At 42.1% G+C, this 234,115-nt stretch overlaps 14 protein-coding genes, 1 long non-coding RNA gene and 1 pseudogene across 20 annotated transcripts; 9 read left to right on the top strand and 7 right to left on the bottom strand.

The window, feature by feature from the left end:
* Positions 1–943: 943 nt before the first annotated feature.
* On the bottom strand, positions 944–1,720 carry sst5 (somatostatin 5). Its single transcript, XM_084924146.1, has 2 exons — positions 1,420–1,720; positions 944–1,301 (listed from the first exon to the last, which is right to left on the bottom strand). Exons 1-2 carry the CDS (start codon positions 1,540–1,542, stop codon positions 1,131–1,133), a joined length of 294 nt encoding a protein of 97 aa, XP_084780272.1. The 5' UTR covers positions 1,543–1,720; the 3' UTR covers positions 944–1,130.
* A 5,555-nt stretch (positions 1,721–7,275) lies between these two features.
* On the top strand, positions 7,276–11,216 carry LOC146391273 (uncharacterized). Its single transcript, XM_084924129.1, has 19 exons — positions 7,276–7,418; positions 7,499–7,551; positions 7,634–7,723; positions 7,796–7,923; positions 8,021–8,161; positions 8,239–8,301; positions 8,400–8,561; positions 8,642–8,738; positions 8,832–9,046; positions 9,154–9,304; positions 9,370–9,578; positions 9,656–9,773; positions 9,845–10,050; positions 10,139–10,256; positions 10,333–10,505; positions 10,572–10,654; positions 10,724–10,842; positions 10,916–11,035; positions 11,110–11,216. Exons 1-19 carry the CDS (start codon positions 7,396–7,398, stop codon positions 11,151–11,153), a joined length of 2,313 nt encoding a protein of 770 aa, XP_084780255.1. The 5' UTR covers positions 7,276–7,395; the 3' UTR covers positions 11,154–11,216.
* Positions 11,217–13,697: 2,481 nt separating this feature from the next.
* LOC146391272 (uncharacterized) lies at positions 13,698–18,796 on the top strand. Its single transcript, XM_084924130.1, has 17 exons — positions 13,698–13,878; positions 13,967–14,022; positions 14,095–14,181; positions 14,313–14,440; positions 14,527–14,664; positions 15,408–15,476; positions 15,548–15,718; positions 15,790–15,886; positions 15,966–16,174; positions 16,717–17,076; positions 17,234–17,354; positions 17,426–17,631; positions 17,723–17,840; positions 17,915–18,087; positions 18,163–18,254; positions 18,348–18,466; positions 18,551–18,796. The coding sequence occupies exons 1-17, from the start codon at positions 13,856–13,858 to the stop codon at positions 18,691–18,693; spliced, it is 2,310 nt and encodes a 769-aa protein (XP_084780256.1). The 5' UTR covers positions 13,698–13,855; the 3' UTR covers positions 18,694–18,796.
* A 923-nt stretch (positions 18,797–19,719) lies between these two features.
* LOC146391271 (uncharacterized) lies at positions 19,720–21,936 on the top strand. The gene is made up of 2 exons (XM_084924148.1): positions 19,720–20,123; positions 21,168–21,936. Exons 1-2 carry the CDS (start codon positions 19,779–19,781, stop codon positions 21,819–21,821), a joined length of 999 nt encoding a protein of 332 aa, XP_084780274.1. The 5' UTR covers positions 19,720–19,778; the 3' UTR covers positions 21,822–21,936.
* A 27-nt stretch (positions 21,937–21,963) lies between these two features.
* On the bottom strand, positions 21,964–42,331 carry arhgef15b (Rho guanine nucleotide exchange factor 15b). Its single transcript, XM_084924128.1, has 16 exons — positions 41,970–42,331; positions 35,332–35,846; positions 32,281–33,243; positions 32,133–32,184; positions 31,701–31,756; positions 30,394–30,662; positions 28,924–29,084; positions 28,601–28,753; positions 28,324–28,453; positions 26,919–26,993; positions 26,488–26,580; positions 26,250–26,404; positions 25,149–25,316; positions 23,451–23,536; positions 23,259–23,363; positions 21,964–22,944 (listed from the first exon to the last, which is right to left on the bottom strand). The coding sequence occupies exons 2-16, from the start codon at positions 35,741–35,743 to the stop codon at positions 22,775–22,777; spliced, it is 3,048 nt and encodes a 1,015-aa protein (XP_084780254.1). The 5' UTR covers positions 35,744–35,846; positions 41,970–42,331; the 3' UTR covers positions 21,964–22,774.
* Positions 42,332–44,542: 2,211 nt separating this feature from the next.
* hdlbpb (high density lipoprotein binding protein b) lies at positions 44,543–68,398 on the top strand. Of its 2 annotated transcripts, none has more exons than XM_084924126.1 (28): positions 44,543–44,652; positions 46,108–46,187; positions 48,079–48,180; positions 48,377–48,528; positions 48,712–48,927; positions 50,489–50,695; positions 50,928–51,143; positions 53,571–53,777; positions 54,511–54,618; positions 54,948–55,052; positions 55,283–55,361; positions 57,909–58,048; positions 58,142–58,246; positions 58,359–58,472; positions 58,559–58,645; positions 58,752–58,883; positions 59,659–59,877; positions 59,985–60,206; positions 60,298–60,516; positions 60,775–60,916; positions 61,416–61,543; positions 61,639–61,743; positions 61,840–61,974; positions 62,286–62,429; positions 62,514–62,693; positions 62,777–62,893; positions 64,154–64,312; positions 64,403–68,398. In XM_084924126.1, exons 3-28 carry the CDS (start codon positions 48,105–48,107, stop codon positions 64,493–64,495), a joined length of 3,807 nt encoding a protein of 1,268 aa, XP_084780252.1. In that variant the 5' UTR covers positions 44,543–44,652; positions 46,108–46,187; positions 48,079–48,104; the 3' UTR covers positions 64,496–68,398. The 2 variants fall into 2 exon arrangements, with proteins under 2 accessions (XP_084780252.1, XP_084780253.1); XM_084924127.1 differs by lacking the exon at positions 44,543–44,652 and adding an exon at positions 44,715–44,783.
* Positions 68,228–91,208, bottom strand: neurl4 (neuralized E3 ubiquitin protein ligase 4). Of its 2 annotated transcripts, none has more exons than XM_084924119.1 (29): positions 90,998–91,208; positions 85,373–85,880; positions 85,218–85,283; positions 84,667–85,133; positions 83,504–83,615; positions 83,335–83,423; positions 83,176–83,248; positions 81,937–82,210; positions 77,754–77,935; positions 77,587–77,672; positions 77,342–77,504; positions 77,041–77,251; positions 76,382–76,458; positions 76,210–76,288; positions 75,776–75,945; positions 75,195–75,323; positions 74,883–75,028; positions 74,531–74,749; positions 73,664–73,762; positions 73,432–73,584; positions 73,185–73,352; positions 72,930–73,088; positions 72,598–72,777; positions 71,648–71,741; positions 71,441–71,548; positions 71,221–71,365; positions 70,975–71,087; positions 70,696–70,855; positions 68,228–70,599 (listed from the first exon to the last, which is right to left on the bottom strand). In XM_084924119.1, the coding sequence occupies exons 1-29, from the start codon at positions 91,160–91,162 to the stop codon at positions 70,395–70,397; spliced, it is 4,800 nt and encodes a 1,599-aa protein (XP_084780245.1). In that variant the 5' UTR covers positions 91,163–91,208; the 3' UTR covers positions 68,228–70,394. The 2 variants fall into 2 exon arrangements, with proteins under 2 accessions (XP_084780245.1, XP_084780246.1); XM_084924120.1 differs by having other exon boundaries at positions 77,041–77,248.
* Positions 91,209–92,754: 1,546 nt separating this feature from the next.
* On the bottom strand, positions 92,755–97,465 carry shbg (sex hormone-binding globulin). The gene is made up of 8 exons (XM_084924138.1): positions 96,246–97,465; positions 95,383–95,480; positions 94,951–95,137; positions 94,301–94,462; positions 94,004–94,160; positions 93,617–93,753; positions 93,291–93,489; positions 92,755–93,166 (listed from the first exon to the last, which is right to left on the bottom strand). Exons 1-8 carry the CDS (start codon positions 96,351–96,353, stop codon positions 93,030–93,032), a joined length of 1,185 nt encoding a protein of 394 aa, XP_084780264.1. The 5' UTR covers positions 96,354–97,465; the 3' UTR covers positions 92,755–93,029.
* A 9,462-nt stretch (positions 97,466–106,927) lies between these two features.
* On the bottom strand, positions 106,928–129,267 carry zbtb4 (zinc finger and BTB domain containing 4). Of its 3 annotated transcripts, none has more exons than XM_084924118.1 (2): positions 129,144–129,267; positions 106,928–115,611 (listed from the first exon to the last, which is right to left on the bottom strand). In XM_084924118.1, exon 2 carries the CDS (start codon positions 115,593–115,595, stop codon positions 110,109–110,111), a length of 5,487 nt encoding a protein of 1,828 aa, XP_084780244.1. In that variant the 5' UTR covers positions 115,596–115,611; positions 129,144–129,267; the 3' UTR covers positions 106,928–110,108. The 3 variants fall into 3 exon arrangements, with proteins under 3 accessions (XP_084780244.1, XP_084780242.1, XP_084780243.1); XM_084924116.1 differs by lacking the exon at positions 129,144–129,267 and adding an exon at positions 121,658–121,981; XM_084924117.1 differs by lacking the exon at positions 129,144–129,267 and adding an exon at positions 121,509–121,651.
* Positions 129,268–135,363: 6,096 nt separating this feature from the next.
* On the top strand, positions 135,364–145,959 carry polr2a (RNA polymerase II subunit A). Its single transcript, XM_084924115.1, has 29 exons — positions 135,364–135,690; positions 136,465–136,597; positions 136,686–136,822; positions 136,938–137,111; positions 137,203–137,484; positions 137,576–137,737; positions 137,830–138,050; positions 138,147–138,279; positions 138,369–138,493; positions 138,664–138,874; positions 138,974–139,183; positions 139,283–139,451; positions 139,555–139,649; positions 139,781–139,984; positions 140,074–140,296; positions 140,389–140,572; positions 140,716–140,887; positions 141,330–141,435; positions 141,726–141,931; positions 142,026–142,289; positions 142,410–142,617; positions 142,704–142,804; positions 142,893–142,997; positions 143,103–143,285; positions 143,405–143,608; positions 143,694–143,880; positions 144,005–144,118; positions 144,256–144,405; positions 144,579–145,959. The coding sequence occupies exons 1-29, from the start codon at positions 135,604–135,606 to the stop codon at positions 145,727–145,729; spliced, it is 5,901 nt and encodes a 1,966-aa protein (XP_084780241.1). The 5' UTR covers positions 135,364–135,603; the 3' UTR covers positions 145,730–145,959.
* Positions 145,960–150,054: 4,095 nt separating this feature from the next.
* LOC146391264 (transmembrane protein 272-like) lies at positions 150,055–153,359 on the top strand. Its single transcript, XM_084924143.1, has 6 exons — positions 150,055–150,135; positions 151,848–151,883; positions 152,096–152,171; positions 152,252–152,302; positions 152,387–152,551; positions 153,068–153,359. Exons 3-6 carry the CDS (start codon positions 152,111–152,113, stop codon positions 153,256–153,258), a joined length of 468 nt encoding a protein of 155 aa, XP_084780269.1. The 5' UTR covers positions 150,055–150,135; positions 151,848–151,883; positions 152,096–152,110; the 3' UTR covers positions 153,259–153,359.
* Positions 153,360–200,771: 47,412 nt separating this feature from the next.
* On the top strand, positions 200,772–203,015 carry LOC146391263 (transmembrane protein 272-like). The gene is made up of 4 exons (XM_084924144.1): positions 200,772–200,820; positions 200,905–200,955; positions 201,099–201,263; positions 202,777–203,015. The coding sequence occupies exons 1-4, from the start codon at positions 200,772–200,774 to the stop codon at positions 202,989–202,991; spliced, it is 480 nt and encodes a 159-aa protein (XP_084780270.1). The 3' UTR covers positions 202,992–203,015.
* Positions 203,016–204,572: 1,557 nt separating this feature from the next.
* On the top strand, positions 204,573–209,581 carry LOC146391262 (transmembrane protein 272-like). Its single transcript, XM_084924142.1, has 5 exons — positions 204,573–204,597; positions 204,806–204,878; positions 204,962–205,012; positions 207,593–207,754; positions 208,470–209,581. The coding sequence occupies exons 2-5, from the start codon at positions 204,824–204,826 to the stop codon at positions 208,676–208,678; spliced, it is 477 nt and encodes a 158-aa protein (XP_084780268.1). The 5' UTR covers positions 204,573–204,597; positions 204,806–204,823; the 3' UTR covers positions 208,679–209,581.
* A 668-nt stretch (positions 209,582–210,249) lies between these two features.
* Positions 210,250–224,038, bottom strand: LOC146391260 (uncharacterized). Its single transcript, XM_084924147.1, has 7 exons — positions 223,818–224,038; positions 221,707–221,725; positions 219,945–220,058; positions 214,206–214,351; positions 213,828–213,966; positions 211,253–211,305; positions 210,250–210,552 (listed from the first exon to the last, which is right to left on the bottom strand). The coding sequence occupies exons 3-7, from the start codon at positions 220,054–220,056 to the stop codon at positions 210,331–210,333; spliced, it is 672 nt and encodes a 223-aa protein (XP_084780273.1). The 5' UTR covers positions 220,057–220,058; positions 221,707–221,725; positions 223,818–224,038; the 3' UTR covers positions 210,250–210,330.
* LOC146391261 (uncharacterized) lies at positions 220,362–221,475 on the top strand. Its single transcript, XR_014799913.1, has 3 exons — positions 220,362–220,531; positions 220,608–220,694; positions 220,766–221,475. It is a non-coding gene; the product is annotated as an uncharacterized LOC146391261 (long non-coding RNA).
* Positions 224,039–228,684: 4,646 nt separating the features above from the next.
* Positions 228,685–230,897, bottom strand: LOC146391259 (cornifelin homolog B-like; annotated as a pseudogene). Its single transcript, XR_014799912.1, has 4 exons — positions 230,557–230,897; positions 230,130–230,240; positions 229,542–229,687; positions 228,685–228,954 (listed from the first exon to the last, which is right to left on the bottom strand). The product of XR_014799912.1 is annotated as a cornifelin homolog B-like (transcript).
* Positions 230,898–234,115: the final 3,218 nt, after the last annotated feature.

Below are 234,115 nucleotides of genomic sequence, written 5' to 3'. Positions count from 1 at the left end.
TCAAGTGCTGCTGATAACTAAAACAATCTTTTAAAACAACCATCAGTGCTACACCTCAGTGACTTCTCAAGTTATCACATTCACAAAATTTTTAGACAACTTGACCTTTGACCTTGAGTTTGAGGTCACAGAGATTCATCTGAAATATTCAGTTTGAAGCTCCCACGTCTCCTCGTTCTCGAGTTATCACAATCACGAACTTGGCTGAGGTCTAAAAAGTGGGCACAGGCACCAAAATTTATGTTTGTTCCAAGCAAATAGCCACTTGAATTTTCAGACTTACCTGATTTGGTTATCATATCAGCTGCTTTTCAGTCGCTGAATAAATTATAGAGATTTTTTCTGGATTTATGTGGTTTTGCATATATGGAAGTCACATTTAAAACGTCTTTATTTTAGGTAAAAAGAAATAATCGTAGTGTTACATGTTGCTCCTAATGCAACTGCACAGTGCTCTGCATGTGCACGCAGTGTCTTTTTTTAGCCGTATAAAACTAGGGCTGCACATTAAACATGCAGTTCAGTGAATTTCATGTATGTAAATCACCAGTTACCCTGCACAGGTTTCAGACCCAGAATCTTTCTTCCTGCGGGGAGACTAATGCGTAACGGTGCTGTCCAGGTATTCGTTACATTCGCCAGGTTAATCAGTGTTATCTGTGATTTTATATAATGCTTTTTACATTGCAAGCTGAGCCAGTCACTCATGTTTTCAAATGGCTTTATCAAAAAAGTAACTTGTATCTATCTGTGAATGATTTCCCTCTAATGCTATCTGCTGCACTGTGTTCAAAAGTTTAAAAAAAAAACAAAAACACATTACCAAAAGATGATATCAACTTGCATTGTGGGAAATGTAGGATCCAGGAAAGCTGGGGTTTGATGTAGACAGAATCGGGATATCTCATCGGTGCCAGCTTCACAAAAAGGCGAGAATTCAGGATTTAAAATCAGAAAATTTATTTCAGAAGTGTGTACCTGCCGGTCTTGAAACATATAATTTTATTAGTCTTTAAAACTTTTAAAGTATCTGCACATTTGTTATCTTACGGTAAATAATCTGGTTACCACAAAGAAAGCAAACATGCGTCGGCTGATCCGTTTTTTAAAAACAAAAGATACTCCTGCTGTTAACAGGAGGTGAAAGTCTTCCAGAAGAAGTTGCGGCAGCCTGCTTTGCGCTCTCGTTGGGACAGAGAGAGGTGTCGCCTCGTCACCTCCTCCCTGCCTCGCCGCGTCTCGTCTCCTCTCGCCGCCATCAGTTCAGCCATGAACTTCAGCAAGAGCCAGTGAGTCAGATCCTAAAGGAGGACAGAAATAGAGGGGACGGGGTTCCTCAGGCACTGCGTGGAAGTTCAAACACCTGTTCCAGTACAAAATTGTTTATATATTTTAGCTCCTGATGCAGTATTTACTCACCTTGTCATTTGTGAGGTCTGCTCTCAGTGTTTCTGTCAGCATGTCGCTGTATGGAGCCGTGCTCACCCGCACCAGCAGCACAGACAAACCCAGAGCCACGAGAAGCACCTGAGAGCGAAACATCTCCGCCTCGAACCGCAGACAGAACAACTCAGCTCTTACGTTCCCGGACTCTGCTTTCAACGCTGGAGATGTGCGGTGCTGCAAAAATCCCCAAACTATAAGAAACCCTAACCAATCGGGATGTAGGAGGTGCACGAGCTGAAGGGTATCATGATGAGCTGAGCTGATAAATAGGCACCTTCATCTTCAAATCCTCCTCATCCTCAAGCCAACAAAAGGATGTGATTGGTGGAGAGGATTGGCTGTGAGGCAGTGAGGAGGTGTGTGTGTGGCAGAGGCTGTGAACAGACGTGTCACCGGACAGGATAAGGTCATCACTGGGCACGATCGCGTGAACGAACCACCTCCCAAACGCATCCGACAAAAAGTGACAGAGGTGGTTTTCAGGCCGATCGGCACTCATGCTGCATTAACTTTAAATGAGATCCATTAAATCCAAAAAACTGTGATTTTTGAGGTAACTTCTGCCACTCGTAATTAGCCACAGCAGCTTTGCAGGGGTCTGGAGCGCAACATGAGCTCCGGACACCGTTCAGTGCTGCTAATAACACAGTGTGACTCAAATGTTAATGAGGCTGCCTGGACACAGCTAACCCATCCAACACTCCCCCACCCTTCACGCCATCGTCACTTTGAGTCAATGGGGAAATAAAGGAGAAGAGGAGTTAACATCTAAATGTCAACTCGCCAACAAAACACTTCATGTAAGTGTTTTGTTTTGTGCATTAATAAGAACATAAGTGCTTCGTTCAACAAGGAAACAAACTGAGTTTTCCTCCTTTGAGTGCTGTCGCCTTTAGTCTGGGAAGGGATTAGCAGGCATTTACGGCTGCAAGAGAAGCATTTCCAAACAGCGGGAATTTGCATCCATTACTCATGAAATGTGTCGTCACTGACATCACAGTAACAAAACGCAACGGGCTAAACTGATAACACTCAAACAGTTTTGTGTGTACACTGAAGATACTGGGCGATCCTTCACAGTGCAGGAGGGAAAAAGTAAATTAACCTCTGAAATGACTTCTACAGAACTAACTCAGAGTCAGGTGGTCCGGTGAAGGAGATTGGAAGTGAAGGTTGTAGAAAGTCCAGACGTTTAGTGCAATCACAACATTATAGAGGTGCACAAAGCTGGAAAAGGCCACAAAAAGTTATTTCAAGACTTAGGTGGGTCGGGTGGTAGAGCAGGTTCTATCGGCAAGATGCTGAGCCTGACACATCCACTGGAGTGTCTGGTGAATGACAGCTACAGTAGAAAATGCTTTGAGTTCTCAACTGAGTAGAAAGTTGCTATTTAAGCAACATTAAAGACTAACACAAAGAGAAATTTCAGGGTTGCCCCTAAAAGAAATACACTCCTCCTCTGTTTTATGTGTCTTCAAATGCTTTCGTGCCCTCTGTGATTGAGTTTCCATCCCGCTTACTCATTTTTTCACTTCCTCTTCTCAGTAGCAGCAGGGATCCGCCCGGGCCGGGAGGATTCCCTCAAATCACAGTTTCACATCTAGATATTTGTTTAAACAAATGCTGCCCATCATTTTTGAGGTTGTGGTCCTTGTTAGTGAAATCTGTATTCATGAGTCCACTGTCACAAGAAGACTGAATTAAGATGGTGTCAGTGAAAGGACACTATAAGGGAAACTAGTGCTGCAAAAACACAGTGAAATGTTCAACACTGGAAAGTCCCCATGATGCTCCACAATGAAGGAGGAAAGGCACGGCGGAGGTGGCGTCATGATTTAGGCTGCTTTGCTTTGCTTGCTCGAAGGACGGCTGGAGTGCAACCACCAAGGATGTAAATGCTGTCGAGTAACGTTTATGTGAAGCTCGTGTTGCAAACTGGTGATTGATTTATAATAGGTTACATCATTTCATTAATAAACTAAGTTTGTGTTTGGTTAACTATTTCTTTGTTCTAACAGTTTTTCTTGGCAATAAATCTTATACTGTTGGGAAAGCCTGTTTATTCCACCTTAAATGGTGCTACATTTGTAATGAAAATCCACTTGTGGGTTGAGCAGCACCACCTCCTCCTGCTGGCCACCTGCTTGGTCACACACTGCTGTGGGATGGTGTCCCGTTCTTCACCCAGTATTTGTCACTAGTCAGCCATTGCAGTTTTGTTGGTCATTCTGGCCCGAACATCGATTAAATACACTAAGAGAATAAATACAAGAAATCATATAAACAAAACACAACACTGGGAATTCATAGAATTAATTTTAAAAAACCTAAAATATCCAAAAACCACTTAACACTGGGCCAGCTGACCCAGAGCCATGACAATCTCAGGCTTAACATCCTCAACTCTTTGAAAGAGTAGTCAGTGGTTGCATTGTGGGTAATGTAGGCAAATTTTGAAAAGGAAGAGAAGTGTGAAAAATACAAAAGACAATATTTCTGGTACTGCTGGATCGATTCTGACGCCTGCTTGGAGGTATAAATACTGCATTTACTCAGTTTTCTACTCTTTCAGCAGGACAGGAAGTCAGAAAAACATCAAGAACTTGGTGAAGATATGTTTTTAAGAAACGTTTAACAAAAATACTTAAATACTGATTCACAGCAAACTGACTATCAAGTCAGCTTTATTGATTGCGACTTACATGTTCACTTGATACACTGTTTCTGCCATTTAAAAAAGTCATCACATTTATAAAAGAACTTCTCAGCAACCAGCTGGAATAAAGGAGTGCTCGAACACTGGGCCAACTAATGAAGAAAAAATCATTTTCACATCTCATTTTGTAAAAAGAGAGTGACCTTTTCTGTGACTGTCCTCTCCACGGGACTCTGTCTGATTACTCAGTCTTTAATCATGACGGGACTTGACTTAAAGTAACATTTTCTGGACGTTGTTGAGTCAGAGCGGGCATCCAGCTGTGTTGCCTGGGATTAAATAGAGATGTCTGAGATAATGAATAAGGATGCCTATGTGAGACATCTGACCCAAATGTCACATCTGGACCTGTTCTCATCAGGTGACCCTGAATCCTCCCTTAGCTGCGCCATGATATTTTTAGGTTGCTGCGGCCTTCCCATGATGCAGTGTTTCTTTGTCACTCACCAAGTGTTTATACACCATTATGCATTTAATCATGATATATTATTAAACTCTGGCTCTCTTCCACAGTGTGTCTTTTGTCTCGTCTCCTTCCCCTCATCCCCAACTGGTCACAGCAGATGGCTGCTCCTCCCTGAGCCTGGTTCTGCTGTATTATTGGAGGGTCTTTACCTTACAATATAAAGCGTCTTGAGGTGACTGTTGCTGTGATTTGGCGATTTATAAATAAAATTGAGTCACCCTGAGTCAACGCCTCGGTAAATACTAACGTGGCTCACAAAAAAACTAGACATGTATGACACTAGAGCCAAATATCCATCGTTACCTGGAGTCATATTTACTGAGAGTCTTACCACAGCAGGTGTTTTAACCTAAATGACTGTCAGAGAGATTCGTGACATAACATCACCAATAATAATAATAATAACAATAACAATACAGGTGCAGACAGAATCACCACCCATGCTGTAAAATTCTGATATTTTTAACTCACTGATGCCAGTTTTTAAAGTGATACTTAACCAGCTGACATAAAATGATCTAATACTGATGCACATTTACTATTTAGTTGCTTCCTGTGCTTGAGTTGGCAGTTTTCATCCTCTTTCTTGCTACTCTGCATGCAGATACATTTTTACAGGCACTCACAGAACCTCCAGAAAACCTTCATCTATTAGGCTTTATGACGTTTATGATCAATTTCGTTATTATGTAGCGAAATCTGTTTATCCAAGCGCTTCCTGTGTGCCATGTTTTCATTTCTTCATCAAAGCTGGCAGTCAGTGACACACCCCGCTTTCAGCACTAGGTGTCGCTGTAGCATCGTGTTTTCATCCAGTTTCTGACTTCAGCGAGTTTTCACGACAAACGTGGTTCGCAGTTTACATTAAGGCCTAAAATTTGTCTTTTTGCCTCTTTTTTTCCTCATTTTTAAAAGTTACTTTGAAGTGAATCATCACGGGTGTTTTTACACCGCAGACGTCCACGCCAGTGTGGGCGCCTCACACCTTCTTATTGCACAGGTGAGTCTGAACACGACTGACACCTTTCAGGTCGAGTCGGTCTGACTGTGCTCTTCATAGCGTCACGATAGCAGACTTTGCGTGGGTGACAGTCACACAACAAGTCCACAGTGTTATGTGTGGCTTACTAGTGCCATGAATATGTTCCAGTGTGCTGCTGCTCTTTGCCTTATCACCTTTGAGTGTCAACAGGTAAGACCAGGTAAGAGAGATGCTAACAGTGACCATTAAGTTAATGGTCACTGTTAGCATCATATGTTGATTATATAGACTGAAACATCTCAATTATTTGCAGTAGGAGCGCAAGCGTGGACTACACTGTCTCCATACATGTTCACCTCATACAAGGAAGATTTTGAGTACATCTCCAGCATATGCCACCAACAGAAATACTGTGATTCTGCAGAATTTGATGACTGAATGATTTTGTGGAGTGGTCTGGGGGTGGGATATCTGCTCTCTGAATGAGGATACCAGAGACGATTGGGAGGACGGCTACACGACCTGCGTTTATCCTGGTGGTGGAGGAGTACAAGCATCGGGGCATCCACATCGATCACAGGTTGAACTGGTAGACCTGTATAGACCAGGCTGTATACAGAGCTGAGAAAGCTTATTTATTGTTTTCTGTCTGTTAGCTGTGGTGGGTGCTGTGTACTTTGCTGTGGTCTGAGGAGGGATGCAGCATCAGAGCTGATGACACCAACGGACTAATCAGAAAGGCTGGCTCTGTGATTGGCTGCAAACTGAAGACTTTTGAAGTTACCGTGGAGAGGAAGTGACTGATCAAACCACTTACTGGTCAGGCAGCAGAGCATCTTCTCTAACAGACTGATTCAGCTCAACTGCTAAAAGGACAGATACACAAAATCCTTTATACCACTGTGTATAAATACAATGTATGTGTCTGGCAGAGACATATCTACTACATTCTACTACTTTTTGTTTTTCTTTGCAAACCATGAAAAATCAAAATATTAAAGACTCAATGAATAAACTTTGTTGATGGAACAAAGCTTACATTTTATTGAAGAAGGGCGGTATCAGTTTATTCATAAAGCATTAAAATACAAGCTGTTGTTCATCTTCTGTTTGAAACAACCCATTTAACTCCTCCCCCCCTTAAACCAGCGTTCTTTGGATTGGCTCCAACTCACAAACAGAAAGTTTGTGGGTGGAGCTTCAGTACTCACGGCCAGACTTATGTGGTTAAGATGACCATCCAAGGATATCAGTTCTCACTTACGCCAATCATATCAATATCAATATGTTCTTAGAGTCTGTTCTTAAAATAAAATGGGAAGTGTGGCATGAACACGTAGTTTAATTCTTCTTTTTAAGCATAAATGACACATGAATGTTTCTCCCACTAAAAATCAAAAATTTGACCTACTAACTCAAACATTTGAGAAAATAAGATGACAACCTGAAACGTTGATTTATGGATGATAAAAAAAAGCTCCCATACCATGTAGCTTTGTATCACTATGGTCACAAGTGAAGGACTCTTGGTGTTGTTATTGGCAACACCTGTGCTGCCATGAAACTGGTCTGCTGATTGAAAGATGGCTTGATTTCTAACAGGCTACACATGGGGGTGTAGCGGTTGCCCGGCCGGTGTGGTAATAAAAGCTGGTTTGGGTTTCAGCACTGCATGGTGCCAGTGTGACCAGGATATGCAACGTGACAGTTGAGCTTGTGTTAGTTAGCAGGTGTAGTTTGCTAGCATCCAGGCTAGTTTTAGACACTACCAACACATCAGTGGCTATGGCCTTTTGTTTTTGCTTTGGGTAAGGTGTTTTCCACACCAGTTTGAGTTGCTCCCGAAGCAGCTTTCTTCCATGAGACTTAAATCCGTTTTATCTTACAGAGTGCTCTTTCTCCTGTCGCTGCGGACAGCTTCAACGCGTGATATTCCCAGTGGTGAGCTTTAAATGTTTGCTTCTCGTAAGAGCAGCTGTGAAAAGCAATGCAAAAGCAATCCCTAAAATCTTTAATCATGTAGGAGTTCTTCAAATGGAGTGTCGTGAGCGTTACTTCATGATAGCTGTTGGTCTCTCCTTTGCTGGGGATAAACCTCGCTTTGAGGCTGTCGGTGAGTCTCTGACTGGCTGTAACTCCATCCTGGTGCATGTTAAATCTCACTAACCTCCGGCTTGTCGCCCAGACAGCACAGGCGTACACGCCATCACCGAGGAGTACGCGGCAGAGTGTGGATACACCATCAGTCTTCTCCCAGTTCTCGGCCACGTGGAGCTCAGAGCCTCTTACTTCAGCTGCCATACTAATGATGCAGTATGCCGCAACACAATTTATCCAGACTTAATTACTGCACGTTAAGTGTTGTCTGTTCTCTATGATGGCAACCTGGTGTTCCCATGCACTTACACAGGATGATGAAGTGTTCACGTTCAACTTCAACCTGATTGTAACACGTGGAGGGAAGCAGGCCACATATGCGCTTAACAAGACCTGCACTCTGTCACTCCCGTGGTCTCCCCGAGAGGTTACCTGTGAGGTCAACTACATGGAAGTAAGCTTGGATTCAACCTGTAGCATTTTTATCCAGGGAACTCCTTGAGATCTCTTATAATCCTGGATTTTCTGCAGGTGTCGGTGAGGAGTGAAGCAACGTGTCCGTATGTGGAAAACGGCGATTCTGCTTTCAAACCCGTATGTTTCACCTTAAGTGCAACTGCCAAACCTAATTTTTATGCACAGCTAAAATTACAAATTTGGGTGGGCTTCTCTTGAAATGCATTTCCTCTTAGGCCCTTTACTCAGATTGGAAGGTGATGTTTCAAAGAGCAGAGGATCAGTTTCTGCCCATGAACCTCTCTGAAGCTCGGAAGCTGGGTTACGTGTTTGCTCTCACAGATGAGAGGCTTGTGTTTCGGACACCGTATGAGCAACCCCATTCTTTCAGCACTGAGGTAAAGGGATGAGAAACTGTAAAGGTTAATTATCTTATTCCCGGCTTATGTAAAATTTCCAATTTGTTTCTTTTTTCCAGGTGAATGGCGTTCCAGTAGAGGTGGTCCATGCAGTCCTGTTCTCGAGGCAAAGCTGGGTTGTCCTCGTGGTAGATCTGTTGGCTGCTTGCTCGATGCGTCAGTATTAATCCTGGTGTTTTAGGGGGGTTGCTTTTGTTTTTGTCTTTTAACCCAAATACTTATAAGGAAACAACAATGGCGTGTCCACAGATAATGGGTCATATGACGGTGGCTATATGATGTGGGAGACTTCTGAGCTGCTCCACAGTCTGGTGTCTCCCTTAAATGAGACTGAGGTCAGCATTGGAGCCAATGGGAAACTTGTGGAGAAGAAAGTTGCAGAGGAGAGGGGCTACACCGTGGAGAAGGTTAACACCACCCTGGAAGTCAGTATCCCTTACAAAGCTGAAGGAGGATACAGGAAGGTAAGAAGGCACTAGAGCTGTAGACTTGGACTCAGCAGGTCTTCTAATCACAGCAGAGCTTTCAGGTTAAGACGAAATATTAGTGACATAGTCTGACTTTCTTGCAGAGCTTTGTGTCTCGAGACCTCTACGAATACTACGTTTTTCGTCTCTACTTGGAGCAGATCTCAGTCGACGAGGCTGAGATTGCGGCCAGGCTTCGTTTTCACAGGATTATAGTCACTCCCCTGCTGCGATGCCACATTTTCACTGAAAATCGTAAGTGTATCTAATGCACTGCATCACATCGCTGTGGTCATATTCTGATGGGCTTTTTGTTTCAGAAACTCTTGTAAGAGAGCGCACATTCACCATCTATCTCGGCGGTGTCCCTGAAGACGTGGTGTTAGTTTCTATTCAGCTGAATGGACGAGAATTTACATTGCCACTTACAAATATGAGCACCTACAAGGTCACTGAAGTTCTCCACCCCAACGGCACCCATGGATACACACTGACGGTGCTTTTTGATGATCCTATTGTCAAACTGCAGGTAATCGTTGAGATTAACACCCCCCCACCCCCTGTATTTCATGCTGGTTCTTAAAATCTTAAAATGTTTCCTGTTAGTTCTCCAGAAAAGCTGTGGCAATGCAGCACATCCTGAATGTCAACTACACACTAGCTGTTCAGCCTGGAAATGAGCCTTATTATCATGAAACAACAGTCACAGCTCTAACTCGTGTCTGTAAGTCTTGAACCTGTGTTTAGTCTTCAGCTCAAGCATGAAATGGTATTAAATAATCCTGTATCCAACAGCGCCTCCTGTCTTTGATGCCAACTGTTCGGAGTCCAGCATACACTTTAAGCTGGACCATCGCCCTTTTGATTACTTTTGGGAGCTTGCCATCGGCTCAGACGTGCTAACCTCAGACCTGGCAGACCGGCGTGGCTACATCTTGAGTAATGACAGCCAGAGTCTGCGGCTTGATGTGCCGCTATTCACGAATGGGTATAAATACCAGGTAGACGAGTGAAATGCTGTTGGCACCATCAGTTTGTCCTTAAACTCAAATTCTCTTTAAATGTAGAAGTACTGCATGTGTTTGGCAGGACGTCACTTTGAAGGGATTCTCAGGAACTTTTGAGATCCTTGTGAGAGTTCGTGAAACATCAGAAGTCCAGACGTCGACAGTTAAGACCTGCCTGTTCAGTCCTGAAGAATTCATTAGTAAGTGCATCCAGTCTTGACTATTGCAGACAGTCTCAGAGTTACCCATCATGTTAAAATTCAATTGTCTGTGCAGTGTGTTCGACCAATGGGAAGGTGAACGTGGTGGCTAACTTGTCTCTGCCAATCCCAAGTGGAGGGAGCCCAGCTGAAACCAGCCTCAGGGACAAATCCTGTCAGCCTAAAGATGCAGATGGCACCAGGGCTCTCTTTTCTTTTGCTGTTAATGACTGTGGAGCTATAATTATGGTAATGAACAAATGTTATCTTTTATGTATCATTTGTACCATATATTAAAACTTTTATTTTACTTAGCTGGGCAGGGACTCTGTGACCTATAGAAATGAGATCATCTTCAGCTCTGTGAGAAATCCAGAAAATCTGAGCAGTAAAAACAGGTATGCATCCTCACCCTCAGCTACTTGGGTTTTCACCATTCAACTACTAAAATGTAACTTGTATTCCAGGGTCTTGCTGCAGTGCACATATACTGTGGCTGGATTACATGCCCTCTTCTCGGCATACAAGTTTGAGTCTGACACAGTTGGCGTTGGTCGTATTGTGCATTCTAACCGCATCATTGAAGGTGGGTGGTTTAACAATTAAACAGCCTATCGGTGTCACTGAAAATGTTAAGTTCAATTATGTTCTTACTCTAGGTCCCGCAGTGGATCCCACTAGTGCATCCACCAGGAGATCGGTGACCGTACGACCTCGTTACCAGCCTTCTGCAAAGTACATTAAAGTGTCGAGTTTCTTAAAGAATCTCTCAAACAAAGGTCTGCACTACTTTTATACCAGGTAGAATTTGCCAGCATTGGAAGTGTCTAAATTGTAGTGTTTCTCTCCACAGGACTAAAGGAATCTTCACAAGTAAATGTATTTACTGTCATTTAAAGAACTAAGACTTGCACTATTATTATTTTTATGTAATAAAGACTTAAATGAAGCATGTGATCCATTCTTGTCAGTTTGTCACTTAAGCTGCGTTCACACTGCAGGCGAAAGCGCATCAAATCTGACTTTTTTTTTTTTTTTTTTTTTTTTGGACCCTATGCGACCCATATCCAATCATGGTATGATAGTTTGAACAGCACAAATCCGGTCTTTTCAAATCCGACCAGGTCACTTTCATATGTGGTACTGAATCCGATACATATTTGATGTTTTAGAAAGTGACTGCTGTTTGACTGGTCATATTACATTAAAGCAGTCTTTTACGTCACTGACACAAGACAGACGCCAATTATCAGCGCTAGAGAAGACCAACCTCTGCAGAGGTAGGAGCCACTGCTGCAAACAAGGCCATTGTTAAAGCACGGGCTCCCCCTTCCCATTCAGTGTCCTTCTTTCTCTAATTTGTCAAAATTCTGTCGGTTACGACTGCAGAAATTGTTAGACTGTTGCAACAACACCGAGCTCTGTAGCTGCCATTTGTACTTCGCTAAACAGCGTGTTATGTGTGATGTCTTCTTTTGCACATGCAGGCCGCTTTGAGGGCCATGAACTGTTCACACTAGAGCGCGTTTGCTGAAACTTGTACAAGACTGGGAATCGGTGTCAGAATTACTGTAACATGGGCCTCAGGATTTTATGAAGTCTTTGTATGACTAGGTGAAATTCATAGGAAAATGGCCTGGCATCTATATAGCTACTCAAGGTTCTTTGCTACTAACATCTGACCTTAAAGCATTTAATTCTGGGAACTTTAAAGCGGTGTTCAAATGGCTCATTGCAAAGCTGGAACAAGCTGTGTAACTTGTCTTGCTCCCTGAAACACTTAATACTTGATTTGCTGACCTCACATCATTGGCTTTAAATTGTTCCATATCAATGACATCAGTTTACTGTAATCATGACAAAATATAAATTGGACTTTTGCTTAAACAATCAAAACTTGGTGTTGTCATCTTTAGGTCACAAATGCTTCTCATCTATAGATATTCCATGGACTACAGTGGCTTTGTGAAGAGCACTGAAGCCAGCTGGGATATCAACCAAAACCAGTACTGGAAATGCAAACTCTGGTTTTAATGAGCCACTCAGTTGACAAGTTGAGGTAGTGTTATTTATCACCAGTTTTATTAAGTAAGGGCATGGAAGCCAGGTGAGACACAAACTGCAGGCATGTCTTTAAGACAGACTTGGATGAAATAATTTCCTGCTTCCAAATTCAGGTAAGAGGTTTCTGTACCACCCTGTTGAATCCAGAATCAAATTTAAAATCTAAAGGTCAGGCCCGTCTTAAAGACCTCATCGTACCGTTTCACCCCAATAAAGCACGTTGCTCTGACTGCTGGTTTACATATGGTTCCTGCTATTTAAAAGTAGAATGGGAGGCAGAGCCTTCAGCTTTCAGGCCCCTGTTGTGAGGACAGCTCCCAGTTTGGATTCTGGAGACAGACACCCTCTCTGCTTTTAAGATTAGGTTCCAAGCTTTCCTATAAAGCGTATAGTTAGGGTTGGATTGGGTGGCTCAGGATTCCCCCTTAGTTATGTTGCAATAGGCGTTGGCTCTTGAGGGCTTCCCATGATGCACTAAATGTTTATTCTTCACTTGCCTTTTTTTTTTTTTTTTTCCAATTCCAAATTTTGCATGTATACCATCCGTTTTATTTTTGTTGCACATATTTAGTAGACTAGACTTTTTATCGAGGGGTGGAGGGTGGCACCTAACAAACATACGATCTACTTCTGAAACACTTCATTGCATATTTATTACATTACAGCAGGGTTCCCCAATCCCAGTCCATGAGGGCCGGTGTCCCTGCAGGTTTTAGATCTCACCCTGGGTCAACACACCTGAATCACATGATTTGTTGATTACCAGGCCTCTGGAGAACTTCAAGACATGTTGAGAAGGTAATTTATCCATTTAAATCAGCTGTGATGGATCAAGGACACATCTAAAACCTGCAGGGACACCGGCCCTCGTGGACTGGGATTGGGGACCCCTGCATTACAGTGTGAAAAAATGTGGTGCAGTTCATCCCTTGTCCACCAGAGGGTGCTGCAAGAGCCTTACTCCAATCCTGTGATTGAACTTCAACTTGTGATCCACTGAGGATTTCAACAAGATTTGAAAATGAAATCTAAAAAATAAATAAATATAAGATCCAGACATATGCACAAATGACTGCAGATTTATGCTTCAGTGCACTTTAAAGTGTTTATCAATGGGAATATCACAGTTTGAAATTGCACACACAGACAGAAGGGCCAAACATTAAGCTCAAGAACCTTTGCAACTTTATCAGTAGCACCTAAAGTGCACTGAAAACCCTGCGTCAGGCTAGGGAAGAAACCTGAAGCCGTCATATCAGTACTTATATTCTGGTAGTGTCACTGGCCAATCAGAGGCTCTCAGAGTTACACTCACAGGTGCAGCCTTTGAATAATCAACTCATCTTTAAATCACTTGCAGCTGATGCTAAAAGTGAACTCTGCTTTTAACTTCAGGGGTCAAGAAATGTACTAACAAACGCAACTGAGCTCACACAGACTACTGCTGATGTGGTTTGGATATCCCAAACACGTGATTTACTTGAGCTTGTGTTGGTTAGAAGTGTAGTTTGCTAGCACTCAGGCTGCCAACATCAATGGGTATGGCATTTAAGTTTAGGTAAGCTGCCTTATTGGGAAATCATCAAGTTTATTTACGAAGTTAATTTCCAGTTAGGTTTTCAATCACATGTCCCTTTGTGTTGCAGTGTGGCCTTTCTCCTCTCCATGTGCTCAGCTGCAATTTGTGATCTCATCACGGATGGTAAAATGCATGTGATTAGGGAGTGTTTTAAAAACTGTTAATCTGTACTTAAAACTTGCTTTGTTCATGCAGGAGTTCATATGGAGTGTCGTGAGCGTTATTTCATGATAGCTGTTGATCTCTCCTTCACTGGAAAGGAACTTCGCTTTGAGGCTGTGGGTAAGTCCCCCTTAAAAGCTTCCCTTCTGCATTGGAGCATTTTTTTTTTTTTTTTTAAAAGCTTCTTTCGTCTGATAATTCTGGCCACTGCTGAGCTACATGACTACTGAGGTTGTCTTCTTTTTGTAAAGATAGAACAGGAGTGTATGCCATCACTGAACAGTATGCTGCAAAGTGTGGCTATACCGTGAGTGCTCTCCCTCTCCTGGGCCACGTGGAGCTCAGAGCTTCTTATTTCAGCTGCCACACTGACAACAAAGTATGTGCAAGCAGTCAAATAAGCAGAAATGTGCTGCTGCGTAAAGAGAGAAGGCTTTGATAAATTTTCTCTTCTGGGTATTTCAGGATGACATGTTCTCCTTTAATTTTAACTTGATCGCTACACATAAGGGAAAGGAGGCCAGCTATGCACTGAACAAGACCTGCACTTTATCTCTCCAATGGTCTCACAGAGAGGTTACCTGTGAGATGAACTACATGGAGGTAAATTTGGATTTTTCTTCTTTTTTTTTTTTTTTTTTTTCCACTGAAGATTTTTCTTTTTAAATGTACAGTCAGTAATTTTGAGGCTTTTTCTTTAAATGGAGGAAAAAATGAATACTGAACTGATAAATATACATTAATCTATATTTGCATGTCCCCCCCAAAAAACATGTTCTTATAATTAATCAATTAAAAATACAGTAGCAGGTTTGCATTCTCCCCCCCCCCCCCCCCCCCCCCCCCCCCCCCGATAATGGGTTGCAGTCACTAAAGAAATAAACATGAAGGACAATGCCACCCACACCGTAATAAAATGTCATAATCTTCCTCACCTTCTGAACTGAAGTCAGAACTTTTTAAATTAAAGTGCTTCACTGACTCATTGACTTGTATCAGGCTAGTTTAGTTTTGCAGTCTCTCTATGAGTAAAGGTGGATGCTTCTCACTTGGAATTGATAGCTGAGGTATGCAGTGGACTGATGGCATTCCACAGAAAGTGGCAAACTAGATGTGTGGATCTGCATCCCGGCTGGCAGTGGCCTTTATGGATTACGGTCTATGTAATGTTTTTGATCTCTTGGCTGACTAAAACATGTCTGTTCTATAGCAGCCACCGTAGCTAGGATTATACACTTGAATAGGAAGAGGGTAAGAAAACAGAACTTGGTTGACTGCAGTCTGCACTCTACTCATAATCTAGTGGTGAAAATTTTACACCCTGTAATTTGGTGAATTCTGTGCAGGTGTCTGTGAGGAGTGATGTTACCTGTCCGATTGTCCCAATCGGACACAACAAGAATGCAGTCAGAGCTGTAAGTCTTACACTCGGGTAAATCTCTCACTCAGGAAGTAAACAGTCTTAAGATTTGTACCTTTCCCCCAGGTACGCAGCACCACTTCTTCAGACTGGCAGGTGACTTTTCAAAGACCGGAGGAGCAGATGCCGTCCATGAATGTGTCACAAGCACGGAAGCGGGGCTATACGTTTGACTCGAGGGATGGAAGACTTCTGTTTCGAACGCCCTATGGACAACCCGACTCACTGAGCACTGAGGTAAACCACAGATTCAGAATCTGCATTTGAACCATTGATGCAAAGCAAGGCTTACGTGCATTTCTCTGCAGGTGGAGGATGTTCCAGTGGAGGCAGTGTATGCAACTGTGTTCTCCAGACAAAACTGGGTTGTCCTTATGGTCGACCTCTTGGCTGCTTGCTCCATGTGTCAGTATCTGCCTTTATGTCATTTTAGTGACTTTCTGCTTAGGATCAGGTGGACTTGCAATGTTGTTTCTCTTAACAGATGAAGGTTACTTTGATGACGGGGGCTATATGATGTGGAAGACTCCAGAGGCGCTGTACCCGAGTGTCGGTGGCACACAGATCAGGATTGGACTGAACGGGGATCCCATGGAGCAGCTAATTGCAGAGAAGAGGGGTTACATTGTTGAGAAGCACAAAGGCACAGTCCATATCGGCATCCCTTATAATGCTGAAGGAGGACACAGGAAGGTCAGAGGATGGATATTTAAGCTGAGCTGAGGATCATACAAACTTGGAAATTTCTTTGCAGTGCATGCTAAGTGTAGCTTTTGGATTGCTCTGGGGATGCTTTGTAAAATGTTGAATTGGATGATGCACAGGGATGGCTTGTTTAAGCATTTAATAACTTGAATGGATTCATTGCAACATTTATGAGAGGGACTGCAATCCAAGCCAGAACAGTTGTTTAGACAGGATGCCTCCAGGTGACCACTTTCAAATTGCAAGGCGATTCCATAGGTCACCTGGAGGTTGCTGCAACTACTTGCACGCTGTCTTGGTCTTGAATTTTTTTGCAGTCAATCATCAGGCAACTTCCCCCCTTCCTTCTCTCTTAGTTGCAAGGAGGTTGTCATCCTATTTTTCTATTTTTACTCTAGAGATGTTGGTCTTTGTGGCCATGTGACTAATTTATCTTGTATTACATCCTTTGTGAAACATATTTCAGTCAGACTAGCAGTTTATCTAATGGTAAAGTTTGAAGTCATGCAAACTGCATGTTTGTCTTTCAGAGCTTTGTTATTGGGAGCCTCTATGAGTTTTATGCCTTCGACCTCTCCGTGGAGCAGATCTCAGTAGATCGTGACTATGTAGATACCATGCTCCAGTTTCGCAGGACTCTGGTTACTCCCCTGTTGCCCTGCACGATTTTCACTCATAATCAAACAGTCCTTGAAGAACAGATGTTCACCGTCTATCTCGGCGATGTTCCTGAAGATGTCATGTTAGCTTCTATCCAGTTGAATGAACAAGACTTTACGTTGCCATTTACAAATACGAGCACCTACAAAGTCACTGAAGTTCTTCATCCCAACGGCACCCATGGCTACACACTGAAGGTGCTGTTCCACGACCCTGTTGTCAAACAGAAGGTAACCCTACCGCCACCACGCCCTTGTGAAAACGATGACTCTTTGATTTTGTTTTGATATAAACACTTGTTACCTATGTTTGAAATGAATATTATTAACATTCACAACATGATGGCTTAAATCCTGCTCATCTTAGTGAATTTGTTTTCTTTCATAGTTCTTTATAGAAGATGCAGTTCTTCAGTTTATGCTGGATATTAACTACACGCTGGCTGTGCTACCTGGAAACGAGTCTTATTACCGCTTGGCATCCATTGTGGCACTGTTCACAGATGTCTGTAAGTTATTTGATTATTTACTCAATATTGGCAAAAGCTTTAAGAATGGTTAACGAGCTTGCATCCGACAGCACCTCCAGCCTTTGACGCGGTCTGCTCTGAGTCCGGGATACGCTTCAAGCTGAACCATCAGCCTTTTGACTACTTGTGGGAGTTAACCATCGGGTTAGACGTGCTAACCTCAGACCTGGCAGACCGGCGTGGCTACATCTTGAGTAATGACAGCCAGAGTCTGCAACTTGATGTGCCACTTGCCACTCATGGGTATAAATACCAGGTAGATGAGGGAAATGCTGTTGGCATGATCAGTTTGTTCTTAATAGGTTTGAATTGTGTTTAAATGTAGAAGTGCTGCATGTGTTTGGCAGGACGTCACTTTGAAGGGATTCTCAGGAACTTTTGAGATCCTTGTGAGAGTTCGTGAAACATCAGAAGTCCAGACGTCCACAGTTAAGACCTGCCTGTTCAATCCCCCAGAATTCATTAGTGAGTGCATCCAAGCTTTATTGTCGCAGATGGTCTCAGTTACCCATCATGCTAAAATCCATCTGTTTATGCAGTGTGTTCGACTGATGGGATGATGACTGTGGTGGCAAACCTGCCTCCAGTAGTCTCAGGTGGAGGGAGAACATTAAGAATGAACCTCATGGACAACTCCTGTGGGCCTAAAGATATGAATGGCACCAGGGCCCTCTTTTCTTTTCCAGTCAACAGCTGTGGATTCATATTTGAGGTAAAAGCTGAGTTTACTGATTTGTGGCATCCCCTCCCTGTGCTGCTTTGCCCTCACTTTGTACTTTTTCTTCAGCTTGGAAAGGATCACGTGACTTATCAAAATGAGATCTTCTACAACAAGAATGACCAGAATATGGACTTGGTTTCTAGTGATGCCACTGAGAGGTATGAATCTCAAAACTTTCCTGTTAATTAATTATTTGTTTTTTTCCCCATCTGCATCGATCCATGACATTGAAAGCTGTCCTTGTTTCCCAGGGTGATCGTGCAGTGTACATATCCTCTGTCTAGTCTCCATCAACTCTTTACAATGTACAGATTTGTGTCTGACACAGTTGGAGTTGGTAAAATCATCCGCACAGTGCAGACCACAGCAGGTACAGTAACTTATTCACCTGCTGGAAATTATGCTTTTTTTTTTTTTTTTTTCAAAATCTAATTTATTTTTTATCTGTTTCTAGGACTGCAACGTCCCACCAGGAAGCCCACTGCTGCACTTCAAAGCACCCCAAGACACACACAACCTGTTGTGTTTGTACCTGGTGTTCGTCCATCTGCTCGATACTTCGGAGTTTCTAGGGTTCACAATCTTGCAGGTGGCTAACTGATAAATATCACTTTTTGGTGATCCCCTTTCAGGAGCTTAAAAAGTCACAAAGTTGTATTTTAAATGGGACAAAACTGCATTAAAGCTGACTTTGAAATTATTTGTCTTGTAGAGCTTTACTACTGTGTACTTTGCATCATTTTTGACTGTTTCTGACACAGGATGTAAGAGATTGTCGAGATTTCATTGTAAGGAACTCACGGTCATAAAAAAAGGGGTAGAAATGAATAATTATGGCTCTCCAACGTTTAATTTTCTTTCTTCCCCCCCCCCCCCTAAATATTCAGGAAAACTTGTATCTTGGTCTAAATATATTAGAGTGAGAAGCTTGGGAAAGAATAGAATGCACAGGTAGTGAATACAGACTAGTGCACTTCAGCGAGAAGTGTACCTCAGTCTAGAGAAATTTATATATGTGTGTGTGTGTGTGTGTGTGTGTACATATACCAAACGCAGTAAGTATACGTTTCATAGAAATAGTCTATAACTTTTTTTTTTTCCAGATAATTAAACATTTCAGTTACATAAAACATGTGAATTTTGATTTATGCACCGTATAGCCTGTATAATAAAGAAGTATGTAGCCCAATAAGTATAAAATCCAGGAAGCTACACAACATGGGGTGGTTCATGTGTGAACCTAATAAAGCGACTCGTGCGTTTATATTGCAAAAAACCGACATTTTTTGGAACTCTGTAAACTATCTAAGAGGACGTCGGTCTGATTAATTGCTGTAAGTCATGCACTGCATGGTTTCTTATACCATTTGATTAAACATGTGAATTTAAACACTTTATTAGAGACATTGACTTTTTTCTCCGGATCCTTTAATTTTAATTTTTACAAATATTAATAAGAGCATGACCGGAAATACATATATGCAGTCACACTGCGTTTCATACGTCAGTCAGCAGGTGTCGCTACCCCGACTTTTAACGCCGCATAAACAAGTTAAGTTTGAGTAGTTAGTAGTTAGATGCTACCCTTACCTCTCGAGCAACACAGCTGAACCACCATGAACAGCGAGGAGCATTTATCGGTGAGTGTTCTGTGACGTCACTCTTTAGCTCACTTGGACTGCATGCGCAGGTCCTGCGGGTCAGCGGTGGTGATTTCATCGTCTGTCCTCCATCAGACACCCAGGAAGACGGTCCTGCCCCCTCTGTCCAACAGGACCCTGTACCACCCCTCCTTCCTGCCGCTGTACAGGGCCGCAGGCCTCCCACGCCACAGTCAAGAAAACGCTCAAACAGATGAGTCGCTTTTACCTAAACCGGCTCGAGGGGAGCTTCATCCAGCTGTTCAACCTCTGAGAGGACTCCCTGATTTCTCCCCAGCTCACCCCACCACGCCTGCAGAGTTCTTCTACACTGACCCCACCGTGTGCTGTGGCAGGAGGATCCCTAATAGACTCAGTGGGTTAAAGGTGAGTGAGAGACCATTTCATAACTGCACCAACAAAACACACTGTTGTGGAGAAGCTCCATTTTTCATACTCATTCATTTTCTAAGGATTAGTTCCTGCATGCCCAAATAAAGACTTGTATGGCTTTCCAGGGGCCAGAGTCCCACACAACAATACCACAGCTTAAGTATAACTAAATGCTCTGTCAGAGTCTGTCATCAAGACTTCACTCTCAGATAACTTTAAAAAATATTGTTGGTCTTTTGTAAACTACATTTTGCCTCCACTTCTGTTTACCCATCGTCCTCTACTCAATGCATCCACAAACTGAAGTACCATCCTGTGGAAATTAACTTATCATATAAATCAGATTTCATAATCGCTGTGTGGTTACAGAAAAGAGTCCAGTGTGTCAGCGTTTTAATAGCAGAGTGTTAATTTAGGCCACATAGAAAAATGCACACATCAAACGCTTCACGATAATTGTGTTTTCTTTTAGTTGCTCTTTGAGTCGTTCAGTCAGTTTTTGTGCTGGTGTATTGTGATGCGACTGCATGACAGGCTTCCACCATGTTTTACAAATGGCTGTAGACACTTATTGTCGTACCTCTCTCCTCGCATTATTAACAATTTGAACTGAAAGTTTCACATTGGATTCATCCCTCCATCAGTGCAGTTCTTCTGTTTTATCCCTGTTTCTCTTCATTATGAATGGCTTCTTGACAGCCAGCCTTCCACTTAGGCCATTTCTGATGATGCTTCAGTGAACAGTAGATATGTGTTAGGTCTTTGTTGGATGTTTTTCGCCTGATTCTTAAAGACACGAGGTTCAGATATTGTTCATCTGCTGTAGATAGTTTTTTCAGGCCTGACTCTTGCTATTTAATGCTCCACTTGCTAATTTTCCTTAATGTCTTTTAAGGACACCCTAGTGCCAAAATACTATTTGATGCCTGTCCGAGTTATCGCTACTTGATTCAGTGAAAGGTGCAAAAGAAATGGGAACAAATGTGTTGTTTTTGGAGCGACACACAGCTGTTCTTTCTTTCATCTCATTTCTCTCAGGTATTTGATTGCTTGCAGCTCAACACGCCACGACCCATCATGTCCGCCTGCCTGGCCCCACCAAACCGCCCAGACCCATTCAGATCAGGACCACACCCCACTAGAGATCTGGGTAGCCCCACTTGGAGAACACAAACCATTCACCCTCAGGTGCAGCCAAGGCAGGTTGTCCTCCAGCTTACACAGGAAGAGGACCAGGCCGTTACTAACCTGCTGAAACTGCACTACCAAATGGACGATGACTCAAACCTCAGTCATCCTTGTGCTAAGGATGGTGAGGAGGGGTACAAACCTGCTCGTGGTGCACTGATAGAGGGAACGGTTTGGTCAGATGCAGAGCTTGAAGTCGCTGACACTCTCTCGAGTCAATTAAAAATAAATTATGTTGACTTGTTGAAGGCCCAAAACCAAAATGAAACAGCAAACACTCCTCCTGGTCCTCTGCTATGCCCAAGCCCTCAAACACACCAGGAAGCTGAAGCTCCACTTGCATTAGGAAGTAGCGCCGTTCCCCTGAAGACATCCCCAGTGATCAAGAGCACAGTGAGTGTCTTTGAAGGGTTTATGGAAGCAAAGGAACAGAGGCGCTCAGATTTGGAGGGCGATGCCGTGGACGTGCTCCTGAGCCTTATGGATGTTGATATCACACAGTGACTGTGCTCAATATTTCTGTTCTCGGCTCTTGTGTTTGAGCATTGTATTTGCACTTTACCCAGTTTTGGATTTTGCACAGGTTCCTCTGACAGACGAGAACTTTATAATGTTCAGTAAACGTTACTGAGAAACAAAGAGCCAGTTAAAAAGACAAAAGGTTTTATTAAAATATGTCCTGAAGGAGAATCACCCTGTTGTAATTTACAACATACTATACAGACCAGACCCCATTTCCTGATGCCCTGCAGGGGGAGCTACAGCACCACTCCACAGTGGGTACTAACAAGCTAGTCAAAAGAACAACTACTAAAAACATAAAAAACATAAAGTTCAAGCACAGTTTGCACATGCTGAAAGCATACACCCCGTACTTCACAATTGTGTACTTCTGTTTTCAATTAAAAGGCACTTCCTGATTTTATGTCTGTTTTCTGGTGAAATTTTAAAACGTTAACATCTTTCAGCTGAGATGCATTTGGGGGTTTTTGTGTTTTTTTTTTTTTTTTAAGACTCCTTCTGTTCTCTAATCCGGCCAACCAAGTGTCACATAGCACTAAAAAACAGGGCATTATTTGTGTATTGACAACTAAACAATGTTTCCAGCCAACACCCAGCGTACGAGCGTTTGAGCAATGCCATGAATGGCTGGCATGTGAGTTTGGCACAGCAGTCTGTGAAGAGGTGTTGGCGTGGGGCTGCACGGAAAGCAGGAAGAGGTGGATCCTTGCAGTTAGGGAGATATGTAAGCTAATCCTCTGCTGTCACATACTTTCTGTTTCTTCTGCTGAAGTAGCACATGCTGCAGCAGCTCGAGTGTGTGTCCGCCGTCTCGTCGTGGTCGCCCTTCTGCTTTTACCTTTCGTTTCCTGTTTGCTAGAAACTGGCAGCTCACGTGGCACAGTCCCTGAGTAACTGTCTTTCTCAAAAGTGTCCACGTCATTTACTGTAAACATCTACTGAAGGGTGCGGGTCTTGCTGTTTGCAACCAAAGTCGCTGCTTGCATGACTCTGTAGCGCTCCCGGAGGTTCCTCCTCCTCACGTGTTCGTTTGTGATCTCGATGACATTCGCTACGGGGAACCAGCCCTTCTGACCGTCCGACAGGCGGGTTCCTTCGTACAAGCCTATTCGGGGGGAGGGAGAAAAAAAAAGAGTGGGGAGAGGACAAACAAGGGAAGGGGGAGATATTGGTGGTTTCTGCATCGTTCATGCAAGAAAGTCAAAGCAAATAAACTGCTAAAGCGAGGGTTGGAGGATGGAGGCAGTTATGAGGGTGGAGGCATATAAACAAGCAGAGTCCAGGGAGGTGATACAAAGTCATGTTAGTACATGTAACTTTTTCTGTGTAACAAATGTTAATAATAATAATAATTAGTTTCGGTTTCAGCTGCAGCGGCTTGTTTTCTAAAAATAAATATTTCCCACACGATGCTCTTACCCTCGTTGGTTTTGCGGATGACGTTGATGATCTCAGTGGGCTCCAGGTTGAGCTCGTCCGCTTGCTGGGCGATGTACTGCTCCACGCACTGCACCTGAGGACAGTCTGCCATCCACAGACACATATAATTGTAAACTTTCATAACTCGCATAACACTCGGTGTGTGTGAATTTTGTATGCGCTTGTCCTCACCCCAGTCCTCGTAAATCACTTCCTTATCATCTCTCTCTTGGTTGGCCGTGTTGGGGAAAGCTGCCATCCACCTGTCCATGTCTGACCTGTTGATAGAGACGGCCACAGCTTAGTCTCATACCAGTGACATGTAATTCCTGATGTAGCAGTAGGAAGAGTTTTCACCTCCTTCGAGGTGTGCGGAGAAGAGGAGGTCAACAGAAAACCATAGCAACCCGTTTCTGCTCACCGCCTTTACGAGGCTCAACATGTCCCACAGTCTTCTGAGTCTAAAAATCCTCACATTTCATTTTGACACATCTCTGAAAAATGTTCCCAGCATTATATTTAGGTTCGTTTAAGTTTAGCAAATCACTTTTATAATGGTTTGGTCAAGAGATCTTGAGTTTAACCTTGATACGTCGCCAAAACTACCAGTTAAACAAACAGGCGTGTGTTTGGACTGTGGGAGGAAGCTGGAAATACCAGAGAGAACTCAGACAGACACACGCAGGACGCCAGGGACCTTTTTACTGTGCTGTACAGCGCTAACCACTGTACTGGCAAAATGTCCAGGGTGCTCTCCAACTCTCACCCTATGACGGCTCAGACAGGCTTCAGCCTAACTGCAACCCTGAGTTGGATAAGCAGAAGTGGATACACGAATGGATCGACATCAGATGTTTTTGGCCTAAGTACTAAATTTGAAGGATTTATTCCCTGGAGTCACACATTATACTATTAGCATAGTGACCGATATTTGCATTTTACTGTGATGGTGTTAGAGGAAAACTATGTCACCAAACTCACCAACAACACATCCTCAAAATGTTTAACAGAGAAAATGTTTTGCATAGAGCATTATGGATTCTCTGGCCTCAATCACATCCTGGACATGTTTTTGATTGCTCTGGATCACATAACACTGGGGATATTTTATAACCTGCAAAAACATCCTAACAGTGTTTCCGTCAGATCCTGTTGTCATCAAGTCAGAGTCAAAGTCAAAAAGACCATATTTATCCTCAAGGGGCAATTAAGACACATGATACCTTGCCAACCATGCATATAATAAACAAACATCACAATGAAAATTGTTTGAAATGACAAACATCCTTTTTTTTTTTTTTTTTTTTTTTAAATGTTTAACTTCCCTGTAAGCCGGTTGTAGCAAGTCTGTCAAAATCCAGGACATCAGCTTGTATGCTCTCCAAACTGGCTCCCAGGCATGAATCAGGGGGACAGGACTTTGCATATGTGTTTGTTGTATTTGGTTCATAATTTCACTTCATTTTTAATGTAGTGTGAATGTTTTTCTTTGTGCTCGTTAAGCTTTTACTTTGAAAGTCAGAACAGCTGTTCATCCAGAGCAACATTTTCAAGGAGTGGCCAGGCAGGAGTGTAATCTAGTTACACTTTTAGGCCAGAACTGTTTCTTGGTGGATCTAATTTCTCATTTCCATCTCACATAACCTTTGAGTAACTCTGATTGGCAAGCAGTTCATCTACAATTTTTCCTTTTAGGAAATTAAATGTTTCTTTTACATGAGTCAAATTACCTGATTCATGCTGTATGTAAACAGCATGAACTACTTGAATTGGACTTTGACTTCATGTCTAGTTTTTCCCTTATTTTCATTCAACATACTGCAGATGTTAGAGTCAAGTACATGCTGTTCTCTCTCACACACACACACACACACACACACGACCACTCACTGAGAGGAAGCTTTGATGAGCCGCTCAAACAGGCGTCCCTGGTGGTTTTCCAGCAGCGTGAGATTGAAGCAGTGTTCGAAGGGGCTCCCACTGGTCCCGCTTTCCTCTATTGGCTGCACTTGCACCAGAGAGCGATGGGCATGGTCGAGCACCACAAAACGCTCCGCGCTGTTTGAGACAATGTAGACAAAAGCTAATTACAAGAAAAATATGAGAAAGAAAACGGGTCTAGCAGGAAGCAGGTATATCGCATGCTGTGTATACTCTTAACGTCTAGCACCTTTGGCACCACCTTCCCTTAAATTTTAGGGAGTTGGAGTTATTTAAACGAGTGATGACACGCGTTTAACTCTTTCCCCATAAAGATGACATTCGGCGACCTCCCCTGTAACGAGCTCACTATATATCAATAAACATGTAATAGTTTGGCAAGTATTAGAATAGTTTCTGGGCTTTTCCAAGGGTAGCTGCATAGGCAGAGACCACCCTCACTAATGTCTAATCCACACTGAGTCCTTTTGTTCTATAAGCAGTCCTGAAACATGACAGAAACACTCGGTTCAGAAAAGAGCTTCAAGGGTTACTCCTGGCAGGATTTCAAGGGGTAAAGAACTAAAGAGTCCATCTTTTTTTTGTGGTCAATGACTCTTTTTCCTTTACCGTGATAACTTGACATAAGACATTAGGTCCATTGCTACATATAGAACATCAATATAAAATATTCAACCAGTGAGAAGAGTGCACAGACCACTCCTCCCCCGTGACTCATTATTATTACTGTTAGTGTTTAATGATTAACCAAAATGTATAATTCTGAATTGGTGCATAAATCTGAGGCTAGTAAATATCTCCAGTTTACAGATAGGCTTTGATATCCACTGACATCAAGCAAATGTATGTAGCTGTTGTCACAGAAGCAGAAAGAAGCATTTATTAAGCTGTAAAGGGACTGTGAATGCATGATGTGTACAACATCTGAAAAATTCAGTGTACGCTTTAAATTCTAATCAGAATCTAACAGAACGAATCAATAATGCATCAATAATGGGTCAACAAATTAAGAGCATTTTATGTTGTGTCAGTTTTGTTTTTGAACCTAACCCCTTTTTGGCAGCGATGACGAGCAGGTCGTTGAACAGGAAGAAGTAGACGGGAGTGAACTTTGCCCTCATGTTGAAGAGAGTCGCTCCTTTGGACATTTCCTGGAGCTCTCCCTTTTTCTCCAGATATCGAGTCTGGGAGATCATGGGGATGGCCTGAAGAGGACAGGTGGCATTTACGACTCTTCAAAATAAAAGAGATCACATAACCCGAATACAAACGTAAACACTGCCGTTACCTTGAGCTTGTCAAACTCCAGTGTCTTAGAGATATGAATCAGCTCCTCCATCTGTTTCATCTTTCCCACCTCTGTGTTACACACATCAATGATCTGAAACAAAATGATGAAATCAGTTAGTAGATCCCTTTTATTTTCACACTTAAAAAAAACAAACAACAACAAAAAAAACCTCCTCTCAACCATCCTTGTATAAAACCGGGTGTGTCTCACTGGGAGTATCAAGTTTATTCCTCTGGCTCTTTTAATAAACCTAATCTCACCCTGCCACTGCCCTCAATGGCACCTGTGACTCACTGAGTTGATTCAGCAGGAAATCCTTCATTCAGACAATAGCTGACATCTAATTTCCAGAAGCATACGGCACACTTTAGACTCAAATATGTCGCATTTGCAGGCAGAAGGGCGGTTGAGGAGTGAGGCGTGTTTACCTTGGACACAGAGGCCAAAGCCTTTGAGGCTGTCTGCTCCTCTTTCGTCCCCTCTTTTGTTCTCTTCAGGATGTTCTGAAACAACAAACAACAACTTTCTATTTCTGCAAACAGACAAACAACATTACCAGGAGACATTTTCCCACCAAAACGCAAGCAAGGTTGTGAAACTGGGGCGAGGTGAGTCTGTGTGTTTGCTTATAGGTTAAAGGATCAGCGAAGGCTAGAGTGTGTGAGATTACGCTGGAATGAGGGCATTCCACACATCCGAACACCGTGATGAACTCATGCTATTGCCTTTCACTGACCATCAGGAGAGAAGGGCCAGCTATGCACAATGTACTGTGGCGTTTTGTTTGGCACTTAAGTAAAGCTTACAAAGGCTGTCACTCATCTGTGAGTTGCTGAGCTTTTTCCTCTCAGGAGAGAAGCAGAAGCAAATAACCAATTTGTCACTCTGTGGCCTAAACATGCACTCACCAGCCACCTAGTTAGTAAGGGCTTCACTAGTACCAGGTTTGACTCCAGTTTGCCTTCAGACCTGGCTTAATTACTTGTGACATAGATTCAACAAGGTGCTGGAAACATTCCTCAGAGATTTTGGTCCATGTTGACATGACAGTGTCACATAGTTGCTGCAGATTTGTCTGCTGCACATCCATGATGTTAATCTCTAGGTTCACCATGTCCTAACGGTGCTCTACTGGTTGACATCTGGTGACTGTGAATCCTGAAATATTTATACAACTGTGTTTATGTTGTTTTGAATGTTGCAGCACAAATTGAGATTTATCAAGCCTGGGATCATTTCTCTCATCTTCTGTTGTTTAATATTGAGCCCAGACAAATTGTAGCCTTAGTTTCCTGTTATCAGGTGACAGGAGCGGCACCTGGTGCAGTCTTCTGCTGCTGGAGCCCATCTGCTGGTGTGTTCAGACATGCTCTTCTGCATACCTTGGTTGTATTGAGATGTTATCTCAGTTATTATTTTGTGGGAAAAATCCCAGAAAATCAGCAGTTTCTGACCAGGCTTGTCTGGCACCAAGAACCATGCCACGTTCAAAGTCGCTCTAATCATCTTTCTTCCCTACTTTGGTGTTCTGTTTGAACTGAGTTGTCTCCCTGTGATTGGCTGATTAGATATTTGAAGTTAAGCCCAGAAAGATGATTCTGATCATGTGGACATTTCTATTGTAATGGGAGAAACCTTTCATCACTCATCAAAGTGAATTGATCATTAATATGTATGTGTCATGAGCACTGATCAATGGCCCTGAATACTGTTGACAGAGAGTTGGGGATTGGCTGCAATTATGTTAACTAACAGTGGAACAGGTGTACCTAATAAAGTGACCAGTGACATATGCTAAGGCATAGAGAGTGAAAACTGGGTGATGCTGCACACCTCAATGAGCATTTTGATGCGTGTTATTCGCTGGAACGGCAGTAGCAAGAAAGACATGAAGGGCAGCCGCTGGCACTGAGGCGACTCTTGGAGACGAGTGATTACTGCACTGAACTGCAGGTTGCTCTTCCTGTAAATACACCACAAAAGTAAAGATAAGGTAAGTTGACACAGTTGGTACCCTGCCAGCCTGCACTACTTACAATCCTTTCTCATAGTTGCTACGGAAATTCTCAGAGAGTTTGAACCTGATTCAAGTGAAACTCTGGTTACTTACATGAGCTCAGTGAACATCTTTTCCTGGTAGATCTGGTTGCGTACGTAGTCAATGTAGGCGGGGAAGTTGTGCTGGGCATGGTAGTTGATTATATCACAAATGTCAGAGAACACCACGTCCTGAAATATGCGGTCCTCCAAGTCTTTCAAGAATCTGTTGAGTCAGATAACAAATTTTCAGAACTTGCAGAAAACTGTGCACAAGCCTGTTGAACCATAAAGAACAAGCTTTACATTCCTGTCCCAGTTTCATCTTCAACAAGTGACCTTGTTGAAGATGAAACTTGTTTTTTCTTTATCTCCCTTCACCCTTTTTTTCCTCACCTCTCGCTGACCTCACGGATCTTCAGGATGTTGGAGAAGAGGGTCTTCCTGTCTCTGATGATCATCGTCTCTTCCAGCTCCCGGCTCTCCATGAAATGTTCAGTCAGAACATGAAGAGATCGCAAGTAAGAGGCCTCTGATGTCAGGACCTCAAACATACTCTGTCAGGAAGAAGGTGAACAAAGCTGCACATTAAAGGAAATCAAGATGACACAAAAAGCAGGATAACTGCAGTTTTCATGTTTATAGAGGAAATATTTATGATTTATATATGATTTTTTTTAAATAAGAAGAGTTACACAGGTTGTGAAGGGCTCCTGGGAGCTATTTATAAACAACTAAAATCCAAGATCATCATTTCAAACAACTGTATGGATGTGTCAGCAAACGTCTGGACGAACACACAAACTGTCACCCTCAGATCAGAAGAAACTGATAAGCAAGAACCACCCAGGAACCACCAAGGCTCAAGCCTGTGAGGAACTGGAAACTGCTGAACACCAGCATCCTGTCCACAGTGAAGCCAGTTTCAGAGGGTGTCAACCAAGAAATATGTTTCCGCTCCAAAATCAGGCTCAACTGAAATTTACAAATACATGGATAATACACGGAGACCAAGACTGAACTATTTGGCCACGATGACAAGAGGAATGTTTGGAGTAGCAAAGATGAGGAGCTTAAACCTGAGAACACTGCATCAGCTGTTGAGCATGGTAAGCATGGTGGTGGTAGCATCAAGCTCTGCGGCTGCTCTGCTGCCAGTGGTACCAGTATATTGCATAAAGTGGCTCGAATAATGGAAAAAGGACTACCTCCAAATTCTTCAACTTCACCTCAAATCAACAGCTAGATACTTGTAACTTGGACACAGCTGGGTGCTTTAAGAGGATGATCCCAAACACACATCAGACTAGTTTTGGGATGGATAAAGCAAACAAGCATTACGCTTCTGGCATGGCCCTTCTTCATGCCCCGACCTCATGTAGACTATGCTTAAAAGACGGATTTATGACACAAAGCAAGCAATTTAAATGGAGCAATTCTGCCCAGAGAAGTAATGAAATATACAGCCAGAATGATGCCAGATGTTTGATGATGGCCATCAAAAATGTCGAGTCAATGTGCAGCTTGTCATTTCACTAAATATTAGTGAGGGCTGTATTTAAGCCTGTATCAGTACTTCAAGGGTTATTTACCTTTACAAATTCTGTTACTGGCACTACAGCTTTATAACTAACTGTAAAAGCTTTTCTGAACTTCATACCGAGTGAATCAATATTATGTAATAGCAATGAGTTAGACAGTGTGGCTAAATGGATTCTAATTCATGTAAAAGCATTATATTATTAGTTTAAGATGTGTTTTAAAACTTGATCCTGCATCTCAGATTTCTCCTTTCAGCCTTTATTGATTTGTCTTTATGGAGCCTCTCTGCCATGCATTATCATCTCCTCTCCTCCACTCCCTCACCTCCTGGTACTTGCACTGGTCAGAGCTGAGATTCTCCAGCACCCCGCTGTCCCGCACATTTGGGAGTTCCTGCCACAGAGTGCTCTGAGCTGGTGTGGGCACCGGGCTGCCCCTCGGTCCTCCATTACCAGTCCCGAACCCGTTTCCAGGGCGACGACCGAGGTGGTCCATAGCATAGTCCGCACTAGTTTTGCTGATGTTACGGCAAACTGTCTGGCGCCGGATCTCCTTTGTAATGACAGAAGCCCGGTACGTCTGGTAGAGAGGTTCTGAAACAGGGAAAAGAGTCAAACATTTCCCTGATTACTACATATATTCATAAACATCAATCACTCTGCTTCCCAGTGGACCTGCATAATCAGTTATCAGTAAACCAAGAACTACTCGTTTAACTTTTTGGTTATGTTTTAGGCTTTCCTTTTCTTTTAACTTGAATTTTATTGCTACTTTAAAGCTATTTTCCAATTTTCATGCCTTAGCTTTAACATTGTCACCGTTGCTCTTTGGCGAAGAGTTTCCCAGCAGCATCACTTCCTGCTGACCAGTGCAAAGTTTTTCATGCTTCAGGATTTCAGCTGCTCAACAGTTCATCAGGACTGTTTTTTAGTGGGTGAAAGGTTTTGCAGGCACATCCTGTTAGCACCTGTACTCATGTTTTACCAGCCTTTGAGTTTCAGTATGTGGAGAATGTGACAAGGTGACAAGAAAGAGTTTTCCTTAATCTGACGTAATGCAGGTGGCATTTGTTTGTTGCTCCAAAACCTGCATGTGCTGTTGAGCATTAGTGGCGTCGTCACAAATGTGACCCAGGCAGTGAATTCCGACTGTACACAAAGACAGCCAGGCAATGACACGATCAGAACAACTGGACTTTCCAATCTTTCCAATGTTTTTTTTAATCTTAGCTTCACTGTCTGCAAATATCCTACGAAACTACGTCCAAAAAATTTTTGTTTATTTAACAGTTTCTGATGCAAAAATGAAAACTAAACAGCACAGTGTTGGCCCAAATCATCATCCAGCAATCCTCTCAGGTATGATGGCAAAATCCCTGCTCAGCGCAGCCACACATGCCTGTAGGTGTGACCTGACCAATCAGCAAGTGAAATTTGCCCTATTATTGATGCTGGCAATTTTTCCATCTTTAGCCTGTGGCGATAAGGACGCGTGGACTGTGAGCGGATTCTTGTAAATGTAAAGGCATGTTTATTAGAAGTTGAATCATTTATGGACTTGTTTTGGAAACAGGGTTACAGTTGATAGATCTGGGCTTGTTGTGGCTTGTTTGTTTTGAGTGTCAGCCTTACCATCCTGCAGACGAGCGTCGAAAATGAACCCAATCTTCCTCCTGATAGAATTCCTCCTGTCAGGGGACATGACATTGGAGAAAAGGGTTAACAACTTACAAATGCCCCCTTATTAATCTGTCAATACTCTCAATAATATAAAGGCTGGTTTGAAGGGTAATCCAGGTGAAAAGCTTTATTTTTCTTATATAAAGACATTGTGTTAGCTCTTCTCTAAATGCGCTCTACCCTGTTTATCCATTTGTAGCTTGAGCCATCCTAATGTATTTTTTAGCAGGTTTTACTCAAACAGGAGGGAAAAGCGCCTTTGTTTAGGAGCATCTTTGGAAATATACTGCATATATATGTGTAATTTTATCTGAGGAAAATATAAAATATAAAATATTTCCACACATGTCCTTTTAAAATGGAAAGGTAAAGATGCTGACTCACTTTTCTTCGCTTGTGTCCTCCTTCTCTTCCTCTTTCCCTCCATTCTCCTCCCCTAGTAAAAGAAGACATGGCTGCTTTTAGTTAAACAGATATTACCTGTATGCATCATTCACAGCTCATGTCAGGCACACATAATCCTCGTTCAGACCTTTTTTCAGTGTGAGGGACTGCGCTGAGGCAGTGCTGAGCCTCCTGGGATCTGCCTTTGGTGGTGGTGGTGCGAGTCTCTGAGGTTGGAGGGAACTGTGTGGAGGTGGAGTGTGGGCTCGCTGAGGGCTCAGTCCAGTGGTGGCGGAGCCACTGGGGGAGGAGGGTCGCAACAAGTGACCCTCCTCCGGTGTGGGCATGGGAAGAGGAATGCCGCCCCTGGGTATTGTTTGGCTACGACTGTCCTGGTTCAAAGGGATCCTCGGGGGGATAGCAGGCGGAACTTCGTCCGGGGTCACTATGGTTTCTCCCTCTTTCTGAAACTCGGACGTGGGATCTGACAGACTGTTGGTCAGTTTGGACCGATGGCCTAGTTTGCACACTTTGATTAGAGGAATATCCAGCTCCTTACACTCGACTGCGTTGTTTTTAGGAGTGGGGTAAATCAATGGAAGCGTGGCCTCGTAAATATTCTCTTCTTCATTTTGGGCACTTCTGTGCTGAATTTGCGGTGACTGCATACGTTTTGGGGGAATGGGGGGAGACCCGGAGCGAGTGATGGCAAGCGAGGCAAGAATGAAGTGAGGACCCGGGTCCGAACGCCTCCTCTGGTTGTCCGCAATCAAAACACTCAACGACTCGTGGAACTTTGCTTTTTGTTTTTTCAACGCCTCATCCTCCTCAATCGCAAAAGTGTCCTCTGTGTCCTCTGCCTCACTGTCCCCTTCATCCACAAACTCTACTTCCTCATCTTCCCAGTCTTCCTCATCCTCCTCTCCACCCTCCTCCCCAACATCTTCCACGTTCACGGGCACCCATATTAGTTTCATGCCAGGCCGCTGGAGGTGGCAGATGCAGCCGCAGTTCGGGGCGCAGCACGGGCTGACAGCCGTGTCATGACTGTGCTCCGCCTCCACTTTACCTCCTCCAGTAAGCTCAACCTCAACCTCCTTTCCATCAGGCTCTGCGTAAAACATAAGAAACACATGAATTGTTTTGAAATGTTTTCAAAAGGGGAAGAAAGTAAAATCATAGTGAACTTCTCTAATATTTAGTTTCTTCCTTATTTTGCAATTTAAAAACAAAACACACAAAAAAACTGAGCTAATGGGTGTGAATGGCTGCTTTCTGCCCACTTCCTGTGTCCTCAGATAGAAAGGTACACTTTCATTAAGAGCTTTGCTTCCCCTTTCCCCCCATCTTCTCTTCCCATAAATGCTTCACATGCACATGCTGCACCGTTGAGTCAGCACGCGTCTTCAAATATTCATGGAAACATTTGGAGGATCGCATGGGGGAAAATTCAATACTGACAAAAGGAAATGGAGGAGGTGGAGGAAAGAGAGTGGTGAACTGGAAAGATGGTTAAAGGGGTCAGCAAATAAGCATCTAAAAAAGCTGGGAAATAAAGGACAGTTTTGGAAACTTTCCAGTTAAACCATTAAGGACACTGATGCACTTTGCCATGCTGGTGACATCAGCGATGGTGGTGTTGGACCACCTTTATTTCCTGAGAGTTAAACGAGTGGAATCTCCCCAAAACTATCAGATGCACCTACACAGATACTGATTCAGCTCAATACACTGCACAACAGGCGTCCACAAAAGAAAAGATTCACTTACTGCACATTTGATTTGTAACTGGATATTTAATGGCCACTAGCACATAATCGAGGCACCGGTTGCAAGTTATATTAAATTTCACCAATCACCATTTTTTAAATCATTTTCACTCTAGCAAATCACTAGCAAGACAATAAATATATAAACAATTTAAAATGAGCTTATTATCCCTAAACATTTCTTTAACATCTACTCTTCTTCAACTTAAACTCATTTTAATTTTTTTTATTACTGTTGAAGTATCTCACAGTAGAAGATCCTCACTATGTGCCTGTGACAGTTCTATTTTAACTCTGTTGTTTATTTATTGTATACTGTGATATTTTTAGATTTTGCCCTGGTGCTGCAACAGAATCATTTCGCTTTAGATCCATTTTATTTAATCTTTTAAAATGAATGAAATCCCTGTTTTGGGGTTCTTTTGTTTGTTTGTTTTTTACTAATGCTGACAATAAAAGATAAAACTTGTGGTTGTTGGGGTGTGCCGGAATAAATTCTGACCCTCCCCTGCCCTAACAGGAATATTTATTTTTAAACTTGACTGCATGCTTTAGCTATATTCACTCAAAGACTCAGTGAGGTCATGTTTAAATGTTTTCTGTTTGAACAAGGAAGCAAAACAAGGGAAGTGATATTGTATGTTGGAATGGAAAATTCAAATCTCACATCAGTACCAATGCAACTTAATTTCTTTGGGTTTCTTCTCAGTTGAGTTTCACCATGATACACCAAAGAAAAGTGTCACTGCAGCTTAAACAAAGAGATAGAGATGTAAGAGATCCCTCTAGGATTCCTCTGTCTTTTCCAACGGAAAGTAAACACAGCACACCTAACTTTTTGCTTTCACATTCCTTGCTCTCAAGAGCACGCACACACACACACACACAGGATCAGCTGACTGACTTCTTTTATGGGACAGACCATTCAAACACAACCACACCTCAGAGCTCACTGCTTACGCTGCACATTTGACTTTACACACACACACACACACACACACAATTTTTGCATCAGACAAAATGTCTAATAATTCATGTGTGATCTTATGCTACACTAAGTCTGTGAAACTAGCCTAATTATGCTAACTGTGCGTGTGAAGGGACATAAAGACAGGAAATCATAACATCACAAGATAAAACAATTACTGCTGTCATCTGATCTTTGACCAGCTGTTGCAAGATATTTTTTTAATTGGAGGTAAATGTTTAAATACGTTTAGTTTTTAGTAAATCAGGTGACACTTGCTTTTGATATGAAACTGCATTAAGAATGCATTTCTGCTTCTTTTTAAACACTAACCTTCCTTCACTCTGACCATCTTTATATCTGTGACAAAACCTGCAGTTTAACTCCAATCAACGCAAATTAAAATAATAAATTAAACTCAAGATAGAGGTATTTCTCCCATATACTTCTCCCAAAGCTTTACCTGATCGGCCTCCTTCCACGCTGCTTCTGTCCCCCTCCTCTCCTCCCCCAAGCTCCTTCTGTTTCTTCGCCAAGCGGCTCCTCTTCTTTGGTAGCGGCGGCGCTGCCTGCTCTGCCTCCTTCTGAAGCTGCAGTCTAACCCGGGGTTTGGGCTTTATCGTAGGAGGCCTCTTGGACTGTCTAACTGGCTTGACTTCTGCAGTACCATTGGTGGCCAGTTCCAACCTTTCGGTGGACTCCTGCTTGCTGAACTGGTTCACAATCCTCTTGACCTTCCCTCCAGAGCGTCTGACATTGCTGTCCCTCTCTCCAAGAGGAGGGGAACTGCATTGTGGTTTTGGAGGAATCTCCGGCCTTGGCTTGGCCTCGGGTTTGAAGGGTGAAGTGGATGTCGGCGGTTCCTGGACGGACATGGTGGCAGGAAGGACGTCGTCTCTTCTGATGTGCTTCACTCCCCGCCCTGACCTATCAAAGGCCAGGCTTTGGTAAATGTTAATGTGAGCGTGTCATCATCTCCTGAGGAGTAAAAAGAAGTAAATGTTTACAGAGAGGAAATCGATGTTACATAACTCGGTATGTGAATACCAGCACTGAGTAGGACTTTGAGTTCTTATGTAGAAACCCCCCCCCTCTGCAAGGCCACAGAGGAGAATGAACTTTACACTGTAATAAGCTCATTAGTTTCTAGCAACTGTATGGTGACGGTAGAGAGTGTTTTAGCTGCTCCTAAAGAAACATCCTGCACTGCACAGTGTTTATTCGCTGTTTTAATGGCTTCAGAACAGGGATACTGGGCATACCTGATGTCAGTAGCAGCTACGCACGTCCTTTTGTTATAAATAGAAGAACTTCTGTGCAGAGGAGCAGTGTAGATGCAGAAATACAAATAGCATTTCTTCTTTTGTGTGCTGTATCTGTGTAACGAGCCCCCATGATCATGTGATCAAGTTACACCAGTTCAGTTTGATTAATAGTTAATATTAATGCATCAACAACCACTCGACCGTCTCCCGTGTTGACTTGTCAGCTTAAAAGCCTCACACACATCTGTGTTCAGAGAATGAGCACATCCTCGACAGTTGTGTTTTCCTCCCTTCACAAATATCACCATCACTCGTGTATTACTCAACTTAAAAAAAAAAAAGTTAATTAGGGATGTTAACTGGAGTACTTTACAGTTGTGAAAACGTTGGTCTCTCACACATACACCCTGACGTCACGCCTGCAGTAAATCTGCAGAGACCTAATCTTTTAAATAGAGGGAACTCTGGGAAGTTTCCATATTCAAAGCACTCTGGTCATTCAAATGAAGCGAATAAACCAGAGCTTTTTTAAAAAGTGTCTATAAAAAGAAACGTGATGACAGCAATGTGGTAGTCCCTTTCCATTCTGGGTGACCAAATGTCCACGCTGCAGATTCCTCTCACCATATGTTTTTTTTTTTTAAATGTGCCTGTTTGTGTGCGCGACAACTGATGCAATAGCAAATCAAAGCAGGCTTAGTCATGCACTGAGTCATGAAGAAAAGAGAACAGAGATCCTGAAAAACATGTTATTTTATCGCTTTGGTGAATAAATTGAGCGTGTAGCTGCAAGCATTCCGATTTTCTAGACAGTTTTAACTCTGTGATTACACTTTTGATTAGCTGGTTAATCTCTCGAGCATTTAAAATGCTGACAAATCCATGTCTATGTGGTGCTGTAAGCAGGAGCGTCTCTTAAATGACTCATAGATGAGCAAATATGGATTACTTGTTAAGTTTTAACAAGATTTATGGAAGCCAAAAGAGTAACTGATCATGAGTCACCTTAAGCACAGCTGATCGCGATTCACTTTTCGCATTAGCAGATTATTAAAGGGCCAGTCCACCAAGTTTACAAGTGGAAAGAGAAACAACCTTTAGCTGGGGTTACCGAGGAGCAGCTTAGGCTTGAAGACTGTACTGCACAGTGAGGGTCTTATCAAAGAGATTCAATTACTATAATTACTATACTAATTATTGGAGTGCTCCTTGTTGTGATGATCTGCAGCCCTGTGCCAGTTTACACGTTGATTGTTTTCAGTGAAAACCACAGTTATGATGAGTTTTTACACTTGCTGGTCACTTCGTTACGTACACCTTTTCAATTAATGCAAATATTTAACCAATCAATCATGTGGCAGCAATTCGTTCAACCCAATTATGCATGTCGACAGAGTTAAGATGACCTGATGAAATTCAAACTGAGCATCAGAATGAGGAAGAAAGGTGATCTAAGTGGCTATGAATGTAGCATGGTTATTGGTGCCAGACTGGCTGGTCTGAATATTTAAGAAACTGCTGATCTACTCTTTCCACACAGACATCTCTAGGGTTTACAGAGAACGTCAGAAAAAAACAGAAAATATTCAGCGGCAGTGCTCTGAGTGAAAATGTCTCATTGATGTCAGAGGAGAATGCCCAGGCTGCTTCGACCTGATAGGCAACAACAAGCACTCATTACACACCAAGGTATGCAGAAGAGCAACTTTGAATGCTCAACACATAAAACCTTGAAGCAGCAGCAGAAAACCACATTGGGTCCTATCAGCTAAGAACAGAAAGCTGAGGCAATGGTTCACACAGGCTCACCAAATTTGGAAAGTAGAAGATTAGAAGTTTGCTGTCTGGTCTCATGACTCTTGATTTCTGGTTTGACATTTGGCTCTCAAAGTCAGAATTTGGTGTAAACTACATGAAAGAATGGATCCATCCTGTCTCATCAACAGTTAAGGCTGCTGGTGGTTTAATGGTGTGAAGCTATTTTCTTATCACACTTTGCCTCTTAGTACCAACTGAACATCGCTTAAACACCACAGCCTCCCTGAGGATTGTTGCTGACCATGTCCTTTATAACCACAGTGTGCCGCTGATAGCTGTTTCCAGCAGGATAACACACCTCGGCCTCTCTGAAATCTCAAAAGTCTGAGCAATGTTTCCCCACATTAAAATATTTGTATATTGTATGTGTATATATGTATATTAAGGATTGTACATACATGTAAAACTATTTTACTGTAAAAACTGTTGTTGGAACCATACTGAATTTAACCAGATAAACATGAAGAGAGAGAGAATATGTATAGTTTGCAAACAGCCATTATAATTCATCAGACAATGAGAATAGGACAAATCAACAATTGATAATGACTAATTAATATTGTGCTGAACACAGTCTGATTCAGTAACTACATCAGTGTCAACTGTTTACTATCATAGCCAAGTGGCTAGCAAACGTACACAGAAGTTTTCACTATCCCTACTAATTAATGTTATCTTGTTGTATCTCTGTTGTGGTCAGTGCCATCCTCTATGCTGTTGCATGCTGGGGCAGCAGGTTGAGGGTCACAGATGCCAACAGATGAAATTAACTGATCCACAAGGCCAGTAATGTTGTGGGGATGGAGCTGGACTCTGTTTGGGTGGTGTCTGAGAGGTAGATGTTGTCCAAGATAAGGACAATCATGGATCATACCTCCCACCCACTCCATGACGTACTGGCTAGTCACAGGAGCACGTTCAGTGAGAGAATGAGATTACCAAAAAGCACCACTGACTGACACAGGAAATCATTCCTGCCCGTTGCCATCTCCCTGTACAACTCCTCCATCTAACACACTGTGAACACTGCTGTAGTGGCAATTCCTTTGTTTGACAAACCAAACATCCCACAATTAAACGTCCACAAGCCACTGCTGCACTGAGATAATATTTTGTATGCAGGCAAAAGAAGTCCACTGTCCAAACTTGCTTTTATGGTTCATTCATCCAGTTTGGCAAACAATAACAAGATCCATTTTTTGTTACTTCCTGCTGCTTCTCCTGCTCTGGTAAAAAAAAACATAGGCCCACCCCAGTGCATGCTGTTCCTATACCAGTGTCTTTATTTATAGAAACAAAATGGTCCTACAGCTCTTACTGACTAATTTAACAAGGTAAACACCAAACAAACAAAACATTGAAACAAATATTAACCTACAAATAAACTTGTAAATAAACCCCAAAATATAAGTGAACTAACAACAAACTTTAACAAATTTCAAAATAATAAAAATAAAGAACAAATAGCTCCAACAACTGCAATAGTTACACCCTTTTTACACACGCTCTTCTCTACTCTGTAATATTCATGTCAATTTTCTTGATATTTATTTATAACCACCTCTGTTAAGTCTTGATATTTATAATTGAGTGATCTGTATATATTAGTGCTATTTCTTAAATGTGTAAAATTTGTAACATAATGTATTGTTTGAAGTTTAGTCTGTTACTGTTACTATTTTTACAATTTCTTCTTGGAGCAACTGTAACCCACATTATTTCCTTAGGGATTAATAAAGTATTCTGATTCTGATTGTTTCAGGATGACCTGCTATTATCCAATGACACATCTGCTTACCTGTATCTGCTCGTTTCTCCTCCTCTTCTCTTCTCTTTTTTCTAAACTGAGCACCTGATGGCTTTGAACTTTTCTTGTCCATCTTCCATTGGTTTTAATTTTGCACTCCAGTATGAACACCCATCCCCCAACCCGAGGATTACCAAAACATAACCTAATAGACCTACACCTTACACACCCTCCCCTTTCGACCCGTTGTGTGTGAGACTTTAAATCATCAAACTGTAAATTATACATTTTAAATTGTTATTGATCCCTTTACCCCTACGCCTAAAGTGTATATTTATTTTCTTACTCTTCTTATATTTATTGTTTGTTTACTTGCACTGCTGTAACTGGAGCCTCGTCGTCTCGTCTCTCTATATACTGGACTGTATGTAGCGGAGATGACAAAGTTTACTTTGGGAAGAGCGCCCTCCCCGCAAATGGGCAGCAGAAAACCGATCGGTGCCTATGCCATCTCCAAAATGCGCTGGCTGATGTTGGGGCAGCATGAGTACGAGCAACTTCTTTTGGAGATGCCCGTGGTACCGCCCCCACCACGCAACCGCCCATGTCGCCCCTATCAAAAACCGCTATTGACGACAGTTTTAGTGTAGTTTTAATAAAAGATTGAAGGCTTGGTATAAGAAATACATAAGCTGTTCTGCCTCAGGGAAACCATATTTTAAAGATATTTGTCATCTTTATTATACTTACACATGCAAACAGACAAGTCACTGTGACCATAATAGCTCCTTGACTCAGAATCTGACTAAAGTCAACCGCACACAAACACCAGTAGACAGTTGTTACTGAAAGAGTGCACCAGCTAGTCAGACAGGTTTGGAGGGCATGTACACGATGCACAGCTTTAAACAAGGAGACAGAAAAGCAAGAGTCTCACATTTCAACAAAGTAAATCAAACAGCGCTACACCACAATCACCCCCCTAACCCCATCCTTGTCTTATGTTTCTGTGTCACGTTATGTGTTTTTTTGTTTTTTTGAGTTTTTAAGTACTTTACAGTTCTTAGAAATATGTTGAGGTATAATTCAGAATTAGAAGCATTAACCCATCAGGAGCTGTAGCAGTGTGTGTGTAGAAGCAGGTCTTTCCACATCTCACTCCAGTTATCATCACCGTCGACAGGAATAACTTATAAACCTTTAACAGGAGGGTGTGTTTGCTCACAAAGAACTTGTGTAGACGTTAAAATAAAACACTCTAATGCACTTGCAGATAAAACAACACACTTTAAGGTCACGTTCCAGACATTGCTTTCTTTCAAGCAGTGGCCAACAGATTTCATCTCTTTTGTGTACATTTCTGTTGACCTGTTTAGCTCAATAGCTGCATGCTCCAGTCTGCTGGACCATACAGATGCTCAGGCTGGGTCAGTAGGCCACTCATTCATTTCACTCAGTGTATTTATCCTGTAAATCCAATACATATCAGATATGGTGTCATCCCCTAAATCAATCCAGCTTGAGAACAATACTTAAGTGCCTTTAGAGAGGACGTCCATTAGCACAGTGTTCTGTGTGTGTGTGTGTGTGTGTGTGTGTGTGTGTGTGTGTGTGTGTGTGTGTGTCCACATTATGCCATCTGGTCTGAAGCCTAATGGATTGAGTGTGTATATAAATTGGGTAAGGGGGCTTTAAGAGAGTCTCTCTACCTCAGCAGCATCAATACTTGTGATGTGGATGGAAGCTCCACGTTGGCCAGGAAGAGGAGACAGGAAAAGGTGTGCCAGAAAGGAAAACATACACACACAAACAGCGCGGTGGGCTCTCATGGAGATCGAAAGAAACAGAGTTGGTTGATAAGAGGAGAGAGCATACTACCATGAGGTTATGAATAGGCTATATAAAAATGCCCACATTAAGACCCGCCAGATGTGGATGATCCTACAAAGAAGCATGATTTTACTGTGAAAAACAATCTTCTTATGTAGTGAATACAAAACAATCACTGTTTATAGACTAGAGCACTTAATGGACTTATGAGTCCATAACAGTCTCTGAAATATAATCTGAAAAAATAGCATAAAACCACAGAAAACTCTGCGCTAATACAGTCTTTAAAATAACCACTGTTTAGTTTAACACTGTCACTGTATCCCAACATATTCCACAGAAGGAACAGGTGCTCGCGGAATCCAGCAAAGTGCACCTGTTAAAATGCCAAATATAGACAAAATCTCCATATAAAATATAATTACACAGACAGAAACTCACCAGTGTTGTTGAAGACGGGTCTGAATGTTTCTCCTCAGTCATTCGGCTTTAGTGCTCGAAGTCCAACATACTCTGCTTATGTTTTGTAAGAAAATCGAAAGCTTCGGGATTAAAAACCTGTCCACAGCTCACCTACATCAATGAACTTTAAACTGTGCTCGCGCACGAGAAGAAATAAATCGGTAGTTAGACAGGCTGTTAGCAACAAATATCCAATAAAAACAAAACCAGTTCAGTTCATTGTTGACAGGCTTGCTGCCTGAGCACCCATCACCCCTCTCTTGTTTGTCTCGCCTTTGTTACCAGCAGAATATGAGAGGTAAAGAAGGAGTGCAGCTGCCCCCGAGAGCTACTGCTACCAAGCTAACAGCAGATAACTGCAGCTTCCGGTACTGTTTTTCAAAATAAAACTACGGCTTAAAAACATAAGGTGGGGGATAACAACAAAATCAGCAACTGTGCGAATTAATATAGTGTGTATATGATGTATATATTGGGTATATACAGTCTTGGTTCAAAAAATAAATATTTTAGTTTGAAATTGTAACATTGCCAGCACAACTGTTGAAGCGGTTTAGCCTTTACTAATGGAAATATGACTGAAAATATAATTAGATACTACGTCACACAACATGCCCTTAACCTTAGCTAAAACTCTGTGTTTCGTGTTTGGACTTGGATTGGGATTAGTTGTTATCGGACTCTTACTGTGAAAATATTTAGTGGACGTTTATTGAAACTTTGCGCATATTTGGTCTTCCAAAACAAATAAGGCAAATGTTTTACTTCTGATTTATTTACGGGTGATAGTGTTGGTGTAAAACCAGCACAGGTGTCAAGAAAGCAGGTGCACCTGAACTTTTTTTTTTGTCTCCTACCCCCACCTAGTGTCTGTTTTTTGAACTGCAATGAACCGTCCATTATTGGGTCCGAGCGATCAGTCCAGCCGCACCACACAACACGTAAAGTGGGCTTTACATGTCATGTTGAGGTTAGGATAATGTGAGGTGAGTGGTTTGTTTTGGGGTGGGAATGGAGGACATAATTGGTGGCATAATGTCCCTTATTAAGAATTTGAATTCGCCATTAATATTTATTGCACTATTAGCCTATCACATAATTTTGAGACAGTCTCTTCGCAAATAAAATACTTTTCGGAACACTGGAGTTGACTTGTAGTCTGATTTGTTGCTGTTTGTGTTTTGTTTGTTTTTTCTCTAATCCACGGAGGCTCAACATTATATAGTCTTGCGTAGTCTTTTAACTTAACAAGACCGAGTCCTGATCTCGTTAGTGATCATGATTGGCTGCAATCGATAGTTTTCCGTCGTCATGAACTGAGAGGGGGCAAACAAAGAAAGAAGCCCCTACTCCAAAATCAACACTATTAAACACAAATGAAATTTACAGTTGCGCACACTGACAACCAAATGCCTTCTGGTGAAAAGTTTTGTGGTCAGGCGAGTAAAAGATTAAGCTACTTGGTCACGATGACAAGAGGTATGTTTGAAGGAGTGAATGTGAGGCTTTCAAACACAACAGCACTGTACCAGCTGTCGAGCACGGTGGTGGTGGTGAAATAGTTCTCTGGAGCTGTTTTGCTGCCAGTGCTACTGATACATTGGATAAAGTGGCTGGAATATTGAAGAAGGACTACCTCCAATTTTTTTTTACTTAATCTCAAATCAACAGATGCGTAAAACTTGACCATAAAAGATAATATTAATAATAACAACATTAATTTATATTATAATAGAAGCTTATTAACAGCTACCAAAAGCATCTTGTTGAAGTGCAAGTTACTAAGGGACATTTAACCAAATATTTGTAGGGACATATGTATATTGAGCCCGTATGTATAGTTTTGATTCTGTGTGGATGAGAGAAAATCTAAAAGAAATTCAAAGTTGTGCACCCAATTTTTGATTTTTAAAGTCAATAAAGATTTATCCTGTACGATCGTTCCACCCTGGAAAAAAAGCCAAAAATTACCATGGCATTCATGCCCATGTTGAGTGGATGAAAATTTCCAACCACAACTATACCTAACCTGTTTTAGTTTAAAGTTTGACTTATTGAAAATCCATAATGTTAAGTTAGCTTACAAACAAGTAAGTAGTATTTAATCATGTTTAAAGTATCCTTTAAACATGATTTACATACACACAAAGTGACATTTATCTTATTTGGAAAATTAACAAAAAACAAAACAAAAACAAAACAGCAGTATTTTATTTAGTTGTACGTGATCGTTTTTGCACTCCAGGTCAGACATTTGTAGACTTCAGAAAAAGTATGATGCGCTGACTCCTGAAAAGCATGCTAGCCATTATGAATGAGAAGTAGAGCCGGTCAGTTTGATGGACGTGAGAAGCTGCAATGGCTAATAACATACAAAAAAAAATTTAAATTACTGATAACCAATCAGAAAACCATATGCAAATATCATGCAGTTAAATTTCACAGTCAATTGAGCTGAGTGAGTCTAATTTCACGAGGACCTATTTAACTGGGATGCTCGTGCCGCGCAAAGATACTGCGGCATTTCCTTTATACACGTTGAGTCGCAGCGCTTGGTTGGTATCGCTCCGCCGGCAGAGGAAATGCTCCTAGACCAATCACATCTGTGTTTACACCATCACCTGTCAAACACACACCCTCTGGTAGATTTTCTCTTTGAAAGGTAGGATTTCTATGTTTATTTTATCTTTACTTTTTAATGCACATATGAATGCATTGGGGGGAGTTAAAGTGTAGTTACGGTGGCGATAGAGTCGGTTCGCCTGCAAGCGACAAGCAGCCGGGGATAGCAAGGTTAGCGTCCCGAGAGCTAGCGAGCTGGAGCTGGTTATCCGTCCGCCTGGCTTGTTTTTTAGCCGATTATCAGAAAGTCCTTGCGCCTAATCATGTCTGGCTGAGGTCGGCGCGAAGCGATGCGTGTTAGCTCAGCGAAAGTGGCTTACTAATATTTTGAGACCTTTAGTTTTCTTTTAACCGATGTTAGTTAGTTAGGACCAGCCGTGCAGTGCGTCCTCAAGCTAGCAAGAAATACATCAGTCGGCTGGAGAAAGGTGCGTTTAGCGAAGCGGTTAGCTAGCACCGTGCACGGCTGCCTTTTTTATTTAGCTGCTGCGACTGATAGTTATAACGGTGCTCCTATTTCCTCCGTTTGTTTCTAGTTTTCTCGCCTAATGTTAGCAAACTAACATCATGGAAGCAGGTGGTGACCCACAGTGGGAGCCCGTTTAACCCCCACAACCCTCTGCGTGCTGCGAAGCACCACCACCACCATAACGGAAAGAGCATCTACTGCCAAAAGTCCCGCTTTTAAAACGTTCACTGTGGTAAAAACCACTTGTGTAATAGCTCCAAAATGTACCTGAAGTTAAATGACCCTAGACGGTTACATTACATTGTAACTGCATTAATTATTGCTGCTTCATTAATGTGTAAAGACGCATTTAGCGAGGAGCTAATTTCAGCTGCTTACATTATCGTGTCTCGGATAGTTTGATCTGTAAGAGTGCTGCACGTCCATAATTTATAAGCTCTTCAAAAGATTGTTTTTATGTTTGCTCCCACTGTGTAAAGTCTGAGGGTATCTTAAGACCCCACTGCCACTTAAGTATCCCTTTTATTTCCCCTTAAGTAGCTTCAGTGTTAAAATGGTATTATGCTGTAATTGCTCTTTTAGCTTGTTCCATCCCGCACAAATGTGATCCTGAAATATGACATTTAAAATGGCACTGCTCCTGTATCTGACCAGCTGGTTGCTGTTGGACTAAAGCTATTAAACACACTTTCAAGAGACACTGCAGCTTTGCTTACAGGGCAAAAAAAAAAGTAGTGGGGCATCTATTTTTTATTTTTTATTTTTTTTTTATTTGTCACATGTGGTGTTTGGAAGCATTGGCTCTCAGGTTTCCTTAGCTGTTGAATTTGTGAAATCTCAGAGGGAGGATTGTTAGAGAGACGAGCAGAGGAGAGGGAGGGAATTGAGGAGGAGAGTGAATCAGATCGAGACGGTATAAGGTGCAGTGCAGTGTGGGTGTTTACCCAGCCTCCGTGCTGTAGAGCTGTTTGATTTACCTTTGTTCACTTTTAATCTTTCTTTTTATTTTCCTTCCTGTGCATCCAGGAGCTGAAACACACACTCACACTGAAGCGCCTACGGTAGCCGCTAACTGGACGGACTCTCTGGCAATTGACCTTTTGCAGGTAAGCCTGGGCTCTCTTTCTACAGTTCTGGCAGACAATACTACTTCTGAATGAGCACGTCCTCCACAGCTTTGTCTTTAGAGGGTACAACTGCTGGATCATTTGCAATGCGGGTGGACTTGAAGAGCTTGGTTCATATGGCATTCCTGAGAGCACACAGTCACATTTAAGGAGAAAAAGCTCGACTGGAGAGTTTCATAGATGTTAGATAATAAAACAATGTCACTGTTGTGCTCAAAATGACTCTCCACATGGAAAGGACTCATAAACATGCCTGTTTATGAGTGAGAGTGGAATAAAAACAACTGAGCTGTTGAAGCAAAAGTCTTATGAAGAACCCCCCCCCCCCAATCACTTACATTTTTATCGGAAAGATAAAAAACAAAACAAAAACTGGCTTAAAACAACTCAACAAAAGTTGTAAGATTAACTTCCTCAGCTGCTAATTGGACTCATAAATGTGTGCTTGTAGTATTCACTGATTTTTATTTTACTGCTCTGTTGCCATAAAAAAAAAAAAAATTCCCCTTAATCACAAGACTGTATCAGTGTTCCCAAAATGCACAGTTACAGAGTTCAGTGCCTGCCACCCCCTCACCCCCACGTCCTCACCCCACCCCCTCGCATAAAGAACTTTATGGCTGCAGTGAAAATAAATGAAATGATGTGTTTCTCCTCAATAACATTTTATCTCAGATTACAATAGAAGTGATTAAAGTACACTACATTTTAACATTCTTTCTAATTCAAACTGCATTCCTTTAATATGTTAATATTTATACTTTAAACTGCATAAAGTGTATGACTATCTCTATAACTCATTCTAAGGCTTGTCCTTGAGTTTCTGGACATCGCAGCAGAAATGGGGTGCTGTCACCGTCTCATGTGGTCGGGGTGTAGCTTTAGCCTGCTGTGGGTGTAAATATACTGTGACAGCAGAGGATGCTGATGTTAAACATGGTCACAGTTGCAGCATATGTGCAGCTAATCCCTGTGAGCTCAGAAAGTTTTCAGAAAGCTTAAAACTTTTTATGAAGGGCAGCCAATCAGAAGAAACGTGGCTTAAATGGAGGATGGCCTCAAAGTGAGAGGAGCTGAAATGACTTAAAATGACTTGTATATAGTGGATTAACTCAAGGGCCAAATAAGTATTATTTGACAGCTTCTTTGAAGGTTTTGATTACACATTTTAGAATACTTGTAGCAAGAACGAAGCGCTCTTTTATGCCACTTAAGTTCATCGCCACCTCTTTGCTGTCCACTCTGTGTGTGTTAAATGCAGAGGACAGGCTGCAGCTCGACCCGCCAAAACAGCGTCTTTGTTGTTGTGTTATCAGCGTTTTTATTTATGTGCTGCTAGATAAATCGATGTTTTTAGTCTAGTTGTGCATGAACCCCTCGAACCTTGAGTTAGCAGAGATCTTGGAGGTCCTGTGGGTTATGTTTTGGACTCACAATCCTATGGGACCCACTGTTGTGATGCGAGCCGAGCAGATCTGACCTGTGATAGTGCATCACGAGGAATGTCAGTAGCAGTTGTCTTGGACAGCTCTGAGCGTTTGACTTGTGATAACCCCGTCCCCGAGGCTTCGCAGCACTGTGTGTTTATCTGACGCTTGTTAAGTGTTAATTGGAGCGTCTCAGGTGCAGCGTGCAGCATCGGTGCAACGTGGCAGAGCCACAGAGGGAGTGTGGTTCTTCAGGGCCTTCTCTAAGCAGTCCTAGAGAGCACAGGGAGGGAAACAATGTGAAAGCAATTTGATCGTAGTTAGTGTTTTATCAGTCTGAAATTTCATGAAAACACAGCAGTGCGTTTCCTCCTCTAAGGTTCTGATTTATTGTTTTTCTTAAAAAAAAAAAAAAAAAAAAAATTCCCATGTTTCCGTTTCAGTGGAATAGTGGAATAAGTCTTGAACCATGAGCTCAGTGGCAGTGTTGACCCCGGAAAGCTTTGCAGAGCATCGCAGTGGTCTCAAGGACCAGGAGATCACAGGTAACGACCTGCACCTTTCCACTTATTTTTATTCTTGCTAGAGTTTTCCCCTCATTTTCTGATATGTGCATTATGTGTTTTTGACACAGGCTTATTTTTATTGCTGTTTGGTATCTTTGTTGTTAACAATCCTCCCCTACACATACTGTTTTCTTACTCCTTCCTTGCCATTTTTATCTTTATCTCTCCGGGCCAGGCTGCGTCCCGGAGGATGAGGCCTACATCCCTACCTATCTGGAGGCCTTCCCTCCACTGCCGGAGAAGGGAGCACCAGGGGAGAAGGCTGGAGAGCCGCCTTCGGCATGGGGGAGCAAGATCAGACCCATCAAAGCCTCTGTCATCACCCAGGTGAGGAGCCCACTGTGGGGACTGTTAAAAGTGAATGAATGCATTTCTCAGCTCTTTTAATGACGATGGCTGTAACTGAATTAAGCCTCAAGCCTTTTAGCTGCAGTAGAGCAGGTCCAATGAAAGATGCATGTTCTGGGAACAACAAGCAAGAAAAAACACTTTCAACTCGTCTGTACCCAGGTGTTCCACGTGCCCCTAGAGGAGCGTCGTTACAAGGACAACAGCCAGTTTGGGGAGGGCGAGGAGGCCAAAGTGTGCTTGGACATCATGCAGCGAACGGGAGCGCACATCGAGCTGTCTCTGGCCAAAGACCAGGGCCTGTCCATCATGGTCACTGGCAAAGTGGACTCCGTGATGAAGGCTCGCAAAGAAATCGTAGCTCGATTGCAGACACAGGTAAATGCACTCGTACTACTTATAGTATAATTAAGTGATCTGGATATGGAAAATATTGGGAGGATATACATATATGTAATTTTTTACTTTCTGTCTGAAAAGCTGGTCAGAGTGTGTACAAGTAATCAATGTGAGCAAAAAGTTATTAATGCTCTAACACAGGGATGTTAAAGTCATTTTACATAGTGGGTCAGCGTAACTGCCCTTTCTGTCAGTATAAAGAGATTTAACTCAACATATGAGGTGGTTACGTTTAATTTTTTTTTAAAGAAAAAAGACAGAAAAGAAGAATTTCAACAGTATGTGTGAGGGCCTCCTCGTTGTAAATGTGTAAAACTCTGTTAGCCCATTGCCCAGAGTGTGCTGTATTTATAACACATACAATAAAAACAAAAAGTTCTATAGTAGATGCTGGAAAAACTGGAACTTTTCAGTCATTTAATTGTTCATCTATTACTAAACTCTTTGGTGTGGAATGAATGACGCTGCAGGTGGAAACTTTATCAGGAGGAAAATCTGCAAATCTTAAGACAATAGTTTGATACTTTATTAATACCGCAAGGGAAAATTTTTTCATTTGTTCAAAATCGATGTACTCCTGTTATCTGAAGCCTTCCAGTGGGCCGGATTGAAGTCTTTGCTGGGCCGATTCTGGCCTTCAGGCCTTATGTTTAATACCCCAGCTCTGTAGGATGTTAAAGAGACAGGATATCCTTAATATGGTCATCTCAGGTACACAGCGTTGGCCGCGAGCACAGGAGTTCCATCTGCCTGCTGTTCGAACCTCTTGTTTGTGAGGGGCAACCAATCAGAAGACAGTCTGTTGTCAGTATTTGTGCAGTGCAGGCTTTACATTTGTTATTCATTCTTGTGTGACTTGCAAAAACAGTGAAACCTCTGAAACTCAGATAAACTTAAACCCGCAGCAAAGAATTTGAATATGCAGCCATCTATCTTTGAACAAAAATCACTGTGAAGCAGAAACATCAGAACAGTGTAACCGGTGGCTAAAAAATGTTTTTGTTTCGCTCTGCTTAATGTTGAAACGTGATCCAAAGACACACACGGAGGGCAAATACCGGCTGCGGCTCGAATAATCCTATCAGGCCAGTTTAGGACAAAAAGTTGAGCCGGAAAATGACCATCAGCTCCCAGGGGTGGCCTTTGTGAGCCTCAGCAGCAAACATGCTGATTTCCACTTCAGTTGGTGCACTGAGGTGCAGCCCTTTAGCTGAGCTGCAGTTACTGGTTGAAAAAAGTGCAGAGGCTCTCTGTTCTCTTTTCAAGGTCGAATGCTTTTTACCAAGTTTAAAGAAAACTTTGATAGTAGGAATTTTATGTCATCCTGTTACTTTCCCTGGTAGATGATGACTATTTAAAAAACAAAAAAAGGTATTTTCTGCATATGTCTGCACATGTGCACAAAGCTCCACCAACATTAGAATTAAAAGGGATTTCTGTGGCTGTTGCTGTACCCTGATAAATAAGAAGGCTTATTTCCATTGGGAAACACTACAAATCTAACTTACTTGCTCCTGAAAACTTTCTCCTGCTCCTCCAGGCATCGGCAACGGTCGCCATCCCCAAGGAGCACCATCGATTTGTCATTGGGAAGAACGGTGAGAAGCTGCAGGAGCTGGAGCTGAAGACTGCCACCAAGATTGCTATTCCACGCCCGGACGACCCCAGCGCCAACATTCGCATCACCGGCACCAAGGAGGGAATTGAGAAGGCTCGCCATGAGATCCTGCTGATCTCTGCTGAGCAGGTCAGACATGGGTGGGTGGATAGGGGGGTGGGGGTTGTTTTAATAACTAATTTCTGCTCAACCGAAACTAATTGGTCTTGCAATGTGAAAAGATGCACAAACAGCAGCATTAGGAACTAAATTGTTTCTTACTATTCAATATTGAATCGTGTTGAACCATCACCATGACTTCACGTTTGATCGACTCTTCTGTCTGCCGTCGTTCTCCTGCTCTTCCTCACCCTCTCACCAGGACAAGCGTGCGGTGGAGCGTCTGTCCCTGGAGAAAGCCTTCCACCCCTTCATCGCCGGAGCCCACAACAGGCTGGTGCAGGAGCTGAGCCTTGAGACAGGGGCCCGCATCAGCATCCCACCGTCCAGCCTGCCTAAGGACGAGATCGTCATCACCGGCGAGAAGGAGGCGGTCGCGCTGGCTGTCAGCCGCATCCGAGCCATCTACGAAGACAAGGTGAGACTGTTTTCCAGAGATTATTCATGCCCCATCCTGCAGACATGGGACATGAGCGACTTTAAGTCCTCTTAGGTCAAAAACTCCCCAAAAATCAGATGCCCTGTTATGTTTACATTGAGTTAAAAGGTCAAAGGTCATCTCTTCCTCCTTTCAAACTGCCCAGACTATCAGCAGATCGAAACCCAGACCTTTGTTCGCTCGACACATTTTCATATGTAAATTCGTATTTTTCAATTGTATTATTTCTTGGTAATAGTAGTCTGTGTTTGTGGAGCGGCTGTCTGATCACATTTGACTACCAAAGTGTCAGTCAAATGTGGTACTCGAAGAAACAGAGACACGTGTTTGAATTAAAGATAACAGCTAGGTGCTCTGGGTGTGCTGAATTTAAGCCTGAATTTAGCCTTAAAGGTTTTGTAGCATTATTTGTTGACTAGACTAAACTTTAAACCTCAGATTCATAGAAAATTGTTCAGAATAAAGGAAGTCAGCGTTGAAGATGGATTAAAGTCAATCTTTGTAATGGCCTGAACAGTTTTCACTGATTGCTTTTAACCAAATTTAGAGAGAAAGGGAAATTTTCTTAAAGGCCGTTACTGTCCGAAGAGATTGAGCCAGAAAACGACCTCCACTGATGTCTGCTGCTTGGTGGGATCATGTATGGTTGTAAATTATGTTATTTTTGCAAATTTGGGGCCTTAAACCTGATGAACTTTACCCCCTAGAATTGTGACCTTTCTGTACCCATGATGCTGCCTTTTTAGCATTTTTTTTTTTTTTTATATTGTTTGTATTAGTTGATATATCGATTCTTTATTTCTGTATTTTATAGATGTGCAATGAGCTGCTGTATAGCCACCTTTACCCAATAAAAGCAGGTGTAACAGATTTATATAAAAGGACAAATATCAGGTTCTTTAAAATAAAAAATTCAGCTTCTTTAAAATATCCATGTTAAGCGGGGTGAGGGGGGGTTTAAGTGTGTCATTGTGTTGTTACAAACGTTTTCATAGTTATGCCTTTGTGTACGCGCTCAAAGTGAAGCGTTTCTATGCCGACAGCATGCTAGCGTGTGGCTGTGAGCGTTCATGTGACTATTTCTCTGAGCTGCTGTTCATGTGTTTCAAATTCATGACTGGCTCATTATTGGACATATGGGAAGCTGAGTGGCTGACTGGAAATCATCCGATTCTGTCTGCTCCATCAATGCATTTCTTTTTCCTCTTTTTGTTTTTGTGGTCCACTTGTTTGTGTCATTGAGCTTAAAATAGTTAATTTGCATCAGTACTCATGATGGCGTGTTTTTTGTTGTTGTTGTTTTTGTTTTTTAAAAAACACAGAGTCAAAAATATAAAGCCAAAAATATAAAATAAAGACTTTCCGTATATGTTAGGGTCATTTTGGTCAGAGTAAAGCAAGTTCGGTCATCACACTGGTCCTGTGCGTCTTTGTGTCTTGTCCAGAGAAAATTTACATCACAATATGCAAACCATGCATGTGCGTTAGATTTCAAGTGGACTTGCAAGCAGTTTAACAGGAATAACGACTCCAGCTGCATTTGTCCTCAGAATATAATCAAATCTTTATAAAGTCGCAGAAATCCAAACAAAGAACAAAGCAAATGATAAAAATAGGATCACATACTTAATAAAGGGGAGTCTCATGTTTGTTATTTTCCATGCATGATTTTTATTTGCTTTTTTTCAGTCGTTTGTGCCAGTTTTTTCATCCGGGCTAAATTTGCATTGACATTTTAGACGCTCGGGTGTTTCTGTTACCCCGAACGACTCGCTGTGGGAAAGCAGCGCGCGGTTTAGTTTAGGGTTTTCCTGAAGGACACGCATGACTGCAGGCAGCTCAGTGTGGTTATTTTGTGTCACCAGTCTTGTTTTACTTGTTTGCTCCATCCCATGAACCATAAATCTAATCTGTACCAAAGGTGTTTGATTTAGTGTGTTTCTGTATTTAAGGAGGTTATTTAGAGTTTGTGCATTCTCTCAACTTTAAAGAAGCTCTGTGAGATGGATGGGTGAAGCAGAGGAATTGCGTGTTTGTAGCAGATGAGCTCCGATGATAGGCAAGCCGGAGATAATGACGAGAGAAAATTGGATTTCACCAGAGAACAACAGGATGAGAATGCTAATGTCATTTAGTGCATATGTATGATTAGCAAAAACAAATGTACTTTCTCTGCTGCCTTCCCATTTTCATCTGTCAGTCACCCTCCTTCTGTTCCCTTCTCCTTCCCCCGGATTTTGTCTGGTCTTTCTGTTACTTGACTTTTCCCATCTCCTTCCTGCTTCCCTGATTTCATTCTTCTTTCTGTCTCCTCTTATGTTTCCATCCATCCCTCAACGAGCTTCTCGATTTACCCACATCCTCTCGCCACGATTGTCTTATCACTTGTCCATGTCCTCCTCGCAGAAGCGTAAGACCACGACTATCTCTGTGGAGGTGAAGAAGTCTCAACATAAGTACATCATAGGTCCGAAGGGCAACACCCTGCAGGAGATCCTGGAGGCCACGGGGGTGTCGGTGGAGATGCCTCCTCTGGACTCCAGCTCAGAAACCATCATCCTCAGAGGGGAGCCTGACAAACTGGGACCAGCACTCACACAGGTCTACGCCAAGGTGAGAACACGAGAAAACTGTAATTAAAGGACAGAGATGGGGATTGCATTTTGCTTAATGTAATTAGCTTTTGTTATGGCAGAAATGTAGGGAATAAAAGTCCCTGAAGTTGCATTTACAGGGTACATCCAAGAGGTACTCAGCCGGCCTAGATTTCCTTTTTTTGAGACTTTATGTTTAGATGTATTTATTTTTAATAGTTCAGAGCAGCAAGATTAACAACCTCAGCAAGTACATCACATCCACATCTTTACAGTGAAAGAAACTGGGAAAGTTGGGCAATGATTAATCTATATGTAGTTTATCAATATTAGAGGCAAACATTTATGATGGATTTGTTGGCCAATCCAGAAGTCATATAGCAACATCTGGTTTTAAGTCTTCCTTTAAACTTTGGTTTTGGGCTCCACCAGGTCAGGATACGTACTCCACCTCACCCTGTGTCTGAAACAAGCTGCTTTAGCTTCCGTGACCATAAAAGGAAATCCGTGGTGAGCTGAAGTCAGCTCGGTACAAGCATTGGAGACTGAGCGTGTAGAGTAGTCTGAAGCCTGAGCTTTGGCTCACAGGGATTACTTGCATGTACACTGATCTCATTTTAAATATTTAATATGGAAAGAAGGAAAAGCCTAATATATCCCCTTTATTTTAAGTTGCAACTAACCCATTGCAGAAAAACGATTTCTGTGATTTGTCAATGCAAACATGGTTTTAACATTTTGTACCCGTTCAGGCTAAGAGCGTAATGGTGGTGGAGGTGACTGCCCCCGCCTGGCTGCACCGCTTCATCATTGGCAAGAAAGGACAGAACATCGGGCGGATCACACAGCAGCTACCACGGGTAAGGAAAGGAGAACAAAGAAGGCGTGGGGTGATCTGAGGTAAAAGCCAGAGATAACACAGAAGTCTCACATCCTGCTCCTGCAGCGTGACAGAAAGCTTTGTGGGGAGGAGGCTGTGTTACGGCAGCAGTGTTTGTGCAAAATGGGACCAGTAAAGCAAAAAATGCTGGACAAAACACAGACAAAGAAAAGTGACTGCGGAGGACACTTGATTTTAGAAACTTGACGTCAGCTGAGATGAATTACAGCAATGGAAGAATCAACACAGGACGGAGCAGAAGGGGAAACTTCCTAACTGGCTTGCCTTTATTCCTGTCTGTGTGTGTAGGTTCACATAGAGTTTACCGATGGCGAGGAGCGCATCAGTCTCGAAGGGCCGACGGAGGAGGTGGAGCAGGCTCAGGCCCAGATACAAGAGATCATCAAGGACCTGGTCAGTGCAGACACACACGTACACCAACACAACAAAGCTACGGTAGACATGACGTGTATTGCCTTCTGTCACTGAAAGAAATATTGCTGTGTTGGACAAAGCTTTGGAAGAGCTGCACACACTTATGGTTCGGTAGACCTGAAGAGAGATAAGAGAGAATCACATTTGATTGGTTGAGTGTTGGTTCACATTTATAAATCCAAATCTCCTTTTTCTTACCCGGTGTCCAGCTGGTGAGGATGGACTACACCGAAATCAACATAGATCAGCGTTTCCACAGACACCTCATCGGAAAGAACGGAGCCAACAGTGAGTCGATCACTTTACCCCTGACCTGAAAACTAAACTGTAGCAAATCTGTCATACTCCCAGGTGGAGCCCTTGTTGCACCTCATTAGTTTGTCTCCCTACCTGCAAAACTAACAAAGAATATGTTTTTAAAAGTGCTTTTATTTCATGTTTTATATAATGGTAATGATCATTTGATCCACACATATCGATGTATTTAGATTTTTCCTGTCAGTCATTCTAGTTGCTTTTAGTTTAGATAATTCAAATGCTGCCTGGGGTAGAATATTTAATGGAAAGCATCAAAATCAGGGTTTTGAGTAATTTTTAAACTGAAAAGTTGTCATGTGGCTGTCGCTGATCTCAGTCACATACTGCAGACTTCCTGCAGTGTTTGTGTTGTAAAGCAGGGAACTGGATTGTGAGTCATGAGGCAAGTGTTAGTGACCTGATTTTCATCATGAGAGCTAGTCTTTGATAACAGATGCCAGGCTCTTACCTATAGCACATCAGTGTTCTCCAGCAGGTTTAAAACTGCTACATCTTTGAGCATGAATCCTATCAGGCTGTTAAGTGATGACGTATGAGACCTGCTTCCGGGTCCAAACTGCGTTCATTAAAGCTGTTGTGTTTTTAACATGTTTTAATGCTTTCTATCTTGTTCTGTTTAATCTGAACAAGCCCCTAAAAATAGTCAATGATCTTATTACCACTATTCATCTGCAGCACATTTTTTTTTTAAAAAGCTGAGTTTTTAAAACCTTACGATGTAACTACGGCCCATGGTTTGCCACCAGATATTTGAACAGGTCAGAAAAGAGTCATTCTGAGGCTAACGAAGACTTGAATGAGTACGTGAAGCTGAGGATCAGGAATTTTGTCATAGCGAGTAACCCAAACCATGCAGCAGTATGTTGATGACCAACCTCGTGCTGGTGATGGATCATCTCAGTTTTTCTGACTGAAGTTTGGTCAATTTTCAGCATCTTTTTCCTGCCTTGCGTTTGTCCCTAACAATCAGGAACCCTCATGTTAATTTTTTTGAGAGGAAAAAATTTAGCGTTCATCCTCCCACTTCCCTTTGCTCAGATGTTTATATTATCCTAACCATAGCTGTGTAGCTAGCCACCACGTAGCACATCATTATAGCTAGCCCAACTTCAGTAACCCTACAAAAGTCACTGCTGTTTAGTTTTCTGTCTTCATTTATGTCCAAAGTTATAGCAGAGCTGTACGTTTTAGTTTTACAGAAATCCCTCAGTCAGAACCTGGTATATCATCTTTATATGAAAACTAGCGAGCTAACTCCCTGCTAACTTCTAACTCTGTTAAGCTTCATTAATCCTGTTTTCGTGGATGTTAAACTTAATTGTTACACCTGGTAGAGCAGCCACACTGATCATTTTATTAAAGATGAAAGAATTTAGACACTTTTTAACTCTCAGCGATGCCACGGTGTTGTTTTGAGTTTGGACCTGGAAACGTCTGAAGATGGATAGACGCTATGAAACATGGATTTAGCTTCTAAAGTGCCCTGCAGAAATCTTTTCCATCATTCATTTCTTTATATCTTGTTAGATAAATAGGAAATGGTTGCAGGATTTTATTAAAACGTGCAAACATGTATTATATAAGACAAAACAGAGTTAGTACAATTCTATTGAGCTCGAACTTAAAAAAATGTTTATTCTCCAAGTGACTACTTCAGGCTTGGATGAATGACGAAACATTTCTCCCTCTGAAAACACTGCATGTAGACAAAAAGAACCAACTTTCAAAACCTTTTGGACACGTTTTCTTCTAAACATTTTAAGAGAAATAGTTCTCTCAGCTGCCTGAATGACAACTATGGACTGATTCTTATTTAGCGCTTTTTGCTCTCCCGGATCCTTCAAAGCGCTTTATGCAACATGCCACATTCACCCATTCACACAAGCACTTTCTTCTCTGCTTTAAGTGCTTACCAGCTAACACTGACACACATTCATATTCCGATGGATACTTGTCATGATGTTTGTTTTTTAAATCATGGTCTCCTTTAGAGCAGCGGTCCCCAACCTTTTTTGCGCCACGGACCGGTTTATGCCCGACAATATTTTTCATGGACCGGCCTTTAAGGTGTCGCGGATAAATACAACAAAATAAAACTAGTACCGGTACCGAAAAAAGAAAATTTATTCATAACACACGTGAAAAGACCCAGGAAAACCGAGTAAACGATAACAAAATAACGCTGAAAACCGATTAAAAACCCTGAAAACCATACATTTCACACCTGAGCCTCAACTCTCGCGGCTCGGTACCAAACGACTCACGGACCGGTACCGGTCCGAGGCCCGGGGGTTGGGGACCGCTGATTAAGAGTATTAGGGACAGTGAAGCAGGACATTCTTCAGGTTGTGTTTCAGTGTGAGTGTGCCGGTTGCTCCATCGCTCACATCCAGTCTCAAAACCCAGATGACGACGAATAAAATGCTAAGCTAAGCTGAGTGGGTGATGTCACAGTGGCATCACCCCTTAGGTTTTCACTCTTATTTCATTTCTGCTGTTTTCCCTGTATCACTACAGTAAATCGTATCAAGGAGCAGTACAAGGTGTCGGTTCGAATCGCGCAGGATTCTGAGCGAAGTGGCCTGGTGCGGATCGAGGGAGATCCTAAAGGAGTACAGCTGGCACGCCGAGAGCTCATGGAGATGGTTCAGAGGATGGTGAGAATGGACTCAAAGCATAGGTTCATTGGTTTGATAGAGCCAGATGACATAAAGAGCTTTATTTCTTTGTTACGTTTTTGTCATTTCAAGGAAAACGAGCGCACCAAAGATCTGATCGTGGAGCAGAAGTTTCACCGGACAATCATCGGACAGAAAGGAGAAAAAATCAAAGAAGTTCGAGATAAGTTTCCCGAGGTGAACGTCCTCTGTGACCCGAGACTTTGTCTCGCCTTGTCATCACCGTTCAATAATTTGTTTTGACTCAGCTGTAATTTAATTTGGTGATTATCATCTCGCTGCCTTCTAGGTCATTATCAATTTCCCCGACCCGTCGCAAAAGAGCGACATCGTCCAGCTGAGAGGTCCAAAAAATGAGGTGGAGAAATGCGCCAAGTTTCTCCAGAAAATCATTGCTGACCTGGTACGACCCTCTGTTTTTGTCGTCTTGCCTCTCCCCGTCCCTCAGCCTTTACACTCCGCTTCACGGCAGTTTTCTTTCTCTCGCAGATTGAAAATAGCTTCTCGCTCTCCGTTCCCATCTTCAAGCAGTTTCACAAGAACATAATTGGCAAAGGGGGCGCCAACATTAAGAAGGTGAGATTTATTTTTTACAGGTTCTGTCCAAATCTGACTCCTAAAATTATTAGATCAGAATGTAACGTTTAAGACAAAAACTAACGGCAGACGCTCGCACTGCCAGATCCGCGAAGAGACCAACACCAAGATCGACCTGCCAACGGAGAACAGTAACTCGGAGATGATCGTCATCACGGGCAAGAAGAACAACTGCGAGTCGGCCAGAGACCGAATCCTCGCCATCCAGAGAGAGCTGGTGAGACGTGGTTGCTTTTGGTTGATGCTTGAAGAGTTTTGAAGAAAATAGATTTTTAAAATCTACTTTCTTTTGTTTCTTGGATGAATTATTTATTAAATCTTTTGATTCGAGTCATATCCATAGACGATCAGTGGAGTTGTTAACCTGAAAAAACACTCCTAACTTGCATTAGGAAAATCAGCGGGCGGGTTGCTGGCTGGCTTTAATCTTATTTTATATTATAAAGAGTCGATATAAACTTAACTTCTTCAATAAACGGCATCTTTGCCATTATGGCAGTTCTAGAATTAAAAACAGAATTTAATTCTCCCTACACCGCTCGACTTTCCGAAACCACATATGCAGAGATGAACTATTAGATATGGTTCTGAGCCAAAATCCTATTTCGTACTTGGTTTCGCTTGTTTTTTTTTTTTTTATCATCTCTCCAATCCCACAGAAGGGTACAAAATTCTAAAAGTAATATTAAAAAGAGGAAAAAATGACAGTGGGTTAAGATTTCTTTGTTAAAAGAAGCTGGAGATATTATATCTCTTGGCTGGCCTGGGAACACCACCGTATCGGCCCCGGATGAGCTGTAGGAGGTGTCTGAGGTTCCCTGCTCAGACCTGCCCTCTGCAACCCCAGCCTGGATGAGCAGCAGAAGGTGGATGGACTGAATATTTATTGGTTTCCTCTGTTGGGAATTAATTACGTCTTCTAAAATGTTCGTCTTTGTCGTCAGTTTTTAAACTGCATGAAAATCTCAGCCTGTCCCTCTTCGTCCCTCCAGGCCAACATTAAAGAGGCAGAGGTCACCATCCCAGCCAAGCTGCACAACTCTCTGATTGGCTCAAAGGGCTGCCTCGTGCGCTCCATCATGGAAGACTGCGGCGGCGTCCACATCCACTTCCCCTCTGAGGGCTCCGGCTCCGACAAGGTGACGATCAGAGGGCCCGCCGGTGAGGTGGAGAAAGCCAAGAAGCAGCTGCTGCAGTTGGCGGAAGAGAAGGTGAGCAGGAAAGAGCGAATAAATAGAAGAGGTGACTTAAAACAACGGATGTTGGCTACTAAAAGTTTAAATACTTACATCCTCCTCCCGTCCTCTGCCTTTCGCAGCAAGTAAACAACTTCACCGCTGAGCTGCAGGCCAAACCAGAGTACCACAAGTTCTTAATCGGACGGGGCGGGGCCAATATTCGCCGCGTCCGAGACCGGACGGGCGCCCGGATCATCTTCCCGTCGCCTGACGACACAGAGCAGGAGCTGATCACCATCGTAGGGAAAGAAGAAGCCGTACGTCAGGCCCAGAAGGAGCTGGAAAGTCTGGTCAAAAATCTGGTGACGACCTTTGTCCTACAAAACATCACCATTTAATTCATGTCTTGATTCTTGATTTTAAATTCAACAATCTCGCCGTCTCCCTTTGCAGGACGACGTGGTGGAGGACAGGATGGTGGTGGACGTTCGCCACCACCGCCACTTCGTGTGTCGGAGAGGACAGGTGCTGCGGGAGCTGGCTGAGGAGTACGGCGGCGTGGCTGTGAGCTTCCCTCGCACTGGAGCGAACAGCCAGCGGGTGACGCTGAAGGGAGCGAAGGACTGCGTGGAGGCCGCAAAGAAACGCATCCAGGAGATCATCGAGGATCTGGTGAGAGACGGAAAACACGTAGAGACAAACGGTCGCTATCTGCACTCAGGTCAAAGCTGATTTAATATATAAGACTCTGATTGTGTGAAAGTCACAGAAATGCTGTCAAAAGTAGCTGCAAGTTTTCTACTTTGGACAGACATGGATGTTATTTCAAGGACGCTTCAATAAGCTCATTATTTATAATTGGAATCGAACCTGCTCCCGGTGTGCTCACCTTTTGTGTTTTCTTCTTTCTTCCTCCTCTCTCTCGAGCAGGAGTCCCAGGTGACCGTGGAGGTGGCAATCCCTCAGCGTTACCATCGCGCCGTCATGGGCCCCAAAGGCTGCCGCATCCAGCACATCACCAGAGAGCACGAGGTGCAAATCAAGTTCCCTGAGAGAGACGACAGCGCTGCAGGTTAGAAACGACCCACAACGTGCACCCGCAGCTACGTCCTGCTGCTGCTGTGAAGATGTTGCCGCTGCAGAGGGGATATTGTTGCAGTTTAGCACACTAGGTTAGAAATGAGCAGGCCTTTCTCAAGTTTCCTCCCTACCTGCTCTTCTGTCCGTATCAACATTTAGAACAGCTGATAAAGGAAAATCAAAATGTCAAAGAAGAGACGGGAGAAATAACGGTCAGTCAATGTTATGATTGTTGACGCTGCATAGTCGCACAGCACTGTGCACTTTCCCTGATGGCAACACAAACACAATTAGCTGTTCCTAGCAGAGTCGGGTAGAGTGTAATTCTTCAATCCTTCAAGTTCCACCAGATCACGATCTATTGATGGTAGTGAGTCTGTAGCATGTGTAGTATTTCGTATTCTTTTACATGTATAAAAAAAATTGTGTTTAAGAGTTGTATATCAAAATATAAACTTTTAATCCCTGTTTTTCTCATTGTAAACTTGCAGCTCAGGAGGTTTCGCCACAGGAGAACGGTGAGGTCAGTCCAGAGGCGGAGTTTGTGCCCCGCAAGTGTGACATCATCACCATCTCTGGGCGGGCAGAGAAATGTGAGCTGGCTAAAGCAGCCCTGCTGGTAGGCGGTATCTTCATTAAGCTGAGATGTGACGCTGTTTAATGTTCATTAATATCTCTGAGCACACGCTCTGTGACTGCCTACTCCTCCTTCAGGCGTTGGTGCCCATAACAGAGGACGTGGAGGTGTCTTATGAGTTGCATCGCTACATCATTGGCCAGAAGGGCATTGGAATCAGGAAGATGATGGAAGACTACGAGGTAAGGCGACACGCTGCTGCTCTCTGGTGCCATCTACTGGGACTTTTTATACCCGTGCTTTCCAAACGTGTGAACTTTGGGGTTTCGTGTACGTAGGTGAACATCTGGGTGCCGCAGCCTGAGAAGCAGCTGGATGTGATCAAGGTGACGGGCCTGGCAGCCAACGTGGAGCGAGCCAAACAGGGGCTGCTGGAGAGGGTGAAAGAACTGCAGGCCGAGCAGGAGGACAGGGTACAAGCACACACTGTGTCATGTTTATCATCACAGTTCAGTTTTTCATTTGCTTCTTGTGATTGTAGCGACAGATTTTCAGATTATTCATCATCCACAATCATTACGCCATCCATCCAGATTAGAAAAACCTCTTTAAAAAACTTTGAAAGGGGGAAAAATGGAAGCACAAGTTTAATTCTTAAAGTTAGGAGATTACCACAGGGGATCATGATTTCCTGATAGCAGTGAATGTGTAGCGTGTGTAGTATCTTTTATTCTTTAACATGTATTTAAAAAAGAAAGAAAACAGTGGCTCTGTCTCCACTCAGGCCCTGCGTAGTTTCAAGGTCACCATGTCCGTGGATCCAAAGTTTCATCCCAAGATTATCGGCCGCAAAGGAGCCGTCATCTCTCAGATCAGAAAAGACCACGACGTGAGCATCCAGTTCCCCGACAAAGGAGACGAGCAGCAGGTCCGTTTCCCTTTTTTGTCTTTTCCTGGCTCTGTGCCGAGCCGTTCCCATTGATCACTTCAAATCCTTTCCTTTTCCACCCAGGATCTGATCGTAATCTCAGGGTACGAGCGTAACGTGGAGGAGGCGCGCCAGGCCATCCAGCAGCTTGTAGCTGAGCTGCAGGAGATGGTGAGCCAAGACGTTCACCTGGACCCGAGGACCCACGCCCGCATTATCGGGGCCCGCGGCAAAGCCATCCGGAAGCTGATGGAGGAGTTCAAGGTTGGTTGGATCGATTCATAGATCGCTCGTTTTGAAGTTAAACGATGTTTAAATGTTTGATCTTCACTCCTCTGGTTTCTCAGGTGGATATCCGGTTCCCTCAGCCGGGGTCGGACGAGCCCGACAAAGTGACGGTGACGGGCCTTCCTGAGACCGTTGATAACGCCATCGATCACCTGCTCAACTTGGAGGAGGAATATGTGAGTTCACTGTATATAAGACAGAGATGCAGTTACAGCACACGTCACTCACACTTTCTCTCTGACACAACTCCAACAAATATTAGATCCATCTGTTGATTTTGAGCTCTACAGAAAGAAGCTAACTTTTTACTTTGGATCAAATTTTTCTAATTCTAAGTCAAATTTGACAGAATAAGTGTTTAACTATTAAGTTTCAACTTATTTAAAATATTTTTTAATTAAGTTAAAATACACATTTGAATTCACAATAATAAAGATTACAGCAAAGAGACTGAAATCATTTAATTATTGGAGAAGAAAAATGGCTAAAAAATAATTTTGAATAACAGCTGGTGTTATTTACTCTAAACAGCTCTTCTGTGAAACAGACTGAACACTAGTGCAGATTATGGTATTTATCTCATACCAGTTAATTGTCGATATGATACAGATACCAATATACTTCTGAACACATTTTAATGATTGATTGACACAACAAAATACACCTTTTGAACACCTGTAATTGTCTGAAGTACGTTGGGTCAGCTTCTGTTGATCAAATGTGCTACAGGCTAAAAATAAAATGGACATGACGGTCCTGCACATGCGGCTAAAATTCCATCCTCAGCAGTGATGAACAAACCCATTTTAGGAAATGATGAAATATGAGATGATTGGGTTTTACTTTAACGGCATTACATGATTTTTAAAATCACAGGAGGTCAAAATGACCTCTTTGGCAGTTCTAGGGTTAAACATGACGAGCATGCTTCTCAGTCAAGCGCTAGCAGTCAGAAACAGGAAGTGATCTAAGAACAGCAGCTAGGTTCAAAGCAGCACAGAGGTACAAGAGGAGACGACCTTGAAGGGGAGATCAGCCAAATTTAAATCTGGTTGTTTTGCTTCTGTTTTACATTTCTGTATTTTTAAATCTGTTTTTGTTGGATTTGAGGAAATATTCATATTGATGAACTCTGAGGCATAATAATCATAATTAAAACCCACCGATGAAAATGCGTTTTTCCAATAAATTGTGACAGAAAAAACAATTTATCTGTTGAGGTTTGCTAGTTATTGTACCAGATAAAGAGATTTGTGGTATATTTGTAATCATGTTTCTGTTATTTTGTAACTATGTTTTAAAATTAATATCTTGCTTTACATGCCTTCGAGGTAACAAGTAGATCCACAGGATCCTGGCCAGGAAATGAAAATCATTCTGACTCATCAACAAAGGCTGTTTTCAGGAGCAGTTTTCATTCTGTTCATCTCTCTCAGCTGCTCAGCGTGACGGAGACAGAGACTTTGGCAGCTTACATGAAGCCTCCATCTCGCTACGGAGGGGGAGGCGGAGCAGGTGGAGGGGACGACAGCAGCGGGGGTCCGGCTAAGGGCTTTGTGGTGCGGGACGCTCCCTGGAACGCGGCTGGGAACAAGGTGGGATGTCTTTAGTTTTATGACATGATCCTTTTGTTGGAGGGATGTCTGTGCAGTAAGGGCTCATCAGACCGTGTGTTTTCCTTCCAGGCTCCCGACATGAGCAGCGCCGAGGATTTCCCCACATTCGGGACAGGCGTAGCCCCAAAGCAGGCATCGGCCTGGGGCCCCAAGAAGTTCTGAAGCTGTTCATCTGGAGAAAAACCAACAAAACTTCTGTAAAGTAGACGATGAGAGACAGAACAAATCTCAAATCTAATTGCTGCTCGCCTTCCCCTCCTCTTTAGTGACCTTCCTTTTGTCTCTCTTTCTCTGAACCACCCCCCCTCACTGTTCTCCTAACAACCAGCCACAATGAATTCTGGGAGAACTATTCCTTCTTTCTTCCTCCTGTCTCCCTGAGTACTTCCACCTCCTCCTCTTCCTTCCCCCGAGAGAAAAAAACTTTTTTTGAAAATTGAGTCCTTTGTCCATAGTTTTGCTGTCCCGCTCTTCCTCTCGGTTCAACCACTTTTGTTTGTTTTGTTTGTTTTTTTTACTCCTCCTGCTTCCAGACTCCGCCCCCCCCCCCCGACATCACGTCAGCGCGGTACATAAGAGAAGTTTGACTTTGTCAGAGGGCAGCGAGGAGGCATCCTCACGTACCTGACGCAAACCTAAAGAGAGGAGAGTGTGGTTTTGTTTTTTAGAGCGAGAAGAGTTTGTAAGCACCGACGACTTTTAAAGATTTCCTCTGGTTTTTACGAAGAGCTTTCTCATTTCCAGTTCGCTAATGTGGTGCAGTGGGCTGTATCCGTGCGTTGATGGGCTCAGGAAAGGTTTTTCCACCCATGAATCTCCTCTTTAAAAAAAATAAATAAAAAATAATTTCCAAACTGGGAGCAAAAAAAACAAAAACAGCTGCTGTAGTTCTTTTTAAATAATAAGTCAGAAGACGTGGAAGTCCTGCACTGGTTGTTTTGTAATGAAGGTTGTTTTTTTGTTTTTTGTTTTGTCACAACTGTTTTATTTATTCAGAAAAAAACAAAAGGAGCCATTTCATTTGAACTACTGTGACCATGCGTTTTTATAAAGCACTCGCTGTAGCTTGCAACCTTGCGTCTGGGAGTGAATGCTGTACGTCAGGGGTGAGAACATGTTACTAGTTGTTGGAAGTGTACAAAGAACTTTTCGCTATTTTTTTAAATCTGTGTGGGATTTTTATTATTCTTTTTGTTGTTGTCGTTGTCCTTCTTGTTGGTTTCTGGTATATTTGAAAGACTCTGTATGCGTGTGCGCGCGTGCAAGTTAAGATGTATATTTGAAAGAAGCTGAACCAAACTTTTACTTGGTCTTTGTCCGTTTGTCTGCTCGGAGCTCATCCTGGAGGGTTTTTTCTTGTTTCTTTTTTTTGTTTGTTTGTTTTCTTTTTTTATTTACCTTCTCAACTCGTCTTTAATTCAGACGTGCTGCTTAAAGTGACATCTCTGTTCCAGGATAAAAAAAGAAAAAACTCAACCATAAACAGCCGCACTTTGGTTTCCTCTCCTTCAGGTGCTTCATTTTACGGATATTTCGTAGCAAAAAAAAAAAAAAAGATGGCCCTTTTTCTGGTTCTGAGACTTAAAATGTGAGCTCGTTGCTAAATTATACAACCGACCCAGACTTCAAGCAGTTTAGCTAAACCGTGCTTGTGCCTGGAGGTTTAAAGGAATACTTGATCATGTTGGGAAATATGCTAATTACGTGTTTCTCTGAGAATTTGCTGAGAAAATCAGAGCAGGCGATTGTCCATTAAAGCAGGAGGAACTGCAGCTGAACTTCAGTTAAAGATGACTCTGCCGTGAGCGGCACTGCCATCATTTCGCAGCATCAGTGACTTAAAGTGGACCTATGCCTTATTTTCTGTCGTATACATTTATACAGTGCTCATTTATTAGACCACCACGCAGTGTAACGTTTATACTACAGCTGACCTAAATCATCAGTGTTGGTAAATGCCAAAATAATTATGTTTCTATAATTAAAAACATGTTTCATCCATTAACTTTAATGTTTATTAGCTAAATCTGAAGAAAATAGTTAAGCACATTTGTATTGTTTTTAAGTCAGCATGCTAAATTACAGTTATTTACATGAAATCCTGAACAGAAAATTTATTTGTGTGGTGCATTATTTCCTGAGTTCTTAGAAGTTGAGAGTAACCCCTCAAAATTGTGAGTTATTGTTGTATTTGCAGTTGTTATTATATTAGTTTTAAAGAGCTTATGATGGATTTCTAACATGTTTTCTAGTTTTTAAGACAGTAGTCTAATTTGCTACACACTGTAGACTGTTACAGTGACATATGATTGTATTTATATGGCAAGAGTTTAAATTAGGGCTGTCAAGGTTCACGCCTTAACACGTCATCATGATTCAAATTTTAAAAATAAAATAAAAATTGTAACACATTTAACCCATTTGGAGTGCAGATTGGACAAACTTTGGAAATGCGTTGACAGACATTTCAGGGATTTTGAGTCATTCTCCGTTCCAGATGGGTTAGTTGGGTTAAAAATTTTAATTGCGTTAATCGTGACGACAGATTAATTCTGCATTACTATTGACAGCCCTAATTTAAAGTTATGAGATTACAGTCTAGAAATAATCCATATGAGCTAAAAGCTCACACTTCACTCTTCTAAACGGTGTTTTTTCTATTATTGGACCTGTAGGACATCAGTGAGTGCAAAGCCCCACCCACTTGCTCCTTATGACAACCAATCAGAGGAAGAAAAAAAGAATAAGAGGAAAAAAAGCTTGTTTCAGACAAGTATAAAACATGCATGTAGCGTCCCTGTCATAAACACTCATTAGCTAACGAGTTGTCAATCGCAACTCATTAGCCAGTGAGCATGTGGTTTCAGTCAGATGTCCTCCTCGTCACATGGGAAAAAGGACGGCAGCAGCAGAAATGAGTGGGTGAAGTTGTAGTAGCTACATCCATCTTTTAAACTGTGTGATTTCAGAGAAAGGATGAACTGAAAGACTCTAGCAGGGTCCAGGATGCCAGAAATGAGGATTATTTCTAACTGGCGCAAACAAATGATGCAGGTGGAAACGAGCTGAATAAAGTCCACTTTAAGTCTCGCTCGCTCGTTGAAGTTCGGCTGCTGGTGGATATTGCAGGCTCTGGTTGGAAAAGTGACCCTCTGGTCGTCCATGTGCTCTCTGTCAGTCAGTGTCCTCAGAGATTAGCTCACCTGTGTCACTTTAATTCACTCAAAGGAAAGATGTTCTCATGCAACTATTCCCTGTAAATGAAGCTAAAGAGGCTGAGTGAACAGCTCTGTTAGCAGACAATAAAAAATTAATAAATGAATAATAAATAAATAAATCTCAGGGTCCAACTTAAAAGTGAAGCTGGTGCAGAAACAACTTAACCGCTGAGGATAGATTTGCAAAAGATGCTGACTATGCAACCCAGCAGGACCACAGAGTAGATCAGGCCCCGTCAGTACTACGCTACCACACTTGGCTACAGTCAGACATCTTTTGTTCGTGGAGCAGCAAACTCCCTCACTCTGACTTTCATCTGCCTCTTTGCTGGGTCTGCATTTTTTTTTTTTAAATCACATTGTGTGTGCTTGTTGTTAAATAGCAGGACGGAGCTTCTCTCGAAGCAGCCGCTGTTTCTGTACAGAAAACAAAAAAAAGCTATGAAAAATCCCACTATCGGCCTTAAAGAGTTACAAGTCACCAGGATTTTGGAGGTGGTGTGATTAAGTGTGCAACACTGCAATAACGTGTCAGTGACCAGACTTTTCTTTTTTCCTACTGGAAATAAAATGTGAAAAAAAAAGGAAGCAAAAAGCACCAGCTGGTTTGGTCTTTTCTTTTCAGCATCTGTTTGTTTTTCAGCTCAAAGGGGAAAAAACAGACTTTACCCATCCATGTGTGCATACTGTCTGTCAGTTTTATTTTTTATAAATCAGGAAGATATGATCTGTTATGTAACAGCCTGTACAACGCGACATACTGAAAACAGAAATAACCCCCCAAAAAATACAAATTAAATTGTACAAAGCAGCACTGGGCCATAAATAAACCCACTTAATAACTTTATTGTTTTCACATTTTTGATTGGAAGTGTTTTTCTTTTCCTCTTAAGATTCCCCGTCACAGCTGCTTTTATAGAAGGTGAGCGAGCTTTGATCGTGAAGTGAGTTTGGCTCTTTAAATGAAAGAAATGTTGGAAACTGAACTGAAGAGTGGGAAGCTGATCACATGCAGTCAAGGTGGATGCTGAGCATAAACGTTTGACACTGAGTGTAAATCATGAATAAACATTCACGTGTAAACACCTGGACGTAGGTCGCGGGGACACGGACTCTGCTCCCGGGGGTGGATCGAGTGTAAACTGAAAGGATGAAAGGGTGGTCACACCTTTTTTGGTGTGAGTCCATTTCGCTGACCTTTAGAAGAAGAAGCTAAACATCTGGGGAAATGTGCGTTTTCACATGAAGATACAGTCAGCCTGTAGGACTCTTCAAAGCTACCGCGTCCTTCTGAAGCTTGGTAATTAACGTCCTCTCACTCTGGTTTGTTTAAACCCCACAAGCACTAAAGAATAGAGAGCAGTGGCACTGATTCAGGATGCTTCTCTAGAGGAAGATTTGTGAATCTTTCAGAGGATCTCAGGAACCAAACTGAAGTTACCATTTTCTCTCAGGCCATCGCTGACTAACGACAACACCAACTTGGTCAACACTGGCGAACCCGTTCATGACTCTGGTGAGAGTGCGGATTAAAGAAACGAGTGATTTTGTGCGGTGTAGCAGTGCTGAAACTCCAGTTACAGTCAGGCCCGCATCGCCCATCTCCGACCTGTACGCTCAGGTGGCTTCAGTCAGGGCTGTAACCAAGCAACAGTGGGAGATGCACTTCCAGAGGAACCTGGAGAGCATCTGTGTGCTACGGATGCTGTTAAACCTATGACTTCATCCACATTTTCATCCCTTTCTCTTGTAAACCTTAAACTCAAAAAATACTGTCTGAAAACCTTTAAAATGAGGTGAGGTATCACAGGGAACCATGTGGGAGAGGTTTAAAAGGGGCTCGCTGTAGCTTCATAATCATTATACAGGTGTGAAAGGTAAAATCTCTAAGCAAAAAAAGATGCTAATAAGCTTGTAATGTCTTTAAATTAAACAGTGTACTATAAACTTGTCGTGTTTAATTCTACAGTATCTTAAAATATTTCATATCTCCTTAACTTGTAAGGCTGGAGCGTTAGTTATCATTCATCACCTGCACTTTGACAATCCCAAACGTGCAGCAGGGGCATTTCCCAGGTCCTAACTTGTTTTCCCATTTGATAAAGAAGTGATGCTGGGCAAGACTGCAAACGGGGCTGATTTAAAAACAAACAAAAAAGCCAAACTGCTAATGTGGAGACATGAAGAGGACAGCAACATACAGTGGTACATGTGTAAACAACCCCCCCGCCCCCCAACCCACCCACTCCAGTTTTAAAATCCCTCCAGATTCAAGTGTGTCTTCTTTTTTCTCTGTGAAAACATCCTCACTCTCCTCGTTTTTTTTCTTCTTTTTTACCCACATTTGTCTTTTTAGGTGACAGTTTGTTAACGTGCAGACTGGCAGGAGTGCAGCTCCTCCCAAAGTAAAACACTGACCAGCACAGTGTTAAAAGTAAGTGCCAAAAAGAGAAGCCGTTTGTGAGGCTCCGGGAAAGAAAGAAGAAAAAGAAAAGTGTACTAAAAATGACCAAAAAAAACCCTACAGCGGATGAACGAATGCTTTGTGTGGATGAGAAGTTTAAAAATCGGCCACGAGTGTCTGAAACATAAAGTGCAGGCAGTGTCTGTCCTTTGAAACCGCCGCGGCGCCGCTAAAAGAGTCCGAGAGCGAAAGGAACGAAACCAAATCAAAGATGCTGAAGTGTCAACAATCCACAGTAGGAACAGCTGGATTCCAGAGGAGTCTCTCGCTCAAGGCAGGGCTGGATTTGGTTGTCAAGTTTTTCTTCTGTTCGAAAAGTACTAGGAGTGCCGTGTGGAGCTACCCCGCCTCCACCCAAATTCTTCCTTCATTGCTCCGTTCACTCGATCCGAACGAGCAGTCCGTAGAGGAGCGTGCCGCCCTGCTCCTTGGTGATCCACTCGATCTCGGAGTTGCTGAAGCGAGGGTCCAGGGGCTCGCTGTGGCCGAGCGTCGGGGGTCCCACCTTGTAGGAGCCCGGGCGCACGCACACCTGGAATCCCACCTGAGCCTGGTGGCAGCGGTGAGAACGGGGGTCCCGAAATCTGCGTGAGGAGAAGTGCACGGTTAGTACAAAAAGCCACCTCACTTCCTGTTAGCTCTGCTGGGTAGCACTCATAAAACAGGCAGATGTGACTTACTGCACTTTGGGAGCAAAGATCTCCAAGCCAGAGTAGCGCATGGTGGGGGAGAGTCGCACCCTGGGCACCTCCCTGCCGGGGGCGCTGTTCTCCTCCGGCTCGCTGTAGCCGTTCGGCCCTTCCACCTTCGCCGGAGACACCGAGAAGATGGACGACATCCCTGTGAAGACAAAGCGTCAAAATGTTGTTTTAGCTGCTTTAAGGTGTTTCCTTAAACAACTCGCGTGTGTCTGGAGTCGTCGTGTGAATACAGAAAAGGCGTGCCAGTGATTTCTCTACCCGGCAACAGCTGGCTGTGGTCCAGCGTGTGTCGTAGAGCTCCCACGCTGGTGCCGTGGTACGCGATGTGCCACTTCTTCAGTGCATTGGAAACCTCACAGTGGGACTTCATCCTGTACAGATGTGACAGTGTGTTACTGACGCAAACACAAAGCAAGCTGAACAGATTAACATGGACTCCCTCGCTAGTTTCAGGTCAAACGGATAGTGATGTCATCGCTGCTCAGCTTGAGGCTGTCTTCTTACCTGAGGCCAAAGCGGCACCACCCAAAGGGCAGGGCGTAGTCCCGGGGCGGCTCTCCTCTCTTGTAATACGCCTCGTCCCCCCGGAGTTTGTGGCAGGACTCACAGTAGCACAGGTTGTACTTTGCATCTTCACTGAAGTATCCATCTTAATAAACAGAGACGCTGCGTTTTAGATCCAGATGAAGTCTCGGGAAGAAAAGCTGAAAGATGAAGCACCCACCTGGTAACGTGAGCATGTCCTTAAAGCGCGAGCACAGCGCCTGGTACTCGCAGGTCTTATTGGGGTTGACCTCTGGAGGCGGCGTCCAGCACACACTCTCTTTGATTCCTGTTGTGAAAGAAAAGGAGGCAAAACTGATCAATCTGACGGCCTCAGCACTTTGAATATTAAAAAAAAAAAAAAAAAAAAAAAGAGTCAGCTTCGTACCATCAACCATGTCTGCCTTCTCCATGTCGCCCTGACAGCGGGTCTCACCACTTTCTCCACCCACAGCTGGCACGTTGTTGGTGACTATTGTAACCTGCCGTCAGCACATGACATATGATAAACATGCTGCCTCACAGTCCACACACTAGCTGTATTCACAGCTTTCAGCTACACGAAGGTCTAAAGGTAGCAGCTGGAAGAGCTGCACAAACCTAAAAGACGCACAGGGTCTGTTTCAGTGCCATCGCTCATCGCACGTGGGTATCTAATAAAAGCTTGTAGATGTTCTGGTTCTGTAGTGAGGTCAACACTGTGCTCAAACTTCTCTATTATATTTAATTCATGGTTTCAGTGGCCAAGAGGCTTTTCATAAAGGAGGATTCATAAAGTAAGGTTTAATGAACCAAAGCCTAAAATACGTGAAAATGGACCTCTGTTAAGTAAGGTAACAAAGGCTCACTGCTTTAACTATATGCAGACCCCTGTGGGCCCAAGAAAAACCCCGACTAGGTAGTACATGTAACACCTGATGGAAATCTATTAAGACAGGTACACCCTGGACAACAACCAGTCCCACTCACATTCACACCTACAGCCAATTTAGAATCACTAATTAACCTCACTGCATGTCTTTGGGGGGAAGCCACACAGACGAGGGGAGAACATGCAAACTCACACAGAAAGGTGACACTGCTAACTGTGCTGCCACCTGATGGTTTGCTATGACCCTTTTGGCTTTCCGTACCCCTAAACTTTGGCAATCTTCAAATGTGACAGAAATGAAGTCTCTGGTCTGTTTTTGGACTTAAAGTTCATTAAACATGATAAAATAAATCCACTCTCAGCTTACACTTTCATGTTCTTCTTTTTAATGTTAGTCGGCTCTTTGTTTTATTCTAGAAATTATTTCTGGATTTTTACGCAAAACATGCACTAATGTGTGTGCAAACCTGTTCACACTGGCCGTAGAGGTCTATGAAGGGGTAACAGGGAGAAGGGATGTCCTGGGCTGCCACGCCCTGGTCCATGCCGTTGACATAAAGGTGGAGACAACTGTTGGCGTCCACCAGCAGACCCAACGCCGTCCCCTCTGGACACGTATCCAGGTTAGGACCGTAGTTCTCACATATCTGGAAAAAAAAGGGGGAGACAAGTGAAGCAGTGAAAGTGAAGGAAGTCAAATTTGAGGGTCAGTGCGAACAGACTCTCTCATGTAAGACAGAAAAAAAAAAATAAATCAATATCCTCCCCGATGACAGATCTGTGTGATCTCAGTGCACACCTTCAGGGAGTTGTGGAAGACAGAGTCTCGCTGCAGGAGCCAGGCTGAGCGCTTCAGACAGCACGCTGTGGAGGGGAAGTTAAGCCGGTCGGGGGAGTGACCAATCACCCCTAAAGACAGCGACGACGTCCATGACGGGTTCAGACGGTCGATGTGAAACTGGTGGGCAAAAACAGCGATGGTTTAAGACGGTACCCCCGAAATCGAAGCGATCGCTCGGAGGATCCGAATGATTACGTTAAGCCTTACTCTTACCTGGAACAGCTGCTGACGAGCCAGCGGCTGGGCGGTGACCAGCAGGCCCTGGTTGTAGCTCGACACTCTGGCTGCTGTCAGGTTCTGATTGGACAGCTGGATGTTTTTGCCGTGATTCTCCAGGAACGCCATGACAGTGGGCACCAGCACGCACGGTTCGCTCTCGGCCTGAAGATGGCAACAGAGAGTCAGACTTTCTCTCTAAAAATCGAACAGGCGGAGGGTACCTCTTAAATATCCTTCATACCTCTCTGACGGGAGTGCTGTCCTCCTCTCCCTCGCTGCAGCTGTCTGAGGAGAGCGAGGGCGCCTTAACGCTCTCCACGTCCTCCGTTAGCGAGGAGCTGACGATGGACGCCGCCGTTATCCGCCCGTACAGGTCCAAAACTGCATAAACGTTCTGCAAGGAGCAGGAAAGAGGCGCTGAGTGGCATCGCAGACCGACATCACTGATGAGAGTCAGAGTGAGCGGTGGTTACCTTGGCTACGGCTGTCGCGGCAGGCCCCATGTCTTCTCCGTCGATGAAGATGTGCATGGTGTCGTCGTTGCACCTCTTCACCCCGACGCGGTTCCCAACCTGAAAACACAAATCCGGGTTTAACGTCGCCTGTGTCACGACACAATTAACACCAAGTGACGTGCAGTGATGACGCACTGCTGCTGTTCGTCTGGTTTTTAGCTTCAAGACATTTTAAAGATAAGAGACATTTAGAAAAAGTCTCAAAACATTAGTTTCCACTCTGTTTTAAAGCTTTTTTCAGCCACAGCAGATAAACAACACAAAGGAATCACAGCATTTCTTTGCATTAAGAAAATGAATCAATATTTAAATCAAAAAGCCCGAAGACTGATGGAGTAAGCCGATTAGTATTCAGCTCCAAACTATTCAGGATTTGCATTTTAACTTGAAGATTAAGAGCCTGGGTGCTCGTGTTTAAGTCTGCAGGTTTTTATACACTGGGGTCAATTTCAAATGATGGACAGATAATGTTAAATATTAATCATTAGTGAACAGTGAGAAGCCCTTGATCCAGCTATTTAGACGGTGCCTTTAAAATTTGTATTTTTTAAAAGTGGTTCTCCAATTTTAAAAAAACAAAACAACACAAAATAAAAAAGACAAATGTGAGCGTGCAGGAGACAAAGAAGCAGATTCTTCTAAGCTTCTCTGAGAGGCTGTGAGAATCTCTTAAGTCAAGAGGTTTAAGGGTCTTTAATTTGATCTTCAACTAAATCCTTAAAATGTAATGAGTTACTTGAAGCGCCGCTTACAGGTATCCGTGAAGAGCTTCAATGCACAGCTCAGAGAGCCGGCGGGGGAGGAGGGTGTGTGTGCGTGGCTTACCATCAGCCGGTCCAGTGAGCAGCCGTAGTTCTGCCGCTGCAGCACGCCGTTGCGACGGACCTCGGAGCCGCAGAGCAGCCAGGTGACCTTGGTGCGGAGCTGCGGGAGGGAGGGGGAGAGACCTGACAGCGGGCAGGATGGCAGCTCCAGAGGAGCCAGCGTGGTCAGGCCGATATGCAGCGAGCCGCACCACTGCTCATCCACCTCATCTATCCTCACCTGCAGGGAGAGAGGAGCAGGAGAGGATTAAATGCAGAACTCAAACCTTTTCTTTCTATTTTTAAGCATTTCAAATGTTGCAAATCATTCCCGCCATCTCTGAAATATCTGGTCACCGTGACCTCTTCCTCACCTCAAACAGCTCATCCGTTTTGAGCTCCTTTGCGCTGAACGCGATGCCGTGAGCGTAACCTCCGACTCGGACGGCCTGGCACCCCTCGCCGAGCAGCACCACGTTCTTACCGTGTTTGCTGTGGAGCCGGTGGGCAACACCTGCCACTGCAATCACACGGAATAAAGAACAAACACATCAGAGTCTGAGAACAAGCAATAGTTTCGTCTTTTTCTTCCATTTTGAAATATGCACTGCTGTGCAAAACTCTTGAACCACCTGTCATTTCTACTCATTTTGCTTTTGGTACTAAGTAAGGATCCTGACATTTACCTGGTGAGTGGATGGGGAAGCTCTTCTCTGTGATGTTGCTGGTGCAGAGGCTGTTGTCTAGCGGGCCCGATGAGCTGGTGATGGACACCTGAACGCACTGACCGTACAGATCGATCACAGCATACACCTCTGAAAGAGTCAGACACACACATCTGTTATTCAGACGCCTTTACCATAATCCATCTCAACCCTGTGGCAGAATGAAAGGCAGCAGAAGCAGAAGTATGTATGGTTTGACGGTGGCACTGACAAAAAGACAGAAGGCCGAGCTGAAAATGATATTTTCATCGGGCGTGAGCAGAACGGACAAGATTAGAAATGAGTACATCGGAGTGACAGCTCAGGCTGAGATGGTTTGGACATGTGCAGAGGAGGGATGGTGGACATACTGGACAAAGAATGATGAAGCTGCCATGCAGGAGGAAAAGAGGAAGACTTCAGAGGAAGTTCGTGGATGTAGTGAAGGAGGATGTGCAGAGGGAAAGTGTGACTGATTTAGAGGAAGTAGTCCAAAGAAGAGGAAGTAGTAGTAATGGTATGTGTTGCTTCAGTCAAGTTCTCCAACTCGTACAATTTCCTACCTGGTGGGAGGCCAGAGCAGGCGACACCTTGGTCGACACCGTTGATATAATAGTGGAGGTCTCCGCTGGCTGAGCGCATCATCCCGATCCGCGAGCCCGTCGTCAGGGAGTCCAGATCGCAGCCGTAGTTGTTGCGCATTGTGTTGCCATCCTGCATGATGGCCGTCCCACTGTGAGGAAAGCAGAAAGAGAAAAAAAATGTCGGTTGAAACCAAAATTTTACATTTTTCCACAAAAAAAAAAAGTTCTGGAAAAATATTTTGACTTTCCAACAATTATTTTCTCTGTACACCAGTTTTAATAGGTTAAAAAGAGAAAACTGGGAACGTGCACATCTGCATTGGTCATGCTGAGCACACATACACTGAGTCCTTCTTAATAAAGCACAGACATTAGTTTCAAGATGACATCACATTGGCATACAGCATCGGTACCTGAGCATCCACGTGTCATAGTCGATGTCTGTCATGGTGTTTGGAAACTCCAGCTCCTCTGGTCTGATGGCTGTCACTCCTAAACACGGGAAGACGAGGAGAGGAACACTTTTGTTTTTTTGCTGCTCTAGTGTGAAGTGACCTGCTGCTGGACACATGGCAAACATCTCACCGGCTTCTATCGAACCCGACCAGCGGTCCACCATCTTCTGGATCACGATTTCAAACAGCTCTCCGTCCCGAAGGCACCTGCAGCAGTTTAAGACATCACAGAGGAATGTTAGCGGCTCCACAGAGAAATGCTTTACACCTTCACCTAATGAGCAAATCAAACATGGTGACACCACCCATCTCTTGTGAATAAGAGGTGGATAGTCTTTAAGCATAGACTGTATAAGAAGATGGACAGCACCATCACTGGTTTCATCTTGGTGTTTTGAAACCAGATGTGACAAGTGGTGGACAAACCTACAGACACTGCACACTCATACGGGAGCAACACAGTCAATCATACAGGAGCCCCACTCTAAACCAACATGGCTCTACTGTCTGTTTAACTCTTGCTGGGTTGATAATTTACAAAATGTGCACGTTTTGTTGAACAAAACAGAAAACTAGTGATTGAGAGTGAGAAATGTTTTGTTCTGAGGTCACAGATCAAGAGAGGAGCGAAGCAATTTCCTTATAAACTTCTATATAATCAAACGGGTGCTGCCCCCTGCTGGCTGTTAGAAAGATTGCAGGATTAAGATTTATTTTTTTATATAAAGCACAATCTTCCATGGATGGATTAAGAGTCACTACAGGTCACTTTGACGTCACGTGTTTCACCTGTTGGAGATGACAATAGCATCGTTGAACTCGCTGCGGCAGTTCTGACGCAGGGCGGTGCGCCCCCCGTTGGTGATGACAGCATTGGTGCCATGTAGGTGGTGGAAACGCAAGTCGGAGGTTGTGGTGGCTCCGCCTACTGAGCAAGGACTCCCAGGGGACATGGCTGTGGGTCCCTCGGAGCTGTCCTCTGGAAGAGGAGGGAGGTCTACTGAGAGAGAAAGAAGCAGAGAAAAATAACTCTGATGATAATATTTTCTTTTTAAAGACATTTCTTAGTTCTCGTGCTCTCCTGTCTTACCCATGTCGTCCATGATGGTGGCCTGTGCAGCCTGGCCGTAGAGATCCACCACGGCATAGACACTGGGGGGAACATTCCAAGCTGCCGGGCCCTGAGCCACGCCGTTCACAAAGAAATGAAGGCTGCCATCTTCTTTACGCACCACACCGACTGTGTCACCGGCCTGGAACAAGAAAAATGCATTAAAAACAAAACAAACAGTCATGTTTAAAATATTAATTAAAAAAAACATTATTACCACTAACCTTGAGTCGGTCCAGGTTGTGTCCATACTCATCCAGTATAGTCGTTCCGTTGTGCATAACACCGTTCCCCGTCATCATCCACGTGCCTGGAAAACATCCCCAGTGGGATCAGTAACCCCGGCACAGCAAGTTATCCAAACTACAAAAGCTGCTCCATCTCATCTCACCTGAGCGCAGGTTTGTCATGGTGGAGGGCAGCTGCAGGTAGGCGGGGTTGTGCGTTGTGACGCCTATTTCAATGGAACCCGCCCACTTGTCCACCATTTTGTCTATGCGAACCTGGAACACCTCATTGGAGCGCAGCGGCCGGCTGCTCAGGACCACGCCGTGATTGAAGTCGTCAGTGGCGCTGTAAAAGTGGCACTGTTTACACTCCATCACTGTTCTGTGATTGAAATACTGCAGTACTATATCAATTTTCTTCACAAGTACTTATGAAAAATACAGCAGAGGACAAGCAGGTAATCTGCGTGTTGTTCAGAGGTTTTAGGAGCTTTTGCAGCAAAGATTAGTGTGAAGATGAGTAAACACTAAAAATATTGAGCCGCAAGAACATATTTACACCACGTTCCAAATTATTATGCAAATTGTGTTTAAGTGATTAAATAAGTTGTTTGTCAATTAAAGTCATGTATGGAATTGTGTCTCTTTGGATCACTGAAATCAATCTTGGACACATTGGTTTGAGCCCAATTAAAGGAAAAACCACTAAAGAAGGATGCAGACCAGCATTTTCAAGCAATATGGGAAAGAAAAGGATCTCTCTGTTGCTGAAAAGCGTGAAATAGTTGAATGACTTGGACACGTAATGAAAACCTTAGATATTTCACGAAAACTTAAGCGTGATCAGCATAATGTTAGGAGATTTGTGCCTAAGTCAGAGCACACATGGGTTCTAGGGGTGCAACGATACACAAAATTCACGGTTCGGTTCGATACTTTGGTGTCACGGTTCGATATTTTTTCGATACAAAAAAAAAAAATGTTCATGCCTTTTTAATTTGTCATTTATTAAAATTATAAATATATATTTTAACTCAAAGGTACAGTTTTTAAATTTAATGTTGCTGAAACAACAAAGTAATAAAAAAATAAATCTATCTGATTGAGGAATCACTCATCTTTGGAAAAGAGAGTTTATTAAAAGCTATACTATACGCTTCTTCTGGGCTATATTCTCAGCAGCATATTAAACATATCAGGTCCCCATAAGGAGAATCATGTGCTAACGGCTGTGTAAATGACTCGGGTAAAGTTTGTAGCATGCCTGCTTGTTGTTTTTGTCTGCTTCCACTAGAGATGGACCGATCCGATATTACGTATCGGTATCGGTCCGATACGGACCTAAATTACTGGATCGGATATCGGAGAAAAATAAAAAATGTAATCCGATCCATTAAATATCACGAAAGCACCTCACAAAACTTGCAACACCCCGTAACTAGCCTCAGAACGTTAGCACGTGGGAGCAGTATGCATCACGTGATAGAGCGGCTGTGGCATGCGGGACCTGTCGGTGGTCTGGATAGCATTTGGAGCTTCGCTAGCAACCCGGCATTTCATCTCCGACAAAGTTATCCCCGAGAGAAGTAAAGCAAGTGTGTAAGTTCATCTCTGAATGTTTGTAAACCATTCCTGCGTTAAGCTTAACAAACGATATATGGAGCGAATGCCTCCTCTTGCTGCTACTTCAATCATGAAACTGATCAATGATCAGCTGATCGGCTTTTCTGTCGCGAGTCCGTCTCTCTTGTTTGTTTTTGGCCCACTTTGCACCAGAAAGAGGAAACCAGTGGATAAACAACAGCAGCACGTTTAAGCTTGATAAGCTGTTGTTAGAATTTATTTAATATTACTTTCTACACCAGGATCTTTTTCTACATAGCTGACGCTGGTAACTGTGCAGGGGCGGATCTAGCAAAGTTTAGCCAGGGGGGCCGATAGGGCATGAACAGGGAAAAGGGGGCACAAAGACATACTTTTCTTTCTTATTCTCATTTAAAATGTCTAGCTTTTAATAAATACTTATCTGACACCCAAAGTTTTAATTTGATGTAAAATGAATAGAAGTCCATTACTGTATATAGTAACTATTAAGTCTAATATATATACCCTAGTAAGCTATAGTACTTTTTCCTTTGGGAAGGCACCATCTGTGCAGTCTGCAATTTTGTTGAAGAAAGATGTTGAATCTATTTAATATTTCTTGAAAAATAATTGATTTCTGTGCATTTTTTTTCACACTGCATCAAATTAAGGTTGATTACGTCGATTAAGCATCATGAGGTGGAGGGTGAGGGGTGGTTCCCTATTTTTTATTTATTTATTTTTGTTGTTGCTGGGAGTTGGAACCCTATTAGTTAGGTTGCTTAATATTTACGCTAAGTACTCTTTAAAATACCAGAATAGGGAGGATGGAGTAGGTTTAAGTTTATTAGATTGATCAGTATTGCTGAACTATGAAATATTTTTTTTTGCATACAGGTATAACAGAATAGCTTTAGTGTAGTTGTTGTTTTAAACTTGAGTATGAACTTATACAAAATGCAGCAAGATATTTAAAAAAACAGTTTTGTTGATTAAAAAACACTATATCGGATTCATATCGGTATTGGCAGATATCCAAATTTATGATATCGGTATCGGTATCGGACATAAAAAAGTGGTATCGTGCCATCTCTAGCTTCCACTTGTCTTTGCACTAGGATGATGTCGGAGTAAATGTGCAGTCATATTCGTTGTGTTCCCACTAGTGCTGTCAGCGTTAATCTCGTTGAAATGACGTTAACGCCACAACACGGCAAATCTCCGTTAACGAGCTACCGCGGATCGCCCCGTGCGTGGGGCTGGACGGCCAACACGTTAACGAGCTAACTGCGCTAACGCACTAGTTCCCACCAATGTAATTGAGCATTGCGTGGCACATCCGACATACTGTTTTACTTTTGTCCATGACTTCAGGGTCATACGTCACATGAAAACCAAAATAGTTCCAAACGCCACATCTGAATGAGGGTGGGGGAGGTTCAATTTGCCATGTTGCAAGGAGAGCTTAACTTCTGTCTCGCTAGCTCGCCCTGCGCTCAGTGAATCTGTGTTCGACTACTCCGCCTAGGCTGCACTGTCGAGCGCAGATCCACTGAGCGCTCAACACAGACAGCATCGTCAGAAGGAAAGTTGATAAAATAAATTAAAAATTTTGTATTGTTCATACATATGCGTACCGAAAGGAAAGCACTGTATCGAACGGTTCAATATCGATACGAGTATCGTTGCACCCCTAATGGGTTGGTGTGGATAAAGGGACAATGTGGAAGGTTTCTGCCAGACAAATACATCAGACTAGGGGGACAGCTGCTAAAAGGCCATTACAAAGCAGCAAACAGATATTTGAAGCTGCTGGTGTCTCTGGAGCCCTGCGAACATCAAGGTGTAGGACCCTCCAGAGACTTGCTGTTGTGCATAAACCTTATATTTGGCCACCCCTAACCAATGCTCACAGCAGAAACGGCTGCAGTGGGCCCAGAACTACATGAAGACTAGTTTTCAAACAGTCTTGTTCACTGATGAGTGCCATTCAACCCTGGATGGTCCAGATGGATGCAGTGGTGGACGGTTGGTGGACGGCCACCATGTCCCAACAAGGCTGTGACATCAGCAAGGAGGTGGTGGAGTCATGTTTTGAGCCGGAATCACGGGGAGAGAGCTGGTCGGCCCTTTAGGGTCCCTGAAGGTGTGGAAATGGCCACTGCAAAGTATGTGGCTTTTCTGACTGACCACTTTCTTCCACGGTAGAAAAAGAAGAACACTGCTTTCCGCAACAAAATCATCTTCATGCAAGACAATGCACCATCTCATGCTGCAAGGAATACCTCTGCATTCTTGGCTGCTATCAGCATAAAAGGAGAGAAAGTCATGGTGTGGCCCCCATCCTCCCCTAATCTCAATCCTATTGAGAACCTTTGGAGCATCTTCAAGCAAAAAACTATGAGGGTGGGAGGCAGTTCACATCCAAACAGCAGCTCTGGGAGGCTATTCTGACATCCTGCAAAGACATTCAAGCAGAAACTCTCCAAAAACTCACAAGTTCCATGGGTGCAAGAACTGTGAACTGCTATCAAATAAGGGGTCCTATGTTAATATGTAACTTGACCTGTTAAGACATTTGAATTATACTCTAATGCTTGATGACTTGAAAATGATGCTGTCATTTGAATCAACTATTTAGGAAAATCAAAGAAAAATATAATTTGCATAATAATTTGGAACGCGGTGTAGTTGTGTGCATTACCCGTAACAAGTATTTTCAGATCACGAGGTTAACATGAAGTAGCAGAAAGGACAACTCACTGAGGTCGCAGCGCTGTCCTGCCATCGCTGATGATGGCGGCCTTCTGGCCACAGTTAGGGTGAAAGAGCAGTCGGTCGGGCAGCTCTGCGTCCGGGGTGACGGAGAGAGTTGTCCGGGGTCGGCCCACGTCGGGGGACAGCGCTCTCATGATGGCGTTGTTGCGTCTGAGGCGGTCGCTGTGATTGTGGTTGTGGACTATTGTGACTTTGACAGCCATGCCGTAGAGGTCGACCACGCCGTAAACCACGTTGGGGGTCTGAGCTGCTGCGACGCCTGGGAGAAACAAAGCAAGAACAGGAGTACTTAAAAAAAAAGTCTTTACACTCATTACTTCATCCAAGTGTGGATTCTACGATTACATCTTCAGACACATCTTAATACATGTGCAGATACAGAGATGAACAGCCGAGAATAACACAGGAGCTAAAACATATTTACATCGATCAGGCATAACATTATGGCTACTGACAGGTGAAGTAAATAACACTGATTATCTCTTCATCATGGCACCTGTTAGTGGGTGGGATATATGATTGAGCAAGTGGACGTTTTGTCATCAAAGTTGATGTGTTAGAAACAGGAGAAATGTACAAGTGTGAGGAATTGAGGGGTTTGGCTAAACTCGGTCAGCGCATCTCCAACACTGCAGCTCTTGTGGGCTGTTCCTGGTCTGCAGCGATCCAAGGAAGGAACCGTGGTGAACCAGCGACAGGGTCACGATAGGCCGAGGCTCACTGATGCATGTAGGGAGTCAAGGCCGGCCGGTGTGGTCTGATCAAACAGACGAGCTGCTGTATTCAGATTTCCTAAAAATTTAATTTTGGTTCTGGCAGAGAGCTGTCAGATTGCACATGCATCACAGTTTGTTGTGTAGGGGGCTGCATAGCTGCAGACATGTCAAGATGTCCATGCTGACCCCTGCCCACCACCGAAAGCACCGACAAAGAGCATGTGAGCATCAGAACGGGACCACGGAGCAATAAAAGAAGGTGGCCTGGACCTTGATGCGTCAGGGCTGTTTTGGCACTAAAGCACGGGCTAACACAATATGAGGCAGGTGGTCAAAATGTTATCCTTGATCGGTGTAAATATCTAAAAGAAATCTCCACCACCAGATGAACTGCTTTGTGGTTACTGGCTACATCTCTCACTCATTCATAACCACCATATTGTGGCTGCAGCTTCAAAGTCCTGGACCGGACTTCTTTCTCCTCATCAAAGGCTGTGATCCGTCTCACCTTGATCGATGCCATTGATGTAAAAATGAAGCGCTCCACTGGCTTTGCGCATCAACCCTATGTGATCTCCCTCCTAAAAGTCGATAACGGAGAAAGTAAAGTCAGATTTACTAGAAAAAGACTAAATGAGATGTTTACGCATGTGTTCACGTGCTTCACCTGAAGTTCGTCGAGGCTGAATTCACAGTATTCCCTGCGGGTTCCTTTTCCGTTGGTTAATATCCCACAGCCGCTCATCATGATTGTACCTTAAAGAAGCAGAAACAATCAGCACCTTGTAATTTGCCACAGACAAACAGACTTCCCCGTGTCATTACTCGTGCCTTACCTGAGCGCAGATTGGTCATAGTTGCAGGATAGTCCAGGTTGTTGGGGTTGTGTGTGGTCACACCTATCTCTATTGAGCCTGACCACTTGTCCACCAGCTTATCGATACGGATCTGATAGCAGAGAAGAAACATAAAAGATCAATGCTGGTATTCACAAGTATTTGTCTCAGCTCTAATTCTAGTTTAACTAGTCTCCGTGCAGCTATAAAGAGCACGTATTCTGCCCATTTCCAGCTGTCTTTCTTTCTCCTGCAATTACAGATTATAGCAGAGACAAGAATTATGCCCCCCCTTTCTTACCTCTCCTTCCCCTCACCTAAAAGAAAATTCTTCCTCCTCTCTAATATTATAGGAACTAGAACTGAGCCTTTAAGAGTATTATGATTATCTGCCACAATTATTCATTGATTTTACTGTCAAAGAAAGATTTTATTGCACCTTCATAAACCCTTAATGCTGCTGTCACGTCCTTGTGCTACTTCCGGTTAATGTGCAAATCTTTGTATCAAATGATTCGCCTAAACTCAGTGCAGCTCTTAAAGAAAAGGAAACAAGAATTGCACCAAAGCTTAACACAAAATTACAACAACCCTGCGCTGCTTTCACGTTTACACTGTGCTGCATTCCTGTTGGTTAGACCATCTTTGCAGACCATGAGGCGTGCATGAAGTGCATGTCCTACAAGCAAAATATCACGTCTTCCAGTCCCGTCATTCTTTCTGCGTCAATAAAACTCAAAGCAAACTACTCGACAGCTGTGCGACCTCCATGTTTTTTCACTGAGATGTTTTGCGTACAGGAAAACATGAGGGTGGCCTCTGGCTCTGCAGCTACCCTTAGAAAAGCCCAAAAACGATTCTAACGGTTGCCAAAGCATGTTGTTATTTTCATACTGAACTGTCACAACTCATCATTAAGAGATCATTAAATTTTTTCTTTATGGGGGAAAGACTGAAAGCCTCCTCTCACTTAAGGCCGAACCTTTATTCTGATTGCCTGCCCTTCGGCTGGCTTCCTCAAACAGATCCCAGTAAGCCTGGCCTTTTGCAAGGCACATGTGAGGCTCTGGCTCGGTCTAAAACGACCATATAACATACTGCAATAACTTTTCATGTACCGGTCAACATTCATTTAAACAGTTAGCCTGAACACGTGCACGCACCTCAAACATCTCATTGTGTCGGAGCGGCCGGTTGGTCATCACCACGCCGTTGTTGAACTCGTCCAGCGGTCTCCTCCGCTCCGCCGTCTTGTTGTTGTTGCTCAGTTTGATCAGCGTGCCGCACTTCTCGTGGAACAGCAGCGCGTCGTTGGTGGTCATGGCGCCTGTCAAAGCTCCCGGCCCCACGCCTCCATTACCAGCAGGGCTGTTATTAGAATTTCCACTGTCCCCGGCACTTCCCGCTCCTCCTCCTGTCGTCCCCGTCCCGCTGTCACTGTTCATTCCTCCGCTGCTGCTCCCTCTGTCATTTCTGGAAGAGGAGTCACTTCCTGTATTTCCTCCTCCTGCTGCTCCTCCCACTCCACCACCGCCACCTCCGCCATCCTCCCCTCCGCCCTCATCTTCGGAGCGGTAAAAGGACACTATTGCGTTGTTGAACACGTCAAAGAGCTGGTGCTCCGTCAGAACTGAAAGACACGGGAAGAGAACAGCTGTGAGCGCCAGTCCAGCTGGAAAGTGTCCGCTGATGGTTCTGGGGGGCATGTTCTTACCAGTATCGGGCTCCAGGTTGTTGAGGAACTTGTCTGGTCTATTGTGACTGCATCTAAGCTCAGGCACTGGCAGAGATAGGAGACAGCAGATCAGCGCAGTCCAACAGACAGAGAAGGAAAAAGAACCGTAGCGATAAAGAGGAAAGGCTTCTTACCTTCATCTCCATTCATCATTCCATTCATTGCTGTCACATTCATCAGTGCCGCGATCCCCGCGTCCTCCCGACCCCCACACACTAGCACCTCTTCCTCCTCCTCATCCTCCTCCTCCTCCTCCCGCTCTAATGTCTCGCTCTCTCTTTCCGCGGAGGGCGGTGGCGGCTCGCAGCTCACAACTGTCACTTGCGTGCACTTCCCGTACAGGTCCACCACCGCCCACAGCTTGGGTGGCAGCCCGCTTGCAGCCGCGCCGCAGTCCTGCCCGTTAACCCAGAGGTGGAGCTCTCCGCGGGAGCTGCGCTGAATGCCCACGCGGTCGCCCTCAGCTAGCTGGTCCAGGTCGCGGCCATACTCCTCCAGGACGGAGCGGCCGTCGCGTAGCACCGAGCAGCCCGACACGATCCAGGAGCCGCCCTTAAGGCCTGTGGCGCTGCTGGGGAAGTCCAGAGCGGCGGGGTCCAGGGCCGTCACGCCGATTTCGATGGAACCGCTCCACGAGTTCACCTGAAAGGAGACACAGTGTGACCTTTAACCTTTCTCCTAATTAAAGATCCATTTTTAAAAAAGCAATTGTCAAAGTATGGATTTTACACCTTACCATAGACCGAGTCTTTGTCCCACATTTAGCAAAACATTTAAAGACGCTCAAAAATAACGTCAGAGCCATGTAGCTTTATGAAGTCGACAGCAAATATTGAGAAAAAGCACAAAAGTAGTAAAAAATTATTATTATTATTTTTTCTCTGACTCCGAGTGGAGCTGTGTTGTGCCGTGGGAGTTACTCTTAAAAAAGTGAAGCTCTGTGCTAAAAACTGCAAGTAGATATCTATGGAAAACAAAGGGCGTGTCGTGTATGATCCGCCGCTGTTATTTTTAGTCGTTCTGCCGGTGACGAGCACAGCTCAGGGAGCGCTCCTTTGAGAATAAAGCGGGACAGTGCGAGCGTAGAAGAATATGAAAATTTGTCAGAGATTAGTTGACAGTAACTCTGTCGCTGCACTGTCATGTTTAACAGCACGAACATGAACTTGGAAGAAAACTCACTGAACCACCAGTGCTGCATTATATTACTGTTATAATACCGGTGTCTTACTGCCAAGATGGGAAGTTAAATACATTTTGATACTGAAGGGTGAGTTTCACACATCCTGCTCTATATTTAGATCAAACAGAAGAGGAAAAAAAATTAAATAACAACTTTCAACTGACCACGACATCAGAAGGACGTAATCAGCTTTGTCCCTACATATTGTCCAATTTGTCATCTGTCTGACGTCCCATTAGCTTGATGACAAAAAGCACAGTTGAAATGATGCATGTTGCAGTGCGTGTGCAGATTAGTGCTGCTATGATACAGCAGCACTGACAGCAATCGGAAGATTATTTAGGTAACGAAATATTGCTAGTATGTAAATAATTCAATTAAATTCTATATTCAATAACAACAACAACAACAGCAGTCGCCCCAAGGTGCTTTATGGACCCTACAATTAGGGCTGTTCGATATAACGATATATATCGGATGACGATATAAAAAAGTCTATCATTTCATTTTACACTATTGTTTGTTTCGTGGTGTCGCAAAATAAATTGTTTACGGAAATATTTTTTCATCGTTTTGATGGTCACTGTAGTGGCTATATTAATTTCTTAAAGTTCTCTCTTTCTCTTATATTTAATATAACCACACTATGGACGGACAAGCGCCTGTTTTTATGCGTTGTGGTTAACAACAATGACGGTAAAACCATCGCGTGTCCGCTTGTTTATGTTCCACATAAACCTTTCACAATAAAGCTCAAGATCCTGTTGAGACTTTTCAAAATAAACTGAATCACGTGAAAGAGCAGATTATTTACGGATGAGAAGTAAAAAAGCCGCCAGGTGCTAAAAAATAAACCTTAGACTCAAACGTTAGAACAGGCTTTTCCCCGCAGCACGCCGTGTAATAAATACTCACAAAGAAAACGGCGGCTGTTACAATTTATGTCTAAAAATGTATCGTTTCATGCATCGGTTAAAACACTCGACTCCAGCTACATGACGCGCAGCTGGAAACACTTCCCGCAAGTCGAGCTGCCGGAGATTCACAGAATTTACAGAAAATTTTACATTTGTGTGATTTATATCGTTATCGGACGATAGAATTCTTATATCTCATGTTATATGAGATTTTGGTCATATCGCACAGCCCTACCTACAATAATCTAGAGAAATGTCAACAATCAGATGACCCTGTGTGATCAGACACTTGGCGACTGTAGGAAGGAAAAATTCCCCTTTGACAGGAAGGAACCTCTGGATCGGGGAGGGGCAGCTATCTGCTGTGTTAGGGGTGAGGGGTTTTGTTTATATGTTTTTGTCTTTTTATTACCCATTAAGTGTATACTTGTACACCAACTTGCTGGCAGTTTTTTGGCATTTATAATATAAATATGGCACAGGGGCAGGAAATTTTTTTACAAGCTTTTGAAGGCAGATTATGCAAACTCCACAAGTAAAGGAACAGAGTTGAATCAGGTACAAGCTCAGGATCTTCTCACTATGAGGTCATAGCTAATGCTTTCCTCCGTTTTATGACTGAAATAATAAAAAGAAGTCGAGCCGCAGAGAGCACAGACGGCTCTGTGGTCCAGGTGTAATGATTAAACCCGTTCGAAGAAAACAAACACCTGAGCTTCAGCTCAGCGATCTCACCTTCCCCTAAACTCGTGGCGCAGTTGGTCCCCGTTTCACAGCAAAAATTCCTCGTGCCTTTGCACGACATTGGCCTCATATCGCCTAACAGGCAGCCCGAGGCATCTGTTTCTTCCCAGTAACACGAAGCTCACCATAAGCTGACGACAACGAGATACTTTATTGATCTGCCGAGATGAATATTATTATTCGTTTTTGTTTAACCTCCACAACGTGGACGAGAGACTGCAGCAGAAAAAGGAAAATGTAAACAGCAGCTGGCGTTGATGTTTAAGTCTTGATTAAAAACACTTGAGCGCAGGAGATGCTTGCCGACACAGAGCCACGAACCCCCGTCGTCTTGAAGAGGACTCGACTCCTGGCTGGCTGCACTCCACCTGCTTCTCAAGGAGAAAGGTATCTGACAAAAACCTCAGCGGTGGATAAAAGCCTCAGTTTTATGCTCAGTCATAACCCACCCCCACCCCCATTAGGACTCTAGTGTAAGAGATAACCGTGACCATATCACTGAAACCCTTCCAGCTCCTGGGATGTTTTTCTGCAGCTGACTTCTGTGCCAAAGACACTTTCCCCGGGATCAATACCTTTTTTTTTTTTGTTCTTTTTACACTACAGTAAGCCTCCTCCTGCCCACCTCTTCCTCAGCTCCGTGGCAGGTGCTATCTAAGGCAGTGTGCTACTGCAGCCAGGGTATCTGGGTTAACAAATCTGGGAGTAGCTCAGGCTGACCGGGTCTGTGTGTGTGGAGGAGACAGACATCTCCTTCCCTCGCTTACGTAACAGCAGCCTGTAGGCGTCTGCCTCCCGGTCATTCACTCGACTCGACTCTAAAAGACTAATAATTCTAGGCTACAAATATACACACTAAGCGGGACAACAGAGCATCTTTTATAGGGAAACAGAGAAGTTCATAGCCTGTCAATTTCAAAAGCACCACCTATGAGGAGCACCGCTAGAGAGAGGAAACGCAGCTGCTCAGCTTTTGGGGCGCGAATTCTCACAACAACAAACTCCTATTTGGGAACAAATAAAAAATTTTCCAGCCAGATCGGCATGACTGAGGAACACAAAGTGGCACAATTTACTGAATTTGTGTGCTTTTAAAAACACGTTAGACTTGAAAACCTATGACTTTAGCGTTAGCTCGTAATTAAACAGTAACAGCAAGAAACGAAAAGTGGCATTTCAAAGTAGATATTAGTATCAATGTGCCAATTATATTGATCTGCTCATCCCATTCAGCACAATTCAAAACTTGATATTGTCACACGAGACAAAACACAGCTAATCATTTTAGCTTTAAGTAACTCCCAGTATACAAAATGCATGACATAGTATTCCATATCACAAGTTGGATCTTCCACTGAATCCTATCATATCAGTTCCTTAAATGCTAAAACACCTGCCGAGTCCTGTTCCAATAAATCATTTCATTCCCCCTCATGTGTTTACGTCCCCCCACCCTGGACGTCAGCACTCAAGAGACATACCAGCGGGTGCTCCGTGATGACAAACTATTGATTTTCAGACTGGCAATGCATGCAAAGACAGGGCGGGAGCCTTTTTATGAGAGCCTTTAGCAGGCTGAGAGCTCCACCAGGGATGCATAATTATCTAGCATGCAGCAGGTGCTATTAAGCCAGATGCTTTACGTGCACACACGCTATGCTTTTAGACGGCTGGACACACTGTCATTTCGTGTGGGGGGGGGCAGTTGGCTTTGGCACTGACTCCAATGCTGCCATGTTGTTGGCAAGCGTCGCTGGGAGGCCAACTGCAGAGACAGAAGCCATTACAACGGAGAAGGTTTTCCACAACTGAAATGTAAACACTGTGCACAGGCACTCTTAATGCAATTCAAGTGCAATTCAAATGCTAATTCAAGGAAAGAGAACATTGGGCCACCTCTACCTGCAAAAAGTCACAATTAAAAACTGGTTTAAGCTTCATCAATGGATGTGAACTGTAGCTGTAAGCTGTCTTTGCACTTGTGATTGGGGAGAGGCAGGACTTTGACTGGAAATGAAGGAAAAAGAAAGGAAAGAGATCACCTGTACTTAACTTGATGATGAAAACAGTTAACAGCAGCAGGTCTAGTAAAGTTAGACACATGATATCCGTGATTTTGTGTTTAAATGGTTGTGAAGTCAGCCGAAAGAGTGCATGTAATTAATGAGTAAGAGCATGAAGTAGTCAGCTACGTGCTCCACTTTTGGAGCAGCAGTTCTAGCGGTCTGCAGACGCTTTGCATACGCACAGAGGTGAGCGGAGGCTGCAGAGCTGAGGCTTTCAGCACACAGGCTCTGGTTAATATTAATGACAGTGGTAACAGCCTCGGTGTAGTCACTGTGTACTGTTCACACATGGCCTCTGAGTCACTACGATATCCCCGTGTGGCGTGAACACTGCAGTGTTATTAGCTATCGGACAGACAGCCTGACAGGCGACCGAGCCTTCAAAACAAGCCCTAAAAGAACCGCACTTACCGGCTTAGGTGGGATCCTTTCACGCGATAAAACGATATTGGGTCCCTGTCAGCGCCAGACAAAGCCCTCGTAGCACCTTCCAGAAAGGCTAGCCCCGGCCAGCCTGCTAGCGGCTCATTAGCACGGCTATCTGACGGCACCAAGGCAACACGGGCGGGCTATCGTTAGCTAAGACTCGTTTATCACATCCAGCCCACAGCGGGCTGTTTATCAGCTCCCTGCGGTCCTCCCCAGTCTCTGTCGGTGTATCTAATTAAAGCCTGAGGAGCGGTAAACACTGCGGCTACTGTCAAGCCCTGTGTGTGCCGCCTTAGCAGCAGCAATAGCTTTAGACCGCGGACAGCCACAGACCCCCGGCTCGTCCCTCCAGCTCCACTCCCGTCCCGCTGCCCTCACACACGCTCAGAGGAGCCAGCAGCGGGCCTGCAGTTTGTTTACCTTCTTGTCAATGCGGACGGTGAAGACATCCCGGTCCCTCAGCGGCTCCTTGCTAAGCACCAGGCCGTGATTGAACTCCTGGACTGGCTGGTTGCGACGGGCGGTTCGGTTCGAGTTGGACAGGCCGATCAGCTTTCCGCTCCGCGGATGCAGCTCCGCCGCCATCTTCAGTGGGCGGCCAGTATTCACGACAGCGAGGCTTTGCGACAGTAACATTATGGCAGCCGGCAGATGTGCGGAATCGTTAGCAACCGCACCTCAGGCTTTAATGACTGAAAGCGTGGCGTCATTTTAAAGTCTATATAAACGCTTTGGTTCAGAAGCTAACGTTTTTACATTCAACGTAGCCTCGTCGTACACTTGTTTTTGATTATTTCTCACTTTATTGGCTCGAGGGCTAAAAACTTTCTACTTTAACTACAGTTAGAGTCACGTTCGTTATCAGTTCGCATTTTATCGCTTTATGTATGTGTTTTTATTATTATATGATTTTCTAGTTAAATATTAATAGGTGTTATTATATTTTGTATTCTATTTATTGCTAGTTTAATGCTGTTTTGGGAAACAAATGTATATAATGTTCTGAATGAAAATAAATCTATTTATCTGTCTGTGTTCTCCGACCTCTCACATCTTCCAGTTCATTTCAAAGCTGCACATAACATTTTGATGACTTCTTGCAGCGATAAGTGGATACAGAAACGAGCGAGCAGACATCATTTTATCTGAAACTGATCTTGAGCGTTTCATTCATATTTGCTCTAATCTTTCTTCTTTTCTGCTTTCATAATTTAAAGTTGATAAGTAATATTTGGACTTTTTCCGTGTATCTAATTTTATGGGATAGATGACGTCATACACAAGTCTCTGATGAATTTAACATTATGTTTAATTAACCACTAGAGGGAGCAATTTTCATGTCTAAGATCAGTCACTCGGCGAGAGCGAGTGGGTTCTTGTGAGGCATGCGTGAAAAGACTGGCTGAACGTAAGTTGAAAGAATTGAAGAAAATTAGAATTCAAATTTGGCTTTAAAGGAAATCGACTACACTCAGTGATGGTAGCCTCGTGGCAAAAGATCTAAGAGGTCTAACCGGGTTATAAATGACTGTATTTGAGCTGATAGATAATCAGCCAAGAGTAGAGGATTGGATAAATGATCAATGTGGGTGACCAATGTGGCATCATGTTAACATAGAACAGGACAAAAGGCAGCCTTAAATGTCCTTCAGGAAGCCTGGACAACTATTCCTGGAGACTACTTAAATGGTAAATGGCCTGTATTTGTATAGTGCTTTACTAGTCCCTAAGGACCCCAAAGCGCTTTACACATTTAGTCATCCACCCATTCACACACACATTCACACACTGGTGATGGCAAGCTACATTGTAGCCACAGCCACCCTGGGGCGCACTGACAGAGGCGAGGCTGCCGGACACTGGCGCCACCGGGCCCTCTGACCACCAGGCAACGGGTGAAGTGTCTTGCCCAAGGACACAACGACCGAGACTGTCCAAGCTGGGGCTCGACCCGGCAACCTTCCGATTACAAGGCGAACTCCCAACTCTTGAGCCACGATCGCCCCCTTAAAGAAATTACCAAAAAAAAAAAAAAAAAACTGCCTAAGAGAGTTCTGGCTGTGCTGAAGAATAAAGGTGTTCATAACAAAATAACATAACAGTTTTCTTTGTTACACATCTTACTCCTCTATTTTGCCTTAAAATATACCAGAAAAATGAATATGTATCAGAAACCATTTTAGGGAAAGTCATATTTTATTCAAAAGCTTGCTGTTGCACGTACCAGGGTCACAAAACTGCTCACATTTATCAGATTTATCTGTATGTTGTGTTAAAAGTGGGAAAGTGGAAGAGACATCTTGTAAAATATTAATATTTAGCACTAAATTATTTAGACTTTAGAGATTCACTGGTACAAGTATAAAATTCTGACTTAAAACACTTTAGTGCTCATCACTGCAAACACCATGTCTACTCAGCATACCCTAAAGTGTAAGCATGCTTTTGTGGTTTAAGCGGGGCAGCTGTGAGAGGAAACGGACACGTGTTTCACGCGTGCAAAATCCAGATCCAAATCCTTCCCTTGGACCTGGATCTTCTCCAGACAGCCTGTCAAGAACTGGGAGCCGACATCGTCGTCATTCTCACCTGAAAAGACAAAATAGATGAAGAAAACGATCGTCTTCACGAGTTACACAGAGCAGATCCTTTTTTTGTGTTGCTGCACAGTAATACAGGATTAGACTGAAATACTTTAAAGCTGCAGTCTCACCCAAAAGGCCTCCAATGGCAAGATGACCATCTCTCCAAGCTGATAAATAACTGGTGCTCCCTGCACTGACTGAAAAATCAGCCGATGATTCTTCCTCATGTTTAACCACACTCAGCGAATCCTTCAGAAACTTAATTTGGAGCCTCTTGAAAGTGTTTTTCATGGTGAACACCTCTTCTCTAGAGGTGAATGTGAAGTTCTGAATGCCAAATGGAAACAGAACTGTGACGTACACTGATCTGTGTGTGTTATTTGCATGAAACAAACATCATTGCTAAGTTAATAATCCCGCTTTGAGGGCAAATACATCTGACTTATGTGGATACCTTAGTGTTATTATCAGCTACCACAGAGAACATGAGCTCCTCCCCATCAGCTTTGATGCTCAAAAGGGTCCCGTCCATCTGGCTGAAATCCCCCCACAGTTCAATATGGACCTCGTGATCTCCATCGATCTGGAAATCTGGGAAAAAAAGAAGAAAAAAAGTCATTTGCTGATGTGTTGAGGCAGTTAAAACCACTTCCAATAAATACAAATTAACGTGCTGAATCTGATCAGAAGGAGTACCTACTTAGAAGTAGGAGAAATATTGCTACCCGAGATGCCATATCATGCATAAATGCAATATCCGGGCCAGCTGGAAAGCTTGTTATTGAATAAAGGAGTGTAAACACTTGCTCGTATCTGGGATAATTTAGCAGAGTGTTCCCACCTGAGGTGTTGAAAATGGCAAATCCTGTGCCAGGGAAGTAGCTGCCAGGTTGGATGTTTTCATAGCAAGGCTGTAGCTCGTCTGCCTCTGCCACCCATGGGGAGGTGAGGTTCAGCCAGTTGCCTTTCCGCACACAGCCATCCATTTTGGGATTGAACTAAAAGAAGAGGAGAGATGGTTCAAACATGTTCAAGAAGCTATTTTCCAGAGGTCTTGTGCAAGGAAAGGAAAACAGCATCTGGTCTATTTGCAGCTGAAGTGCAGTTTAAAACAAATGGTGCAAAATACACACAGTACCTGAACAATCATCTTTTCTTTGCTGATCAGCATCCCGCCAAGGGCCAGTCGAAGTTTACCGTAAATGACCTCCTCCATCTGCTTGGAATGTATGCCCACCACCAGCCCGCCAGTGCCATCCACCTCCAGATTTACGAATTTGCCCTGGTTGCTCACTTCCATCTTGGTGGCATCAAGAGAACAACAAACGGTACAGTTAGCCAGTTTTAAGATGAGCTGTTATGCTCATTTCCAGCATGTTTTTATTCTCGCGCTCTCAAGGTGCTCTTCATAATTTCTCATACGGAGCCTTGGAGCAGCTCCTGAGTTCTCTCCAGGCCCGAAACCAGCAGTTTTAGCCACTCCCCCTTCAAGGCCACTCCAGCTTTCTTCTGATTGGCTGTCTCTTGCAAACAAACCACGAGGAGCAGATGGGTGGAATTTGTGTGCTCACAGCTGTTTTCCTTATATGACGATGACCATAATAATTTGCATATGAACTGACCTCAATATTTAATATGAACATCCACTACTGTGAGGATATATGTATATGTATGACAGAAAATAAGGAAAAGCATAAGGGGGCGAGTTTTAAAAAAAGCAACATAAAGCAGTTCTTTAGCCAGTTGGAGTTCAACAAACTGATTTCCAAGTGATCACTGGATGCTTACTGTGTGCCATTTCCCGTCATTGAGCCTCGGGGTGCCCGCTACGCTGACGAGCACCCCTTTGTTGATCTGTATCAGAGGGACGCCGTCTTTCAGCGACAAAATAAACCAGTCATCCCCGTTTTTTGTGTCTCCGTAGAAAACCAGACCTTCTGGGTCAAATGTCCGGAACTCAAAGGAGGATTTGATGCTGCGTGGCAGAATAAAGATACAGTAAATTGGAGTGACGGCTGCTCATTGGTGCATTAATAAGACAACCTGCTTATTTATCTTTGACTGATCTTAGAGAGCTCATGTACGCCTGTTCAGTAAAAACTGAACTTCAATGTCACGTTTTAATTTGAAATCCTAGAAGAATCATGTGCACCTTCTTGCCCACAGATGAGCTGCTGTGCAGGCTTGACGGTGCACTGATTTGCCCCATCGCACACGTACCTGCCGATCTCACTAAGGTTGACCGTTGTGTGGATCAGCGGCCTCCAGTCGTGGGTGTTCTGACCCAGATTGACAGTAGAACTGCCCGGCACCTTTTTCTGGAAGACACAAGCTTCATCTCGCACTGAACTGACACTTAGGTTGTTACTCACAGCTTTTTATTACACGCAGCTCTAATTTATTGAACTCAGCCTCAGTATTTTACACTCAGAGATCTTCATTGGCTGCTCGTTAAAACCACATTAAACCGAGAGATTAAATTTATTCAGTTATTGATTCGACTTAAAAAAAAAAAAGAAGCTGAACAGAGCAGTGTGCAGAAATTATTAAATGGTGATGAAGTGCCACATCACTGCATTTCATTGACAAGAGCAACCACACAACACTCACTTGTGGATATGAACCATGTGTATGTACAACATTTAAGAGGAAAAACAAGTCTTGCTTTTCTTTTTGTGTTAGCAATTTCCCAAAACTGGGACAAAAGTAAAGTATTTCTTCTCTTATCTTAATGATGCTGATGCGTCCACAAACTGAGCAAACTGAGCAAAGTCTAAGCAAATGTTTCGATACCCCCCTCCCCCTTAGACTTTTATTCTTTAAAACATAACCTATGAGCCAACAAAGTAGATTTTTCTAGAAGAAAAAGATGTATCTAAATGATACAGGCAGATATTTCCAATCATCAGGAGCAGTAGCATGTAAGTGTGCAGAAACAATGTATGCCACTACAGTCATCCATGCTTCTGCAGAGAATCAGGGACTTCATTAAAGGCTGAAAAGGTGCATATAGATGATACTTCCTACGCACACACACCGAGTGCACATTTTAATTCTAGGCATTGTGCATTGCAGTAACATACCTTATCACGTCCGTTTTCCTGGCCCTCAGCTCCCCACCCCAGCAAAATAAGGCTCAGAGTGAGCAGTAGTGCACCTGCCATTGCTTTCCAAGTCATCCTGCAGCACATTCACTGACCCAGGCCTCGCAGCGTTCAGTCCCCACAGCCCACGGTTGGTCCAGCTACACCGCGGTGCAGATGGAGGTCAAGTTAGGATGAGGAGCAGAGAGATTGTGGAAAAGTCTGCAGTTTGCTGGCGTCTGCTGTCACAATTCCTGGGATCCAGAGGGCGTATATGCCACGGTCAGCCAAGCTATCGATCCCTGAGGCTGGAAGGCCGTGCTGGTTGAGACCAGTGTTTGCAGAAATGCAGATGGCTGTGGGTGGTGAATGTGAAGTACAGCAGGCAAACAGAAGAAAGAAACTGTGGGGGTTTTAAAGGGTCTGTTGCAATATTAGAAATTAAAAAGTGTGTTTTTATCAGTCCGTCAATCTTCCGCCCTCGTTGTTATTCGTGTGAGGACACGACTGCAGGCCAGGTGAGTGACCTTAGCCAACCCACACATGTGTTTACACATTACACAGGAACCTTGATTGACCGCTGCCAGCCATGACTCAGTGTGTGTGTGAAATGTTGCAGTGAAGGGGGAGAGAGAACTCAAAGCTCTTTTCTTCTGCTGCACACAATCAGGCCATGAAAGGTGGGAAATGCAAGATGAACAGCAAACAGGCCACAACTCTTCCCTGTCACACGCTCTCATACATACGAGCTGATCACAGAAGGTATCAGCACTCATCTAAATGAAGGGATTACTGATGGCTGCCGTCCATGCTGCTGCTTTTAGGGTTATGGCATTTTGTGTTCTGACATAATGGGACACTGTGATAGAGCCATTATTATTATTACTATGGTACCATCTATGTCTCCCTGCTTTCAAAAGCTACAACATGTGCTGTAGAAAAAAAGGATCGGTTCTTAGTCAAATTCAGAAGTTTGTTAGGCTTTAACCGAAACAACGATTTGCCGGAGACCACAACCATTTCCCAGACAATGACTGACTCATCCTTTTCATGAAGAGATTGAAGAGACAGTTTGAATCTCACTGAAATATTTCTCCCCCGAGGTTTAGTATTATTTATCAATCAAGTATCAAGATTTTTCTCATTTGAGTGGCCAGTTTTGGAAATGTCTGCTTTCACTTTAATAAACAAGTAAGTGGCCTTCGTCTTGTGGTGTTTAAAAGACTGAAAATTACATAGCAATCCAAGTGTTTATGAACACTTGGATTGCTTTACACATTTGTAAAGCCAAGAAAAAAACAAAGTGGCATTTGAGATTAAAGTCTCAAATTTGTGACAAAAAAACACTAGGAAATTTACAAGAAAAAAGTTTTAGAGAAACAAAAATTGAAAAGAAATTCACAAATGCAGAAGAAAAAATAGGAAAACTCATGAAAAAGACATTTAAGTGAAAAAATGGTCAACTTTACAAGAAAAAACTCAAATTTATAAAGTAAAAAGGGCAAAGCTGCATTGCTTTACTTTTCAAGGTTAAGTTGAAATTTTTCATTTAAAAAAAAAAATGGGTTTAAATTAAAAATATGAAACTAAAAAAACAACAACAACAAAACAATACAAGAACAACAAATCTTTAGAAGAACTGGAGCTTATCTAATTTACCAGAAAGAAATGTTCGAGTTACCTGAGAAAAAAAAATGTAAAAGAAAATTCTGAGAGAAAAATACAAATGCAAATTTATCAATTTAATTGACAATTATAATAGCAAAGAATTTGCAAATTTGGGAGAAAAAAGGGAAAAATTCTGAGAAAAAAATGGTAAATGTACAAATTTACGAGGAAAAAAGAAAAAAGGAAAAAAACTCAGCTACACCGCGGTGCAGATGGAGGTCGAGTTAGGATGAGGAGCAGAGAGATTGTGGAAAAGTCTGCAGTTTGCTGGCGTCTGCTGTCACAATTCCTGGGATCCAGAGGGCATATATGCCATGGTCAGGACAAGCTATCGATCCCTGAGGCTGGAAGGCCGCACTGGTTGAGACCAGTGTTTGCAGAAATGCAGATGGCTGTGGGTGGTGAATGTGAAGTACAGCAGGCAAACAGAAGAAAGAAACTGTGGGGGTTTTAAAGGGTCTGTTGCAATATTATGCTATGTTTGCCTACTGGTGGTGGTCAGAGGGCCCGGTGGCGCCAGTGTCCGGCAGCCTCGCCTCTGTCAGTGCGCCCCAGGGCAGCTGTGGCTACAATGTAGCGTGCCATTGCCAGTGTGTGAATGTGTGTGTGAATGGGTGAATGACTGAATGTAGTGTAAAGCGCTTTGGGGTCCTTAGGGACTGAGTAAAGCGCTATACAAATGCAGGCCATTTTTTTTTTTACCATTTACCATATTAGAAATTAAAAAGTGTGTTTTTATCAGTCCGTCAATCTTCCGCACTCGTTGTTATTCATGTGAGGACACGACTGCAGGCCAGGTGAGTGACCTTAGCCAACCCACACATGTGTTTACACATTACACAGGAACCTTGATTGACCGCTGCCAGCCATGACTCAGTGTGTGTGTAAAATGTTGCAGTGAAGGGGGAGAGAGAACTCAAAGCTCTTTTCTTCTGCTGCACACAATCAGGCCATGAAAGGTGGGAAATGCAAGATGAACAGCAAACAGGCCACAACTCTTCCCTGTCACACGCTCTCATACATACGAGCTGATCACAGAAGGTATCAGCACTCATCTAAATGAAGGGATTACTGATGGCTGCCGTCCATGCTGCTGCTTTTAGGGTTATGGCATTTTGTGTTCTGACATAATGGGACACTGTGATAGAGCCATTATCAAGGTCAAGGTAACTTTATTTATACCCATAGGCAAGGTAAATTTGCTTTACAGAAAAAATGACAGCATATGGCATCCCTTTAAAAACACACATACCTAGTAAAGATATAAACCTCACTGTGGCACATATATAGTAATTTTAATATTTCGAATCAAAAACAGTTCTTATTTAATTCAGTGACAGCAACGGGGACAAAGCTATTTTTATAAACCTCCGTCCTGAGGGAAGAAGCTGAAATTCACCCCTTAGAGGATGGGAACCATTTTTAAGGATTGATAAAGCCATCCTCTGTACCTGCTTGGAGTACAGGGAGGCTAAACAAGACTGTGGTTCACCTATCAGACGACTGGACCATCTCACTATCTGATTTAGAGAGTTTTTCTGTGTGACAGAGGTCTGACCAAACCATGCCACCAAACAAAAGGATAAAACAGACTCAATAAAAGAACGATAAAACAAAGTTAAAATTTTTTGGTCAATGTGGAAATGAGCAAGTTTCCTAAGACAATAAAGGTGCTGGTGACCCTTTTTACAAACTGATTTGCAATTTTGATCAAAGTTCAGTTTTTCATTGATTATGGTCCCAAGATATTTATATGATTGTACTTGCTCTATTTTCTGACCTTTAATTAAAGTGACTGCGTGCCCATTTTGTTGTTTCCTAAAATCAATCACCATATCTTTTGTTTTAGATATGTTCAGCTGGAGATAAGACTCCTCACACCACTGAACAAAGTCATCAATGACTGGACCGTGGTTAGTTTCACCCTCTTTCAGTAAGCTGACAATAACAGAGTCATCTGCATATTTAATGATGGCCCTGTTTTCATATCTGCTCTGACACATGTTTGTATAGAGAATGAATAATAAGGGAGATAAGACGCACCCTTGAGAAGAACCTGTGGAGGAGAACACTGGGTCAGACAGAATCCCATTTATTCTCACTCTTTGTGACCTGTTAGTTAAAAAAACCTAAAATCCAGCCCACCAGGTTTTTCCTGATTTCAAACTGTTCTAAAAGTCTTTTAATTAAAATATGGGGCTGTATTGTATTAAAAGCCGAAGAAAAATCAATGAAAAGAAGTCTTGCAAAAGTCCCTTTACTCTCTACATGTTTAAGAATCAGATTTAACAAAGTCAAAAGTGCGTCCTCCACTCCTCTGTTGGGCCTGTATGCAAACTGCATTGGATCCAGCTGATGTTCAGTCTCTTTCATAATCACATTTCTGATGATTTTTTCAAAGACTTTCATTACAACTGAAGTGAGGGCAACAGGCCTGAAGTCATTTAGAATTTTTGGACGACTAGATTTAGGGACAGGAACCACGACTGCTTCTTTCCAAAGAGAGGACACATGTTGTGTTTGCAAGGATTTATTAAAAATAACCTGAAATATAGGACTGAGTTCGTCAGCACAAGATTTAATTAAGCGGCCACTAATATTATCAGGACCCTGGCTCTTGTTCACATTGACTGTATGAAAGGCCTTTTTGACATCACTGAGTTCAATGATAAAGTGCTGAGTATCTCTCAGTTTCTGTTTCAGGTCCAAAATATCCTCGCTAAAATCAGAAGAACTAAAACGAGCATAAAACATATTTAAAGCGTTTGCAAAATCTGTCTGAATTAAAACCATCTAAAATGATCTGACTGCTGCTCTGGGGATTTTGAAACCCTGCTATGGTTTTCATACAAGTCCAGGCAGACCCAAAATTTTTTGCAGCAAATTTGCTTTCAAGAAGGTTTTTGTAGCTCTGTTTTGCCTTCAAGATCTCGATTTTCAGTTCCTTGGTGGCTGTCTGAAAATCAGTAACAGCCCCCTCTTTAAAGGCCTGTCTCTTTTTCCTTAAACAGGATTTGACGCTTTTAGTGACCCATGGCTTATTGTTAGCGTAGACTTTAACGCGCTTACGGGGTATAATCATATCTTTATAAAATACTGCATAAGAGCTAGTAACATCCACCAAAGCGTCGAGATCATCTCCACAAGACTGAATAAAAACTTCCCAATCTGTACACTTAAAACATTCCTGCAAGGTAAGCACAGATTCTTCTGACCATATGTCAACATCCTTAGTCTTTGTCTTCTCTCGTTTTAAGACAGTTTTATAGATGGGCAGAAGATGCACACAGTTATGGTCAGCAGATCCCAGAGGAGGAAGCGGGAGGGATTTATAAGCATTCTTCACCGATCCGTAACAAAGGTCCAACATTTTATCCCGTCAAGAAAAAACAAAGTGGCATTTGAGATTAAAGTCTCAAATTTGTGACAAAAAAACACTAGGAAATTTACAAGAAAAAAGTTTTAGAGAAACAAAAATTGAAAAGAAATTCACAAATGCAGAAGAAAAAATAGGAAAACTCATGAAAAAGACATTTAAGTGAAAAAATGGTCAACTTTACAAGAAAAAACTCAAATTTATAAAGTAAAAAGGGCAAAGCTGCATTGCTTTACTACTTTACTACAAGGTTAAGTTGAAATTTTTCATTTTTAAAAAAAATGGGTTTAAATTAAAAATATGAAACTAAAAAAACAACAACAACAAAACAATACAAGAACAACAAATCTTTAGAAGAACTGGAGCTTATCTAATTTACCAGAAAGAAATGTTCGAGTTACCTGAGAAAAAAAATGTAAAAGAAAATTCTGAGAGAAAAATACAAATGCAAATTTATCAATTTAATTGACAGTTATAATAGCAAAGAATTTGCAAATTTGGGAGAAAAAAGGGAAAAATTCTGAGAAAAAAATGGTAAATGTACAAATTTACGAGGAAAAAAGAAAAAAGGAAAAAAAACTTCATGTTTTTTACATTTTGTTTTTGACCATTTGATTTAAAAAAAAAATCTTGAAAAATACCACTCCGATTAACAGAACTGTTTTTTATTTTACAACTCAGATTTCTTTGGGACCTCTTTGTGTGCTGCTTCTAGACAGAAATTAGGAATGAATTATTTTCTGCTCTCCTTCTGTATCGTCTTATTATGATGACCAGAGAATAGTTAAAGGCATCTTCTGTAACTTTGCCACCTACTAGTTTGACCAGATCCCAACAAACTAAATGTAGGGCAAACGCTGTGTGTGACTGGGGTGAAGTGGGACATGTCAACATAGTTGAGAGGTCGCCTGAAATGTTTGTACAGTACACTAAAACGTACATTTTCCCAGATTTATTTAGCATATAGAGGTCAAATCTAACACACTTCCAACTCTCTTGCTAGGTAAACACAATGAGGATAAAAGGAAGCTTAAGCTTGTTCTTATGGTCTCACGCAACAGTATTTATATATTCCAATAAATTCCTTTTATTTCACTGTTATTTCATTACTCCATTTTTCAGTACATACTGCTGCTTCGTTTTTCTGCAGTTCTTTCCATCATACTGAACATAATCTACTAGCTTGTGACATTTTAGTGACGTGTAACTTTCCCTGATGAGTATGGCATCTGCATGTTCTGCAGAGCCAATCAAAATGTGGGTTATTGTCTCCAGGTGTGGCATAGGGGGACCAGTGCAGTCCCACATAAATAGGGACATGTTGTCACCCAAAACCCTGCACTATGATGATCCAGTGGTTCTGCTCCACTGGATACCTGAGATCATCCATCGAAAGCAACAGACAGTGTGCACGTGAAAGAGAGCACAGGCAGGGCGGAGCGGGTGGAGACAAGTGTCAGGGTGATTTGTGACAGGAGGATAACAACAAGAGTGACAGGGAGGTTTACAAGATGGTAGAGAGATCTGCTGTGATGTATAATTTGGAGATGGTGGGACTGATAGAAAGACTGAAAATGTGTACATCAGACGGACAGCTCAGGCTGAGATGGTTTGGACATGTGCAGAGGTGGGACGGTGGATATACTGGACAAAGGATGTTGAAGATGGAGCTGCCAGGCAGGAGGAAAAGAGGAAGACCACAGAGGAGATTCATGGATGTAGTGTAGGTGGATATGTAGAGGGTTGGTATGACAGAGGAGGATGATGGAGGCAGATGACTTGCATCGGTGACTCCTGCGAAACAAGAAGGAGGAATGGCTGATAGAGAGGACAGGAAACTGCTAAGTCACAGATTTACAGCCTTTTTGAGCAACATGTCAAAAATAAATACAGCGTTCATTGCAGTCAATACTTTTACGAGATTTTACGAGGAAACACTAAACTAGCGGCAACATACCGCGTCCACAGAGAAAACCAGGAAACATCGCTTAAAGCTCTAAAGATACCATTTTAAACTGTAATTTAACTGAAAACCTAAAATTGCAGAAACTGTGCACTGTTACCAGCTGCTTCTCCTTTCAATTTCCCGCTACGTTGTTGTCGTTTTGGAGACGTTATTTCCGCATCGCAGGATGATTGGTCGTCTGCGTTAGATTCTGGACCAATCAGAAGGCATGACTGTGACTATCACGTGACTGTAGACCAATGAGTCATTGCTGTAGGCAGGCAGCAGGACGTCTGCGAGCAGCTTTCTCGCCTGCTCGCCTCTGCCCTCCACATGATAACGAGACCCTGAACTGTGCAGGTCGGAGGATACTCGTCCACACACCGGTGTTAATGGTGTTCCAGTTTAACTCGGTTTTAGGTTAACTGGTGATATTTATTTGCGCATTCCCCAGCAGTGCTGCCAATACTAGTACCGATACTTTTAACCTATAAAATCAGCTTATTCAGGGGAAAGCATGATTTATGAGATTAATCATCATCAATTTTAATGACCATTGTGATGTTTACTTTCCACAATTATTAGTTAACACAACAAAGTACAACTTTCATATTTTTATGTATTTTGAAACTATTTTTTTGTCAGCTTCTGTTCTTTAAACGTGGTATAGGTTATAAATAAAACAGTCAACACAAAAAAAGGTTAAGATATTATTCATAGTGCACGTTTGAGTTCTTTTTTTATTTCTGGGAACAAACAACAAAAAAATTTAAAATGTTCAGTGAGCTACACACGGAATTTAGAGGGTAAAAACAAAGTATAACTTAGTATTGATCCCATACCAATACTAGCATTGGTACTGATATCGATCCGCCCGCCTCTAGTTGCATCCATAGATTCCTCCTTTTCAGTGAGTGGTCTCCGCTGCCTGCTGGCAAAACATACAGTTTGGCAAGATTAAAGACCTCAGTGGGGAAAGGCTGCTATCTCCAGTTGATTCAAATGCATACACATATTTTTGATGAATTTAAAATAACTGCCCTCCATCTGCCCTCATACCTGTGTGTTTCTGTGACATACCACGGATCAGCTCAGGGGAAACTAGAGTATACCTGCATACATCTTACTTATCAGTGTAAGGTAATCGAAGTTGCTTGCTGGAAAACAACATCAGTTATTGTTGTTTTGTAAAAAATAAGCATATGTGTCCAATTTTGCACCAACTCAGACAGGTGGAAGCTTGTGTTTACCCTCAGAGTAACTCATTTCATTTAAAAGTGATTTAAAAGGAGAAACTTATGAACACTGGGGAGCGTATCAGTCAGGATGGAAACAGGTCCAAAGTTCATAAAGGGACCAGGTCTGTGTGATTTTCTTACAGTGATAAGAAAAAGTGCTGTTTATTTCAGCACGAAACACACATGTCCCAATCAACAGTTAAATGCATCTCAGTGTTAATATCACCTACAGGCAACATTACAAAATAAACGGAGTGAATGAAGTCAGACTCGTACCTGCAGGTCTGTTTTTCCAACAGTCATGAGCTACACGTGTGTTAAAATCTAAGGATCACAGCTGATGTACAAAAGTACAAAACCTTCAGTGTGAAACAACAAAGAGTATTTAAATTCTTTATAATCCTAACAACTTTAAAATCTAGAAATACTTTATTAATGAATTCAAAGCATTTTTATTTCCCACCTTCTGAAGCCATGCAGTGGGGCAGGGGGACCCTTTGACGGGCCGGGATTTGGCCCCTGGGCTGCATGTTTGATACTCCTGATCTAGAAGGATAATTGGAGCTACAGATCAGAGGTCAAAACATGTCATTTTGATGTTGGAGTGATCTGTCCCTTTAATATGTTCAAAGGCAATTCATCTGTTACCTCACGTTTTAGGACTGGCTGTTCCTGGATAATCCACTGAGTGTCACTAGTGCTCATTCGGTGATGGTAATCTGTGATCAGGCTCAGGTTCCTTTCTCAGCAGCCAGCTAAGCTGACACGAATGATTAAGCAGAGACGCTACAGGTGAACGGTAAATTCTTACTTTATGATGAATTCTTTGTTTCACCTTTTCCACATAGGCAGATTTCAGCATTTGCTTTTATTTTGTCGGGACGTTAGGATCAAACGTTTCTACAGAGGGGGTTTGGGAGTCGAGGAAAACACCGTCGGCAGGTGTGTTTTTAGGAGTAGAATGTTCTGTTATACAGGCCCTGGATGATATATGAAGCCCTGATTAAAAACAATCAGAATATAGAAAATAAACTGGTTTCTCTCTCTGAGTACACCCCCCCCCCCTCCCCCAAAACCTTTTAGAGGAGTGTAATAAAACAAAAGGCTCATATTTCTTTGGCTTGCGTTACAGTCTACATGTGTCTTTTTTAAACCGCTGCATTTAATATAAAGTGAGAAATAAAGCTTAAAGCACTTGGTCTGTTCTTAAATCTGATCAGATGCCCATGTTGATCATATTAATCAATCTTTGCCTCTGACCCTCTGAAACCACTATTCACAAGTAAACAATGGTAACTGACACATATTAGAAACGCTCCCCAATTGATTACTGAAACTAAGACAAAAATTTCTATGTTAAAGATTTTTTAGAAATGGCATGTTTGAATACAAAATAAGACTATTTATTCCTTTAGATGAGGGCAGGTCAAGTTTTTTTTCACACTAAGCAAAGGAAAACTTGTTGAATTGTTGCATCTACATAAATACGGCCTCATTTACCATTAGAGTAAAACTGTTATAGATCATTACAAAAAAAGTGGAGTGCTTTAAGTTGAAATTGAGCAGTGCAGACTTATAACAGTCCTTCGCCTCAATATCTGTTATCACAGTGCTGCTTTTTATTGGTATTTTTATGGTTGTGTGCTTAGTTTTCCTCTTAGGACGTCAGGGGCCAGCTCTAGATGGTCCACGGCCCCGTTCTGGACCTCGGGCCATATTTTATCCACATGTGACCTAGTTTGGTTTGCTGCGAGTTGTTCAGCTGTTTCAGATATTTTCTTTCTAAGTGAACCACGTCGGCCAGCCGTATCCAGAGATCGTGCTTGTGACAGCGTGACAGGATGCAAATATTACAATGGATCAGCTGAGCTGTCATGTTAGCTGGCTCATGCAGTCGAAAGCTCCTGATGAAACTGCTCATAACAAGATTTTTGAGTATTCACTTCATGATTCGTGCCCACATATTTCTCCTCCTATTCAGAAATAGCTGAATGAATTTCTACTTTTCCTTCTTCGCTTTTCCGATGCATCTTTTTCTTTGTTTGTTTTTTTTTTTTTTTTGGCACTCTCAGCACGGTAAAGCGAGAGCCATCTGGTTCCATTATATTGAAGAGAAGAAGGCAGACGTCTCAGCTTACAGCTGATATCTCCCAAACTGGGCAACTCGCACCAAAACAATCTTGGAGGATAAAAATCAGCACAGGCCAGAAGAAAAATCCATACATTCTGAGTTTTTGGAGGGGAGAGGTGACATGCATCTTTAAAACAAAGCTTTTTTCCCCCCGATCTGCTAAATATTAAACGCACATTTCACAAACAATGCAAAAGCAGACATCTGCTGACTTTAAGCACATGGTTCGTATTAAGGACGCTTGATCAACTTGTACAGATTGGACACATCATCAACATGAACAAGAACAACCACAAAACAACACACGCAGCACCAAGCTAGAGCTGATTTCGCTGGGTCATCAGGTTAATACTTTATTTTGTTTGATTGCAGCAAAGAGAAAGAAAGGGAGACGGAAACGGGGTGGGGTGGAGGGGAGGAGGAGAAGTAGAATGTCGGAGAGAGGAAACTACAGACTTTGGGAGAGCTGTGGCTACAAGCCTTTGTATCAAATCTAAAGACAAAGTCATCAGGCAACATTAAAACATCTTTTAAAAATAACAATAACATATTCTGTGGGCTCTATATGGCACAGTATTACCCTAGACATGTACACGATACCAAAACAGTTTAGCCACACTCCTACATCTATGAACAGCTTCGTAGCAAACAAAGCCAAGAACTCTATCTCCAAATCATCATTTCTCAAGGAAAAAAAAAAGCTAATTCAAATTTCTTATGCCATAACAAGGCACCTTTAACAGTTGAAATCTGGCAGATCCACATCTTACTATAATTATTTAAATATCAAAGCAGAGGCACATTCATTGAAACTAAAACATACAGTAAATAGTTGTTTTGTTTAGTTTGATTTTTTTAAACCTCCAGATTCCAGTCCAGTCACTACAATACGTCGATTTGCATGCTTTTGGTCTGTATGATAACCATGAGAGCAAACTATGGCATAAGAAACTATGGTCCAAAAACACCCCCGCGAAACACAAACATGTCCGTCTACAGGAATGGCTTGAGATAGTGTATTGGAGACAGAAAGGCTTTTTTTTTTACACTGAAACTAACCCACAGAAAAGAAAAGAAAAACAAAACAGGTGGCCCATATACTGCCAAGGGATATGCTGCTTAGGCAGATTTATTTTGGTTTTCTTATTCACGTCACGCAGCCGCTCGCTCTCGTACACAACACGTACCCCAAACATACAAAAAAACAAATCAAAAAACCATTTAAAAATAAAAAGGCTTGTAACCACACCCAAGGGGGACGCCTGTGCACCCCTGCAGTCGGTCACACAGTGTTTTCAACACTCCCACCTGGACCAAAAAGGTGCCCGAGTACCATCACATACCGAAACGTCGTCACTCAGAACAACAACACCAGTAACAAAAACAAAAGAAGGTGCAGCGAGCGAGTGTATGCTCGAGGGGGAGAGGGGCGAGGGGTGGGGAGGGGGCGGGATTAAAATAGCGCCTACAAAGTGACCGTGAGAAGTAAAAAAAAAAGAAAAGTGGCGGCTAATTTTTGTGGAATTTTTCCAAATAATACATCAAAAACATAACAGATATGGATGATTTAGAGACCAGAAAAAATATATATCAAAGGAAACAAAACAGAAGCTGTGCGCACAATGCCAGATTTGCCGAGGATATAAACGGTTAGGAAGCGAGTGTTGCTCATGCTTTGTGGATACAGAACCAAAGTTTACTGACATGTTCCTAGGACTACTGTATATATGCATACCAGACGTTATACGGTTCTTTTAACAGGTTATTTGTGTCAAAACAGAAAACAAAACAGGAACTTGGAAAAAACAAAGAAAAAAAAACCAAACAAAAAAACAACTCTACCATTAATGTAGCTGTACTTCATTAACCTCATGACTAAATTTACATTCATATTTTGAAGTTTTTACCCTCCCCTCTTTTCCGCCGAAGCCACTTTCCCCACCTGGTAGGGCTAAACAACATAAACAACAACATCTTTCAACAGAACAAACATATAGAGAGATAACATTACACTTAACAAAAAGGCCCCACCGCGAGGGCGTCTGGAGAGTGTCGGCCACCGCTTTTTGGCCTTTTCCTACCTCTCGCTAATAACACAAGGCAGGAAGGGAATAGTTCAGACTTTTTTTTTCTTTTTCCAATCTCCTCACAGTTATGGAGCAGGACAACATTTTTCATCCGCAGCGTCATTTCTACGGAGCACTTCTGTTCAGAGTCCAGCAGTTTTGTGCCCATATATTTCTCTTTCCTCTTCAGAAATAACTCAATACCCTGAATTCATTTCTCTTTCTCCCCCCTCATTCTTTGCTCTCTTCTTCCTGGCTTAGAAAATGGAGCCTTTTCCTCTTCCAGTCAAAGAGGGGAAAAAGCTACGCAACATGAAGGCTGACTTTTTTTTTTTTTTTAAGTAGTATTTTCAGTTTTTTTTTTCTTTTTAAGTTTTTAAGTGAAGGAAATGAGATGAAAAAACGGAAGTGCAATGGTCTACCAGCCTTTAATTCTTACCCAGTGGCCAGCTACATTTCCAAAGCAGCTACAAGTGTCCCTTTTAAGTGACCACTACTTTTCTAGTTTGTGCACATAAGGTATAAACTATGGTGAATGCTATACAGATCCTACAGTGTCATCTGGCCCCCGGAGTCGCCAGGTTCGCTGACAGACCTCAGAAGCTCAGGTGATCTGTCATTGTCATAGACTCGCGTCCAGCCACAGCTTCGACTTCTTAATGATTTGGATATGAAGAATCGCTTCTAAATGCACTTCTACACATTGACCTACGGTAGCTTTTCCGACTAGAGTAGGAATGCTGTGTGCGTCTCAAACGGAATGATCTTATTCCCACACACCCAAACTCACACACTTTCGCACATATGCAGTTAATACCTGCTCAACCCCTGCATGCACACATCCCTACCTGCTGTACATGTTCATGTAAAAGCTCACATATATACCTCTCGTGGACACTTTTACACCAGCAGGACACGCCTGGTGTTCTCACTCGCTCACTCGTACAAACGCACGCAAAAGGTTTGAGTCGTTCAATGCTTCACCACCTCCAGCCGTGTTGAATAAGGACTCCTCTGCCTCATCCTTGCCCACACAAGCCTTCCCTGAAGAGCCTTTATCCTCGTTATGCGGTGACTATAAAGGGAAGTAGACTGAACTAATTTTTTTTCTTTTTTTCACAAAACACACACCCTGTTAGCAGTTCTTAATTCTTATATTATAGATAATATAATGAGTCAAAGAGGAAGATTAATCGAGCTCTAGATCTATAACACGCTACAGCTGGGCGGGAGAGATGCGGAGAGAGGCGAGCAGGAGTAAAGGCAGGAGAGTTTCTTTGCTTCTTCTCCTCCCTTCACACTTTTGCTTCCTAACTCCGATCTCTGCTGGATTAAAGAGAGGCAGGGGTGCCGTGCCAGTGTATGCACTCCTCCCGCTCCCAGCCTGAACACATGAGGCTGTCCCCTTTGAATTATATTCCTTTTAATGCGTGGCTGTCCTAGGGTTTGCTGCTGCTGTTGTCCCGTTGCTTTTTGCTGCTGCCGCTGCTGCCGCTGTAGAGGCTTGGGTTTGCCACGAGGGGATGGGGGGCCGCCCCCATGTAAGGCCCGGCAGTTGCTGCGTAGTTGAAGATGGCAGGGAGGAAGGGCAGAGGCTCCACTTTGTCTCCCCCCGGTGCCATCATATTCAGAGCCACGGGCAGCGCTGCCAAGTTGTAGGGATAGGCCAGGAACTGGGGCCCATACAGCAGCTGGTAGGGGTCCGGATAGAATGGCAGCTTGGCCAGGTCCCCGCCATTAGGGACCATCACTTTTCCCAAGGGGCCAAAGGGAAGCGTTCCAGGCGGGTAGGAGGACATGAGCAGGTTTTCCTCCTGCTTCTTACCAGAGCGGTAGCTGTCCGGCACAATGAGGGGTAGTGGATAATCCTGGGAGGGGTAACCCACTGGGGTGGTGTTACCTTGCTGGGAATCTCTAGAAGAAACGGTGTCCTGGTGCTCCGGTTCAGGTGGCTGCGGGGCTCGGGGGAGAAGCAGAGCGTGGGCAGAGGGACGGTCGCCGGCACCAGCTGCTCCAGTGGGCAGCGTAAGCCTGTCAAGTCCTTGTGAACTGGAGTGAACCTGGTGGTTGGTTTGAGCTATCAGTCCAATGGTCGAAGGTGACCGGCAGGGGGATTTGGGAGTGTGCCTGTGTGATGAGGGTCCATTCATAGTGGTTTGAGTGGGGATATGTTGGGGAGATGGGACGGGGCTCAAGGGCTCCTCTTTGGGGACCAAAAGTGTGATCTGGTCCTCTGGGATGTGAGCAGCTCTATTGACTTGGTGGACCCTCTCTAGTTCTTTTTCTCTCTCCCTCACAATTTCTTTCTCCCTCTCCCGCTCTCTCTGTCTCTCCAGCTCCCTCTCTTTCTCCCTTTGCCTCTCTATCTCCCTCTCGCGAGCTAGTATTGAGGACATGGTCAGGTCTTGTGCTTCATTGGGAGAGGGACTGCGGGACAGGGACTGGACTCTGAGATCTTGCACCAGAGGCGGCTCCTCGTAGCCGGCGTGTAGAAATAAACTGCTCCCACCCTGTCTCTCTCTGTCCATAATGACCCCATCCCGTTTCATGAATCCCCCCTCGGAGCTGGAAGATGTTGTCATGGAAACAGGAGGAGCAGCAGTGGTTATTCTGGTCTGTGATGTCATGGGCACATTTGGAGAGGTGTTGGCGGATGCCACAGCGTGCACAGGGCTGGGTATTCTGTGGATCTGACTGTCTAGGTGCTTTTTGCTGGGAGTGCGGTAGTCAAGACATTCAGATCCGTTCATGACGAGCACGGTCTGGAGGGTGGAGGGCGTGGCAGATGTTAATTTGTGGTTGGTGGGTGTAAGGTTTACTGGGGCGTCTAACGGAGGGTCTGCAGCTTTTGGTGGCTCTCTCTCTGGAGCTGGAAGTGTGGGCTCTGTTAGTTCAGGTTTGTCACTGGTTTCTGACACCTGATGATCTCCTGTGAGCTCACAGAGGTGCTCCTCAGGCTGCTGCGACGCCAAGCACTCGCCACTGCTGGGCGGCTCTGGCGTCGAATAGCTGATGACTGAAACAGAGAGAGCACTGGGAAGCTCTGCTTTTTCATTCTCTAGGTCTCTGCTAAGAATGTCGGCAACTGTCTCTGCTGTTTTTGGCTCTGTGTCTTTATCTTCTCTTTCTCTCTCTGGAGAACTGCTGAGCTCGTGGCGTCGGATGTGTCGATTCAGAGCTGAGGATGTCTTGCACACCTTGTGACACTGCGGGCACGTGTGTCGTGATAAGGCCCTTCTGCTTAGACGAGTTGGACTAGAGTGACTCCCTCCCAGGCCACCCTGTCCCCCCTTATCTTCATCATATTTTGAAATCTCTGGCACAGGTTTGACCCCTTCTACTTGTTCGTGAGCAGCTTTGAGAGGTGCACAGGGGGCTTCAGTAGGTTTGGGATGCTGGGCTCTCTGGTGGTCTTCCAGCTTATCCCTCGAGGGGAAAGTGGCTCGACAGAAAAGGCAAACAAACTCCAGCAGGTGGCTCAGCTCATGTTTGTCTCGTTTTCTGGGGCTCGAGAACCAGCGGCCGCACGTACCACACTCAGCTGCGTTCCCGTTAGTCCACGGCCGCCTTTTTATTCCTGTAGGAGCCACTGAGGTAGACTGAGGAGGTTTTGGAGAGTGCACAGGAGAGGTGGAAACCTCATGGCGGGTTTCCTTAACCTCTTCTTCAGCCTCTTTATTTTTATCTTTCTTTTCCCCCTCTCCCTTGTCTCTGTTAGCTTTTGGCAGTTTTTCAGCCTCCTCAGTTGTTGCATCCTCTTCTTCATCTTGTGATTTCTCTGTTTCTTTATTTGAAAGGTTCTTAAGCCTCTCTGCCCTCCTCTTCAGCCGGATGGAGCGCTTGTACTTTAGCTTCCTCTGCCAGCTCTTTACCCTCTGTAGATGTGCTTGGGCCTTTCTCTTGGGCTTATAGGAGTAGTAAGGTCGCCATAAATTGTCCTCTGTGTCATGGTCGCTCTCGTGCTCGCGCACCTCCTGACGAAAGTAGTACTCCCTCACTTCACTGGGGGATTTGGGGCTCTTTTTCCTGACCACGTCTTCTTCTTCCTCCTCCTCCTCCTCCTCAGAGTCTCCACCTTCCTTATTGCCCTCTGCTTCCATGCTGGCTCTGCTTTGGAGGCGGTGTCTGTGGTGGTGGTGGTGGTGCGAGTGAGAGTGGCGTGGTTCCTTGGCGTCCCGCACAGATGACGTTTCACTGCGTTTGGTTTTGGGGGGAGAAAGGCTCTTATCTCTCCTGAGGTCTGTCTCAGATATACTGCGCTTCACTATGGCCTCCTCACCAATACGTACAGTAATCTGACACAGTGGCCCTGCCTCTTTGACCTGTGACCCTACTGCTGACAGCTGCTTTGAGTTAGAGATGTCACTCTTGCTGTGGGACTTGCGTGATTTGTGAAATAATCTGCCTGTCTCTCTGTCCTGCCTGCCTCTCGAGCCCTCCTCTGCCGTATCTGAACTGTCTCTTGACCTCTTTCTGTGATTATCTATGCTGTCCCTTTGCTTTTTGATGGGCCGAGGCGGGCCCTTGACTACAGTCTGACTGTCACTGTTTTCGGGGGATGGGCTGTTCACTGGGCTTTTCTCACTTCCAGACGTGACCTGATTGCTATGCACAATGACAGAGGATGACACAGCTGTCCCGTGAACTATGACGGAGGGCTTTGTATGGCCATATGTTATCACAGAAGGCATGCTCGTCTCTGTGCCTCTACCACTCTTGACACTTTTGGTTTTACTGCTGTTGGACATTTTGAAGCTGCCACTACCTCTCCCCTGCTCTGACTCAATGTCCTCACTCTCATGTTTTCTAACCTGGGACATATCTACCTGGGGGAGGGGTGTTAGTGCAGAGAGGTCCCTGTGCTCAGCAGTCACAGAGACAGGGAATCCATCAGGGAAGGCATCTGGGTCAGGCTTTAGACTCTGAGGGTGGGCCCCACTGATTAGGCTTTGCAGGTCCCCGGGGCCCAGAGCACAGCCCAGGCCTGGCAGGGAGAGGGGAGGTGTTTCGGTTGGTGGCAGGAGCAGGCCGTTATGCAAACTGTCACTGTAAGTCTTGTAGGGTCTCTTCTGGGAGCGCATGGGAAGAAGACGGTACAGTTTGAGGGCGTTAGCTTTCTGCTTATAGCCCCCGTTAGCTGTCTTCTCACTGGAGATGAGGCTGGGATTAATCCCATGGATGGTCTTCTGATGGGTTTTGAGATTGTAGTACGTGGCGAAGGCATCCCAGCAGAAGATGCACTGGTAGCGGCGCTCTCCTGTGTGCCACACCTCATGCTTTGTGCGGTACTCGGCCAGGGCAAAGACCTTGTCGCAGAAATGGCACGGATATTTGCGGCGCCAGGAGTGCACATTAGAGTGGCGCTTCAGGCTGGAGAGGGTCATGTAGGAGCGCTCGCACACAGAGCAGAAGTAGATGACATTGCCGTCTACCACCTTCACAAAATGGTTCTCATCACCCGCCAGCACCTCTGTGCCTGCTGCATCATCACCTTGGATACGCGCCAGGAGGCTTCGTGCTTTCTTCCCTGGCCGTGCCTTGCTGATGTCTGTCTCTCCCACAATCATTCCCCCCTCCACTCTCACCTCGCCCTCCTCCAGCGGCTCCTCCTTTGGCTGTATAGTGAGAGAAGGAGGGCGAAGGCTATTAGAGGGCAGGCCTGGCACCCTGCAGGAGGCCTCGTGGGATTGCAGTCTCTTGCTGTGGATAAAGACCTTGCCACAGTAACGGCAGCAAAGGGCGCGGCTGCCACGATGCAGCCGCATGTGGACCGTGAGGGAGGAGGCTGAGCTAAACAGCCGATGGCACACGCCACAAATCAGTTCGGGCTTCAGGCTGTCAGTAGGGGAGTAGGAGGATGAGTGTGGGGGTGCGGTGAGGCCCTCGGAGGGAGGAGGAGGTGGTGGTGGTAAAGGGGGAGGGAGATGGAGGGTGGGTGGGTGAAGACTTGGTCCGTGAGGGCTCCCCGCTTTCCCAGATGGCCTTCCTGTTATTTTCTCTCGTCTCTCTGCATCCCCGCCTCTCTGATAGGTTGATGTGCCCAGACTGAAGAGGATCTGAGCAGTCTGTGAGGGGGAGGCTGTACCGTTGGCCGCCCTGTGCCTTTCATCCCATCCATCTCTAGCATAACATCCCCCAAAAGGCCCGGTGGAGGATCTTGGCGGCGACCTGTGAAACTGAGTCTCTGAACTGAGCTTGGAGCACTTTAGAGGAGGTGGCGATTTGATGTCCTTTCTGATGAGTGCATGAACAGTCATGGGAGATGAGGAGGAGGAGGGCGAAGAGGACGGAGAGCTGTCGTGTCTTGGGGGTTTAAAAGGTCTGTGCTTTACGTCCATGGTGGCATCCAGTTTCCACAGCGACCCCTTGTCTGAGCTTTTGGACGACGGTCGCCGTCGGTGGGGGGAAGGGGAAGATGAGGAGGAGGAGCCATGACAGTGGTTTGGTGATGTCAGAGAGGTCGGAAGGGGGGCTGCACTGAGCGGGAAGCTTAGGGTGATTTTTGCATTTTTAGGTCCATCACCCATATCCTCTAACCTGTCCTCCATTGTGGTCTCTCCCCGGCCTCCGAGCCTTTTACCCTTCATCTCCAAGCGCTCAGCTTCCCCTTCCTCCCCCTCCTCTTCTTTTTCTTCTTCAGACTGGGAAGTCACACCAGGACGGTGTACTGGTTTGTGTAGTCCTTTGACCTTGTTTGAGCCGTACAAACTGACAGGCAAGGAGGAAGCTCGAGCTGGGTGAAGGGTGTTTCGAACCACTGGCAGCGGCGGCGGGGAAGACAAAGGGGACAGTCGCTGACTTTGGTGTGAGGTGGGGTCCTTAGCTGCAGTCCGTGCAGGTTTGCAGAGGGAAGCCGGGCGTTGTTCACTCAGACGTGACGGAATATGGCCCACACGGAGGGGGTCCCACACCTCACCGGACACCATGACCACCCCCCGAAATCTGAAAGAAAAAAAAAAATCAGAAAGAAGGTATTAGCATTATAAGCATACCATGGTATATGTATAAAACATACATAAAGTAGAGAATGGACATTACACCCAAAACTTTTGCAGAAGCAATCATGACAAACGGTGGAGAAGACTAAATGCCCAGCTATGCTGAACTCCCGACTGCTCAGGCAGGAATGGTGAGTGCAGGGAGGGAGAGGGCAGAGGGGGAAGGAATGAATCTGCGGCAGTGCTGGTTTAGATTTCAGCGTGCCACAGCCAAGCTTTCAGAAACGCATTCCAGCGATCCATCTCTCTCTCTAGGCTGTGACACAACATTCCCTATGCCTAATTGGAAGGCGTTCAGATTTAATCAAGATTCCCGCGGAATAAATTGCTGACTTAGATTCGTGGCCCCAACACGCATAAAAATAGTCCCGCTCTCTCTTTATATGTGAGCAAGAGCCTTGTTAGCCATTGCTGGCAGTGGCTAGTATTTGCCAGGCATGACTCTAACCATTTATTTGTGAAGGCGGGGGTGGGGGGGGTGGGGGGGGGGGGGGGGGGGGACGGTGGGGAGATTGCATGCATGTGCACAGAGAAGGGGTGTTTTTCTGCCCTCTGCGTCCGGTACAATCTCGGCTAAGCCGGAGAAGATGAGCGACAGGCTATCCTCATTTCCATCCTAATTCGCCTGCTACGGTGGCGGTTGCAGTGCCACTGCAAAAATGTCCCATAAATGAGAAAGCAGCAGAATCGCGTACCGGCAGTCAGCTCGCTGTTATCACTTATTTATTGCGGGTTCATTTGTTTAGGTCTGCAGATTTGGGGGGGGCAAAGACAGGATTGGGCCGTAATGATGTGACGAGGAGAAAAATCCTCAGTCATGCTTTTCTGCCTTCGTTTCGAGCAGCAAAGCAGCCAGGAAGGCAGGCCGCTGTAAAATTCCACAGGCAGCCCTGAACAGGCAGAAACTAGGTCAGCACTGTTATTGCAGAGGAAAGAGGAGGGAGAGACAGAGAAGGAGAAAAGAGGGTGAGGATGAGGGAGAGTGAAAGGGTGACAGAAAAAAAGGGAGACAGAAAGAGTGTGTGGGTTAGTGAAAAAGAAGGGGGGGGGGGGTTAATATAGGAACAGTCAGACACACGGCACCGTCAGACAAACAGGAGCCCAGGCTAATGCTACCACACACACACGCAGAGCACATACGTGCACTCTGCATACACTCTCACCCACAGGCAAGGCAGGCCGGCATAAACAAAGCAGTTCAACATGGAAGGGCCTGCTTGTAAATGATATTCAAAACCAAAGGGTGAATCTGAGTGCACAGCGGCCTAACACTGAGGATGCAGCTGGAGTGACATGTAGCCAACGGAAGGAAAACAGAAGTGTCTTTTAATCACATACTGGGTGCAAGCAGCGGCACATGCTCTTTGTTATGCAAGGGACAATAAAGCGGTTCATGCCGGCTTTCAGATCTAAATCAGAGCAAGGGTGCACGAATCAGTGCTCAGTACTGAAACGGGCCTCCGTTGTCGCTCACATTTGCTGAGCGATAGATGTTGTGCAGGAAATCCCTTATGGCAAGCGCCAGGCTGCTACAAGTGGGCGGACGCGCTGAGAGACAGCGTCAAGGCTAAAAATTTCATCCCCTCATCTGATTCTTGCGTCGCGGACAGGAAAATGCGTACGACGCCCCCTCGCTCTTTCTCTTCATCTCCCTATGACGCACGGAGCCACTGTGCAAGCAGAGCCTGCACAACACGCAGCCTGACTGTGACAGGCTGCCTTTTAAAAGTCCCAACTTTATCTCCACACACACCACACACACACACAGATGAGTGGACAAACACCTCGACACTCGGTGCACAGACAAATGTGACCATGAGAGTCCCCAGGCAAAAATCAAAATAAACAGCAACCCTGTTCCCACACCTCTCTGCAACAGGATGTTCTGCACAAATAAACACGTCGCCCGGCCTGTGAAGCGTTCGTCTATTTATGCTCGTGGCACTACAAAAACCGCGCATCGAGAGCAGGTGCTCAGCCGGCGCGGGCCAAATTACGGAACGGGCTCACGTAAACACGACGCGCATTATAGCAAACGCGTCGGCTTTCATGTAAAGACAGAGACGCTGGGCTGACAGGCAGAGGGATCAAAGGCAGACTTTGAGCATGATTCAGTTTGTTTTCCACATCAAATGACAAATCTGAAGAGAAAGTAAACATCAGCGGTTTTGATTAGGAGGATTTTATTCTTTAAAACCTTAAAAATAGCACAAAGTTGAAGATCGGTGCATTTAAAGTGACAATAAAGTTCCTCGTTTTGATTATAATTACAAATTAAACGTTGACTGCACATTGTAACGGCATGGCCAACACGTATGACCAACGCATGACACCATTAGGGGGATACAGATGGGGGCCCAATCGGGTCTCGCATTCACTGCGCAACCCCTGTCTGCCACCGAGCAGGAAATCTTCAGGGAAAATTAAGGCTCGTTTTTTGTTTTTCACTACTGCTATCAGTCGCTTTCCCCAGGTAACTGAAATGAGGGACACTGGAAGAAATAGAGCCACAGTGGAAACTGTGATTGGCAAATAAGAGGGAGGAGGCACAGTAGCGCGAAGAGGAAGCATGACACACAGCGTGAGTAAAGCAAGGAGAAACCTCAGACAGAGGAATTCACTTGATGGAGGTGAGAGGGTTTTACGGGAAACGCTGATCCGTAAGTAACAAAGCCTACCTGATTGTACTCCTCTCATTAACCTTTAAACTCCTTAACTTTAGGAAATTAAAAGTGCTATCCAGCACAACAAATAACTTGGACCTGCTTGGACTCCAAGTTTGACTTATTGACTTTGGGGTCTTTTTTCTCTTGGCAGGAGAAAAATGTGGAGAACTTTAACTTTTCCCTTGTAATTGTATGATTTGCAACAGACAATCAGTCACCGGGAACATCGCCGCTAAACTGGCCTTGTATAACAGAAGGCAGGACGGCAGAGGAGTTTGGCTGGTGCACCAGCTCGAGGCCTTGAACAAGACGTTGAGCAATCTGTTTATTCCGCACTGAAACTGGTACTCATGCTGATAGACAAATAACTGGTGGGATTCAGTTACCATGTTTTTTTTTAACCATCTTACAGAAACACTCTCAAAAATCAAACCACCAGTGTTGAGATTTTTTTTTAATCTTCAAAGGGAAAACGACATAAAAAGGAAACCCTTTACAGCTCTTTCACAACAATACTTCTTATAATTGAATATTAAAAGGTCTGATTAAAGCAAATTAGATTTAATGCTGCTTTAGCGCCTCTTAATGTGACACAGTCAATATAATGCAAACAGCTAACACTTGCACCTATGGCTCCTTTAAATTTTGAACTAATAGTGCTTAAATGATTAACTTCACCTCTGGGTATTCACTGCACTCTTTGCCATTCACCCTCCCAAATTAGGCCTTGATTAAAACTTCTTTTTATTTCCACAGTTTAGGCCATCATTTTTACACAACTGCAACACAACAACAGGACATCTTCGATAACTTGTACGCCTGAAAAAAAAAATAGGAGCAGCCTGACGATCAAACAGGCCGTGACCGACCGAGTTTAGTTTGAGTTTACTCTGACCCTAAACGCAGCTGATGAGTTTAATGCGTTTCTTATTGAATAGGAAATCTGTAACCAGTGGCAGTAACCTGACAGTAACTACAGGTCACAGCTGAACCAGGAAGTCTGTGTGTGTGTGTGTGTGTGTGTGTGACTTATGTTTTTCCTTCCTTGCAATCCTTTTTCAGGATATCCCTTTATTTGTGGCGTGATAATAACATTGCACTCAGCAATTAGGCTGCTGACTGCAATGTTATTATTAGTGAAAGTAATCATGGTATCAGTACTCGTGCGTGTATTTGTGTGTGTGATAGGTTACGAGGAGTGCCTGCGAGGGTGAATGTGGGGGGCCTGTGTGTTCCAGCCGGCGAGCCAGCGGCGAGGAGCATGTGGGAAGACGAAGGTGTAGCTGGGCGCCCTCCCCTGTGGAGGGTCAGCCAGAGGGGCCCAGGCATCGAAGCAGCAGTAGGTCTGCAAAGATGAGTGTTTGTGTGTGTGCATAATGTTGTGAGTGTGGGTGGGTTGGTGGGGTGGGGGGCATCGTTAGCAAGAGCAGCTACTGAACTCCCGACAACCCCCCGGCCAAGAGGGCGTGGTGGAGCCAGCCAGATGGGATAGAGCAGGAGGGAGGAGGTAAGGGGAAGTTGGCATGGTTCGGGGAGTGGTTATGGTGGTGTGAGTGGGGGCGTGGGGGGGCTGGAGGGGAGACTTCAAACACATCCATCCCGTGTTCACATTTTACGGTTTCCTCGTCTTTCATATCCCCCCCCTCGTGCAATCCCTCAGTGTGACTGACTGCGTGCCCCCACCCTGTGTGTAAACTGTCGTATCGTGGTGTTTTCGAATGCCACTGCACGCACCGGCAAACCTGCCCGTGTCTAAAACGCACCACTCTCCACGCTCTGTTAGCTCCCAGCCCAGCACGTAATTCCCATAATTCTGCTTGCTGCAACAGAATCATGGGAGGCATTAGGAAGCAGCGAGACCCAAAAAAACATGAAGAAGGGAAAAAAAAAACCAGCTCTGGAGAGCGGCGGCAATGCATCGGTGACCTTTGTTGAGGTAATTCCCCCCACCCCCAAATCATTTTCAATTTCATGCGCAGTCCCTGCTGAAGGCGTGAAAACCTCATTTAAGTTCTTAACATGCGAGTATTAGCAAAGCGGTTTGTCACCATAAACAGCAAGTACACCCATGGCAGGGTGAGCAGCAAAGCGCTGCACCAGCTTCCTGAGCTTGTCCACATCCTTTTAAGTTTGCAGCATGTGAGAAAAAAAACAAAAACATTTATGTAAACACAGCTAACCAAGTCAAAGACGGTAACGCTTTTCATCTTAGCACTTTAATGTCCAGCGCAGAAAAACGCCTCAAAGGCACTTAATTCATCTAATGTGTGACTCAGCCACATTTAAAATAGTAAACCGCTGCTATCAACATCATATTTTCTTTCTTTTTTTCAACACAACAGAGCTGCAGAGGAACTACACTTCCTATTGTCTAACCTATGACCTCTCACCCCGTGGCAGTATGGGTCATATTTTCCACATGCCGAGCTCGGGGACCTGTCTCGGCATCCAGGAGGGGAACGAGGAATGTTGGGAGTAGCTGGCAGCAGATGCTCTGTTGTTTTGGAAAAAAAAAGAAAAAAGTAAGGCTTATGCTGGGCTGGGGACATCAATATGCCCTCTACCGCTCTATGTGAGGCAACCTCCAGCACAACACCAGGCTGGTAAAATGGAGGACAAACTGGGCGGCCCAAAAAAACGAAATAAGAGACAGAACCTGTTGATGGGACCGGAGATGTTTACCATCGCCTACATCCGACATTTAAACTCACCAGAACACTTCCTCTAATGTTGTTGGTGAGTTCACATGCAGGAGGTGGGGGACCGGCCCACCATGTTTAAGAGACCCCCTCAAAACAAACCTTGCATCGCGTGTTTGACGCCTTTTCCCGACCGGTGCGGGCTGACCGCCACCGCTCGCTCCCTCTCCCCTCGAGTCCCTGACCTGCAGTGACTCGCGGAGACGCGAGATAAATTAAAAGTTTCATCACAATCTCAGAACGAGTCATCGCTCTTGAAAAAGAACTGCGTGGTGCGCCAGCGACAGAGGATGAGGGAGACGAGGGACGAGGCCTGTTACTGGCACACGCACACGCACAGATCCACCACACACACGCACACGTACACACACACATACACACACACATATAAATACCCTACCATAAACACACACTGCATAAGCGCACACACCCACCACAGGACTCACGCCCCAGCACGCGCACAGTAAAATAAAAACCTTTTCCTCCTTCTTCACGCGCGGAGCAATCACCGCCACAGCAGCAGAGTGAAGCGGAAAAACAAGCAGGAAAACAACAGATTTCAGCCTCTCTTCCTCTTATTCTCTCTGTCTGTCTCTCAGCAAGGCAAGCATACAAGAGAACGTACCTCGGAAAACCTCCTGCTGCATCTCTGCTGCGATGTGTTCTTTCCCCTCACACTCCCTCTCTCTCTCTCTCTCTCTCCCCCTTTGGTCTGTGTATGCGCACGTCGGAGTGTGTGCGAGAGAGGGAGAGAGAGAGAGTGAGCGGAGGGAGAGGCGGCGCACACACGCATGCACACACATACAGGCAGCAGTGTGTGAAGACAGAGGGCAGGAGCGATTCTCACACTCGAACTTGCTTGCTCTCACTCGCTCACTCCCCCCTTTTCTTGCTCTCTCTCCTGTCTCACTCCAGTTTTTTTTGCCTCTGACACACGATTCTTAGTGTTTTTGCTCTTTTCTTCTTCTTCTCCGGCAAGTGAATCCCTCTGCACCCCGTCAACTGACCCACCACCACTTCCACCCCAACCCCACTGAATCCAATCTTCTTTTTATTTGGAAGTGTTGTACCCCCCCTTTCCCTCTCTAACACACATGCACAGACACACACGCGCACACACACACACTACTTTATATACACAAAGCCCAGTGATAGGGAGAGGGAGGGAGAGAGGCAGAGGGAGACAGAGTGGGAGAGCAAGCAAGCAAGAGGACGCCATTTAAGCAGTTTGTTACGAGCACTGCAAGTCCCCAAAATGGCTGAAAACAAACAGGAACCACGCCAACTCAAAAAACCTGGGCACCAGGACAGACAGACGGAGGGACAGTGAGAGGAGAACGAGGGAGAGAGACAGCGAGAAAGTGAGACCGACAGGGAGAGAGAGAGAGACAGAGAGAGCACAAGGCTGGTGGTAGTCAAATGGCGGATGGGAGCACTCTGTGAAACAAGTGAAGTTCAGGGGGGGAAAAATCAGACATTATAAAGGGTGTTGTGTGTGTGTGCGTGTGTGTGTGTGTGTGTGTGTGGGGGGGGTACCCCAACCATTCAGCACGCCACTTCGATGAAGTTTTGGGATTCGGAAGAGACACTTTGAAAAAAGAACAGCTAAAATTGATTCAGCAGGTGCCGGAACGTCCCCAACTTTAAGCAAAGCTCAAAACACCCCCCCCCCCCCCCCCCCCCCCCGCCAAAAACAGAAACAAAAATGCCAAACCCTACATTTCCCATGATGCAACTTAAACTGATACTCTGCCTGGCAGATGCCCACGTCTTTCATGCTTCATGACCTCACTTGCTAACCATGAAGGGTGTTCAGATTTAAAATAGCATGTGTGAAAACAATGCAACAGGCTGCGTAGGTGGAGGCGTGTTCCTCCAAGTACCAAAACAATTCACCGCCAACCAGGAAGGCCGGTCAGACCGACGAGTGCAAGGGCTAAGCGCGCTTTACAGTGGTGTCATAAAGAATTTTACAACTTTGGAAAGACGGCACAGCCACAATAATTCAGTCCTGCGTCCTGACGTTTGCAAAGTAAACAGCTGTTGCTGGAAGGAAGTGATGGCACCACCATTCATCGGTGAGAGTATGGAGAGCTGCATGGATGGATGCAAAGCTCAGTGACAGGGATAAGGTGGGAGGAAAGGCCGATCAACCAAACAAAGTCTTTCTAGCAGCAAGTCTTGGTGCTCTGCAGCCATCTTTGGAGCCCCAACTGAGGACCTACTTGGGCAGTTATTTGAAGCTCCAGTCTAACTTTAATTTCAACAGATGTGTAGAAACAGAACTCGGATTTTTGACTACATCTCATTAACGGCACAGTCCAGAGAACCAACATGAGGGGAGCTGGAGCTTATCCCAGTGGTCATAGGACAAGAGACAGGGTACACCTAGGACAAGTTCCCAGTCTGCTGTAGGGCCAACCATTCTCAATTTAGATTCACCAATTAACCTAAACCCACTAACTGCGTGTCTTTGGACTGGGAGGAAGCCAGAGTGTCTGGAGAGAACAAACTCCACACAAAAAGGCCCAGCCAGATGGTGGAGTTGAACCCAGGACCTTCTACTGTGAGGCAACAGTGCTAACCACTGCACTGCCAACACCCTCTTCTGTCACACTGAGTAGCAACAAAACTGTTGCGAACCTCTACTGTCCACGTGCAACCCTGCAATGACAAAGACATCTTCCATCTTTGCTGTTTGGGGACTTGTGCAGAGCTCCCTTTAGGGCTATTTGTGTGCCGTTGTCTCTCACTATACCTAAATACTTATTTTTCATCATAGGCTAATGTATTGGTCTAGTTTATATTTTAAGATTTGAGGGACAAGGAAACTTCACATTTTGTGAAACTGGATCAAATCTTTTCTGGTATAAAACCAGAGTGCTGTCCCAGAGTAGCGGCCAGTGCACGAAATTTTTCAGACTCGTCTTTAAATGAGAACGTGGCCAAAGGCTGAGAGAGCGCCACAAACCCCGGGGCAGGGACACCATTCCATTGTCCGTGCCCTCAGCTAAAACGGTTCAAGTGCTACCGTCGATGGCGCTGCTCCTGTCAATTAAGGGCTTTTAGGTCAGCTGGGGTATCTGGGGATACTCTGAAATCTACTGGGCACAACTCTCAGTTTTGTTTGGCAGCACAACTTTAATCAAGGTCTGCAGCTGCATCTGAGCACTGATTCGTGCATAGCCATGCAAAATGCCTCACAACAGCAACTGCCTTTGCCCTTGCTGCTCTCGGCCTCACGCGTCGCGGTCGGTAGAAATTCCTCCGACAGCCATGAGCCACTCTGCGGCCTCAGATCGGGAGGTATTCTCTCAGCTGGAACAAGAAGGAAGAAAAATGCGAGCTGGGGTGGAAGAATGTTCTGGTACTGTTATGCTACAGCACCATCATACTTCCCACTGTCCTTTTGAGTGGAGAGACCCCCCCCGCCCCACCCCCCTCCGGTACCCACCAACTGAACCTTGACGCCAACAACCCACCCTCCTCCTACTCTTCCCCTGCCCTTTCCCTCTTTCCCTCTTTCATCAGTCTCTCTCACCCTCATTGTACGCTGCCACACTTGTCTCCATGGGAACCGCTCTGGGATTGGGTGTTGTTCCTGTGACCTCTCGAGCTCTTGGAGTTGAGTGAACTTTTTTTTTTTCTCCTGCACCCTCCATCCTCACTCGTGCACGTTTTTAAAGCAAAGTGTGTGTGTGTGTGTGTGTGTGTGTGTGTGTGTGTGTGAGAGAGAACTGGAAAATGAAAAATTATGTCTGTCGTGAAAATGAGCTCATGCGTGCGTGATGCAGAGACAATGTGTGTGAGAGTGAGTGTGTGTTACAGGAGTGCAGCCGCTCGGTCCACGCATGTGCACCTGCATTGTCCCATGGCTGCAGCCGGCCACCAACTCTACATTCAGAGGCACCCCGTTGTCCGTCAATCCCTATTCATGGCTGTTAGGCCAGACGTGATCATATCTTTTCATGCTGTGCTACCAAGCGACACGCACATCTGAATACACAGAGATAGAGAAACTTAGAAAGCCATGTCGGTGGAAAATTTAAACCATTAACTCACCAAGTCTTTCAATATTTAACCAAAGGAAGAAGAAAACAAAAAAGTGTTTATCTGAGTCGCGGCGTCAGTCTTGGATTTAGTCTCGGGCGCTTACGAGATGTTGAAGCTCAAATAGATTTCTTTAGAAAATTAAAAGGAATTAATTCTACATGTACGGTCGGACTGAACTAAAATGTTTTTGTTGTTTTCACTCAGCACTATACCAGCTGTGCAGTCAAAAGGACCCTACGCAGTCTGGCTGAATTATGGAGGAAACCTTTTGGTAGGTGCGTCCTTGTTTGTTTTTCAGGGTCTGTCAGCTTGTGCATGAGGACACGGATGCACATGCTAAAATAAAGCATAAATCTTAAGACTGTGTAGCAACACTGTTCTAACCATGATAGGAAGCTGATATAAACTATGTACTCAAAATGCAAGTAGTTTGTGAAGTAGTAAAAATACCTCGGCATGCTGTCTTAAATTTTCACTAGCTTAAATTTAGCAAATAGTTATCAAATTAAGCCATCTTAATCACATTAAGCACTCATCTGAAAACATGTTTTGATCCATTGTCTCAAGTTTGCGCTCATTTTTTTTCTTTTTTTAGTCTTAGCTAACTCCTGGGGGAAACATGAGAGTCTTTAATCTTTAAATGCTACATTATGTTCATCAGCTAGTCACTAACTCTGCTGACTGAGGCACCAGAAATGGCATCATCCAAGCAGTAAGGCTCAGTGTAGCCTCAACAATGTAGTTTATGTGATTATAAACCCCCCATGCTATTCTTAAAATTCAAAACAAAACATGCTGTTCATACCCGCTTTAAGGAAACACACAGTGCGTTTTATCCAGAAGTCAGATTTTTTTCTTTAAATGAAGACAACTGAGAGCTCGAGTCCATCTCTTAAAGACGTGCTGAACGAGGCTTGTTGTTCCAGTATAAACACTTGAGTGAGCCTAGGATCTTGTATCTGAGAAGAAAGGGAAAGGTCGTCATCTCTGTCAGATCCACGATATGCAGAGTCACACCTGCAGTCAGTTTGAGTTTTAGTGCACCTGAACTCTAAACGTGCTTGCTTACTGCTTACCAGACTTGTCAAACATCAGATCCTTAGTTCTTGGTGTTTATTCGGTCAGTTGTTTGTAGTTGAATATAAAAAAAAAAGGAATCAGTCACTCTCTTTGCTTGTTTCCTCTTAACATTCACTTTGTGTTTCTGCTAATACGGACACTGGTGTGAATATAACCCGAGGCCCGTTCATGGGTTAGAAAACATCCTCAGTGATCTCAGAGAAGGGATGACTAACCTGCTCTCCAGCTGACTTGGACTCTGATCAAAGTGGGAAGTCAAACAACGTTACAGGAGTTCAAATGTCAGTGCCTTCTTAAAGAGGAAGCAGCAGCTTTAAGAGGACGACGCAGCAAGTTTCTGCGTTTCTCAGGAAAGCAGTGAAAGCGCAGCATATACATTTTCTGCAAGCGTGCGGGCTAATAATGAGCTTTACATGTGTTTACATCTGTACACGATTGGGTGTTTAATCCTTTAGCTTTATCTCGCAGAGAGAGGGGCGGTGCTGTGAGTAATTTGATGAAACCTCGGTAGACGTAGGGAGAGAGATGAGCGTGCTGCAGCCTGTCCTCTGCAAACACGTCTCTGCTGTTTACAAAAAAACAAAATCAGTGCAGGAAGCCGGTAATATGGAACAGAAAATCCACGCAACAAACGGCTCCCACATGATGAAGTTAACAGCAGAAACCACCATTTAACTGGTTTAACAGCTCTTCCGCAGACTACTCAGACCTACAGATAAACACCATCATAAAGCCCAGTTTACAACACACAGTCAAAAAGAAAGTACACCCTCTTTAAAGTCTAAGGTTTTATATATTAAGACATAATAAAATTCACTTGCTCCCTATTAGTCTTAAAACTAGGAAAAGATTATATATCATGTCATTAATTTCTTAACAAAAGCAAAAGTGCAATAGGTGAATAACTAAGTACACCTTTGCTGCTTCCACAGGAAATAAAAGGGAAAGTAACCGCCAGGAGCTGCTGATCTACTACACTTGATTAACCAATCATCAACAAATATGAGCACCTTTTTACAAGCAGAAGTTTTTACAGTGTGGTGGTAATACAATACCAATGAGGAAATTAGGAAAAATCTTAGAGAAGTGATTGCTGTTGTCCATTAATATGGGAAGGGTTATAAGGCCATTTCAGAACAATCTGAAGTCCATCACTCTCCGGTAAGAAAAATTATTCACAAGTGAAAGATACTGAAGACGTCTGCCAATCTTCCCAGGAGTCGACATCCCAGCAAATTCACCCCAAGGTCAGACTGTGCAAATTTCAGAGACGCTACCAAAAAAGCTTACGTTTGCAGAACTGCATTTAAACCAGTGGTTCCCAAACTTTTTTTGCTGGGCCCCCCTTTGTTTTACAAGAAACTCTTTGTGCCCCCCTGGCACAAACACATCCTCCAACCACACACGCCCATATTTTGCATTTAAACTCCATTGCAGTTTATTTCACACCTCAAACCTTTTGTAAACAATTAAAAAATGAAAGTAAACTGCAATAAATTAGAGGTTACAATAAAATAAACTACCAACACTTTTAAATAACAGAAAAACAAACCATCTTTATGGTGTAATTATTATACGTGTAGTTTTTTGTTACTGTGTAAGAATATTCAATATTGCTATCAATACATTTTTCACAAAATGCCTCTCTGCGCAAACATAAACAACTGTGGGATACTGTTTGTCCGGGATTTGGACAGCCCAGCGGGTGCTCCCGATGCAGGGGAAACAAATTCTGATCGGGATACCTACCTTGGCACCACCGTTGTGCAGGTAAAGCCAAAGGCAAAATATGCTTCATCATTTTTTCTAGTCTTTGGTTTGGAAGCATATGTGGTGATACTTCATCTTCTGCTTTGCATTTGTGTGGGAGCCCCACCAAAAACCTGTCCATTATGCTATTAGTGTCCAAGCATTCGTTTTTTTATTCATACTGCGCCCCCCCCCTGCAATGGCTCTGTGCCCCCCTAAGGGGCGCGCCCCCACTTTAGGAACCACTGATTTAAACAAACCTTTTGTAACAATGTCCTTTGGACAGACAAGACCAGCGTGAATCAGTTTAGCTAATGATGGCTTTAACGGGCTATTGCACTGGGAAAGCTTTTCCACATGACTGTAATTCTACAGCTATAATTAGACAAACCTATTTTTTCCTGTTTCATCTTAAAATATTCCCCTGACGTGTCACTGAGTAGAGAAAAAAAGGCATCTAATGAAATGCTGTATGAGTTACTCATTTTTCAACCAACCTGTAAGAATGTAAACATAACTGCCAGCAGCCTCTCGAAAACTCGTAAAACCACAGGGTTGGAAGACAGAAGAAACTTTGAATAATCAGGTCAGAAGTGCCACAACACAACATTTATTCTACGTCTATACAGAGGCTACGACTGGATGCTTCAAGGTTAAAAGGGTACAACCACAGAACCGTGTATAGCATAAAGGTGAAACTGCTTTTGTATCATCACAAAGGTCGAGCTATGACAGACTAGGATCGAAATCTGAAAGTATTTTTTTCAAACTCCTGTCTTCGTTTTGTTTCTTCAAGAATTATTGGGTAATTTCACACTTTTACTTGAACTTCTCACAGCTGTCAGACCTATTAAACCAACTGCAGGTAGGCACAAAACAGCGGAAATATTTTAGTTGCTAACACAACAACAATGATCGTGAAATAATTTTCATGTAATCGCATTAAAAATGGAAGATGGAAGACATATTCCCCCTTTTTTCTTGAGCTGAGAATGCTTAAAACTTCTGAAGTCTCGGCAGAGGAGTTAGCAGGTTCAACTCTACACCATGCTCACAGCCAGAAATACACACACACACACGACAAAGAGCCTGTCCTCAGCAGATGTCCACAACCTGCACGCTGCTAAGCTCAGAGGATGTCCCACAGGCACGATGAAAGCACAGGAAAGGTTTCATCGAGCTACGCTGACAAGTTATGTTCGACAGTTATAGTGCATTGCTGGACTTGCCTGATATAACTCAATAGGCGGATCCATCGGAGTATCAAATGACAGAAACGAGCCTTTATCCACCCAAAGTCTAACAGGCCTGTTCTAGGTCCCTGAAGCAGGCACACCGAGCTATAACGAGCATGTTTGTGTGACTCAGCAGCGAGACTGCTGAGTCACACAAACTCTCCCCGGGCACACGGGAGATAAAATGTCGAAAACTGGAATTACATGGGCGCAGGCCGCGCAAGAGAGTTAAAGCTGGCATCTAATTTACAATTTGATATGCAATAAACCGCTGGCAAAATATGGTTGTGTAACACGGGGGAAAAGAGCAGAAAAAGAAGAGGAGGAGAGGAAGCAAGGATGTTGCTAAAGGAGACTAGAAAGGATAGTTGGAAAATCATCTGGGAGGGGTGCTTGATATGGTGTGGAAGAGAGAGGGAGGGAGGTGGACGGCTGGTTTTTCCACTGCCAGAAAGAGAGAGAGAGAGAGCAAGGGAGAGAGAGGGGACGGCTAAATCAAATTAATTAGCTCCTTCATCTCCAGGCAGCTACTCAGGCATGCTGTACTGGCAAAGAGAGGCAGTTGGAAGGGGTGGGGGGCATTAGGCAGAAGAAAACGGGAGAAAGCGAGATAGGACATGGTGGAGGGGGTGAAAAGCCTGCTGTGTATGTGCGCCATTCAGGAGGAGCAGGAGAGGGGAGGGGTGCATAATTCTCTGATAAGCATGAGGGTTGTTTTGCTGGAGCTGCTGCTCAGCCGTGAGGAGGAGGAGGAGGAGGAAGTAGCTGCGTGTTGGCTGACGCCGTGTGCTGCTGCGCTTCATGGCGATGGTACTTCCTGTTTCTAGACAGGCTGTATTTTGAGGGCACTGTAAACAACCCCGCTTTCATCCACGCCTCTTTAAATAGCACGCAGGCACTTCAATCAGAGCCTCCCGGAAAGACGGGAAGCCGTCTTGGAAAGACAAAAGAAGAGATAGATACAGGGATTTCTTTTTTTTTTGAGTTAGGAAAATATGAGGTAAGCGTATCCTGTAATCAAAAATAAAATTTAGAAAGGGTGGAAAAAAGAAACCTAACTGTTGCGCTGACATTAAGAATTAAAAGGAAAGAGGGAAAGAAAGGGGAAAAAAAAGAAAATGAGGCAGATGGTCTGGTCAGTGGCATCCAGCCAGGGGAAACACAACAGCAGCACAGGAGAGAAACTTAACACTAAAAAAAATGGATAAGAAGGGACACCGCAGACAACATGTGGCCATCTCTGAGACTATGAGCGAGGCAGACGAAGCCAATGACGCAAGAAAGCGAAGATGAAAACTTAAGACATAGAGAAATATGTTCAAGTTGTTCAGTTAGTTGGCAGACAGCTCTTTGAGGGGGACCGAAAGCAATCATGCGACCATATGAAAAGGTAAATAGGCCAAGCTGATTGAGAATGAAAGGCGTACAAAAAGAAGCCCCCCAAAAGCTTAACAATGAGTGAAAAGGACAGTGCCAGGGGTCAAAACCCTGGAAGAAGCGAGCAATGGACAGCTCGTTGCAGCAGCGTCGCCCAGACGAGACTTGGCTGCTCTGAGAACCCGAGATTAGCGCTAAGCTGATTGCAACGCGAGGTGGGATCAGGAGCAATTAATTTAGCACCCAGATCATTCCAGGAAAAGGCTGAAAGAGCTTTAACAAAACACAGATCTCCCGCAAAAACTCCTCCGAGTCAAATACTAGCTGACTTAACATTCCTGCTTGTGTCTGCAAATGAGCCGCCTGAAAGGAATCCTGGGTAAAAAAGACGGCAGATGAGGGACCTGGAAGGCTTGAAAGAGTGTTTGGATGATAAAAGGAAGGATGAAAGAAAAGATGAAGACGCTTGGCAGAGGCTGACATCAGCCAAAACAAACAGTCAAAGAACAGGACATTCTGTAGCGGGCAGAAATGGGCTGGCCTGTTCCGATGGGCTCTCGGAGCACGCCTCTGAACGTGCGTCAACCATTTTTTATTAACATCCTGGTCCCTAATGTAAGAGAACGAAAGGTTTTCTTTTTCTTTGTTCCTATAATCGCACGAACCTGACATTAAATACTGAGTCTTGCCTGTTTGATCCTGGTGCTCAGCGTGATGACCCCTGCACACTGGGATTTGTAGTTTTTCCAACAACCGCCCATTTTCTCAAACTTTACTGAGGCACACAAATTCTCCATTTCATGTTCAGCAGTTTTATCCAGAGAGCAGCAACACAGCCTCCAGGACATGCTGCCTTTCACTTCGTCAAGAAACAGTGATCTTGCGCTGTGCAGTGACTCACTGGCTGATGTCATTCAATAACAATACAATTTTTCTACAGGGATGGAGGCGAACGTTATAGTTTAAGCTCACTGTAAATCTGACTGAAAAAATTAAGTTTGTCTCTGCTTTGTTTTTTTTTGCTATACTGTGCTATAACCCCACCACAAACTCACTGACCCCTGACAACACACATGCGCTCTCAACAGACAAGAGCTCCCCCTGGATACACCAATCTTCAGTTCTTACAGGAACAAACACACGCTCTCCTATACCGACAGCAGCCAAATCAAACAACCATTCCCCTCTAACCGAAGCGAGACGTTGCTCCTGGTTTTAACAGACACATCAACAACCAGGCCACCGTCACCAACTGGCCTTCTCTAAAACATCAAACCTAAGTCAACCATGGGTACTGAAGGAAACATCCAGCTGCCAAAACCACCAGCATTCACTGAGTCCAGATTTTCTTCCAATCTATTTTCTAAAGTGAAACTGAGCAGCAAACATGACTGAGAAACATAAACTGAAGCAACCTTAAAAGTATGAGAAGCTAAGCCACATTGAGCAGCGGACAGTACCGCAGTCTCTGTCAGACTTCTAAAGCTGAATTCACGACATGTAATGATTAATCATTATCATCAAATATAAATATTTTCCAACTTCAGTTTGAAAGAAGTTCACATTATATGCAATCACATGCCTCATTAGAGTAAAGGTACTATTATTAACATTTAAAATGCATTACTAGTAAACGTATGCATTCAAATTTTCATTCATAGTCTCTGTCCTTCTTTTAAAGTATTATAGTGTATATTTCTATATATACTTACAACTGCTTGTCAGCATAATCTCATAGCTGTAATTACCCATTTAGAAATTTGATATTACCTATTATCATATTTACAAGGTGTATGTAAAACTAAAAAGTACTCAATAACAGCAAAAAAAGTGAATCATATACATAAAGTTACAGTAATTGCACAACTTTAGCGTGTTTTTACATTGAAATCTTCTTTAAATAACCCAGTCAAGGGCCGTACACACCAGGCCTACAGGACGTCCCCACTCCTGAACCAGTCTGATCTATACACATTTGATTCTTTCATGCTTAGGAAAGCAGAGGTGACTGCTTTTGATACTATGCTGACACTATGGGGCTATATGCACTAACCTCCTCGGAACAGCAGAGGGAGCACTTTTGACAGCCTTCTGGGACCCGGTTCCGCATTGAAAATGTGGTTGTGCGATGCCTTTGCTAAGCTGATCATTCTCACTACAAGCCAGAGGAGGGAGCCAACTGGTCAACAATGAATCCTTTGTATAGTCATGGTATAGCATGGCACATGGTGAACAAAGTGATCTACTGTCACATTCCTATCTACGTTTCAAAACGTGTCATCACCATCACTCGGAGCATGTTTTGACTCCATGTGGATACAGCAGATCTGACCTTGCTTCTGAGCTTCAGTGATGCTCTCCTCTGATGGATCTGCCAAAAAACAGAACAGATGATGGCAAACAGGCATGTTCACAGTGCTGGCATTTGGTCCCATTCAGCAACATGCATGTGGTATTTTTTTTAACAAGAAAATGTGGGATGTAAAAATAAAACTTAACAGTCCATACTGTTGTTTCAAAAATGTTTCTTTATTTAGAAAAAAAGGAAAATGGGCAGCAGAAACTGATACAATGCTTCAACAGCATTACATGCAGTAAAAACACTACACCAGATTTAGATTATGCAACCACACAAGGATTTAAACACTGCTTGTGGCGTTTACTCCCACCTTCTTTTGACAAAACGAAGACAAAATGTGTAAAAGGGTCTATACCGAATACTGAGCACCTACTGCCAAACAACCCTCTGTTGCTTTTATGGGACAAATGGGATTGGTGGCTGTCAAAGAGCTTACATTTAAGACATTGTATCATTTTGCTCAGGAAACACTGGTCACTTCGGTCGATTCCTTTGAGCATAATCTATTGTTTATGCTGAAGACAATTCTTAGCCACTGAAGACACTTATAATATTTTAGCTCTAACACGCTTACCTCAGTTTGACTCTAATACATGTTGGTTAACACCCCATTGTTCTAATTACAGTAAATTCAGGGTTATACATCCGCATACAGACTAAACAGAGAGATTTCCTCTTCTATAACAGACTAATATGCACGTTGTTAGCAAAATGGCTTCAACTTTCTCCACCGACGAAGAGTCGACAGTGTTCAAATCGTCACTGGCAAACGTAAACGAGCACTTTCTACCTCTGAAATAACCTAACGATTTAAAAGTAAAGCTAAAATATTCACAGGGCTCATTTTAATACTGTGTTCGGCGGTTTAATATAAAAACAAATACGTGGGTATTTGACTGGTCAAGTTAGCCAACAAGAATATTCCAGACCTCCATCTTTTCTCGTTCACAACAAGAAGCATACAACCGCCATGTTGAGCGCTAACTGTGATAGCCTTAATTATATTCCTCACGGTAGCGTTTGAAAAGCAAAAATAAAGGTGGTATAGTAAATCAAGGCGTTTTCAACAACCTCAGCATGTAAACAAGCATGGCACCATTAGCCAGTAATTAACCGGTAAACATCGTTTTGTGCCATTATGGCAAATACAGGGCTAAACCGAAGAAGGCTAAAACACAGGGAGTCTCACGTTAACGGCACTTTTTAACACTACGATATAATAATACCATTATGGGATAAATATAATAAACTGTTGATGGTACGTGAAATAGCAGGGCAAAAAACATCAGGGAACATACCGTCATTGCTGGTAAATAGTCCAACGTTAAGCTAACCAATCGACTGCTTTACCCAAGAAAGCCAAATAATAACTCTAGAAATTTAAAAATGGAATCAGCGGGCTTGTAAACGAGTTGCAACCATTACACTTTAAATAACACTCGCCGTTCGTCGGTAAAATTAGTGGCCAAATAATGCTACTTAACCGCCATTTCAGCCTGCTTTCGAAACGTGGCCTTTGTAGGGTTTCTCGTTTTAACAAAAATATTTTAAAGCGAATCAACAATTTAACATTACGATTCAATACAAAGCGAGCATATTACAGATATAAGTGAAAATAGTCAAAATCCGGTGAGAAGCAGGTGTTAAATAAGCAGTTGAGGCTTCCCCGAGACTTTCCTAAAGGGCGTGCGGGAAAATCCAGTTCAATATGCGGCCATCCCTCGCAGTCGAGTCCGAGGCTTGCATTCAAAGTCCCAGAGATCCAAAAATGCACAAGTCAAAAAGCCAAAACGTCGACGCATTTCTTTAAAAGAGATCGAAATATAATCCAATAAACAATGTTTCTGAAGTGAAAATGTAATATTTGTCGACTATTTTCCCTGTTTCACTACAGACATTTACAGGCCTCAGCTCTGAGCCTCTTTTCTTAGAGCCCAGGCTGATCCACAGCGAGACGAACGAGGGAAGAGAGATTTTTTTTATTTTTGCTCAGAGGGAAGAAATTCACATCGGCGACATTCGGCAAACATCGGAAACGAGGCGGGTTTTGGTGAAATTATTATAAGAAGCTTCATACCTTCGCAGTCATTGGTCAAGTCTTTTCAGCTACTAAATATTAACGAGAAAAAGAACGAATCCGAAGGCTTTAAATTGAAAATTCACATTTTGGATGTAAAATATGCTCAACACCACCTATTCTTGCTTGATATAGCCAATAGGAATTAGCTTGGATTAAATCAACGCCCGCCTTTAGCTTTCATTCGCTGACAAAAACAAGCGTGCCCTCCAATTGGTTTTACGTGCAATAAAATTGATTATTCATTTAACTGGCTTGAATGGCCAATGAGCGTTTTACTACGGGTATCCACGTCCCACCTTCCGAAGAGTCAGCCCCTGTCTTTGTGAGTGGGCCAACCCGTAGTAAGACTCAATCTATATAAGCAAGCGTTGGACCGCTTAACACTCAGTAGCGCTTAGAGCGCTCCAGAGTGTGGATCAAAAAAAGGGAGGGGAACAGTCGGTAGTCAGCTTATATATGATTAAACAAAATTAACTCGGCTTTAAAGGCAACCGACAGCAGAGGTCCCTGGACTATCGCCTTCGGAGACTTTCCGGTCACCGTTGGCGGCCTGACCAGAGTCGTGGTGACAATTTAAAGGCTGTTCCTGCTCACAAAGCGGCGTGCCGAGGAAGGACGGGTCTCTTTGAATAGACAGGATGCACGGACCGCCCTCCGGCGACAGCGCATGCCCATTGCGCACGATCAAGAGAGTTCAATTCGGCATCATCAGCCCAGATGAACTTGTAGGTTTTATTTATGGAGGGTGGGATTTTCGTATTTTAAATTCTATTACATATCACATACGTTACATTAGTGTCTTCAGTTATAGTGTAATTTAAAATATGGGGCAACGACATGGTTCCGTTTACCACGGGGAAATCCTATTGTTAGCGTAGCCTAGCTAGCTAACAGTAAGTTTAACTAGCTTGAGCTAACTAGCATGTTGCAGGAAGTTTGAGAACTTAAAGAACATCATTATTTAAATAAATCTATGCTATCACATGAATGAAACCCCCTTTTATTAAGGCGTATTGATAACTGGGCCCAGTGTGGAGATAGTATTTTGGTGTCTGTGAAGCTCTTTGATGTGTTCATTGCGTGTTTGAATTTTAACACTGTATGCACAATAAAGGCATCGTTACTTCAATAAATTCAGAGCATTTTTAAACCTGAACGTCGTTTTTTTTTTTTTTTTTTTTTTTTTTTTTTTTTTTTTTTTTTAAGCGTGACATGACTGATATTTGATCAGTTTCTTGGTTTGCATTTTTGGTGATTATTTTTTTTCTTTTTCTTTTTTTCATATAGCGAAAATTTCAATATGAAGTTATCGTGGGCAGAGTTTCATGTTTTTCACGCACAGTTGTTAGCGACACAACACGTGTTACGTGGTGTATACACGTGTTACTTTTTACTTTATTATATTATTGAAAGAACTTACAAAATGAAAATGTATCGATTTTTGAGACATGATCAGTAATGTGAAAAAAGTAATTTACTTTGCTGTGTTTTCTCCCCAGAGACGGATGTCCGTCACAGAAGGGGGAATCATGTACCCCGAAACAACAGAAGGAGGACGTCCGAAACTTAGTGGCCTTATGGATCCGAGACAAGGGGTCATAGAGCGAACTGGGAGATGTCAGACATGTGCAGGTATTGTCAATTTAGCATTTATTGTCCCTATATACTCTTTTAAAGGTGGGCCATGATGTCATATTGTTTACATTGCTTCTTTCTTCAGGCAACATGACTGAATGTCCAGGTCACTTTGGCCACATAGTACTAGCAAAACCAGTTTTCCACGTTGGCTTCATATCCAAGATTATGAAGGTTCTTCGGTGTGTCTGCTTCTTTTGCTCCAAGCTGCTAGTGGATTCAGTAAGTAGTAATAATACAGTACTGACGTTTCACTAGAAAAAAAAATCTTATTTCTGTCCTGATGTTTCAAGTTTGGATTCTTAAAACACCTTAATCCATTACTGTTAACCTATAGAACAATCCCAAGATCAAAGACATCCTCGCAAAATCCAAAGGACAACCCAGGAAGCGTTTGACCCACGTCTACGAGTTGTGCAAAGGAAAAAACATCTGTGAAGGCGGAGAGGAGATGGACAACAAATTTGGAATGGAGCAGCAGGAGACGGAGGAGGATCTCACCAAGGAGAAGGTATTTGGGTGGGGCCTTTTAGTCACCGTGTACAAACATTCGTGGAATGGCTCAGCTATTTAACCTCATCCTTCCCTTATGGTTTACATAGGGTCACGGGGGCTGTGGACGCTATCAACCACGCATTAAACGCTCCGGCTTGGAGTTGTATGCTGAGTGGAAACACGTTAATGAGGACTCACAGGAGAAGAAAATCTTGCTGAGTCCTGAGCGTGTGCATGAGATCTTCAAGCGCATCGCGGATGAAGAAGACATCATCTTGGGCATGGACCCCAAGTTCGCCCGACCAGAGTGGATGATTGTAACTGTGCTGCCTGTGCCTCCACTGGCTGTAAGGCCTGCTGTAGTGATGCAGGGCTCAGCTCGCAACCAGGTAAAGGACAACTGAGACTTTTTTTTTTCCCCCTCCCATATATGTGAGAGCATCCTAAATCATCATGACTTACTTAACTTCTGTTTTAAAGGATGACTTGACCCACAAACTGGCCGACATCGTCAAAATCAACAACCAGCTTAAAAGAAACGAGCAGAGTGGTGCGGCTGCTCACGTCATAGCTGAAGATGTGAAGCTGCTTCAGTTTCATGTTGCCACTATGGTGGACAATGAATTGCCAGGCTTGCCAAGAGTATGTGTGTACTTTCTGGCACCATAACAAAACAGATAAACATTCATGTGAGCTCATTATCATCTGCTATAACCTGTGCTTTTCTACATCAGGCGATGCAAAAGTCTGGCCGCCCTCTCAAGTCCATAAAACAGCGTCTAAAGGGGAAGGAGGGGAGAGTGCGAGGTAACCTGATGGGGAAGCGTGTGGACTTCTCAGCTCGAACCGTCATCACCCCAGATCCCAACCTGCAAATTGACCAAGTGGGCGTACCACGATCCATTGCTGCCAACATGACCTTCCCAGAAATTGTCACACCTTTCAATATAGACAGGTACATTTTCATTTAACGTAATGATTTGTGCCTTCAAGAATTTTTTAATTTGAAGTGAACTTGTGTCAGCTAATTCGTTCGGATTATGTCTATCAGATTGCAAGAATTGGTACGACGAGGAAACAGCCAGTATCCCGGAGCCAAATACATCATCCGCGACAATGGAGACAGAATTGACCTGCGATTTCACCCAAAACCAAGTGATCTTCATCTGCAAATTGGCTACAAGGTAAGAAGGAAGAAATACATAATTAAAGCCTGACTTGATTTGCAATCCTGTGTATGTGTTCAGACTAAAAAGCACTATTTTCTGTGTAGGTGGAGAGACACATGTGTGACGGGGACATTGTCATTTTCAACCGACAACCTACACTACATAAAATGTCCATGATGGGGCACAGGGTGCGGATTCTGCCGTGGTCCACATTTCGACTCAACCTCAGGTACTCAATGACTCATCTTCTTGTCTTGAAAGTAATCTGAGTATCTTGAATTCGTTATGTTTAGTAAATCTTTTACTATATTTGTTGTTATTAGCAGTTCCTAATGCTGTCAGTTGCAAATAGCTGTAATACAAGTGTTTTAGCGTTTCTAACATTTCGTCTCCATCCAGTGTCACCACGCCCTACAATGCTGACTTTGACGGCGATGAAATGAACCTCCACCTGCCACAGTCGCTGGAGACGAGGGCAGAGATTCAAGAGTTGGCCATGGTGCCTCGTATGATCGTCACACCGCAGTCCAACAGGCCCGTCATGGGTATCGTGCAGGACACTCTGACTGCTGTTCGCAAATTCACCAAAAGGGACGTCTTCTTGGAGAGGGTAAGGAGATTTGTTTCATCACCAGCAGTTCTTTCTCTTAAAGGATCCTAAATGCACAGTGCCTTTTGCACTCATTTAATTCTTTTATCCCCGTTACAGGGTGAAGTGATGAATCTCCTCATGTTCCTCTCCACCTGGGATGGGAAAATGCCTCAGCCGGCCATTCTCAAACCTCGTCCTCTGTGGACTGGCAAGCAGATCTTCAGTCTTATCATTCCAGGACACATTAATGTGATCCGCACACACAGCACCCACCCTGACGACGAGGACAGCGGTCCTTATAAGCACATATCACCCGGCGACACTAAGGTACAAAGGCCAGACCGTCTATGTATTAGTTACAGACTGGAAACTTATTACACTATTTATAGTTTTAAAAAGTAAACTATTTATGATCTCTTTCATCAGGTTATAGTGGAGAATGGTGAGCTGATCATGGGCATCCTGTGTAAGAAGTCCCTGGGAACATCAGCTGGCTCCCTCGTCCACATCTCCTACCTGGAAATGGGCCATGATATCACCCGACTCTTCTACTCCAACATTCAGACTGTGGTCAACAACTGGCTGCTCATCGAGGGTACGAAATCAGAAATGGAGCTTTATCGCTATATTTCTGAATAGACATTAAATAAATATTCCCAAATTTATTGTTTTTATAATAAGCCCTTCTATTTTAACAGGTCATTCCATTGGTATTGGTGACTCCATTGCTGATGCCAAGACGTACCTTGACATCCAGAATACGATCAAGAAAGCCAAACAGGATGTGATAGAAGTAAGAACAATATTTCATAAACGTCTCAAACTCGAGGCTGATTCTTATTCAGCTGGTTCACCAGTTTTTGCAGATAATAGAGTGAAATTTTATACAGGAAAATAATTTTTCTTTGACTCTCTGTCTGCCAGGTCATTGAGAAAGCTCACAACAATGAGCTGGAGCCGACCCCTGGTAACACACTGAGGCAGACCTTTGAGAACCAGGTGAATCGCATCCTTAACGATGCTCGAGACAAAACGGGATCCTCTGCCCAGAAGTCTTTGTCCGAGTACAACAACTTCAAGTCCATGGTGGTGGCTGGATCTAAGGGCTCAAAGATTAACATCTCACAGGTAAAGGAGGAGTCCTTACCACCTTGCATTAGAGTAATTGGATTTGATTAGAGTTCGAGACACTCGACTTGTCTTTCCTCCTTATTCAGGTTATTGCTGTGGTGGGGCAGCAGAACGTGGAGGGTAAGAGAATCCCGTTTGGCTTCAAACATCGCACATTGCCTCACTTCATCAAGGATGACTACGGTCCTGAGAGCAGAGGCTTTGTGGAGAACTCCTACCTGGCCGGCCTGACACCAACAGAATTCTTCTTCCACGCCATGGGAGGCAGAGAGGGTCTGATTGATACAGCTGTCAAGACAGCTGAGACTGGTAAGTCTGTGCAGTCTGACCAAAAAATGGAGAATAAAATTTAAACGCAGGACAAGATGTTTAAGTAAAAAAAAAAATTGCCCCATTTATAGGTTACATCCAGCGTCGTCTGATCAAGTCTATGGAGTCTGTGATGGTGAAGTATGATGGCACAGTGCGGAACTCCATCAATCAGGTGGTGCAGCTGCGATACGGTGAGGACGGCCTGGCAGGAGAGAATGTAGAGTTCCAAAATCTGGCAACAGTGAAACCCTCGCACAAAGCCTTCGAAAAGAAGTGAGTCACGCACCTGACACCTGCATGTGTTCAATCACAGAAGTGGTGTTTTAAAATGATTTTAAGATCTGTGCTGAGTATTTTATTCATTTTTTTTTTTTTTTTTTTTGAAGTGGTTAACATGCCTCATCTGGTATTTCCAGGTTCAAGTTTGATTGCACAAATGACCGAGCACTGAGGCGAACGCTGCAAGAAGACGTGGTGAAAGACGTGATGACCAATGCTCATGTCCAGGGCACCTTGGAAAGGGAGTTTGATAAGATGAAGGAGGACAGGGAGATCCTGCGAGCAATTTTCCCTACTGGTGACAGTAAGGTGTGTGAGATCACAGTAATAGATGTGTCTGCTCTGTAACTCCACTGCCCCCCAAAAACCCTAAAGGTAGTAAACATGAATGCATCTAAAAACAAAACTATGGACGTTAGACGTCTGGTATAAATCTCATGTTGCACAGATGATTCACACATTTTTATTAAACTAATTAATGAGGCTGGACTGTCTGTGGACCTTTGTGCACCCACTTTTCTTTCGGCCATGTTTCTGTCTGCTAATCATTCGTGAGAATAAATACATAGATCAGCATATTTCTTTTTAATGGGCCACAGATTTCCTCTGAGAGATGTCTTCACTTTTATAAACCGGAGCCAGTCAAAATGTGGGACGCTGACTGAATTGTCCCACATAAAGTGGGACAACTGGTCAGCTTGACTACTGAGAATGCAGAAATACTCATTCTGCTATGCTGCTTCACCTGCAGGTGGTGCTGCCGTGCAACCTGGCCAGAATGATCTGGAACGCTCAGAAGATCTTCCGAATCAACCCTCGAACTCCGACAGACCTCCATCCTCTCAGAGTGGTAGAGGGTAAGCTTAAAAATAAGAAATCTCACTGAAGCTGCAGCTCTTTATGTTCAAGGATGAATTGTGCGTGTGGAGGCGTTGCTGGCTGTTGGAGCTGAGAGGTCATGACCTGGCCTCAGGTGCTTCTTAAAGCTTTGTAAAGCCACTTAGTGAATTCCTGCCTGTTATATAACAAGCGGAATGATTAGATCAACATAGCTCCAGTGTTCTGACAGGGAGGAAAGGTGTTTATTTTTTCTGTAGCTTACACCACTTTAGACAAAATTTCAGTCTTTGTGCATTTGCATCCTCAGGTGTTCACGACTTGAGTAAGAAGCTGGTGATTGTGAATGGCGACGACCCTCTGAGTAGACAGGCCCAGCAGAACGCCACCTTGCTCTTTAACATCCACCTGCGCTCCACACTGTGCTCCAAGCGCATGACCGAGGAGTTCCGGCTGTCCACAGAGGCTTTCGATTGGCTGCTGGGAGAGATTGAGACCAAGTTCAACCAGTCTATTGTGAGTTTAGCACATTGACGCGAGGGGTTTAAGCGTTTTTAGGCTTCTGAACAGCTGAACATCACGTTTTGTTTTCCTGCACCTCCTTTTCCAGGCTCACCCCGGTGAGATGGTGGGTGCTCTGGCTGCTCAGTCTCTGGGAGAGCCAGCCACTCAGATGACCCTGAACACTTTCCACTACGCCGGCGTGTCGGCCAAGAACGTAACACTCGGTGTGCCCCGTCTGAAGGAGTTGATCAACATTTCGAAGAGGCCAAAGACGCCTTCACTGACTGTTTTCCTGCTGGGTCAGGCGGCACGTGACGCAGAGAGGGCCAAAGATATCCTCTGTCGGCTGGAGCACACAACACTGAGAAAAGTAAGAGGAAGTCATTGTATGTACCTTTATTTTGATGGGATCTAGAGGAAGCTACAGGAAGTGTCATTTTTCAGAAAATTGTTCAGTCCTAATGTACAAACTGGATTCTTTTTCTCTCAGGTGACGGCCAACACCGCCATCTACTACGACCCCAACCCACAGAACACGGTGGTGGCCGAGGACCAGGAGTGGGTGAACGTCTACTACGAGATGCCCGACTTCGATGTGACACGAATTTCGCCGTGGCTCCTGCGCATTGAGCTCGACCGGAAGCACATGACAGATCGCAAACTGACTATGGAGCAGATTGCAGAGAAGATCAATGCAGGTGGGGTGTGGACGCACATTTTCTTTTCTTTCTTTTTCCCTTTTCAGAATGAATTTACCATAATGTAACTGTGGCGTCTCTGTCAGGTTTTGGAGAAGACCTCAACTGCATCTTCAACGACGACAACGCTGAGAAGCTGGTGCTGCGAATCAGAATCATGAACAGTGATGAAAACAAGTTCCAGGAGGTGAGCAGCAGTGATGATTTTAATAACAGTAAATTCACTCTAGTCAGATTTTATATTTATTTATTTTTAATTTTTGTTTCCTGCCTAGGACGAGGAGGTGGTGGACAAGATGGATGACGATGTCTTCCTGAGGTGCATCGAGTCCAACATGCTGACGGACATGACTCTGCAGGGCATCGAGCAGATCAGCAAGGTAATGGATAACGCACATTTTAATGATTGCTGCAGGAAAGTTAATGTTCTCAAACTCATCACTAAAGCCTGATTATAAGTTAAAGGCGCACCTTCTCTCCTTCAGGTGTACATGCACTTGCCCCAGACTGACAATAAGAAGAAGATCATCATCACAGAGGACGGTGAGTTCAAAGCCCTGCAGGAGTGGATCCTTGAGACGGACGGAGTGAGTCTCATGAGAGTGCTCAGCGAGAAAGATGTCGATCCCGTCAGGACCACCTCCAACGACATTGTGGAGATATTCACGGTACAAAAGCATAAAAATGGTTTTATCTCAGTGGAGCAAAATACTGTTGTTTTTTGTTTGTTTTTGTTGTCCTTGTTATTTACTTTCCCCTCTCCTCTCCTGCTTTTTCTCTCTGTTAGGTCTTGGGAATTGAGGCTGTGCGAAAGGCTCTGGAGAGGGAGTTGTACCACGTCATCTCCTTCGACGGTTCCTACGTCAACTACCGCCACTTGGCTCTGCTCTGCGACACCATGACTTGCCGAGGTCACCTGATGGCCATCACCCGTCACGGCATCAACCGCCAAGACACGGGACCGCTCATGAAGTGTTCCTTCGAGGAGACGGTACGAGAACTAACTACTGAATTATTTTTAATCTGAATCATGAAGATTTTGTCCTCATAGTTATGTTCTTTTATTTTCTGTTTAGGTGGATGTGTTGATGGAGGCGTCATCCCATGGAGAGTGCGATCCCATGAAGGGTGTGTCAGAGAATATCATGCTTGGCCAGCTAGCACCAGCGGGGACGGGCTGCTTCGACCTACTGCTGGACGCCGAGAAGTGCAAATACGGCATGGAGATTCCCACAAACATACCCGGCATCAGCGTGGCTGGACGTAAGTGGGGGAAAGTCTGTTGGATAGAACCAGGGATCGTTTGTATTGTAGATTTATTTCTTTTTTTTTACTTTTTCTTTTTTCTTTATACGATATTTATGTTCCGTCTCCATCCGATTTGCAGCCACGGGAATGTTCTTCGGCACTGTGCCCAGTCCCATGAGCGGCATGTCCCCTGCTATGACCCCATGGAACACCGGAGCTACCCCAGCCTATGGCGCTTGGTCTCCCAGTGTTGGTAAGTGTGTGTGAGCGCCTACATTGCTTTGTGTGTGGGTTTTTTTCTTATTTGTTATTTTTTTATTTTATTTATTTATTTATTTTTTTAATTTTGTTCTTCATTTACTGATGTTTGATTTTTAATTTACCCTCCAGGCAGCGGCATGACCCCTGGAGGAGCAGGGTTCTCCCCCAGTGCAGCATCAGACGCAAGTGGCTTTTCTCCTGGTTACTCCCCTGCTTGGTCTCCCACTCCTGGCTCTCCAGGATCTCCGGGACCTGCCAGCCCATACATCCCATCTCCAGGTTAGATACTGACTGGGCACATTTGATCTCTTGTTTGGGCAGTTAGCTTAGATACACGCTTCATAATGTCTTTAGATCCATTTGTTGTGTTTTGTTAAATCTCCATGCATTAAAGTCAAAGACTGAACCTGGATGGTTTCTTACTCATCTCTAAAATGTCTCTTCTTCTTTAGGTGGAGCCATGTCACCAAACTACTCCCCCACTTCCCCCGCCTACGAGCCTCGTTCCCCAGGTGGCTACACCCCACAGAGCCCGGGCTACTCCCCTACCTCTCCGTCCTACTCCCCCACATCTCCCTCTTACTCTCCCACCAGCCCCAACTACAGCCCGACATCTCCTTCCTACTCGCCCACCTCGCCCAGTTACTCCCCAACTTCTCCTTCCTATTCGCCCACGTCTCCTTCCTACTCCCCGACCTCCCCCTCCTACTCCCCGACCTCCCCCTCCTACTCCCCGACCTCCCCCTCCTACTCTCCCACTTCGCCCAGCTATAGCCCGACGTCGCCGAGCTACAGCCCGACGTCGCCCAGCTATTCTCCCACCTCACCTTCTTATTCTCCCACCTCGCCTTCTTACTCCCCCACCTCTCCATCCTATTCGCCCACCTCCCCTTCGTACTCCCCCACGTCTCCTTCCTACTCGCCGACCAGCCCGAGCTACAGCCCCACATCACCAAACTACACCCCCACCTCACCCAGTTACTCCCCTACCTCCCCATCTTACTCCCCTACATCGCCGTCTTACTCCCCGACTTCTCCCAACTACACCCCGACCAGCCCCAACTACTCACCCACTTCTCCCTCGTACTCACCCACCTCTCCGTCATACTCGCCTTCCAGTCCACGCTACACCCCGCAGTCGCCCACTTACACGCCCAGCTCACCATCATACAGCCCCAGCTCGCCCTCTTACTCCCCCACCTCACCCAAATATACTCCGACCTCACCTTCATACAGCCCCAGCTCCCCAGAGTACACTCCCACCTCCCCCAAATATTCTCCCACGTCACCCAAGTACTCCCCAACATCGCCGAAGTACTCTCCCACTTCTCCTACTTACTCTCCGACGACTCCAAAATACAGCCCCACCTCTCCCACCTATTCCCCCACCTCCCCCACCTATACCCCCACCAGCCCCAAATACTCTCCTACATCCCCCACTTACTCCCCAACTTCACCCAAATACTCACCCACATCTCCCACGTACTCGCCGACTAGTCCCAAAGGCTCGACATACAGCCCCACCTCCCCTGGATACAGCCCCACCTCCCCCACCTACAGCCCGGCCATCAGCCCTGATGACAGCGACGAGGAGAACAACTGATGAGCTGCGCGGGAGAAGGGGAGGCGGCTAAAAGAAACAACAGAACGGGGACGAAGCTCCATCGCCTCGTGGGAGAGAACTAAACGGACAGCATCTTTAAATAGCTGGAGGTGACGGAGCTTTTAGCCACTGGAGGGTCCCAACTGTGATCATTTCCTGTGAGGAAAACTCAAGCTTGGGACCATCTAAAGGAGCTGCCACCCCCTCATCTTTACCCCCCCCCCCCCCCCCCCCCCATCCCCCCCCCCAAAAAAAGTTCAAAACTATTATGTGAAAGACTTGAACTGCTTTGCCTGAAGGCAAAAAAGGCTGCCTTTTTGAAATAGTTTTTTAATTTTCACTTGGGGTGTTGAAGCAAAACTGAGAATCCCTCAAGAGGATGAAAAGGAGAGGAAGATGTGGTGAATATTTAAACTGTGGAGGGGGAAATGAGTCTCTTTTTAACTTTATAGTGTCCTGCATCCAGTCTCTCTCTCTTGCTCTTATTAATTAAATGGGGGGTTTTTTTTTGGTTCCTGGAACGCGTACATATTGCCAAAAGCCTTTTCCGAAAAGCTAAGCGGATTGTATTCATCACCAAAAGCATAAGCTGGAAGGAAAATCGAGGAGGGTTAGCCTGCGCCTTTTTGTTTACTGCACATTTCACCGAGGTGTATCTTGTGAGACCCCCCCGTCCATTTTTTTTTCTCCTGCTTTTGTAAAAGAACACTTGCTGCCAGTTGTTTTGGGGGGCTCGAGTGCAATTACATTAAAACATGTCGTCTCCATTAACGCATCCATTACAGGAGAGAGAAACTGGCATGCAGTTTATACAAAAAAAGACGCTTCTCATTCAGAGCATCTTCGACTGCATATGCGTATGTACCCATCGCCCTCGCCCTCTTCCTCCTTCACACCCCAGAGCGCTGAATGATGTCATAAACACCCGCCAGCATCCTATTGTCCTCTGCTATTTTGGAGACTTGTGCATCAAAAGCAAAAAAAAAGAACAAAACTTTTCCAAATGATCTTCCCCTGATGCGGGAGAATTTAAAGATTTCTATTAAATAAAATAGAAGGATTGTGTCTTTACTTTTGAGTTCAGGAGGAAATGGGGCAGCCGTGGATGAGGGATACTAGTTTGGCATTGCTGCTTCTGTCACTGTTTGCATGAGTAGCACATGTTGATACATTTTGATCAAGCTTTATTTTGAGCATTTTTTTTCCACATCCATCTGGCTTTTCACTAATCATTGTCCCATCTCTGATAGCTGATTTGTACACAGGGTTATTTGGACTATTTAAGAAAGAAAGTTAACTACTATTCTGTGTGAATAGAGACAAAGTAAGACTTCTTTTTGGCTTTTCACTTGTTTGCTTTTGGTGATTTTTGTAAACCTGTTTCCAGGAGGCTCATGTTCACACACTGTGGATGAAGAGGGCAGGGGGTGAAGGAGGAGTGCTTTATTTCTTTACATTTTTCTCCCACTCACGACTTACTTTTCTGTTCACTCTCAGCTGTATTGCATTTCGCCCGATGTCACCAGGTTTTGTCCACGGTAAGAGTAACGATTTTTTTTTTTCTTTCTTTGAAAGCAGAGATCGTCCAGAGAAACGGCGCCTTTGGCCTCTCTTTAAAACACTGTTACCCACTACATTAGTGTGAGCTTTCTTTTCAGTGCGGGTGCTTTCTCTCGTGCTTTGATGATGTCAGGGAACACTCTGTACCCCTGATGGAAAACTCATCTGAATATTTTGGACTTGCTGGATCCCCTTCCCTTTTCCCTCTTCATCCACGAGTGATCCTCATTTCTGAAAATCAGTGTTTGTTGTTTGTTCTTTTTTTTTTTTTTTTTTTTTTTCTTCTTTCTACAAGTGTACCTGTGACGAGGGGAATCATAGGGAGGAGAGCAGGTGTTGGATGTGATTGGGAGTCCCGAGGCATCGGTTGGGTTTTGTTCTGAAAATCTTCAAATGTCTACTTTTGTAAAACACTGCTTCCCCAATGGGTGTTGAATTTAAAGGACTGCATCCCTCTGGCCTTTGACAGAACCCAGGTTTGGTGACTGCACTCAGTAAATATCTCGGTGGACGCTATGTCTGCATCCAGTCCTGTAGTCTTAAATATGTGCTGTTCTCTCAATGCAGGTCATCGGGACTCCCAGTGCGAATGAATGAATGGGAGTGTGTGCGTGAGTGAATGAAGGGTGATGCAGAGTGTAAAGCTGAGGAATGACTTTACATGTGTGGGCAAAGGAAGGTTTAAATTAAAGTTGCCACTGTATAGAAATCAAGTCATGATCTCATTCTGTATCTGTTCTTTGTTTTTGACTTGAAAAAACCGATTAAAAGTTTTACTATAAAATTGTTTTGTCTTTTTTAAATCAGCGTCTACATTTAGTAATTATGGTGATTTTTATTTCAGGCACTTATAAATCTGATAGCAGCATTCAGTTTTCCTTCTAATAAAATGTAAATTGAATGGAGAAACTTAAAATGCATCTGGAAAGTATTCTCAGCCATTTACTTGTGCCATATTTTGTCATTTCAAAGTCTTACTCCAAAATGGATTAAATTCACTTTTCATCTCAAAATTCTGCACACAATAAGTCCAGTGAATTGTCTGCTGATCTCTATGACAGGATTGTATCAAGGCGTGGAGGTCCCAGTGAACTCAGCAGCTTCATCTCTAAATGGAAGAAGTTTGTAAACCAGCAGGACTCTTCCTAGAGCTCTCTGCCTGACCAGTCAGGGAGGTGACCAAGAACCTGATGGTCACTGTAACAGAGATCCGACGTTGCTCTGTGGAGAGAGGAGAGAGAGCCTTCCAGGAGGACAATCATTTCTGCAGGATTCCACCAATCAAAACTGATCGAATGAGCAGACTGGAGCCACTCAGTCTCAGAAGCCTGGAAAAAAGGATTACTTAGTTTTAAGTTACACATGAATTAACAACAAATAAAGCTCTCTCTGTTTTCATATTAAACAGCTTCTGTCAGGAAGGTTCTCCCTCTTTGCAGCCAACCTTTACGTCACTGCCATCTTGTGGCTGCAAGATGGCAGTGACTTATTTGTGGAGACTTTAAAAGGAAGTCAGTGATTTGGAATCATGTTTGACAAACTTTCATTAGGAAAGTCCAGATTTTCACTTGATTCCCGTTTTCCTCACATGTTGGAGACTCACTCTGAAAGCATGTTTGATTTACATCATCATGTTGGGACATTTTCTTCATCAACTTATTTAGATAGAACTATTAATCCCTCGAGTGGGTTCCTCTGGAAAATTCAGTAAATTTATCTCTTATGGATCTATAAATTAGAGAGGCTGATGCTGTCAGAGGTGTAAACTCCCACCAGTTCACTGGATGGGCTTTTTGTAAGGTGACACTGCAGAGAAGCAGCAGATTCTGCAGATGTGGTGTTCTTTAGGTGGGAGGACTACCTTCTTACTTTCAGGTATGTGTGCAGGCACTGCTTTGACTTTCGGAGTCAAAAAAGTCAAACTGCAGAGGGTTATTTACTGGACTTTTAGAATTAGTGAGACTGTAAATTATGTCATCACCTGCACTAATTGGAGGTCACTAATCCTGGCATGAGTATACAAATTAAAGTCCTCAAACTAACTGAGAGAAGAAAAACTGACTGTTTTTTCTTATTTAGTGCAACAGCTCCTCAAGTACTGAAGCATAGTGTAGCTTTCATCTGGCTGAGCCTTTTCTTCTTATATTTATAACATTTACACACTGCGTGAGAGAAAACACACTTGACTGACTGCAATAATATTCAAACGCCACTAGATGTCCCCCTAATGCCTCTTATCATTCAGCCTCTGTGTTGGTCTTCCAGTTCCGCCTGTTTTCAGTGTGGTTGTACCCTTGGAGATGGTACTAGGGCTTGCTCCAAATAAAGCTTCAGCCTGGTTTTGCCGAAAACCAGCCTGAAATTGTACTGTGCCATAGGCCCTCTTCAGATCAGTCAAACATGGCACAAAACAGGCAGCCCATCAGAATTGTAAAACAGGAGCCAGTAGCAAAAGAAACTGTTCGGCATTGGCAGAGAAGATTTGGTAAGTTTTTCATGGGCGCAAACATCGCACTCAACTCTGCTGCTCAACCAACAAATAGGTTGAGCAGCAGCATCATTTGAGTGAAAAGGCAGGGCTCTAGAGTGCGACCAATTTCTCAACGGTGCAAAAAATAAAAAATAAAAAAAAATCGAGGGTCCCCATTCAGCAAAAACAAAAAAACAAAAGTCTCCACAACTCTGATAGTCTCCATGTGATCAACAACAACAAACACACATTATGCCCATATCATAGTCTAAACCAATCAGAGATAGTCAGGGGCGGGACTTCTCTGATTGGCCGTGGTCCAGATATTTCTGTAGTTCTTCTTGTCTACATTTGAAAGTGCGGCAGATAGAGGGAGGTGAGTAGCTTGAATAACGCAATATCGATTCATTAAATCCTGAATCGACTTTTAAGTATAAATGTATTTTTGACAGAAACGCCAGAATCTCAGGTTAAAGCTCACAAAACTATTTCAACAACCACCAAACAGCTAAAACGGTAAATGAGAGCAGGTTAACGGATTCGGCATAAAAACATCAGAATCAGCGAGATGTCGGTTTTCTGACCTAACGGCACGTACACGGACACGCCGTCGGGGCTGAAAGTCGAAAGCACAGATCCGGTCTTTGTGTTTACGTCACTTTTTTTTGCGCTAGATTCTGATGCTGCAGGGTTTTTTTCACTCTCCAACCAAAACTGACTGAACCAGCAGCAAAAAAAGATGTCAGGGCTTCACATTTGATAAACATCGTCACGAATTCCCTCTTACTTTTGCTGTTTTGCTTCCACCACCATAAAATCGCACAACTGGCACAGCTGCTCTCTCTCTCAGTATACTTCAAGAACAGTTTTCTGTCTCAAATCTCTGTTTTCTGCATCGTTTGCTTATTACGCACAAGTTATGTACAGTGCTGTCGGCTACTGTTTTTGTTTTTCAAAAATGACCTCCACAAGAAAGCGTAATTTCTGCTGTTTAATAGCGAAGAAATGTAAACTTTTTAAATATTTAAATTTTTCTAAATTTAAATTTTTTCTAAATTATGCCAAATTACTGCTAAATGATCAGAATTATAATATTTTTGAGTGTCTGAGGCAAAATTGAATCAAATCAAATCGGGACTTCGTGAATCAGAATCAAATGGATTATAGAAATCAGTGATAATACCCGGCCCTAGTGAGTAGCATAGGCCCGACATAAGTGGATGTAGCTGTGGGTAATGAGAAAAGATGAAAAGAAGGATTGATAACTTTTTCGTTAAGGCCTGATCTGTCTGAAATTCATAGCCAGTGCTCTGACACAGAGCCATCAATCTCTGAACGCTGAAAAAGTATCCAGAAAGCACATTATATGCTGCGATAAATGCACTGCCCAAGTTTCCCCTCTCCCCACTGCCTTTAAGCAGCAGTCAGCAGCAAACAGGTCATCAGAGGAGGCCGATGTGATTATTAAGTTTAACATTGTCTACAATATTGCCAAAGAGTGCCAGAGTGCCAAAGCACTTTAAGCACAAGCACTTTTTAAGTAACTTATCCTTCCTATAGAACTGTGCTCCAAATAAAGAACTTTGTTAGTTAATCATTTACAAATCAATAATGTCTGTATGGACAGCAACTTAAAAAAAAAGTGAACTTGATTAAGCAATGCGGTTGAAAAATTTGGGTGCACCTAGCCTTTGTTTTGTGCTGGTGCACTTAAGAAAAAAAGTTAGGCGCACCAATGCAATCGTGGCAAAAAGTTAGTCTAGAGCTCTAAAAGGGGAAGGTTGTTCTTTTGGTTTTTTCCAAGAAGCACTGTTATAATAAAGAAATAATCAACTATATACAAATTTCCTTACTTTTATATTCAGTTTATATGTTACTGCAGATGAAGAATGTAAAGGTGAGAGTAAAAGTGTTCCTGTATAAGCAGAAGTTTTTCACAGCAAGTCAAATCTATTTCTGCTGAGAAAACATATATGAGAGACGGTTTCAGAACATGAAGGGGAAACAGGAAGAAATGTCACTGAATTCTAAGGTGAGACTCACATTTATATGCAGTGAGTTTTCTCTAACTTCCCGATGTTTTTCTAGATTTCACTGAAGACATTGAAAGAAGAGGAACTCACGGTATAGCATCGCTTTTATGACAGTGTTTTTCGTAAATTGTTGATGAGCAGCATTTCCAGGGTGTAAACCCACTTCCCTTTGGGGAAGGTTTTGTTTAAAGTTTGCTTGGTCACCTGGTTAGATTTACTGCTGCTGTTCTGTGATTCTTGAGTCACTTGAGTCTTGTGATTGTCGTGAACAGAGCTGAACTTCTGTGTCTTCTCCTTTTGAAGTTATCATTGGAGACGATGCTTGACACTGACACACCGACATACATCCACAGACTTAGACCTCCATTTGTGGTTGTAGGTAAGAACTGGTGCCACGCTGACCTCAGCAGGACCATCATCAGACAGATGACTTTAATATGTGTTCTGTTTTTGTCTCAGGATGTTTCCAGGTGATTTTGTTTTTCATGCACATTGCTCAGCTCATCATGGGTAAGCACAGGTGCACTCACTGTTAGACAGATGTAGACATTTTCATAAATGTATACAGTTAGGTATTTTTCTGTGTCCTAAAAGGAGCATTGAACCTCCATGACTGTCCCAGGGAGCCCTTTATTCCCATCTACCTGCTGGTGATTGGAGTGGTGACCTTGCTGTTCTCCATCCTTCAGTGTCGCCGCAACTGCAGGAGCGCCTGGAGCTGCCTCGTTTCACTCTTCGTCTTCTGCTGGTTCATTGCTGGTAAGCTGAAAAATGGAAGAAAGCAGTTTTCGTTTGTTTGCTTCCCAGAAAGCAAATGTAAGACTCAGCATGTAGGTAAAACCTTCAGACATTCTCACCCAATTACTTCCTGATCTTACTGCTCATATGTTACTTCCACTGGTTGCCTTGGTTACCTCCTCCAGACCACACTATTTATGTGTGTTGCTGCATAGTTAAATAAACTAACACTGTCTGCACAGTCAAATCTTGATTGTTTGATTTTAAATTCAGTCTGCTGGTGAACAGAGGTAAATAAAATAATGTGGAACCCATTGATTTCATGTATGAAAGTTCTTGGTATCGGCAGCACCAAACAGCACCAAAAAACCAATAAAGCATGTGAGAGAAACAGATATAGTAGGTGTACCATAATAACAAACATTCATCAGCGTTATGTTAATGAATCACACAAGTGCACTGGAGAAAGAAAATAAATAATAGTCATGAAACTCTTCAATTCTATATTAACCATTTTATTTTTGCTCTGTCTTTCAGGAAACGTGTGGATCTACTCCGTCTATGAGCCCAACTACAATAAGACAGCGAGCCCGGATATGTACTGCAACAAAACACTCTACCTGTTTGCCTTCTGGACCATGAACCTGAACTACATCCTTTTAGGCTTCTCGCTCGTCTGTCCCTGTTGCTCGTGTTTTTTTGTTTTGCCTTTACCCTATGGTGAATAAACAAAAAGCAATGAATACTGTGGATGGTGGTTTATATTGAATAATGATTTAAAAGGTTATCTTATGTCATGTCGTAATATGGCACGTTCATCATTGGCTGATGTGTTAACAGGTTCCTTTCATGTGAGAATATGAAAGTAAAGACATTTATGTCCTTGTATGCTGTTGTATTATTTTAATGTTGCCTCTTGAGCTTCGCTAGTTTTGTGTTTCTTTAGTATAAAGTTGAATGTCTTTCATTATTCGTATTGCTCCTCTGGCAGTTCTCATTCACTAACTTGTGCTGCGACCGTTAGTCGAAGTAGTTTGGACTTTCCAGCAGTAACGTTGTGACTTTAAGGATAAAGTCACACGCAGTCATGGTCAGAGTGGTTGCATACATACAGGTGTCAGCACTGGTTTTTAAACAATGATATTTGGGTCTCTCAGCAGCCCATTCAAAGGTAAACATCTGTAACTTGCTTTATCCAAGTCGGTCTGTAGAACATCTTTTATGAACGAGTGCATTTATATAATACTGTAATAATTCAAAGAAAAAAGTGATGTTGTTTCTTCATTTTTTGTGGTTCTCAGTCAAGGCCACACATCTATATTAGAGACTCGGGAGGAGGAGACACGCAACCATGCGAGACAACATGACAAAGGATAAGAAGAGACTCTGACAAGAGATACACTCAAGATAACAGGAGAAGAGGAACCGGGTGGGAACACAGCTTAAACTGAACAGAAGACAGAGAACAACAATCACCAAAATAAAACAGGAAGAGAGACTAACAAGATTAACTTGAGACAAGTAAACAAGAGAACTAGATAGACAACAAAACAAATACAGAGACGAGACTGGAGGAACAGAATGATTAAGGAGAAAAGGAGAGTAACCAAATACTACATGTCTGTATATGAAGCGTGTCACAGAAGAGCCAGAGAGTAGGGGTGAGCTATTGTACAAACTGCTCTATCAGTAACTTTGGCAGCTGTTAGTGTTGCATTTTGTTTTATGTTGAAAGGATTTGCTGTCACGTTCATCAGAAGGAGCTCAAAGCCACATCTTGGATCCTGACCTGACCGACACGCTCATATCTGTTAGTTGAATCCTTCTGTCGCTCTGCCTTTCAGCCTCAGATAATTTTATTTTGTGTCTCAATAAATTATGTTTAGTTATTGAAATACATATTATTTACATGACAAACATCTTTGTTTGTTTTCATTAAGATCAAGGACTTAAATAGGGGAAACATTTCATTTGAATCTTTAGAGTAAACAAAAGGAATTGGAACAAATGGTGTGTTTCTGTTACAGGCTGCTAGTAACAAATTGTATCTAAAGACAGATTTTTAGAAATCTAAAAATCAAAACCTTAAATTAACACAGGACTAGAAGAAAACCTAAAAATTTAAATTACATTAAAAATAAATAAGTGATAAATCACATCAACCCCCAAACTAAGGGTTCTTCCTTTATTCGTGTTCCAGTTCTTCAAATGAGTTCTTTTAAATGTAGTTTCAAACGGTGCCAGCGTCTCTCACTGGGTTCAGCAGTCAACCCCTACGTGAAAAGGCTACTGCGGGGTCTTGGGTGCGAGTCTGAACCGGGTGTTCACTGCATGTCATTCCCCACATTTTCCTGCCTACTTTACTCACCTATCAAAACTACAGGCTAAAAAGCCAAAATAAAATAAAAAACTAATCAAATCAGTAACCACAAACACTCATCTTCCTCTCAGTGCCATGAGAGCAAATGTTAAAGTGAAAGATGCTGTAACAGGAAGCTTAGACAACAACACTTTCACACATACCCACAATAAATATTACCAAGTTCTCAGGAAATCATTCTTTTCTTTGCTTCACAGACGGCACACAGACAGGTAGGGCTTCAACAGACTACTTAATGCTATCACATAACACATTTAAGCTTGATTTGTATGTTAAGTAATACATTCACACACTTCGCATTTTCTGATTTGCCATCCTTCTGACACTCTTATCTTTGATTTACCTGACATATACAGACAACTTGAGCTCGTCTCACAGCTTCCTTTGTGTCTCTGTAGGTTTCATTACTAGCTCGTCATGATGCCAGAGAGTGATAGACCTCAACACATTTGCATACCTCAACCAATAAGTAAGAAAGTGATTTTGAACAGTTTTGCACACATCTGCATCCGTCAGATTTGATCTCCATGGTATTCTTCATCATGTTTGTTGTTCAGGGGATAGTTAGTAAGTGAGAGAGGCACTATAATCAGACTGAATTTATTTACATTCATTTAATGTGTTGGAAATAAAATTTGAAAATTGAAATGACATAATGAAATAATGAACTGTGGAACAGCAACTTGACACTCCTCATTTTCGTGTTTGTAGGATTTGTGCACATTAATTACTGTCCAAGGCGCCATTCATCTCCATCTATATGTTCCTTTGTGGTCTCTGTACTGAGCTGTTTGAAGAACTGGTGCAATATTTTCTAAATAAACAGACTAAATGAACAAGTAACTGAGAAACAGAAAATAATCCTCTCGATGACAAAGTTAGGATTTAGCTAAAGGAGTTACAGTGATGTCACATATAGGACTCTATCCACCAGTTTTTGGGGTATTTCACGTGCAATCATAGCAACACCTACAAAAAATAGAAATAAAAACAAACAAATAAATAAATAAATGTGCAGAACAAAAAGAACTCAAATCTGACTTCTAGACAGCACATTTTTCTTCAAGTCCAGCAAAGAACTGACTGCAATAACATTCAAAGACCACTAGATGTCCCCCTAATTCCTCTAATCACACAATCCTTAATGCCTCCCTTTTGATTTCAAGCATTTATTTTATTTTATTTTATTTTGTTTTGTTTTATTTTATTTATCACACCAGCCTTCGTCATGGCTGTTGTTACTGTACTTGAAAGGATGATAGCATTACTACTACTACTGATAAGAATAAAATTATTAAACATTATTACTCCTTCCTGATCATTTTTTTCAGCTCCAGTGCTGATCCCCCAGCAGACCACAGTAAAGTACGCTGTGCTCACCACAGCTGACTGATGGAAAATCAAAATCACTTTGCTGCACACGTTTAAGGATCACGGCTCTTACTGCACATCACCAAATTAGCGAGCGCTCTGACTATCTCACATACTGTGTCCAGTCTGTCAGATAGTCAGTAATCCATGAGATGGTGCACGTGTTTACTGACGCTTCCTGTTGTCCTCCTCTAAGTAGCAGCAGCTGAATCTAGTTAAACGTATTTGAGGAATCAAAGGTGATCAATAACTCTAGTAGCAAGCAGATGATTGCATCATCCACTGACAGATTTGTCCTGCAGAGCATCAGAGATGTTTTCACCTGGAGTCTTGGGTGGTTTAGCCACTCCAGCACCTTCACCAGATGTGGTGTGATGGTAGTTGGTTAATAGTCATTAAGCTCTGATGGTGCTTACTTCTTTGGGTAGCAGATCCCAATATTTGAAAGTCAAAAAGTCGGCTTAATTTCTTTAGTTTAATATATTAAAAAAACTTTTAGTGATCTCTCAAAGAGCTCACCTGTGGGAAATATCACATCTGCCAATGAAAGATGTTGCTGTGAAGGAATAATAAATTCCTTCACAGCAGTTTTGAATAATAAATTCAAACTTGTGTCAAAAATTTCAAATTTTGTTTGGCAAAATGAATAAAAACTTCTCAACAGATGGGCCATGTCACATAAGGTTTATTTACTGTAACATGCCAATAAGAAATCTGAGTGTACCCAGTGTAAAAATGCTCAGTTAGTGCCTGATGACCTGAAGAAGATGTGGATGTCTCGCGTTTCATCCTCCTCCTCCATTGCTGATGCTAGCTGCAGCTGTGTCAGTGAATTTGGATTTCAGGCTCAACTATTGTACACTCTTCAGGTTTTAGATATATTTTCTGATTGACCGGGTGTTTTATCAGGTTTGATGTGTTGCCATGGTTATTTTCTGAGAGCGTTGTCAAGTTATGAAAAGTTTAAACACGCATGAGACAACTTGTAGCTCACCGCCGTTGTCTTGACATTTTTGTTTGTTGGTCTTCAACACATCCGAAGATCGCTGCTCGCTCCTCTGACACTCTTGTTCTTCCTCTAATCCAGACGTGTTCTGGTACCAAAGTTTGACACCAGCTGATTCATTAGTACAGATGGTTGGTACCCTAAAAAGTAGAGTTTGGTATACAACCCTACTGTTTCTACTGTTGGCGTCTCCTTCTTTGTAAGTCAGCCAGTGTGGTTGTGTTAGTCACTCTGGCACAAACAGCACACCAAAGCTGATCCAAGTGTTCAGTGGGTTTGAGGTCAGGACTGCAGGCAGGTATTACCATCCAAACCCCACCTCTGTCAGGGCGAGTGTTGTAGCAATTGCCACTGGTTTCAGTCTTGTGTTCCCAGTGCGGATGCTGACGCACACTATCACAATAACTCAAAACTTTACCTTAGTCTCTGTCATGGTATCTGTGTATCTTTGCTGATGTCTGCTCGTCACTTATCCATTTTTTTAAATTTCAAAAACAGTAACTGTAATTCAGAAAAAAAGACAGATTTCATGCAGTTTTCATTCATACTCACGATAAAATGAAAATGTATCTAAAGTAGGAGGAATTATCCTGGAATTTTGAACTGTTTGACATTTGCTGCACAGAACCAACAATGCCAAAAACAGTTTGGGGTGTTGTTCTTTAAGGAATATGGCTGAAGGACAAGTATTAAAGTGAAAGTCACTGTAAAAGGAAGTTTAGACAGCAACACTTTCAATCTGACTGCACTATATATTGCCAAGTTCTCGTGAAACCGTTCTCTTCAAAGACAAAGACCTGTCAGTCGTGCAAACAGGTAGGCCTTAATCCAATCACTTAATACATTTGAGGTTTATTTGATAACTATTTGATATACATTTATATCCATTTGTTATTCTAGTCAGATTTTCGACATGCTGTATGTTCACTATCATTTCATTTTCACAGACTAACGAATAACTGTTTGTTATTTGTCATACTTATTCTAGACTTATCGTTTCTTTTACCGGTCATATAGACAGCTTGAGCATGTCTCACAGCCCTGGTTGTGTCTTTGTAGGTCCATTTATAACTAGTCATAATGCCAGAGAGTGAAAGACCTTATTTCACCTGGTAAAATGTTTTTGCACACGTCTGCGGCTGGAGCTTGGAGTCATTTGTGACTGAAATCACTTTGTATCTGCCTTCCTTCAGCTTGCACCTTGCTGGTTTACCACATCATGTTTTTTCTTCAGGCGATCACTGGTAAGTGAGAGACGCTCCATATTCAGATAGCTTTCATTTAAATATATTTTATGAAAACAATGTTTAAAAAATGAAATAACCAAGATTTTGTAATAACCACTTGACCCTCTTTATTTTCATACTTGTGGTTTGCAGGATTGGTGCACATTAATGATTGTCAAATCGACTCCTTCATCCCCGTCTATCTGTCTGGTTATGGATTCATAGCCGTGTTCTGGTTGTGGTCTAAGAGGTGGTGTGGTATCATCCTTTGGTCTGCATCCATCGCCATTGTCTTTATGTGGTTCATCATGGGTAAGCGTTATAAATTATACAGTTTCTTACTGAGTACTGAGAAATATTACACACAGCCTGCATAGCATAAAAAAGTAACAACACGATGGTGAAAAAAAAAATCAATGTTTCTCTAGAAAAACCCAGAGATTTTTCACAAGAGTAAAATTATTGGTGATTACTGGTGAAATGAACAAGTGGACAAATATCCCTATTGCTGCTTTGTGCTTGCTGGAAGTGTAAGAAGTTTCCATCACCCTTATTTCCTTTTACATGATCACAGTTTTAAATAATAAAGTTATTGTAGATGCAAATAATCTTCATGAGATTAATATGACTGAAGGTCAGGCTTCAGGCTGTAATGAATGCTAATACAAAGGAAGAGTCACAATTCACAAACTGTGATGTGTTGTTTTCTGCTGCTTTCAAGTGCCTGAAATTCACTGGTGCAGCTTTTAAGAAGAAGAGCTTTGAAACTAAATAGAAATAAATAATTTAATAATTGATTCCATGCTTCCTCTGTTCCGTTTCTTCCTTGCCACTCCATGGTCTGTTTTTGTGCCTCCCGAAACCTGTCGTGTTCACGTCGCTGTGTCAAATCTGCTTTTCTGCTTCCTGTTTTATTTTGACAGTCTCCCGTCGGGGTGCGTAATATCCTGTTTTGCCCACCTCAAAAAAGACATGTCAGCCGTGTCTCCCAGCTGTTTCCTCTTGGTCTTGTTCACCACTTGTATTTAGTCCTGCGTCTTTCCCTGCTCATCGTCTTGTCCTACCCTCATACCCTCATATGTCGTACCCTGTGTGTGTGCGCATTTGTGTCTTCTTTTCCTGCCTCCTGCACACAGACCATGACGGTAGCCAATCATGATCAAGCTTTCTTAACTGATTCCCTTATATTTATCCAGGTACCATTCGCATCTACTCCGTTTATCAACCTGACTACAACAAGAACACTAAAGACCCCGATCATTACTGCGACAAGACGCTCTACCTGTTTGCATTTTGGACCACCAACCTGGCCTTCGTCCTGTTAGCTGTTCTTTTTTGCTCGTATTCTTTAGCTGTTTATTTTCTGATAGAAAGTGATGATAATGAGGCTCAAACGCTGCTTGGGGATAACCAAAATAATGCAATGTTTATAGTTAATTTTTTTCAGAGGTAAATCTCATTGAGACATGAGGTCTAATTTTCAAGAGCAACCTAAACATGACTGAATCGAAATCATAATTCACTTACTTATATACAGCCAATTCACAACAATAGTAAAAACAGCTTAAAGTGCTCTGTATCATAAAGACCCCACAATACTAAAACTTGAAACATGAAACGTTTGCAATTACCATGTAAAATTACAACTAATGATTTATGTCTAGTCACCCCCCCCCCCATTTATCTAGCCCTCTTTCCTTTGAAAAGTATATATGCTGTAATTTTTATGTATGTTAATGATATCCATGTGTGAGTTGTGTTTTATTTACTTGTAAATAAAAGAAAATAAGAATAACATAACGTTGTTTTATTAGCCTTATTGTATCTTCTTCAGTTTTCATATTTCATATTTTATGCATACAGATCATACATAGGGCTGGGTATCGTCACTGATTTCTAGAATCGATTCGATTCCGATTCACAAGGTCCCGAATCGATTCGATTCGATTCGATTCAATTTGAATCTGGGAAATTTTGCCTCAGACAGTCAGAAATATTATAATTCAGATCAGTACACATTTACATATTTTTGTATCTATAAAAAGGAAGCTGACACTTTCCAGACTTTATCAAAGGTGTGAGCATCACAGCAGATGCCTTTGTGTCAAAATAGCTGAAGATAAAACACAGAAAAACATGAAGGTGATTTTCCTGGCCTGGGATTTTATAAAAAATATTCTGCAGTACATCAAAAACGAAAGAAAACCATTAATCAACATATGAACATTACCTCTGAAGTTACAACGATTTTATTAGAGACACGACTAAGCGTTTTGCATTTTGCATAATTTTAAAAAGTTTACATTTGTTCAGAAGCCTATTGAACAGCAGAAATGAGGTTTTATTTTCGGAAGTAAGTAAAAGGAAAAAAAAACATCGGCCGACAGCGCTGTAAACAACGGTAGACTTGTGGTAACAAGCAAGCGAATAATGCAGAAAACAGATTTTTAGACTGGAAACTGTTCTTGAAGTACAGAGAGAGAGAGAGAGGGAGAGAGAGAGAGCTGTGCATGAAGTGTGATTTTATTGTGGTGGAAACAAAACAGCAAAAGTCAGAGGAAATTCATGACGATGTTTATGTGAAGCTTAGTTTGGATCTTCTTTTGCTGCTGGTTCGGTCAATATTGTTTGGAGAGAGATCAAACTAACAGCTTTAGAATCACCGCAAAAAGGGCGTGAACACAAAGCGCGGACCCGCCGAAACATCAGAATCAGCGAGCTGTCGGCTTTCAGCCCCGACCGTGTCCGTGCAGTCGGGTGAGAAAGGCGACATCTCAGCTACATCTCACTGATTCTGATCCGCGGGTCCGCGCTTTGTGTTTATATCTTTGTGCAGAAGCCGTGTACCTGCTCTCATTTACTGTTTTAGCTGTTTGGTGGTTCTTGAAATTTTGTGAGGTTTAACCTGAGATTCTGGCGTTTTGGGCAAAATAAATTAAAATCAAAAAAATCGATTCAGGATTTTAATGAATCGATTTCACGTTATCCAAGCCAGAATCGATTTTAATTGATAAATCGATTATAAAAACCCACCCCTAGACGCAAATACATTATATTGTGACAACATAAACAACATAAAAAAATCTGATGGTACTTAAGCGGAACTCGAATGAAAAGCCAGGGTTAAAAAAATGATTTTCAAGATTAAATTAATTCTATTATTTAAAAATTATTCTTGGTATTATATGTTAGCAATTGTAGATCAAATCATTAACTTCAATGGATTGTAGAAAAGACGCAAAAGGGAACGAGCTATTTTCTGATGACCTGTCTGTGCTGGCAGTTTATGATGCACACTCATGTTCTTATTCTGCAATTTACAGAAGCTAATATTAAACACCATGGGCTGGTTAATCTATAAATCGATTATCAAAACCCACCCCTAATCATACACTCATTAGTGTGATTTTTCCCCCTGAAAAACCAAAGGAAATTGCTCAATACATTTTTAAACAATTTAAAAAGACAGTGGAACTGAAAACAGAGAAAATGAGGGAGAAAGTTAAAGTTTGGCCTGTTTGAAATGTACCCGTTTGTTCAGAGATGAAACACCACAAAAGTTTCAAGAATAACTATCTCAGATGGTGTAAATGTGTGTAAAATAATGTTTCTGTATATAATTTGATGGGAGCTTATGGAAACTATCTGTTGTGGCATGTAACATGCTGTGCCAGCTTTTCACACCAGCACACTTCATCTTTTTACTATCAGTCTGGAAACATTAGCAGGGAAATAAGAACTGACTCGTGAAACTGAAAGCAGATGACACTGTTTGATGGTTTGCTCTTTGGTTTGGTCAGTTTTTCTTACAGGGGAAGTCGTTCTCTTCACTCTCAAAGCAGTTCTCTAAAAGGCATTTTTCATTAGACAGACTCACCTGTATATAATATACTAAAACAATCAAAACCTTTTTCACATTTGTCAAAACATGAATATAGCTAATGCAGAATAAATAATTTTCAGAAACAAAAATTAAATGTGAAGGATTTAAAAAAAACAAAACAAAAAAACTTTACTAAATAAATAAAATGAAGAAAAGCAAAATGGAGTCAAATTAAACTATTTGCATAAAAAAAACAAAGGAAAAATAAACAATCTGAGAACACAGCGCCAACCAACTTTATTAGGTACGCCTGCTCTACTGCTCATTACAGTAATCCAAATAAACCAATCAGCTTTCCGCAGCATCTTAAACTGAGAAGTGCATTAACATAGTAACCAAATAGTAGTGAAGTATGTGGAGAAACAATGAGAATGTGAAAGACTTCATCATAAAAACCATGAAGAACCATGAACCATGAAGAGGCTGCTAGGAAAACTACAACTACCTGCAGAGGGTCAGGCAAGCCCTGAGGAGTCAGCTGAACCGGAAGAACAAGATCCGGGCAATCGACACATACCCCAGTGATCAGGTACCCTGCTGGGATAATAAGTGGGCTATAGGAAGAGACAGAGGCCGGCAGGCCCAGCAGGAAAAGGAAGCTCCTGACCGTGCACATTTAGTGAACACCTCAGCAGAAAGAAGAAAAGCAAGGAGAAGAACCATCATGGAGAGGCAGCCACCTACAACCATACAAGCAACAGATAGAAGAAGTGACTGTGATAAGAGATTTTTTAGTTTTGTGATTATTGTTTAGTTGTAGCTTCATTTAAGATAGGAGAGCTTGTGAGTTGGAACCACCACAGGAAAGGAAAGTGGAACCAGATGTGTAGAGGAATGCGGTGACATACATACTACATCCTGAGTTAACGGTCACCCCCCTCTCTCACTCTCCTTTTAAGGAAATGTTTAAGTTTCTATACATACCAAGCTATCTCCTATTTCAACAGACAAGCTAAAGGTTTCTCCTATTATGGAAACGTTTTTGTATACTGAACATACCACTCCCACTTCCTTGAAAGCTCACTTGGAGTATAAATAAAGAATGCGCTGAGAGCCCTGCGCGGTTTTTCTGTCACATCTGTTGTGCGCACTTTGACAGCAGAGCAGATCGGACTGACCGCCCATGCGCATGTAAAAATTAGATATCTGAGTGTGACTTCATTTGCCTTTCTAATAACTTTTCTCTTCACATTTTCTTGGTCCTTCGAGCCGGATAGGAAGCATCGGCCGCTGTGTCCTGCCGTCGTGGAAAGCTGCACTGAAATCTGTCCTCTAGGTAGGAGTGAAAAAGTCCAGGGACGCTAAAATTCGATTCCTGGCCAGTGTTTTATCAAGTGGTCCACGACGCTGGGATCCAGTGGCTGACTTTCAACATAGCCAGAGAATCTTGGGAAGGTAAAGGAAGTCACTCATTTACACTCGCGTAAAACGAACTTTGGTCTCACCCGCCGAAAGGGTGTAATTAGTCTAATCCACTGCACGGATTTGTAAAAGCGCTGGGGTGATCCACCGAACGGATTTGTAAAAGCGCTGGGGTGATCCACCGAACGGATTTTCAAAATAAACGCGTTGGGGTAATCCACCGAACGGATTTTCAAAATAAAAGCGTTGGACTGATCCGCCGAAAGGATTTTCAAAATAAAAGCTTTAGGACTGGCCTTCCGAAAAGGTCTGCGCGATTGTGTGAAATGTCTGTTTAAATGTTTGTGTTTTCTGTGTGTTGAGAGTGAATTGATTTAAACAGCACAAATACGCTGCTGAATCACTCTCATTGTTGTTGTCATTTTATTTCCTGTCAGTAGCTGACGTACTGGTGACAAAAGAGAACGGTTGAGTTCCGCCTCATAAAACTGACACCGCTCCACTAATTAGAGTGGAGTAGAAGGGCGTAGTCAGTAACCACTCTTTCAGTCTAATACCAGAGAAGGCTCTGCAGTTCTGTTTTAATGGGTAATCAGCCCACTAAGTTTACTGTTGACGAACAGTGGCTAGAGAAACAATGTCCAGGCGCCGGACAAATTAGTGTGCAAAGATGGAGAAATTCTAAAAAGACTAAATGAGAATGTAGCCCATCTGCATTAATACAACTTAAAGAAGCATTACTGAAAGAAATAGGAGAGACAAAATAAAGAAAGAAAGAAGGAAAACGCACGTAAGAATTAGAATATTTCCAAGCATGGAAGAGAGAGGCAGATAGACGATGTGAGAATAAACAAAAGAAACAAGAAAAGAAGAAAGAAAAGGCAGAGGTATTAGACCCCCCACCATATGCTCCACTCGCTGCTGCGAGGCCGACCCCCACTTTTGCTGCTGTGAAACCAGCCCCCACTTCCGCTGCTGCGACCCCCCTTAAACAATCCTGTGATCCGTTCAGACCTCAACCTGGTCCTTATGCAGAGGCACAAAACATGTTAGATAAAATAGCACTAGGTGAAAATCCACAGAAAAAAAAAAAAAAAAAAAAAAAAAAAAAAAAAAATAGGAAAAGATCGCTACGGACGAGATATGGGAGGTGATGTTGATCCACCTGGTCCTCCCGGCATTTTTCCTATGATAGCAGTACTAAACCCCAGATACGGCCAACCCGCAGGGGAAGGTGGAGAAGGTGGAGAGGTAACAGACAGGGACAGAGGAGGATTTAAAGGAAAGGGCCAGAGATATGTAGGACAGACAGACTTACGCGAAAGAAGTGAAGAAAGAGATAATACGTGTTGGAATTGTGGCAAGGAAGGGCATTTCGCCAGAGATTGCAGACATAAAACAGACAAACGGCAATATTCAAATGAATGACTAAATGAGAAAAAGCCAAATGAAAATGATAAAAGTGACGCAGAAGTATTTACTGTCTATCAATTAGTGTCTGAAGCAAAAGGCAAACCTACACTGACAGTATATGTTAATAGCAAACCAGTGCAGATGTTATGTGATACAGGAGTATGTAAAACCGTTTTGAACAGAAGACCACAGGAAGTACAATTCTCAGAAGATACTTTAATAGTAAAATCAGCATCAGGTCACACTACAGTGCAGTGACTAATAAAACCCTTATTAAGTGAAAACTAGGGATCAAAATAGTTTAAAGTAGTTTAAAAAGGTTGGAAACAGACCCCACCGAATAGATATAAATATAAGAAGTACAAAAATAAAATAAATAAAGAAAAAATTATATTAGAACTTATTTTTACTGTATTGAAACTAATAATAGGAAAGATAACAATCTGTAAGCTGATATTAACAATGAAACATAGTTGGCATGACAATCATGCCCAGAATGTATAAAATCAATAAAAGAAATAATTCACACGAAAACCTTTTAAATAAAATAGAGAGGTGCATAAGGTACATTAGGGCTGTGTCATTGTTCAGCCAAGGAAAGTGTGTGAAAAGGTAAATGTCTCCAGCTTGGGAAAGGGTGAAACTGCAGATCACCCGAAGCCCTTGATGGATACAAAATAAAATATAAAATATATAATAATAAATTGCTTGGTTCGTCACGCAACAGAGAGAATGAATGTGACTGAAGGTTGGATCTGAGATGAGACAAACAGAAGACCAGTCTAAGAAGTAGGTGCAAACCTGTTCAGAGAAAAGCAAATTTGTACAGATTGGATGAATTCTAAATTATCTGTTTGCTGAGTAAGATGATCCTAACTGTTAAATGGGCTCAGTAGTAGTATAGTGGTATACACTAATAAAATATTGTAATATACTATTGTCATAATATAGAAAGACAAAGATGATAATATTAATAATGACATAATATTAATAATGAGAAGCAACCTAGTCAGTTATGATGTGAGGTGGATGATTGTTATGAAGTAGTCTGCATCAAGCTTAAGGTTTGCTCAAACTCAGTATAATGACATATGAGATGAAGAAAATAAAGAAACTATCTAAACTAATTACGTGCATAGAGGCACTTGACCTGCTTAAACATCTGTCATTTATCCTGGATAAAACATTACTGAGATATAGAGCACACCTATAATAACAACTAATAAGCCAAACCCTGTAGACAACAGCTAAAGCTACAGGATTGAGAAGTTGAATTAAATATGTGGACACCGCTAAGTTGATGAGCATGTTACACATTTTCTTTTATTTTTATTTATTTGTTTTTAGAGCAGAAGCTGCATTAAAAGCCAACACACGCAGCTGTCTGTGAGCTCAGTTTTTCCCTCACACTTCTGCTCTGTTTCAGTAGCAGCATTTTTCTTTTTGTGTCCTGACTCATGTATGTTTTTTGTTTGATTATTTTATTTTGTTGATTTGGAAGCGAATTTGTGACCATACTTGTGGATCACAGTGGCACATAGTGATTAGGCATATGATTTACAAATGCCTAGTTTTAGAACTGTGAGCAATTCAAAGTTTAAAAAATATATATATAAAAACCCTAACTTCAAAGTTTGAAATGTGTGAGATGGGTGGATTCTTTGAAAAACTAGAAATTATCTAAAAATGCATTAAGTGAAAATGTAATGTTGCATCTATAGAGAAGAAAGAAGAAGCATTCAGTTATTTAAAAATAAGCAATACAGACAATACAGACAGATACAGTTTTAGCACTGCCTGACTATGATAAGCCTTTCTACTTACGTGTAGATAGAGGAGCAGGTTATATGGAAGCTGTGATAACACAGGCATTTGGAGAAAAACAACGCTCGTTAACATTCCTGGTGAAATTTAGACTCGTGTAAATTAGACTCTGTAGCGTCAGGCCTGCCTGCATATGCAAGGCTATGCAGCCGCAGCAGAGGCAGTAAAAGAGTCGGCTGCACGTATGCAGTCATATGTGCATATGAATTGCACGTAGGCCAAAATATAAATATATACACTGACAGCCAGTTTGTTTTTTCAGCAGTGCACCACTTTGCCAAAATTTGGCATAACAGAGGTATGGTCACCTCTACGGATAACCCCGTGCAACACGGCAGCTTATTAAAAATCTTATTGGAAGTGATTAGCTTGCCAAAACAATTGGCACTTTGTAAATGTGCAGCACATCAAAAAGACAATTTTATTGTCACAAAAGGAAATAATTTTGCAGATCAAACAGCAAAGCAGGCTGCACAACAAACGATAACGCTTCTAACATCCGAACATTGTACACAAATACCACTTGATGTACTAAAAAACCGAACAAAAAGCTGCAACAATCACTGAACAGAACAAGTGGCTGAAATGTGGAGCACAACTGAAAGATGACTTAATGGTCTGTGATGGAAAACCAATATTACCAGAGTCGTTACACAGGACAGCGGCTGTAGTGACACATGAAGTAATACATGTGTCAACAGGAGGGAAGTATAGGATAGATAAATAATACTTTTACACTATAAATTTTGAAACTTCAGCAAAAAATTTGTAAGAACATGCCTATTCTGTCAAAAACACAACTCACAAGGAAACTTAAGACCTAAGAGAGGCCAGTTCTCCACACCATCCACATGGATTTTATTGAATTGAATGAATGTCAAGGATTAAAATATGCCTTAGTGATCATAGATGTGTTTTCAAACTGACCAGAGATATATCCAGTGAAAGCAGAGGCAATCTTCATTGCAAAATGTTTATGTAATCATTTTATTCCAACATATGGTATCCCTTCTCTGATAAGATCAGACAATGGGACACATTTTGTCAATGATGTGATCAGTAAGGTCTCTGAAGCACTAGGATTCAGCATAAGAAATCATTGTGCTTATCATCTATGGAGTGCAGGGTTAGTAGAGAGAACTAACGGCACCATAAAACAGAGACTCAGAAAATGTCTGAAATAGATAAAAATGCAAAGAGTTTAGTTTATTTAAAAGGCAGTGTGTGTGTGAGAGGATTATGAAATTATTGTGTGAATGACATTACATTTTAGATTAGAAGTTAGTAGAATTACAGAGGGTTTGTAGACTGTAAATACAAAATGAGTTTGATTAGCCTGTAGAAACACAAAAGAGAGTAACAGGAAGTGTGTGTGTGACAGGAACTTTGCATGCCCATATAAGGAGTGAGCACCCAGAGAGAAAAACAGAAGAGACAGACTCTAGCCAGATGAAGCAAATGGAGGCTTTAAGAAAAGAAATGAAAATGATATTAATGGTATGGTTTAGTGTGTCAATATAGGTCACAAATAAATAAAGGTGGACTTCTCTCAACCTAGAATTTTGAGCATAGCAGCAAAACCATAGATTAACATAATTGGGAGAAAACAAGCCAAAGTTTGGCTTAAAATTTTATAGCTTGACCTCCCACTTGTCCCGATCCTGAAAAGAAGCTCAAAGGACAGTCAATCTCCTGATGAAGACCAACAGAATATCGTGGAAATGAAGAATTAACAGCAGGCTGGTAAGAACAGTGTGACATGACTGTTTAAAGGCACTGAATGTGATATTTTGCCTGGCTGGGACTTAATCTAAAAGGAAGAAACAGAGAAGAAACAGATTGTGTTTGCTGGAGATTTAAGACAACAAAGGACACTTTGAGAAGGGTACAGGGGCCAGTGGGAAGGTGAAGCCCAGAGGAGTATAATTGGGTTGAAATTGAAGTCTGAACTTATGATGGTGTTTAGAGATGTCCACCAGATCACAATAAAGAGGTAAATAAAAATAGAAAACACACATATATAAAATGTTACATGTGAAATTATTTTTGGAAAGAATCAGAAGTAAGATAGTTTGAATCAGACCTCAGTGAAAAGATGCATGAATTGATGAAAATGAACCAATAGATAAATCTGTTAGAAAGACAACTTTAGTAGAAAGAATGGCAAAACTAGTAGAAAATAGGGATATTGTTTTGAACTGCCGTGCGACGCTTCTCAAGTCTCTTGCAGATTAAAACCAGGCGATTGGGTCCTTATACGAGTACTCCAGAGAAAGAATTGGAACCCATCCCGGTGGGAAGGTCCATACCAAGTACTCCTAACGATGCCAACAGCTTGCAAAAACGCTGAGAGGCCCTCTTGGATCCACCAGAGCCATTGCAAAAATGGAAGTGAGTGACAGCACAACCTAAAGACACCACCACCCCGACTCTTTGGTGATCTACAAGTGAAGGGAGGGCTGATTGGGTATATCCCGCCTTCTACTTCTCGCCTGTAGTCTACTCACCAGAGTAAATCGGTGTGTCTGGTCATCATGAAGATTATTCTGCTTACCACCTTGGCCCTGCTGCTTACAGCATGGACCCTGATGCACTTAAAGGATCAAGAAGCCAACATGCATAGAAGAGCATGGACATATGACAACTCACACCTGGCTGAAGTGACACAGGACCACATCCATCCCTGGATGAACAACGCCTGGTATAGATACATATATAATCGCAAAGAAGACAAAGATTGTTATATATGCTCACGCATGCCTGCTACAACACAGCATGCTACATTATATGGCAGACTTATGAACATGATTCAAGCGACATGCGCAGCAAGCTTTGCCAGTCTAGGTTATCAATATTTAGGAATTGTCCTAAACCACAGCGACTTCCTGACTATTGGACTATAGTTTTGGACTATTTTTAAATGCATCGACCAGCATCAACAAAGAGCAAAATCAGGAAATTGATGCCATAAGAATAACTGTTATGCAACACCGAGTTGCCCTGGACATGACCATGGCAGAAAAACGCGGACTGTGTTTTGTTTAATATAACTTGTTGTACATATATTCCAGACAATGTGCATTCTGATAATATGACAAATGCTCTACAATTACTTAGAAACGTTCAACAGGCACAGGTAACCGATTGGGCAAATTCACAAAGTAATTGGTGGAATTGGTTTATGAGCGGCTCATGGAGAACACTGATGTTTAAGGTTTTAATGTTTATTGGCCTAATACTTATCATGTTTTGTATCTTTACTACATTCATTATCCCCTGTGTAAGAGGAATGGTATCAAGAATGATATCCCAATCTCTTGTTGCATATGTTACTGTGCCAGACGAGGAGGAAGGAGAAGACGATGAGTATGAAACAAATGTGATGAATGATTATGTTTGAATGATACACATTTTATGACGACCAGACCGAAAGCACTCACAATGTAGGGTCTGTGTCTGAAACACATTGATGTATTTGCTTAAAATCGCTACAAACAGGAGGGAATGATAAGAGATTTTTTAGTTTTGTGATTATTGTTTAGTTGTAGCTTCATTTAAGATAGGAGAGCTTGTGAGTTGGAACCACCACAGGAAAGGAAAGTGGAACCAGATGTGTAGAGGAATGCGGTGACATACATACTACATCCTGAGTTAACGGTCACCCCCCTCTCTCACTCTCCTTTTAAGGAAATGTTTAAGTTTCTATACATACCAAGCTATCTCCTATTTCAACAGACAAGCTAAAGGTTTCTCCTATTATGGAAACGTTTTTGTATACTGAACATACCACTCCCACTTCCTTGAAAGCTCACTTGGAGTATAAATAAAGAATGCGCTGAGAGCCCTGCGCGGTTTTTCTGTCACATCTGTTGTGCGCACTTTGACAGCAGAGCAGATCGGACTGACCGCCCATGCGCATGTAAAAATTAGATATCTGAGTGTGACTTCATTTGCCTTTCTAATAACTTTTCTCTTCACAGACTGATATAAAAAAACAAAAAACACACAATCCAGAACCCCAGGTGCAGGCTGTCCAGAGATAATCCAAGGTGCAAGATGCCAACAAGCTGGGCAAACATCCAACACAAACTGTTTTGATGAGTCATCATCACATACAAGTGTCATGGTCCCTGTGTCTACCCGGCTGGCTCAGTGAGGCTATATGTATTTGTTATTGTTTTTTCCTTGTCTCTCGCTTGTGGTGTTTTTTGTTTGCCCTTTACTCCGAATCTGCACTTGAGTCAGTTTTTGACAACAAGAAAGAAGTGCATCAACACAGTAATAAATATCTTTAGTAGCAAAGCATCCATAATTACAGTAAAAGTGTGTATAAAAACAATGCGAAAGGCTCATGTAGGTGTGGAAATGCAATACTGATTTGAGAACACCATTAAGAGTGCTTATCATGACCTTTCTCCTTTGAGAATTGCAATAAGACAATCAAGAAAAACCGTGACACATGTTATGCTTTTCATGGTGTGTTATTTTCCTCAGCATTCATTAAAAAAAGCCAAAGAAATAATTAATACACTTTATCAAACAAAATGTATTCTTATTGTGTTTACTTAGTGATGATGTTGGGGAACTCGTCTTTATCCATTACAGCATAAATGTAAAACTAAGTAGATCAGAAATACAGTTATTGAGAAAAAACAGAGCAATGTAACAAATAATCAGTGTATCAGGCAGTGTACTCAGTTCTGGTGATACTTTGTCCTTGGTATCTGTTTAAAGATTATGTATCTGTTTAAAGCTGTAATTTTTTATGCAGCTTTAAATAGATACATAATCTATAAAGACTTGGTCCTGAGTTAAACATCTCATTTGGAAATTAGTTTATGTTCTGATTTACTGAATGAAATGATTTTTGTTAAGTTATGACAATACAACTTTTTCAGCTTTATTTCACTATTTTTTAGCCTAACCAAACATTACTATCTGAGATCTTTTTTACTTTATTTCTACAGGTAATGTGATCGCGATCTTCTCCATTTATGAACCAAACTACAACAAGAACACAACAAAAACTGATTCGTACTGCAACAAATCGCTCTACCTGTTTGCCATTTGGAGCACCATCCTGACCTACATGCTGTTTGCTGCACTCTTTTACATTTGTTGCTGCTGTAAGAAAAAACAGGCTGATGATAATGAGGCTCTGCTGCGGAGATAAAAAGAAAAGAATAAAGATGGCTGACATGAAAACATAAGCACACACAGCAGATCACAATCAGCATGTTTGGTGGTATTGTGATTTTTACTGATCACTTTGGTGCAAAATCAAACCAGAAATGTTATTTTCACTACTCTTAATGTACTTCTCAAATTTGTAATACATTTCCCCCACACATGATAGCTTAATGCCTAATCTGATTGTTTCTACACATACTTACAAGTACAGAAATAGTAAAAAGTTTTTATTCATTCATCACAGAGTTGAAGTGATTGACTGACTCTTCATGTTTTGACATATTTGAAAAAGGTTTTATTTGTTTTAGTGACTCTGTGTTATAAAACTCAGAAGTGCATAAAGAGTGGTGAGAATGACTTTCCTCTGTGCCGAAGTGATGGAGAAAAACTGTAGTGAGTGTTTTTCCATGCATGTTCCATGTACGGTATATTGTCAAAAGTGTTCACTCACCCATTCAAAACAATGAATTCTGTTGTTCCACTCAAGTTCAATGGATTTGTGTCTTATGTACTTTTAGCAAACATATTACAGGAACATGCGTTTGATCTGTTGATCTTTTAGAGAAATATCACAGTGAGGTTTAGCAATTAATGTTTTTACATTTAATCTACTCAAATGATTCTCAAACATCATCGGGTATTATAAATATTATTTTTATTGTTTGTCAGGCTTGGTGGTTGCTGTGTTTTTCCATTATTGGTTAAGTTGTTACAAACTTAGAGCTCCTGGAGCTTCCCAAAAGTATGAGTATGTCAGGCTGAACTGTCAGAAACTAGAAAACAACATATAGAGAATATTAATTTGATGAAGTCATGCAGACAAAGCAAGAAGTCTTCAGTCAAAATGTTCATTAAACGGTTATGTTACATTAAGAGGAAACTACTTTTTATGTTTGACTTCTTTGACCATGTTCTCAGTGATTTCAGAGGATTATTGCGAAAACAGTGCCGGCATTTTGTTGTTGAGAATAAATAATCGGAACTTTCCCTCCTTTCGTTTAAAGTTTTCTGAATGTAAACAAAAATGTTGTGTGATATAAATCATAGCTTAATGAAATCCATATGTGAGCTTCTTAATTTGGGAATATCCCAGCTATTAACTTTTTGTTTATCTGAAAAAATAAATTAAATAAAAAATAAAAATTCATGTAATCGTCCTATTTTTTATTTCATAGTTTAGTACAGTGCTGTAGCTTCTTTATTCTTTGTCAATTTAATTAATTGGCATAATATTTTTTTAACTGAACCAAAAAATATGGAAACTGAAAACAGGGAAAGTATTTTGGAAAAGCAGACAAATCTCGTGCTGCCTCAAAACCAGTGAAAAAAACCTCAGACAGGGAAGACTCAGTAGTTTAGACCAAATAAGGGGAAGTGCTCGTAAATTCACTTCTCAAAGTCATTTTATCCTAGAAGTTCGATCTGCTTGAAATGTCTAGGGAGCTTTGAAAGAAAGTGACTGGACTTCTTTTTGTGAAACTTAAACTTTCTGTCCAAGCTTCTCAGACTACCATGATCTGGGATGAAAACCCACACAGCCTGTTTGCAAAGTATCTATACTGATTCAGAGTTGATACCAAGAGTTTGTCTGTCTATGGGGCAAGACTGAACTGAGTGTGCAGGTCTGGTGGTGAAGTAAGCTTGCCAGGGCCTTAGCGACGCAGATGGAGGAAATCTGGAGGCCCGCTGGGAGGCCAGTGGCTGAGACAGAGGAACTGGGGACCAGCAGAGGAGGATGAGACGTAGTGTTGGGGAAGGATCCTCATCCTCAAACCACTGGCTTCTTAAAAAGGAAGCCAAGCTGGACGAGAAAAAAAAACCTCTATGGCAGTTGTGAGAGTCAGTTTAGATGTCCTCTACAAGGGTATTTGGTATCTAACACTGAGCACTGATTCAACTCATCATCTTCAAATTAAACTTTCTTAATCAAAGTATACTGATAAAAAATAAAGGAAGAGCATAGCATCAAGTCAGTTAAACTTCTTGGCTACTAATCTGATCATTTAAGTAACAGAGGCGATTCAGGGACCATACGAATTGAGCTACTTAACACTGGTAGCTCAATATGAACCATACAAAGAGCTGTTTGAAATCCAAAACCTGAATTCCTCAAGTAATACTACAAGAAAATTCAGATATATAGTCTGAAAATGCTGTACGCTTCATATTTCTGACACAAAAAGACAAACAAATGAAAAATAAAGCAATGTTTTTTTTTCCTTCTTGTTATTAATTTAACCTTTTAGTTTTTATGTAATGTTGCTGACATACACATGAGTAAAAATATAATTATCCCAGTGAATCACTGTACTCCTCACCCAAATAACATTAGTGGAAAGGGAAGATTGAGAGCAAGCACTAGTGAAAGACGCTGTAAAAGGAAGTTGAAACGTGCTCACATGCCCATGTTACATGTGGCCATGTTCTCTATCTTTAAAGCAGTCCAGACAGACACACAAACAGGTAGGTCTGCAACTATCTGCTTAATGCTTTCACATAATGCATTTTAATTTGTAACTATTTTGAAATACACATGAAGTTGTTTTTTTAACATGCTAATTTCTTGTAGAAACATCTGTTTGTTGAGCTGCTTTTGTTATCCGGTAAGAAAGCATTCATAATTTCTCTTTTACAAACTAATATCTATGATTAAAAAATTTTCTGATAGCCTTGCACTCTAAAGAGTCAGTAAAAAGTAAATAACTTTCTACCGTTACATTTTCTTATTTTTCTTTGTAAATCATTTTCATTTATAACCTAATCAGAATAACAGGAATAGAAACATTAGGAGACTATCTTGTGGCTCACTTTGTGTCTTTATATGTTAGATTCAAAACTAGTTACAATGCAGGGGAATCAGAGACCACAATTCATCTGTGGACTGAGATACATAACAATAGGTGAGAGAGTGATGTGTTAAGTTTTTGCAGACATTTAAAGTTGGTGGATACTGATTTGGGACTGAAAACATGCTGTATTTGCCTCCTTCAGGGCTTATTTTGTTTCTTTTTTACTTAATATTCATTGGCCAAGGGGCGATTGGTAAGCAAGAGATGCTCATATTCTCATTCGGAGATTGAATTTATGTGAATTTATTTTTATGAGCCAGACAATGTTTGAAAAAAATCAAATCTTTATCTTTGCACCCCATAGGTTCAGGTGTGTTTCAATGTCCCAGACAGCCTTTTATCTCCCTCTACATGTCCCTGTATGGGATCATACCGGTCTTCTTGGCACTGAGCTTATGGTGTAACTGGTGCAACAGTGTCTGTTGGTCTGTAACCACCATCTTCTTCTGTTGCTGGTTAATTGCTGGTAAGCTTTAAAAAAAAGTGTCAATTTTTGCAAATTATTAGCTCACAGTCTTGGCTGGAGTGAGAACAAGATGGTTTCTTACTCCAAAACCCCCCAAATTTAACATGTTTTATTGATTTCCCCCATGAGTTTAGAGAAAACATAAACAACATAAACTACAGATTCTAATGCATTTTTTTCAATTCTACAGGGTGGGCCATTTATATGGATACACCGTAATAACATGGGAATGGTTGGTGATATTAAAGTCCTGTTTGTGGCACATTAGTATATGTGAGGAGGTAAACTCCTCATGATGGGTGGTGACCATGGTGGCCATTTAGAAGTCGGCCATCTTGGATACAACTTTTGTTTTTTCAATAGGAAGAGGGCCATGTGACACATCAAACTTATTGGTAATGTCACAAGAAAAACAATGGTGTGCTTGGTTTCAATGTAACTTTATTCTTTCATGAGTTATTTACAAGTTTCTGCCACTTATAAAATGTGTTCAATGTGCTGCCCATTGTGTTGGATTGTCAATGCAACCCTCTTCTCCCACTCTTCACACACTGATAGCAACACCGCAGGAGAAATGCCAGCACAGGCATCCAGTATCCGTAGTTTCAGGTGCTGCACATCTCGTATCTTCACACCATAGACAATTGCCTTCAGATGACCCCAAAGATAAAAGTCTAAGGGGGTCAGATCGGGAGGCCTTGGGGACCATTCAACTGGCCCACGACGACCAATCCACTTTCCAGGAAACTGTTCATCTAGGAATGCTCGGACCTGGCACCCATAATGTGGTGGTGCACCATCTTGCTGGAAAAACTCAGGGAACGTGCCAGCTTCAGTGCATAAAGAGGGAAACACATCATCATGTAGCAATTTCAAATATCCAGTGGCCTTGAGGTTTCCATTGATGAAGAATGGACCCACTATCGTTGTACCCCATATACCACACCAAACCATCACTTTTGTTGTTCCAACAGTCTTGGAGGGATCCATACAGTGTGGGTTAGTGTCAGACCAATAGCGGTGGTTTTGTTTGTTAACTTCACCGTTCACATAAAAGTTTGCCTCATCACTGAACAAAATCTTCTGCGTGAACTGAGGGTCCTGTTCCAATTTTTGTTTTGCCCATTCTGCAAATTCTGTGCGCCGATCTGGGTCGTCCTCGTTGAGATGCTGCAGTAGCTGGAGTTTGTAAGGGTGCCATTTGTGAGTAGCTAATATCCACCGAAGGGATGTTCGACTAATGCCACTCTCCAGTGACATGCGGCGAGTGCTACGCTGTGGGCTCTTGCTGAATGAAGCTAGGACAGCCACTGATGTTTCTTCATTAGTGAGTTTTCTTGCGTCCACATTTTGGCAAATCCAACACTGAACCAGTTTCACGAAACTTAGCAAGCAGTTTGCTAACTGTAGCATGGGAGATGGGTGGTCTCGTAGGGTGTCTTGCATTGAAATCTGCTGCAATGACCCGGTTACTGCATTCACCAGATATCAACACAATTTCGATCCGCTCCTCACGTGTTAACCTCTTCGACATGTCAATGGCTGTGAACAAAGAGAAACTTGTAAATAACTCATGAAAGAATAAAGTTACATTGAAACCAAGCACACCATTGTTTTTCTTGTGACATTACCAATAAGTTTGATGTGTCACATGGCCCTCTTCCTATTGAAAAAACAAAAGTTGTATCCAAGATGGCCGACTTCTAAATGGCCACCATGGTCACCACCCATCTTGAGGAGTTTGCCCCCTCACATATACTAATGTGCCACAAACAGGACTTTAATATCACCAACCATTCCCATGTTATTACGGTGTATCCATATAAATGGCCCACCCTGTATGTATGAGATTTGGGATACCCTTAAAAGGGTCATCTCAGGCACACAGATGTGACTGTTAGCATAGATGCCCCCCCCCAAAAGTCTTGATTTTAAAGGTCTTTTTTGCTTTTCTTTTGAGTTGTTTTTTTTTTTTTTTTTTAAATAAATGTATTTCAGCAATTTAAAAAAAAAAAAAAAAAGCTTAAATCCAGTTCTGTATTTATGAAGAGGACGTGCAGGTCTGCAACACTAAATTTATTATCTGAGACAATGAATCTTTATTTATTTATTTTTACAGGTAGTATTGTCATCTACTCCATTTATGAACCCAACTACGACAAGACTACAGCACAGCCTGATCTCTACTGCGACAAGGCTTTCTACCTGTGTGCATTTTGGCTCACCAACGTGACTTACATGCTGTTAGCACTGCTCTTTTTATCGTGTTGCTGTTGTAGACAACGAGAGCCCGATAGTGATAATGAGACTCAAACACTTGTGCGGTAATAAATAGAGACGAAGCAAACTTAATTAAAAAGATAAACATACACTGTAAGTTAAATGCGGGCAAATGGTGCATTTAAAGGCAGTTTTCTTGTTTGTCTTATGTAGATATAATCAAATGTTCTAATGAGCAATGTACATATTTGATCTTTTATCAGAGAAATGCAAAAATTTATATTCTAAGTAATTAAACTTGGGGGGTACTCTTTTTAAATACTTTTGCAGCAGTACTCTGTTACGTAATGACATCCTTAGATATGAATAATATCCTTTTTTTCATCCCATTGATTCTCTAATAGGTCAATTTTATAAGCTTGTGAGCGCAGAAATACCAAATGTGTGAGGCTGAATACTGAGGAAACATCATAGAAACACTTAGAGAATATATTTTTTGATCCAGTAACAAAATCAGAGAAAGCCCGGAGTCTTGAGTGAAATGATCATTAATCATAAGTAATACATGTACATAAAAATGTCAATGTAAAGTGTACTGTACTAGGCATCTTGAGTCTTCAGCCATTTATATGCCTTCACATTTCTCCAGGAAGATCAGAAATAGGTGAATGCATTTATTAAAATGTACAAACATACAAGGAAACAGACAGTATCCAAAACAAAAAAGTTTTTATAGTTCTAACGAGCTTGAAGGTCAATATTTGATATGATCACCTTTATTCTTCAACATGGGCTGAGCTCTCTCCAGCAGTTTTCTTGACATTTCTTTAAGTAGTCTTCAGGAATAGATCTCCAGGCTTCTTCAAGGACATTCAAAGCTGCCCTTTGTTCTTTTTTTCTGTCAAGATGATTGTATCCCCCTTGTTGATGCAAAAATACCTTTAGAAAATATATTTTTTGATCAATCTCAACAGTCAGAGAATGCACAGTCTTAAATGTAATGATTATTAATCATAAGTAACACATGTCATTGGTGCAAAAATACCATTTTATATCTGTCAAACTGTTGTGTCCTTGGTATTTTTATTAGATTCATCTTAAAAAAAATTGAAATCATTCATGTGTTTGTGTGGCTGGCTCCTAGTAAAACAAAAGTGCATAAAGATTGTTCTCTGTCGAGTTTATTGTTATGTGTAGACCAGTGTTGGTCAAGTTAGTTGAAAATAGCAATTAGTTATTAATTACTGATTACTTCTCCAAAAAAGCAATCCCGTTACTTTACCTATTATTTTTTATCAAAAGTAATTTGTTACTTTATTAATAAATTACCTTTTAAAAATATAATACACAACCTAAATGCGTAATAAAGCAATAGACCTTTCAGCCCAATTCTATTTTTTCTGAATCAAATGGAAAAAAGTCTCTTTTTAAAATTTGTTTTATGAGTTTTAATCTTTTAACTTCATGCACAATGCATCATGCAAAAACTAAATTATATGCAACAGTCTTTAACATTTAAACCTATTTTCTGCATATTGCAGAATATAAAATAAAGTATTTATTTGTGTTTACACTTACACTTTCAAATAGATGGAAGTAAAACACAGAAAAAAAAAATGAAATCAAAGATTCAGCAGCACTAAGTCCTGTTGCTCACCTGTTTAGCAGGAGTGGGGCTGGTGGAGGTTTGCCCGGTGCCGCAGGGGTCATGTCAGTGGGGGGATCTGGATGTTTCTCTGTGAATTTCACATTCCCGTTTTGGCTTGCTAGGTGCTTGCTCAGATTTGAAGTTTAATTTTTCACTGTAGAAAGAAGTTTTCTTCCCATGCAGAGAGTACAGCGGACACTAATGTTTTTGTAAATTTTTGCGGACTCAAACTCAAAGTAATGTCAGTACTTCCAAGCTTTAAACGCTGGTAACGAAACGAAAAAAGTAATCAGTCTGGTGTAGACACGACGCAGCATTTTTCAAGCTTGAATGACTCACAGGCCAGTGTTAAGTAGCTCAATAAACAAAACAAAATCATCTCTAAATGTAAAAGGAATGAAAATAAATGAAAAAGAAGCCGATATCGAAAGAGAGCTCAAGACAGCATTAGCAAATTACAACAAATTCTGACTGCTTGGAAAAAGAAATGAGGCATGGCTGAAGACTTTAATACAGTGCTGAATTATTTGTTGTCATTGAATGCATTAAGTCTATGTTAATGTTACAAAATGCATGCTGTCCTAAAATTAACATGAATAAAAAATTATTTTTTAAAAATTCCTGTCCGTATCTGACACCATCTTTTCTAATCCTGGGCACCTATTGGAAGAATGACATTGTCATAGTATTTTTCGCACTCAACAATCAATTGTAAAAATGTCACTGTGGGAATGGAAACAGGGAATGTATTTTAGAAAAGCAGGCAAACCTCGTCCTGTGGAGAAATATGACATAAAGATGTTTATGTAGCGAGGTCTTAGTGGGTTAGGACAAATGAGAGGAAGTGTTCCTCTCATGAGGTTTTGCTGTGACAGACACATTGTCAGTTATGTATTTTTCTCTTGTCTGTGAATGCAAAAGAGCTCCTTAGGAAAAAAAACCAAATACAAAGATTTTCTAGTTTTTATGTAATGTTGCTGACATACAAACAAGTGATTACAATACAAAATCACCTCAGTAAATGGCTGGATGAAAAAAGAAAACTTAAACAAAAAAACAAAGTGAAAGACGCTGTAAAAGGAAGTTGAAACAACATGCTGACATGCCCATGTTATATGTGGCCATGTTCCTGCAACAGTCCTTTTCTAGGAAGTCCTGCCAGACACACAAACAGGTTGGTCTGCAACAGCCTACATAACACTTTCACACTTTAATTTGCTAACTATTTTGACATATGCATGAGGTTTACAAGCTTTCTAAAGTGGATTTCTTGTAGATTTGTCTTTTTGTTGAACTGTTTTGGTTAATCTCTAAGAATTTAGCAGTTAGCATTAATAATTTTCTCTTTTCTCTTTATTTGTGACTTAAATTCTTCTGTACACTGCAAAAGACAATCAGTAAAAAGTAGGTAACACTATGCTTTTCCATTATCAGTTTTTTCCTTCATTTTAAATCATATATTGTAATTTTATTCAAGTGTTATATCATGGTACTTTTTTATTTATCACTTAACAGAATAACAGAAATATAAAGTGGAGAATATCTTGTGGCTTTCTTTGTTTTGTTATAGGTTTGATTCAAAACTAGTTACACATCCTTCTGGTAGACTTACACTATAAAAAGAATTTTAAAAAAAGTAAAATTCAGTGTCTTTTTTTTCAGTCTAGATGTTTTTATTTGCCAATTATCAAATGGAAAAACACCACAAATAGCTGATTGCTTCCTTTGTGTCATTTTAGGACAGATATAAAACTAGTAATAATGCCGGAGAGTGATCGACCACGATGCACCTACGAACCACGAACGACAATATTAGGTGAGAGGCTGATGTGGAAATTCTTCCACACATGTGCAGACGGTGCATAGTGCTATATGGGACTCACTGTATCTGCTCTTCTTCAGGGTGTATCCTGGTGATTTCCTGCATCCTGTTCATTGCTCAAGTGATAGCTGGTAAGTGAGAGACACCGTTATTGTAATGATCAGTTTAAATTCATCAGAATTTTATTTTGACATTTGTTTTTGTTTTATCCCTGTACACCACAGCTTTAGCAACTGATGAATGCAAAGGAGAGCTCTACATCCCCATATGCATCTATAATTATGGATTCATATCTGCATTTCTGGCACTGAGCATGTGCACAGCGAAAAGAATGCAGCAGTTTCCAATTACACCAAGAAAGCAGTTGCTGTACCTGCTGCACCGTGGGCGGTGCAAGTGGTGCAACATAGGCTGTTGCTCTGTGCCCCTCCTCGTCATCTGTTTCTTTTACCTTGGTGGTAAGCTTTAAAAATGTTCTAACAGCAGCACACACCTGTTTTAAGAAATATTGAAAGATGGAATAAGCAACAACTGAGAAAAATCAAATTACATGGTGACCAAAAACAAAACAAAAGAAAACGCAGAGCTGCTGTTGAAATTACTTAAGTCATGAGTTGTTTTTTCTGTTTTTCCTGTCATAAACGCTGCTCAAAAAGAAACACTTTTTAATCAGAGTGTAGCATCAAGTCGATTAAGCTTCTGGAAATAAGCAGCTCTGATCTGGTTAGTTAAGCAGCACGCAGCGTTGCTAATCAGTTTTAATCTGGTTTGATGTTATAGTTTTTCTCAAAATAATTGGTTTCATTTTTGGTTTTTAATTTTTCCCTTCTCATCTTTTGTGGCTGATTCTTAGTAAGCTTTTTTCATTTGGGTAGCGTCAGTGTCCCTACTGGTACAGACATTTTTAATTATGTAGAAGTACAGATACCTGTGTTTTAAAATGTCTCAGTAAATGTTGAAGTACTTATATAATTTCTTTACTTATGTAAAAGAGAAAAAGTACAGGCAAGTTATACTCTGAATAGTAATCAAAAAAACAGGTTTTTAGTTTATATTGATCTTCAATGAATGAGTTACTGTTGTTGTTTTTAACAAGAGTCATTGTTTTAAAAGTTCTTTCTTACATTTATGTCATTTTGAAAACGAATGCACTACAGCAGTATTTTAAATATTTTTTACAGTCAATGTGTTCATCTACTCGGATATAAAACCCAACTTCAATAAGAGCGTAACCACAGGCATTATCTACTGCAACAAGACTTTCTACCTGTTTGCATTTTGGAGCACCAACCTGACCTACGGCCTGTTGGGGCTGCTGTTCATCACTTTTTGGTGTTGTAAACGACAAGAGCCTGAGGGCGAAGATGAGGCTCAAATAATCGTCCAGCATTACCAGATTAGGATCCTATAATTCACTGTATATGAAGTCTAATGTATGTACTTTTTTTGTTTTTTAATTTTTTTTAACTTCTAACAGGTCATTATATTGCAACAAAACTATTACTATATGTTTGGTTTTGCCTCGTAGAAAAATGTTTGTTTCTACATTATTATTACCAGTTTCTGTGGCGTTTTTTACTTACATTTCAATGTAATGTTACTTAGCCATAACCACTGTTGATACCAGGTAATTACTATTGTATTGTATTTGACCAAATTCTTGTGTATTTTGTTTGAACCTTAAGTTTAAATATATTTACCTACAAAAACATTAGAAACAGCAGATCAGGGGAAGAATAATTCAAGGCTTTGGATGAAAAAGTAAATATACTGAAAGAAATTTAAGTAGTTGGTAATTTCCAGGTATTTTAGAGGTGGGAAAAATCCTTTGAGGGTAGCTAGCCATATGATATAGTGGCTCAATGTTATCTTTTTACATTTTTATTATGAAATATATTGTTCTCACCCTGACAGCTGGGATAGGCTCCAGTCCTTCTGTGACCCTGAATGTGCATCATGACTATTTAACTACTACTAAAACTACAAAACACTGAAATAACATAAACTGAGAAAGACTTCAATGGATTTTTTTTTTTTTTAATTTAGATGCAAACCCAAAATTGAACACAGCAGAATTAACAACAATCTCTAGACCTTTCTGACTGAAGCCTGAGAAGCAAAAGGTCTAGAGACTTGTTGGTGTACCCCTGGAAAGCTCCAGTCAGTTGGTTGCGAGAGGCTGGGGCAGTTGCTAGGTGAAACTGGTTTCAGGTAGGTATACCGTGCTGGACCAAAAACCTTGTGTTTCCTTTGGATGCAAGCAGATTGCTGCAGTCCCCAACAAGAGCCAACTTGCAACAAAAGGTGTTGGTCGCACCAGTAAGGAGCAGCTGTTATTTTGAAGGTGTTACACATTTAACATTACACCTCTGAACAAAGGGGAGAAACACAAGTTTTACTGTAGTGAACTTATTTTGACATATACACAATTTACAGATGGCTTCATAAAAAAACATTTAGGGTGGAATTTAGAAATGTACATACACTTGTATAAACCTTAAACATGTTGTGGTACTCTGGTGGTATTGATGATTTTTGTTCTTTTTATTTCCTTCATTTAACATGTTTGGTTCTCTGATACATCCCTGATATTTAAGCAAAGTGCACAAATGTTCACTATGCATGTGGTCAGTGTTTTGGTAAAACTATTCAAGAAACTTATAGCTTAGAGATTCATTATAGAGAAATGCACAAGAAGAATTTTCACGAACAGCAATTTCTCAGTGTTTGTGGTTTTGCTCCCAAGTCCTGGTTTTGGTATTTGGGCCTTTGAACAGAGTAAGAATAAATATTAAGCTAGCTGTGAGTTCAAACATTAAATATGGAATGTAATTATACTCTATATTATACTGTGATTATGTTGATTTTATACTGAATTGCTTTACTTTTAATAAAATGGAAAACATTTTCTGTTGTATATAAAACCTTCTTTGACCAATTATTTTACTGGATCATTGCAAAAAAGAGTCTGTAGTCCCATGTTTCCAGAGGGTGGAGGACATGTTTTCTGTACAGAAACAGTTACGTGTGAAGGAAAGCAGAGCGATCAGCAGACATCTCCAAGATGAAGCGGGCTCTTAAGCTAAAACAAAAGCGAACAGCTACCTCGTGGATTCGTTACACAAGTGTGCCCAGCTTATCAGAGTTAGCTTGCAAAATGTGGCATCGACACCGACTGTCGAACAGACAGTCCAGTTCATACATACATTCTCTCAGTTCAGCTACTGATCACGACCACATTCACTTCCTCTTACATTCATGAACTCTTCATAATAAAACTTGATACTCATAAAAATAAACTATATATAATGCAAATGCTTTTAAACTTATTAAACACATTGCACTCCTTTTAAAAGGAAGTTATAAATACGTTCACCACAATTATGTTACATCTTAACATGTTTTTCAGGAAAAAGGGAGAGAGAGAGGACACTGTGGGATCAGGATAATAACATACAGAAGGAAAAACCTTTTTAAATCTTATTATTATTATAATATTATTATGTTATTCCCACTCCAGCCAAACAGTTATTTTTAAGTATCGCCAAAAATCCTTTACAGCCATGCAGTCACTGAGATGAAGAATTGTTTCCCTTTCTTCTCTTTTTAACTCACCATAGTGGTTTGTGGTGTCGAGAGGCATGGCAAACGTTCGCTGCTCTCATCAGAATTTCTAAGTGTGTATGAAATTCCAGAGCCACATTATCTCTGTTAAGGCAGTTTTAAGGCAGACTCCAAGCTCCACAAACTGTAGCAACTGTGCTCCAGTGATCTCCTCATCACGCTCCTCCTCTTGGGCCATAGGCATAAACAGCTCCCTCAGTTTCTGTCCTTTGCAAAGTACAACAAACAATAAAGGAACTGAAACTGAAACTCCACTGATTACAGTTTTTCTCGATGGCTTTGGGTCAATTCTCACAGCATAAAATTCATGCTCACTACTCTTAATGCAGCTCTCAAATTAGTAACACATTTCCTCACCCACATTAGACATTCTCATTGTTTCTACACAGACTTCACTACTAAAGATACGCGTTACTGTGTTGATGCACTTCTCACTTTAATCTGATGTTTTAGGTACAGACAATATGCGAGTGTCCCACGCATTTTATCAGCGTGACGGCGTGTGGAAAGAAACAGATGTCTGCTGGTTTTGGTGTACAGTGCTCTGCAGCGCCTGCCAGAAAGGAGGAGTTGGAACAGGTTGTGACCAGAGTGCTGGATCTGGGTCTGCAGTGATGTTGCCTGAGTGTTTCCTGACTCTGGATTTCTACAAATCCTGAATTGATGGCTCCTTTCAACGTGGAGCAGCAGCGGCTCTACTTTGAGCCCCTCCAAAATGACTGAAATCCTTCCATTATCTTTAAGGAAGAGGATAGCCACCGTTCAGACAAAGATCATTTTCACCGCTTATATTCACAGTTTTATTCTTTCAGTTACTGCCCAAAACTTATGACCACAGGTGCGAATGGTAAATTGACAGCTTTGCTGCTTTGCTCAGCTCTCTTTAACACAACAAACCTCTACAGCGACTGTATCACTACCCACTCTCCTCTCCCCACTAGTGAACAGCAGACTTACTGCTTTGAAGCTTTGACTTTAAATTTCCTCAGGTAAACTTGTTTTGACCTCCGACAGTCTGAATGTTGCATTTACGCCTTCACATCTGGGTTCAGTCAAGTTATTTTGATTTGATTAATTTTATCCCAATTTCACTCCTACTGAAGATTATTAAATATATAATAGATAACCTGCATCAGGGGCAAGTAAACATGTTCATGCATAAGCAGAAGTCAAAATCAAATAGGAAGTTAAATCTATGTTTGCTGAGAAAATACAAATGAGCTCAGGATTAAAAACGAGAAGAGAAATCAGGAAAAAAAAAAGTCACTGAATTCCAAAGTTAAGACCAGTATTTAAATAACGTGAACTCTTCTTAATCCCCAGATGTTCTTCTAATTTTCATAGACAAGGTATGAGGAAGAGGGACTAAAGAAGGTACAGCATCACCTTTAGAACATCCATCCATCCATTCACTTCCGCTTATCCTTTGCAGGGTCGCGGGGGGTTCCGGAGCCTATCCCAGCTGCCATGGGGCGAGAGGCGGGGTACACCCTGGACAGGTCGCCAGTCTGTCGCAGGGCCAACACACAGGGACAGACAACCATTTGCACTCACTCGCACATTCACACCTAGTGGCAATTTGGATTTTCCAGCTAACCTATCCCCACAAGCTGCATGTCTGTGGACGGTGGGAGGAAGCCGGAGTACCCGGAGGGAACCCACGCAAACACGGGGAGAACATGCAAACTCCACACAGAAAGACTGATGTTGGAATTGAACTCAAGACCTTCTTGCTGTGCAGCAACAGTGCTAACCACCGTGCCACCGTGCTGCCCCTTTAGAACATTTTTACCATTATTATGACTAACAGTTACAGATGTACTCATCTCAGCAAAAAGTCTTCCCAGTGAAAATGGCTCAGTTTAAGTTTACTTGGTTATCTGGTCAGATTTACTGTGACAGTTCATGTTTACACTAGTGTATGTCATGGTCCTGAGTCTGCCGACTCAGTGTTTTGTGTTTCTTTATGCTTTTGTTTATCCTGAGTATGTTTTCTGTTATGATTTGCCATTTGTTAGGTTTCTGTTCTGTGCTTACCCTGGTCCCACTTCTGTGTTCTGTCTATGGTGTCACACTGTCTGTTTGTGAATCTGTCTGTTTAGTTAGTTCAGTGTCTTGTCTGGTTCTCTGTGTCTGAGTTTCCTGTTTTATTCTGAAGGTCCCTGTCTCGTGTGAGTGTGTTCAGGTTACGTTTCCCCTGTCCCGTCAGCTCTGACTTCTTCCAGGTGTGTTGCCCTCCTGTCTCTCATCCCCTGTGTGTATTTAAGCCCTGTGTGTTCTCCTGCCTGTTGCCGGTTCGTCTGTGTTCCACGGTGTCCTGTTCCTCGTCTGCGGCTCGCTGCCTCTCTCCCTGTTTCGTATGTTCTCGGGTTTGTTATTTAGTTTTTCCAGTTCAGGTTTCTTTAGTTCCCTGTCATCCCTCACTGTCTGTTTGCTCCTACACTACCCTGTAAATAAACATCACTCGAATCATCAGTCATCGCCTGCATTTTGGGTCCCCCTTTCCTCCAACACCATACGGCTCGCCTCGGCAGCCGTGACAGTGTAGTTGTTAAAAAAATAACATGAAATTTACCTAAAATTTTACTACAACATCTTTGTTGCTATTTCATATATCATAAACAAGGAGTGACACTTGTTTTCAAATATCACCCGCCTGACAGCTTTCTATGTGCAGTGTTGTGATTGTTGTGAACAGAGCTGGAGCTTCTGTGTCTTTTCCTTTTCAAGTTATCATTGGAGACGATGCCTGACACTGACACGATTCGGCACATCTGCAGACCTCCTAAACCTCCATGTGTGGTTGTAGGTAAGAACTGGTGCCACACTGACCTCACATGAGCAGACGCTCCTGATAATGACTGATGTGTTCTGTTTTTGCTTCAGGATGTTTCCAGGTGATTTTGCGCGTCATGCCCATTGCTCAGTTCATCATTGGTAAGCACAGGTGCACTCACTGTTACCAAGATGTATATATTTTTATGAATTTATGAAGTGCAGAGTTCAGTAATGATTCATGTGTCATAAAGGAGCGTTGTACCAGTTTGACTGCCCCAGGCAGCCCTACATTCCCATCTACCTGCTGGTGATGGGAGTGGTCTCCATGCTGCTGGCTCTGCTCTCCATCCTTCCGTGTCACACAGGCTTCGGCAACCACAGCGGCGCCTGGAGCTGCCTCGTCTCACTCTTCTTCTTCTGCTGGTTCATTTTGGGTGTAACAGGGCAGCCCTTAGCGGCTGGATTTACAGTGAGGCAGACGGGACAATTTTAGTGGAACATAATAATATTTATTTGCCATACAGCTTTCCTTACAACATAATTCACACATCGAGCTTCTTCACAGCACAATCAACCCTGTCTAATGACAACTGGCAGCCTTAAATACCATCAGCTGTCACAGACTAAACCATTTTTCCACTAACAGGTATGTTTTTAAATCCCAACCGTCCACGACAGTATACAATACATCAATTATCAATCAAGTATTTACTTTTACCCCCTGTACGTTTTTACTTTTACTTGAGTAAAAAACGTTGCTTCAGTACTTCAACTTTTACTGGAGTAATTTTTAACGCAAGTATATGCACTAATACAGCACTTAAGTAAGAAATGTCTGTACTTTTGCCACTTCTGATAATTTGTCAGCATTGTGTTTATGAATCAAATGAATGCACACTGGCTCTTTACTGCTATATTAAACATTTTATTTTTGCTCTGTCTTTCAGGAAATGTGTGAACCCAACTACAATAAGACTCAATTTTCTATGAGTCTGTTGTGGCCAGTGCGATCCTCTATGCTGTTGCATGCTGGGAGAGCAGGCTGAGGGTCGCAGATGCCAACAGTCTCGATAAACTGATTCGTAAGGCCAGTAATGTTGTGGGGATGGAGCTGGACTCTCTCAAGGTGGTGGCGGAGAGGCGGATGTTGTCCAAGATAAAGACAATGTTGGATAACACCTCCCACCCACTCCATGACATGCTGGTCAGTCACAGGAGCACGTTCAGTGAGAGACTGAGATTACTGAAAAGCACCACTGAACGACACAGGAAATCATTCCTGTCTGTGGCCATCTCCCTGTACAACTCATCCACCTAACACACTGTTTACTGCAACAGCTACACCTTTCTTGCACATGTTCTTTCTCAGCTATTTATTAATAAGTGACTTTTATGTATATATATGCCTGTATATATTGTGCTGTTCTTAGTTAGTGTATTTTCTGTCTCTGTTAATGTTTGTTTATAATGGAGCACTGTAACGAAAAATAATTTCCCCTAGGGATCAATAAAGTATTCTGATTCTGATAACAGGAAGTTCAGACAACAACAACACATTCATATACGCCCACATTATATCGAGACATGTATGAAGGTGTTGCCAAGTTCTCGTGCAAACATCCTTTTCTCGCCCTTCAAAGAAGACACGCAGGCAGGTAGGGCTGCAACAAACTATTTAAACTAACACACTTTTTACTGCTGTCATATAATACATCTGTTTTTTTATTTATTACCTACATGATACACGCATGAAGTTTACTTCTTTCTTGTTTTTATATTACACGTTGGCTTTTCCACATTAAACTTTTAGCTTGCTGTGTGGGCATGTGTTATTTCTCTTCCACAGACTTGTGAACACTGTTTGTGATCTGCCTTGTTTCTCTGTTCATTTGTCATTTACCTGACAGTTAAAGACATCCTGAGCTTGTCTTACAGCTTCTTTTGCGTCTCTGTAGGTTTAATTTCTAACTAGTCATGATGCCAGAGAGCGATAGACCTCAATACACTTGGATGTCTCGATTTATAAGTAAGAAAGTGATTTTGAACAGTTTTGCACACATCTGCAGCTGCTGCATGATGTCATTTGCGACTGAAACCATGTCTGCCTTCCTTCAGGGTGTATCTATGGGATTTTCCTCCTCATGTTTATTGTTCAGGGGATAGTTGGTAAGTGAGAGAGGCTCTATATTCAGACTGAATTTATTTAAATTCATTTAATGTGTTGAAAGCAAAATTTGAAAAATCAAGTAACATGAACTGTGTAACAACAACTTGACGGTCGTCTTTGTTTACATACTTGTGCTCTGTAGGATGCATATACATTAATGACTGTCCCAGAAAGCCCTCCCTCCCTTTCTTTATGGTTTCCTGTGGATTCATACCTGTCTTCTGGGCATTGAGCTGGTGTAAGAATGGATGCAGGATTTTCTGCTACTGTCTGATCTACGTGATCTATGTGATCTGGTTCTTCGTCGGTAAGTTTGAAGTTCTATTTAGCTTCTTAACCATAAAGGTTGCTGTTATAAGACACAGCCTGCACAGCAGTAAAATACCTGATGTGATTGGCAACATGGTGGTGAAAAACTCAATATTTCTTAAGAAAGACCCAGAGACATTTCTCATGAGCAAAATCAGGACAAAAACCAAACTTAAAGTAAAAGTAATTTTGAATTCCTGCTTTGTGTTTGGTGAAAACGTAAGCCTGTAAGTTCAGGCCTCAGACTGTTCTAAATGTTGGCTCTGTAGAATGATAAAATGATGATCTCAGGCACATGGTTCTGGCTGTGAGCACAAATACGCCACCTACTGTTCAAACCTTCTGTTCAGGAGCGGTAGCCAATCAGAAGAAAGTTATTTGAATTTAAATCAAAACGTCTAGTAGCAGACAGAGGATCAGCTGAGAGGCTGCAACAAGCAGAATATAAAATGAATCAGCTTTATTTGAAAGTGTTAATGATGTAAATCAACTTCAGTTGAGTCTAAGAATAAAAATCTTGAGCTGGAAGTGAGCTTTATAGGTTCCCACTAATGAATGATATGAGAAAAAGAAGGATTTTATTTTTGTGAGGTTTAATAAAATCAAATGTGTTTGTTTAAAAATTAAACTAGGTCAGATTTGTTGTAAATAATTAGCCACTCTAGAATTTATTTTCTCAACAAATAATCAACTTGTTGTCTTCTTCTGCTTTCAAGTGCCTGAAATTCAGTTGTGCAACTTTTCAACACAATAGAAATAAATAATAACCTGGCTGTGAGTTCAATCATCATGTCTGAAAAGTTATTTATATTGAGGTTTACTAAATTATTGATTTAATAATTTTTTTTACAGAGCTCATGTTTTTAAAGCTTTTTGTAGTTTAAGGATTAATGCATTCATTATTCATTTATGTTTTTCCAGGTACTTTACTTGTGTACATGAACTACTACACCATCAACAGTGAAGAAAGCGATCACATCTGCAACAAGACGTTCTACATGTTTGCATTTTGGTGCAGTATCGTGACCTACATCCTGTCAGCCATTCATCTTTCCTGTTTAATTTCTGCTTGCTCCAACGACCGGATGGAGCCTTTCGAGATTTACAATGATGAGAATTAGCCACTGCTGTGGTAATCATATGAACGTATGTATGTTTGTGTGTCCCCCACTTCCTCTTAGACAAGTGGACCAATACTGATAAAACAGATTCTTTTGCTCGTGTAGCCATTCGTCTTGCAGCAGAGCCATTCAGAAACTCCCCTGATGATCGTCTGTTCAAATATATCACACTGTAATGAACATATACTACTACTAATAATAATATTAATATTGATGACTTACTGAAATAAAATCATAAGCAAACAAACAGACCAAATATTATACTAATATTTTCATGTGTGCTTTATGTATATATACAACATCAAACATTTAATGTTGGTTAATACAGCAACATGTAGTTTTTGATATTTTGTTAGAGAAATCTTACAATTAACAATTCATGTTTAATATTTTATTATCATTTATTAAACTCCATGTACTTTAAAACTTTATAAATACAAACAAAGATATTTATGATGTAAATCATATGTAGTTCAATAAGGAGAGATCATTATTCCATTCATCTGGAAGAAGTGAATATGATTTATTGAGACACAGAATTCAGTTAAGACACTGATGACCCATCATAGCAGAATAAATGATCATGATCTTTCCTATTTAACAAACGTATAAGCTTCCTATTAATGAAATGTCCGATTTTGTTTATTTGCCAACATTCATACTGTTTCTTTTTTGTTTAATTGTAAGTAAACAACAATAAATAAATAAAAGGCCGCCCTTTTTGTTACTCTGTTACATCTTCTGCAATTTTTGTCAACAATTTAATAAATTGGTAAAATAAAAATTCACAATGAACTAAACAGAAACAAATGTGGGAACTAAAACAGGAGAAGGATTTTGGAAGAGCAGAGATCTCGTGCTGCAGAGAAACACATGTCAGACAAGAAAGGCTCAGTGGGTTTGGACAACAGGACAATCAGCCTTACTATACTTAAAGAAGTCCAGACGCTTTTCTTTGCAAGCTCCTTTGACAACAGGTGCAATATTTTCTGCGACTGTCTGTTCCTCTACCTCTATTTTGCCTGGTTCATCATCGGTAAGTATCCTGGTTCTGGATCACTTGACCCAGCATTTTGAGGAACTTTGTTTTGAGCAGCCTTATTAAACAGCTCGCTTTCTGTTAAAATCAAGTTTTGTTCCACGCTTCTACATTTGGGTCCACAAGTCTAACCCCACAAAGTGTGTATCGTCAGATTGTGGCAGTAAGCTTGAAGTTAAATACAGCTTCTTAACAGTGAAGGTTGCTGTTGTAATACATGGCCAGGCACTGCAGTACATACCCGATGTGATGTATGTATGTAGTATTTCTCAAAGGCCAAGTAAAGCTTGACTAATGACTAATGAACTCATGACTAAAATTAGACCAAAAACAAAACTTAAAGCTAAATTATTTTTGTAAAAATGATACCATTATTGCCCTGTGGTTGCTGAAAATGCAAACCTGTCACTTCAGCCTCCAAACTGCTCTAAATGCTCACTTTATGATTTTTTCTACTGTTGGCTCTGTACAGCACAAACTGTCAGTTTATGAGAGGTAGCCAATCAGAAGAAAGTTGGCTGTTTGAAAATTAAACTAGATCATTATAAATAATTAGCCACTCTAGAATGAGATTAAATTAAGTCATGCAGCTTTTAAACACAAATAGAGTTCAATAATAACCTGGCTATGAGTTCAAACATCTTGTCTGAAAAGTCATTTATATTGAGGTTTACTAAATGAAAGTTTTTTAATGCAAGAATTAATGCATTACGGTAATGTTTGTTGTTGCCAAGCATGATCAAACCTTATTTTCTGAGATCTTATTTATATTTTTCTAGGTAGCATAATCGTCTACTCCATCTATGAACCCGACTACAACAAGAACGCTACAGAAACTGATCACTACTGCAACAAGACGCTCTACCTGTCTGCATTTTGTTGCATCACCCTGACCTACGTCCTGACAGGCGTTTATGTTTTCACTTATTTTTTTGCTCTCTGCACCAACCAGATAGTTTACGATGATGAGGATCGGCCACTGCTGTGGAGCTAATCATATGAATGTGTGTACGTAGACCAATACTGATGAAACAGATTAGAATGGTGCCACAATAAAATATATCACACTGTATGAACATATACTACTACTACTAATAATAATAATAATACTAATGGCGCGGACTGAAATAAAATCATAAGCAAACAACAGACCAAATATTATATTAATATTTTAATCTGTTCTTTATTTAGAACATCATACATTTAAGGAAGAAGTGAACATGACTTATTGAGATACAGAATTCGGTTAAGACACTGATGACCCATCATAGCAGAGTAAATGATCATGATTTTCCCTATTTAACAAACGTATATAAGTTTTGTGTTAATGAAATGTGGGATTTTGTTTATTTGCCAACATTCATGCCGTTTCTTTTTTGTTTAATTTTAAGTCAACAAAAATAAATAAATAAATAAATAAATACATAAATAAATAAATAAATAAAAGGCTGCCCTTTTTATTACCCCGTTACATCTTCTGCAATTTTTTGTCAACAATAAATTTAATAAATTGGTATATTTTTTTCACAATGAACTAAACAGAAACAAATGTGGGAACTAAAAGGTAGGAGAAGTATTTTGGAAGAGCAGAGATTTCATGCTTCAAAGAAACACATGTCAAACAGGAAAGGCTCAGTGGGTTCGGACAACAGCACAATGCTCCGGAGTCTGTTGTAGTCAGCGCTATCCTCTATGCTGTTGCATGCTGGGACAGCACGTTGAGGGTTGCAGATGCCAACAGACTGAATAAACTCATCTTCAAGGCCACTAATGTTGTGGGGATGGAGCTGGACTCCCTTAAGGTGATGTGGGAGAGGCAGATGTTGTTCATGATAAGGACAATACTGGACAATACATCGCACCCACTCCGTGACATTCTGGCCAGTCACAGGAGCAGGTTCAGTGACAGACTGAGATTACCTACATGCAATGTTACGCTTAAATGCAGATGTTGCTCTCAACCATGGTGTTTTTCTAAGCATTTGTACTGTGGTGAGTAAGTACTGAGCCCAACATAAATAACTTATATAATAACCAATCAATATATAAGTTAAGATTGAAGCAGCCACTGATCCATTTATTCATCCTGAGACCAATCTTTTAATTTAATCAAAGTAAAGTTAACTTTTACTTCTGAGCCATAGGTGGTGGTGGGTTTTAATAGACGAGCTAGCCTGGTCTATATTACAGATTCAGACCTCAGCACCACCCAGTGACAATAATAATAATAATAATGGATTGCATTTATATAGCGCTTTTCGGGGCCCTCAAAGCGCTTTACAATTCCACTATTCATTCACTCTCACATTCACACACTGGTGGAGGCAGCTACAGTTGTAGCCACAGCTGCCCTGGGGCAGACTGACAGAAGCGAGGCTGCCATATCGCGCCATCGGCCATCACCAGTAGGCGGTAGGTGAAGTGTCTTGCCCAAAGACACAACAACCGAGACTGTCCGAGCCGGGGCTCGAACCGGCAACCTTCCGGTTACAAGACGAACTGCCAACTCTTTGAGCCACGATCGCTCAAAGAATGGCTCAAAGAGTGGCTCAAAGAGACAAATCATCCTATATGTTCACTTATTGTAGTAACTCCAAAATTAACTGATAAAAACATTAGAAAAGGAAAGAAAAAAAAAGTTCCACATGATGTGCAGCTGTTTTATTGATAAAGTTAAAGAGAAAACATCAAAGGAATTAATCATCCATGTAACTGAGTCACTATACAGGAACATAAACAGTACCTTTGTTTGATGTTTCAGAAAGTTGTTCATCTCAGACCTGCAGAGCGTCTGTTTTTAACACGGAATGTAATCAGCTGCATGAAGATGAGATTTTCTCTGACAGCATTAAAAAAAAGCCTAATGGAAGGTCAAAGGTCGTCACTTGATGGCTGAACTAAAAACTTTAATCTGGAATTCTTTCACATGTGTTTTTCCAATGGTGTGTAATTTACCACAAAGTAATTCAGAGTCATTCATATCAGAGCAGCCAGAAAGGATAATACATTTTTAAATATACAACTTTCTACAGGACTAAATATATTATCATTGTGTAACAGTCCACAGCCTCTGAGAACTCTCTGAATATCCGTATCACACTGTTAATGAAGTACTGGGTTTGTCCATCTTTCCTTTCTTCTCATCCTACAGTGGAGGTCTGAAGAAGACTATGAGTCCTGCTTGATCCCTGTTACGACCTTTACTCTTCCTGATGTTTCTGAAATGATGTCTCTGTCAGTGCGTCAACAGAACATCTGGCACAGGACAGCTGCGATGAAAGAAATTGAAATAAAATGAAAGAAAGGAATTTTCTCCAAACATCTGAACCCAGGAAACCCTGATGGTCTCCTTCACAAGTTTTCCCCCCAGGGTGAATGTAGCTGTTGATAATAATGTGGACTGTTATTAAAGGGTACATGAAACGCTTAACACATACAGGCTAATTTACATCACAGAGCTCTGCTCTCAAATACTGACCTAGATGTGACTCTGTCTGTGAAGTTGGATTTAAGAAATAAGTGCTTAAAGTTAAAGATTTAAAACATACTTCAGTCGGTTCGGGCTAATAGAATAACATTTATCTTAGCTAACAAGTGTCAAAATCGATAACTCAGAGGAACATAAGGACACTAAAGCTAAAAAATCTGTTTAAGGGGATCACTTTTGTGCTGCCAAGGCTTAAGAAACCAAGGTAATACTGTCCACTATCAGTCTCTTTAACATTAAGTGGCTATTTCCTGTTTGGCTAGCTGCACTCAAACCGGAAATCCAGCTGTTAGCTGTAATGTTTGGGTTTATTTGTAAAACACTTTATGAATAAAAACGAAGGAGAGCGCCTTTCACACATCAGGTGACGGCCTGGTGAAGCCGACAGAACCACATCATATGCAAAAAAGCTAAGATGAGATTCTTATTTTGCCCAAGTGGATATGAACAGAATCGATGACAATGAGCAGGCCTGGCCGAGTCCAAAACCCAGCGGAAACGAGTCCAACTTGTTGACAGCTACATGGACCAAGCACCCCATATAGTTAAAGCACACCCTCCAGTCCCCCTTCTTGAACATGGGAACGACCATCCTGTCTGCCAATCCAGAGGTACCACCCCTGATCTCCACACAACATTGCAGAGGTGTGTCAACCAAGACAGCTACAACATCCAGGGCCTTCAAGAACTCATGGCAAACCTCATCCACCCCAGGGGATGCGAGAGACCCTGCTTATGCAGAGCACAGTTTTTTTGCCTTTGTCATCAGAACGTCAAGACAGTGTGACGACATTTCCTATCGTTAAATCCTCCCAAATACAACACAGCATCTGTTCCTTGCAGGATGCAGTGCTGGGGAATATAAAGTTTAAGCTAGCTATATAACTGAAAATACATTCTTTGCAACAACTTTTAGTGAAGAGAGAATAGGAGGACTGGGCAGATGTGACTCGGGAGCTGTGAGAAAGAAAGTCTCACCTTACAGCAGTTTTGACAACCTAATGACTAAACTACAGGTTGTAAAGTCTTTCCTTGTTAACAATTTCTTGAGAAAAGAAAACAAAGCTTGTGTTTTACTGGGAGACAGAAGCATGGTAGTTTGTATTGTAGAGTTATCAGACACATTGTGGATAATCATGTAGTGATTGTTTTTCTCTCAATAATGACTTATTGATTTAATGGATGCTACATTTCTCCAGAAGAAAGCTTCATCTGTGGCACGAAATATTACTGCATGATCCCACACTGACCACACACTAATGTTAAAGCAAAGCAGAGGCTGTAAATATGTACATAATATGATTTATTGTGTTTCTCCACCCAGTTTGGGAATGTATACGTATAGAGAAGATAAGGACAGTGAGACACAATATTTTTCACGGTGTAGTTTGTGCAAAGTGGTCTCCATTAGCAGGAGGAAAATGAGCTCATGTCAGCATTCATCAGCCAGTGTACTGTGTCAAAAATGAGTCTATCAATCAAACAGGTCATACATATGTGGTTAGTCATAATTCACTGAACTTTCCATGAAATGTGGAGGGAAGAACTTGGATGACAACAGCAGAAACATCTTGATAGTTAAACTATGTTTGACTGGTAATACTGGTTTATTCAGAGTTTTGGTTTCTGCTCAGTTACTCTCTGTGCAAAAGTTCAGCCACTTGCTTGCTTTCTTGCTCATTTCATGTGTACAAACTGACATAATAACGGTAATATTAAAGTCTTATGTGCTGGTGTTCATATTATTTTGTTATTTTTGATATGTAAGACTTTTCATTTCATTTTGTGTAATTCATGGAATTCAGAGTCCATCTTTTCTCATGTTCACTAAAAGCTCACATGAATCTGATTACTGAGCCAGTGTGTTATAGTTTTAATCTTTCTATACAACAGAACACCAGAGGTGGTGTGCCTTTGTTCTCCCCCTACTGAAAGGTGGTTCTTCAATGGTTAATGATTACAGGCCAATTTCCAAACTCTGTATCTCAGCGAAGGTTCATGGCAAACTTTTTAATGATTAATTTCAAGTTTTCAAGTTTCAAATTTCACATTTTATTGTCATGTACAGATAAACAGTGTATCCACATTTAGCCATAATGAAATTGTTTGGCTCGTGCTCCTCAGGTTTACAGCTTTACATGAGCATATAGTTTAAAAGTTATCTGGATGACAATAGCATTTTATCTCCTTTCCAATCTGGTTTTAGGAAACTGCACAGTACTGTAACTGCTTCCCTGTGGCCTCATAGAGATACTTAGGTATTGTGATTGAAGAAAATCTTTCCTTTAAGCCACACATTGACCATGTATTAAAGAAACTAACTTAGAAACTCTTTTTCAGAAACGGATCATGTCTCTCTTTCACCACGAGGAAAAGTCTCGTTGCTGCCACCTCTTTACCCCTCCTGGATTACAGTGACATAATTTACATGAATGCCTCTGCTCACTCTCTTCATCTGTTGGATTCTGTCTATCATGGAGCATTAAGATTTACAACAGGCTGTAAACCTTTAACACACCACTGTACTCTATATTTTCTTTTTCTTTTTTTTAAAGAACAGAAGACTTTACTCATTAGATTAAGGTCATGATTCAACAATACAGAGTTCCAAGGAGAAAACCACTGCTGACCAAAAAGAACACAAAAGCTCGCCTCACATTTGCCAAAAAACATCTTGATGACATTTGGGAAAATATTCTGTGGACTGAATAGACAAAAGTTGAACTTTTTGGAAGGTTTGAGTCCTATTACATCTGGCATAAAACTAACACAGCATTTCATAAACAGATCATACCAGCGGATCATACTTCAGGACCTTGACGAACCATAAATTCTGCTGTCTAGCAGAAATCCTGAAGGAGAATGTCAGGCCATAAGTTCATGGCCTGAAGCTCAGGCTCACTTTTTTTTTTTTTTTTTTCTTTTTTTTTTTTTCCCCTCTTTACTCTATACTCTATATTTTCTGGTTGACTTGTCCTCAATGGCCTTACACAGGATGGTTCATTGGTATCACTTTATCTATAAATCTATTACTGGTTTACTGCCCTATTATTTAACAGAGTACATGTTACACAAACTACAGTTTAGTCACTGACTGTGTCAGGACAACATTACATTCACCCCTCCATCAGTTCGTGCAGATCTTGGGAAGAAGGCGTTCTCATTTTCTGCCCTTGTTCACTGAGTAAATTGCAAAAGGATTTGAAACTCTCAGTGGATTTCACTTGCAGACTTCAAAAGACGTACAAAAGTTTTTGTGAAATCATCACTGGGAACATTGAGACACTGAGTCTCAAAGGGACTACCTGTATAAATAAAGGTTAAATTATAAAAAAATTTTTTTACTGAAAGTTATAAAAAGATAAAAATATCGACCAAATCCATCAACACAAAGACAGTGGTGATTTATTGCTTTACAGGAATGCTGTAGCACTACATTGCTGTAGATCATCTAAACAAGAATTCAATGTACAAGATGTGGCAAATGGAAACAGCACACACACGCACACTAGTTGCTAAATCAGCTGGGGAATGTTTTTTCTCTATTTAACTGACAGTTTGATGACAGGATGTCCTGACATGCTGCTACAAGTCCTGGCACCAAATTGCAAAAAATCCTGCACTTGATGGTGATGTATGCTATTGGCTTGAAGCCAGGTCCGAGCCAGCTCCAATCAGCCAGAACTCTGTTATCATGGTTCCAGATGTCGTTCAATGTCCTCCATTGAGAGTGTCACCAAACATACGCCACAGCCGACCATCGAGTATCCGATAGCAAACGTCTCCTCAGAACAATCGGGCTCTCCCAAGCCCAGGCTTCTCATCGAGAAGAGGTTGTCAATTTCATTAAGGGACCAGTTGTGCATTAAAATCTATAACACAATATAGATTCATTAAAATCCTCGATCGATTTTAAAATATTTTGCCCGAAATGTCAGAATCTCAGGTTAAATCTCACAAAAACCACCAAACAGCTAAAACAGTAAATGAGATCAGGTACACGGATTCTGCAAAAAGATGTCAGCTTTCAGCCTCGCCGGCACGGACATGTCGTCGAGGCTGAAAGCCGATTTAAAAGTTTTATCTTTGAAAAATTAAGCTAAGTTGATCAGACTGACCTACGATTTGTCCACAAAGAGGATTTCAATGCAAAAAACATTTCTGATTAATCTGCCCACAATTTTGTGTGTTTTATTCAACATTTCTACACTCTTGGTTTTGCTGGACAAAAATATCCAATCATTCGAAACTAATAGGAGAGACAACAAATAGTGTAAATAACTGAGTTTGTCACATGTACATTTGCAAGCAAGCAAGCATACATCTGAATACACACACACACACACACACACACACACACACACACACACACACACACACACACACACACACACACACACACCCCTTGGGGTACTTGGGAACCACTATGGGAACCTTGGTGCCCAGTAGAACCTGTCTTCTACAGGATAGCTCAACATTTCTATCATTCAGTGATGAAGAGGAACTGAGGCTGCCATCAGAGTGAAGTCAGAGAATGGGAACTTTTTTAAAAAGTGCTTTGTAGTTTTTATTCGTGGTAATATCACTGTTATACAAACGATTGTCTGAGTAAATGGCTTGTGAATCCTCATGGCAAGTTCTCCCAGCACAATGAGACCCTGTAACAGGAAGTTCAGACAACAACACATTCATGTGTGAACACGTTACCAAGTTCTCGTGCAAACATTCTTTTCTTGCCCTTCAAACAAGACACACAGGCAGGTAGTGCTGCAACAAACTATTTAAACTTACAAGCTTTTTATTGCTGTCATATAATACATCTGTTTTATTTGTATAGTACATGAAACAAACAAAGTTTAAATCTTTCTTCTTCTTTTTTTTGATATTACATGTTGGCTTTGGCACGTAGTATTTCTCTTTCACAGACTTGTGAACACTGTTTGTGATCTGCCTTGTTTCTCTGTTCATTTGTCATTTACCTGACAGTTAAAGACAACCTGAGCTCGTCTCACAGCTTCCTTTGTGCCTCTGTAGGTTTCATTTCTAACTAGTCACGATGCCAGAGAGCGATAGACCTCAACACACTTGGATACCTCGAGTAATAAGTAAGAAAGTGATTTTGAACAGTTTTGCACACATCTGCAGCTGCTGTGTCATTTGTAACTGAAAACATATCTGCCTTCCTTCAGGGTGTATCTCTGTGATTTTCTTCATCCTGTTTAATGTTCAAGCGATAGTTGGTAAATGTGAGTGGCTCTATATACAGACTGAATTCATCTACATTCATTTTATGTGTTGGAAAAAACATTTGAAAAATCAAATAACAAGAACTATGCAACAATGACTTGACACTTGTCTTCATTTTCATGCTTGTGCTCTGTAGGATGTGTGTACTTTAATGACTGTCCAAGGGCGCCCTCCATTCCCGTCTTTATGGTTATTTGTGGATTCATACCTGACTCCTGGGGATTGAGCCGGTTTTTGAACATGTGCAATACTTTCTTCGACTGTCTGCTCTTTATCCTCCATTTTGCCTTTTTCATCATCAGTAAGTATCCTGGTTCTGGATCACTTGACCCAGCATTTTTAGGAACTTTGTTTTGAGCAGCCTTATTAAACAGCTCACTTTCTGTTAAAATCAAGTTTTGTTCCACGCTTCTACATTTGGGTCCACACTTCTAAATCCACACAGTCTGTAGAGTCACATTGTGACAGTAAGCTTGAAGTTATATTCAGCTTCTTAACAGTGAAGGTTGCTGTTGTAATACACAGCCAGGCACTGCAGTACATACCTGATGTGATTAGCAACATGGTGGTGAGAAATGTTGTATTTCTCAAAGGCCAAGTGAAGCTTCTCATGACTGAAATTAGACCAAAAACCAGACTTAAAGCGAAATTATTTTTGAAAAATGATACAATTATTGCCCCGTGCTTGCTGAAAATGTAAGCCTGTCACTTGTTGGGATTAAAGAATTTGCAATAATGCTATGCTTTTTATTAATAAGTGTTATAAAGTCATATAGTGTAGTATTAAGTGGACACAGCCCTGAAAAATAAAGGCATTAGACTATGTGTCCTTGGGGAGTAGAAAGCTGTAGACTCTCGCTCACGCTTGCCTGGGAAAAAGTAGATAACAGGGGACCATCTCTACTGGAAAGTTACTGAGACACTGTTGTTTAGACTAAAGTGAGAGAGCTGGTAATAAAACTGTTAGGGGCACACCACCAATTTGAGATCTGCGGCAACGTGTCATGCAGGAAGCATCTCTCTTCTAGAAGTATTGTGAAAGAGAATTAAAGTGTTAAATGGTCTGCTGAGCAGTGTTTTGTCTTCCATCGGCTGCCTCTGAGGAATCAAAAGAACTCGGTGAAGTGTTGATATTTAACACACTTCATCCTCCAAACTGCTCTAAATGCTCACTTTATGATTTTCTCTACTGTTGGCTCTGTACAGCACAAACATGCCACCTACAGTTCAAACTGTCAGTTTATGAGAGGTAGCCAATCAGAGGAAATTGTCTTAGAAGAAGAGGAGCCAAAGACATGCATGTGACCCTGTTATTCTAATTATTTATTTTTAATATTTGATTTCCCCCTGAACCTCATTGTCTGTTATCTGATATCGGTAACAGTGCTTGTGATGGGTCTTTAAAGAGTATAGGTTGTGTGAGTTTGACCATGTGAGTAGGGAGTGTTTGTAAGCTGTGAACAAATTGCCGTTTTGGGATTAATACAGTTATTTGAATTTGAATCAAAACTTCTAGTTGCAGACAAAGGATGAACTGAGAGGCTGCAAGAAGCAGAATATGAAACGAATCAGCATTATTTAAAAGTGTTAATGATGTAAATCAACTTCAGTGGAATAAAAATCTAGAGCTGGAAGTTAGTATTAAAGAAAGACACCAGAATGAGCAGGATTTTTTTTGTGAGGTTTAAAAAAATGAAATGTATTTCTTTAAAAATTAAACTAGAACTAACAAGAATAAATGCATTACAGCAATGTTTGTTGTTGCCAAGCATGATCAGACCTTATTTTCTGAGATCTTATTTACATTTTTCCAGGTAGCATAATCGTCTACTCCATCTATGAACCCGACTACAACAAGAACACTACAGAAACCGATCACTACTGCAACAAGACGCTCTACCTGTCTGCATTTTGTTGCATCACCCTGACCTACGTCCTGATAGGCGTTTATGCTTTCACTTATTTTTTTGCTCGCTGCACCAACCAGATGGTTTACGATGATGAGGATCGGCCACTGCTGTGGAGCTAATCATATGAATGTGTGTACGCTTGTGTGTTCCCCAACTCCTCTTAGACAAGTGGACCAATACTGATGAAACAGATTAAAATGGTTTCACAATAATATATATCATATAAAATATATCAAACTATAATGGACATATACTACTACTAATAATAATAATGATGCTGGCTGTAATAAAATCATAGGCAAACAACAGACCAAATATTATACAAATATTTTCATGTGTGCTTATATACAGAACATAATACATTTAATGTTGGTTAATACAGCAACATGCAGGTTTTGATCTTTTGTTAGAGAAATCTTACTATTAACAATTCATACAGATGACTCATCATAGCAGAATAAATGATCATGATCTTCCCTGTTTAACAAACGAATATATTTTGTGTTATTAAATGTGTGATTTTATTTATTTTCCAATATCCATGCTGTTTCTTTCTTCTTCTTCTTTTTAATTGTAAGTAAATAAATAAATAAAATGGGTTAGGACAACAGGACAACCTGTTGTTGATTGGTTCTTGTTGTTTTGAGACAGCAGCTTTGATCATTGATGTGTGGTGTAGATTTAAGCTGCTTCAAACTTCTCTTGTACCTCCGCTAGTTTGTAAGTTAACACCAGAGCACTATTACATTTCCTAGTTGTTTATCATGCTAAACACCCCTTTTTTAATTTAATTTAATTTAATTTAATTTAATTTAATTTAATTTAATTTAATTTAATTTAATTTAATTTAATTTAATCTTTTTGCTTTGCTCTGTGCTCTATGAGAAAACACATTTCTACCCTGTGGGGCAAGGAATCGCCTGCAGTAATATTTGAGGCCACTAGATGTCCCCCTAATGCCTCTACATCATGCAGTAAATAATTGTTATGACTGAATCTCGAATAACAAATTTTCTCAACATTATTCATTTTCTTTTCATTATTAATATATATCCTTTTTGCCTTTTGACATGATTTTTTTCTACACTCAACCATTAGTGAAATTAAATTATTAAAAATAAAAGAGAGCGGTGTTGGAACTGAGAACAGGGCATGTATTTCACAAGAAACAGAAAGACCTCGTCCGGCACAGGAAGTGCACTTATACTCTGTCTACAACAATGTTTATGCGAATACGAGGGGAGTTAGAAAAGAAGAACCATGGCCTACTCTCATAAGAGTCTGGGGTTTTCTTCAACAGAGGTGTTTACGTTTTTGCTCTGATCTGTGAACACAAAAGAGACCTTTGGAAAACTGAAAACTAACACTGGAAAAAGGATACAGTGAATTATCTGCAAACCCTGAGCTTTACCCCACATTTCCTTAAATATACAAAAACAAACAAGAAAATAAACGAAAACAGAAAACAGATATTTTTTTATTGTTAATTTGCTTTATGTAAAAGTGATTCACATGTATAATTACCAAGGAAATGGCTGTACTTACTTATGATTACATGATATAACTGTAATGGGAAGGGCAGGCAAAAAGAGAACAGGCGTTAAAGTGAAACAGTGTAAGAGGAAGTTGAAACAATATCATGCGCACATTGCTGTTTATGTGGCCACGTACTTGCAACAGTCCTTTTCTGTATCTTCAAATGTGTCCGGTCAGACACACAAACAGGTCGGTCTGTAACAATCTATTTAATGCTTTCACATAATACACTTTAATTTGCTAATTATTTTAACACAGGAAAGGAAGTTCATGGGCATTTCCTTAAATTGTAAACAATAAAATTCAGTGCCTGGTTTAAAAAGATGGAAAAACATTGACAGACAGACAAATATTAACAGCTGGAGGTTATCTCGTGGCTATCTTTGTGTCTTTGTAGGTTCGACTAATAGTTATCATGCCAGGGAGTCAGAGACCACAATTCGTGTGTGGACTACGAAACATAGTAATAGGTGAGAGAGTTGAAAATCTTTGCACATGTGCAGATGGTGCACACTGCGATTTGTGACTGACAAAGCGCTGTATCTGCCTCCAGGATGTACCTTGATCATTTTCTCCTTCACATTTGTTGCTCAAGGAATACTTGGTAAGCAAGAGATACTGTTATTGCAATGTTCAGATCAGATTCATGCGAATGTATTTTTATGTGTCACAAAAATCCCAAAAGTTGATTCTGTTCATCTGGACGTAGTGTTTTCAGTTGGAGAAACGTTTCCTCACTCATCCAATTGACTTCTTCAGTCTCAGCTGACTGCAGGTTTCCCCAATCTTATAAACAGTACATTTGCATAATGACTGAAACCAGCCCACTGAATGAACAATGGGCTGGGAGGTCAGTTCCTTCATCATTAACATCATGATCATTGATCAACAACCACTGATCAAAGCCCACTGATCAAAGCCCACTGATCAATGGCCATGAGTACCATTCACAGAGAGTTGGGGAATGGCTGCAATCACACTATTGTAAGATGGCGAAAGATGTACCCTTAGGCCCCCTCCTCGATTCGGAGATGGTCTTTCCCTTTTCACGTAAATGGTCTCCTTGACTCCGCGCTCAAACCAGCGTTCCTCCCTGTCCAGGATGTGGACATCCTTATCATTGAAAGAGTGTCCACTGGCCTGTAGGTGTAAATAGACTGCAGAGTCCTGGCCTGATGAGGTGGCTCTTCTGTGTTGTGCCATCCGCGTCGCCAGAGGTTGTTCCTAATGGATCGAGGAACTGACCTCCCAGCCCATTGTTCATTCAGTGGTGCTAATTTCAGTCATTATGCAAATGTACAGGGTGGGCCATTTATATGGATACACCGTAATAACATGGGAATGGTTGGTGATATTAAAGTCCTGTTTGTGGCACATTAGTATATGTGAGGGAGCAAACTCATCAAGATGGGTGGTGACCATGGTGGCCATTTAGAAGTCGGCCATCTTGGATACAACTTTTGTTTTTTCAATAGGAAGAGGGCCATGTGACACATCAAACTTATTGGTAATGTCACAAGAAAAACAATGGTGTGCTTGGTTTCAACATAACTTTATTCTTTCATGAGTTATTTACAAGTTTCTCACCACTTGTAAAATGTGTTCAATGTGCTGCCCATTGTGTTGGATTGTCAATGCAACCCTCTTCTCCCACTCTTCACACACTGATAGCAACACCGCAGGAGAAATGCCAGCACAGGCATCCAGTATCCGTAGTTTCAGGTGCTGCACATCTCGTATCTTCACACCATAGACAATTGCCTTCAGATGACCCCAAAGATAAAAGTCTAAGGGGGTCAGATCGGGAGACCTTGGGGACCATTCAACTGGCCCACGACGACCAATCCACTTTCCAGGAAACTGTTCATCTAGGAATGCTCGGACCTGGCACCCATAATGTGGTGGTGCACCATCTTGCTGGAAAAACTCAGGGAACGTGCCAGCTTCAGTGCATAAAGAGGGAAACACATCATCATGTAGCAATTTCAAATATCAAGTGGCCTTGAGGTTTCCATTGATGAAGAATGGACCCACTATCGTGTACCCCATATACCACACCAAACCATCACTTTTGTTGTTCCAACAGTCTTGGAGGGATCCATCCAATGTGGGTTAGTGTCAGACCAATAGCGGTGGTTTTGTTTGTTAACTTCACCATTCACATAAAAGTTTGCCTCATCACTGAACAAAATCTTCTGCGTGAACTGAGGGTCCTGTTCCAATTTTTGTTTTGCCCATTCTGCAAATTCTGTGCGCCGATCTGGGTCGTCCTCGTTGAGATGCTGCAGTAGCTGGAGTTTGTAAGGGTGCCATTTGTGAGTAGCTAATATCCGCCGAAGGGATGTTCGACTAACGCCACTCTCCAGTGACATGCTGCGAGTGCTACGCTGTGGGCTCTTGCTGAATGAAGCTAGGACAGCCACTGATGTTTCTTCATTAGTGAGTTTTCTTGTGTCCACATTTTGGCAAATCCAACACTGAACCAGTTTCACAAAACTTAGCAAGCAGTTTGCTGACTGTAGCATGGGAGATGGGTGGTCTCGTAGGGTGTCTTGCATTGAAATCTGCTGCAATGACCCGGTTACTGCGTTCACCAGATATCAACACAATTTCGATCCGCTCCTCACGTGTTAACCTCTTCGACATGTCAATGGCTGTGAACAAAGAGAAACTTGTAAATAACTCATGAAAGAATAAAGTTACATTGAAACCGAGCACGCCATTGTTTTTCTTGTGACATTACCAATAAGTTTGATGTGTCACATGGCCCTCTTCCTATTGAAAAAACAAAAGTTGTATCCAAGATGGCCGACTTCTAAATGGTCACCATGGTCACCACCCATCTTGAGGAGTTTGCCCCCTCACATATACTAATGTGCCACAAACAGGACTTTAATATCACCAACCATTCCCATGTTATTACGGTGTATCCATATAAATGGCCCACCCTGTACTATAAGGTTGGGGAAACCTGCAGTCAGCTGAGAATGAAGAAGTCACTTGGATGAGTGAGGAAACGTTTCTCCTACTGAAAACACTACGTCCAGATAAACAGAATCAACCTTCTGGGATTTTTTTACCTGGACGACTGAGCATGCATCAAGACGTGTCACAAAAATAATTGAAAAATTAAATGATATTTCAGATGCTGTGTTTTAGTTTTATTTATTTTTGTGCCCCATAGGTTCAGGACTCTATAACTGTCCCAGACAGACTTTTATCCCTTTCTACATGTCCCTGTATGGGATCATACCGGTCTTCCTGGCACTGAGCTTATGGTACAACTGGTGCAACACTTTCTGTTGGTCCATGACCATCATCTTCCTGTGTGGCTGGTTACTTGCGGGTAAACTTCAAATTTTTCTAACACCAAAGTAAACAGAGCAGGAAAAGTAAATAACAAGATGATTAGTTTGAAAAAATTGAGAATTTCACTACAAAGCCTGGACATTATCCTTGTGAGTACAGGGAGACAAAAACATGAGCAAACCTTTTAAATAATAAGGTCACATATGTAAAATTCCTCGACTTGGTTAGAAGTTTCTGTCATCGTGCACTTTAGTTTTAGGCATTTTGGCATTTTTGATTATTCTACCTAACAATGACCTCCCTCACTTGCACTAAGATTTATCTGCCCTCATATTTAAAATTAGAGTGAACAGCTATAACAAAACGTAAACAATATAACAATTTTATGTCTGCCTCATTTGTCATGAAATAACAAAGGGAACAGGTCTTATCAGTAAATCAGTCGATTTATTTGTAAATTAAACTGATCATATACATCACGCAGTACTAGCTCCTTTTGGATATATAAGGAGAATACACAATGTTAAATGACCAAGTGCTGTTGTAATTTTTTGCTAATAAAACTGAATTGAATTTAACAGAAATTATTTTTTCTTGTTGTTCCTTGGATTTTTTTTTTTTTTACATTTTTAAAATAAACTAATTACAGCAGCATTTTGAAAAAATCTTGAAGCCAGTTCTGCATTTATGTAGAGGCCGTGCAGGTCCATCACTCTCATTCTAATTTGAGATCATTTTTTATATTCTTCCAGGTAATATAGTCATCTACTCCATTTATGAACCCAACTACAACAAGAATATGACACAGCCTGATGTCTACTGCAACAAGATGCTCTACCTGTTTGCGTTTTGGTTCACTGTTGTGACCTACATCCTGTTAGCACTGCTCTTTTTAGCTTTTTGCTGTTGTAGACAACGACAGCCCAATGGTGACAATGACACTCAAAGACTTGTGCTGTAATTAAATAGAGATAATTAAAACAAGACAACAATTATGGCAGATGGTGCATTTAAAGACAGTTTTCCTGTGTGTCAGGATGTGTCAGGGTATATACCATGTGCATTCCACAACACTCTTTTAATATGTAAAAATATCCTTGGATAAAGCAAGTTTTAGAGTTGAGCACAATTCTATGTGACAGGAAGATGTGTCTGTGGCTGGACACAAACCACTTACTGTCCTGTTGCAGAAAGAGCAGCATTGTGTTTGCAAATAAGTCATGAAACAGTTTCTCCCCGTGTTTTTTATCATTAACATATCATGCTGTGCAGGAGTCTTGAGCCACCCCTTTTTGTTTGCATTAATATGTTTATTAAGACATGCAAACATACATAGAAATACAGCATATAAGGTAAAAACAGAATCTGTATAAAGTCAATATTTGGTGTGATCAACTTTATTCGTCAGCACAGTCTGCAATCTCTCAGTCAAGCTTTCTTATTATTTCTTCAAGTAGTCTTTAGAATAGTTCTCCAGGCTTCTTGGATTCCAAGCTCTTCTTTGGATGTTGGTTGGATGATTTATAGGTCACTGTTGTTGTCATATTATCATGATCACCATCGTCAAGCATGGTTTTCTGTCAGATACCCTATTTGTCAGATACAGGGACTGCACTGAAAATGAGTGAAAAAGCAGCCAATGAAAGACCTTCAGAAAACCTGGAGAACTATTTCTCAAGACCACCTTAAAAATTACAATTAAAGGTCTGGCTCCTTGGGAAAATTATTTTAAACATGAGGGGTGGCTCAAGTCTTTTGCACAGACTAAAAATGTATCTACATGTTAATTTATTGTCTTTAAATAAAAACAAATGAAACATTATATCAATATTTCCTGTCCTTTTATTGGCTGATGCCGTCTTTTCCAGCCTGCTTCCTGAATAATATGAAATGACAATTTTCACAATAAAAGCAGGAGATGCATTTTATAAGAGCAAACTTTGCGCTGCTGAGAAACATGTGGCATTAAATTCTTGAGGTAGAGGTTAGGACAATTGAGAGGAAACGTTGTTATCTTAAAACAAAAGCCTGTCAAAAGTGTGTTTGTATTTACAGAAGCTGTTGTGTCTGCAACGTCTTCTGCTGATAGTAAAACTATGAGAAAAGAAGAACAATGACCTACTGTTTTTCCTTGACAGAAACATTGTTGGTGGTTGGCCACGTTTTTGCTCTAATCTGTGACGCAAACAGTTCTTTAGGAACCTGAAACCTAAACTATGTTTAAAACCTTAAACTAATACTAGAAGAAAACAGCTTACAGTTTCTTAAAAAACTGAAGCAAGGAAAATATATTTGCAATTTTGTACTTTCAAATAAAGAATTATTTAAAACAGTAAGTGGCTGTACTTACTAATGATTAAATGATATAACTGTAATGGGAAGGCAAGGCAAAAAGAGAACAAGTAGTAACGTGAAACACTGTAACAGGAAGTTGAAACAATATCATGACCACACGGCCACATTCACTGTACTCATGTTCTTGCGACAGTCCTTTTCTGTATCTTCAAATGTGTCCGGTCAGACACACAAACAGGTCAGTCTGTTACAATCTATTTAAAACTTTCACATAATACACTTTCATTTGCTTACTATTTTGACACATGCATAAAGTCTTCAGGGTTTTTTAAATTGAATTTTTAGCATGCTTATTTCTTTAAGCCGATTCAGTGACACTTTTTTCTTTTGTTCTTGTTCCCGATAGCTTCCAAAACTGATGTATGTCAAGAAGAGCCCTTTACTCCCATGTGCATCCTCAGTTACTGAATCATGTCTGCACTCATGGCACTGAGCGTGTGCACAGCTCCAAGACTGCAGCACCAAATGGTGCAACATTGGCTGTATCCCAATTCAGGGTCTGCAGCCTTAAAGTACGCAGCCTCAACGATCCTCAAGGGCCGCGTACTCAAAGACCGCTAAGGCCGGAAGTGCGAGGCTTGTGAAATGGGACGGTCTAGCCTCCGTTGCGCTGCCCAGGTCGCCTAGCAACCATGATACTAACAGCTGGAAACGTGTCATACAGCTTTGTTTGACAGAAATGAAGGAGAAAATCTTTTGTTCATTTGTTTGTTTCTTTCTACATGAGCTTTGATCATTCTCTGTAAGATTAAGCTCAGCTATTGAACGGCGTATGTTTTAAAGTAAAGGCTTTAAAACCAAGTTAGTACAAACGTCACTATTGTCACATAACTTTGCCGACATGTGGCCAACAGTAATGTTTTAATGTTCTTCGTTATTAAACATTTGCACATAAATAAGTGACATAATATTCAGTACTTAAAGTTTACTCTTCGGGCGCCCCTCATCCGCCGTTTTTTTTCGGCAAAATTATCCACACCCACCGCCGCGCTATGCATTCTGGGATATGTTGGGCCACGAAGTCTACACTGCCACAGCCTTAAAATTCAGGGAAATGAAGGACGCATTTCAGGGTCGCATTTCGAGCAGCCTTTGAATTGGGACAGCCTTCGACGCGCCGCTGTGACGTAATCGGCCTTGAAATGCGTACTTTAAGGCTGCAGACCCTGAATTGGGATACAGCCCTTGTCTGTTGCTCAATCCCGATTGTGTTCTGCTGTTGCTGGTTCCTTGCTAAAAAAAAGAAGAAGAAGAAGAAATAAAAACATATTAACAGCAGTAGATACCTGCTTTAAAAATATTATTTACAGACTGCACTGCCAGAATAACCAACAACATATAGACTGTGTATATATACATTTATTTATTACATTTGGAAAATGAATGCCTTAAAGTATCTACTACAATTTTAAACCCAAATGCAACAAGAGCACAACCAAAGCCACTGTCTACTGCAGCGAGACACTCTGTCTGTTTGCATTTTGAAACACCAACTAGACCTGCATCCTTGTCGCACCGCTGTTTTTCTCTTTTTTTGTTCTGATGGCAATAATGAGACTCAAACACTTGAGTTTTGCTGTTAACATATCAGGTACCTAGAAATCACTGTGGAATAGACTGTATGTGAACTCCAATGCACGCATTTATTTTATTAAGGTGTTGGCTTGAAGGAGATTACTAGTTGGCGTCACACATTTAAAAGTACTCATAAGGGTGACAAAGTGATGTTTCTTCACTGAGAACTTTTAGTGAAATGACCTCATTGAAACATACTTACAGTTTACAGTACAGACCTTATTAAATACAATTACATGTGCATTTTGGTGAGAAGCTTATATGCATTTTAATGGTTTCTTAAAGTAGGTAAAGTTCCTTTAAAGACCGCACTGTCATGAGGCTCCTCACCTGTTTGCGTTCATGCTGTACAATACTGCCACCTTGTGTCTAAAGGCGTCTGTGTCCTGTTAACAGCAAGCTGAGTGGCCAGTAACTAGTTTCTGGAGGTTTGCGCATGCACATTTTCTGTAAACCTCTGGTCTTTAATGGTAAACCGAGGGGAGACCAGAGTCAGTCGCACGCTGGTCTGCTTTTACTTCTCTAAGATCAGTCATTAGCCTTCCGTGATTTAGTTTCATAAAAGAGGAGTTTCCTCTTGTGTGTGATGCATGTGTGATGCAGACAGGGGCGGATCTGCACGGGTGGCATGGACCACCCTAAAATAATCTCTTACCACCCCTGGTGCCACACTAGTTTTGCACACGATAGTACTAGAGAGAAACGTGGACGGTTCATTCTCTGCCAGATCCTATAGTTTCACATTTCTAAAAGAAGTAAAACATTTCTTTTGTTCCACTTTCTCAGTAATTTGACTTTGTACTTTTTATGTGATATAGCTGACATACAAACAAATGATGTAAAGGAAGATTTGTCAGAGAGAAAGGCTCCATTCATGATTTAATCACTGAATTGTGACTGATTTAACTGTAACCTGAAGTCATTTACATGTGACCAAATCTTCTCACCGTTAACAGTTAAAGTCCTGTCAGACACTAAATGATAGCCCTACAAACAAACTGTTTAATTCTATCACTTAATACATTTCACACTTAATACACTTCACGTTCTGTTTGCGATTGACAGCCACTCAGAAAGCTGGTTTAAAGAAACCGGAGGTAAAAGCTGTTGTGGAAGTTTTCCACTTAAATAAAGCCTGCAGACGAGCGGTGAGCGGTAGCTAACATTCTTTAATCCAAGCACACAAAGAACATACAACCAAGCTTGATGGAGAGCCTGCATGACCACGGGGCAGGGTCAGCAGAGTCTCTCTGAGCCTAGCATGGCTCTCAGTTAAATACCTTCTCCAGGAACAAAAGGCAGTACACAGCTGTTTCACACCTTAAGGTTCACACTCTCTTGCTACTTCCCAGAGTCCTCGAAGAGACAAAAGACTCTTCCTGTGGAGTTCCTGTTTCCCCCAACATCCTTACTGCACCCCCTCTTAACGTATGAGTGTCAGACATGTTAAAATCCAGTGGCACCAAGGCATCATACAATAATGTGATTAATAAGTGAAAGAAATTCCTATTCAAAGCACTTCAAGCACGTTGAATCATTTAATCAGTTTAATAATTTCAACTTTCAAATAAAACAGATACAGTACTGTGCAGATGTCTTGACCCACCCCTCATTACTTTATATTCAGGACCAATCTTGAGAAAAAGAAAGTAGAAGGAAGCACGTTACAGTGAAGTGCTGAAACTAACTACAATCATGAGTTTGTGGATGGAAGTCACCTTTTTTTTTTTTTTTACTGATGATGGCAGGAACACAAAGATAGATGTAAATACTGTCAAAGAATAAGCATAAAGCAGTTTCCTCCAATACTCTAAAGTGTTGTGTGATTGGGAAGTGCATCAAAACAAGCAATGGGTAATGACCATCACCCACTGTACAGTACATTTACTATAACATGAGTATATAAAGAGAAGTATGGAAGGTCTTACTTACGATGTCCTTATCACTGTCATATCACAATAGTGAATTTGAATAGTTTTTATTTGAACACTGGTTAAACTCAGCTCTGTAGAAGAAAACTATTACAATAACAGCCACAATATTGTGTAAAAAAGTATTTTTATGGCCAGACACAAACCTTTCCTCATATACCATTGAGCACATTAATAAGTCAGCAAAAGTAAAAAAATATGGCTTCAGCGGTGACATAAGCCCTTAGCCAACAGCCAAACTGGTTGTACCATATCCACAAATGACCTGTGTGGTGACCACAGTTGCGCTGGCGGGCTGGTTCTCCCTGATCTTCTGCTCACGATGCATCTGGCACCAGGCACACGGGTAACAGAAAAGTACTGTGCACCAGTCCTCACAGCCAGAACCCTGCAGGGTGGAGAAGAACAAAATAAGCAACAGCGTTGGCATCCAGTCAATTAAGACACACAGATTTTCATTATTCTGGACCCAAACCAACATGACTAGAAAGAAAATCAAGCAGCAACCTCCAAGGTTTAAAAGTGAAGCCAATGTGGAAGATTCAAAACTTCACTTCCTCTAGTGGCCACCTCCATCTTTTAAATCTTGTCTGTAACATAGCCCCTCCATCCCTAACCCAGCCTTACTTCGATGTTGTGTTGCTCTCTGATGGACTGGCGGAGTAAGCAGGACACCACGCCGCAAATATCCAGGAGTGGTGCGCAGCAGCACAATCCATGTTTACTAACTGTCATGCACTGCATGCAGGGGAAACACCAAAAGCCGCAGCAACCTTCAGACAGAAAAATATACAGATTTAAACTGCACAACAAAAAATGTAAGGAGCACTTTTCAATCAGATTATCACATCCACTCAGTTAAATCGCCTGGATATTGATGTGGTCAGTTAAGTAGCAGAGGCGGTTGGTTATCAGTTTCAGGTACTTTGATGTTAATGAAATTAAGAATAGCTGCACAAGAGAAACAACAATGAGACAACCCCCATAGAAGGCCGCTTATCCATCAGAAGGACACGTATCTGTTCCTTTATGCAAGGAGGAACAGGATGAGCATTGCCAAAGCTATAAATGACCACCAGCTAGTGTAAAAGTCTCTGACTGAACAATCAGAAACAGACTTCATGAGGGTGCCCTGAGGGCAGGTTCACTGTGAGCTTATGTGACAGATGTGAAAGGATCTGGTGAAGCCATGGAGAACGTTATGCTGGTGCAACATCTTTCAGCATGAGTGGCTTGCTGGTGGGTTAGTGATGGCCTGGGGAGGGATATCCATGGAGGGACTCACAGACCGGACACCCTGACTGTCATTAGGATGAAACCATGGACTCACTGTTAGACCTTACGCTGAAAGTATGCAGGATGTTGAAGTTCATACCTGACCTAATCCTGTGAAGTACCTCTGGGACATTATGTTTCGGTCCATCTGACAGTGCCAGGTTGCACCTCAGACTATCCAGGAGCTCAGAGATGCCCTGGTCCAGATCTGGGAGCATGCCAATGTTGTCAGGCATACATGCACAACAAAACTACCACTTTCATTCAATTCAATTCAATTCAATTCAATTTTATTTATATAGCGCCAAATCACAACAAAAGTCGCCTCAAGGCGCTTCATAGATACAGAGAAAAACCCAACAATCATATGACCCCCTATGAGCAAGCACTTTGGCGACAGTGGGAAGGAAAAACTCCCTTTTAACAGGAAGAAACCTCCGGCAGAACCAGGCTCAGGGAGGGGCGGCCATCTGCTGCGACCGGTTGGGGTGAGAGAAGGAAGACAGGATAAAAGACATGCTGTGGAAGAGAGACAGAGGTTAATAACAGATATGATTCAATGCAGAGAGGTCTATTAATACATAGTGAGTGAGAAAGGTGACTGGAAAGGAAAAACTCAATGCATCATGGGAATCCCCCGGCAGCCTACGTCTATTGCAGCATAACTAAGGGAGGATTCAGGGTCACCTGGTCCAGCCCTAACTATATGCTTTAGCAAAAAGGAAAGTTTTAAGCCTAATCTTAAAAGTAGAGATAGTTTCTGTCTCCCGAATCCAAACTGGAAGCTGGTTCCACAGAAGAGGGGCCTGAAAACTGAAGGCTCTGCCTCCCATTCTACTTTTAAATACTCTAGGAACAACAAGTAAGCCTGCAGAGCGAGAGCGAAGTGCTCTAATAGGGTGATATGGTACTACAAGGTCATTAAGATAAGATGGGGCCTGATTATTTAAGACCTTGTATGTGAGGAGCAGGATTTTGAATTCAATTCTGGATTTAACAGGAAGCCAATGAAGGGAAGCCAAAACAGGAGAAATATGCTCTCTCCTTCTAGTCCCTGTCAGTACTCTTGCTGCAGCATTTTGGATTAGCTGAAGGCTTTTCAGTGAGTTTTTTGGACATCCTGATAATAATGAATTACAGTAGTCCAGCCTGGAAGTAATAAATGCATGAACTAGTTTTTCAGCGTCACTCTGAGACAGGATATTTCTAATTTTAGAGATGTTGCGCAAATGGAAGAAAGCAGTCTTACATATTTGTTTAATATGTGCGTTGAAGGACATGTCCTGGTCAAAAATGACTCCAAGGTTCCTCACAGCGTTACTGGAGGCCAAGGTAATGCCATCCAGAGTATGAATCTGGTTAGATACCATATTTCTAAGATTTTCAGGGCCGAGTACAATAATCTCAGTTTTATCTGAATTAAGAAGCAGAAAGTTAGCGGCCATCCAGGTCTTTATGTCTTTAAGACATTCCTGCAGTTTAACTAATTGGTGTGTGTTATCTGGCTTCATGGACAGATAGAGCTGGGTGTCATCTGCATAGCAGTGAAAATGTATGCTATGTCTTCTAATGATGCTGCCTAAGGGAAGCATGTATAATGTAAACAGAATTGGTCCTAGCACTGAACCCTGTGGAACTCCATAATTAACCTCAGTGTGTGAAGAGGACTCTCCATTTACATGCACAAATTGGAGTCTATTAGATAGATATGATACAAACCACTGCAGTGCAGTACCTGTAATACCTACAGCATGTTCTAATCGCTCTAATAGGATATTATGGTCGACAGTATCGAACGCTGCACTGAGGTCTAGCAGGACAAGCACAGAGATGAGTCCACTGTCAGAGGCCATAAGAAGATCATTTGTAACCTTCACTAAAGCTGTTTCTGTGCTGTGATGAGCTCTGAAACCTGACTGAAACTCTTCAAATAAACCATTCCTCTGCAGATGATCTGTTAGCTGTTTGACAACTACTCTTTCAAGGATTTTTGATATGAAAGGAAGGTTGGAGATTGGCCTATAATTAGCTAAGACTGCTGGGTCTAGAGATGGCTTTTTGAGTAAAGGTTTAACCACAGCCAGCTTGAAGGCCTGTGGTACATAGCCGATTATTAGAGATAGGTTGATCATATTTAAGATCGAAGAATTAATCAATGGCAGGACTTCTTTGAGCAGTTTTGTAGGAATGGGGTCTAAAAGACACGTTGATGGTTTGGAGGAAGTAATTATTGAAGTTAACTCAGAAAGATCAATTGGAGAAAAGAGTCTAACTTAACATCAATGGTACTAAGAGTAGCTGTAGATAATATTACATCTGTGGGATGATTACTGGTAATTTTTTCTCTAATGATAAAAATTTTATTTGTGAAGAAGTTCATGAAGTCATTACTAGTTAACGTTAAAGGGATGGTTGGCTCAACAGAGCTCTGACTCTTTGTCAGCCTGGCTACAGTGCTGAAGAGAAACCTGGGGTTGTTCTTATTTTCTTCAATCAGTGATGAATAGTAAGATGTTCTGGCTTTGCGGAGGGCTTTCTTATAAAGCAGCAAACTATTTCTCCAGGCTAAATGATGATCCTCTAAATTTGTGACACGCCATTTCCTCTCCAGATTACGAGTCATCTGCTTTAGGGTACGTGTTTGAGAATTATACCACGGAGTCAGGTACTTCTGATTAGAGACCTTAGTTTTCACTGGAGCTACAGTATCCAGAGTCGTACGTAGTGAGGAGGTGAAATTATTAACAAGATAATCAACCTCTGTTGGGGTAGCGTTCAGATAGCTGCTCTGCTCTGTGTTGGTACAGGGCATTGAAGATGATAACAGTGGGTGGATTATATTCTTAAACTTAGTTACAGCGCTTTCAGAAAGACATCTACTTTGATAAAGTCTCCTCTCCACCGCTGTGTAATCAATTATTGTAAATGTAAATGTTATCAGGAAATGATCAGACAGGAGAGGGTTTTCAGGAAACACTGTTAAATGTTCAGTTTCTATGCCATATGTTAAAACAAGATCTAGAGTGTGATTAAAGTGGTGGGTGGGTTCTTTTACATTTTGAGAGAAGCCAATTGAGTCTAATAACAGACTAAATGCCATGTTGAGGCTGTCATTTTTAGCATCTACATGGATGTTAAAATCACCCACAATAATTATTTTATTTGAGCTCAGAACTAGATTAGATATAAAGTCTGAGAAATCAGACAGAAACTCTGTGTAAGGCCCAGGTGGACGATAGATGATAACAAGTAAGACTGGTTTCTGAGTTTCACAGCTGGGGTGGACAATGTTAAGCATCAGGCTTTCAAATGAATTAAAAGTCTGTCTTGGTCTTTCATTAATTAATAGGCTGGTGTGAAAAATTGCTGCCACACCGCCCCCTCGGCCTGTGCTTCGAGGTTTCTGGTAGTTAGAATGACTCGGGGGTGTTGATTCATTTAAACTAACATAATCATCCTGCTGCAACCAGGTTTCTGTAAGGCAGAGTAAATCAATTTGTTGATCAATTATTAAGTCATGTACTAACAGAGACTTGGAGGAGAGAGACCTAATATTTAATAATCCACATTTCACTGTTTTACTCTTTGGTTCAGATGTGGATACTGTATTGTTCTTTCTTTTTGATTGTTTATGTTTAAGTTGTTTGTTGCTGGTTTTTAGTTTGTTTTTTGTCTTTTTGGAAGCTGACACAGTCTCTATGGAGATGGGTTTTTGGGGGGGTAGCAGGAGGAGAGAAGCTGCAGAGAGGCGTGTAAGACTGCAACTCTGCTTCCTGGTCCCAACTCTGGATAGTCATATTTTGGGGGGTTTAATAAATTTGTCCATATTTCTAGAAATGAGAGCTGCTCCATCCAAAGTGGGATGGATGCCGTCTCTCCTAACAAGACCAGGTTTCCTCCGGAAGGTTTGCCAATTATCTATGAAGCCCACATCGTTTCTGGGACACCACTCAGACAGCCAGCAATTTAAGGAGAACGTGCGGCTAAACATGTCACTCCTGGTCTGATTGGGGAGGGGACCAGAGAAAACTACAGAGTCCGACATTGTTTTAGCAAAGTTGCACATCGATTCAATATTGATTTTAGTGACCTCCGATTGGCGTAACCGGGTGTCATTACTGCCGACGTGAATTATGATTTTACTGAATTTACGTTTACGTTTACTTTCATTACAGGTGAGCTGCTGTAAAGAAATTATGAAATTGTATCAAATTATATTTAATGTTTCAAATAGCAGTGTATACTAAAACACATACTTTTGTCATGGCAATAATGAAGCAAAGACTTTAAATAGTTCAAAACACAAAACACTGGGTCACCGACCCAGGATCATGACAACTTTGCTGTTTTAGTTCACCCTTGTCATATTTTTTGGCAGCTTTGGTAGAAACCAAAAGACAGGAAGAACGAGAGGAAATGCCAAACCGCTTTTAGAGGTTTCAATTAGTTCTCTGGGTATTTAAACACTTCTCATTCTTGCTTTCAATTTGTGTGTTCCCTGTGCATGTGCTTCCTCTTCACATCTCATGATCTGCATGTGTTCTGTTTGGTCACCTCATTGAATGGTTCATTTTAAGTTTTCAGCTACCATTTTTTTTTTACGTTTTTTTGGTGGATGGCATGAGTTTGTTCCAGTTTCCAGTCAGCTAAAATTAAAATAGTCCTTTTAATAACCTGCCTGTAGGTCCAGTGTTTGGCTCCTCATCCTCGCAGCCTTTCTTACTCAACCAATGAAAAGATATTTGCTTCTACCTGCAGAAACACCTTCACCACAGCATTTATGCCCCCACACTGTTGATAATGTCATTACATGTTAGGTCAGTCATGTTATGGCGTTCATTAAATTTCAGAAGGTTAAACTAAACATTAAAGTGTTCAGAGACTAGTTTCCCAGTTCGCTTAGGGAACTCTGACTCCACAATGCTACTAAATGGTTATTGTTATGAGACAGTCTCAGATATTTTATCTTCTTGATTTTTTACTGACTTCAGACTCTCTGCTACCTTACTGCAAACAAAGTCTGAAACAAAGCTGAGGAAATCGCTCATGCTGAAATCACTGCTGTTTGCAGAGTTTGCTGGGTTCACTTACAGGTGTCCATATCAGAGCAGCAGTCACAGAGGTCGGTGCTCCATTGGCTAGAGTTTTGAAAAGCCCTGGTGACTGTCACCACCTCAGTGGTCTGCTGGTGGATGGTAGCCATGACTGTAGGAAACAAGACAGAAATGAAGACGCAGACTGAAATGTTTTAGTGGTTATAGCTCTTGTGTATGAAGACATTTAGTGCTAGAATATGAAAATATGACAAAGGAAATCACTATAAATACCTTGGACCAGCTGTAACATTGATTTGTGTACAGTACAGAGGAAAGATTTTACCATGCAAATTACATCATATTTACATTGGTGTATTGCAACTATGTCTTCCTGATGTAGCCAGATGGGCTACTCGCCTTTTTTCTCTCTCTCTCTCTCTCCTGCGCTCGTTCCCTTCGCTGCACAACTAGGTTAATTGGGAAGCCACCTGCATATTGATTGCAGGATGGCGTTAGCCCTTATAAAGCTAAGCCGGTGTTTTTGTTGGATCATTCCTCCCGTGCATTCAGCGCAAAGCAGCAGTAAATGCTGGCACACTGCGACGGACTGATCAGCAAGAGCAGATCATATGACAGCTACAGGTATGCTCTCGCTTAACCTTAGATTCCTTCCGAGTACTGGAATTTGTGTTAATATAGTTTTTGTGGCCTGTTGAAGCGCGGCAGTTTGTTTTATTCCGACGTTGCGGAGAGAGGTGCTCGTGTTATCCCCACCGGCTGAGAGTATAGCGCCTCTGGTCCTGGGGTAAGCCATTAAAACTACCTTTATTAGCATTCATAGCTATAAGAGTCTAAGGTTACATTTATCTGTTTTAGGGTTTGACTGCTGTATTCACCTCTCCGTGGCAAATCGCCCAACCCAAATTGGAAGAGTGAAACGCCTTCCCAGCCGCTGTTGTGAGGACTCCTCCTCGGTGGAGCCTGCTGTCTTGTCTTATCTTGTTTTTATTAAGTAGGCTTACTTTTTTCTGGTTCGCCTGGTTTTATTTTATTTTATTCTGGACTGTTGCTCGTACCCACGCTTCTGTGATCGGGCTGAAGCGACCCTCTGCCCGAGTGTCGTGCTGGGACTTTAAATCGCCTTGGTTGCCGGTCTCAGCCGGTGGGGAGCCAGACCGGCTTGCGATTGAGAATAATTACTCCGTGTGTGTGTGTGTGTGTGTGTGTGTGTGTGTGTGTGTGTGTGTGTGTGTTTTCTTTTATTAGATCTGTAGCGAGCCTGACGCTCAGTGTCCTTTTATTCTTTTAACATATTTTCTTGTGTTTTATTTCAGTGAACGGAGGACGTGCCAGTGGCCCTGGGACCTCAGGTGGTGGGTCGTTTTCACACTTTCTTTTGTACAGCACCGGGTGGGCTGCAGTGATTCTTTTTGTGTGATTTTTCTTTTGGTTCCACGGCTGCTGGTAAGTCCAAGTTCCATGGTTGTTTTATTTTCACTTTAGGACACTGTCAACAATGACGCTACATCTTGGTTTTTAATATTTTATTTTTACTATAAATAAAACTGTTTTAATATTGGAGCCAACCTGCCTCAGTGTGCATCCTTGAATCTGTGCGGCCTCCTTTTATTCCTTTTATCCATTTTTCTTAAATATATTTCCTGGGGGTGAAATTCCCCTAGGTGGCGTTGTCATTTTATTATTTCTTTTTATCTAACCCCGCCGACCACTTGGTCACACTGAGAAAAATTACATCAAATATTACATTCATGAGTTCACAATGATTCACTTCATCAGTTTAAGAAAGAATGTCTTACCTTCTTCTTCTCTCTTTCTCTGAGAAAAAACAAAATGAGACGTTTGGGAAACTCAGCATCTTTCCACAAATCAGAAAGAGGAAGTGAAAGTGGAGGTCAAGTGTGTTAAGGGCTCCATGCACACACACACACACTGGAGGACCTACCAGTCTAACCTTTTGTTAGACTGGTGGGTGTAGCCTGCCCCGTAGTAGCTGGAATAGGCTCTAGACCCCCCCACAACCCTGAGATGAATAAGTGAAGAGAATGGATGGATAGGTAGATCAATGAAGTTATCTATTAGAGGAAATATAAACAAATATTTCTGAATGAACTATTAATTACCTAAACATAAAATAAGGATTTGAACAATGGAGACAATATGAGGATGAGCCAAAAGCAGGACCCGAGGAGCAGACTCATACAACAGTGAAAGGATTTTATTTACAGTGAAAATAGCAACTTAAATGAGGTGATGAGTGCAGATTTCGTGTGCTCATCTTAAAGAGGGAGATGGGGAAGGTGTGGATGAGCAGCAGTCATGTGCTCCTGCCGCATCTCAGTGTTAATAGTGCTCTAGTTTTCATACAAACATGGCATGTCAGCAACATTGTGATTCCTTCTAAGCTTATCAGAGAATCTTCTCCAAGCACAGCATCCCAGTGCACTTCAAACCCAGAAACACACTCAGACAAAAACTGGTTCATCCCAAGGACAAAACTCCCAAACACCAACTAAACAACGTGGTATTTGCTCTGCAATGCAGCGAGGAGAGCTCAGACTTCTACATTGGAGAAACCAAAGAGCCACTTCATAAACGCATGGCACAACATGGAAGAGACGAGACTCAGTCAACGCCTTTTGTCACACCTTGGCACATGTGATGAGGCACGTGATCGACCCTCTTAAGGGACACTCCTGCTAGGATTTAAATACCTGGGACTCACCACTATTTGATCATAGAACTGAAGAAGTTTTATGGATAAGATGTTAAATATTTAAGAAACTTGAAGTCCAGTCGCTTTCATTCCAACCTCATTAGATTACCATGACCTGGATGACGGTGTCAGGGGTTTGTGTGTGGATGAGAGGAAGAGAGCACCCAAAAAAGGACTGGTGGCTTGATTGAAGATGAGAATGGCGTTTATTATACAAAATGGATGAACAGAACGTGAACGAATGCTGACTGGCTGAACTGAAAGCACACACGGAAACGACAACATCACATCAACAATGACACGACCCAGAAGAGAGAGAAACTGAGGGTTTTAATACAGGGACTGATGAGGATGATAATGAGAGACCGGTGAGTACACAGATGAACATAATGAAACAGGAAATGGAACATGTGGAAAATAAACAGTGAACATGAACTGAAAACGCTGGGTCAACGACCCAGGAACCCTGACAGGCGGAGAAAATACACAGATGTGTGTGTGTTGCTATGCCTGGATCTGGGGTTCTCCCTGTGGGACATTGTTATGGAGGGTGGGTTCCCCTCCCTGCTGCTCCCCACTCATTACAACAACCAATGCTGGACGTGTAGCTCCAGGGAACCTGACAAGGTGTTGTGGCATGATTTCTGGCCTGTGCCCTCAGGGGATGCAGTTGGGGTGTTTTGAACCTCTTTAGCGAACAGCCACCCCATCTGACTTTTCCTCGGCTTGTGCCATGGCCACCGTCCTCTACCAGGGTGGACCGCCCATTGCGTCTGGTTGTCTGGGGCTCTTGCCTTTTGACTATGGGCATCCATTCCCTCCCCTCTTTCTCTCTCTCTTTCAGTTTCGTTTCTTTTTCTATCCCTCCTTCTTGTCTTTATTATTATCTCTTCTTCTGTCTTTTGCCAACCTGGCCCTCACCCCCTGTCAGCCCTGGCATAATAACCAGTCTGATAATAATGTGAATAATAAAATAAACTGAAATGAGTACCAATAGGAGCCTATACAGAGTCTATAGCGCGCCTATTGGCAAAGCAAATGTGTTTGGCTCAACAAAGCATTCAGACCATGTTTTTACTAAAAGTGCCTGACACGACAGGTTTAAAAAAAAGAAAGAGGGAGAAAAGAGAAGTTAGAGATAAATAATCTGGCTGTAACTAAATTAACAAATGGGAACAAATGAATACTGCTTACTTGTCACACTGTAGTTTAATCCAGGAAGCTTAATATTTGCAGGGTTAAGTTTCTCTGAGAATCCAAATATGGTGGCGTAATCCGGCCAGATGAGTGAAAGATCACAGCAAACAAGGTTACAACTTGAAGTACAGCAGCAGGGCCAAACATCAAAGAACCTTAAATGTTTAAATGTTACCACAAATGCTGCAATAACAACTCCCACTCTGGCTTCTTCTTAATACGCCGCCCCAATGACGGAGCTCAAACACAGCTGAGTGGAACAAACCTCAGCCCTCGCAGCTCCGCCCCCAGCATACCAAGCATAAACTAAAAACAGAACCAGCCCCAGCCTGCCCAGACCCTCACAGACAAATGGTCAAGAAGACAAAGTCTATAGAAAATGTTGCTTTTTAATATATTACATTGCCATGATGTAGCTGGGCTACTTTTTTATTTTGCGAACATAGAGGTAGGAGTGAAATCTTAAACCCCTGTGTGTCAGTCTGTTAATACTTCTGCGATCATTCCAAACACACACACTCAAACAAACTAAACTGGTTACATTCATAAACATTTGGCCCCAATATGTCAGTTTTTCACTACATTTACTGACATACAGACAAAAGAATGCTTGGAAGCCATGACTAAATGAGCTGCTAGAGGAGATTAACTGGATAATAGTGCACATGTACATAGATAAATATTTACTTATCCATGTGGAAATAGTGTTGTAGGTCACAAAAATGCTGTTACATCCCACATAGCAAAATTGGTATGGCCTGGATCTGGTCCACACAATGTGCTTACACATGGCCCACATGCCGCAAAGAATGACGGCCCTTTGGTGGCCCAGATCTGGTTTGCCAGAGGTGGCCCACACATGGGCCAGCACAAGGCCAGTTGCAGACACACTGCTGGCCCTGTGCTGGCCCAGAACAGTTTCAGCTCTGGCCCAAGATGTCAGCCTAATGTGTACCTTAATCAAGCCATGTAATAACAACATGTGCCAGAACATAATAGTGCAAAAGTACCACGACAAAACTCTGTTCAGAAAATGAATGGACTGATTCTTATATAGCGCTTTTCTACTCTCCCAGATTACTCAAAGTGATCTATACAACATGCCACATTCAATCAGTCACACGCTTTCTCTAAATTGCACACTTCTTAACTACATTGACACCTTTGACATGCAGACTAGAGAAGCCAGGGATCAAACCACAAACCTTCCAGTCAGGAGGTGACCTGCTCTACCTCCTGAGCTACAGCCAACCAGTGGTAAACATGAGTAAGCCCTCACTAGGTTTTGGATAAAGTGTACACTCACAAACCTGCATTTGAAGCATTGGCTACCATAGCAGTATTAGATTGCAACATGGCATTTGGGTCTTCAAACTAAAATGGCAAAATAGGAACATAAATAGTGGCATCATTGCCAGACCTGGCTCACATCTGTTTGACATACACTGAGCCATGACACCAGTTACTCAGACCTGTTTTCTATGAGCCTGGGCCACATAAACCAAACCACAATTGGGCCAGATGTGGCATGTCACCACATAAACAGTGCCATCTACACTGGGCCTGGCCCATATCTGGATGACATACCACTTACCATGCCACAAGTCAGCCAGCAGTGCCGGCTTGACACCAGATCCGGGCCAGATCTGTCTGCTACTTACTGGTGTAATCTGTTACTTGTAAGTAACATCATGTAACAGCAAAAAGAGCTTCTGTGTTTTCAAAACCACAACATCTGATCAGGTTCACATCAGCTGGCATGTTATGGTTGATGTGTGTGACCCTTAATAAAATTTAAGTTTTGCTTGAATGATGCAAAGACGATCATCAAATGTTTGGTCATGATAAGTTACTCATATAGACCAAAAGCCGATGACACCCAACTTTATATATCCTTAATAGACCTCTCTGAATTGAATCATTACTTATTTTTAATCTCTGGCTCTCTTCCACAGCATGTCTTTTTTCCTGTGTTCCTCCCCTCACCCCAACCAGTGCAGCAGATGGCCCCGCCCCTCCCTGAGCCTGGGTGTGCTGGAGGATTTTTCCTATTAAAAGGGAGTTTTTCCTTCCCACTGTCGCCAAAGTGCTTGCTCATAGGGGGTCATATGATTGTTGATGTTTTCTCTGTATGTATTATTGTAGGGTCTGCCTTACAATATGAAGCGCCTTGAGGCGACTGTTGTTGTGATTTGGCTCTAAAATTGTATTGAAATTGAATTGAAAAAGTGTAAAGAAGCCAAAACAGGGGAAATGTGGTCTTGCTTGCATGTCCCTGTCAGGAGTAGAACTGCTGCACTCTGAATGATTAATACAGATGAGGGAGCAAAGCAAGAGCCTGAGTGACTCCAAAATAAAGGAAATAATCAGGCTTGAATTAAATGAAGGCATTAATTAATTTCTCAAAGTCGGAAAGGACGGGAAAACACAAAATTAGCAATACATATTCATACGAGCCAGATACAAACTAACCAATGATGCCTAATGATACTGAACAACTGCGAAACACTGTGAAAGACCAGTGGACAGATGTTAATGTTGTTACTGGGTATTATAGAAGTCCAGTTAGTCAGACCATTTCTTACAAAGTAAGAAAAAATCAGTTAGTGAAGAACAGAAACTTTGAATCCACTTAGAGCCTTGAGACAACTGCTGTTGTGAATTGGCCCTATAGAATTTAACTGAATTACACAGACTACTATTACCACAAAGCCCATTTTAAATATATTGTACAACAAGGCAATGTAAGGCAATGGCGCCCTCTCTCAGAGGCAGTGGATAAATGCACTGAGAGATGAGCATCAGGTGGGTTGTAGAGCACAGCACTGTATACGGTCATTGGATATGAACATCTGTGTAGCCACTGTGATCACTGTGAATTATTTAACTGTTAATAAGAAGCATTTAAGTGGATTGTTGAAACTGGGAGTGTTAAAACAGTGACAAATTGGAACTGGCTAGGGTAGCTCTGGAACTTCTCTGCTACAGTAATGTGCTTGTCAGGGCTCTGTGTGCGGGCAGGCGGATTTGAGGATCCAAATGCAGAACTCGGAAACTGAATGCAACTCAAAACCCACAGCTTTATTGCTGCCAGAAAACAAAGCAGAAACCAAACCGGGAAAAACACAAACTAGAACAAAGGCGAGGTGGAACAGGATCTGACGGCGGTGTAGCAACCGCAGGAGCAGATGAGGCGGGACCAGAGGACGGCGTGGCAGCTGCGGGACCAGACAACGGCGTGGAAGTTGCAGGTGGTGACGCTGCAGGTGACGGCGTGGAAGTTGCAGGTGGTGACGCTGCAGGCAATGGTGTGGAAGTTGCAGGTGGTGACGCTGCAGGCAACGGTGTGGAAGTTGCAGGTGGTGGCTGAACAGACTCCCCAGAGCCGTCAGCTGACACGAGGATGTGCTGGCTGTGTCCTCCAGGACCCCCAGCTGACGAGGTGTGATGCTGGACGGGCTCCTCGGACCCACCAGCTGACGAAGCTTGATGATGGCCAGGCTCTCCTGAACCCCCAGCTGACTTGACACAATGCTGGCCGGGCTCTCCAGAATCTCCAGCTGACTTAGCTTGATGCTGGCCGGGTTCTCCAGAACCCCCAGCTGACGTGGCTTGATGCTGGCCGGGTTCTCCTGAACCCCCAACTAAAACACAAGACGACTGGACGGGCCTCTCAGACCCATCAGCAGAGGCAGACTGCTGAAACAGTTCTCCTGAACTGCCAGCTGAGACAGACAGAGGCGTGGGAGCCACGAAATGCTGGATTGGCTCACTCGAGCTTCCAGCAGGAGCTGATGCATGGCCAGAAGGCGTTGAGGCCCCTGGCTAAAGGTGTAGATGAGTGGCTGACTGGATGGAGTCTGAACTGGTGACAAAGCTAATGACTGCGCTACTAACTCAGGTACTGACTGAGCTATGGACTGTAACAAAGGTTGTAGTGATTCTGATTGTGATAGTGGCTGAGTGGCTGACAGGGCTGAAGACTGAGCTACAGGTAGCAGGGCTGATTGTGGTGGAGGTAAAAACTGAGCTAGCGGCAACTGAACAGGGGACTGGGCTAGCGACGACACAGAAAACTGAACAGGGGGCGACTGAAGTTAAGGTGAAAATGGTAGTGGAGTTGGCGACTGAGCTACAGGCCAGGTGGCTAACTGGGCTCCAGGCCGGGCGGCTAACTGGGCTCCAGGCCGGGCGGCTAACTGGGCTCCAGGCCGGGTGGCTAACACATATCCATGTGTTAGAATGGCCGAGTCAAAGTCCAGATCTAAATCCAATCGAGAATCTGTGGCAAGATCTGACAACTGCTGTTCACAAACGCTGTCCATCTAATCTGACTGAGCCGGAGCTGTTTTGCAAAGAAGAATGTGCAAGGATTTCAGTCTCTAGATGTGCAAAGCTGGTAGAGACATACCCTAAAAGACTGGCAGCTGTAATTGCAGCAAAAGGTGGTTCTACAAAGTATTGACTCAGGGGGCTGAATAATTACGCACACCCCACTTTTCAGTTATTTATTTGTAAAAAATGCTTGGAATCATGCATGATTTTTGTTCCACTTCTCACGTGTGCACCACTTTGTATTGGTCTTTCACGTGGAATTCCAATAAAATTGATTCGTGTTTGTGGCTGTAATGTGACAAAATGTGAAAAAGTTCAAGGGGGCCGAATACTTTTGCAAGCCACTGTATTTCATTTGCAAATATTATAATACTGTGAAAAGTTATATGAGTGGACAGTGTGACCTTACAATGTCCATCTCGGTATCCTATCAAAGTTCACAATTAATGAATATGACAAGTCTTTATCTGAACAATGGTTAAACTCAACTCTGCAGAAGAGGACAATTAATCTCACACATGATGTTGCATAGAATTAAAGGATTTTATTGGCCTGAAAAAGTCACAAAGGCGTTCAACACATTATATGACAACAGATTTAAAGCATTTTGGTTCAGCAGTGACATAGGCCCTCATCACACAGCCAAAACGTTTGCATCATATCCACAGACGACTTGCGTGCTGATCACAGTCGAGGTGGCGGGCTAATGGTATTGCCTGATCTTCAGCTCACGATGCATCTGGCACCAAACACACGGGTAACAAAAGCACACTTTACAGCAGTCATCAGTGAACGAGCCCTGCAGGATGGAGAAGAAGAAGCAGATAGACAGAGGATGAAGCAGCAGGAGTTACTGTTGTTACCCCTCAGACATAAAAGTTTAGTGGGGTAATGTCATCCCCTCATCTGGCAGCTGTGTCCCTGTGTAGAGTTGGGTAACCAAATATCTGAGAGTTTGTCAAAACAAGAAGCCGCAGCTTTTTTTCCCATGCTGAGGGCAAGAGATTTCAGATTTGAAGAACTTTACACTTCCTCTTTCTCAACTCAAGCTTCTCCATTATAAACTCTACGGTTTGCAAAGTACCACAAGTTTTATCCAGGTCACTTTTATAATGGCACTACATGATATGGTTACTTTATGTCAGTTTGACCATGAGAGGTGAGGGTGAGTGAGAAGGATCTGCACAAAGCACAATTTGTGTGCATTTTTTGAATCTCATAAAATTTACATTTAGATGTTATGTTAGTTCATTTTACAAGCAGAAACCTCCAGAGCTTTAAAATGAACCCAGTGCAGAAGTTATAAAAGTGCACTTCCTCTAGTGACCACATCTATCTTTTAAATGTAGTTTATAACAGTATCTTCCATCTCTAACCCAGCCTTACATAGATGTTGTGGCGCTCTCTGATGGACTGACGGAGTAAGCAGGACACCACACCACAAACATCCAGGAGTGGCAGTGCACAGCACCATCCATGTTTATTGGCTGCATCACACTGCATGCAGGGGAAACAGCAAAGGCCACAGCAACCTTTGAGGAGAAATATATACATATATAAATAAATATTTATTTATATATTTTATTTACTGTTTTTTTTTTTTTTTTAACTACAACAAACCAACCAACCTGGATGTTCCAGGGGAGCAACAAAACTTTTTGCTATTTCAACTTTCCCTGAATCCAACCACAGAGAGACTGGACTTCTATTTTAGAAGTCATGAAGTTTAAGTTGAACATTTGAGACATTTCCACTCCAATTACGAAAACTTGGTTTTCTGGTGAAAAATGTAAAATAATGAAAAACTCCATAATGCTACTAAATGATCATTTCTATCATGTAGTCTCAGATAGGTCATTTATTCTTGATTTTTTACTGACTTTAAACACTCGGTTAGCTTATTGCAAACAAAGTCTGAGGAAATCGTTCATGCACAAATCACTGCTGTTTGTAGGGTTTCCTGTGTTTACTTACAGCTCTCCATATCAGAGCAGCAATCACAGAGGTCGGTGCTCCATTGGCCAGAGTTTTCAATGGTCCTGATGACTGTCACCACCTGGGTGGGCTGCTGGTGGACGGCCATGCCTGTAGGAAACACAGACACAGATTGAAACGCTGTAGTGGTTATCTTGTGAAAAGAGAAATTTAATGCTAGATTATGAAAAAGGTAAAAGACTGATTTTGATACATGTTATAAGTATAACAGGATGACAACAAATACCTTGGGCCAGCTGTACAAATGATTTATGTACGGCCCAGACAAAAGAGCTGACACCGTTTTTATGCACAGATTTATTATCTCTGACTTCCTCAGAAAAATGTTACCACGTATTACATTCAAGATTTCACAAAGATTTCTGATTCTCTTAAGCTGTTCATCAGTGTAAAATGTTTTTCTTACCTTCTTTTGTCTTCTCTGGTTCTCTGAGCTTTCAAAACAAGAGAAAAAGTTAGGAAACACCAGCATTTAAGCACAGACCAATAACAGGAAGGGGAGGTGCCAAGATACGCACACACACTCCTAATTTGTATTGTACTGGCAGATGTTTTTGGGTTGCTCGTGAACTGCAGATGGCTCAGCATGATGGAAAGTCCAGACTTATTCTATGAATCTATCAGTACTTCTGCTGTCAATCCAAACACATTTGACACAAGAGGTGGGAAGTAACGAAGAACAAATACTTTATTACTGTACTTCAGGTATCTGTACTGTACTTGAGTAGGGATTTTTCTGACTATTTTTTACTACAAATATCTGTACTTTGTACTCCTTACATTTTGTAAAAAGGCTTGTTACTTTTGCTTAATGCAGTTCTGTCATTGTAAGGCTCCAAACATGAAACTAATTTCAGCCTAAACAGAAACATATGGCAGGCTGTTTATTAACCGCCAGAGGATGTCACGTAAAAAGAGATGACTGTGCCAAAGTCTGGGGTTAAAAGTGGGACTGTGTTTGTTTGTTTTTGCACAACACTGGAACGACTGGTGGTGTCTGTAAGTTGTGGTACTTCAGCATCTAGCTTGTGCTACTGAAGAGGAGCGAGCATAAAGGGAGTGACATTTTTTAAGTGTCAGGTCATTTTAAATGCAGTGCTTCTATCAGCTCAACAAACAGAGAGTGGAAGAAGAGAGGGTAGGTTTAAAGGTAAGGACTGCTCATCTGACTGACTGTCACATTCTCCTGTTTAGAGGAAAAGTCACCCTCTACAATGTGGACAACGGTAAATAGAAATACTTTTTAGTTTCCTTCTTTTCTTCAGCTTCAAGCTGAGTATAATTAGATTTTTTTTAAAAGTTTGTATTCCCATCTACTGATATTATTTTATCATAATGTTATGTTAATAAAGCACAAGTAAGGCAAGTATTGTAGTGAGTGGTGGATTGTCAGATGTTTTTCGGTTGCTCGTGAACTGCAGAGGGCTGAGCCTGAAGGAAATTCCACACAGTTCCTGTAATGACTTTCCAGTAACTGCTATGATGAAGGGTCAAGAGTTCACTGGGTCTCTGCTTCAGTGCTGTGAAATGGAAACACTGCTTAACCAGTGAGCAGCAACAAGACTTATTCTATCAGTCTTGACACCAGAGATGGGAAGTAACCAGTGTTGAATAAGTTACTTTTAAAAAGTAATTAATTACTAATTACTTAATCAATATTGTATTTAAAATACTTACCTAATTACTGTGTCTGAAAAGTAACTTAATTACTCAATAAGTAATTTAACTAAATACTTTTTTAAATCCCTATAAACCTTGAGTGGACAAACAATAGAAATTAAACTCTTTAAATAATAAATTTTTTTTTTTAAAAGACGGAGACTCTACAGTACGCAGCGGTAGCATCTCTTCCACAATGTAGCCTGCAATCATTTTTTAAGCTCACCTTCAGACGCTTTCTGTGCTGCTGAAGTAAAATCAAGTTTCACTCAGAAGTGTTCGTCTATGCTCTCGTGTCAGGCGCTTCAGTAGATTACTCGCGCTATTAACAGCAGCCGATAGTTTTTACATATTACTGTAATGTTCTTGTCTGCTTGTTTCACAAAAGTGAAGAGACGGGAATATGTCCATTTCATAAAACAGCCACTCGCGTCAGCCGAGTCCGACATCTTTAGAATACGACTATGCAGCAAACTGGCGCGAAATGACGTGCAGCTGCACTACAGCGATGTTAAAGCGGCAGAGTTTACTTTTACCTTTAGAAGACAAATTATTGAATAATTAATTAATGATATTCAGCGAGTTTGATCATTTTACAATGTAACGCAAGTACATTGTAAGTAACTGTAATTAAAATACCTAAAAATGAACAGTAATCAGTTACTCTACTTTTTCAGTGGAAAAGTAATTTAATTACAGTAACGCGTTATGCGTTACACCCAACACTGGAAGTAACGAAGTACAAATACTTCATTACTGTACTTCAGGTATCTGTACTGTACTTGAGTGTGTGTGTGTGTGTGTGTGTGTGTGTGTGTGTGTGTGTGTGTGTGTGCGTGTGTGTGTGTCAGAGCGTTTCTTTACCACACACACACATCCATACACTGCTTTTTACTATTCCATAGCACCTTGTCCAACATTCACACTCCAATGGACACATCTAGGACAACCTGAGGTTTAGTAGGTGCACCGATGATACTTGTTATGACTGGAGGAATGTCTGTTTTTTTAAATGGAGATGAGGAAATTTGTGTTTGGTTGATTATTTCTTTGCTGCAACAGTGTTTCATGGCAATAAATCTTATATTGCTGTTACTTCCCCTTAAATAGTGTCACATTTGTAAGGAAAATAATTGAAGATGATTAAATGATTAAAGAAACAAGACATGTTGGCACTTTAATTAAACAAACAAGATGCCATTTTTAGCTGCTAATGAGCTAGCTCAATAAAACCAATAAAATCTTAGGTAGTTGCAAACTGGCGCATGGAGTAACCGTGTAAGAGTAAACTCTGCCATTTTTGCAACAGGTGATCAATCTTTGACATCAGCCAGTGAAAAGGAACAAGCTCAGAATAGGTCACCATGTTCGATTTTTACTGACAGCTCCAGGAATGAGTACACACAGCGCACATATCTGGTGTAAAGCTAGTGAAACGTGAGGAACAAGTCATCACATTTGTAGATTTTATTTGTGGACTCCAAATGTAAGTGATTAAAGAAGAAGCTCAACACAACAGTTAGCTTCTATTCTCAGGTATGGAAGGACAAGGCAGCTGATGTCTTGGCAGAAGATAACAGTATCTGAAGTATTGTCAGGTTTTTTATGAGAGAAGACAACAAACTCAAAGTACACGTTTCTTAAAATTAATTAGACAGTTAAAGGTTCAAGTAACTAACAGCACCGTGTCTCTTACTTCATTTAGCAAACCTAAGCGAACAAATCGCACCGCACCCAGGCAGTAAACACTTCTATTATGCATCATAAAAACAGAATATTAATTTGATTGGTTGAAATAGCTGAGGGGTCGTCACAGTTTGGACTTGGGTCATCTTTCACCCTGTATGGCACAAACTTCTCTCTGATGACCTATGAAGACCACTCTTCCCACTTCACCTTGGCAACTGTCTCCTGTCCTCCGGTCAGGCCTTTATAGATCAAGAGAGATGTAAAAATGGGAGAGGGAGAACTCCCAAACACCAGAATTTATAGAATTGTTTTCGTCTAGTTTTGAGCGAATTAAAACTAACGTAAATCATATCATTAAAGGTTAACTGCGATGAAAGCACATGTGTCAGTGAAGACCTCTCTGTCTGCTGCTTCTACCATGGCATCATAAATGGTTCATTTATCAGAGAAGACCATTTTGTTTTTGCTTCTCTTTAAACCGTCACCAAAACAATAATAAAAGGAGCAACACATTACTGCAGTAAAAACTATTATGGTCACTTGTATCTGCTTACAGACTTTAGAAGTGCCTTTTTTATGTGAATTAAGGCAGGTGTTGTAGTATGGAAGTCCTGTCT

This window comes from Perissodus microlepis, chromosome 3, assembly GCF_051167445.1.
Source record: "Perissodus microlepis isolate ML-2025 ecotype Zambia chromosome 3, ASM5116744v1, whole genome shotgun sequence".
Lineage (NCBI taxonomy): Eukaryota > Metazoa > Chordata > Actinopteri > Cichliformes > Cichlidae > Perissodus > Perissodus microlepis.
The sequence above is the reverse complement of the archived record's forward strand: the minus strand, read 5'-3'. Positions and strand labels throughout refer to the sequence as shown.

Bases quoted from the DNA above. Each gene is read 5' to 3' on its own strand.
- sst5 (XM_084924146.1), bottom strand. From the start codon at position 1,542: ATGTTTCGCTCTCAGGTGCTTCTCGTGGCTCTGGGTTTGTCTGTGCTG. The intron at 1,302-1,419 runs GTGAGTAAATAC...GTCCTCCTTTAG, and splicing joins CAGACCTCACAAATGACAAG to GATCTGACTCACTGGCTCTT.
- LOC146391273 (XM_084924129.1), top strand. From the start codon at position 7,396: ATGGCCTTTTGTTTTTGCTTTGG. The intron at 7,552-7,633 runs GTGAGCTTTAAA...TTAATCATGTAG, and splicing joins AACGCGTGATATTCCCAGTG to GAGTTCTTCAAATGGAGTGT. The intron at 8,562-8,641 runs GTAAAGGGATGA...TCTTTTTTCCAG, and splicing joins CCCATTCTTTCAGCACTGAG to GTGAATGGCGTTCCAGTAGA.
- LOC146391272 (XM_084924130.1), top strand. From the start codon at position 13,856: ATGGGTATGGCATTTAAGTTTAG. The intron at 15,477-15,547 runs GTAAGTCTTACA...CCTTTCCCCCAG, and splicing joins ACAAGAATGCAGTCAGAGCT to GTACGCAGCACCACTTCTTC. The intron at 18,255-18,347 runs GTATGAATCTCA...CTTGTTTCCCAG, and splicing joins TCTAGTGATGCCACTGAGAG to GGTGATCGTGCAGTGTACAT.
- LOC146391271 (XM_084924148.1), top strand. From the start codon at position 19,779: ATGCGCAGGTCCTGCGGGTCAGCGGTGGTGATTTCATCGTCTGTCCTC. The intron at 20,124-21,167 runs GTGAGTGAGAGA...CATTTCTCTCAG, and splicing joins ATAGACTCAGTGGGTTAAAG to GTATTTGATTGCTTGCAGCT.
- arhgef15b (XM_084924128.1), bottom strand. From the start codon at position 35,743: ATGTCCGTCCAGGAACCGCCGACATCCACTTCACCCTTCAAACCCGAG. The intron at 26,994-28,323 runs GTGTGCAGCATC...TTGTTGTTTCAG, and splicing joins GCATCAAAATGCTCATTGAG to AACATCCTGAAGAGAACAAA. The intron at 23,537-25,148 runs GTGAGTGGTCGT...CTCTATCAACAG, and splicing joins CTCATCAAAGCTTCCTCTCA to GTCAGACATGGACAGGTGGA.
- hdlbpb (XM_084924126.1), top strand. From the start codon at position 48,105: ATGAGCTCAGTGGCAGTGTTGACCCCGGAAAGCTTTGCAGAGCATCGC. The intron at 55,053-55,282 runs GTCAGTGCAGAC...CCCGGTGTCCAG, and splicing joins AAGAGATCATCAAGGACCTG to CTGGTGAGGATGGACTACAC. The intron at 60,517-60,774 runs GTGAGAGACGGA...TCTCTCGAGCAG, and splicing joins AGGAGATCATCGAGGATCTG to GAGTCCCAGGTGACCGTGGA.
- neurl4 (XM_084924119.1), bottom strand. From the start codon at position 91,162: ATGGCGGCGGAGCTGCATCCGCGGAGCGGAAAGCTGATCGGCCTGTCC. The intron at 75,946-76,209 runs GTACCGATGCTG...CTTTCCTCACAG, and splicing joins TATGACACGTGGATGCTCAG to TGGGACGGCCATCATGCAGG. The intron at 73,585-73,663 runs GTAACCACCGCT...TGCTCCTTGCAG, and splicing joins CCGCGACAGCCGTAGCCAAG to AACGTTTATGCAGTTTTGGA.
- shbg (XM_084924138.1), bottom strand. From the start codon at position 96,353: ATGTGCTGCAGGATGACTTGGAAAGCAATGGCAGGTGCACTACTGCTC. The intron at 93,754-94,003 runs GTGGGAACACTC...TTTTTTTCCCAG, and splicing joins TGCCATTTTCAACACCTCAG to ATTTCCAGATCGATGGAGAT. The intron at 93,490-93,616 runs GTATCCACATAA...TTTGGCATTCAG, and splicing joins TAGCTGATAATAACACTAAG to AACTTCACATTCACCTCTAG.
- zbtb4 (XM_084924118.1), bottom strand. From the start codon at position 115,595: ATGGTGTCCGGTGAGGTGTGGGACCCCCTCCGTGTGGGCCATATTCCG.
- polr2a (XM_084924115.1), top strand. From the start codon at position 135,604: ATGCACGGACCGCCCTCCGGCGACAGCGCATGCCCATTGCGCACGATC. The intron at 137,738-137,829 runs GTATGTGTGTAC...TTTCTACATCAG, and splicing joins AATTGCCAGGCTTGCCAAGA to GCGATGCAAAAGTCTGGCCG. The intron at 141,436-141,725 runs GTAAGCTTAAAA...TTGCATCCTCAG, and splicing joins TCCTCTCAGAGTGGTAGAGG to GTGTTCACGACTTGAGTAAG.
- LOC146391264 (XM_084924143.1), top strand. From the start codon at position 152,111: ATGCTTGACACTGACACACCGACATACATCCACAGACTTAGACCTCCA. The intron at 152,172-152,251 runs GTAAGAACTGGT...TTTTTGTCTCAG, and splicing joins ACCTCCATTTGTGGTTGTAG to GATGTTTCCAGGTGATTTTG. The intron at 152,303-152,386 runs GTAAGCACAGGT...GTGTCCTAAAAG, and splicing joins CATTGCTCAGCTCATCATGG to GAGCATTGAACCTCCATGAC.
- LOC146391263 (XM_084924144.1), top strand. From the start codon at position 200,772: ATGCCAGAGAGCGATAGACCTCAACACACTTGGATACCTCGAGTAATA. The intron at 200,821-200,904 runs GTAAGAAAGTGA...GCCTTCCTTCAG, and splicing joins TTGGATACCTCGAGTAATAA to GGTGTATCTCTGTGATTTTC. The intron at 200,956-201,098 runs GTAAATGTGAGT...TGTGCTCTGTAG, and splicing joins TAATGTTCAAGCGATAGTTG to GATGTGTGTACTTTAATGAC.
- LOC146391262 (XM_084924142.1), top strand. From the start codon at position 204,824: ATGCCAGGGAGTCAGAGACCACAATTCGTGTGTGGACTACGAAACATA. The intron at 204,879-204,961 runs GTGAGAGAGTTG...ATCTGCCTCCAG, and splicing joins ACTACGAAACATAGTAATAG to GATGTACCTTGATCATTTTC. The intron at 205,013-207,592 runs GTAAGCAAGAGA...TGTGCCCCATAG, and splicing joins TGTTGCTCAAGGAATACTTG to GTTCAGGACTCTATAACTGT.
- LOC146391260 (XM_084924147.1), bottom strand. From the start codon at position 220,056: ATGGCTACCATCCACCAGCAGACCACTGAGGTGGTGACAGTCACCAGG. The intron at 211,306-213,827 runs GTACAACCAGTT...TCTTTTTTTTAG, and splicing joins ACAGGTCATTTGTGGATATG to CAAGGAACCAGCAACAGCAG. The intron at 210,553-211,252 runs GTATCCCAATTC...ATTGGGATACAG, and splicing joins TTGAGCAACAGACAAGGGCT to CCAATGTTGCACCATTTGGT.